Source organism: Cavia porcellus, unplaced genomic scaffold, assembly GCF_034190915.1.
Source record: "Cavia porcellus strain 051 isolate PalLab524CR breed Dunkin Hartley unplaced genomic scaffold, mCavPor4.1 scaffold_1, whole genome shotgun sequence".
NCBI lineage: Eukaryota > Metazoa > Chordata > Mammalia > Rodentia > Caviidae > Cavia > Cavia porcellus.
In genome coordinates, this window is record NW_026947484.1 from 159,273,357 (window position 1) to 159,561,714 (window position 288,358).

The 288,358-nt window shown below is 41.0% G+C and overlaps 1 protein-coding gene and 1 long non-coding RNA gene across 5 annotated transcripts; one reads left to right on the forward strand and one right to left on the reverse strand.

Annotated features, from left to right (window-relative positions):
• The first annotated feature begins 2,605 nt into the window (after positions 1-2,605).
• Ptger3 (prostaglandin E receptor 3) lies at positions 2,606-174,960 on the forward strand. 4 transcript variants are annotated; one of them, XR_010050545.1, is made up of 4 exons: positions 2,610-4,256; positions 39,571-39,750; positions 172,708-172,864; positions 173,698-174,960. XR_010050545.1 is itself a non-coding variant. In XM_063258307.1 (3 exons), the coding sequence occupies exons 1-3, from the start codon at positions 3,351-3,353 to the stop codon at positions 75,995-75,997; spliced, it is 1,182 nt and encodes a 393-aa protein (XP_063114377.1). In that variant the 5' UTR covers positions 2,606-3,350; the 3' UTR covers positions 75,998-80,486. The 4 variants fall into 4 exon arrangements, 2 of the variants coding, with proteins under 2 accessions (XP_063114377.1, XP_063114384.1); XR_010050551.1 differs by having other exon boundaries at positions 173,775-174,960; XM_063258307.1 differs by lacking the exons at positions 172,708-172,864; positions 173,698-174,960 and adding an exon at positions 75,902-80,486 and having other exon boundaries at positions 2,606-4,256.
• LOC134478125 (uncharacterized) lies at positions 66,265-67,882 on the reverse strand. Its single transcript, XR_010050561.1, has 2 exons — positions 67,591-67,882; positions 66,265-66,568 (listed from the first exon to the last, which is right to left on the reverse strand). It is a non-coding gene; the product is annotated as an uncharacterized LOC134478125 (long non-coding RNA).
• Positions 174,961-288,358: the final 113,398 nt, after the last annotated feature.

A 288,358-nucleotide genomic window follows, 5' to 3' on the forward strand; every position in this document is an offset into this window, starting at 1 on the left:
GAAACTGGTCTAAAATAACGTCTTAAATTACTGGTCTCGGGTATTTTTCTCCTAGAGACAGAAGAGCAATTATGTAGAGATTCCCATTAATATACATTAACATGTTGGCTTTTACATGTCACTGTTGTTTCCCTCGTGAGAACCTGTCTGAAGCAGAGTACTCGTTGAGTATTTACTGTACAAATGAACAATACTTAACCATTAGTTCACATAGAAGAATTTTCAAATACATTCCATCATGAGTTAATGATGGCCTGATTATATGAAGGTAATTGTTAGTCTTTCTGTTTTTTATTTGGTGCTGAGGATCAAACTCAGGTCCTGGTACATGCCACCTGAGCTCTCTACCCCTGAGCTACATCTTTGGGTCCCTTCTTATTGTTCTATATCCATGTTTAATATTCTTGGTGGAAGTATCAAAATTAGTGAACACTAGATAAATATTGATATGTGTTGTAAATATAAAACTATCCAGGAGGGATACAGCTAAACAACTTGTGTGACTGCAGAAAAGTTTAAACATAGTGAACATATGCTTTAGAAATTAAAACATCTGAGCATGAGATCTTTCCATTTAATCCTCCACTAATGGAATGATTGGAGATGCAACTTTGTGAACTTGAAGGAAAACAACTGTAGTTAAATACTAGTGAGTAAGTCTAGGGAGGCAGGTTCTGTAAGGAAAGCATGCCGCAGTCATTTAGAATTCTCAGTGAAGTGTACTGCATGTTATTTGCCTTTGGAGCACTAGAGGGTGGTGGTGGTTCAGATCAGCGCAATGCAGACAGTTGTAACTGAACCAAAAATGCCAGCCAGAACCCAGATACCCTCTTGGTATTGTTACTCATGCCCTCAAAGTCTCTTGTCTACAAAGTGAATAGCTGCAGAACAAATTTACGACGAAAGAAAATGCTGAAAAAAGGAAGTGTTACAACAGAAGACCTGGGACACAGCATATTTGACATTTGATGACAAGGTGGATACTGGAGGCTTACATTCTTGGCTGTTACATGACCTGACCCCTTGCAGTCCTCATGAAGCCCACTTGGTTATAGGATGCAGAGCAATGAAGAATTTTAATGAATTAAATATTTGTAAATAAGAATAGAATGGAGAAATTACTACCTTGGCTACATGAATCCTGAAATGTTCTTAAATTTTTAAATACAATTTTATTAAGTGCAGAAAAATTTAAGTTTGATATGGACCTTCACCCAAATTTACAGATAATCTAAGAATAACCAGGCATCATTTTTAAAAACGTCTTTATTCTGGAAAAATACTTTCCCAAATATGAATTTGAGATTGATTAAAAATAAGACAAAAGTTTAGGGAAAAGAAGTAAATCACATTACTATTTCTTCCAAGTTTTTATTGTAATCGTGACCTTTTTTTTTTGTACGGGGGATTGAACTCAAGCCCTCGTGCTTGCCTGGCAGTTGTGCCTGCTGAGCTGGACAGCTGGCCTAATGATGATATTTTAATAAAACAAAAATGTAAAAAAACAATCTTGTGATAACTGCATAAGAGCAGAGAAGGGACGCAGAGTTTCGGGTCCCATTCTCATTTCTCCCCACTTCTACCAAGCAAGACGTCAGCTAAGATCCGAAAGGCAGGCAGCTGAGGGCCTGTTGCAAATCTAATTCTTGTCAATCTTAAAGTATTACACACTTAGCTCTACTTTTTTTTAAATATGGGGAAAATAAAGTTTGAGGATAGTTTTCAAAATCTTATTATTTACTGGACAATGTGAAGAGGCAGAAAAGCCAGGCCCTCCCCACAAGCTTTGGAGAAAACGTCTTCATAATGATTTTTTTCTTCTTTTTCAACTTTAACTTTTACACTAGTACAGTATGTTTGTAGTGGATAATGGTTACACTCCTCATGGGACGTTAGACATCTTTTTACAACCCCTTTTTCTCCCCTCTTTGTCTCCTTCCCTTTTGCAAAAGTTCTTTTTTATTCCTACTTCCTATTCGCTACCTTTTATTTTATTCTATTCGGAGTTTGACATGTAAGCTTGTGTGTCTGATTTATCTCACTCGGCGTGGTCTCGGGGCACGCATCCCTTCCAGAGGATTCGGGTTTATGCTTTACAGCTGAGGAGTGCTCTATCAGTTTTCATTTTCATCTGCATACCGCGGTTTGGAGTCCATGGAGAGCTGCTTCAAGTAAGAAGGGACTGGGAACCTGCTCACCAGCGCTGGGCCCTTCCTGTCACTGGGCTTCCGGTGACCTCACCTAAACACAGAAATAACGATAGTAACAGTACTTTTGCAGGATCTGTGTGTTAAAACGAGAAAAAGCTTGTGAAAATACCTAACCTACTGGCTTCCTGAAAGACAGGAATGCTAGGCTACTACGCCTGCTTCCCAAGTTTCCGCATAGGTTAACTCCGTGACGTCTGAACACCGTTGCCAGTTCCCGTTCCGTGGGGAAGGGATCCGTGACAGCTGGAGGCTTTTTGGGGGTGCCTCGCCCCTGCTCTCCCCTCTTTCCTTCCCCTGGGCTGGCGGCAGAGGGTTTCCCTGATGCAGAGAGCAGGTGGTGTCACTGCCTGCAGCCTCTCAGGCCCCAGCGCTCTTTTCCGGGAAGGAGCGCAAGATTAAGTGAGGGGCGGTGATCGAGGTTTCTCCTTTGCGTCCAGCCGCCGGGTGTTGTTTGGGTCGTTCCCCTGCATCTCTGGTCACTGTTCACTGTATACTTTCAATGGCGTTGGGGGGACGGAACAGCGCGGCCTTTCCGCGGTGGTTCTAGAGGCTCGAGGTGGGAAGGAAACCCTGCAAGCTGGGCCACGCACGGGCGGTGGCTGCGCGGGATCCCCGGGGGGCAGGTGATTGACACCCACAAGTTGCGAAAGGCTGCTGGGGGAGGCTCGGTCCGGCGAGCGTCTGCGACTAGAAAAGGAGCGCCAGGTCCGCCCTGCCAGGAAGCGCGCCGGGGCGGCTCAGCCGGGCTGGGGAGGCGCGGGCGCAGGGCGTGCCCGGCCGGGCGGAGTCCGCTGCAGGTTTTCCCAGCCCAGCGGCTGCGAGGAGCTAGCTGGCCAGGGCCCCACAGGCTCCGCCGCTCCCTCCCGCCTCCTCCCCCTTCCCTGCCCACGGCCGGGGCGCCCCGCCCCTCGGCCTTATAGCTAGCGGGGCGGGCACCGCGGCGCCCGGAGCGGCGCCGTCTCTGGGGCCCCGATCGCCGGCCGCGTGCGGACGAGGAGCCGGCCGCGCGCCCCTCACCATGGAGCGCAGCCCGGGTCCGGGTCGGGTCGCCGCCACCCCAGGCCACCGCCAGCGCCCTACGCGCCCGCTCTCCCTGCCTGTGCGCTGCGGGCCCCGACGCGTCCGCACCTCGAAGCCGACATGAAGGAGCCCAGGGGCGACGGCGGGGGCGCCCCCTTCTGCACCCGCCTCAACCACTCGGACCCCGGCATGTGGGCGCCCGAGCGCTCGGCCGAGGCTCGGAGCAACCTGAGCCGAGCGCCGCCGGGGCCGGGCGAGGACTGCGGCTCCGTGTCAGTGGCTTTCCCCATCACCATGATGCTCACGGGCTTCGTGGGCAACGCGCTGGCCATGCTGCTCGTGTCGCGGAGCTACCGGCGCCGGGAGAGCAAGCGCAAGAAGTCCTTCCTGCTGTGCATCGGCTGGCTGGCGCTAACCGACCTGGTCGGCCAGCTGCTCACCAGCCCAGTGGTCATCGTCGTGTACCTGTCGCAGCAGCGCTGGGAGCAGCACGACCCGTCGGGCCGGCTGTGCACCTTCTTCGGCCTCACCATGACGGTCTTTGGGCTGTCCTCGCTCTTCATCGCCAGCGCCATGGCCGTCGAGCGCGCGCTGGCCATCCGCGCGCCGCACTGGTATGCGAGCCACATGAAGACGCGCGCCACGCGCGCCGTGCTGCTCGGCGTGTGGCTGGCCGGGCTCGCCTTTGCCCTGCTGCCGGTGCTGGGCGTGGGTCAGTACACTGTCCAGTGGCCTGGGACATGGTGCTTCATCAGCACCGCGCGAGGAGGCAACGGGACCGGCTCCTCCTCCGCGCCCAACAGGGGCAACCTCTTCTTCGCCTCCACCTTCGCCTTCCTGGGGCTCCTGGCGCTGACGGTCACCTTTACCTGCAACCTGGCCACCATTAAGGCCCTGGTGTCCCGCTGCCGGGCCAAAACGGCAGCGGCGCAGTCCAGCGCCCAGTGGGGCCGCATCACCACCGAGACGGCCATCCAGCTCATGGGCATCATGTGCGTGCTGTCGGTCTGCTGGTCGCCGCTCTTGGTAGGTGCTTCCGGGGCGCGCAGGGTCGCGGCGGGCTGGAAATGGGGACCGCGAGGAGCTGCTGCGCTGGCCAGACGTGTTTGGCACCTTGGAGTCTCACCGAGGCTGCTCTTTCCGCTGTGCTGGTCGCGCTCCCGGCGCCCTGAGGGCGGTCTATGTGCAAAGGGCCCTAGCCATGCACCGGTTGGTTGTGCGCGCCAAGCGACTCCAGGTCGACCACGCTCACTCTGGTCGAGGGAAGGCTAGGGATTGCCAGGTACCTGTGCGGTGCCTATGCACAGACACAAGTTTGTCCTGGGTGCAGAAGTAGCAGCAAAACGGGGAGATGACCACGATGGCCTGGCGCTGTGCGTTTTCTCGTTATTTCCAGTGTGTCTTATTCTACAGAGTTAAGGCGAGCAAATTGCATCTGCCAAAGTCCCATACCCGCGACCCGGGCGGGCACTGCAAGCATCACCCGCTGGCATCGTCGAGCCGCTGTAAGGCCTCAGGGAGCAGAGGGTGATCACCTTCCTCACTCCATGTACTCCTGGCTGGAGGCTAGAGAGGGAACCGTGCGCTCGGAGCAGCAGTGCGCTACAGGCCTGGAAGGGAGGCTGGCCCCTCAGGGACGCGCTCCAGGAGCCCGCAGCCAGTGACTCCCTCCTCCCCACTGCGTCTGCTTGCTCTTGTAGCCCTGCCGCACTGGGTAAGGGGCACCCTGCGGGTAGGAGATAAGGGGCTCCCCTCTTCCCAGCTTAGCACCCCAGCGCTCCACAGGGGAGCATGCTTGAGTGCCTCCTACCCCCTTTTTCTCAGGGTATTTTTTTTTTTTTTGAGGTTTTCTTCTGGGGCGTTTAAGCTCCAAAGTTGTGTGAGTACCTCCGTTTCCTGATTGCGGAAGAATGGGCGCTTACTTAGGATGCAGGCAGCGGAGCTAGGTAGACATTGCAGACAGAGCGCCCCAATTAGAGTCACAGCGCTCACTGATTGTATATTGGACTTGGAAACTTTCTATACAGTTGTGGACAACCTCTGAAACACAGGGAGGGAGTTTGCAAAATTCATCACATAGTTGTTTGATCAATTTGTAATAAAATATGCATAACATCAAAGTTGCTATTTTAACTAAGGTAAAAGAGTTCGGTGACTTTAAAGACATTGATTGACAGGCAGTGCTGTGCCCTGTTCAGTTTTTTGTCCTGAAGGACTGAGATGTATGTAGTTCCTTTCTCTCCCCTACGGTTGACAGCTGAATCCCTGTGTGTAAATAGGGAGAGACCTTTGAACACAAATCTTGGCTCCAGATCAGTGATGTGGACCCAGGAGGCGTCACGCTGGGAGGGAACTACCCACAAGTCCCCGTGTAGTGTAGTGGCAGCTCTGTGTTCTGTGAGCGGGAACTCGGAGTGATGTCATCATTTGGTTTATCACAACCAACACCAATTTTAGACATATTTACTTCTATGGTTGAGGAATGGAGTATCTTCGGTCAGACCAAAGATAAAAAGCTCTCAACATAACATTGGAATGAGGGTAACCTAACCGTAAAGGCAAAGGGAGTACATGAAGTTTCACAATTGTCATTTGAGCCCCACGCATTGAGTTTGCCATGCCACACTATTTACAACCTAAAAAATGCAGTCGAACCCTGTGAATAAAATGCTTGTCCGTGAAGTACAAATCACTTACATGTTTTATCGTTCATTTTGTTGTTGTTGTTTTAAAATAGGAGAGAAACTATGTTGTTTTCTATTTGGAAAATTTGGTTTAATAACATGAGTACAGTGGCCTCAGGAAGAATACAGGTTGATCTGAAAAGTTGTAAGTTAAGATGGCCAAACTCACTCTCTGCAAAAAAACTGTATTTAAAACTAATCTTACTGAATTTCAGTTTATATCCTTATTCAGGTAACATTTATTGACATGTAGCATTGTATCACTTTATTAATTTGCTTCTTAAAACATTAAGGGAATTCAACTTATGATCAAATCAAGGAGAGATTCACAATTGCAGTGTAGGTTTTTTTTTTTTCTTTTAAGGAACGGATTTCATCTTCTATTTTGTTCACCACTGAAATTAAATCTCCATGTATCTTCAGAAAGCTCTTGGCACAAAGTTGGCATTATTTCAGAAGAAGAAACCTATAAAACTGCTTTCTTAATAGGTTTGGGAACTACAAGAATGAAAACACTAGAACCCAGTGAATTAAAATTTTCAGTGTAACACTGTTAAAGTGAAAAATCACTTATTACACATTGTTAAACTATGAGTGCACTGTAGATTTCCTATTAGCTTTGGTTGAGTTGGGCATGAGATATTAATCTAGTTGTGCCAACTCCTTACTTGAGAGGGCCCTGGATATACCTTGTCTTGGAGAGAATTATGGCTGTAATACTAAGAAACTTAGGAGACCTGAGATACTATAGCAAGAAACATCCCACCTGCCACAAGTTCTTACTGTGTAGATACTTAGCCGGAAAGCTTCTGTATGTTCAAGCAAAAGCTTTTTTTTTCTTTTTCCTAGAAACTTTTGCAAAATACTAAGATACGAAATGAAGTAGGGGGTGATGAGGGATGAGACATGAAATTAAGAGGGAAATAATATTGCCATGGTAGATGATCTACATTTCTTAGTCACCGTTTATGTAAAGTGTCACATTACTATTCTGTTAGAATGAGCCGGAGGACTCAGTGATACAGACTCACTTATTATGGTTTTATTTTTCCATGAACTATGACCACCAAACAGTCCAGTTATTAGAAATAATGTCCAAGCTTTTAGAAATAGGAAGTCTTAGTTTAAAGGAAGCTCTGAGTATATTTCGTACTTTGGTAACCTGGCACCCCAAGACTGGTAATTCTGGGTAACACTGTAGCTGTCTTTAAAACCCTGCCTACTAAGTGAGCTATCAGCATTGTAAAAAGAGAGGTAGGAGAGACAGCTTCTTGTCCTCAGCATCGGAACAGGATGCAAGCAGCCTTGAAGGTATTTGCCTTTATTTTGAATCAGCAAATTCCATATTCAGTGTCTCCAACTACAAAAAGCTGTTCTCAAATAAGAAAAGACATTTCTCAACACAGTTGTGGTTTTCTTTTTAATTTAAGGAATCACTGATAGAGCTGAGTGGCATTTGTTTCTAATAAGCCACATGTAGTAGATACGTGATACACTATTTCACAGAAGTAATGCTCTTTTCCAGGATGTGATAGTACTCTTCAATTCCTGATCATCTCTGCCTGCTAATTTCTGCCATATTTAACATATTGCTTAAATGATTAAGCAAGTGAACTTGCCCTTTAGGAAAAGCTTTCTATAATCTCTTTTTGTAAAAGTTGAGATTCTTTCAAGTTCTTTCTGTTTTTATTTAGTACAGTTTTTTAACCCAGTCTTTATTTTGTTTGGTACTGGGATTTGAGCTCAGGACCTTGCACTTGCCAGGCAGGCACTGTGCTGATGAGCCATATCCCTGGCCCCACAGCACAATTTTTTGCAGGAGGACTCTCCAGTAGGTTCTGTTTTGATTCCTTTGTGCAGGGGTGGCGGTTCTGGGGATCAAACGCTGGGCAAGCCCTGAACCACGAAGCTCCAGCTCCAGCCCTAAATAGATTAAAAACTGGTTCAGGTGCTGCGATGGGTTTAGAGAAGCAGAATATCCACATTTATGAGTGAAACAGTTAAAGAACCATTATGCAACAGAGAATATAATTTATCCCTTTGACGTGCAGAACAAATTCCAAGAGAATTTGGAGTGAGCGTTGGGAAGGGGTGGGGTGCTTTGACTTGGCCTCATTATGACTTCAAGCCCCTCACCCCTCAGAAGCCAGCAGTGGGAACAGGGTGCTCCCAGGGCAGCCGGGGACTGGGACTTGAAAATGTTCACAGATTCAGGCTGAGGTCTTTGGCCCCTGAGCAGCAGCTTATGGATTCTGCTGCCTCGCCATAGGTGATAGAAGCTTGTTTAGGATTTTTTGAACAGGTACGAAAGTTGATGGGTGGGGCTGCAGGGTGTGGGTCGATGTAGGTGGAAATTGAGAAATGAAATCAGTTATGACTTGCTTTTGAGGGTGACTTGAGCCTCATAGTAGAGACAGTGGGGGAGATGTGTTGGAAAGAAAGGCAAGAGAATAATGATGCTTTTGGAAATGGTCAAGCTTAGGAGTGGTTCATAAAAAATAAAAAACTTTTTATTGAGCATCTCCTATTTCCCTATTCCCATTCACAAAAATCTTCCCGTGCATTACCTCATTTAATGGTACCATGTAAGATTGTCACTATTATTTACATAATTCAGAGGAAGAATATTAAACACAGATTTATATGTCAGGATATCTGACTTGGAGTTTCTTTTTAGTTGTGTTGTTTGTTTGTTTAGCTTAGAATTTAGCAATTCTAGTCTTAGCAGCACTGAGCAAGTTATACACACAGTATATAAATCCATAAAATACAGAGGCAGAGCTACTAGACATCCGGGATCTCATGAGTATTTTTTAAAATTCTTCTTGAGAATGAGAAACTCTCAATTGAATGAACCAAAGCAAGCAGTTCCCAGGGCATTGTTTGGCTATCATTGTCTAAGGGTGGGAGTCCTGAGTGGTGGGGGCTTTGGCCTTAGTACATATAAGGTGATTGTGTGAATGATGTATCCAGAAGCCAGAATAACTTAAAGATGAATGAGATAAATCACTGCTTAAAAATGCAGATATTTAATTTGGGGTTTATCAGACAGAGCCAAGAATTAAAAACTTCTGAAGCTGTCATCTTTGAGGAGATTCAGATGGTCTAGAGTTGTGGAATAAATATGACTCATTAGCCTTTCTCTTTGAAAAAAGCTGTAAAGGTCAATAACTCCATTATAAAAGTTTCCATAGGTTCAGTTTTCTGGGAATAACACTGAGGAATATGCACCGGAAGCATTTGTAGCTGGCTGCGGTGGGTCTGGGGATGATAAGAGGTAATACGAGTGTGCACTGTCAGTGTTTAGCTTTGCCTGTGCATCGCTGGGGAGTAGTGGTGGGAAATCCTCACCAACACTGTGTACATTTTTGTAGCGTTTTTATAATCCACTGATGTTTGTCTCTTCTATAGCTTCCAACTCTAAGATCTACAACTTATGTGTCAAATTCTGCCTCTTAGATTTTCCGTAACTCTTTATCCTGGTGATAAATAGGAACTTTTAAGTTCATTTCTCACTGGATATGCTTCTTGAGGATTATTAGATAGTTTTTTTCAAATCATTTTTCTCAAGAAAATTCTAGCTGTCATCAATTAAAGAGAGTAAAATATATTTTTTTCTTTACTTTTTTTTGGGTTCTTTCTTTTTTTAAAAAATAGTGTCAGGCATTTTCACTGAGCTACATTCCCCCTCCCACCCTACCCTTACTTAATTTTAAAACAGTGTCATGCTCAATTGTTAACTTGCTCAGGCTGACCTCAAACTTGTGAACCTCATTCCTCAGCCTTCCAGAGAGCTGGATCTGAGGGTGTGTTCCATCAGGCACAGCTGGTACATTAACTTTTCTTTGCGTTCTGTTTCTATCTTATCAATAAAAAGGTAAACATGATGCGAGGAATATGCACCGGAAGCATTTGTAGCTGGCTGCGGTGGGCCAGCCACCGCAGTTCCTAAATGAGAGGCACACAGGTGCACACACTCAGAAGTGACACTACAGCATGGCAACTGTGATTTTAAGTAGCCTCTCTCTTGAGTTGTTCAAGGTTCTAGTTCTCTTCCTTGGAGAAGGCTTCCTTGAGTCTCCAGGCTTGGTTGGGTGGCCCAGCCTCTAGGCCTGAAGCACCCTGCATTTCCGCATCATAGACTGAGTCACACTTCACTGTACATAGTGACTGTCTTTCTGTTCTCTTAGATCTCCTGAGGGAAGGTACAGGGTCTGTGTTATGCATAATTTATTCACTTCCTAGGAACGATCATAACTTCCTGCAATGCAACATGTGCCCATTTCATGCTTACTGACTGAATACCTGAGCACCAGAATTGAAAGACAGATGCTAGTCTCACTTGTGAAGGCCACTAGGTGTGTAACCTTAGACAGCCACTTCATATCTTTGTGAACTACTTTCTTTTGTCCTGTGTAAAACTGAAATAAGAACACCCATCCATCCCATTTCACGGGAATGTAACAGAAAGCAAGATAAATATACATGAACCCAGTGGGAGGGGGTGCGGTGTATGAAGATGCCTTATTGCCGAGTCCTTTCTGCAAGCTGGAAATATTCCCTCCATCTGAAGTTTGGCTGGACAACAAGGTTGACTCTGTATTCCAACACCTTTTCTTCAAAACTCCTGAAGAAAAAAGGCAAGTAATGATTCACAGCTTGGATACTTATACTTCACCAGCAAAACAAAGCAAAGAGTGTGCTGGAGAATGCGACTTTTTCCAAAGGAGCAAAAAACTTAAGAAAGACATTGAAGTAAATGTGCATACATTTTATAAGGCCTTGCAGTGTGCTCCTTCTCTCCTTTCTCAGGTACTATGTCTCGTCTGCTCTCTGAGAAGCCATTCCCTTTGCAGCTGCCACTTAGCTTCCTAAATGTAAAACATGGTGGATCCCATTTCTCTTTTCCCTTGAGCCCAAGGACCTCTGCCCCAGAGTGTAGAGTCCCACTTTGTGCCTGTCCGATGGAGAAGACTTCTGCATCGAGCTGTCTGCTCTCCACCTCAGGCATCCCTCTGTGCTGGAGGTGACTGTGGGTTGCACCCGCTGCCCCATCCTGGGTGGCGGGTGCTCCTTCCAGCCAGTGCCCTCTTCCTGCTGCTCTTTGGGGCGACAGAGACCTCTTTTCAGTGGAATAGGTGAGTTTAGCTTGCTGCACTACCTGAAGTCATTCTCCAGACTTCCTAAAAGTGCAGCCCAGGCCTCAGTTTTCTGCATGTTTTCACAGATAATCAGGACATATGGAATGAAAGGAGCCTCTGCTATCTGCTCCCAGCCTGAAACTGAATTTACACAAGTCTTACATGAGACCGAAGTGTGGGAATCGTAGCAGGGCACACTGCCTCACACAGTTTGATCAGGTAGTGACAGCACAATCATATTCTTTAGCAGCCTACAAAATGATTTTTTCCCCCACAGAGTGACTTGCCCAGGTAGTCTCTGGTCAGCATTCATAGAAAGGACATTTCAGTGCCCAACCTTAGTGCTTCCTCAAAATCTGTCCACTACCTTAGCAGTACTGATTTCATGACAGATATGTGGAGGACCTTAAATCTAAAAATAAAAAAAAAATGTGACAGATGTAGAAATGGAGGCTTGATAATTCACAATTTAATTCTGTCAGGAAAAAGAAAACTAGCTACTAATTTAAAGTAAAAACCATGTAATAAAAATATACACTAAATCTTGCACCAAATAACACTGTTATTCAAAAAACTTGGTAATATAAAGGTAACAGGTCATATTAGAGCTGAAAGCCTATTTTAAGCACTTATTAATATAAAAATCAAATGTAATTTTTGAAGCATACCTTTCACTAAATCTTTGATACTTCCTCAAAGTAGATTTGGTGTGTATATATTTGCTTCTCTCTGAATACTCAATCACTGTCATTTCCTGTGATTAGGAATATGCTATTGTTGGTATGATTCATGAGAACTGGAGATGATGAAAAGGAGATTTCCAAGCTAAAATTAATTTCGGAGAATTCACAATACAATATGGTGGAACCTTAACTGCTGTATTGATGTGTGAGTTCCCTGGTCACTTTTTGCTGTGGAAAGCATTATCGGAATCAGAGATGGCGGCAGATCTTGAATGCCTTGCCCTAGAGAGAAGAAAGGCCCTACGGCCTACTCCTAAGCCAAAGACTGGATGGCCAGAGCCCTTCCCTGCACTTGCCTTTCTCACCAAGTGGGGCAACTCACTTATCATTCCGGCCCCCCCTCTTGTCAGTGAGATGCAGTGATAACCAGCTTCACCTTCCACCCAGTTTCAACTTCCTGCGGCTCAAAAAAGATAAAGAGGTCCCCGCTGGAGATCCTGAACTAGATACCTGGGTAAAAACACCTCAAGACTTCTTAAGAGCAGAATAGAGAGGTGTAGAAAGAGACAGTTTTTTTGATGTAGTGTTTGTAGATGCTGCTTGAGTGTTTGCTGTGTTCCTACCACTGCGACTAACCTGATGGTACAATGGAAACCAGGGCTGTTTCTTGGCACTGAATGGATTAAGCAGTCCCATGGCTCTTGGGGGTGCTATTTAGATGAATTACGCTCTGCATGAATGACACTTGTTGGAGTCCAGCAGTGTGTAGTCTGAGCAGCTGTCCGCAGCAGCGTTGATGGTAAACTGAGCAGATGTGGTCTCTTCCTTTTTGATGCTAAGATAGACAGACATGACCATTCCAGTGAACAGATGGGTCTTCCTGTGGTCACTTTCATTGCTCTGAATGGTACCTCTGCTACTAATTAGCCTTCTACGGGCTGCAGGGCAGTGCTGCTGGATGCCCCTAAAGACCAACAGGCCTTGTCCAAGCTGAAGCCAGTCCGTCATAGAGAGCGCACTGACTGGGCTCACCCTGATGCTCAGCCGTAATTCCACAAAGGACCAGAGCCGCCATAAGCCTGCTGCCCTTGGGCCACCACTACTTCAGAACCAGCCCTCCACTTGCGCCCTCAGGCCCTGAGTTGTATGTGCGTCACCTGAGGGTAGCTCTGCATTTCTGTTTCAGCTTTTCTGGGTCTTTTCCCTCTAGTGAAGGTAGCCAGGCCGCTCTGCTCCAACTTCCCAGGCCTTGCTTTCCTCTTTCCTGAAGATGCAAGCTGGGCTGGTACAGCTCCACCTTCCTCTTCCCAGGTGAGCATCGGTCCACCCGGGAGTGTCAGCTGTGTTTGCTTTGTATATGCATATATATACGGCCCAGAATTTCACCATGGAAGCTTAATCATAACATATTTACCACCACTATTACAGTGGCCCCTGCTTTCCCCACCTAGAGAGAGGAGTTGGACAACTCTGGACACTACCTTAGCTATATTAACATGGGGAACATGTTAGGCCTGCAGGAGGCAGGTGCCCTGGCAGCTGTTGAAGAGAGGCCCCCCTGGATGCAGGGGTGGGGTTCCCAGGCTAGTGTGAGCATCTCTGAGAACAGGGCGTTATCATGAGTCTTGGAAGAGGAGGCCCTCGGGTGCAGGAAGAGCCGCCTGGAAAACCATCAGCCTAAAACACAGTAGAAGCCCTGGGTGGTGGGTGTGACCTAGATGGCACTTTGGGGACCCAGGTGGGTAGGGAAGCCAGATAGTACAGTGCCTGGAGTTAGGATTTCTAGGTCTGCACAATGGAGAGCTCCAAGTGATTGGATCTACTTTACTTGCTTGAGAGATAACACGGGTTGTAGTGTGCATCAGAGGAGTGGAACAGCAGAGCTCTTGAGCTGGAGCAGATGGAGATAGAGATGGAGATGGAGATGTGTAGACCAGGCCAGGAGAGGAAACGCATTTTCCTGAGGCACCACCTTGAGGGATGGGAGGGAAATAGCTTGGTGGGGACCTGGTGGGGAGGCAGCTGGGGATCTGTGCAGAGACCAGAGGGAGAATTCCTCGCAGAAGGGGCAGGAATGGAAAGCTCCTCTGTTTCTGCTGGAACCAGTTCTTCCCTGTCACGCCCAGGCTCCACAGTACCTCCCCAGGGAAGGCACATTGTAAAAGAAAATCGGTGATGAAAGATTAATTTTCAATTCTACCCATTGGAATTTAAGGACAGGAAAGCGTCCACATACTGGGAATTTTTAGAAGAGCTGCTTCCCTTCTGTTCCCAGTTACTAGCGCATTTGGAAAGAATCCCTCCAGGTTGCTTCAGTGTCTTTCCAGCTAGGGTGAAACATGGTATCTTAATTCTAAAGAGCAGAGATGGAAATTCACCAAGGTGAGATTTTTTTAAAAGGTTATTACAGTGAAAGACATACAGCTGTGAATCTCTCTCAAAATCCTTCTCCTCTTCCTCCTCCTCCTCCTCCTCCTCACTGTGACCACGCTCAGCCCATCGTCCTTGCCGCCTTCTGAAGTCCTCTTTCATGTTGAGACTTAATAAAAAATGTGAATATTGCTGCCAAACGCTGTCCAAGAGAAAGGCAGGGTCATAAACATGTGACACTGTGTCCTCATCCACTGGACTCACCCCATCTGGCACTGTGTGACTTCAGGCTCATCCCCAAAGTCAAAATGAACAGGAAAAGCATGTGTATTAAATCGATTCAGCACCGCCGTGAAGCACAGCTAAAGACACCGAGGAAAGAGGACTTCCAGAGCTGCTGCGGGAAGTCACGAGAACGGTGGGATCAACAGGCTCCCAGTAAGGGGGAGAATTTTGATGCAGATTACGGATGAGGTATCTTTTACTGTGATATATGTTTACAAATTTTCAGAATTCACCATGCAATTGATCCCCTCTGCATATGTGCTCAGGCTTATCTTTAAGAAACTGTTTCCTCTTTAATAGCTGGAGCAGTCCAAGTATGTTCAGCCCTAGCCTCAGTGAGTCCAAAACAAACTTGTTTTCAGGAGAGACAGCTTTTACTTTTAAAGTTGTGTGTCCTATAATTTTGTGGTAACCATTGAAGAGTTTTACTTGGATTTTTCAGCCAGAAAGTACTTTGAATGACCCTGACAATGGCTTGAACGTGGCTGCAAATTCATTAACTGATCTAACAGCTATTTGTTGACCATTGATTGCATGTTAGATATGGAGCTGCAGCTCCTGCAGTACAATCCACATGACCCCTCGTTCTCAAGGAACATGTCTGCACTGTAATTCCTGTAGAAACTGGAGGCTGTCGCTGGAAAAAAGCAACGTTACTTACCCTGTGCACTTTTCAAGCTCAGAACCTTTGCAAAGTCACTCATCCATGCACACATTCAAGAGTTATTTCTGAGTATGTCCCAGGTGTAGGGTATGGTCCGAGGTGCTAGCAGTGCCTTGGTGACTTACATTAGTTGCATGCTGTCTGGAAACTTTTGTTCTAGTGGATGGAGAGAGGCGACACAGGGATAAATAAACTAGCAGTCAGGATGCCAGAAACACTGTTGAGAAAGTAAATCAGGCTGACATAGTGATATAGGATGACATGAGACTTTGTGTGGACTGAGCTGTCAGAGACAGTGTCTCTGGGAGGGAAAGAAAGGGTCGGGCAGGAACTATCTATAGGAAGAGCATATCGGGCAGAGGGAAGCGATGTCCTCTTGGCCAGTGAAACCAAAATGCAATAAGAGCATAAGAGGCCGTGCTATAAACTGAGGTCAGAGGGGCTGTGGAGACCCGGAGCGCTAAGACCATACCCAGGAGCTTTGGGGTTTTGTAAGAACCACTGGAAGGTCTGAAGCGGGAGTAAACACGACTGGGTTCATGTTTTCAAAAGGGGTATCTGGTAGCTGAGTGGAGACCGAATTTCAGGGGCAAGAAGTGACAATAGAAAACCAGTGAGAAGGCTGTCAGGTGAGAGGGGCTGACAGTTCAAGTTGGAGCAGAGTGGTGGACATTTTCACCAAGTGAACTTCCCAGGCATTCTTCAGCATCTTGCCCCGCCATCCTTTGACTGGGGCAGGAAGTAGGGTCCTGCCTTCCTCTCTGGACCTCTGGTGTTCTTGGAGACACCAATGACTTCCCATTGATTCCTTCTAACAAGGAGGTGACCACTCTCAGTTTACACACATCCTCTGGCTGGGTCCGGATGTAAGTTGGGTCTTATAGGTGCTGTTTCTCTTGCTGAGATGCAAATTAGAACAGTCATGCAGAAACACAAGTAGCAAAGCTTGCTGATAGAATAGTGGAATGTTCTAAGAAGCATGATGCCCAGAACCAAGTCTAGACAAAGTTAATTTCTCGACCAGGTATCAGAAGGACTCGTCCATTGCATTCATTGTTAAATGAGTGATTATTCTTGTTTGTCTTCTCCCATATTGGAAGCAATTCTCAAGTTCATATCTCCTACATTTAAAAATCAGGATCATTTGGTTACAAACAAAAGAAACTCAATTCAAACTAGATTGAGTGAAAGGAAAGAAAGGAAGGGAGAGGAGCTGCTTGATTCACATAATTTTTAGAGGTCATGAGTGGGAATGGCCTGGTGGGAGACTCAAGTCAGGGTTCTTTGGGTTGCTACCTTTGTGTCTTTCCTGGCTTCAGAATTTCCACACCAGTTGCTGCTTCTGAGGAATGACCCAGCTCCTCAGCTAGGCCTGCATTCCTGTTTTGAAGCTTCATGTTGACAGGTTTATATTTACACTCTGCCCGTGGGATTTTAATTCTGCTTTTAGAGCAGAATTATACTATTTCAGTGTGTATGCTACATTGAAACACTGCTTAAATGTCAGAGATATTTCTTTCTTGTTTTGCATCGTTCAATGACAAAAAGATCTCGGGCCTGTTTCATCTTTGAAGGCTAATGGTGAGTTTTATGAAGCTATGATTAAAGATTTTGCTTAGTGGATTTTCCAGAAATGAGTTAAGGGTGCCATGAGAGGCTTACAGTGAAGCAGAGGTGGCTTTAGAAGGCTTTAAGAGCTCACAAATACAACCTAAGCACCATAGCGAGGTGACCAGCAAAGAAGAAAGGGGCTCTGTCTTGATTTTTGCATAAAGAGCAATGGTAGCCTGGGTTTGCCATTAACCTGGCAACTGACTTTCTCTTTGTAAATCAGAGGCTGTGCTAACAGTCAACATGCTGGGTGGCAGGTTTTATTTAATGGTAATAATTTCCTCCAAGAATAGACAAACGATTTGCCTGAATCCCAAAGCAAACTTCTTAATATTAGCTTTTGTTCTATGACAGGCACTAGGGAATATTTCAAAATCCTTTCCTCCAGCATCCATTTCTAATTAACTTATGCTATTGACCAGTATCGTAAGAGGAAGCCTGGAAATATCTTCTGATTTCAGAGCTCTCATGTCCTCTCCTAGCCTCGGCGCTGGGAAACAAACAGTAGCAGCTGACTCCTAGCTCAGAGCACAGATGCTGGAAGATCCCAGGAGCTCACTGAGTCCGAGGGATCTGGGAGGCAGGTTTGGAAGACAGGCAGGATCCAGGATGTGCTGGACGCTTGGCTTCAGGTCTCACAGCCAGCAGAGGACCTGCGGCCGAGGTGCTCACTGTGTATGGCTGTGCCCAGCCCAGCTCAGAACCCAAAATGCCCTCCTCCTTCTTCTCCTCAGTTTCTCAGCATCACCCAAAGCTCTGTTCAGGCCTGACTGTTTTGGCCCCGGTCTTTACCCTGGCTAGGTCAAGGGTCAGCAGTAGATCAGCACCCCCAACTTCAGCGTTTTGAAATGGAAGAGCTGGTAGAAAGGATGTGCTGAGCTTTGTCTGCCACTCAGAATAGAGAGAAAATTAAGTTCTCTTGAATTAGGACATTAATGATAAAAGGTTGGGTTTTAGTTTTGCCATCTAATTCCTTCTTAGAAACATCATAATAGTAATGTGGTTTAGAAACTCTGTGTGTCTCTGAGAGAGAGACAGAGAGAGAGAGAGAGAGAGAGAGAGAGAGAGAGAGAGAGAGAGACAGAGAGAGAGAGAGAGACAGAGAGAGAAAGAGAGAAAGACAGAGAGAGACAGAGAGAGGTTATGTATGCCCTGCCATTTATCCACTGGGAGGATGGAGTGGCAGGGAGATTGGCAGAATGACAGAGTCACAGGAATAGAAGACCTTGTGTTTACTGAGTGTCTTCAGTGTAAGTACTTGGCAATTACCCTTTAACATATTATCTAATGTCGCCATCACAAAAGTTTATAAGTTTGCTATCTTCTTCTCCTGTTTTCTCAGTTGCACGTACGAAGATTCAAAAATTATGTAATATGCCTAACATGTGGTAAACTCCAAGTTTGGACTATAGGACTTTGTTTTTCTGTGTGTACCAAAAACATTTTCAAATCACTTCACTGGGAATATTGTATAGAAAACAGTAGATTAAGAATAGTAAAACAAACATGGTGCTAGACTGGCTGGGCAGCTGATCACAGACTTCCTGTAGAATATGCCTTGGTTCCTTCATTGATCAGTCTTCGGAAGAGTGTGGCTTTCTGGGCAACATATTTGAAAATCCTTGTAAAGAGCAACCTTGGCTGGCCCCAAGCTGTCTGTTCCTGGATCCCGTCTCCCCGTGACACCTGTAATTTGGGCGGTGTTTCCTGTACAGGCAGGTCCCCTTTGTCTCCTGGTCTCCGTTCTTTCCAGCCTGGATTGCTCACCCATGGTGCTAAAGTTTTACTAGGCAAATATATTTCAGAGTCTGCAATTCACAAATAGTCTTCGCACTCAAGTGTTTATAAAAGAGAACTGTTTATTGAGTTCCTTTTGCTTAGTGGGAAAGTGTTTGACTACAGTCAAAATTAGAAAATTTGTTTTGACAGTTTTAAAACTTTCTGTGTGATACAGTGCAATTAGGATCCTTGCAAATCTGCTTTGATCTTTTTTTTTTTTTCACCTCACAATTACAGAGTACAAAAAGAGCCTTTGTCCACAGTGAGTCTCACACGGAGTCCAGGCATTTCTTACCCAGCTCTCTCTCACTCTCATTAGAAAGGCTTCAGGTTCCTGAGTTTTGTCTTCCAAATCTTGGGATTAAATGTACTCGCCAGACTCACATGACCCCTCATCTTGCCCTCAGCATCCTTACATCAGTCATAAAAATTGATTTGTAATTGCAGGAATGATCCGTGTGCTTCCATACTCAGCAAACCCAGCTCTTTGTCTTGGAGCTTTATCAGTGATGCAGGTGGGCAGACAGCGCTGCCCTGCACCTCTGAGGTCAGGCCCTGACCTCAGAGCCCTCCGGACTGTGGTGATCAAGTTCATTTGCGATAAGCAGGGTCACCACAGGCTGCAGATACCAGCTCTGGGCCCTTGCCCTTCACAAACGTAATCTCATTTTTGTCCTACCAGTAATACTTGGAGAAACACCATTGTGTCCATTTTTAGACAAAGAAACTGGTTTTGAGATGTGAAATAACTTTTCTAGGGTTGGAAAACTAGCAAAGAGCAGAGTTGGCTTTAAACCCGGGTTTGTCTGATTTTATCACTTCTGCAATGAACTACTAAGCTGTATGGCTGTGATCTTGTGAATCACTTTACCTGATTCCTGCAAATTATAAAGCTCTTCAGAGCAGTGATCTCAGCCTATTTGTGGATCAGTCTGTAGCTCCTAGCAGCCACTTAACAAATGCTTGTGGAATAAACAAAGAGGAATCATAATGTCATGAAAAGGTGACTAGATCTGGAATCAGGAGATTGTGACAAAAAGACCAGATTCAGGAGTTTTACCTATATTAGATTTTTTTAAAGAAAGAGTTCACATCAACCTTGCAACATAGATGATATGAATCTTGTTTTGTTGTTGTTGTTTAATTTGCCGAGCACAACACATGGTAAGACCCACAGCTAGTAAATGGTGTTGAATAAACCAAACCAAGTCTGTTTTTTATTCCAAACCTACTAATCCAACTTGTGTCTAATGAGTAATGGGTACTATGAATACAGAAAAATTTGAAAGAGTTTTAAAAACATTATGCCATTTTCTTCATTTATTTTATTGTTTCCACTTTGTTGCTAGTAATAAAATCTTTTTGAGAAGACTCAGAAATCCCTTTAGGATAGACAAGGATGGGCGAAACCAGTTGTTTTCGTAAAGGAAGAGAGGAGTTAATTAGAAGCAGTGGTTAGGAGCAATGGAAGACAGCTGCTCTAATGCCTGCTACGCAAAGAAGAAAAACTAAAGGACATTTGGGAAGGTGCCTCAGGATAACTGTTAAACAATGTGGGACCTTAGAAACCATAGAGAAATAGACTAAAAATAGCAAAGGAAGGGGAAAAGCATGCTTGCAAACGAGCTTGAGTTTCCTTTCTGTCTTATGCCGTTACTTGACTGTTAGGGATGGGCGAGCCCAGTGGTCTGAGAATTCTTCAGCAGCGGCAAATCCACAGGCCAGGCAGCCTTCAGTCAGTTCATCTGGGAGTTCAGCAATAGCATCTAGGACCTGGGCACTCCCAGGTCTCATTTGCTGTCCTCCATTGGCTTCTCTCTATGACTCTTTCCCTTCAGGTGGCCCGAATAGTGCTAGTACAGGATCCTACTCCATCTCTTGGAGGGGAAAGCTAGGATTTTCATGGCTGTCTTGTATAAGAAGTAGGCCATTTTCTCCAGATGTTCTTCTTTTTGGATTCACTGGCTAGTACAGGGGAACATCATCTTGCCTGGCCCAGGCTCATTCCTGAGGCTAGGAATGGGTGCAACCCCACAGCACTCAGGCTGCAGTGAAATAGATGCACTGAGATGGGAGGTGGAGACAGGAGATGCTGGGTAGGGAACTGATCAAGTGAGTACCAGAGTGATGGAACCCATGCAGTGTCACTGAGATACTGCCTGTGAGAATCTTCGGAGAATAGCAGGCATCAAACCCATACTTTCAGCTGCATGTAGGTATTAGATGCTTGAAATGTGGTTATTTCAAACTGAGATACAAGTTAAAATATATGCCAACACTTGAAGATAAATTACAAAAAAAAGATAAAATAGAAAATCTCTCAGTATTTCTAGTGGCTATAGGTTGAAATTAATATTTCAGATATATTGAATACATTAAAATATATTACTAAGTTTAGTTCTACTTTTTTTTTTTTACCTTTCTTAGTGTTCTAGTAGAAAACTCTAAAGCATATATATGGCTCACCCTTGTGGCTTTCAATTATATTTCGTTAGCTAATCTTGCATTAGACCAATGATTTTTCACTTGTTTTGTTTTAGTTGAGGAAAATATTTCAATAAATTTTTTAGAGAAACTTTAAAAACAGGTTTATTCTGGTAAAAAGGGTTACTGAATATTCCTACATCCCAATAGTATTTATCTACCAATCCCTGCAAAACCATTTTTGAAAATACCTACAGGTGTAACTTTTTAAATGAATTTAAAACATTTTCCCTAAAATAGTAGCATGAATAATTTTATTATTACTTGTTTAAAATTGTCCTAGTATGTAAGGTCAACTGTTTGGTTGCTGGGCCAAAATACCCAGCAGGTTAAAGGAGGGAACGGTTTATTTGGTTCATGGTTTCAGAGGGTTCGGTCCTTGGCAGCCTGGCTTCAAGGCAGGGACATTATGGTGGAAGGGTACAGTGGAGAAAATCTGCCCCCTTCACGGTGGTTGCAGGAGAGGAAAGGGTAAGAACACAGCAAGAAATACAGCATCCATTGACTGGTTTCCAGGGAACCTACCAGCACAGCTAGCTCTAAATATCAGTGGGTGTATAGAACTACCATGATTCAGTCTCATCTCTAGGAGCCTCTTAATCCAGCCCAAATTGCCAGTGAAGCATAAATATCACATACATGAAGCCAAGGAGTGCAGTAGAAACTGCTTTCATTGAGTTCACACCTTAGGGAGAGAGGAAGCTAAAGGATTCTGGTGATGGGATGTGACTGTCATCTTGACAAAAGAGCAAGATCCTCATAGGAGTTTGGGTCCTGAATCATGGGAAGATGTTTGCTTCCTTTTTCTGGCTATTGTGTTCTTTATTGTTGGACCACACAGTATTAATCTAAATAAACCAAACCGTGATGCAAAAGCAGTCTAAGGGGGTAAACACAGGAGATGAACCAGGTTATAGTTTTTTCATTTGCCTGTACAAAAGAAAATGTGAGTTTAATTTCCTTAAATTTCCCTCACTGGTATAAAAGTGTTAAGTCCTAACTGTAATTCAGGTGAGGTTTTAAAATATATAAAAGAAAAGATGTGTCTAGGAGTAGTTTGAGAAATAAAGATTTCTTGGTTTTGTTTTGGTTTAGTTTGGTTTTTTGAGACAGGGTCTCATTATGTAGTGCAGGCTGACCTTGAACTCACTATGCAGCCCAGGCTGGCCATGAGCTCATGGTTATCCTCGTGTGTCCTTCAGCCTCCGACTGCTGGGATTATAGGCATGTGTCACCACGCCCAGCAAAAAATAAAGTGTATGCTAGTAGTGTAAATGTCATATGGCAATTGATGTCTTTCACTTGCTGTATAAATGAGTGTTGGAATGTGTTAAAATGTTGCTTTATAACCTTCAAGGGTGGTAGGATTAAAAAGGGACCCATTTCATTTCTTTTTCATAATTTTTTTTGAGGTAGAGTTTTGCCATGTTTCAAACCTCAAACTCTCCACAAAGCTTAGGCAAAGGGTGGAATTTGCCATGATCCTGCCTCATCCTTTTGGAGTGCTGGATTACAGGTGTATTCCTCCATGCCTGGCCTGGTTCCTGTACATAGTCTTTGTACATAGCAAGGTACTGTTCTGAGGCAGGTCATAGCCATCTTCTTCATCTTCTTAATCTTCATCTTCATCTTCTTAATTCATATTCATAGGAGACGACAGTTAAGAGATCTTTTTCGGTTCGTGCTTAATGCCCCAACAATTGTAATAATAAGAGGCCTGCTGTAGGCCAAGCCCTGTGAGCATCAGTAGTCTGTGATGTGCTGCGTATTCATTAGGGAAGGGCAAAGCAGAACAGTGGCTTCATGGGTCCTGAAAGGAAAGAAGTCACCCGAAATGTTGGGTAGCAGCTTTTTCCTTTCCCAGAAAACTAAGCCCTGACGGTGTGAATTAAACCCAGTTGACAGAACTCCCCTTAGAAAGCCTTGGGCTTTGGAAGCTGGGCTTCCTCTCACGGTTAAGATAGTAGGGATCCAAGAAAAAGCAGTGGTGCTTTGTGACACCTTTCATCCCACAAGCTGTGGACCCAGCACTGCGCTATGACTAAAATTTAATTGCTACCCTTGGCATGGTGGTACACATTGGCAATCCCAGCACTGAGAAGGCTGAGGCAGGAGAATCACTGCATGCAAGGGGAGCCTGGGCTAACTAGTGAGTTCAAGGCCAGTTTGACTGCATAGGATTTTCTTTCTCAAAAACAAACAAAAAATTTAATTGCCATTGTAATCGTATTAAGAAGTAGGAAGCCAGACATGGTGGCACATGCCTGTAATCCTGGCACTCGGGAGGCTGACACAGGAGGAGTGCTGCAAGTTCAAGACCAGCCTGACCTATAAAGTGAACCCATGGCCCGTCTGAACTGCATAGCAAGACCCTGTCTCAAAAAAACAAAATAAAGTAATAAAAAATAATAGGAACTTTAGTAAGTTGTCTCAGCCCTCATGAGTACATTATCATTGTTAGCAACATGCTAGGCCTTCAAGTAATTCTGATCAAAAAAGGATGCATTTTAGCCTGGGGTCCTCTGTCTCCTTGTCTCCTGGCCCTTGTGCAGCACAAAGGCCTCCCTAGATGCTCACAAGAGGCTCTTGGAGACCGGTGCCAACAGACTCTTGTTTATAAACCACCCTGGTATTCTGTTATAGTAAAAGAAAATGAACCGAGATGATGTGTTATTTCTTCTACTCTGTGAGTATTTTAAATATTTATGATAAGATCTGGTCTCATTTGGGAGCAAGATTCCGTCAGCCAGGGGCACGGAAGTCAGAGCCATAGATTTGCAGCAATAAAGGGACTTTTGACCCTGGCATTAGAAATCTGACAGTAAGTGTCCTTGCTACAGACCGATGGTGATGCGCATAGTATCTTTATTTTCTTTTTTCTTGGGCTGTATTTTTGGAAAAAGTTATTATGTAAACAATAGGAATTTTTCTTTTCATATAGATTAAATACGTCCTAGTTTAGGTAGTCACCTGTACTTTTTATTCTCTGGCAACAATCTGACAGTGGAAGATGTTGAGGGCTTCGGAGCTATGTTGAGGTCCATCAGTACCTGTAACCAAGAGGCCATCACTCTGGCTAATTATAACAACAGAAAGGAAGGAAAGACAGGAAGAGGAGAGGAGGGAGGAAAGGGAGCAAAGGAGGAAGAAAGGGAAAGGAGACAGGGAAAAATTAAATCAAAACGAGGACCCGGGATTTTGAATGGGGATAAATACGGATGGAGCAATGAAATCTCTAGCACCTGTGACTCCCGTAGCGTGCACGGTACCTGCTCTCTTTCGTATTATTCATCCATAGTGTGTTATCTCCGGGTTAAGCGTCTGCCTTGATGTATACCTAAAAAGAGAGATAGATCTCTGTCTCTGTAAAGGTTTTCATGCACTGAGAGAAGCCGACGATTGAAAACGAGGAAGACTGTAAACCGGTGAAGGAGACCAAAGAGCTATGGAGACCACGCGAACACTGTGCTCAGACTGCGTGCAGCGTGCTTTTGGCACGCTTCCTGCCCGAGGAGTGGATGTTGCAAGTCTGCCACAAAAGAAGAAAACAAATCCGTCAGAATTAGTCAAGGGCAGAAGAGGAAAACGAGAGCCTCAGGATGGAGGGATGCGTATTTGTGAAAGGTCCCCAGGGTCCCGAAGTACAGAAGAGCCAGGTGTGACTCCTGTAAGGGGCAGAAAGGATCCAGACGTCTGGACTGCGGCGAGGATCGGGCTGCAGGACACACAGCTGCATGAGCCTTGAAGCAAAGCGGGTGAACGTCAAGCTGCAGGGTGCAGGAGAGGGGAGACCCACTTCCTGCCCGCTGGAAAGGGACTTACCTGAGCCTCTAGACAGATTAAGGCTGGAAAAGCACAACAAACTGATTCCATCTTTTGCCCTGACACTGGAGGCCCAGGACCCAGGGACCTGGGTGAGCTATGTGCGCCAGCGCTCAGGCGTGGTGACGTAGTCCGATTGCACACAAGGGCGGGATGCTGCGCTGATCCACCTGAGAGATGAGGCCCTGGCCTCCAGCTTCTCCTTGGCCTCTCCGTGGAGCATTCCTTCTCCCTGAGGTGTGCAGAGGGTCTCTCCGGAAGTGAGGGTCTTGTGATCGGAGAATCAGCTGTGGGAAACCCCAAGCCGGAGAGGTGAGGGAAGCCTGCACAGTAGCATTCATAGTCTTCCTGCCTGGCTTTGGTGTCAAGGCCTGGAACGTGCATGGCTCCGCCGGGAGGAAGAAGGTCTGGCTTGTGTGGTTCACCTGCAGACGGGGGAAGGAAGGAAGAGCGAGGAAAGGCTGGGAGAGGCTGTGCTTCTGGGGCCCGCCCTTGGGAGGTTTGTTTTTTGAACCCCAGCAGCACTCAGTCGATGAGTAGGAGATGAAGAACTGTTTGACTTGGAAGGAAACAGCCGCATTTTCATTTTGCAGGCATGTTTCTGAGAGAACAGCATGGTGGGTAACTGCGGCACACAGGCCAATGATTGTGGAATAGCAAGTATTTGGGGGAAGACACCATGTTGGCTGAGCTCAGGAGCAAGTGAGAGTAAAGATGAATGAGGTTATAGAAGGTATTGTTTGTTTGCTTTGTTTTTTAGTGAAGTTAGTTGGGTGGTTTGTGGCTGAGTGGATGTGAAAATCAAGGGGGGAAGAAAGGGGAGAGAGACAGAGAGAGAGAGAGAGAGAGAGAGAGAGAGAGAGAGAGAGAGCCAGAGCAAGCAAGTCCAAGGATCCAGGTTTCTGTTTTAGAGAACTGAGGTCTGGTTATAGTGGACATCGAAGTCCCTTTGAGGAAGATGATGATTTTGGTTAGCAGGGCCATATGCAGGCAGCTGCCTTGGGGTGTGTGGAGCCCACAAAGGAGGAGGAGGCTCCTGCTGATAAGACCCAAAAGCTGGAACCTGCTCAGAACAGATAATCACAAGCTGGAATGGAGACTGAAAAGGAGACTCCAGGAGGTCCCAAGACGATGAGAACAAGCAGCCATGTGGCTTGTAGCGAAGAGGATGTCTCATGAAACAGCTGCGTCCAGCCAGGTCCGACATCACAGAGGCATCAAACAAGTTGAGCATCCAGAGCATTTGGCAGCCTTGTCGGTGGCTTGAGAACCGCTGTTCCTGATGATGTGTGGAGCAGTTTGCCTGTAACTTCTGGAGCCATGTATTTATAGCTGGGTGAGAATTCCATGGAAGGTTTATTCTCTCAAAGTGGCAGAGAATTGGATGTGTTAAAGTGATAATTGGAAAAAGCCAAAAAGACAAAAGCAAAAACAGAAAAACCAAAAAGCAGTGGTGAACTTGACTATAAATGAAGAATAGAAAAAAAATGAGAGAATAAAGTCTCTGAAATCCAGGATGGAGAGAATCCAAAACACAGTGAAAACTAGCCCTAGAGAAGAGACAGCGGCTCCTCCACTCACACAGCTGGGATGGAGCCGTGGCTGGCTGCAGACACCTAAGCCAAGGTGGGAGGTAAGATTGCCCTAGGCTTCTATGCACCTTCTGGTTCTTCTGCCAGGTGGTTTAAGCCTGGGTTAAAGTGCCACTGTGGAGAGTAAGAGGGACCAGCCAACCAGGGGTGAGATACGGTTGGGGAGCACGAACTTGAAGAGACCCCAATCTGTGGCCATTTCCCCAGAGTCCCCGGGGTATCCGTCTCAGATCTGCCTCTGGGATGAAACCTTCCCAGATGAGATCCAAAAGAGCATCATTTTGACAAGCTGCAAGCTTAAGCAACTTTGTGGCCTATCGCACTGAAAACGCGTCCTCAGTCTGTGCTGTGTATGGCTGTGGCATAGGGAGAGGAATTCTGCATCCTTTGGCCAGGTTGCTCATGAACTCAGTCTTAGGGTCAGGAAACCACTAACTTCACAATAAGCCACAGTGAACTTGTTAGTTAAACTAATTTTTTTCCATCAGTTATAACATCAGGTTGTTTTCCCACAGATTATCAGGTTATTGCGCACATCAACCGCCTGAGTTCAAGCTAAAAATAACCGTATTATACTTCCTGGCTGTGCTGTGACACTAATGTTTTATCAGTAAGTTAATAGGTTACGGCACATAGCTAAGTCTGTCACTACTCTGAATACTTCCTTTATAAGTATGATTATAACATGATTTTTTAGAGAGTTGGCAAAATAAAAATGAAGAAAAGAAAGAAGAAATTGTCCTAATTCTCACCCACAGGTAACTGTTCCTATTTTTTTCTATATATACACATGCAGAGACTTATTTTTAATTGGATTATGCAATGCAATAACTCTTTCTTTTCACTTTTCATATCTTAACCAAACTTGCGCAAATGCATATGAAGTATGATTTTAAGTGGCAGCATTGGAATATGCATATGATATTTACATAACGGATTCCCTCAACTTAAAGTGTCTTGGTATTTACTATTTGAGTTTTCCTACTTTTCAGTTTTCCTGCAGATGTGAAAAATTCCTTGCACACAACACTACCCTGTGTTGTGATTCTTTCTCGTAAGCATTTAGCTGCCTTGAGTGGTCACCTACACCACTGACACTGAGGTTCTGTGCATAGACAGCAGTGGTGTTGAGCATTTGGGATTTAAATGAAATTGCACTTGGAAAAAAACAAAACTGTCTTCAGTCTAAATATTCTCAAGGATTCATGTTTACATCTTGACAATGACATGCTTTCTGGGTTTTCTCTTGATGCCTGATAGGTAAGGGTTAGCGATAGAACAGAGATCGCTTTTCCTACTTGCATATCACATGCTAATCCATCTATGCTCCAGAGAATCAATATTTCCATGGAGTGGCCTTTGCTTTCCCTCCTGCAGCCAGCAGTTGAGTATTCACTTAGTGACTGACACTTCACAACTGTTCTAATAGAAAAATAAACATCTCTCTATGCAGAACAGGTTATTGACTTATACTGAGCTAAATCACCCCAAAATTATAATTTCCTCATCATCGGGGGGAAAATCTTATAAAGTACAGAATGCTGCAGGAAACCACCAGCAGCTACTTGACTTTATGGAGCTCCTTGTGTGTTAAATGAATAATACTTCTGGCTACCTGACATGTGCTTTGTAGTTAGTAAATGCTTGCAGTAGATGAAATTTGCATTGGCTTTGGGGGAGTGATGTCTGCCTTTATTTTACTTTTTAATGTAGAATTGAATTTCTCATGTGAAAGAACCATGGCAGAGTTAACCTTCATTCTGACTTCTTTCACTTCACATGGCCTGGAGATCCATCCGCTTTCCTGCAGAGCACTCACACACCCTTCTTTATGGCTGAGTGGGATTTCACTGTGCATAGGTACAGCCCACATTTCCTTTGCCCAGCTGTCTGTCGCTGCTCACCTAGGACGTTTCCAGACCTTAGCTATTGTGAGTTCTGTTCCTATAGTCATGGGTGTGCTTGTATCGCTACAGTGTGATGTGCTGGATTCTCCTGGGAATATACCCTGGCAAGGTACAGCTGAGTCAAACGGAATTTCAGTGTTGAGGTTTTGGGGGTTTTTTGTTTTGTTTTGAGAATTTCCATAGCAGTTGTGCAGTTTTTAAAGGTCAGGTTGCAAGTGTTTGTTTGTTTGTTTGTTTGTTTTTGCTTTCTATTAAGTTGAAACTTTAGGACAGCAGCCCGCAGATGTACTTGTAGTGCTGGCCTGGTCCCAGCCTCTTGCTGTATATCAAAGCCTGTGGTTCTAGAAATGCCTGTTTAGTGCTACAGCCCCCAGGGTGGGGCGGGAGTGGGAAGAAATACCGGATTGCAGGTGTTCATTCATCTTGTTTTAGCATTTGAAGATTGCTAGATTGAGGAGATAGGCACCGGCATGTAATAATCTTTTTTCCAGAGAAGAGAATCAATTAAGAGGCAGAGTTGGGTGACTGGTCTCCAAACCAGAAGCAGACTGAGTTGGCTTTGTGAAAAGCCTTTAACTCTGGGACAGTGTGTTTCTCTGTGTGTTCCTTCAACACAAAATCTTGCCCGAAAAGCCTCAGGAATCTTGTTCTCAGGTACTGTTGACTAACTGTAATTTTCCTCTCTCCTCCTTTTTACCCCTAATCAAAAGACACATTGAGAGATTTTTTTTTTTTCAAATTTTTATTTTTTGACACAGGCTGAAGTTCAGGCTGGCCTTGAACTCACTGTGTGGATCACACCAGCATCAAACTTCCCATGACCCTCCTGCCTCAGTTCCTGGGTGCTGCTTTAATAAATGTGCTCTATTACTCTTGGCTTCTAGACTTTTTTTTTAAAGAGGAATTTTATCTTTTGTCTCACACTGTTTTCCTCTAGGTTTCTTTCCTTTTCCAAATTAAATCCTTACTTATAAATCCTGCTTTGCCCCGGGATTTATCTGAAAAAAGTGAGCCACAGAAGTCTTCTCAGAATCCATGCAGTCCAGCCCGTGTTGACAATGAGTCTTAACAAATCCCAGAAAGGAAAGAAGTTTCCTAAAAGTCATAAATGAGACCAGAGCCAGCCATAGAATTCCACACTTCTGATTTTGTTTCCATCGCTGTTACGAAAAAAAAAAAAAAATCTAAAAATTGCATAGTCATAAAGATGAAATAGCACAACTGCTGGTAATTTTTTAAACATTTATTTGCAAAGTGCTTAGATTAGATGGGGCTAAGGAAGCTTCTGACATAGGATTCTCTGGGCTGCCGAGATTTGACAAGCAGAGGACTAAGCTGAGACCTCACTGGAAAGGTAGCATTTTCTTCTTTAATCCACGCCCAGGCGCCTTCCCATTAACATCCTTCAGATTACACAGTTAAGTGGCTTAAAGGGCGCTGCCTGGTTTCAGTGTATGTATAAGCAACACTTCTATCTAGGGGAATTTCCAGTAGAACAAGTCGTTCTCCTGTAGCCTAATAGAGGATTATAGAGAACAGAAACATCCTAGATAAAACTTGGCTTGTTAGGAAATTTCTCTTAAAGACTCACATTAGGAACAAACAGGCAGAGTGTAAACACCCCATGATGGAGCCCGAGGGTAGCTAACTAATTTTATTCCCTCCCCCACCGCTAACTAGCTTTTCAGAGTTTCCTCCATAGGCACATGTGGTCCATCACCCGAGGCACTTTTGAAGCAAAAGCGAAGTACTAAAGATTTCTCAAATCTGTGATTTTCACATTCTGCTGCAATGAAATGAAATGCAAACGCAAAATATTAAGAACACACTCTCTGGTGAGCTGTTTTCTGTACATTGGAAAAGACCTTATCACCAGGGAGGGAACAGCTCGCTCTTTTCCCTTCAGACAGAGCAAGGTGCCTGGCCCAGGCTGGCATGGATGATGGGAGGGTTATCCCAGCAGCTGGGCTCCAGAGGTCTCCTGTAGGTCTCCTGCTTCCAGCTAGGAAGTTGCTCGGAGCCTGGGGCATCTGCAGGCAGGAGAGTGGGTCTCTAGCACTGGCCTCCTCACTCCTTCAAAGAGCTAATTTGTTACGAGAGGCCGTTTAGGAGCAGTTTTGTCACATGTAATCACATTTGCTGTGTATAAATACATAAGCTCTGGACTGGCTGAACATTCTGTGTATTCTTTGTCCCTTCTTCCCTGTATGAAGAAGAGAATTGCATTAATAGTGACAATTCCACCACAGATATACGCATTCACGACAAAAGGTTTCTCTCAATGTCTGAAGTCTAGAAAGTATTTGCAAGCACAGACACAAAAATCACAATCAATGTTTGGCCCTTCAAGTATAGGAAACTTGACTGGATGCTAATTTGCATTTTTCTGTGTGTGTGGTTGTTCAAAATCAGATACGAAGGCTGGATATTAGCTCAGAGGCACAGCGCCTGCCTGGCCAGCACAAGGTCCTGAGTTTGATTCGCAGCGTGCGTGCGCGCGTGCACACACACACACACACACACACACAACACACACACAACACACACACACACACACACACACACACACAATCAGATGGAAATGTGGAGCCCTATTCCCAATTTGAAATGGCAGAGTCATGATCACTGTTTCTAATTCCAGTTATCTCCTCACTGCACATCTCATGATTTCCTGGAAAAGCTGGAGTATCTCTACTCATGTGCCAGCTATTGCTTACTGAGGTTGGCTTCCTAATTTCATAATCATGGTATCATCAGTAGGAAATTACAGTGCTCTACACAATGCAAGGCAAATGAAACCTACATTAGCTTTAGAACATTAATTTTAAATAATTAGCCTCATAAAAATTGACTTTAAAATAACTGAAACCTTATTTTAATAAATAATTTTGTAAATTTTCCTGATCATAATAGAGAAATTTAATTTATGCTGGGAAATGAAAATACAACTTTCAGGAGGTTTTAAATGATTTGACAGTGTGGCCAGAGAGCTTCACAGAAGGTGGTAAACCTTAGATGAAGAAGTTAGGATAGCTGGACTAAAATTTTTCAGTAGTTTATAGAATGAGGAAAACTGGGTTAATGATCATGTTTTTGTATAAAGGTGACTAAGTTGAAAATAGTGATTTTTGTACCTTTTAGTAATTTTGGACCTTGAAATCTAACTGATGCTCCTTTTTGCATGTTGCAAATTTAGAAATTGAGACAATGTAAGTAAGAGTTGGCGAGATTTTTACTTCATTCATACTTTTTGAAAATGCTTCCCCCCCACAAGTGAAGAAGGCAACAAGCTGGCCTGAATGTTTATCAGTGAGAGAGAGCAGATCGCTTTCATGCTGGTGCCCTCCTGTCCCCCTTAACATTTGCTGCAGCTCAGTGTGTGGATGTTATTAGTTCTCTGCCATTGCTGTAACAAATGACTGTGAACTCAAAGGGTTAACAGCTAGAAGAGTTTCTCTTACAGCTCTGTAGGTTGGAAGTCTGTGCTGGGTTTCCCTGGAATGAAATTAAGGTGCCCACACGCTGTGTGACTTTATGGAGATTTGAAGGGAAAATTAATTCCTTGCTTTTTTCAGTTGCAGAGAAGGCACTTGCAGTCATTCATTCTGGCCTCTTTCGTCTTCAAGGCTGGCAATGGTACAGCCCTCTGCCTACTCTCCACACCTCAGCCTCTCTAGCTACAGCTGGGAAAGGTTCTCTGATTTTCAGGACCCATATAATTACCCTGGACTCACACAGATAACCCCAGATAATCTCCCCATCTTACAGCATTTGCCTTTAATCATATATGCAAAGTCTTTTTTTTTTTTTTTTACCACGTATGTGACTTATTCAAAGATGTCAGGGACTGAAAAGTGGCTGTAATCTCAAGGGGCGTTTTCCTGCTTGTTTACTTCTGACAGTGGTGGACAGTATTAACTTTACAAGGCCAGAGTCACCATCCAAAGATACTAATGAAAATAAATGTAAATCAATTTGGTTTAAAATGATAAATATTAACTAATGAAAGGGAAACCATCTTCTTTAAGTAAAATATTTTCTTAGATCATTTGAAATACTCTTGAGTGAGACCAGAGAACATGGCGGACAGACAACAGCAACTACCAGAGGCTCTCTGAAAGGTTCGGCTCAGAGGCCAGAAATAATGCGGACTAGGGAGACACGAATCAGTAGAGATATGCTCTGCTGACTCAGGAACGAACTGGGCTGAGAGAATCCAACTTGGAATACAGTCCTGGCGCTAAAATAGGAACAGAAAAATCTCGGTGTGGAGGCTCGACTCCGCGCCATCGGAAACCGGTTTGGATTTCCCGCCGTGCGGCGGCCGGCTATCTCCACAGCGGCTCAGCAAGGAGAGACGCGCCGAGCTCTGGGAGCGCCGAGCTCTGGGAACGGGAGAACGGAGTCGAAAAAAAAAAGGACGGACAGAGGTGTACACGAAAACTGACTGGTGGCGAGGTGAGTGAGAATCTGACCCCCCACCACAGTTTGACTCTAGCGGAGATCTCTCTGGGCGCCATTCCCCTCTCGGACGGGATTGGAGAAAAGTGCCTGGCCTGAGTGACGCTGCTGGCGGACTCTCTAGGCTAGACTAGCCTAACCCAGATCCCAGAGCCGGACGATGGCCCGGAGGAGCGACTGACTTCCGCGTAGGCTGCCTCCTCCGACTCCCTGGTGCGCAGCGGTGGGCGGGAACAACTAGCCAGCGCAATTTGATCAGGCTGTGGCTGACAGGCAGGGAAGCCGGGCCTCCTTTGTAAGATTGCATTTTATAAGGAACAAAAAATATGGGGAAGGGAAGCAACAAAAAAAGCTCCTCGGCCCCCAATCCTGAGAAACAGGCAATAATGGACGCCGCACCAGTATACATTAAGCACCATATTGAGAGCCTCATAGACCAATTCAGGAATGAAGTTATCAATGATCTGAAGCTAGAAGTATGCAGAATAGTTAGAGAAATACTAAACACCACCCAGGAAAAAACAGATGGTGGAATGGAAGAACAGAAAAAGAGGGGAGAATTGCTTGATGGAGAAAACAGAGAAAGCATTGAGTATGTGAAGCAGGTTCAAAGGGACTATCAAGAAATTAATAAGTCTATACAAGACTGGCATAACAGCTTGAAAGAAACTAAGGACAGACTATCTGAACTGGAGGGCAGACTTGAAATATGGGAGAATGAAATGAAAAACTTCTTAAAAATAACAAAGAAACAAACAGCAATAATACAAAGACAAGAAGATGATAAGAGGAGCCACCACTTAAGGATTAAGAACATAGAAGAAGAAGTAGGGACACAAACAAGTGAATTACAAAAGCTACTCACAGAAATAATCCAGGAGAATTTTCCTAATTTAGCAAAAGGTAAAGATACTCAGCTGTATGAGGCATACAGGACCCCAGCTACCTACAACCCTAACAGAGAAACACCCAGGCATATAATAATAAAAATCCCAGAAATTCAATACAAGAACAGAATATTAAAAGCTGTAAGAGACAAGAAACAGATCACTTACAAAGGAACACCCATCAGAATTACAGCAGATTTCTCTTCACAAACCATCAAATCACGAAGAGCATGGGGGGAAATAATTCAAGCTTTGAAAGATAATAATCTCCAGCCAAGATTGAGATATCCTGCACAACTGTCCCTGGAAATTGATGGAAAAACGAGGTGCTTCCAGGATAAAGAGGAACTGGGGGAATTTGCAACCACCAATTCAACTCTACAGAAAGTATTGCAGGATATTCTAAAAAAAGAAAAATACAAAGAACCCAGAAATAGTGGCAGGGAGGCCACAACGAATGGAGCAGAGAACAAAATGAAGAAGACAAACTGACAGCTACTGACAGAAAAAGAGCTCAACAGAAATGAGACAGAGAAGATTGGATGATAGGAACAGCTATTTTTGAGAAAATGACATCTTAATAGGTAATGCTGATTCAGTACCATCTTGTTTTGAAGTCTCATCTAGCTTTTGTTCTTCTGTCTCCAATGGTCTAACCAGGTTGTATCTTATTGGATTTTGTTATGTACGTTAGTATAAGCAAAAACCTTTTAAAGACAAGGAGATTATACAGAGACCATTGTTCATTTTCTGTTAGTCAATTCCAAATACTCTATAATGCTGTCATTCTCTTAAATGGTTTTACATTGTTTTGATATACTTAATGCTACAGTATATGAAGTTGTACTCAAGGACTTCAGGGAGGGAGTCAATATGGTAACTATTTTTAAGTCGGAAATATCTGGTGGTGAAACACTATTCTGCTTAAAAGGTTATGTTTTGATCTGCCCTGTTTCGCTGTTATGCCCTCTTTTTCTTTTTCTCAATCTCCACTCCATTATATACTTTTTTATTGTTATCCATTTAATTAAAGGGAAAAATATAGCAGGATATAATATAGTAACCCACTTTGACTTTCTATTTTCTCGATTTGAAGCCCTGTATTACTCTCACCATCTTGTTTTTGACTGAGGTTCCTCTATTCTGTTTTGCTGAATAGTATCAGGTTCGAAAGTTTAGGCATCAGCTGAGAAGATAATGAGATTCATTATAACGCCCATTCTCGTTGACTTCTATCTACTTTTGAAGACCTACAATATCTCCAATGTTTTGGTTTTGTCGGTTTTATCCTTTATGGTTTTGTTCAATAGTATTACAACTAATGATATAGGCAATTCTATTAGAAATAGCGGGAGGCATTAGGGTAACCATTGTTGATCACCTTGTATTATGTTTTTATATTATCTATTATATCCACCCTTTTGACTTGACCGATTCTGTTCTGTTATGTCACATTTGGTTTTACTCTCTTCCAAAAAAGCAATAAGAACAGTGGGAGCAATGAAACCCAAAATGTGTAATAGTCACTGTACAAAAGAGAGGAAAAGAAAATGCTCTAAACTATATAACTGCATGTATATTTAAATGTATAAGACAGAAAATGATATCACAGAGTTCTAATGGATCATTGAACAGAACTGTTTGCAGTATCATTGCTGGAATGTCCACTCTACAAACTTTAATTCTGTGACTTGAACAATTATTTCTAAGATGGCAATATGTAATCTATTAACTAGTGATTTCCTACTGCGCATTTTTTTCTTCTGTAAATCTGTATAACTTGTACCCTTCACTGTTTTTTTTTCTTTTCTTTTCTCCTTAAATAAAAATTAAAAAAAAAAAAAAAAAAAAAGAAATACTCTTGAGTGTATAAAAACTTTAAATTAATTTTAAATTAATTCGGTCAAATTATTGTGGAATAAAAATTATTTCATTACACCACAAGTCTGCACGCTTTATATAATTATAATAGTCATAAAAATTTATAATTTATCTTATATTGTTCTTTAATTCTTAAATGCAGTATTACATGAATCTGTTGTATGTTTATTAAGCTTTACATCAGGTGCTAGAGATGTATGTGTTTATAGGTTTTTTACTAGGATAGATAATGCCTCTAAAAATTAGCATGGCTTTGTTGAATAAACATTTCTTGAAATAACTATTAATAAAATTAGAATAAGAATATGTGACTATCAACTGGTTGCCTATGATTCCTCTCATTGTTAATAAGGACAATAATTTCATCTGAATGTACAGGGGGTATCTGATCAAGGGCCATGGGTCATACCCGAGAGCATGAAGTTGTTTTATAAGCCAAGTCTGGAAGTTCTCATTCCCTTTCAGTGTCCCGTATAAGAGTTATCTGTGATTCAATGAGACAAAAGCAAAATGACTGAAAGCCAGTATCTACGTATAACCTTGTAAGAATTCTGACTTTTTTTTCTGTCTAATTAGCTGCTCTCTTTGTTAGTTTTCTCTCATTGCTAAGACAAAATACCTGACACCCAAACTGAAGGAAGGAAAGGTTTATTTAGTTCACTGTGCAGCTTTCAATCTGTAATCCATCCACTGGCTCCAAGGCATGGTGGCAGTTTATGGCAGCAAAAGACGACTACACCAACAAGACAAAAGGAGAAGACAGAGAAAGAGAGTGACTCTTTCTGTCCCATATGTGGGCTCCTCACCTAGGGTAGGTGTAGCACTCACACCAATAATCTTAGCATTAGACCATGAGTCAGTCACAAATTCTAGAAGCTTGCCCCCATGACTGCATGAGGCTTGGGGGTGGGGGAACATCTAGACCCAAACCATGACATTCTACTGCTGTAACAACTCTTAGATTTGGACTAAAATGCTTTTTGTATAAATGGATGTGTATAAGTCTTTGGGGGGCCAGAAGTAGAGCATTATGTTACACCTATCTACCTCCATCTTTGTTCTACACTTGCATTTTCAAGATAAAACTGAGATTATGTAAGTATAATTGGCAGCTCTCTTTTCCTGTTGATTTATCAGTACTGACACCAATGGTTATGAACTGGATGGAAAAAGACTCAGGACATGGGGAATTCAAAGAGTCACCTCTTACTGGCATCAAGCTAACATAGCTAACTGTGTTTTAAATCTCACAATAGGGCCCATTTTCCCAAGAAGAGTACAAATTGATCAAATCCAGTGGTTCAGTACTCTTCTTCCCAGATCAAATAGATGTATGAGGACTTTACTCTTTGCTTCTAGACAAGCTCACTAACCTTTGGGCTAGTAAGTGGTGTTGCGTCCCTTCTTAGGTACCCACCAGTTTTCCCTTCATTCCTTGTTTTTCAAGAACATTATGTTGCTGCCTGTTAAAATCATCATTTTACAGATGACTGAAAAGACTGATATGGTCTTGAAAGGCAGAGAATCCTCTAGAGTAGAAATGGATACTAGAGTTGAAGGATTCCAAAGGTAGAGAACAGAAGTAAAGGTCAAGAATTAGGAAAGAGCACGGGAATATTTTAGATCAGTGAGACACAGCTGGAATTTAGTCCATGTAGCTAGTTAGCAGGAGATAAGACATGGTTGAAGTAGAATGTTAAAACCCTTAAGAAGCAAAGTTAAAATTTTATTTGGTAGACCATGGAAAGATGCTTTTTAAAAATTTTTTCCCTTTGTTACTGGGAGTCAACCTGCAGACCTTGTGCTTGCCAGATAGGCACTGTGCCTCTGAACTATATCCCCAACCCCTTGATACTCTTTTAGTGGGGATGATTTGATCAGAGTTTGGATTTAGGGTGCTGAATCTGTGATGGGATAACCTCTATATGTCTTGTCTTAGTCTGTTTACATTTCTGCAAAAGAGGAATAGCACAGGCTGGGGAGTTCAAACATTTGTTTCTTTCTGTCCTGATGTCTGAGGTCGAGAAACTGGCTGGGGTGGCTGCCAATGGAAGTCCTGTTCTTCACCACAGGCAGCTGTGTTCTGGCTGGACCCACACAGGACAGAGGGATGAAGCTCTGGTATTTTCTCTGTCTTTTGATAGGGCCCTAAACCTGTCACCATGTTCCTATCCTCATGACTTCATCAAAGCCTAGTCACTGCCTGTGAGCCCCATACCTAAAGCCATTGGATGAAAGATTAGGTCTTTGAGCTACAAATTCTGAGAAAGCACCAGCACTCATTCCATATAGCATGCACCATCTGGACATCCATCCCTGCTCTAATTCAAATATAAAAGAGGTTCTGAATGCAGGGAGAATGCAACTAGACCAAAAGGCAGTGCCAAGGAGAAGGCAGAGGAACACTTTAACAGGGACTTTGATCGGTTGTGCCAGGGGTGTGTGTGTCGATTGTGTGTGGCTGGAGGTGCTGAGAATGTTGGATTCAGTTTGGAATAAGTGGGTAAGTTGGCCACAAAAGGGGGTGAGCACAAGGGAGAGGTCGAGTTCCCTAGAAATGTACTGTAGGCGTCTGTCATAGACACATATTTAGGCTAGTTCTCTCCAGGTACCCTTCAAGAAAAGCAGAAAGAAACAAGGGACGTTAATCTTTGTTTTACCAAGCACCATGTCAGGACCAGTGGTCACGCATAGTGTAACTTCCACATGACAAGTGCTCTTTCAGCCAAGTGAAGGAAGGAGATGACTATGAATTGAAGGAGATGATTCTTTGCTTATGACTAGGAACTCATGTCTGAGTGTTCCCACTCTTGGGTTTGCTGTTCCCAACGGCACCATTAGGAATAGTCGAAAATGCCCTCCTGGTACTGAAGGACCACCCAGCACATTCCTAGGGCTCCCAGTGCTGAGAGGAAGCGGATGAAAGAGTTCCCAGCTGCATAATAAGCCAGTTGCTTCGGTTTGCATGCCCAGCATTACAGTGCCCCCGTCCTCGTGGCTCCTCAGTCTCGCTGACATTTGACCAGTCACATTTCTCCACCTCAGTCCTCTTCATGAATGTAATGTGGCTTATTTTGCATTTATCATAATTTTTATTTCTTCCTGATGATGAATGCTTCTGAGCATCTTTTTATATCCATATAGACCTTCATTTTTTTCTCTTGTGGAAGAAAAAATAATCACATTTGCTTATAAATATTTATTAGCACAAATATAAATATATTTGCATGTGCTATATTCATAATATATAATAGATTACTTCAAATATAAATATTTTTTCATTCACAAATACTTAGTGCCTCAAACTCCTAAATAAAGAGTTGTCTAGTCACTGAGAATACAGCATTGGGGAAATAATATTCTGAATCCATGCCGCCATGGAGTTTATATTCTAGTCCAAGGAGACTAAAAAAACAAAACAGGGAAATTCTATGTCTTGTGGTATGAGTGAACTTAGATTTGAGTTTAAATTAGTCATTTTATATCAGTAACTCTTGGTTTGTGTAAAAAGTGTAAAAGTGTAAAAAGAATGTAATAGTACCATCCATCTTGCATTGTTTTTTAAACATATATGAAAAAATTTGAAACGGTGACTGCTAAATTAAAGATGCAGAAAATACTAATAATAGTAGTGACATTATAATTGCTTTCTCCTATCCAATCTGCTATTCTTTAGTAACTTCTTCTAGTTAGAAATATTGAAGGTTAAGTTCAACTATGTTCTGATTATTGTTGAACTGTTGACTGTCATTTGGATCTCAATCTACTGGTACTTTTAGCAACAAGATGGATTTCACTAATTTCGAAATGTGGTATTTTCAAGCTTCTTAAATTCCAAGAACCAAGAGCTGAGAACATGTGTGCTTATTTTAAAAAGTTATACCATATCCAACAACAAAAAAAGTGTGCAAAAATCCTTAGGAATGTCTTTAATTCAAGACAGTTTTCTGTGATGGTAAATAATGTTTGAATTAAGCATCTCAATTCAGCAACGAACGTACTGAAAATTCAATATCTGCAGAGTATTGTGCAGAGGAAGTTTATATGACTTTACTGATCTTTGGAAAATTATTTATGCTTTTTTCTTAGATAATGATGTTGAGAATGATCTTCAATCAGACCTCAGTCGAGCACTGCAAGACGCAGACTGAAAAGCAGAAAGAATGCCACTTCTTCTTAATAGCGGTTCGTCTGGCTTCACTGAACCAGATTTTGGATCCCTGGGTTTATCTGCTGCTAAGAAAGATCCTCCTTCGAAAGTTTTGCCAGGTAGCAAATGCTGTCTCCAGCTGCTCTAATGATGGACAGAAGGGCCAGCCCATCTCACTATCTAATGAAATAATCCAGACGGGGGCATGAAAGAGAACACTTAACCAACGTGCATGTTCACAGCTTTTGACAAAGAATATTTCCAAACCTTGTGAACTTGGGCATCTCTGGCATGCCATTGTTTATATGCGGAAATGGAATTTTTGATAAAAGCTAAATGGTCCGAGAGCCATAGATAATCCCTTATGTGCCAAAAGTACTGAAACATAAACAAAGAAAAATATATTAATAACAGTCTAGTGTTTCTGGGTGTCTGCGATTTGCAGCTGGATATGTGATTATTTATGTGATGAAAACATTATTATAAATGATCTTGACCTATTGGGAAGATAAGAACAGTTCATATTCCAATATACTAAGTGCTTGGGATGTTTAACCACATTTATCACTGAAGACAAGGGGAGGAGAGCAGTTTGTTTTTGTTAAGAAATGTTGGTCTTTTGTGTTCTCTTTCATTCTCTATCACTTTTTCCCACTTAGGGCTTTAAAACCACAGTGTAGGTGGAGAAAAATGTATCTACAGCATTCATTAATGTGATGCTATTTAAGCGTTGCTCAGGATATTCAGTTAGCTCCTCCCAAAGTTTGGGTTTTTGGCTGGGTTGGTTTCTGGAAAGAAGTCTTATCTGCAGAAGAGTCAGTTCTATTTGTGGCCAATGTGGTGGAGTTTGTGGAAGCTCCAAACTAACTGTTCTTTCTTCTGGATCCATTTTGCATTCCTATAACGCTGGAGAAGACGTACAAGACTGATCTACGGGAGTCAGAGAAGCAGTTTTTCAGGATGCTATTTTAGGGACTGATATGACACCAAATTTTAGTATTCTTCCTCTCGTTTTTTTTCCACCAGAAAAATTCTCCAGGCTTTTGGGTCTTTAAATACCAATCCTAATTCTAAAACAAATAAATATTCAGAAAGTTCAATAAGGTCTTTCCATAGCTTGGTCTATTTATAGGTTAAGAAAATTAATAACATTGACCTCTCACGGCTCCTTCTCTGACCTCCCCTGAAAGTAGCTTTATGTAAATACTTATTGTTCATGTCTTTCTTACGGTCCACATGAATACAATCCCCAGTAGCTAGGCTTAGCATCTCACTGTACAGGTAAACAACTGTACTAAGTTTGGGAATTGTTCCTTAACCCCCGTCCCCAAATGACAGCAATCCTTTAAGCTAAGACACTATGAAACACTTGTCGTATGCCTTGGTGTATTCCCTTTGTAAACATGTTAAATTTTCTTGTGAATATTTGGATGTATAGTGTATTTAATTGCTTCCTCAGTTTTTTTTGCAGCTTAAGATTTATTTATACTTCTTATAACAATGTCATTTTTCTTTGTGCTTAGTACGCATTTGTGGGAAGAATTATTTTTAACATGAAGAATATATCTATCAGATTAATGTGTACACCAGTGTAGGTCAGTCAGGAGTAATCAATTTAAATGACCATGTCGAGCTGAGTTAGAAGACAAAATTGCTGAGTGTTCGTATAATTAAGGATGGTTTCCTTGGTTGCAGGTTTTCGAAAAAATAAGAAAAAAAATCTATATTAAAACACTACCATAAAATCTCTCTCTGCCATAGAATTTGGCCAAGTCATTGGTCATTTCTTGGAATATAGGGAAAAAACTATCTAAGTTTTAAGTGCATTTAAATAATCTTACACCAAAAATTATTTCCCTCTGGAGTTCTCCTCTGGCCCTTGGTTATAGCCAGATAGACAAACCTGCAGTGTGGGCCTGAGTGGTATGAGTAAAATTGGGTTGTTCCTTCCAGTACCTCATATAGTATCCAAGATATGGAAATTGCCCAGTGAATATTTGCTCAGTGAATAAAGGAATAAAAGTCTGCCCGACTGTGTGCTCCCTGGTGAGGCCCATGCCACACAGCTGAAGCAGTTCCTGCCATCACAGTCCATTAAGTTGATAAAGTAAATGATTTCTGCTTATTTAATTATAGATGTACGAATTTTTCTTCAAAGCTGTAATGTCATGCTGTTGCCCAGCAAATTGGTTTATTTGTATTAATAAATTAGGAGACATATTTCCAAATGGTAATGGAGATGGCTGTCAAAAGAACATAATTTTTCATTATACCAAAAAATACAGAAAGACATAAAAGGCTGAAATGTGACTACATAATAAATCCCTTCCCAGAGGATATATGGTACAAGTAGATAAACGACTGTTTTAGGACCAGCTTGGAGAGGAGATGAAGGACAAATTATATAAATAGCACATAGCTTTTGTTTTTCAGGCAGCCTTTTGTTGGTCTAGGGAAAGAAAACCAGGGAAGAAATAAAAATTCACAATGATTCAGCCTCTGTTGATAGCTGAGGTTAGATTTTACAAATGTTGTAAAGACGCTCTTCATATTGTTAGAAAGTGAATAGTGTCATTCTAGAAGATTCTGTCTGTTCCTGAGTTTTTTGGCCACTAAATTCCCTTATATATACTTAGCATGTCCATGCAAGTAGTTTATCTGAGCAGGAAAAGAAATTGTACTCATAAGTTGTGACTTTCTGAATTTCTAAGGTTTAAAAACATCACAGGCCTAGAAACTCACCTGGAAAGAAACAAGTGGATAGAAAGTAGAAATATATGAAATTAGCAAGTGTGTGCGATTTTTTCAAACAATATATTTATACACTATCCTGTGTCATAGGCGAGATTGTGACATATTGTCAAATAAGAACAGTTTTCAATAAAATAAGTATGGTAAATGTTTTTAAAAATATTTTTTAGTTGAAGAACCAAAATGTGTTTCTTCAAAATATACCAAATTGATCTAATGTTATATGCTAAGATATTGTAAGTAAACCTGTTTAGTTGTGCAAGATTTAAACTACCCTGAAATAAAAGATGTATATATATTTCTACTTAATTGCTCTCTATTTATAAAAGGTCTCCTGGCCATGTTATAGAAGACAATTAGAAAACCTCATATATAAGTTAACTTTAAAAAAATCCCCTAGCCACACTGGCATTGCGTAACAGACAAAAATCTATGCCAGAAAGTACTCTAATGAGATGATTGATCACTCTGTGGCAGTATTCTGGTATTAGATTTTGAAATGGACTAGGTTTTTTATTTCTTCAATGCTTTTCACGTTTTTATTGGTTTTTGACCCCAGTTTAGTGACCAATTTTCATAGCGTTCTCCACATCGACAATCATTTAGTATGGGATCAAATTAGAACCAGAGAATAGAAAAAAATTGATCTTGGAGATCTGAGGCATATATATTGCCTACTTACTTTCAAAAGCTTGTCTTGACATAGACAAGAACCTAGGAGCTGAGTGACACAGATGACAGAATATGTGTTATTACATGTTATTAACACATACATGTTATTAACATGTTGGAAGCTTAATTAAAATTTATTTTAGCCATAAAAGTGTTTAGACATTCCACCATGAGAGTTTTGCAGATCTTTCTTGCTCATTTTGTGCTTTCATACATCTCAAAATCTGTTAAAATTGAGCTCTAAATAAATGTACTGAATTGTGCAAGTGTGACTAAATTCATCAAGCATTCCCTGAGTGGCAGTAGATGCTGGCGGAAGGTGAGATATGTCTGTGATGATCCAGGACATAATTTATAGCACAGCGGCTTACAAAACTGAAAAGTCAACCTAACTTCACATGCACATGTGTTAAGACACTGACTTAAATTCAGTGTTACAAGGAAATTAGTAAATGGAGCTTATGTAGGAAACATGAATCAGAGAATTAAGGAAAATACTTTATCTATTATCTTTTGTAATTCCTGAAATGAAAATTCTGTTATAATCTGTACAAGTTTAACTGTGTACCATGACATCATATAATAAGCACAATAGCTTATGATTCTTTAGGAATATAAATATAATATAATATTCATTTATATGTGTTATAGTTCCTTCATTGAGAATGAAAATTATTTTGCATCAGTCTCTTGCAGCCAAAATGCTGACTAGATTTTGTATTTCTTCATTAAGATCTAGTTTGCCTCCCCATGAGCCTTTCTGCAAACTTGCTTTTTACCCATGCTCTCACAGAGAGTAAGTAACAGGCATATTTTCTTTTGGTGAGGTGAGGACTACACGAAGAGGAGAACAACTTTGTATTTCTAATATGCCTGTGCCCTACCATGCAAAAAGATAGGAATCTATTTTGTGACAGTAATCTGCTTTGCTTTATGGAGTAAGTTTACTAATGGAGCAATGAGAGGAGAGAGACAGAGGGAGAGAGGAGAGAGACAGAGACACAGAGATAGAGGGAGACAGAGAGACAGAGACAGAGACAGAGACAGAGAGAAAAAGAGGTGACCATCAGGAACAGATCAGCCGTTTGGTGGTTTCTGAGCTTGTTGGAGATTATCCCCCAAACACAGTTAGTTTCAAATATGCTGTTTTAAATTCTATGGTGAAATTTTATAAATTCTATAAAAACTGCTCTTGCAGTTAAAGTGAGTCAGATACCTGGCCAAAATCTAGCTGATCAGTTAACTTTAATGGTAATTCAAAAACAATTTCCTTAGACAGTTTTCAGTTTCTGAGGGAGTCAAAGCCATGTTATCAATCAGGGAAAATACGGATGACTTAATGGATGTATTTCAGCACTCTTTCCGCTTTTGAAAAGATGCTCTTTGGGTAGGCGTGGGGTGGGGGCAGAGAACCTCAAGGTAAAAGGAAAACTCTATCCACTTCCAATCTATCAAAATTCTGTGTCTTTTAAGGTCAAACTCAGAAGCGAGAAAGGAAGACACTTCGTTTAGTTTTGCACACTAGCATGTAGGTTGGTGAAATGGGGTGTGACTGGCGCTTTTTTCTATAGCAGGAAGTGGTATATTCACTCAGGTTAATTCTCTTCTTGAGAAGAGAATTGAGAAGAGAATTGACTACTAAATTCTCTTCTTGAGAGAGAGCAAGAAAGAGAGAAATTTTACCTATTTCTTTTTCCTTTACCAATTTTTTATACAAATAGCCTAGTTTGTTTAAATGAAGTAGAAATAATGATTATCTTGACTGTATAACACATGAATGTAAGTACGCTTTACCCAGAGTGCCTAAGAAGAACTGAAATCATTGTCATTCAGTCCCCACAGCATGGATCACGTATATCTCCCCCTGTCTCGTCAGTGTGCCGTTCCTCCACCCGTGGCTGAGGGACAGGTGTGTTTTGTCACCTCCGTGTAAAGTGTTTTGGGCAGTTATTTTCAGTATCCATAAGCATATGTCCCAGTGTGTTTTAAAAAGTGGTCTTCAAAATTGTATAGACAAAGAATAAAAGAGACTGTGAAAAGTATATTAGAATTTTAATGGCGTTCAAATCCTAGCTAGTATGTGTATTTGCTAAATGTATATTATTTCTGCTGTGTTTGTCAATGGAAAATAAAGCTAATGTTCTGAAATGTCCATGTCTGGTTTTCCTGATGTCAGCTCATGTCAGGAATATTTCACTTCATAACTCTAACAAGTATTTTGCTGAAATCCTATTTGGCATGCTTTGGCAAATAAAAGTACAATACAACACAACAGCTCCATGCTACCTGGAACAATTAGATTGTATTGTTTTATATTTCATAATCATGCACAGAAGAAATTTTTTCTGATTGCTCCAATCTGAAAGATACTCCTTTCCCATTTCCAGCATGACATATTTTCATATGACAGCCCCCAGATTATTATTTTTAACACAAAAGCAGATTTAAGAGTTATTCTAAACTCAGTGCCAAATGCTGGGCTGTTTTCACTACTCTGTTTCTGCATAATTCTGGTCAGTTTTCTTCCTTCATTAGTAAATACCAAGTTGAGCTTTTCCTCTTTTCTTTTAAGGCATCTAGGGAGAAGTTGGTTCCCAGTTCTGCCCATGGAGGATTTCGAAGACCTCAGACCAGATCTTACTGTCTTTGTAGTCTTTATTATGTAGCATTTCAGTCAAAGTCATTATAGGTATGCTGTATATGGCTGGCCCCACATTTCTACCACTGTGGTGATTCACTTCCAGGTCAAAGGGCAAGACAGCCTCCATTTCCTGTCTTCAGAGAACATGGGACCCATTTGCTTGTGGTTAACACTCTAGAGGAAATCCAGTCTAGAAGCTGGGTGTGAAGAATCCAAACCAGTTTCCTAGGTTTGTTCCATCCTAATAGATGGATGCCTCTAGTTGGTGGTAAGAAACAAGGATTGATAATAAACCCTAATTTTTAACAGGTTTATTTTCTAGCAGTAAAATGGAAAATGATTTATTTGGTTTGGGCTGAAATTAGAGTAAACATAGGGGACTGAAGGTGGGTGGAACGTTTGACACTAACTTGGGAAATAGTCTGCTGTACAAGTTGACATTTACTCTTCATTTTAGAGACAAGAGAAGGGTATTTTAGGAACATTTCACTGCACTATGGCCAATGTCTTATAATTTAAAAAGCTTTCAAATGCAGTAACCTCTCATTTCCTGTGAGAAGTATAGGTCTCAGGAGCACACATGCAGTGACCCCTCAGGATAGGTGAGAATGAGGTGACTTTAGGACAGGCCTCCCAGCCCCCCAATGCACAGTGCCAGATCATTCTTTGTTGCAGGGGCATCCTATGTATTGTGGGTCGTGCAGCGCTATCTGCTCACTGGATGCCAGTAGTAAATCTTTAATTGTGACAATAAAAATATTTCTAGATATTACTAAATGTGCTATGGAGAACTCATTTGCCCCCAGTTGAAATTTCTGCTTTAGGCCAAGCACCCTGGCCTTCAAACCAGTGCTCTGTACTAGGGGGTTTGCAAGGCAAGGCCATCAGTGGGATCTTGCCCCTGCTAGTCACCGCTGTGGCATTTCCTGAAGCAGAGGCACCAGGATGCCGATTGATATCTGACTGCACAAAAATGTGGCGCTACCACTCCAACAATGCCTGGATCACCAACAGCCCCGATCAGCTTCCGTAATCACATAAACCTATTCACAGACAGCGAGGTACAGTTTCTTAGATGGGATCACCTTTCTACTGATGCCTCCAATCCCCTAAGGAGCCATAGGGTTATATGTCTTAGAGAAGTGTCTAAAGTGAGTCTCTTTTTCCCAGGGCTCATAAAAACTGTGATAGAATTCTCTATAATTAAGTGCACATTTCCAGACAGGTGATGGCATGGGGGGAGAACTAGTTTATGAAGCTTTTATTTAATGGTTTTTTTTTTTGCATATTTTGGTCTATATGACAGAGCTCTAAAAACTTTGTGTCATCTAAAAGATGGTGTTTATCAAAGAGCATTAAACAGTAAGGCAGACATCTCAGTGAATGAGTTCCTGTTGTGACATTTATAACTGACACTATCCAAAGCTCCTACTTGTGTGAAATGGGAAACTACAATTGCCAAAACAAATTTAAAATCTAGATCTGACCAAAGCAATATAATTAGAACAAGATGGACTTGGTGGAACACACTTGTAATCTCAGTACTTGGGAGGCTGAGGCAGGAGGATCACTGTGAGTTTGAGGCAAGCCTGGGCTACATAGTGAGACCCTGTCTTAAAAGAAAAAAAAACAAAAAACAAAAAACAAAAACAAAAACCAGTAACAACAAAGAGAACAAGAATATTCATTAGTCAAGTGTAAATATCTGCAGCCAAAGAAGAAAGGACCATGAATAATTTGTGTTAGTACCTGATATTCTTACTCCGTTTTTAAAAGAATGCTTTGTTATGTAACACACAAACTTGTTTGAATCTGTTCTTAAAAAGAACGCTGGAAGAAAATCACTGCAACCTTGTCACCAGCTCAGGCCTTTTAAGGGTGAATTTGGTTAGAAAGAGAAGCTCCTCTTGGGAGACTGGTCCTTTATCGCTAAGACATCAGAAACCCTTCTGAGAATCCTGTGAAAAGCCTGGACCCCATCCCCGGCACAATGACAGAGGATTTTTGTACAGTGTCGGAAATTGTGCAGCCCTCCTGACCCTATCCGTAGATTTCCTGAGTGTTTATGGCCACGTTCAGCAATCTCTGAGTCCTCGGAATCAAGGAACAGCATGAGTTTCCATGTTCAGCCAGAAAGCAAAAGCCTAGAACTAGAACTAAGTCAATACAGTGACTTCCCTCTGAATGCCAAGTTCCTAGACAGCTCACTACCCAACTGTCATGCTAAGTCAGGACAGTCAAGGCAGAATCATTACAAGGCATGACAGTCAGGTTTTAAAAATTGCCAGTGTGTAAGGATAGGAAATATCATGAGTGATCAACATAGTAACAGTTTACCCCCAAATGGATTGAAAAGATGAAAGACTAGTGTTTTGTTTTGTTTTTTAAAATACAAGTTAGCCAATAACCCATTCGCCTATACATTCAAATACTGAGCTGTGAATGACGAGTGAAACCACAGATGCATGTAACCTCCTACATTCAATCACCTTCATACACAGGAGGCTTTTGGCGAGCACAGTAAGTCGAAACTATAATGGTTACTAAGATATAAACACCTCTCCATGTATGGTTCTGGTCGTATTAAATCTGTGTGTCTCTGCTTAGAAGGAAAACATCAAGAAGAATCTCGCTGACTGAATCTCTAGTCAGAACATGAGGAATACACTTCCAGACCTTCTTATAAATGTTAAATTAATAACACTTTAAGTCAATCTCTAAAACTGAACAGTTGCTGTTAGCAGAATTCTAGACTCTTGTTATGGTTTGAATTTCCCTGGAGGGAGAATGCAATCAGTGCATAATAGTTATTTTTGGTTTCTTTTGGTGTACTGAAGAAGCCTGAAAATGAGATCTTAGAGCACTGAAGTGTTTGTCAGTAGAAGCTGGAGCTCTAACGTCAAGGCATTCTGCACTCAGGTGCGTGGAGGAGTTGGACCACCGTAGAGGTGTGTGTGAAACACTGCAAATGGATTTCCAGCAGTCACTGGTTTGGAGTCTTTAGAAGACCCATGAAAATCCATTTTTATTTTTATTTTTAAAGCTTATTTTTAGAGAAAAACTGTTGCCTTTTGGTTACCTATTTTGTTCATGCTTTGGCCATTTACATTTTTGGCCTAAACCCTTTTTTTAAGAATTAAGAGGACAAGGTTTTTAAAAAAATTTTTATTTCTACATGTTTGAAGTGTGTGAGGGTTACTTGCATTCCTTGTGGGAAGTTAGTACATAACACATCTCAGTTCCTTCATCGCCCCCTTGCTCTCCCCCCTGACTCGGTCCCCTTTACATTTGCAAAAGTCCTATCTCCTTCCTGTCTCCTATTATGTGTCTTTTATTTTGCTTTTTACTTATACTTTGGGTTTCTCATACAGAAGAGGCCATGCTGTACTTAAGCTTGTGTGTCTGATTTATCTCACTTGCCATTATAGTCTCCAGGTACAATCGTTTTGCCACAAATGACTCAAGTTTATCTTCCTTTAAGTATATACAGTATACTAAGGCACTGTATATAAAGACCACCTCTTCTTTATCCTCTTTATCTGTGAATCTATTGATGGATGTGCAGGAGTTAGCTGTTATGAATTGTGCTACTATAAACATTCATATGCCTGTGTTTCTGAATGTGTAGGCGAATGAGTTATTCAACTCTTTTGGGAAACCGGGTGGAATAGAATTTCTAATTTTAGTATTCTGAGGAATCTCCATACTAATTCCCACAGTGGTTATACTATAACCTACATTAATTTTTACTTGACAGATTTTGGAGAAATAGTTCTGATATATTGTAACGGGAGTTACTCCTTAGTTAGAGGTTGCTGTTTCTTGTTGTCCTCTACTTTCCCCACTGTGACCATTTTGAATATTTCTGCTATAATTCATTTAATTAGGAATTTAGGCTGAAATAATTCATTTATTCTGAACACTATTGCATAATTGTAAACTGAAAATATTTTAAAGGTTTTTTTTTTCATTTTTTACTTTTTGGGATGAGGTCTTGTTATGCATCCCAGGCTGGCTTTGAACTTGCAGCACTCTCCTTGCCTCAGCCGCCTGAGTACTGGGGTCACAGGCATGTACCCCCATGCCTGGCCAAAGTATTTTCCAAATATACTCCTCATAAAAATATTTTCTATGGTTTTGTGTTTTAATGAAAGGGGAAACCTTCCCCACTGGACAAGGAGTCAGGATACCTGGGTTCTATGGTTTGATTTACCTTGCTAGTTATTTGTCTGTGGCAATTCAGTAAACATCTGTGAGCTAGAATTTTCTCACTGGCACAAGATTATTAACATTAAATGGGATAATAAAATTAAAACACTGCTGAAAGTGCCATTCAAGTGGTTAATGTTATTTTATTATTCTCATTTCACTAACTGAACATTAAAAAACTAATTATGACTGTTTTCATCTCAAATGAATTTAGTGCAGCCTTCCTGATTTAGTATTAGGCACACACACACACACACACACACACACACACACACACAGTCACCGGAGTGCACAAGTCAAATAGAGGGGTAGGTCTGGTCCCAGCCAGAACACGTGAACTTGGGAGAAAAACTCAGCGTCTTTCCACCTGTTGCTTTATCTGTGAAGATAGATCCTTCTTGCTGCTTTATCTGAGAAGACAGAACTTGGGCAAACTACTCACCTTCCTTCCAGTTGTTGCTTTATCTGTGGGGAAGGTGGGGGTTGGTTTGCGTGGTAACTTCTAGCTGAAAAACCATGATTCTCACTGAAAATGCCAGAAAGTTTATCTTGACATTGAAATACAGGCAGGGTTTCTGTTCTGCATCTTGGCAGTCAGATCCTAGGAAACCTGTAGGGTGCAAAGATAGCAAGATTCAGGAAAAATTTCTGTTCTTTTTTTTTTCCCCTAAGAAAAAATTCCTAATGTCCCTCTATCCTCCAGAATGAGACAGATCTCTTTCTCAATCAAATGGCAAAATCTTTAGATACATTAAATATTAATATTCCTTCCATTTGTTAAGTGTTCTCCCCACCATTCACTCTACACCACATCCAAATTGCCTAATCCTGTGACTCTAGCTGTTAGATGTTGGATGTTTTCATTTATTTATTTATGGCTCAGGAAATACGGCCACAAAGATTAGGTCACGGAGAGTTTCGTACCGCAGCCCTTGGCATGTGTGTGTGTCCGTGTGTGTGTGGTGTGTGTGTGTGTGTGTGTGTGGTGTGTGTGTGTGTTTGTGTGGTGTGTGTGTGTGTGTGTGTGTGTGTGTGGTGTGTGTGTGTGTGTGTGTGTGTGGTGTGACCCATTATGTCTCAGTCATGTATCTTTTTCTAAAATAAGTTACTTTTTTTCAGTAAACCTTCAGCAAAATATTACATTCATCCAAAAAGACAAATAGTGCAAAAAGTATCACGATACAGCCCTTGCTCACTCTACTCTGCCCAATGTCTTCCCTCTCCAGATTTCTTCTACCTTTCTTCTTGTGTCCTCCACCCTACTTCCTTGTAAACACCTATGCTATGGATCCTTGCTTCATCATCAACTTTAGATTTTATGTTTTTGCTGGTTAAGCTCTCTACTCACTCATTCTCCTATTACAGTCAGAATGCAATGTTTACTGATGCTACCTCTCTAGCTTCAGATGCCCTGCTCCCCGGATCCCATATCCACTTGTTTCTTAAATTCACTCATTTTGTGCACACTTACTTTACAAATGAGCTTTTTAGAGGAAAATAATGTAAGAAGCCAATGAAGAAAGATTGCTTCTAAAGAAGCATGAACAGCAGCAGCAGCTGTGAAAATGATAGTGGTGGACATCATTTTGTGGGCTCTTTATGCACATAAATTATCAAATGTTCACACCAGAGGCACAGCTAGGTCTTCTTATCAGCACTTTCCAGATGGAAAAACTGAGGCTCATGGATGTTAAATAGCTTGATCATGCTCACAGAGTTAGCGAGAAATAAAGCTGGATCTCAAGCCTGATTAGAACGCAACCATGCAAAACCTAAGCAAAGAATTACTATTGTGATCATTTTCTGGAATTTTAGGTTTCACTCTTCAAGTTTCTTTAAATCTCTACGGACTCTGTTCTTGGAGCCCAGGCATTGATCTTAGCAGCAGGAAAATAGCTTTTTCTACAGGATTGATTAGATTCAGCAAACAAGATTTTCGGCAAAAAATTCAAACGGCTATATATCCCATCTGGGCAGGTACATCAGTACAAATATTCAAACCCTTCCCTGTTAGACGCAGGGCCTGTTCTGCAGCATGAAAGAGAGAGACTGCATTTCCACTTCTTTCCCTGGCAGGCCTGTGGGTTTTGCAGAAGCTAAGAATTTGTCATGGTTTGGGTTATTAAAGATTATATCTCTTCCAGGCCCTTTGTTTTATGTTGGATTTTTTTCCTTCTCCTTTTGCATTGCTTTTCCTGATTCTTGGGGGTAGGTTTGCTGAGAAGCTACAAAGCAAAGGATATTCGTGCTTCCTAATTACAGAAAGGCTCCAGAGAGAATTTATAAAATTTAAGACAGAGGGAGAAGCTCAGCCTCTTTGTCAGCAGGAAAATCACTCGGTTTATCGTCTCTCTCTACTTAATTTTGAAATTTACTCTAGCTTCTTCCTGCAGAATGAAATTTCAGAGTGGAGCATATTTCGTCTTTGAGAAAAAGAAAGAGCTCCTGTCCTCCTTGGTGGAGTCTTCCTTCTGTTGTTAAGAGGCAAATTCTATCCAGCGGATTTAACATTTCATTCATTGGCCAGTTTTCCCTTCTGTAGACTGCTCGCTGATTGCCACTGGTCCGATTGATTGGAGCAGTGTAGAATGTATTTTTCTCAAGGCAATAAAACCTTAACATCTCCACAACTCAAATTCTATTGTTATGGGATTCAGTGAATCCCAAGGGAAAACCACCCATGGCTATATGAACTTGGAAAATTGTTGCATGTTGGAATTTATTTTTGGTCCTATTTTGCACATTATGTATTGTATTATTATACACATGGTCAACAGTTTTCTGCCATCTTAGATGTCAAATGACATTTATTCAGAAAGGGTTTATCCCAGATACCTATAAATATTTATTTAAAAATTGTTTTAACTGGCCCAGAGTTAATTAGTCCAAATCAAATGAGTCATTGCTTAGGGAAGATAATTGAATGATAGATTCCTCTGCTTACCAACTCTTATATAATTTGCGTTAGCTATGGAGCCTAGAGAGCTTCATAGTGGTTTCTTATTAATAATAATATAACTTTAAAATAACATTATTTTATGGCTTCAGTTCAGAGAGCAGAATTTAATAAGACACTCGGTTCAGAAAAAAATAAAATAGTGTTGGATGATTACATCCAACTCGAAAGTTTCTTAATGGGAAGCACTGTTCTCCATTTGCCTGAATGAAAAATGGTCCTTCAGGAAGGATGGTTCTCCTTTGCCAGTTTTAAACCTTTGAAAGAAAGAGGAGGAGACAGCCTGAGAGAGAGAGGTAAGAGACAACTAGGGTGCCAACAGGATTATCAGGACGTCTCTGGGAGAAGCATCATTGTCAGATCGCCTTCAGAGATCTGAGAATGCGTGCTTCAGAGTCCTATCTGGGATCTAACTTTAGGTTAATAGCTATGGAATCGAAAAAATAGCTATGAGATTACAAACTATGAGATTTTTGTATCCTTACATGAAGAACTAGAATTTTTGCATTTATTTTCCATACGGTAACTATAAGGATTAAAAGCATTAATATATGCAAATCTTTTAGAAAAATGGTGAGTGTAATCAATATAGAGGGGACATGACTATTGTTGTTGCATCAATAGCTGTATAGATGTAGATGTAGCTATGGCAACATCTGTAATTAAAGAATCCATAAAGCACGTCGGTGATGTGTGAGAAGATTCATTCTTCAATATCATTTTATGAGCTCCAATATATGATGCTGTGATTGAAGGCATGGAACCTAAAATCAGACTAAATTTGCTGGCATATCCTAGTTCTGATCCTTTATTAGCAGGATGACCTTTATTAAATTAACTTAATCTTTTCTCATCCTTGGTTTGTTTAGCTAGAAAAGAACATAATAACTTTACCTAAAAACACATGTACTGCAAGCATTCAGTAAGGGAATGCAGCAAGTACTCACTTTGTGCCTAGACCATCACCAAGAGTCAGTGGTCATGATTGTAGTACTTGATATTATTAATATTAAATCGGGCTTGGATTGCAGGTCTTCACAGGTGTACGGCCTCTTCTTTATTTTATTAGTATGTTTCCAGTATTTGCATTTTACAACCACGATGGGGAGCAGATGCATGGATGCATTGCAGCTTCTTTTTTTAATCCCCTTGTTTCCCCTTCCTGCCTCCTCTAGTTTTCCTTTCTCCTCTTTTCCTTCTTGTCGATATTGTTCGTCTTAGTTCACCTTCCTGCTGCATAACGTCCATGCTTATTGAGGCTATGAGGACCTTTACCTGGCATGTCTTCGCTCTTACCTATTTCCCCAGCCCCTTCCCTTCACCCGCTCACTCTTGGTCCGCTGGGTCCCTTCCCATCTGCAAGAGATCCATCCCTTTGCCTTTTGATAACCTTCCTGTGTTTTTCTCTTAGTTTTACTTCACATTAGTTAAATGAAAGACACCAGATGGCATTGAAATTTGTGTATCTGATTTATTTCACTGGACACTATAGTTTTTAGGTGTATCCGTTTCCTTATCCATCTCTCAAATCTGTCCTTCTTTGAGGTCAATTGTATTCTATTATATATAGATGCCATGATGTCTTGATGCAGTCATCTGTTGATGGGTACACAGGCTGTTTCCAGGATTTTACTGTTATGAATTCTGCTGCTATAAATATTGGGATGCATGCATCATTGCAGTATGTCTTCAGCATTTTGGGGAGATACCTAGGAGGAGGATGGCTGAGTCATACAAACTTTCTAATTTCAGTTCTTTGAGGCGTCTCTATACTGGTTTCCACAGTAGTTGTATCAGTGTATTTTCCCACCCACAATGTAGGAGGCCCCCTTTTCACCCCAGCCACACGAGCACTTTTTATTTTTGAATTCTTGGTGAGTGCCACTCTTTCTGGAAGAAAGTGGACTCAGCATTGTTTTAATTTGGATCTCTGTAATGGCCAGAGATGCCAAACACTTTTCCATATATTTGTTAGACATTTGTATTTCCTCTTCTGTGAAGGTTCTGCTCGTCTCACTGGCCCATTCTTTGACTGGGTCTTTAATTTTAGGTGGTCAAATTGTTTAGAGTTCTTTATATATTCTAGATATTAGTCCTCTGTCTGAGAATAATGGGCAAAAAAAAAAAAACCCTTTGCCCATTCTATAGGTTGTCTCTTGGCTCTATTAATTGATTCTATTTATGTACAGAAGCTTTTTAACCTGATGTAATTCTGTCTGTTACTTCTCGTGTACTTCTCGTGTAGGACATTCCTGTCCTACACCTAGGTCCTCAAGTGTTTCACCTATTTTATCTTTTAGCAAGTTCAATGTTTCTGTTTTAATGTATAGATCTAAACATACAATTTTTATAGAAACAGCTCAGAATTCAGCATAAAAAGCTAAGGATGTGGTTCAGTTCTACAGAAAGTATGAGTAGCAATAGGAAATAGCAAATTAAATGAATGTATTTCTCTTTCTAAGATAATGAAATGAATCTTCTACCAGAAGTGTTTTTGAAAAGTCTTTGTATCAGCTTAGTGGAATTCAAGAAAAATATAATTACTAAGCATATGAAAGATAAGTGAACATCTGAGTGGTAGTTCTTGTCTGAAAAGCAAAAAAATATGCCTTAGTCAAACTGATTAATGTTTTCTGACCAGGGTGACATGTGCCTCTATCACAGTGTCCTAGTCAGAAAGGACCACAGTAATGCCTTGGTTCACAAACGCTTGGTCTGCAGTTTGCTTTGCGAGAATAAATCCATTGCAAGTGACATTCGCAATGCTTTGTACAGTGATACCACATCTGTGTAGTGATTTTTAAAACTGTTATGAATAAAAGAAAAGAGACATATGCTTCAGAATATAGAAATAAATGGTTTAATAGGTCTTTAGGGAAGCTTTTAAATTTTGAAATAACTGTAAAGAACCTCTACTATTAAACAGAGAAGACTTTTATCTCTTTATTCTTAAAATCAACAATGAAATTATTCGTAAAGACAGTATTTCATCTCATTCAATGGGATAGAATGGGTCAGGGTTTCCAGACAAGTCTAAAGGAAACACCACTTAACTATTTGACACAAACTTTAGAAATAACTGCATAGCTTTTAAAGCACAGAAAGAACTGGATACTGACATCCTTGTTAAAATTGTTGAAATTCTAGCACCATTAATTGTTCCTTGACGACTTTGTCTGGCTGGGCTACTGCAAGCTACATGGGATAAAGTCACTTGTAGGAAGGTACCAGGCAGCCTCTGGAAAAGGCGTGGGGCTGAAGATACGAATCTGGAATGTGGTCATTAACTTTCACCTAGAAGACCAGGAGGACTTTAACTTGTTAACTTGTCTATAAATTGGAGATAAGAATACATTGTTTTACAAGGTAGTGAGGGGAAGTTAAATAATGTATGTACAAAGTATAATAAGATTTAAATCATTTATAGCCAGTATTAAATAAATATCAATGACTTTTGCAGAAATACATTTATGGTAACTTGAGAAATAATCTGGTTTGTAATGGTGATAACAGAAGATCCCTCCCTTACTAGTAACTGACACAGAATGCTTGCACTGTATCTGAGGCACTTTAACATCTGAAATTTTATTTGATCAAAACTTTTAGGTAGATACAGAGCATTGTTATTCCCATTTTGACAGAAGAAGGTATCAGAACATCATGTTGTATAAGACACATATATAAAAAGATTACCGGCCTATTGAAATACATTGCGTTTTTAAAAAGACAGGGTAGATGTAGAGTCTGAGCTCTGGAGGTAGACTTCAGTTCAGACACCACATCAAGTGCTTCCCATTAAGTTCTAACCCATCCTCACCTTCGGTTTTCTCATTTGGTCCGTGGAGATGGTAGTAGTATCCTGGAAAAAAAAAAAATGTCCTGTGACATTTCCCAAGGCTGCACCATGCTAGAATGAGTTTAGTAACTCCCAATGCTCATGAGGCTGGGCCCCACCTCCCACTGCCGGTGTCTGTGCCTAGCAACAGTGACCTCAGCATCCCGAGAACCTCCCCCTACTCTGCTAAGCTCCCAGGGCTGTTCCCTGCTGTGTTCTGTGCCTGACTGTTCCCCGTTGAGAGCCTCTGTCCATCCACTGAGGTCCAGGATGAATGCCATTTACTCTAAGGATTTGTTTCCTTTCAAATGAATGACTCCCTCCTAACTCCTTCTGCCCCTGTGGTTACTTCGCACTGTTCAGCTCGACTGATGGTCAGCAGTATATGCTCACTGCACTGCCCCCCAGACTGTCAGCTCCTCGGATCTGAAGCCAGTGCCTCCATCCCATCTCTGCTCCAGACCACCAGCTTCAACTCAGCGAAGGCTTTGAAGTATGAATACATAGTAGACACAGAAATATTTAATGGCCCACACCAACTTCTATGTAACAGAAAATACAAAGATGTCCAAGAGAGCTTTTAGTTAGTATATACATACATGGTTTATAGTCTTGGTGAGTGTAAATTCGTATACTCCTTTGTTAAGGTCCTTCTGGTCAGGTGAAGTGACAACAGCATTTCACGGGTCCAGCTGTCTGCACAGTGACCCGGGCTGGGGAACCACAAGGGGTGTGCAGAAGCAGAGCAAAACAGACTGAGCTCTGGTTCCCCACCCCTGAGTCCACCCCGGACAGCACCAGCTGTGGAGTCAGAGGCCAACAGGTAAAGGGTGAAGCAGCACTTCCTTTCCAAGAACCGAGCGCTTTTCAAGAGAAACAGACTCTGTCTGACCTCCTGCTTTTGACAAACCAGGCTGAAAAACACCAGCACAGTACCAAGGCTTCAATTAGCCGACCTTTCCAATGCTCTTCTGCCGGGTCACTTGCTGTCACGTCACTAGGCTGCAGATCCCCGTCCTGCAGGTTACCAGGCACTGGGCTTTCTTTCGGTTCCCTCGCTAGGCCAGTCCATCTGGAGCTCCAAGGGTTTTCCTGCCCTTGTGCATGGCCCTTCAGGTGCAAAGCGTGGGGAGTAACAGAGACTGCAAAGTGCTGAGGATTAAAGGCCCAGTAGTTTTTCTTAGCCTCCGTAAGAGATTTCCGTCTAGCAGATGCCTCACACCTGGGATATGTGCTAGTTTTTTGTGGGAAGGGGCAGTTAACAAAGGTAGGATGCTGATCCCAGAAAACAAGTGAACTAAAGGTGAATGTATTCTGCTATGCCGGAAAAGAAAAGTGAGGTTTGTAAGAGAATATTTGGTGTTGGGAAAAACACAGGTATGCCCAGAACAAAGATTCACCTTCTGTATTAGAAGAAAGAGGGAGAAACTTAATGATGAGGGACCTGATATGCATAAGGGGAAAATAAAGCTAAAGGAATTTATTTTCAAGTATCTGATGAAATTACTGTCAAAAATTTCCTCCAGTACTGATGTTCTATTTATGTACATTGTTGGATACAAATATATTCTTGCTGTAATATTCAAGTCATTCATCAAGCACTTCTCAGATGGTGGACACTGTGCTTAGAACTTGCTTCACACGAGAGAAATCATGGAGGATGGGCTTTTAACCTGCTCATTTGCTTGAGCCTGAAGGGAAAACAAAAAATTTTTCCAAAAGATTTCCTTGCTTGCGCAAATGACTAGTACACAGCTGTTTCTACTTGAATGGGCGGTGGAGGAGAGGACATGTTTTGAGATTTATTGTTGGTTGTTTTGCACAGTTGATTTTGTAGACTCCTAGAGATGGGAGAGGTGGGAATGGTCCATCTCCAAGCCAAGATGATGCTCACCATTCCACAGAGGCCTAGCTCCAGGAACTATAGAGAGTTCATATCCTTGGACTGTGTCTGAGTTTGATAGGTCCTTTTAAAGAAGGGAATTTCTAATGAGGGGCACGGATGGAGTACGGAGTTGACTTTCAGTTAGTCAAAGGGCAGGGCTAAGCCAGCTACATACATACTAGAGGCTGTTTGTGAAGTGAATTATAACTCAGTAATAAGGCAGTTCTTAATAATGAAATTCAAATAACTTGCTTTATTTTGCATAAGAATTTTGATCTTTCTTGTCTATGAAATGGAACCGTAACATTTTTCCTTCTGCTCCAGGTGTTGTAGTCCGGGGTTATGAGAACAATTAGAATCAGGACACAGGATTTATAATATTGTTTTATGATGGTCACCCCGAGTTAAACCCAAGAAAGTGCAGGAAATCTGTCCACAACACTAAGACCCAGAATATTCAGCCAAGGGCCTGGATTCCACAGCAGTGTCCTACATGAGTCCAGCTGAAGACCTAGAGCCCATGACAATGCCTCCGAAGAGTCCAGCTGGAGATCTACAGCCCATGTCAAGGACTCACACCAGTCTTTTACGGATCCGTGCTGGGAAGGCCCATAGGTCAGCGGTGGAACCCAGAAGGTCTATGCCGGCAGGGTGAAGGAGCTGTGCTGGTAGATTGAGGATGCTGAGAAGTCACACTCAAAATAAGGACCAGGGCTGCCCTGAAAAGCACCATAGCCGTCCTCAGTGACACAGAGGTCCTGAACTCCTCCCATGATAAGAACAGTCAAGTACATGCCAAGAAGCCAGCCTGATGAGTTTGTCCTGGAGATTAAATAGCTCACATCTTCCCCTCTGGAGCCAGCAAGTGATGCTCAAAGTAACGACCAGAGCTTCCCCAAAGTGAACCCCAGCCACCTACATCAACAAGGTCCTGAGATTCTTCCATGACAATGGTGGAACTCACACTGGGGAAGCTAGGCATGATGAGCTCCTCCAAGAGAACCAACGGCTCAAACAGCAACACTTAGTGAAACCCACAATGCCTAGCTCTACTTCTCTATGTCTCTATTTATGTTGGCAACTTTCCTCAGGTGGACCATACTGATTTGATTTAGCTGGTGTTAAATTGATCACTAGTTTTCAATCCATAATGCCAGGTAAACATTCAGAGATAATCTAATGTTTTGATTGCTAGTATTGTCTCTGATGAAAATGGAATTGTGAAGCGGTACACATCAGTCAGTTAAACATTTCAGTTCCATTAACTTACCATATTTCTCTGCTAATTCAAAAAGTACTTCATTACCTTATAGGTCCAGGATCCTATTTATAATCATTGATAATTATTTAGTGCTACAAAAAAAGTTCCACTGTGTGAAGTATCTGCGCGATTCTGGCTCAGCAATGTTTGTTTTTAGCTTCCCGCATTTGATCAGTAAGTGACACTCCAGTGGAGAGTCTTCTTTAATCAGCTAACACATTTACATTTTTGTTTTCAGTGTCACTCCAAGTCCTTCTTATGTTCTAATTTAAAACTAAGAAACTTTATGTTAGCCAGATACCCATCCCCAATAATACCCTTTTAGCCTACATACTTACATGCATGTAGCTCATAAAAACATGCACTATAAAAGCAAAATTCTTCCACAGAATCACAAAACTGAGTAGGGAGAGAAAAGAAGTTAATGCGAGCCAAAAAAAAAAAAAAAAAAAAAAAAAAAGCCCCTTTTAAAAGGAGATTAATCCAGGGGCTGGGGGTTTAGCTCAGCGGCATAAGCGCCTGCCTTGCAAGCAGGCAGTCGTGAGTTTGATCTCTGGTACCGATAAAAACGAGAAAGACAAAAAAAAAAAAGGAGATTATCCCCACTCCAAAGAAACAAAATGCCTTTCCAATTCAAATATAAGTGTGCGCCAAAATGATTGTCCTAGCCATGATAACACATCGACACTTGATTTGATAGCCCTAATGTCCTTTGAGGGACAGTGAGGCTGATGTTATTGTTGTCCCCATGTCAGTGATAAGGAAATGAAGCCGTGTAAAAGGGAGTCAGCCTTTCCAGTTTCCCTGATTTGGAATCCAAGTCCTTTCTCCTGCATCCTCTGGCGGTAAACCCAGTGGAGAGGGGACAGATTGCTGCTGCTTCGTGGTGTGAGGCTGCACCAACTCTCTCCTTTGAAAATGCCAAAATACTGTACAGTGCAAATTTTGGGGAAACCTACATGCAAACTGCCTGAAATTAGCATTGAACTTTGGAGTATGACATCTTGTGGCCCCATAAAGCCATGCTCCTTATGCCATGCCTAAAGCATGGGAGACAGAAAATTTTAGGTAATAACGTGGTGGAACTCTTAGCTTTCTTTTATTAATGTGGCTCTCCTTTGTATTACTTTGGATTTTCCCTTGACACCTGCTTGGATTTTCTTTTGGTTGATGAGACAGCTACATAATTATGTGAAGTCTTTGTCAGCTTAAGAGAAAATGAGAATAACAACTTTAAGAAGAATATAAAAGAATATGTCCCTGCTTCTTATATAAATTCTGAGTATAGACAGGCCAGGGCTGCTCCAGCCACTTCCTGATTATCAGCGACCATCGGGTCCTGACCTAGATCCCCCATCTCCCAAACGAGTGTACAGTGACGGCTTAAATAAAATGAGACAAGTGGTATGATTTTAGGGCTCCAGAAAGCGAGTGTGAGACTCTGAGGGCAAGACCAAGACTTTTATGGACCACCCATACATATTTATTAGGTCCAAAACAAAGGGTGGGGAAACTGAGAAAAGCATGGGAAATGAGCAAGACCTTGGGAGTCACTTCAAAGACTTCTCCAAGTAGTAAATTATACCAATTTAGGAGAATCGTCTTATCTCCAGGATGACATTTATGGTAGGAGTGGACTGCAGGAGTGAGATTCCTTGAACTGCAGTCTCTGTCTACTTAATTAGTGCTGGAGCCAAGGTGTCCTCAGCTGTGGCCTTATCTTGCCTTTTGAGGTATCTTCTGCCCTCACGGGCCACTGTGAGGCCTCAGCCAGGACCAGTGATTCATAGAGGTTCACTTACTATGAATCAGCTCCCATCACCAAGAAAGGGGCCGAGGCCTACGACAGACTCACAGGTAAACATAGAAAGCCAATGAGTTAATTTTAAATCCTGCTCAGAGCTGCTTCATAGTGGTCTCTGACAAAAGACTAAAGCTAATTTTATCTGTTATTCTTAGTATAGTGCCTCATGGTACAGTATGGTTGCTTGAACTCCAGCCTTTCACATGCCTTCTGGTCAGCAGGAAGGGGCAAGGATGAACTCTTCGGGTCCCTTTAGAACTTCTCCAAAGCTGCATCATTTCTGGATGTATACAATTAGCCAGAATTAGTCCATGTCCACACTTCACTAGGACAGAGGTGGAAATTTGGTTTTAGTTGATATCCACTTAATAATCAGGGCTCCGTTATCAAGAACAGGGGAACAGCTACTAGGCAGCGATGTTTGATTCCCTGCCACAGAGAACGGTTTCTTCCTTATTGCACCTGTATCGCATGACTTCAAAATACCTTCCTTCTGGATGAGTTATTTTATAGCAGAGAATTTATCAAGGTTCTGTCTGAGGACGGGAGCTATTATATTATTAAGAGCAAGCGAAGCTGAATAATCAATAATTGAACATACTGATTTATATTTAAAACAAGCAGGTAGCTTTTCACGTCTTTCATGTAAAATTCAGATTGCAAGTGGCCGTGCTGTTTACCAATGGAGAGCAGGAATCTTCCTCTTAATACGATACTCACATCCCTTACAGAAGTGGGAACACCTTGAGAGTTTAGACTCAGCCTGACTATTAAATACAAACGGTTAAGACTCCACAGTGAGCACTTCTTAATCCTCTACAGCTTTTCACATTTTTATCGGCTTTGAGTTGAGATTTTTCTTTTAATGCCTAGGGTGGCATCTTACACATAAAAGATATTTGGTGCTAAATTGAGTTGACCTTCACTACTAAGTTGAATTTATTTGTCACACATACGGAAGACCCTTGATAGCTTCTGCTATATCTGATCATTGTTCCCAAGACACTGTTACCCAGGCTCCGACTTGGTTTGATTGGAACAGGTGCTTGTGGCTTATTGCTATGCATGGTAGGAGCTGCAGGGGATCATTTCTCAGCTATGTGTTTAGCCCCAGGCCTGGCCACACCTGCAGCTTCCTAGAGCGGGAAATCCTCCAGGATACCCAAGTGCATGGAGATTAATCAGTGCAACTCTGACCTACGGAATACAGACTCATTTATCATGAAATCCTTTACTCAGTGCAATTACCATATTTATAGGTCTCTAATCTTATTTAATCCTTCTCAGCTATTGATTTGGTAGCATGCTATTAGCATCATATGATTATTTTCTTTTTTCATCTGAGCTGTATTTTTTGTGATTTCCCCTTTAAAGTAGATAAAGTTTTTTTTTTTTTTTTTGTCTTTTTCGTTTTTATCGGTACCAGGGATCGAACTCACGACTGCCTGCTTGCAAGGCAGGTGCTTATGCCGCTGAGTTAAATCCCCAGCCCGTAGATAAAGTTTCAATGAGAGCCTTGGTTGGACTCTTTAATTACAAATAATTCAATAAAATATAGTTTTTAACTTTGTAAAGATTTATCTTTAGAAATGCATTTTGCTTTCACAATTGAAACATATATAATATATATATATATATTATATATTGCTGTAGTACATAATATGCAAGGTAACATAATAGAAAATGCACTCTCCCCCACGCCCTGCCAGTACACTTCTGTTTGTCAGTTGCTCAGGTGACAGTTCCCTTCCAGTTCCAGTTGCTTCTGTCTCCTAGAAACGGCTGGTCACTGTGATGCACGCCGCGTAAACCAATCCCCAATGGACCATCCTGCTTCTGTACTTCCTGCTTGCCTATCCCGTATAAGCCCTAAGCCACCTGAGACTGGGGCCTGATACCCCTGGAATGATCCCGATCAGTGCCCGTAGACATAAATAAATCTGCCTCCAAAGCGTGGGTGACATTTCTGTGTTACTGCTTGCTGTCGCAGTAGCATGTGAGGGTCACACTCATCACAGGGAGGTGGTACATGTGTGTAGCACATCTGAATTCCTTTTTTATTCCCTCCTCTCCCTTCTCTCAGCCTCCCATCTATTTCTTGGATCCCACCTACACACATGCACACACACACACACACACACACACACACACACACACACTGTATATGTTTGTAGTACATAATGAAGACATTTCTTATGGGAACTTGAGACATACACACAATACTTCACAATTCTTTTTTTTTCAATCTCGTTTCCCTGTCCTCCCTTCCCCCTCCCACCATCTCTTGGTTCCCTTCCCATCTATCTCATTATTTTCTATTGTCTGTCTTTTATTTTGCTCTTTATCTATCCTTTGGGTTTCTCCTATAAGAGAAACCATGCAATATTTAAGTTTGTGTGTGTGATTTATTTCACGTAACCTTATGGTCTCAAGGTGTATCCATTTTCCTACAGAAAGTTTATCCTTCTTTATGGCACCATAGTACTCCATTGTGTTAAATAGCACATTTTCTTTATCCATTTATTTATTGATGGATGTGTAGGCTGCTTTCAAGGGGTTCCTATTGTTTACTATGCTTATATAAACATGGGTGTGCATATATTACTCTAGTATGATGCCTTTAAATGGGAAGATACCTGGAAGAGGAAAAGCTAAATTAAATAAAATTTTTAGTTTTCACTTTTTGAGAAGTCTCCATTACTGGTTTACAGAGTAGTTGTGCTAGTTTAAACTCCTATCAACAATGAAAAAGCCTCTCGCCTTGCGACACAGCTTCACCAGTATTTGTTACCACTTGATTTCTTGAAAATAGCCTTCATTTCTGGAGTGAGATGGAGTCTCAGTGTTATTTTTAATTTGAATTTCTCCAATGACCAGCAGTGTTGAATATTTTGTCACGTATTTGCTGGCCGCTTTGTACTTCTGACAGGGGTCATTCATTTCAGTTGCCCATATTTTGAGTGGGTCTTTTGCTTTGGGGGCAGGGTTGCCTTTTTTGAGCTTTTTATATATTCTAGATATTAACCCTTTGTCTGAGGAACGGCTGGAAATTTTTTCCCTTTCTGTAAGCTCTCTCTTCGCTCTGTTGGTTTCCTTGGCTATGCCGAGATTTTTAACTTGATCTGATCTGAGTCATTGACCATGTCGGGTAAATGCTCTTATTTTTCATGGTTTCTCCCAGGTCCTCCTTCCCTTAGATGGTGGTATGGGGAAGAGAAGGCTCACGTGTGGCTGATAACGGGAGTCCTGGGCCTTCCGTGACCTCCCGAGAGCTGGCTTTTGTTTGCCTGCTTGCTGGACAGGCCTGGGGAAGCCTGCTGTCTCCTCACGTGCTGTGAGCCCTGCTGTCCCTCTTGGCTGCCCTGCCTTTCTGTCCTTCCTCTGGCACGAAGACCCTGCAGGCTCAGCTGCCTCTTTCTTCTGCTGCTTTGGGCTCTTTGCCCCGCAGGACCTGCTCTCCAGCAGGTGAGCAAGTTGAGCTGGACCACTCACTGCAGCTGCACAACAGCGGCCTCCTAAATCCCGGCAGGTCCGGGGAGGCTACAGGACGGGCAGGAATCATGACTGCCCCCTCCCCATGTACCCATGGGTCCTGGGACACCCTGGAGGCTGTATCCTCCAGCATATGGCTGTTCCTTCTTTCGAGCCGGGGTTTCTGTTCTTTCCCTCACTTCCTATAGTTCGATGCTGAGGCAGTACAGAGGATGAAGGACATCATCTGCACCTCTCTCTGGCATGGTCCTCTCCCCCTTAACCAGCAGGCATGCTCCATTTCTGCCACAACAAAGCAGGCACAGAGAGCAGTACCTTTACCAGTCCTAGCACCTGTACTAGGGAATAGTTCAGGGCTACTGTTCTTGTTTCACTAAAACACCCTTCAAGCTCAGAGTTTTCTATGCAAATAAATTGGGAAACACAGGATCTTGAGGAGCTGGCCTCGGGTGGCAGAGTCCACTTTTAGGGACACGACTGCATCCTCCTTGTTCTCAGAGCCCGCTGTGAAACAGATCAAACAAACCCAAAGAACTGGGCGTTGCAAAGATGAGGCTGGGAGGGTGAATCTCTGGAGAGCTGTAGTGCTGATTCCAACAATTGTTCTTGCTCTTGCCTGGTTTATTTCGCAGATTTGGGGAGCATACAAAAGATGAAACAGGAAGTGAGTCTGACCAGCTGTGTGTGTGATGCTCACTGAAACATAAAGGAAAAAATCTCCCTTTCCATAGGCAGTGTATTCCACATCAAGCCAGCAAGCAGAGCCAGGTAGTGTCACTTGGAGTCAGGTGCCATGCTGGGTTCTGTGGACTTATAGGACATTTACAACACAGCCCTGACTTCAAAGAGCTAGACACTTGTAGAAAAGATGACTCATTCATTCATCAAACACTTACAGAGTTAAGACTTTGTGACAGTGGCTATCAAGTGACACATTTCTGAATTCTGTTCAGAACCCAGGCAGTTCTCCATGTCCCTGCTATTCTGTGTCACCATGGACTTGCTCCAGCTTCTCTTAGGCCTTTGTGTTGTCGTCTGTCTCCAGGTGTCATGCCAACCTGCCTGCAACCCTCTCTTCATTCTCTAATTGCCCATCCACCCAAGTCCTCATGTACTTAGGATGAAAATATTTCACAAATTTTTTATTTTTATTTTTTCAACTGACCAAGAATCATAGCACGCATCATGCAGTTATTGTGTTCTTGTTTTGATGTGTTTCCTTAAAGGCACGGTCAAATGAAGCCACCACTGGATCAGCCATCTTTTCCCAGTGGCTTTTCTGAGAATGCCACTGCAGGCAGTGGTGGATGGGAAGAGAGGAAGTGAAAAATCAGAGTGGACTTCAAAACCAGAGATCACTCCTAAGGTTTATTGACCGTACCCTTTCGTGGATGTCCACAGATGGACGTTACCTCTCACAGCTCTGCAGATCTGCAGGGAGAGGGAAGGAGAGAAGTGAGTTGGAGAAGTGGACAGGTGCCTTTTGTGCCAGGAAATAGATTTCTGGCCTTTATTCGAAGGACATTAGGAAAATAAGCAGTTCTGCGAGGGATGTGTGCGGGAAGGTTTGTGTATGTATGTGTGCAATGATCATGCTTTTAAAGACAATGGTGGAGGCAACAGTTTTGTCTGCAGTATTGGGTGGTGTACACCAGACACCCAGTGAGCGGGGGCAGTGGTGTGCACCGGTGTGGTCCTACTCAAACGTAGACCTGTCAGCATCAAGAATCCCCTGCCAAGGCCTCAGAGGGAGGAACACTGCAGGTGAGAGGCAGCAGGGGTAGCCCGAGAGGTCTGACCCCGCAGATCTGTGTGACTGTCCACACTGCTGTCCACATACCCAGTGAGGTAATTTTGTGGGGGACAGTTCCTCTTGAGGCCGTAGCAGAGGCAGATGTACTGTGAAGCTAATGGAGCTCACGCTTCCAGCCCCCAGTGCACAGGCCTTGCCTAGACTGCGGACCTACATTTATATTCACTGGGTGAAAGAAGGTTGTGTAATTTTCAAGACCCACAAGGTCTGAATCCACCCAGATATACACGGAGGGGCTCTGGCAACAGAGTTAGTCCCTGCATGCCCAGAGCAAGGTCACCTTGTTCCCAGTGAGGACCATGATGGGAATTGTGTGTGGGCGCAGTGGAGAGCGGTAACTGCCTTGGCTGGTGGTCCCCAGAACCACTGAAAAACGATGCCCAGTTCCTGCCTAGTCCTCTGTGGACAGTGCTGACACTGTTTAGTGTTTTAGGCTCTTCAGGAAGAGACCGCCCCTTGGGTTAGGGCAAGTGAGACATTTTTTTAGAGTGGAATGGGACTGGTTATAGTTTCTAAGCTGCACCTGGGAGAAGCCCAAACAAGATTTTGAGAATCCTCCTTTAGGGGAGAAAATGGAATTTTGCACCTGTCCTCCATCTCTATTGAACCTAAGTTTTTACACCTGGTTAATTTTACTTACATTACTGATCAGCTATTCTTCCTTTCTACTGCCAATATAATTTCCTAACTTCATCATCTGCCCCCTCAGGAGTCTGGCACTGATGTTGTCATCTTCATTTTCTTGGTATTTCCAAAATCAGAGTCTCGAGAAAGGAAATTTCCGCCTTCAGGTTCATTAGCCTTCCCTGGTGAGGTCCTGGGTCGGTGGCTCCCCTGTGACTTGGGTCTCGTACTTTGTCCAATCAGGTGAGCCCGGGATCCTTCATAAAACAAAGACCTGTGGTTATCTTTGTGGCCGAAGTAATGGGCCAGAGCACTTTCCTTTTCAAAGGCTGCTAAGAGAAGCTCCCAGAATAAATGTCACTGCAGTAGGAATAACTAAGATTTCTCAAGTGCTTTCTTTGTATCACGTGTCAGCACCTGGTCCAAGCCTTTCCCCCACATCAACACTTTTCATCCTACCAACAACTTTGTGGGGTGGTTAGTACCATCACTCTGTTTTATTGCAGAAGACATTAAGACTGCAGATTTAATTAACATTCTCAAAGTCACACAGCTAAGAACAAGTGAAACCAGGGTTCCAACTAAGCAGTGTGTTCTAGGGTTCACCCATCTTCTATGCCTTGTGATCAAACGTGGGATCTTATGAAGGACAGGGAGAAATACAGACTAGATACAGAAAAATCACTTTCTAAAGGAAGTTGTGTCCACATGGTGGATGGGTTATAAAGGAGGAGCTAAAAATCACATGGAGTGGCTAGAGGAAAAGAGATTCCCCAGACACATAAAAAATATGAATCATGTACAATATGGGTTTTATGAAAACTTTCTTTTCAGTGGAAAAATAACAGGCTATTTAGAAGTATGGTGTCCACTATTTTGTCAAATGCAATAGAAGAAATCATTATATTCTTTCCTACAGGGAAGCAGTCTACAGTCCCAATTTCTCTGTCTCTGGATAACCCTCACCAAAGGACCTTCCTGACACTTTCGGGGTATTTAGAAACTCTCACCTTCCCTTCATATTATGTGAAGGGAACTCTTGGTTTCCTTTACTTCGTAGAACGAAATAAAGGCCACTTCTGTAATGAGGTCCACCTTCTGCGTTCACAGTCAAGTTTTTCAGCACCTGATAGCAAGCCTGGCCCGAGAGCAGGTCATATGAGCAAGGTGACAGAGGTGGAGCCGTGTGGACAGGTTCTGTGGTACCCTGAGCCTTCAGGTGCTCTTTCTGCTTGGGAGTCCAGACAAAAGGACTATTTTAATCTTTAACTGATCATCCTGCCTCAGGCTGTCGACAGCTGATCCTCACGATGATCCTCAAAATATTGCATCAGAGTTTTAAACTCCAGGGAAAGACAGCACTGGGCATCTCCAATCTCCACGCTTCTCTACCCATTTTTAGTGCAGAGTGGACGTGTGCCGTTACCAGCTGTGTGCACTCCATCCTTTCACTCTGGTTCTCCGGAACTCAGTGTTTACACAGCTTTCCCCTTCTCTCTCCCAGTTCTTCTTTTTATATCCTCTATTTTTGTGAAACCTCAAAGTCCCTCACAGGGAGCTCTTCCACTTCCAAAGCTCTAGATTCCTGAGCTATCTGCGGCCTTACCAAGTGAGGATACGGATGGACCAAGGTCCATCGTAATGGAAGGGGGAAATGACAGACTGCACCTGAAAAGACCAAGACTTTAAGAGAGGTCACGGAAACCCAACCCGAGGAACAGTCCGATCTTTCTGGCCAGGGAGGCAGGACCCCCACCAAGGAGGATGTTAGATTGCAGAGAAGGCTGTCCAACGGGAAAGTCTCTAACCCAGCTAGAGCTGCTCCAGGTCCCTTGAGAACCTGAGGAGGACCATCAGGAGGACAGACGCCATCTGCTCAGTCAGCTTCTCCAGACAGTTTGAGCTCCGAGGAGAGAGACAAGAAGGAAAGGAAACATTGGAGAGTAAAAAGGCAAAGCCATTTCTTTTTGTCACTAATGTGACACAGCACAGTAGGCCCTGGAGTAGAAATGACCCCAATAGACCAGCAAGCAAACAGCGACATCAGATATGCATGTATCAGCCCTCTCCCCATTTTCTGCTGGTTTTTGCTGAGATTACATAACCTATCTTTAGCCCTTTGACAGAATAATTACCTAATTGATATTTTTTTTCAGAAAGGGAAGTTTGAGAGTTATCTAATGAATTAGAAGCCAAGGACCTCAATTCTGGTTCAGGGTCTAGGCCTAGATATGAGCCAGTAATTCAACTTTACTGAGCTTGGATGGTTCTGGTCTCTGGAATGGAAATGTTTACCCATTTCAAGACATGGTATATAAAGACACAAATCATTCATTCGAGCATCCAGTGGCAGTTAAGCCACACGGCGGCCGGCTCTGGTCCAGTTACTCAAGCGCATCACAAACCAAGCGGATGAAACGATCTGTGCCCTTTGGGGGACTCAGGGCCGAGCACAGTTGTTCTCATAGTTCAGCTTTTCATTCTGCACAGTTATCTATGCCTTTCTCTCTTTCCCCCTCTTTGCTTTCCTCTGTTCTTCCTTCCTTCCTTCCTTCCTTCTTTCCTTCCTTCCTTTTTTCCTCCCTTCCTTTCTCTGCCTACCTGCTTCCCTTCCATTCCTTTCCTCCTCCTCTCCTCTTTCATTTTCCTTCCTTCCTTTTCTTTTCTTTCTTTCATCATGAAACAAATGTTTGCTGAATAGCTTACGCTCTGACATGTTTACAAATGGATCAAAGCAGTAATTATTGGATCTGATGATGGAACAAAATCAAGGAAGCTGGATTCTGGGTCCAATTTGCTATAAACTAGCCTTTTGAGTATATATAAAAAAGCACAAAACAACTTCGCCTCGGCTCCTCCTCTCCACAGAGAGGATTGGTTGTGTAATCTCTGAGGCTCCTTTTAGCTTTAACGTGGGCAGTTTTGTTTACGCTTGCAGTGATCTCCCCCCTCTCAGTGGTAGCTGGCAAAGCCCCTTGGAAGGATTTAGTAGCTCTCAGGATCTGTCCTGTGAATTCTATCCAAGTAGAGGAAGACAAGTGTCACTGTGCTATTCACTGGAGCATAATCGAGTGGCATTTTCTATCACTTATTCTGTCTTCAATTATTTCCCCACTGGATTACACATCCTTCAAGGCAGAAATCAGTGCATTTTACATATTATTGTTCCAATGCACTCAGGAAGTTGAATTTATACTTCAACTTTTAAAACTTACCTAAAATTTCCTCATCTTTCTGGGTTAAATTCTGTCCCTATTTCCTTAGATGTTTTGCTGAGTAATTTACCAGTTAACTTAATTACTTTCACCTTTAAAGTATCATGAAAATATGAATTTTAGTGCACTCTTCATAAAAAATTTAATCAGTCCATTTCTGATTAATAAAGTTTCATTATACTTATATAAAAAGAGGGGGACACATTTGTGAGTATTAAAGCTTCATACTACATTCTTATCCAGCGCAAACCCTACAATACCAACAGCTACCAAGAGACAAGTGTTCGTAGCATAAGGTTGTAGTTCAGTTACGGGGTTGGTGGAAGCCATCATGATGGTGTGGTTGGTCCCCAGGTTCTGGAACCAGACAGCTCACACTGGAACCCAAATTCTGCTACTTACCTGGGCAACGCCCTCCTGGGGCCTCTCTGTTCCACCTGATAAGCAGAGATGCTGATAATCAAATGAGCTGAGACCACAAAGCAGTTAGAGTAGCACCCACAGAGGGAAGACACTTTGTCATTTTTGCAGACTGCCTAGGTGGGCATGGTAGACAGGAAATAAGCGCACAGAGTGCAGAGAGAAGCTGGTGGAGTAGGAGGCAGGCAGGACCTCGGGATGCGTTTACAGGGAGGGGTGGCCTCAAGCAGTCCGGCACAGGCATTGGTGTGTATTTTGTTTCCCAAGCTAAGCAAAGCCCGTGTGTATCTGTCTAAAAGTGGATAGGAAGACAGGAGAGGGATGGGTCGCCATGAGAGCAAGATGAAGTATAACACGGACAGGGCTGAGTTGAGGTGATGGGAGGGAATTCTCTAAGTCATGTCTGTTCTTCAAAAGAAACCTCAGGGACACACCAGAGCCTGCGGTCTCGCTGGAGGGCTAACTGAGTGCTTAGCACACAGAGCCAGGGTGTCTGGGAGCACAGACCTCAGTGTCCTTGTCCAAACCTCTGAGTGTCACAGGATCCACAAACAAAGGAGCAAGGAGCAAAGACTGGGCCGTGTTCGGTGTCTGTGTCACCCGTCACAGATCACAATCACCACAGGAAAACAATTTGGTCCAAGGGTCGAATTCAAGTTCACTGAAGGATCAGCCTCCTCCTCTGCAAACACATAGATAATGCTTAATGTCTTCGCTGAGTTCTGTAAGCGCCCTGTAATCTGGCTTGGTAAGCAACACTGCTTCAGTGGAAAGCCAGGGCTCTTGTACCCAGAAGGAGAAGCTGCCCTGCTCATAGCTCCCCTGCGGGCTAATCTGAAGCAGAAGCAAGAGGAGCTGCCCTGTGCAGGCTCCGGAGAGGCCTCGCTTTGCCGCGAGTGAAAGGTCACCGTGGATTACAGAGGACAAGCAGGAAATGGAATTAAGAGCAAAATAGTGTTTTCGTTCTCCTGAGTACGAAGATTTGCTAGGTCCTGGACCTCACGATCTTCGCCCTGGGGAAAGTCAGTTATTTGCCTCGAATTCTATTTCATTCAGTGCTTATAGGGAGAAACCGACAGGCAGACTAATCAAGCACAATTCGCTAAGTCCCTCGACATAAAAATCTCTGTGGCATAGGGTGAGTTTCAGATCAATATTTCTACCTTCCCTTCCTCCCACCCAAAGTAATTCTGTTTTAAAATATTGCTTTTCCTATAGATGACAGACAGGCTTTGTCTCGGGAATTGGTAGTGTGAAGGGGATTATTTCAGGAAGGAAACCTCCCACAGATTCCCAATCCGTGCATATGGCAGGCTCCTCTCCTACCGGCTGAATGCAGGCTGCCAGATGGTGTTTCCTACCTGCTGGCCCCACGCTAGCGCTGCTTGCCACTCCTACGCCCTCTGTTTCCTGCTATTCACACGGTGACCTTCGGAGCCAGCAGAACCTAGATGTGCTGTCTCCCTAAAGCAGCCGGGAGTGATGGACGCGGAGTAGAAAATCACTTGTCTGAAGACAGGTCACACTTAGAAGAGCTCTCCATCCTCGGAGTTCCTGAAGGACCAGGCTGAGACTGATTCCTGGGAAACTCCCTCCCTCCCTCTCCACCGTTCTCTTCCTCCTACTGTCTGCCTTCAATATTGGTTTCTCCCAAGAAAAAGTACTTAATAATCAACTTGCATGTAAATCCTTGGCTCAAGGTCTGATTTTGGGAATACTTGACTGAAGATAGCACTTACTTACCATTCATTTATTCACACACACACACAAAAAAATATCTAGGTGCCTTCTCAATTCAGTTGCATTATATGAAATGTAACCATGGATACGCTAAGGTACTGTGTGGGACATGCAGGGTACACATTTTGGAGCTAAGGGACATTTCTAAAGTATGAACAAGCCACTGTAGCTATTGAAGAAACTTACACCTAGTAGGTTCTCATGAGTGGTGAAAATACTTGTTCAACCCTGGGTCTTATTTTGATTTTAGCCATTGAGAAAGATTCAGGCATTGTCCTGGGATTCTATTCAATTCAGTGTTTATGGGGGTGTTTAATTATGAACCCGAGGATGAGAAACTGACAAAGAGACTAATAAGGGGATAAGTATACCCTGAGTAACATAAAATGCTACAGAAAGAATGGTATATTTCCAAGCAAATGAAAGGCTGGGTCTTGTAGGATAAGCAGATTTCGTCCTGGAGAGCTGGAGAGAGGCATTTTAGAAAGAGGAAATAGCACTCTCCGTTCACACCACAAATGCAATTGCAATTAGGTCTCAGACAGAGTAAGTAGGTTAAGGATTCAGGTAGTGATGCGTGCAGGTCAGAGGCGAATCTCGAGGCATAGGCTGGATCCAGGCAGCGGTGAATCTTAGGTACTGCAGGACTTTATCCCGTCTGCATGGGAATCTTTCAGAGATATCTAGGACTCCCCCAGGTTTGTCTTAAAGAGAATGTGAAGGATGTATTTGGAGAAAAATTTGGGTCAGAAACAATAGTTGGCTATCAAGTTAAACCAAACTTAATTTCCAATACACAATGATTTTAAAAATAGGATTTATTGCCAGGCATGATGGCGCACACATATAATCTCAGCACTTGGGAGGCTGAGGCAGGTAGTCCACTATGAGATGGAGACCAGCCTGGACTGCAAATGAATTCAAGGCCAGCTGGAACTGCATAGTGAGCCATTGTCTCAAAAAGACAAAAAAAAAAAATAGGATTTATTTTAAAAGCAGTTGACAGCAGAACTGGCCAGAAGGCGCACAAATTTCTAACATGCCCCTACCACCATGATAAATATACATTTGTTACACTGATGAATCTAATGACACTATCTTCTCCCATAGTGCACAGCTTTCATGAGGGTCCACTTTCACTGTGGATAAGCTATGGACAAATGTGTAACAACATGTACCTACCGTTCTGGAAGAATTATACAGTGTAAAGCACAGGACATTTTTAGGGGCAGGACTACCCAACTCTTTCTAATTCATCAGAACGTAATTTCATATGGTTCAAACTAATGCACTTGTCAAAAACAAAGGGTGATGATTTGAAGTGTAATTCTTGATGCCAAGCAAACAGGTCATTGCACAGCCTTCAGGGAATGCCTTCCTAAAACAGAAATCTCTCACTTGTTTAGCACAAGCCACGAAATGGAAAGCTTGCCTCGGCTGTACATAAGTTTGGGTACTTGGGAGGCAAAGGCAAGAGGCTTGCAAGTGTAAGGCAAGGCTGGGCAAATTTAGCGAGACCCCATCTCAATCTACCAATCTATGGGAGTAGGGCTGGGGATGTAGTTCAGTGTGGAGCACTTGTCCAGCGTGCATGTGACACTGGGCTCAGTCCCCAGGACCAAAAAGGAAAAAATAAAAATGGAAGCCCACGGGTCTATGTGGATAGTTTAGGTACAGCCCTGCGCTTGGAAGAGGCAGCTGCGTCAGACATTCGCTGCTTTCTTTGAAAGAAAAACTGCTCTAGTCGGCCGATATAAAAGACTGAGGAAATGCTGGATTCCTTTCCATTCTGTTTTTTTTTTCTTTTTCTTGTAATGAGTGCAAGAATTTGAGTCATTCTGTTTTTTTTTTTTTTTTTTTTTTTTTTTTTTTGTAAGAGAATTACTGAGAAATGTATAAAGAAACTTTATTTTCAACTGTGACAAAACTGTTCTCAGGAGTTTTGGGTTAAGCTGATGGATTTAGGCTAGGATTCAGAGAATGTGACTAAGGGGTGGGGCTCAGGACCAGAAAGGTCAGTCATCTGTGCTGACCACAGCCTGTATGCCAGGTACTGTAATCATTTCCTGGGCAAGCACTGGTAACCAAACAAGATATGGATCCTGCTGTCTCAAAGCTTATACATGAGGTATAATGACAAATATTAAACAAGTTAGCACTGAGTGAGTATTAGTTTCAAACTATAATGAATTCCTTAAAATGTAGCATTCTACAGTTCTACAGTAGGGGACCAAGAGGTCCTCTGAGGAAGTGTTTTTCCAAGTTGAGACCTGTCTGATGAGTGGGAGCTGGCCAGGTAGTAAAGAAGTGGAAGAAAACTTGAGAGAGAAAGAGAGAGAGAGAGAAAGAGAGAGAGAGAGAGAGAGAGAGAGAGAGAGAGAGAGAGACTGCAAGTGCAGAGGCCCTGGGGTAGAAAGGAGAATAACGCTCTTTATAATCTTCACAGATGACCATCATGGTGTAAGCACGCAAGAACAAAAGGGAAAAGGTTAGAAATGAAGCTAGAGGTTTAGCCAAAAGCCAGATTGATCAGGGCCCTCAAGCTCAAGTTAAAAATTCTGGTCTTTATTCTAACAGCAATAGGAAATCCTGAAAACCAGTCAGCTGGGGCGGGGGAGGGAGTGGATAGATTTTGATTTGCCTGCATGGAACCCCTTGAAGTCAGTAAGCTCTTGTCTGATCTTTAGCGAGGGGTGAATGTGTCACATCCGCCCCACTCTCCTGGCTTGTGTGTAGAAGGGATAAAGGGTAAGAAGCGAAAAACAGAAGTAGGGATGCGTGGGTCTCAGGGAGCCGGTGCCTAAAATATATTTACTTACCGAATCACGATCGCTGTTACGCACAGGCTCACGAGCGTTTTGATTTCCTTTGAAAACACTCGAGGAATTGTCACCCACCAACTGGAGTCATAATCAGTAATTGTGTCCCCTGAAACCCTCTGTCTGTTCACAGATCAGGTACCACACAAACAACTACGCATCCAGGTCCTCGCCCTTGCCCCGCCAGTGGCCCTCAGCCTGGATGTGGAGCGACCCCTTGGAGAGGTGAGACAGACAGAAGCTGCCGGAATCTGGGGCGCAGCCTTGCCCTGGCTCCCTCTGCCCGGGGCTGGGCCTCCCAGGCAGACAATCTCTAGGAATTACCGTGCACAATAAGCAGGCATCCGTGGTGAAGGACGGCGGCTGGAGGACCTCGAGAAGCGATTCCCGCTTTAAACTGCTACTTAAAGCAATTCAGACGCAGGCTTCTCTGAGGCTGGCTCCAGGCTGGGTCTTATGAAATCAATTCTCCTGCCACGAGAAAGCCTGCGTGTTCCTGGTTTTTCCTAAGAACCGTCTCCGGGGTATTTTAAGGCTAAGTGACCGTTTTAATTACACATCAGAAGGCAGTGTGTTCACCGCATGGCCAGCGCTCTTGTGCCTGCCCTCTGCATGAGATTGATTCGGTATGAAAATGTGTGCTTCAGTGCACAAGCACTCTAGAGCAGGGAACATCGTGCCGAGTGTGACGCAGGATTGACTATATTGAATTTCAAGCCTTCATTTCCTCCCTCCAGCGCCTCTGTCCAGTATTTCTGTGAGGGAACACAGGGCAACGGTGTTAATTGAACTCAAGGTCCAGTTGGGTGTTAATGAATTGTGTGGCTTTTTTAAAGAGAGGATGGGAGCGAAATGTTCTAATAATTGTTTTTCAAGGATAACACACTCCACTAGTCACAAAGTTGACCTTTGCATTCAAATGCAGCATGAGCCCGCTGCCCGCAGCCCTCTCCCTAGCCATCTACAAGTGCAAAGTCTTCTCTACAAAGGACACTGTGTCTGTACGTGGGGTCACACAGGCTGGCCAGCTTCCCCGGCCATTTGGCTTCTTGTGGTTGAGATAACTTGGAGATCCGCACTGTGATTCAGAGGAGGAACTGAATAGCGTGATTTTCAGCGGAAACACAGTTTGCGGCCAGGCCTGCAAGATAGGGATATGCTGGACGACTCAGAACGTAGTTCACACGGTACGCGGTCAACAGTTTTCCTGGACTGTTCCTTACAAACCCTGTCCCTCTCCCTAATATCTATCCGCTGTAGATACTTACACCTCGCCACTGTTCTGCTGTCAGCACAGGTTCCCCCCGGAAAAATGAAATAAAAAGAGGGGATATATTTTTTCCATCTCTTTTTTGGGGTAGGTTCATTCTACCATTCTTTTTATTTTTGGAAATAAATCTTATTGTATTTTCCCACACCATAAAAAAGAATCCATGTTCCCTATAGAACAGAAAAATGAAAAAAAAATTATAAAGATACTAAACTTTAGTTCCTTGAATCAGGAAAAAGCCTATTATTGTATTACATATTTTTCTATTTTTCTCTGTAGTTTGTTGATTTTGTCTTATATGCATATATTACAGATGTATTATTGAATATTGTTTTATATCATTTAATATAAAATAAGAATTTCATAGACTATAATTTCTTTGCAGAGTAATTTTAATATTTACATAAAAGTCTATTAAAAGTGTATACTGTAGTTCAACATAACCATAATCTGTGGTCACATTTAACACCATGATAAATACTGCATCATTACCTATGGGCTGAGATTCATAAGGATATTTTATGTTTGTAATTTTTTAACATAAGAAGTCTTTACACAATAGATAATGTGAGATGCGTGTAGCAAGATAGTTTTCCAAATTAGAGAGACGGAAAATTCTATTAGCAATGTGTCAAAGTTTCTGCTTTGCTTTACTGTTAGCAGCATCGTATATGATTAAAAAATAAACACAACATGTACTTTGTTGGACTGATGGGACAAAAATATGTTTTACGGCTATTTCACTTTGTATGCCCTTCTTTTTAGACTCTAGTTATACACTTATTAGTGTGTGTTTTATGAGGAGATTATTTGTCCATTTGACTTACCTCTGATTGCTTTATTTATAAAGCACGTGTAATTAGTCCCATCAGGATGGCTTTGCAACAAGGGGAGCATATTTGTTGTTTAGGTCTGACTCCCATACCACAAAATTAGAAAGAAATCTCTGTACTCACTGCATCTTTCCTTCTCTATTCTAGCAGATAATGAAAAGAGCAGAGCTGGACTTTTTTATACAATCCCTGCCTTCCTGAGTTTGTGTATTTCTTCCTGCCTCAGAATGCGAATTTTATGTTTTCACTTTGCATCAAATCTTTATTTTTGTCTCATTTTTTATTTCAACGTCTTTCTTGGTTGTCATACATACTGGGACCGGTTTCATCCTATAGTCCATGCCTCTGAGTGTGAAGTTGACTTCTTTGATGGACCCTGGGCAAACTTCTAAGAACCAGAGCAGTTTTGCACAGGTGATAGTTGGTGGGAAAAATGAACAAGAGGTTCCTAGCCCAGGACTTTTCTCCAACTTCAGACCTTTACCTGAATTAGAAAGCTGTGGAAACCTTTCCATAGACTTTACAATATAAGTTTCACAATACAAGCTTGAAAAATCAGGGTAAGTTTTTGACAGTAAAATGCAAACACACTGGGAGCAAGAATTCCCTTGGTAGGACATGCACTTAATAGGGTAGAAAAGCACTTTTAATGCAATAGTGAAGCCAGAGAACACCATGACAGCGCGTGTTTACGGCGAGTGTGTGATTAACACAGTGGAGACACTGCGCCCACTGGGAAATGATTGGGAATACAAGTTCCTAAATTTACTTGCTGGTTATGGGTCATTAGTAAGTCAGGAATCTGCTTAATTGCTATTTCTTCTGCCTTGAAAGAAAAAAGGAGGCCAGCTAAGGGCACTCTTGAAGTCCCATAAACAGTTACGAGGCTGCATGATTAACTATTCAGCTAGAGGAATAAAATCTCCAGACACAGCCCTCTGACTCCTTAGCTTATTCTTGAATAATGATCAATTCAGGATTCTTTACATGTTCCCCTCAGGTCACATACCAGAGGCTAAATTAATCACAGACCGTTATTCTGTATGAAATTTTACTTTTTTATGAAGTAAAAGGATTTCGTTTGTATTGAAACAAAAATTCTGCAAAAATTTTACAAACTACTTGGAGTCATCTTAGATTCTCAGCTGACATATTCTTTCCTGCTTTTAAATCCAGCCAACCTTCTTTCCTCTTGCCTTTCTCTTTTTCTCTCTTCCCTCCCCATTCACTTAGTTCAGCACTTGTGTGCAGGGTCACCCTTTGAGACACTGTGCCCAGGGCCATGCTGTCACCTGCACGGACCTCTTAGAAGAGATAAAACCATGGACCCAGCTGTGTAACGACAGGGCCCACACTGTGAATCCACTGTGGCGTCTGTCAGCTTGATTAAACAATGGCCACATCATTCTTAAAAATCTGGACTGCTTATGAATAAATTAGCTGCAAACTACAATTGTTTTCTTTCAAACCCATTTTTGAAATGGTTGTTAACAGAGTGTTGGTGCTATACACCACCTTCTTTTTCAGCTTTAAGGTCAATGAATTTTACCAAGCACACAGTATTTTGCCACCATTGTATGCTGTCTACGCCCCCTCATCTTAGCTTTGCATAACTGTGACAAAATCCCTGAGAAAAACCAACTGAAAAGATAAAGGATTGATTTTGGCTCACAGTTTGCAGAGGTTTCAGTCCATGGTCACTCCGTCCTTTCTTTGATCATGGCAGGAAATCATGGTGGAGCAGAGCTGCTCACGTCTCACTGGGAAGCACAGAGGGAAACAGGAAGAGGCCAGAGTTCCAGTGCCCTCTTCAGGGACACGACACAGCTACCTCACCTCCTCTTCAAGGATACACTCCTAGTGACCTGATTTTCTCATCAAGGATAGTCCCCCCAGTTACCCAACTTCTTTCCACTAGGTTGAGTCTCCAAAAAGTTCTATCCTTTCTTTTACCCAAATTAGAACACATGAGGAGATCTTTCTATTCACGGTTTGACTTTCCAATATCAGCTTGAAAATGCTTTAATGCTCTCATAGACTGAACACCAAGGCTTAGCACATGGCCTTGGCAGGGCTTTCAGCACCCAAACCTTAGCACACTTACCTGATCATCATCCATCTATGTGCTTACCTAGCATGGTCCACTTATTATTTAATCTTTACAAAAGAGCCAATTTGTAGAAGGTTTGCCTGATGTTACACAGCTAAGATAAATAACAATTCAGATTCAAGTGCAAGTTTCTTTTTATTCCCAGTGTACTTTTCTTCCTATAAGACAATCCAGTGTAACAGTGACATCATGGGTTTTAGAGTCCAACTTGCATTTTAATCTGTCTATGCCACTTGTAAGCTCAATGACCTTGGAAAAGTTAATTAATCTCATCAAGTTGCAATAAAGTAATCTATAAACAAAAGATAATAACATTTACCTGTGGGATTATGATGATAATGTACAGAAAGAACATGTAGGGCAATAATCAGTTAAGTATTAACAGTGTTTAATCCTTATTCCAGATTTATCTCCAACTGTTTAATGAGTTTTTAATTTTTGCTATAAACTGGTTCCCTCATGTATGGGTTTAAATATCATGGGCAGAATAAAATTTAAACACATATGTGTTTTTCTTTCTTGTTTTTTTTTTTTTTTTGGTTTCTTTTTCTTCTATAACATTTCACAACTGTTTTTGTTAATGTCAAATTTACCACTTTCCATAGGTTCAAATCTTGCTTTGACTTTTTTGTTCCTGAATAATTTAAGTATGTTTGTTATCTCTATTCTTCTATCTCCAGCTCTGAAGTTGCATACTAATTATTTTGATGGTTATTATAATGCATGGTTTCATTGGGTATATCTTGTCCCTTGACAAAACTAAAGCATGATGAACAGGGTATTTTTCTTATGTTTCTCTGTAGATCTCTTAGCCTTAGAATAGTGTCTGGCGCCTAGAAAGATACCATTTAGTTAGTAAACTATCAGCAAAAGATGCATTCAGAAGCAAGATGTCTTTGTTAGTTTATTAGTTAGTGGGATAAAATGCCTGACACCCACACACCTTAAGGAAGGAGAGGATTATTTTGGCTCACAGATTGTAGAGGTTTCAGTCTGTGGTCAGCTGGCTCCAAGGCAGGGCAGCATGGCAGAGGGGCCTGGTAGAGGAGAGCTGCTCATGCCATGGTGGGCAGGAAGATGAACCAGATCAAGGGAGGAAGGAGGGGGCAGAGCCAGGCCACACCTCAGTGACCCACCTCCTCCAACCAGACTTCACCTCGAGCATCACATTTAGTGATAAACTCAGCAGTGGACTCATCACTGATAAGTACTGGCCCCCTTTCCTGCAGGGTCAAATCACCTTTGACCTCTGCCTATGAGCTTATGAGGCTTTGTCAGAACATCAAGACAGAAACCATATCACCCAACTAGCAGTTTAAAATGTGAATAAATACAATGGAAAACCCTCTGTTTCCATGTTGTCATTCAACTTGAGAAACTTTATGTTAAATGTCCCTGATTTTAAAAGGTCTCCAGTCCAGCAGGATAGTCACATTCATTTCACTGTAATTATGAATATTAAAACTCATTCCATGAAAGTAATAAAGTAACTGGAATGCTTTGAAACATAATGACTATTTGACAAACATATTTCTCATAAAATGGAATGATCTTTTCTAAATAGTCTGAAATCTGATGGAAATGCCAGCCTAAAATATTTCTGAGACTTGTTTTAAACTTTTGGTTTTAGAGCAGTTTTGGTTTCACAGCAAAACTGAATGAAACATACACAGGAAAATTTCATGTAGACTTCACAGGAACCCATGAGATGCTAATCCATGGCATGCTATGATCATCTAAAATACCATGTTCTGTTACATGTGCATTTAGGTACCCTGGGTCCTGACTCTGCAACATGATTTTTGGTATCTCTAAGTGCCTTCATCATTGTTTTCATTATTGTCTATAGTAAACAGATTTTTTTCAGCATTACATAGTGAGGTTTCCATGGTGATAAAACCAATTCTCAAAATAAAAGTCCTTAGGAACACTGCCAGAAAATGTTTTTTAAGGGTTAATGGTGACTCATTGACAGTTTTGCTGTAATTATAGAAACTACTAGAAAGCTCTTTGGAATACATATATAAAACATTTAATAGTATGCTTTATAAGTGGCCTATGTAGACTTGGTTCCATGTATACATAATATTATATATGTATATATGTATTAGTGTATGTATAATATTAGTATTAATATACAAGGACAGATAAAAATATAGCATGTTTAAATAAAAAATTATTACAAGAAAAGATGCTTTGCCACTGATCCTCATCCAAATACTCTCCTTCACTTTGAAAAACTTATCCCATCATTCTTGCCATTTTCTGTGGCAGTTCTGGATGTCATTCTTCTTTCTTGATTGTCTGAGATGTGATAAGAAATACAGGGCCTGCTGCTGTTAGGCGTCAGTCAATGCAGAACAGCAGGCTCTTATAACATTCTGATGTGTCCTCCTCCACCATGTCGCCCTGTGACTCCTGGTTCTGCCTCCGAGTCAAAGTGACCATGAGAGTTAAAGAGGCAGCCACAACAGCACAACTAAAGACACTCACGAAAGAGCTCTTCCAGAACTGCTTCCGAAGCACAGATAGATGGGACAAGTGTGTTCCAAGCAAGGGGCGGACTTTGAGGATCAGTGGGAAGATGTCTTTTACAGTAATAAATTCTTCAAAAACATTAAACAGCCCCTGTCTTTGTGATCACCCTTGTATATAATAGTCGGTAACATTATTCCTTTGACTTTGGCATTAGCCTAAATTAACTCCCGCTTGCTCCCGCCTCCCTTCTCTTCCAGCACAAGTGTTTGCACTCAGCACCATTACAACCCAGTGCGAGAGAAAAACAGTCAAAAAGCCAGGCTGTGCCACTCCCAAAAAAGGCAGATCTAGAGTAATGTGTAAGACAGGGCAAGCCCTGCCGAGAGCTCACCAAGATTAGGGAAAAGAGCAATATCAGGTCTAGAAAACTGGGCTTCCATCAGAATTTATATCTGTCCAAATTCCCAAGGAGAGAAGAGAAAAGCAGAGTCTCTCTCTCTCTCTCTGTGTCTCTCTCTGTCTCTCTCTGTCTCTCTGTCTCTCTGTCTCTCTCTCTCTCTCTCTCTCTCTCTCTCTCTCTTTCTTTCTCTCTTATAATTATTTACTATGGTATGCAGAATACATGAAAATTCAAATACAGTTAAATCGGTATGCCTTATTATCTGTGAGGAAAAACTTAAAATCAAGCAATTAATAAAAGTTACAAGAAAATCATGTAAAGTACTGAAGAACAAAAAGTTTGCTCTCCCAGATTGTAATAGGTAAGTTTGTAATAGTGACATATCACAGTTTGTAATATCTAAAGCTTAGAAACATTCCAAATACCCATCAATGAGTGAATGGGTAAAGAAGATGTGGGTTTATTATTGTTTTTTGTTTTTTTTGTGTGTTTATGTTTGCACAATGGACTTCTATTCAGCCATAGAAAGGATCAACTTGAGACATTTCTAGGTAAATGGATAACCCTTGAGATCATCTCTTAAGTGAAATAAATTGATCAAACATATATAAATATAGCATTGTTTCGCTGGTGTGAGAAATCAAAAGTGTAAATAAGGACCAGCATGTCTACTAGATATTATGAATTAAGAAGGAAATGCCCATTGGGAAGGGGAATGAAGGAGGAGAAAGGTGGAAAAAAGGTAGGGAAAACAAACAAGAAAAGAAGGATAAAACAGAAACAAAACTTGTAAATAAAGAGGGGAGGAGGGGTAGAGGAAGAGTAAGGGAATGGGGCAGAGGAGTGGAGCTAAGTCACGTGCTCAATGATGAAAATGAACGTTATGTATATTCAAATGTACCAATAGACCTTATTAATAAAAATTCTTTTTCAACACCCTCAATACTTAGAATATTTTAAACAAAAGAAATTCTATTAGTATATAGCAATCAATATGTACGTATTTTAAGTGTCTGTATAGCATAAACCTTGATTAGACTTTTAATTACGATGACTACTTCATTGCTGCCTTAAAATATTTGCGTTCACATTTTTCATGAATTTAGGCATTTATTTGTTTTTTATTTAAAAACCTCTAGGCCCATCCAATAGAAAGAAGAGTTTCTCTTTCTAAAGCTTTATTTTCATAATGTGAAATGTTTTATGTAAACATCACTTGTATAAAATATATTTAAGGGCTTAAAAAATAATAATACTCAACCAGACTGTAAGGTCCTTTTGAATGGGGCCAGGCGTGATACCTCTCGTGACCTGCAGAGGCTAGCTAGGCTGTGCTAGGCACAGAGACATGGACCAGCAGAAGCTCCAGACAGGGCCAGCCTGGAGATGATGCTTATCGAGATCAGTGAGCGCTATGACACTGAAGGTGAGGTTGGTTCTCTGACTCTTTTCCTCTTTGCCATTGTACCATTTTGGTCAGTCTTTCCATCTGAGCAGTACGGGAAAACCATATTTAGACTTCTGGAAGAAAACAGCTATAAATGAATTCTTGAACAAGGGATACAGGCTCTTAGGAAAAATCATTAAATAAATATAAACCTGCAATTAAATAACCTCTCTTTTAGCTGGCTAGGCACTGTATTACCTTGGCATTGGAGCTGAATTTTAATTCTATACCTATAGGTAAATGAAGATATTAAGGAAGATATATTATCTACGGGATAAAATGAACGTAATTTGCATATATGAAGAAAACTGAAAATATACATTTTATTACTTCTTTGAGCAAAGTATAATGTTCTATATTAGAAATAACACCAAAGCCTCTGTAATTAATGGTACTTTATTGACTTCTTAATAAAAGTTGGAGATTTCAGTTGTGGCTTTAATCAGTTTATTGATTTAACTTTAACTCAAATGCTAAATCCCTTTAAATACCTTGGAGTTACAGAAGAAATATTTAAGTAGTATTAGGAAAATAATTGAAAATCAAATGACAGATGTACATCCAAACCATGAAAAATTAAGTAATAAGCATTAAAATACTATGGCCCAGGAAGGGAAGAAGACAATATACAGTACAAAAACCCCAGGATTATTAAAGTATAGGAGAAAACTAAATAATGACTACTAATAAAAATAAGTAAGACATAGGACATAAGGCTTTGTAGTAATGTGTGCCCCGTATTACTTGTTAGATCCTGAGATGGGAGAGGAAACACTGCTGCTCTAGTAGTGAAGAGTGAAAAATAGCTTTTCAAGCAAAACTAATTAAATGTCATGTTAACAAAAATATGAAGGGGATACATATAAAAGATAATATAGATTTTTTTAAAAAAATGTTGAGAAAAATTTTGAAAAGGCCAAGTTGGTCCCTTTCCTCTGTAGGTGCACGGATCTAATCTCACAAATGTCTCCCGACCCCTCTGTGTCTTCACTTCCAGGAAACACTGCACGCCTCGGTCCTTGCCTATCTGAATGACTTCAGTGTCATGCTCTTGAGCGTGGGCCCTGACTCAACTTCCACCCCCCAGTGCCACCGCAGACTTCTGTTGATGACACGGAAATCTGTCTGTTACTTCCCTTCTGCACACCTTCAGTATTTTCCTGTGACCTTCAGTATAGAATTCAATCAGTCCGCAGAGCTCTCTCCAGTCTTCTCTCTGCCCTGGCTCTGATCTTCTCTTCTGCCTCCAGCCTGTCTTCCAGTGATCCCAGGCTGCTGTCTGTGGCTCATGATTTGCACCTCATGTTCCTTCTGTACTACCCTTCCTGCTCCTCTTCCCTGGCTGACGAATCCAACCCATCTTCTACAAATCAGCTCCACTGCCACTTCCTTCAGGAAACCACCTTTCTCATTAAAACATCTGCACTGTAGTCTGTTTCTCCATTTATTCCTCTTTCCTGCTCTCCTGTACGAATGTTTCCTTTTTCTTCTCTATGATTTATGATGCCTGACAAATCCTTGCTGGTAAATATAAAGAGGATGTACAGTAACTAACTAGGAAAGCTTGAGTAAAAGCCGTCATTCCAGGTGATTCAAGCCCCAAGCATCTTCGTGTTCTTTAAAACAGCTAACTAGCAACCAATTTTTAATAGCTCTGCACAACTGATGGTTTTGCAATGATGGAACAAATTTGAAGCTTTTTCTTAAAACAGGTGGAGATTCTGTGGCAGTAGCAGACAAGTCTGAGAAAGTATCACAAGTTCTTCATAGTTGGGAGAAATTTAAATGTGATCTTGGAAATTCAAGGAAAAGTTAAAAAATTGAAATTTCAATTTCATTCATTCATTCCTTTGGAGGGAGGTGCTTTTGGGCCAGGTTCTCACTATGTAGTTCAGCTGGTCCTGAACTCACAGTGATTCTCCTGCCTCAGCCTCTTGAGTTCTGAGATTATAAGCATGCATTCCCTGCTGATCCAGCATTGCTTGAAAAACAGAATAGTATAATGTTCCAGCAAAACAAGCTCTGACCTATCTTATTTTGTTCAGCCTGTTTCCTTATTGGTAAGATACCGACACACCTAACTTATAATATTGTTGCAAAGAATAAACAAAACTAAGTTATAGGAGGCCATCATTTTTAAGAACACTGTAAATCTTCAGCATGCAAAGGTGTCCAAAGACAGTCATTTACAAGATGCCTCCATGTTGACTATGAGATTGTAGTTTGGATCTGAGAGAAATTATTACCAAAGCAGCATAGAGGTAAAGTTCTGAGTTATTTTACTGTAATTCATTTGCACATCTCCAACTGTTCTTTGAAGAACTGTCTTGAATTATCTTTAACTAAGCTGTGGAACCAATGGAATTTCCTCCTCAGATGTCAGCAAAAATATTCTTGCCAACAATGAAGGTGGTTTTGAAATAAAACTCCTTCAGTATAGTTAACATGTAAGTGATTTTGAAGGTAAAAGGGAAAGACAGAAGCTAGAGTTTCTACTAATATATGGAACAGGATGTAGGTTATAACATAAGAAGGTGAAAGAAGCATCAGGAAGCTTTACCAGTGAAGGCCACATCACCAAACTTCCTGTGTCAGGGTATTTCTGGACTGTACCATGGTACCAGGGTCAGCTGGAATTAAGTGCTACTGTCCCCTTATGTACCTTCCAGGGAAGAGGAGGATTCTGTACTCATCCTACAGGACCAGAAGAATCAGCTCACTGAACCTAGTGGTTGTGCATAACTCATTGCACAACTACAGCCATATTGCAAAATTCACTGATACCAGGCAGAAAAATGACAGCTACCAGGAAACACAGGCTAGGCATGGCATTTTTCACCCTCGCTTAAGTATACTAACCACCAAAAGATGATTAAATAAAAATTCCTAGCTACTTCCCTGGGGATTATGAGTCAGAAAGACTGGCATAGGGCCTGGGATTTTTTGCTTTTTGCAGGCAATTTTTCCCATCTCACAGGTATGAAAACTCTCATAGAATCCAGCCGTTCCTCATGTGTCACCCCAGACCAACAGCAGCATCCCCTGAGAATTTGTTAGAAATGCAGATTCTTGGCTCTAACCCAGACCTACTGGGTCAGAAACTCTGGGGATGTGGAGCCCAGTAACCTGGATCTGAGAAACGTTCTGAAAAGTCTTATCATGCTAAAGCTTGAAAACTACAATTGTCAGGTGTACCTCACAGAGCTAAAACCACGACTGAGCTGAAAGACCAGGAAAATTCATCAAATTCTCCAGAATTAGGAAAATCACAGTTTCAACCTACATACTACACAACTACACTAACTTCCTTCTTCATTTTTAATTCTGTGGATCCTTTTTAACTTCCCATCTGGTCAGGATCACTCTCCTCTCCCCGTCCTGATAATAAACAACTTGGTTATTTCTTTTTCTCACTTAAATTCCTCTGGGCTGCTGAACTCCTTTAAAGGCATTGATTGAAAGCCCACTGGATCTGTCTGTTTAAGGCTCAGGACACACTTCTGTGAAAATGGTCCTTGGTATTGGAATGTGTCCAGAGAGCTCTGCAGTATTCTTTTAAGGGAAAGTTTTAGCAGATAACACATTGTCCTCCTTTTTTTAGTCCTTTGGAAGGCTAAGACAATAACTGATGAAATTTGCCACTCTTTCAATGCTAACTCCTGCAGCTGCTGATGCGCATGTCTCTTATTTTGTGACAGAAGCAGAGATAAAAAGGAAATCACTACCGACCAATGAGATTATGCTGAGACTACCAGATAGAAGATGCTATAAAAAGTTCCATGCACTATAGGAGAAGTTTATAGTCTCCAAGTCCAAGATCTAGGTGTCGGCCATTTGATTCCTTCCATGGGCTGGGAGGGAGAATCTGTTCTATGCCTCTTCACTCTTAACCTCTTATGGTTTGCTGTCCAAAACTGGTGTCCATCCCTGGGCTCATGGGTGCACCCATCTTGCTGTCTCAGCCTTTGTGTTCACATAGTGTCCCCCCAGATCTTTCTTTCTTTTACAAGGGAACCAGTCACACTGGATTAGAAGCCTGCCCTATCTGGTCTTAACGGCAATGAACTTGTTTTTAAATAACATCACATTCTGAGGGACAGAGTTAAAACTTCAGCATAAGAATTTGGGAGGAAAGCTTAGCTCACAGTTGGAGAGTTGGTTGGTTTAGAGAAGAAGCTAAATACAAACGCTAAGATCACAAGAGCTGACCTTTTTGTTGCTTGAGAGACTTAATTTAGGAATGGATCACATATCTCAAGGACACAAGGCAGCCTTGGCTACGATTAAGAAAGTCAATTCACAAGTGATATTTCTGACCTGGAAATATCTGGGAGTTTCCCCTGCCAAAAAAAAAAAAAAAAAAAAAATAGTATAACAAATTTCATAAAGCAGGAGAAAGGAAAGATCTTTGTCCTTGTTTGTAAATCAAATTGTAAGTCACCAAAGTCAAGTGGAGACAGAGGAGAGGTTATGAGATTCCTATGTAGGGTCTCAATTTAGGTTGATTTCACTGCCTTAAGTAGGTTTCTCCATACAAATTTCCAAATCAGAACCACATACTTTTCTAGGGCTTTGAGTTTGAAAGGAAACCAGATGTGACACATTTAAAAGGAGATATTTATGGGTTTATAAAGTCATCTAAATGAGAGGGCATTCAAACAGGTGTACGATGTTTTTACTGAACACAAAAGGTAATCACCAGTGCTCCTGCTATGGTTTTCTTGAGTCAGACAAGCTTATTTGAAGATTTTAATTTATCCGTGCTCCTAGAAACTTTAATAAAAAGAGTATAACATGCAGTTCTATTCGGACTGATTCCCTAGTGAAAGTCTCATCTTGGGTTCTGGGTCAAGTGCTTCTCCTATTTCCTTTATTCCCAAATCTGACTGTCGATAGTGATTTATGTTGGTGTTCTGGGGGCCTCTGAAGATCACTGAGAATCACACAGCATATTGGTCCCTGTTTGTTCTCCTGCATGTGTTTTGTTTGTGCTGGTAAAATTCCCCGGGCTACCATTTTCATCTCATTGCCATATCCCTGTGCCCCTCCACCCCACAATTTAAAAGGAAAAACAGTGGTTGATTGGGAAGATGTGGGCTTACGTTGTAGGAAGTTATGCAACTGTTTTTGGAAAAATCATGAAACTCCAAGCACATTTCTAAAATCACCCTTGCTATGTTTTCTCAGTCACAGTGGTATTTGCCCAACACCCGCCTGATACTAATCTGGTACAAAGCTGAATAAATAATTTTTTTAAATGGTTCCCCATTAAAGGCTAATTTTAAGTAGCTACATAGAATATCTCTTTATATACTAATGGTTGCAAGAAATGGAAAATAACTTTACATTTCACTCAGACTTCAAGACTATAAAAGAACCTAACTTTCTCCCATTGTGGGAGAAGTTACTCAAACCTGGGGACAGGCTTGTGAGGATAGAAATAACTAGTTCTTAGAGATGCCATCAACAGCAAGAGTCCAGTTAGGACCTACCCTGGACAAGGTGTTGGGAAAGTCTTCTGTCAGGTTTATGTCAGACATCTGGTCAGTTGTCTGAAAAACAAATGAATAATTGTATGTCCCAATAATACTATTGGTTCTAAAATCTATTTTGGTAACAATCCCACCCTTGGATACATAATAAAAACAAATAGCTGAAAACCTTTCAAGCGAGAAGTTTTGCTTTTGGAACTAATCACCAATTTCTAGTAATATTATAAGAACTGTTGTAATTTTTTTATGTTTGTTATATTTCTACTGGGGGAAAAGACATGGATGGATGACTCTGCTTCCTGTCTCTGTTAGTGAACACCACCAGATTATTCAGAGAAGGAAGCATGGTTCCACTTGATTTTAATATTTTTTACCTTTCCAGCCTTGTTTCTCCTCCTCTTTCCCTCCTTCTCTCTTATTCCTGTCTTTCCTCTTTCCCTTCCTCCTTTTCTTTTCTCTCTCTCTCTCCCACTGTCCCTCCTCCTTCTCTGACTGTCTTCAAATACTAAAATCCACTTGACTGTGCATAACTTGGGAATAAAAATCAGGGTTTCTGTAACTGTAGAATCTATATCATGCAGGGAGAAAGAGAAAATAACTTCTTTTTAAAAATTACAATGGATAGATGTTTTATTTCCACATCTCTATGAAATTATGACTATAAATTTCCATTTCAGATATGAGAAACTTGAGGCCCATCTATAACTGTGTTCCTAATGAACTTACTCCATCCTATTAAAAGATGTTGGATATTATGTTGGTCATAAAAAACAATTATAGTTCCTTAAAGCACAGGGGATATTTGAAAACACAGCATCTTTCTCCATTGCCTTTTCTTCCTTCACATGGCAGTGATGAAAACACTCTGAAAGAATAGAATATCATTTTTGAGGACACATTTGTTACTTTAAAAAAAAACTCTCATATGTCTTTGTCTCTTTAGTTATCTAGATTTAGAAATCAAAAATTTCCATTCCCAATGTAAAACTCAAAAGAAATATCTGTATTCTGTGAGAGCAAGATGGTGTCAGGAGACAGTGCTGAATTAGTTTCTTCAGACACAGAGACACCATCAGGAAAAGGAAGTCAGGCTGCTGGGTTTGAAATCAGAGGTACTGGTTTGGATACAAACTCAGCCCAAGTGACTTGGCATGAGTGAGTTAAAAGCTCAAACCTCAAGCTTCACCTTCTAAAGTGCAGATCCGGAAGGTTAAGGCTCTCTAACTTTTCAAAAATATTGCAATGACACAGATCAAGTACTGCCAGTCCGCTCCAAGTCCTGGAAGACTCTGCCAAAATATCCAGGCTCTTAGCAGCAGATTCTGCAGCCTCGTAAAAGGAAGCCTCATAAAACCTTTTCTAAACGCTTCCCCAAGAAACCTGGGGTCTCTGTGTACAGAGGGGAAGAGGGGAAACAAGCCGCACGGGCGAGTCAGGTGAAGGACAGTGTTAAACCAGGTCCTTTGGGATCCCCATCTTTTCACTCGCTGCCAACTCTATCGTTCGTCATTTGTCCCTAACTTGGAAAGTTGTCTTTCATATCAAGAATATGAAGGAACCTGTACAAGCCAAGGAGATTAGGTTATAAAGCAGCAGCAGCAGCAGCACCAACAAACACAACAATAAATTTCAAAATCTTCCTAGTTTGACAAAGTTCCTTTGCTCTGACAGAGCCCGTCTTCCGGGAGTCAGGCAGGGGGACCTAGCTGCACATCATTCTCATCAGGGATGAGCTGAAGGAAGTCTTGCCCAAAGTTACACCATGCGCTAGCGTTAGGCCACACCAACCGGAAGCAGAACCGGAACCGGAAGTCCGCCCTCAGGAAGTCCAACCCCCACACATCCTGAGCCTGGGGGAGTCGGTGCTGGTTAGCAGCGCTAGTAAATACTCCAGAATCGCAGCTGTGCAGATGGAATTAAACTGAAGCAAATAATGGCACAAGTGCTGAGTTTACAAAGAAAGTTCCTCCTGGTTCAACTTGTAACTCCAAGACTTGGCAAATTTTTTTGTACTCAGTATTCAACCTATTCTATGCCTATTTATTTTATTTTATTTTATTTTTTTAATCTAGAGATGAGCTCTTCCTAAATCTCTAAATTGCCCAGACTTAGCTCAAACTTTAGAGGTCTCCTGCCTCAGTTTCCCAGAGTGCTGAGATCACAGATGCACCCCACCCCATCTTGCCTATTTTTAGTCTTTTTCATGACTGACTTGGCAAGGTGGGAGATTGTTAGCAACCAGGACTGTTTTAAATATGGGCAGACATGGGCATATTTTTAGCAAAGCTGAAAAAAACAGGTTGGTCCCTTGAAACTACCCAATTTAGGTTTGTGGTAAGAGCAGTTCATAGCGTAGAGTTGCTAAAACTGCCACTCTGCTTAATGGAAAATTTTCCTTAGGTAAGGTAAAGAAGCAGCCCATTTCTGGAAGAAATGCAAGAACATTTCGACATTTCGAGCAGAAGAAATGGACCTGGGTGCTTGTGGAATTGGACACCTTTCAGTGAAATAAGGTCACAGATTTGGGAACTGAAAATCTGTAAACTGGGTGGGTTGCTGCAGTACATTCTGTTCAAAATCGACAGGCTGGCAAACGCTGCTACTTTCAGGAATTTATTAACCTATGCGGACCTTGAATTGGTATGATAGGGAGGAACTTCAAGGATGGAAGGGTTCCTAAGGCAGCCTGAAGTCAGGGAAAGAGATTTAGTTAACTTCCTCATCTCTTTCAGGTTGTGTCTCATCTGAGGGTATTGATGACAAGTAGAGAACCGTTGCCTCTGCCTTTGTGATACATCGTGGTACCATTTGATCTCTTCATCTCTATTACTCCTAATTTGTGACAAACATCTTTCAGAGAAACCCTTACCACATTCCCGTACTTGTACTATTCCCCCACCCCATTCATGACTCCCCAATCGTAAAGGGCATCTCTCCCACCACAGGCCCTTTGCAGGTGCTTTCTCATTGTTTTTCCCTATGCCCTGAACATTACATCTTCGTGGCTTCCTTTGGTTAACAGATGTTTTGAAAAGTAATCTTTCTAGTTCTTTCTTTTTGTAGTATAAAGGTTGATAAAAAAATAAAAACTCTGGGAGTGTGTTTACATTAAACAATTATTATGATGAAACACATGGCTATTCAGCCCTTTCGACTTGGAGCACACTTGTCTCATGGGTCTTGCTACTTTCCTGTGGGAAGTCCTCTTTCCCAAGTGGCTTTAGTTGTGCTATTACGGGTGACTTAATGGCTTGAATGGATTCACAGTGTTTCTCTTTAGAGGTCACTTTGACCTTGGGGAAGAGCCAGAGGTCACACGGTGCCAGACCCAGTGAATAAGGTGGATGAGGACACATAGAAATGTTTCCATTTGACAAAAAATGTTGTAAACTTTAGATCAGGGATAATGAAGAAGTATAGTGAATGCTGAATTTTAAAAATTCATTATGGTAAAAGACACATTGTCATTAATTCCCTCTACAGAATACACTCCAATACACTCCACTTAGAACCCATTTATCTCAGCTTGGCCCTGTGTCTTACTGTAATAGGACTTTAAAAATTTAAGCAGCCACCGTGTTTTCAGGTTACTGCTAGGATGTACCAAGAACAGTACCTGGTACACTGATGGTACTAAAGTAATAATTGTATATTGATTAAAGAAGCTGCTGTGAATCAGCTGAATCAAGTGAATCAATTTAGCACACATTCAAGGGTCACAGTGGAGCTCAGTGAGTCTCATTATTAGTCTTTCCCTTTCTGTACCGCTGATGCCCACTCAAGTCCTACCCCTCCTAACCTATGCAATGAAGTAGAATGGAAACAGAAGAGCCTGCCTCTGACTTCGTACACTTATTTTTTCGGATAACTGTGGTTTTTTGAAATATCCACTCACACCCTTCCATGATCTTCATGCAAATTTGGAGATTATTCATCAGCTGACAAACAATTGTTTTTTACTAGCTCTTCCATAGGCTTTATAGCACATCTTAGTTTGTTTTGAACAATGGTGTTGCAAAAAGTATTTGAATATGTTATTGCTATTTTCTGTTACTTAAAAACAACTGGAAATTGAGATACAAAAGTTTTAAAAACTAGTAATAACTCAGGTGAAGAAAAAAACAAAATTAAGACAAAAGGTAAAAATATCAAGCTTTCAGTGGATGGGTAATATTTAGCATCTGTTGGACAAATCAAAATTAAGCTGATTGGTATTGCTTGTATTTTCAAAGGAACAAGTAAATTTAAAGAATAGCATAGCACACTAGAAGTTATTATCAGGTGTTACGTCTAAAAAAAAAATGAGCCTTAACTGTGAATTGTAAATCAAGTTGTGCTCTGTGTGGAATAGAATCTCATACTAAAATATGTTATTGCTTGTACATTTTACTCTTTTATATGTTTAGTCTGATTTTTTTTCTTGAAAGTAGTAGATTGTCAACAGGATTGTTCCTTCCTACCACCTGAAAGATGTACAACTTATTTCATCAATTTAGTTGTCAGCAAAATGACCTAGAAATGAAGGTTGTAGTTCAACATTACTACCTCAATTCTTCCAGACTAATTACCTGAATCAGCTTAATTGTTTTTGAGTCTAAATTACCAGGTTCAAGAACAAGTGTTTATTTTTAAAGGAAGCCGTAATGGTTCTGAAAAAAAAAATATTTATAAACATTTTCTATTTTGTTGTTGTTGTGAGTGCTGGGAATTGAACTCATGACCTCATGCTTGCCAGGCAGGCACTTTTGCTGCTGAGCTAAATTCCTGACCCAACAGTTTCTGTTCTAGAGTGAGAAATATTAACTAGCTGATACCAGTCATTCTAGGTGCAAAAGAAGAAACATCTTATGGGTGTTTTCTCCTTAGTTTTCCTCTTTATTAGTTAAGTCTTCCATAAACCACAGGGTGTTTACCTGAGCCGGTTTCCCTTTGAAGACTGTTGAAGTCAACTCGTAGGAACCGTACCTAGACCTTCTAAAATAGCTCTCATTAGCGATACCCTGAATAATCTTCCTGACCCTTTCATGTGCCTGCCTTTGCCTCTAAATTCCTGACAGTTTGTGCTGGAATTTGCTCCTGGTCTTTGGCAATCACACTTTAGATCTCATATGTCCTTCAGTGGCTGAACGTGGACACATTCTTGATACTGCATTGGGTGTTGCCTTTGAAAAATATGCTTAATTCATCCTTTTTCTTTATGCTATCTATCTAATGTCAGTGGCGAGGAAACCTGTCCACGGCAAGAATGAGACTGTGGGGAGGAATTTTGATGTTCTGCCCATATTCTCAGCATCTGCTCCCTAACAAGCCTATCTCAGTTTTCTTCCATCATCCACAGCCCTAAAGACAGTGGCTGTGGTCATTGAACTGGACACATTTCAAGTTCTCAGTAGCCACACATGACTGGTGGTTGTTATAATGGGCAACACACAGAGTGCTGCGTGGTTTTTCTCTGAAGTATCCAAACCTTTCCTACTTGCTGCACCAGTTTACCTCTACAGGGGATAATCTGTCTAAAATTTGAGCGTCCAGAGTGTATCCTACTCACAAGTGTCTTTAGCGAGTCTCAGTAGAAATGTGCTTGGCCTTTTTAAATTGAATACCGCACATCATTCGTTTCCAACTCTTTCACAAGTCTTACAAAATCCACCATGACCTTTACTGCCAGTTATTCTTGTTTCTTTTGAACAGAATCTTTTACGCCATATGAACTTGCTGTTCCTTTAGTCTGGAATAGTCTTTCTTTTCCACTCAGTGTCTCAAAGATTCTCTGATTTTGGGGGTCATTGTAAGAATGGCTACTCAATCTCTCTGAATAACTTAGAGATGTGTATTTCTTTAGTGTTCCTTGACTATATAAATCAACATCAGAAAGCAGTTCAGACTATAGAGAGAATGAAGAATTTTATGTGCACAGAAAATTATTAAATACTGAACTCCTCAAGGGAAGAGACTTTAACCCCAGAGATTTAGACTGTTTGAGGTATTTTTGTAATACATCTTTTTTATTTTTGAATGTTTATGTCTGTGTGGGTATGCCTGTGTGTGCAACTATTTCTCCCATACTGAGGATTTTTCTCTCTATGCTTTACCCTGCAAAGGAAGAACTCTGTAGAAAAGGTGCCAAGTATATTTGAACTTATTCCAATATTTAATTCTGATAAATATTTAAATTCTGGACCTAGACTCTGAGAAACATGTCCCACTTTGCTCTTTTTCTTTAAGTTATCTGTGTAAAGCAATTATTTTGGAGTGGAAGTTCTATCCACAGAAGAGAAGGATTGTTAGACGCACTGCAGTTTATGGTCTTTCCTTCAAGGCTAACCTTAAATCCTGTGTGGTTAGCAGCAGCTGGCAACACCAGGCTGGTTTTTAGTAAGTGATGCCAACAGTGAGGCAGTGATACTTAGGAGATATTAAAATAATATCTCAGACTAACATTTATGAATGAATGTCAAACATGGCCTGGCACCTCATTTTTGTAGTTTCTTCATTGTTTTTCTCTGGAATTTCCATCTTTGTCAAGACTATAGGACAGAGTTATCTTCAGGAAGTGTATTAATCTTGTGATAGACCCATTCTGACATTTTTTTACCCAAGACGTGAGAAACGAATCTGATAACATGTGCTACAGATTGATGAGAATTTACGAGATCTTGTAATATACTTACAGTGCATTATCTCCAAAAATGCAGTCATTATGACAAATAGTTTATAAATCCCATTTAATAGATTTCAATTTGACCAAGATCAGAACATTCACTTTAATTTTTAGGCATTTGAACCAAATGCTTATAACCTTTATCAAGCCAAGGCTGTATTTCCAAGGGAGAAATTATTCACAATTCACATTAAAGGCCCCTGACACTTTTTCTTTCTCAGTTCACCCAAAGGCTGCTTCAGTGTAGCATATTCTGGTATAATTTTAGAAAGTCTTGTACAAAGGACGAGGTCTGAGAAAGAATGACCAAATATACCTGTTAAACTAGTGACATAAAAAGTCTCAGGTCCTAATGATTACATTATGTCTCTCCACTTTGTTTAAACATGAAAAAAGTGGCTAAATCACTATTCAGTGATTTTCAAATTAATGGCAGCATGTAAAGCTCAAAGGTTCCTTTCCAATTTTGCAGAGCAATGCTTGATGTGATAGCAGCTATTGGTTGCCCCGGACAGTGAAGTGTGACAGAGGCTCTTTCTAAGGCATCTGAAGAGGACTGCACCATCTACTTGCCTTGTCCTTAGCACCCTGATGAAACCCTTGACAGTGCCCTCTTGTACTTAAGCTGTCTTTTGATTACCATAGGCAATTAAAAAAATTTTTTTTTGTTTCTTGTAATTGCCAAGCATAAGCGATGATGCATCTTGTCAAAAGAAGACAGGCCAAAGACCATGTAATTCTAAACTTTTTGAATTTATATGCAGAGGAAAGTAAACAAATAAATGGTGTGTAATGAAATTTCTAGCCCATATCATGCAGCTTATTCGAGTTGAAAGTACTCGACTTTGATGCTATCAACTTTAATGAATCTGAGCAACTTAATCTAAAGCCCAGAAACCAAAGTCTACAGCAATGTTAGAACCTGAGTGCTCACCTTGCTCAATGCAAAGGTTAATTTGAATTATCTTTCTGGGTGCATGGAGCTCTCTTCTACTTTCAGATGGAGAGAAAACGTAAATGCCTCAAGCAGTTCCTGTAGCTCAGTATGGTGGTGTAGGTGCATAGCTAACTATGCATCATGTTAAATTCTAACAGTGATTTTATGAATAAGAGTTGAGACCTATTATCACCAGTGAGGCAAAACTAGGGCAAAAAACTGATCACTGGCTTTCTGAAGCAAAAGAATGTTGTTGAAATCTGGACACAGGCCTGGGATTCTTGAGTTTATTCTTTTTTCTAATTTATCACACTATTTCAGGGCACTGCAATGTGCTTACATAGCCACACCTGGAGTGATATGAGCAATACAAGGACGTGATAGTTACAAATCAGCCAGAGAAAATAAAGTGTACAGGACTGGGAACATAAGGCCTGTGACCACGCACACCTGCCTCCTGGAGCAAAACCAGTCAGGACCCCATACAGAGGAGCTCGAGGATAGGTCTGGGCCACATCCCATTGCAAACAGAAATTTCAAGTGGGAAACTGATAGCCGAAGCCCAGGTGTGCAAACTGAAGTAGTCAGGTGGATTTTGAGATGTAGTTTTTGCCTTGGTGGGACCAGAACAAGGTCTACCAGATGTACCAGTCTTACAGTAAGAAATAGCTCACTCCACAAGCTGGTTTACTGAGAGTATAGGCCAGTTGTTGAGGCTGTTTTATATGGATTATCTCAAATAAGCGCCCCATAGCAAGGAGGAACAGTTATTTAACCATTTGTCATAGTTTTACATGGCAGTTAGCTAATGCTAAAAACATACACTGTAGAACCAAATTGACATGGCAGTTACTATCTCTTTTACTCTCTATCTGTGCTTACTCTCTCAGTGAGCCATGTACTCACTTGTGGACTAGGAGTGATAATGTTACACATTTTTTCCACATTTTCAGAGTGGCTGGTGGAAGAAATTGCCAAGCCAGAGTATAATAAATGAATCAGGAAATAGTAACTCTAAACATTCATCACAGTGATACAGGGTAAAATCTAGGACTTAAGCCCTGAGAGTGTGAGCTCAGAGCCCCAGTATCCACAGTGTGGGTTTTGAGTGTGAGTAGCAGGGTAGAGATACCTGACTTTGCAGATGAGTGTGCTCTTAGGAATATCACCTGAAGAGGCTAGAGACTGCAGATATCAGCCCTGCCTCAAGGTTTCTTTACTGCTTGCTTATGCAGATTAGCCACTATCTCCTCAGAAATCATAGCATCAACTGAAGGTCATTTTGAAATCTCCTTTTCATAAGACCCTTGATAATGTTCCCTGTATACTTGTAATCTTCAGCATTGCGCTGCTGAATCCCCCTCCATGTTAACTCAGTAATGCCTATCACTTTCAAGCTTCTGAGGAATGAATAACAATGAATCCCAGACAAAAAATTTTAGTCAAAATCTAAAAAATCCTAGAGAGTTTGTCTACACCAGTAATCTCCATACAATCAAGTCACAGGAGTTTGATGAGATCTGTGACACCATCCCTCAAAGTCTTTGCTATGCAATCCAAGTTAGTCCATGAGTTACTTTTTCCGGATACCATATGCAGAAACTCAGGCAAACAGTAGAACACAGTCTAAATCAGCAAGCAGGTATTGGTGATAAAGGCCAAACTCTACAGTTTTAAAGGTGAACAAAGACTCCCATAGGTTACTTTTCACACAGCTGCAAAACTCAGACAGTATTGTGTAAGGAAGCTCTGGAAGCTGGTGTGCATAGTCTTACCACAATTTTGGGTCTCTCTGTTAGGGATTTCTCCAAATTAGAAGGGACCATATACAGTTTGCTTTTCAGCTCTGAAAATACAAGAGTTATGTCACAAAATGACAAAAGTAGGTTTAGGTATATGGAAGTTAGGCAGAGTTTTGAAATTAATCACCTGTGGGTGTATTAGCTGTCTGCCACTAACAATGTGGCTTTATTCAAATTATTTTGCTCTTTGAGCTATGAGTTCTTCACCTGTAAAAATCCCTCAGAAAGTAAAAGTAAAAGAAACTGAATAGAGCAAACCAATTGCTTTGTCTTATACCTATAAAATAAGTATCTTAAGAACCAAAACCAAAACAACCTGTTAGATATTAATATTTGTGGTATCTACTGGAGACTGATCAGGCCCACAACCTCCCAAACAAGTGGACAGTGAAGGCTTAAATAAATGAGACAAGTGGTATGATTTTTAGGGCTCCAGGAGGCTCAAAACCCTCCAGCAGAATTAGATATTCTCTGGAGACTGAAACAAGGAATTTCTCTGGGTGGCCCATATTTATTTGGTTTTCAAACAAGGGTGAGTTTAGAGTGGGAAATGCAAGAAACTGAGCAGGATCTTGGGAGTGGTTCAAGGACTTTTCCAAGTAACAGACTAGGAGAGTTTAGGAGATGAATCTTATGCTAATTTAGGAGAAATACCTTAGGGAAAAAGTCTCCTTTGACTTTCACTACAGGAGTGAAATGCCTGCAGCTACAGTCTTTATTTAGTTAACTGGGAGGGGCATCAGGGGTCCTCAACTGTGACCTTATCCTGTCCTTTAAGGCATCCACATCATGGGCCACTATAGACCTTAGCTACACCAGGGACCCACAGAGTTTCACTTACTAGAAGCCTGCTGCCTGTCCCCAGTCAGGGGCTCCAGGCCTTGGACAGACTCACAAGCAAACACACAATGCCAGTTGGTCAATTTTAAATCCTGCTCAGACATAGTGATCCCCATAGGTTATCTTCATTGTTCCAGAGACTTCAGTATCAAGCAATGCACCACAAACAGTGTTAGCTGTGTTATGCACACTGAGGCCGTGTGCATAACAATGACAACCAGAAACCATGCCTAGATCAGAATCTCTAACAGCTCCTTGGGCTGGAGGGCAGTGTTTGGAGGTGGAGTTCTATGGGAGGTTATCTTGCTGGCTCAGGTGCAAAACTGCTGAAGTGGAGATAGTGAATTTGAGAAGAAAAATGTCCAAGTATTCAGCATAGTGGGTGGACACATGTTGTAGCTCATTGACTATTTTTCAAACAAATGTTTCCTTGTTTGTGAATCTTTGCAGGAAGTCACTCTGTTGACTAATCTCTTCTTTGGTTCTGATGATATCCTTGGAAATTTGCAAGAAATGTCTAAATATCCTTTGGAACGAATTAGTTTGTTTCCTACAACTTAGCGTTTAACAGCAAGTAAGTCAGGATTCTTTATGGCAAAGAACAGCAGGGGCTCCAAAGCTCATTTCATTTACTCTCTCTGAAGAGGAGCCACTCATGACCGCTGGCAAGCACTGATTTGGCAGAATACTCTGATAAACAGGTAGGCTATCAAAAGACACTTCTAAAAACGGCAAGAGAGACAGCATCAGTCTTCTTCATTCACCCTTGAGCATCCACTAGATTTCAGATGCCATGCAAGGCACTCATGCTGGGTATACATAATAAAACCTCACCAATTCCAAAACGTACAAAAAAATACTTTTCATATTCATCTGAATTTTTGGGTAACAACAGAAAAATCAAGCCAGACTTAAGAAGTCAGATTTATTTCCTTTTTAATTTCAATTAAGCTTATTTTAACTGATAGATAAAAGCACAAAACATTATACATATTAAAAGGATACATGTGCTCTCTTAAAACATACACACATTGGGTAAGGTATAAATCAAGTCAAGCATCGATGAGTTAAGTAACTGAAAAGTTTAGCACCTCAGCGGTGGAAAGAGCCTGGTTCTCACCAGATATGTGAAGAATCTGGGTGCTCCTACCCTTGGCTATGCCTCCAATGTACCAGCCTAGTTTCTAAGGTGGCAGCTTCTGACCATGACAAGCTGGTCACCAGCAACTCTGGATTTCATCCTTATTATTCAAGCAGTTTCAGTGTGAAAACAATAAAGTCACATCTCACAATTTCTCAGTAGTGCCAGCAAGGATCACTAATAGAAGTTTTGGTTCTTTGGGATCATCAGTCTGTTCCTGACCTGAGCTAGTATCTAAGCCCTGGGCCTGGTCGTAATGAACTTCATGGAGTAGAATCAAATGGTTTCAAGGTAATTGAAGCTTCCTTGCCACAGTTAAGGGAAAATGAGTGGAGGCATCAAAAATTACAGATGTCAACTGTATTATTCAATTAAATCAAGAGTCTTTGTTTTGCTGATGATAGAAATCCATTTCAAACTAACTTAAACCACACTGGAGTTCATTAGCATTTCATGATACCCAGGAGCAGAGAGTATAATAGGCCTCATAAAGAACTGAAATGAGGAAATAAAAAAAGTAACTGTTGATACAGCTGCTCCCCCAATATTGGCCTTTGATTTCCTTGTTCTTTCTTATTATTTGGATATGTGTGTCTCTTGAGTCAAATGCCTCTTGTTCTCAAGGCATGTGATTTCCCCACAATTCTGGCATTTTATTGACTGGCTTTCAACCCCTCAAAAGAGAGATTAGCTTCTCTCACTCTCAAACCAAAAAATGTGAAATAAACTTATTAGTCACACTTGGACCTAGTAATCATTCTCATCCGATGAATTGTGGCACGAAGATTGGTTAAAGCCACTGCAGGTATGGAGGGTAAGGTCTGACCTAGCACGTGGCCCATCTCGTGCCTGCTGTCCTCGGAAAAATCAGGTCGTCGTGAAATGGACAAAGCACTTCAAGCAATCCACATCAGAACCTCAGCACCTTGCTGAAAGGAGTCCCTGTCCTTGCTCTTAGCCTTCTTCTGGACTGTAGTAGACTTGCAAAGCCACAGAAATTACAATTTTAAGTGATGACCACATAACAGTATAAAAGTGAGGCAGAAACTCTAATAATAAAATCCTGTATCTTTGACATCCAGACCTAGGCAAGAAGAAGAAACCCAAACACCTGCTTATTTACCTACTGCCAAGCTATGAGTTGTGGAAAATAAATTAATTCATTGTAAATAACCGTTCTTACAAATGGACATGTTGCCAAGCATTCAGGCAGCAGATGAAAAGCCAAAGTCTCTTCCCTTAAAACGTCAAAGTCCGAAGACAGACAAAGATCAATCCCTGAGAAAGTTACTATAAATGAGAAAGAGAGCTTGAGCAGATTGCTACCAAATTTCCAAGGGAAAAAACTCTCCCTCGTGGGTGTATTAGGTTACCTGAGCTGCTAGAATAAAATACCACACACTGGTACACTTCACGGAATCTTTTATTTGCCTAGTTTCTAAAAGTCAGCAGGATTGATTTCCTCTTTTCCTTGCCTTGTCAGTGGTCACCTTCTCACTGCGTCCCTGCCTGGGTGTCCTTGGTACGTCTCTCTTTATGCCCAAATTGCCTCTTCTTCTAAGAATACCATTCACCTAGACGTCCTTTGCATCAGCTACTTATTTAAAGATCCTGTCTCCAAATATAGTCAAATTCTGAGGAACTAGAGCTTTATTGTATGGATTTGGGGTCGGGCAACACAATTTGACCCACAACAAGGAGAAAAAAAAATTTTTCAGAGCAGTGGTTTTAAAGGGGGAGAGAATGACCCTGCAAACAGATGACAGAAAGTAAAGAGATAAAAGCAAAAGAAAGTATGACTGAGCTCTAGAATTGTATGAAAATTGGTGTGGTGGTGCCTAGAGTAGACAGGAGGGCTAGAAATTGGTAAGAGCTGAAGTTGGAGAAGTCACTAAGGATTCAGTCCTGAGTGGTTTTGTGTTAGGAGGGGCTGAACTATGGCAACAGGTAGACATCAACATTTAAAAGCTCAAGCATTTCAAACTCTTGTTTCTCTTTGAAGGAACAGTTCAAGGGGAAGTGTTCCAGTATCCACAAAAACTCTTCCACACAGTGATGGTGGATCGGACTTTCACCTTATCATGGTTTATGTCTGCGTCCCCAGGCCTCATGAGTTTGCATTGTGTATTTGTGATTGGTTCAGTGTCTAGTGCTTGGATTGATGGTGCCAGTGCTCCACCCACATAGGGGTGGAGCCAGCATATGATGTAATGGCAGGAAGGTGTGTCTTGCTCTTTGCCAGTTCCTGTTGGCTGTTTGCAGCTGCCATGAACTGTGGCCCAGCCATGCAGCCTGCCTTGGAGCCAACTGAGTGTGGACTGAAACCTCCAAACACTGTAAGAAATAAACCTTTCCCTTCCAAACTTTGGGCTTCAGGTATTTTGTCTCAGCAACCAGTAAAAAGTGACTAAGACAGACACCTTAAGGTCTGACTCAGCGGGAGATCCCCTCACTCCTGCTGCTCTGCTATTGGTGAGGACTAGTCACCTGACTTCTCTTGGTTGCTGGGTAATAGGAGCTCTAAGATTGCAAAGGGAGTTTACTCTTCCACTTCTTTTTGCTTACAGATCTATTGATACCGAATGACAGAATGAGGCACAAAGTATATGCTTTCATCACATTAGTTCTTTGTAAATCCTGATTTATTCTACATACGAGCACATGATTTTGAGGATTTTAAAGCAGGAATAATATAATTAAATTTTAATTATAAAATGCAATACTCGTAGAAATACACTATGGAGAGGGTTTTGGTGATTCTGGAAAGTGCTTCTGAATTAAGGCAATGCTGGGAGGGCAGGAGATGGAGCAGATTCCAGTAATATTTTAGAAATAGACTCATCATGGAGCCCAATGATTCCCGGTGAAAGCAGAGGAGGAGGAAAATTCTAGAAATGCCTCTTTTCTGGCCAGGGTGAATGATGAGATTTTGGTAAGGTAAAGGGGAGTGGGCTGAGAAAAAAGTTTAACAGTTTAACAAAGTGAGTTTGAGACACTTACGGGTCACCATGTGACCTTTCCGTGTTAGATAAAAATCACATTTTCAGGTAAGAACACAGGGCTGAAAAACAGAGTTTATGGTTATTAAAACAGTGTTAAAATGTAATTTAAATTACTCGTGGATGAGGCCATCCAGTCTTCACAGGTTTATGTTATGACATAAAATATCGATTTCCAACTTCCGTCTTGAACTAAAATAAGAGTCTTAAGTTTAAAAGAAGACTTTAAATAAGGCTGAATTTATGAAGTCAATGCTGTAGGTATTTTAATGGCAAAATAAAAATCCTTAAAAATGTTTCTCAAAAGTCAGAAGTTTAAATACAGTAAAAAGATAAGTTGTAACACATAAGAAGGGTTTTCTGATTTTGGCAAATCTCTGTACCCAAGTACTGCCATTGAACAGATACTGTACTGAAATGCACATTTCAGTAGTAACCTGAGTATTTTGACAGTGCAGAAATGATCCAGCTTATTCTTCCATTTATCTTTTTCCTCTTTCAGGGAACTCTTAAATCATTTATAATTACATTTTTATTAAGCTGATCATTGGAGGACAGGTCTCATATTGTTAGTACTACATTAAAGATGTGGTTAATGTGTTAGAAACAGGAATCAGACTCCAGGGATAAGTGCTTTAAATTGCTAAAAAATGTCAAACAGCTAAGCCATATCCAGATGTTAGAACATATCTGAAATTTCTTTAGGTGATTTTACTAAATTCAGGAAACAAAAATGAAAAGCATTTCTATAATGACACTACATATGGAAAGCTTTCCAAAATACTTATGTCAATGAGTATTATAGCAAATTTTGTAAATCATCATAATTTTATATAGGGTAATTTACAAATTAGAGTTTGCTGTGCTGGAAAATTCTACAGTGATTTTATTTTTGCCCTGTGTAGTCTGATACTCAGGCCAAGTGTGAGGTTTGGGTATAGGTTGTGGTGCTATTAAATTTGGTTTATTTGCTTTATCATCCTCTTCTGATTTCCTATTTTTAAAAATATGAAGTGTTTTCAATAAGACTTTGCTAACATACATGATGATCTTTCCCTTTCCACTTTCTAAAGAAGAGGGAATATAAACAGTATATTGAAGTAGATTCAAACTATAGAATATTCCAGTTATAGATTTTGACTTTGTCTCCAAAATGTCATCTTTCATCTTAAATTCAAAGATCAATACTTTGTGTAAGACCTCACCTTTACCCTACTTGGTGGTAATTAAATTATAGAAATAACTTCCTACTTTTTTATAAGAGAAAAATAAATTATACCTGAAAGCAAAACTAGCCAATATCTTTAAATGGCACATAAATATAATAAACAATGACTAACTTTTATATCTTTAAAAATACATATTTTATATTTTACATTTAATTAATCAATGTAAAGTAATAAAGAAACATAATGGATTTTAAAAATGGATAAAGACAATCACTAAGCTAGACTTGGAAGAGAGGATAAAAACTTCAAATTACATTAACTCATCAGTTTCTTTGGCATGGATTACGCCCAAAAGGAAGTCTCGGATACATTCCCATTTCCAGGGTGCTGGTTATCTAGCAACTGCTGTTGACTTCTCCCAGGAATTTAACTTTTAATGGCATGTGCTCTTTGTGGATGATGTACTTCAAGTCACGTCTACATGCTGACAATTCCCAAGCCTTTTCCTGTTCAGGCCTCCCAGCTGTGTATCCAGCTGGCTGGACACCACATTCAGCTTGGCCCCACTCGGTGTAACCTGCTCCCCAAAGCTGCTCCTCCCCTAGGATCCTGCAGTCTGGCCACTGTCCTGGGGAGGATCTTGGATGACTTCCTCCTCCTGTTCCTCTCTTCTCTACATCCACATCTGTGCCAGTTCTCCGTATAGTGTTCTCAGATCTGTCCCATTTTAGCTTGGTTAACTCGAGCCTTGAGGAAGTTCATGACTTCCTCTCCTATCTTCTTGTTGCCCAGCCTGTCCATTGACTTTACCTCATTGACATTGATTATTAGCTGCAAACATGATCTTATCCCAGATAGGAGTCCTTTCTCATCTTGTAACTAATTCCTAAGTTTTGCCATTTTGGCATTATTCATTTTATTGAAAAGAAAATATATATAACTGCATATAAATAGATTGCTGGAAGAAAGAAAAGAGATTGGTTTAATTCTTGAAATCATTTCTTTAAATTTTATATTAAAGAAAAAATAGCTGGTTTTTATCAAGGCTCACTTTTTCCCAATACCCCTTTGTTGCACTCCAAGTTATCCCTTTTAAATGAGTTGGAGCTAAAGGACTCTAATGATCAGAGATCTATAACATTCAGAGGCCTTAAGGCAGAGGTTAGTGGAATGAGACGAAGCCTGGATATATTAGTTTTTCACTGACACATAATAAATTGCCAGAGTTTAGCAGGTTAAAACAACACCCACTTGCCATCTGACATTTCTGTAGTCCAGCTGGTGTGGCTGAATTCTTTGATCAGAGTCGCTAAAGGCTGAAATCCAGGTGTTAATTGGCTGCATTTGCCTCTGGAGTACAAGGTCTTTTCCCAAACTCATTTCTATTATGGGCAGAATTTAGTGCCTGGTGATTGGAGACCTAGCTAAAGTACTGTTTCTTTGCTGGCTGTCAGCAGGAGCCTCACTGTGTTTTTCTGCATGTAATTCCCTTCATCCTCAAACGAACTGGAGAGCATTACATCTTTCTCATACTGCAGATGTGACATCTTCACCCACTCCATAAAAAGTTCTCTACTTTTAAGGATATTATTAATATTAGACAAAGTCCACCCAGATAATATCTCTTTTACGATCCATTGTCTTATGATCCATTGTTCCTAGATCACTATAATGTGATCTGTCATATCCATGGAGAATTGGGGCTATACATCTTTAAAAATTCTACACACTATATTCAGTGTAATGGAATGGGTGATCATGCAGTATGAAATTTATGTCAACTAAATTTAAGGGATACTTCAAACGGCAGAGACTGAAAATTCTTTTTCATCCATCTTTGGGCAAAAACAGCGTAATCTTTATTGGGCTGTGAATACAGGCCATTTTTCTTATATTTTACAGCTGAATGCCATCCCCCAAATGACTATCTGACAGCTAAACATTTTAATAAATCTTCCACTTGAAAGCCCATATTTCAGGCAGTCTTCCGAGAGCTCCATGTTGACCTGAGTGATTTGTTCCAGCTGCTAAAAGGATGCTTACAGTGAGTAATAATCAAAAGAGACAGGTAAAATGCTACATTATGACTAATAATAGTTCCACATTCTAGGGCCAGGAATTTAGCTCAGTGACTTAAGAACCTACTTGACAAGCACAAGGTCATGAGTTCGATCCTTGGTACCAAAATTAAAACAAAACAAAACAAAATTCTACATTCTAACACAGATGTCGAGCATCTTCATCTGTCACAGAAAGGTGGCTAGGAAGTCCTGATCAGGAGTGAGAGGGGATTAACGAGAGTCCTGGGTGATATCCAGGAGGCCACGTGAAGGCAGTGGTGCTGTTTTGTAATCTGTTGATGTGATTTGCAACACCGTAGAGTGTAAACTAGTGTAGAAAAGTGGGAGAGAGTAGAAAGGAGATTTTGATGACTGCCTTGTTGAAGGCATGTCTGGAAGCTGTTCTTCATGGGCGCTATTGCTAAAAGCGCTCTAAGAAGCCAATTTATTTTTTATTATAAAATTAGAGAGCTATGTAATCATTCAGTTGTTGCTTTGCCTTGGCTACCAAAATCTCATAGACCATGGAGGGTTTCTCTCATGTTTTTCTCTCCCCAAATGTTCACGTATTGTATTGTTTCTGTTAGCTGTCTGTTATATGGCATACTTGTATTTCTACAAACTATTTAAAACACTTTATGAAAGCAGGTGAGCAAAGTTTGCAAATACACAGAATATGACATGTTAGGAGTATGTAACAGAAATGTGCAAAATGGGGAATTTCTTAATTTCAGCCCCCCAAATAGATACGTGAAAAACTAAAGTCAGCAAAACACAGTGAAAATACCTGTGGAAATCCAGGCATGTAATAGCCTTGAGGAAATGAAACCTATTTTCAGAGAAGAAAATGCTGGTTTCCTTAGTCTGTTTGGGCTGCCACAATAGAATCCATGCCTGAGCGGATTAGCTACAGCTCACCTTTTTTCTTCAGTTATGGAGATCGACAAGACCAAGTCAAGGTATCAGCAGGTTCTGTGTTTGGTGAGGGCCTGATTTCTAATTCATAGATGGCTGCCTTTTTGCTGCATTCTCTCCTAGCAGAAGGGCAAGGGAGGTCTTGCAGTCTCTCTTAAAAGGCCACTAATCCTTAAGGGCTCCATCCATATGAACTTGTCACCTCCCAGTGGGTATCATCACCACATTGGGAATGGGTTTCAAAGTATGTGACCTCTGCCATTTAAGGTGTTTCCACTTTCTCAAGAAAATTTGGTAATTGTTCCCAGTTTTTGGATCTGTATTCATGAGTTTTCTAGTGTGACAGCTAGTGCATTCTCAGTTTAAGAGAGAAGCCTAGCAATGATATTTTCAAAGAACATTCTCTTCTGCATATCATATTGTGATATATATGTATATGCTTTATAAATTTTAGAAAACTATTTTATATATCAAAATATCTTCATGTAGAGGAGATTTTACTATATTTCCTTGGGGAGAGTCCATATTAGGGGATTAGAGACTCCTTTGAAATGACTTGATGTGTAGGTTTGCTCTTGAAGTTTTGAGAGAGACAGTGTCAAATTCTTGAAGTGGTCTATAAATATCTGTCCCAATCATCAAAGACAAGGTGAGAAGAGTTGTGGATCTAGAGGAATAGCAAAGTGAACACATCCTCCCATGTTAAAGGGGTTTTCCTGGTCAGAAAACTCAGAAATACTACCGAAAAACTCTATATATTGCTTCATTCTGCCCTGGTTCTAACCAGCTCTTAGGAAATATCTTTGTTTCATATGTTTCCCCTCAAACCCTCTTTCTACTAATTAGCAAGGGTACTGGAAAGGCAGCTAAATCTCATTTTCTTCATATGGAAAAATAGAGATCATAACAACTATGTTATTGTTGCCAAAAATAAATCAGTATCATAAGGAACTTTCCTGAAACAGTAACTGGAACACGCTGGAGCATATGTCTCATTTCTTTTCTGTAGAAGTGGAGAATCTTAGGAAGTTTGAAAGAATGGAGGAAAACATAACCATAAAAGCTCCTTTCAGTTGTATTCTGTTCCAGTGTGCGGGGAAACAGCAGTAACACCTTCTTGCATCCCTAGGAATAGATCACAGAAATCATTCTCATCCTCATCCTCCTCTTCCTCTTCCTCCTCTTCCCCCTCCTCCTCCACTCCCTCCAAGTTTGAAAGTGCATTTGGTGGTGTTTGAGCATAAAGGATACCCAGTGATGACTTAATCTGAGATTGTCTGAGTTACAGTAGCATAAATGACACCATTCTGAACTCATGAGCATTGGAGGACTTCAAAAATGACCATCATACTCAGCACTTTTATTCACTGTGTGCTTTTGGTTGCCCTCTTGTTTGCTAAGGAAGGTGCATGCTGCTTTGTAAGTCACAATTCAAGCTATTAGAGTCAGAGACTCAAAAATATATTTCTGAGTGACATATCAAATAAATGATATTTAGTAAGAATATAGATGTTCTAAACTGGGAATCGAAGTCAGGCCTTTGTGCTTCTGGGTAGACGCTGTGCTGCTAAGTGAGATCCCTGGCCCAGATGCTCTATTTTTTAAAACAAATCTTGTATCACCGTGATCTTTGGTAACACTGAATAAAAGCTATTTTCATTCATACTGATCCTGGTTCCAAATTTCTGACCACTCCAAGTGATTTTCACCTGCTGTTTCTGCCTCAACCCAAACTCACCAGGTTTATAATAGCAGTATTCTTCTGTCTTACTCTGACAGCAGTTATAGTTTCTAATCCTAATCTCTTCACATCCTTAAAGAACACAGCACTTTCTTTGGGACAAAAGAGCTCTTTTCAATTGTGCAAAATGGAAAAACTACACCATGGAAAGAACCTTCCTCGTTTGAATGCCTTTATTTGTCTTGTTTTATTTTATTTGCTTTTATCTCTTTCTCCTCCTACTGAGACAATGCATTTATCTAGTTTTCAGTTTTCACCTTTCCTAGATTTTAGTTGATAAAGAATTTTTCGAGAAACAAGGAGAGAGAGGAAAAAAAACCTTTAGCAGTGGTGGAAGTAGGTATTCTTGAGTAGGTATTGATAATTCTTTTCCAGTAATTCAGGACACATCACAAGCGAGCCTAGCTTCATGGTCAAGAATGCCTAAAAAAGAATCCCAGTGACTGTTTTGTTAAACAGATCTCCTGCTCCAGCTTCCTAAATTCTGCTTTGTGTGTATTACTTTTCAACTGCGAAGTTAAAAAGTCTCTTACATTTGCACACCAATTCCACTTAAATTTTTCCATCAGCTCTTTAATCTGATCTTATCTCCCCATTTATTTTCTCCCCATTTATATTTTCTATGAAGTATCCATAATTTTAACTTTTTGAATTCTGGAGTTATATTTCAGGTTGAAATTTCCAGTATGGAAATTTTATCTGGGACTAAGACTCCATATTTGTGTAACTGTTTAAATTATCTCAGACAAGATCCCGAGGGAAGCTGACAGTGCTAGCCCAGGAGCACATGGTGAGAACTCACATCAAGAGCTTACATTATCTAAAGTGCTGAGACCTGCCTCGTGTCTCACGTGCTTTTTACATCCACTTTTTGAATTTATATTGATCTCTACTGCTTCTAAGTCTTTTGTTCAGTTTTTTTATACTTCTAGCAACTTTTTTTCATAATGCCTTGCTCTGTAAAAATTTGTTGCTTTTACATTCTGTGCTGAACTTTGCCTTTTTCCTGGAAAAGTTACCACATTTTCATGATTTTTATGCTATTCGTTTTTATATTTTTCATTTCTTTCAGTCTGGTAAAATCTTGATCACTGTTACCTCTTGTTTTAAATTAAGATTATTGGTACAATTTATATATACATAATGATCACATTCTTCATAAGGAATTTTTACTTGTACATGGTGTCTCCTAGGAACTTTTTGGTTTTTTGTTCAATCCCCTCTCTTCCCTTTAACCACTCTTCCCCTTCTTATTTAAAAACCTTGGTTTACATTTCATACTTCTTTTATTGTTTCTCTCTTTTCTCTTCCTTCCTTTTCCTTCCTCCTTCCCCAGCTCCCTTTTCTTTTGGACAATTTCTCCTATGTCACAACACCTCTTCTGTAAAGCCTGCTTTGAATTTTTTGGAAGTTTCTACCACCAACCTCATCTCTCTGTGCCCACCAATCATTGTACTTAAGAACATCACTGAAAATGTGTGTGTGTGTGTGTGTGTGTGTGTGTGTGTGTGTGTGTGTGTGTTCTGAATGCCTGAAAGACAGGAAGCAGAATATTTATATTTGTATCTCTAGTGCTAATACAATTCCTCACTAGAAACATTGTTACATGCCCCTATGAGTTTTAAAATCTCATGTTAAGTAAAAACAAAACAAAACATAAAATCAAAACAATAGCGATGAAAAGAGAATTCTAAAGATAGAATGCAGGTACTAAATGGAAACTAACTAAATTAACCTACACTGACCTCCCACCAAACCACAACTGTGGGTTCTATTTATAATTTAGGCTAAACTACACTGCATAGTGGAATGAAATATTTATTACTGTTTCTGTTCAAAAGGACTGAGGAGAAACAATAGGCAAAAAGAAAGGAGAAAGGTGCCTGCTCAGTCTAAGTGACTAAACAAAAGGTAGAAAAAAAGGCCAAGGAATATTTACATTTGTTTTTAAATTATGAAATGAAAAAGAGTTTCCCTGATGTCACATTAAGTGAGAAATTCCTGAAAAGAGATCATGTGATCTGTTAAGAACCCTTTCCTTATTTTTGCATAAGAATTTATTCTTTTTCTCAAGTCCACTTGACTTGAAGATCAAGATATCTCATGGGATCACTAGGAACTTACTTCTTTTCTTTGGTCTCTAAAATGCTAATGCTATGCAACCTCAGCGGTGGATGGTGCAGGACTGTTCTGTTTAGACTGAGGACCAAAACATATCTCAGGGAGCCAGTAAGAGGGCTTGGAGTTGCCAGGTCAGACGGGGTCAGCTGGAGGCGGCATTGATCCTGACGGCTGACATTATGGCTTGTAATAAACTTGACCAACTGTTTCTTGTGTAAATTTTATTGTTTCTGTTGTAATGGCTGCTTCTGTCAGGAAAGACCTGGAGTGTGTTTTAGAAAGCATGCTTTTCATAATTCAAAATGATAAATCATTTTACGTAACTACCACATTTATTTATGTCTTCACATCAAGGTGGACAAATTTTTAGGAAGGTGATGTTGCATGCAGCATCTTCACACAGCTGTAAAGAAGCCTAACCTTCTTCATGTCCATCCATGAACATTTTCATATTTCTTTAGTTTTATAGCTAAGCTGAAGAAATAGAGGCCACTTTTGCTGATATGGACATGAACCAGGGAGAAAATGAGTCTTCCAGAAAGGGTTGATGGAAAACTGTAAAGTGAGAGGGTGGAAAAGATTAAAAGAAGCTCTTCTTTGCCAAACTCCATTTCCTCAGTAGAAGTAGCCAAATTCCTGAAGTGGAGCCAGTCATGCTGAGATTTGTGTTTTATTTTTGCTGCAACATCTTGATGATAATATATATCACTCGTGTGTACAGTCAGAGACACAAGACTGGGAAAGAAAAGACAGAAAAAGAATAGGATTCCATAGGTTACTTGCACTGGTTAACATTCATCAAAGTCTTGGCTGGAGTCATGGGTTCAGATCATTTGGCCTGGACATGGTATAGTGTGACCTTGAAGGTAACTTCCCCCCTTTCCAGATACCTAAGGCCTGGTTTTGAATTTTTATCTGTCCCTCTGATGAAATAGGGTTAATAAAATTATATTTAGTCACAGTGATATGTATGGACCACTTATAAGACATGTTAGTTAAGTCCCCAAAGCAAGTCAATGAAGATTTTCCCACCCTAATCTTTAATGAGAATTGATTTCTATTCTACAATAAACTAAGCAGCTGAATGATGCGTATAAGCTGTTGGATATTTCAGAGCCTCAGTAGTTTCTATAGAAAGCAACTAATCGTATTTGGTTTACAGTGTTTTAAATAGAAATCAGTAAGAATGCACGTGAAGAGATAAGTGAAAGTCTGGAATGGTTTTTTTTTCAAGAAATGGAAATTATTATTACTAGGAAGATGAGATTTTTAAAAATAGTCTCAGTAACTGAAACCATCCTACTTTTGTATGTTACTATGACTTTAGCACTTGAAAATATGCTTCAACTTTTCAAGTAACTTGTAAATGAGGCTGCCCTGTTTATTTCCAATGCTTGGAAGTATTGGCACATTTTGGAGGCTTTAAGGTAAATCCACAAATGAATGCTTCTCTAATCTCTGCATTAAAATTTGCCACTCCATCTGACATCTTTATTTCCAAGAATATGTAAGCATTATGGGATAAAAAATACAGTGAATCTTAGTTATTAAAGCTAGATGGTTTTTAATTGTTCTCATTCCTAGGGTATGGTAAGGACTAGATTACCAATAAACAAATATGGTAAAAGAGCACTAGCTTCCCAAGTAATTATACTCTCCTCTTCTGCTTCGATCACCTGATTATTTGGCCCCTGCTGTATTTGGCCCATGAAAATGAAAATGAAACAGAAATCATCTGTTCCCTGTAGAAAATATTTCATTCATGTTGGCTCTTTGGTTAATAAAAAATTGCAATGAATGTCACAGATTATTTCTTTAAAAACAGAGTGCTATGTGGTGGAAGATAGTAGCGGAAGGCACACTCTTTTTCTGATAGTGTGGATGCAATTAAATAAAATTCAGGAAAGGCAGTGATAACCTCATAAGCAAGAAGTAAATAAAAAGTGATACGAGATCTCAGAGAAGACAGGAATTTATTCGTATCTTGGGTGGATCTGCAGTGCTTCACAGAGGCAAGGGAAACTGATTTGGGTGTTTCAGGACAATAACAAATTCATCTATTCTTCCAAAAGCATTGATTAAATCATTACCTAAAGCAGGTGCTAGGGTGAGTATAAGACACGACATAGTCCTGCCTTTCAGAAGTTCATAATCTAAGCACAGGAAACAGGCGTTTAAGCAAATAATTGAAAATATTAGACTTAAAATATTAAATCTAACCTAATCTAGTTACTGAGGATATTCCTGACTTTGCCTATGTCCACAGTTATTGTGTGGATGTGATGTGATGTGATGTGATGTGATGTGATGTGATGTGATGTGTGTGTGTGTGTGTGTGTGTTGTGTTCAGGAGGGAGGTGCAGCCCATCTCTCTAGGAGAGACATTGTGCTAGCTCTTGAAGACAGTAAGATTTCAGCAAGCTGCCTGAGTACTGTCACTTAGAAGTATTTAGGTAGAGGAGGAGGAAAACCAAACTTCCTTCAGAAACTGCAGAGTGTCTGAGTGTGATGGTATCATGTAAGATGGAAATAAGACCCCAGAGTGAGAATGAGTCCATCAGTCATGTGGAGACATGAAGCAGAGTAAGCCGAAGCTTGATAAAGGCCCATCCTAGGCTTTGTACCATGCAGCATGGCTGTGATTAGCTCAGTGGCTGAGCCCTGCCATGAATTCGTATGGTTTAGATCCAGTATGTCCCTCCAAAGGGCCATGGGATCCGTGTTGGGGCTTACAGGAGATGACGGTGTCATGAGAAAGCAAACTGGGAGGGCGTATTCTTGTCTTGGCCCCTTTCTCTCCCTTTCCTAGCTCTCTTCCTGATCTCTTGACTTCCTGCTTGCCATGAAGTTAGCACCATTCCATCACCATGCCCTTCCACCATGATGTTTGTGCCTGAGAGGCAGCTGACCATGGACTGGGAGCCCTAGAAACAGCTATCACAGTACTCTGTACAAACACACTCTGGTCCACTTTATCCTTGCCCAGCTTCAGCCATCTCTCCTTCTCAGCTGCTTCTCAGACACCCAGCTCTGAACAGCATTGGTTTTTTCATCTTTGGGTCTGAATGTTTTAATGCAGATCTGCAAATCAAAAGACATAAAATAAGTCAGTATAGATGGCAGCATTTTGACTGGTGAGTGGTATATTTTTGACTGATAATTTAAGAATGATTTTCTACAGCCTGAGTTAAAATACTTGACTTGTTTAGTTCTTGGAACATTAGCATATTTGCTCAAGTTTTACTTACCCATTTAATTCTCTTATCTGCCCCACAAGTAAAGGTGTCTTGCAGATACCTCTTCTCTTTCCCTTTCTACTGGAGATTTTAAAGACCAAAGAAAATATTGGCAATGAAACTGCAAGCTGAAAGTATTATTTCTTTCTCCTTCTATAACCAGTAACTTAAAAACCAGCAGAGATAAGAGCTCTTCCTCTGGACTTCTGGGAATTGGCGGGGGATTATCTTTCCACTTGTTTCGCAGTTCACCACCCTTACATAAACACTGCTTGGAGACCTGATTTAGAGTGAAAGTCGTGCCATTTCCTACAGCGTGCTGGGTGTTACAAAGCATGTGATTAACCAGGGTGGCCAGAGACTAAGTTAATTATTTAGTCAATATTTTACTAGGTTCTTCAGTTATTACCCATTTTAATTTTAATTAGTTCGTTCTTATACTCTCATGAACACATATGATGTTTACATAAACGTACATGAATCATAAAATCAACTGCAAAAAACAGAATTGCAATAAAATTATATTTTATCAGAAACCTGTACCCAGCCCCTTCATGCGTGTGGACTGGAAATAAAGGAAATAAACTACTGGAAATAAACTACTATGTTGAATTCACCACATTTCTTTCAAATTCACAAGTTCTGTAGCTTGCAGGCAGAAGAGGAAAATCCCTTCAGAATGGACGTCATATGAAAAAAGAAGAATGAAAACACAGCTGTGACTATTAATCTTTATTGCTACCTTAATAACTTTGGATTACTCATCTAAAATGCCATGTCATGTTTTCTACAACAGAACAGAGTTTTGTTTTGTTATTATTTTTTTATATTAGGCCAATTTGCAAGCTAATTTGCAGATGGCCTGAGAAATAGAGTTCAACAAAAATTTATGGTCTGCAGAATTTTCTCAGTTCAAGGCAAACAGCAGGAATTTTACTTAAATCAAATTTTAGAATAGGTTTCTTGGGCTATAAATATTTGTTAAAAAATGAAATATTTTTAAAAGTGAAATATTTGCAGATTACTGCAATGATATTACAGACTAATAAAGCAACGTGAATTTCTAGAATTTTCTACCAAATAACTTTTTTAGAGTTGCAATTATTCATAATACGAGTTAACTGTAACAATTTAAACAATGCAGAAGCATAGTAAGAAAAACATAGTTTTTCCTGATTTTAAGTTTTTCTTCCTTAAGAATGGCAAATGTCTTACTATACTACACTTCATCTTTCAAATACATTCTTATATATTATCAAAATTTGATGCATTTAACTTGGACAACATGATTTCTCATTTGGAATTTCTATATAAATAAGTGGTCCTCAATTGTTTAGGAGAATACTTTTTTAAACCAAATTTAATCTCTCATGAAAATTACATTTCCACGTTTAGAGGTTGGTCTTGGCTTAAAAGTTATTTCCTAAAGTTATTTTTATTGTATAAACAGGCTTATAATTAATTCCCAAGTGAATTTTTTGGTTTAATGTTTTAAATTCCTTGAGGCAAAGAAAGATATTATCATTTCATAATCAACAGTTTCTAGTCCCAGTGCCTGGGACATAATAATAATGTGAGGAGTGGATTTTTTTTTCATTAGTAACAAACTATTTCATCATCAATTTTTGGAATGATAGTTTCTAAAAAACTATAAGAGGAGGGCCTGGTAAATAAAAACTGCTTAGTATGTGGAGAATGAAGAGTGATACTCAGTTAATCATCCTAAGCAGCTCTAGAATGCTCGGGAGCACAGCTAGGAAATGATAAGATCAGGGAACAGACCAGCCACAGAGGAGCTCAGCCCTTGAGTCTGTAGATTTGTGTTTCGCATGGCCTTCCTGTGTCCTTGTCGTGATTTCTGTTTCAGTCTAGTATCTGGGGACACCAGATACCACTGAGCCCTTGGTTTTCCCGTATTTTCCTGTTCTTGTCTGCACCCCTGAGCATTTCTCCTCTGTGCCCTACAGCGTGAATGACCTACAGGAATCCAGCACAGCTCTCTTCTCCTTCGCAGTTGACCTGCTGTTGTTTGAATGATCTCATCTAACTTAGATCCTGGTGTTTTAAAAGACTCCTGGGTCTTTATTTCCTGAGCCCACCATTTTCCTAAGCTACTGAAAGTATTTCTTAGTGCTCTGAATCCCTTCATGTTTATGTCATCTACACGCTCAAACTTTCAGGCATATAATACTATCTTCTCACTAAAGTCCAAAATTACACTTGTTTTAGTGTATTTTCTGTTTCTGTTAATGGCATTGGTTGTTTAACCCAGGAAATAAAAAATTATCTTAAATGTCTCATATCTTTTACATCTCACCAATTCGTCATAGTTCTGACTTCTATAAAACAGTCTGCCTTATATAATTAGTTTTTGCAGCCATTCTGTTGGGACAGAGATTTAAGATCTCACATGGACTGTCTCTCCTTTACGATGTTCATAGAAGTATTTTCCTTTTAAGTCAGAAACTTGAGCATTTCCTTCCCATCTCCCAACTAGAAAACTATCAGTGACTCATACTGTCTACCTGAGTAGTTTCAGGACAACCCCTGAAGGAATACTGACGGAAATAATAGTGAAACCTCTATTTATTTATATCTACTCTTTCTAAAGCAATGTTTGATATTTACTAAAGAATATAATGTGCACATGTAATTATAAAGCATAATAATAAAACAAGTGCCCATGAACCTACCACCAGAGCACCTACCAGTATACCTCTCAGCACATCATCAGAACTCTCCCAGCTACCTCTCAGCTCCTCCTACTTCCCCATCTCCAACCCCTTTCAGTGTGACTTATATCTCCTAAAATGAACTTTCTTTTATGTAGTTTTGCACAGATATTTAGAAATAGCTTATTCTTTAGCTTGTTCTTGTACTTTAAAATGATATACTTTATTGGATATTTGTAACTTGCGTTTTAACACAGTATTATGTTTTTAGGATTTGTTATTGTTATATGATATCAGGGACCTGGCCTGGATCACCAATCTCCCAAATGAGTGTACAGCAAAGGCTTAAATAAATGAGATAAGTGGTATGATTTTAGGGCTCCAGAAGGATCAAAACCCTCTGCAGAGTTCAGGGACTCTGGTGGCTAAAACAGGGGATGCCTCTGGATAGCCCATATTTATTTACAGGGTTAGAGTGGAAAACTGAGGAAATTGAACAGACCTTGGGAGTGGTTGAAGGACTTTTCAAGTAACAAATTACATTAATAAGGAGAAGTGTCTTAGGAGATCTCCATGTTGCATTTCACTAGAGGGGTAAAATGCCTGCAGCCACTGTCTTTATTTAGTTAACTGGAGTTGGAACCAGGAGTCACCAGCTGTCCTCTTATCTTGCCCCAGCCATGCAGCAGCACTGCACATGTGTTCAACTTCCAGTTTCAACAGCTCCCAACAATGTGAAGCAAAAAAGAGACTTTATTAGTTTTTATGGCAGAATAATACTCTGTTTTGAGAACACAGCAGAAGTCTTTATCCACTCTTTTGTTGATGGACACTTAGGTCCTTTCCAAAGTTTAGCTTTTGAGAAAGCACTGATATGAGAGATGCTATGTTCTCTTAGTGCATGTACATAACTTTCAAGAAGGTACCTGCAGGGGAGATGATGCATCATGGGATAGGCAAAGTTCAGAGCATAACATACTATCAGTTATACACATATACATTTTATTTTTAAATATATTAAAGATGCATTAAGCGTGAGTGCTCAAAATTTTCTTTCCTAAATAAAAGTGTGTGACCACAGATATTTGGAGACCTCTAGTTTTTAGAATAAAACATAATCTGTCAAAGTCCTGTTTTTAAATATCCATTATTCTTAGCAAGCCTCTTAGGATCCTGCTTCTATGAGCTTCCCTTGTATGTATCATTATGATAATATTCTCCAGGCTAAGTGGTTGTTTGTTATCGATTTCCTCACCTAGAGTTGAGAGTCTAGAGAATGCCATCTCCTTCATTGGTGTATCCTTACAACACAACACAGTGATACCATGTAGCAATCAATAATAAATATCTATTGAATGAATACATTAATGTAAGTAAAATACTGTATATAGCTTAAAAAATGAGAAAGTCTTGTATTTTCCTGAGTAAAGTTATATAAACTCAAAATATTAATGTTTTATCACTATTTAATCAGTGGCATTGTAGAACCTGGATATCAAAATATCTCTGTTAGCTTACAATTAAGGAAACTAAAACTATGTCTTGTTATCTTTACCGTAGATGCACTAGCTCCACAAGTAATAGAAAATTCTCTTCAGCCTCCAACTTATGTTCCCCTCCTTAATAAATATAAAATATTGGAACAGCAAATGACTATACTGGGAAGCAGACAGTAAAATTAGTCTTCCTCTGTCTCTGGCATGTTATGTGATACTGCTTAAATCACTCAATCCCTTTTATATGCTGTAGAATAAATAAAAAGAGCTATTACCTTTTAAAAATGTTTTCAGCTATAGCTGTTAATTGTTATTTAGATACTGCTTTTTGGGCACAAGGATAGGCTGCTTATGTGGCTTCTTCATACAACAATCACTATAAATACCACTCCCATTTTACAGAAGTACAAATGAGGACCAAAGATATTTTGTTCTTTGCTCAAAACTATACAGATGCAAGTCACTGTTCCCCCTCCTCTGGAGCCTGACTTTGAATCACCACAGTGCGCTATTTTGGTTTGGCTTCTGCCCAGAAGTTGTGAAAGCATCAACTGAGATAACTTCCTTGACAGCATTTTATAATTTTTAACATTATACTCATTCAGCAAATATTTACTTCACCCTTGGCATGTCCTCCACTCTACAGAAGAAATGAAGATGAATTACACAGTCATCAGTGGAGGTCCTTGAAGTCTAATAGAAGACACACAAATATCTGCAAATGGCAGTAACCATGGAGCTTATTGTTTTCTCAGGGTAGGGGCTGGAAAAAATTTGAAGATGCTCCTGTATTCAAATATATAAAAATATGAGTAGGGGTTTTGTTGGTAGAGACTGTGTTAGAAGACATGAAGGAAGTGGGAGTGACAAGAGAAAAAATGGCAGGGGTGATAAACATACGGTGCCTTAGCCTGAGCAGTCTGCTGTGACGCAAAAACACAGGTGTTTGACATCGTGTTGCAGCACAAAAACTCAGGAAGAAGTGTGGGTTAGAGCCCAACTATAAAGCATTTTGGAATTTGGTATTCTCTTTATTAGACTAATGAGTGCCATGGAAAGGTTGAATGTGGGCAAATGCTTATGCTACTGACAGTAGAGTTGTGGTAATTATCTTTGTAACAACAAAAAGGAAGAAGACTTACTGAAACTTAATCTGTGTCAATAAGTGCATTCATGCATGATGGGTTTATTTAACCTTCACAGTTACCTGAGGAGGTAGAGATTGTATTTACTTCATGCAAAATACCCTTAGCCACATTCCTGACTGCCATGATAATAATGTCTCCAGGGCATCCAACAGTGGGATTCTGGGAGAGCAAATCCTAATTGGTAGAATGGGGTGAAGGTTACAGAAACTGTTTTGGGTTTTGTTTTATCCCCTGAATTTAAGTTCATATGGCAAGCACAGTTTTTCTTCTTGACTCATTTGCAGTGCTTGAGAAGACCCTGGTAAGGATAGAGACATTGAGGTTATCCAATGCAAAGCTTTCGTAGGATGTCACCACTGTGGGTCAAAATAGAAGGCACGGTAGATTTATAAGGCATTGCTACAACAAGAAGAGAAAGTTCCCTGAAGAAAAGGAAGTAAGAAACATGTTATCTCAGCAAAGCTCTTGGAGGATGCCAAAGATACAGGCTGAATTGGTAGTCATGTGACTAGCCCAAACACTCAGCAGGTACCCAAGCACCAATAATCCTATATATGTTCCCTCATATCTTGAGATCACTGCCGATCACAGCTCTATGTGACATCAGACATTGGATACAATTAGTCATGTAATTGTCCTATACCTAGGAAGTCATAAGAGAGTTTAATACTCTAGACATTAACTGCTACCCCAAAGCAAACTAAACCTCATAGGCAAAAGCAACCCTTGATCCAGAAAAATATTCTGCCAGGGAGAAACCTTGCATCACCATATATAGAACAGCGAGGCCTGGGGACAGGGTCCTGTTGCCATTTCTGGCTTTGTAGTTCCCTTCTTTCTCCACACTTGGAAACAAGATGTACTAGGTCAAATATCCTCAATGACAGACATAGGAGTATTCCTCAGAGACCCATGAACTTCCCTGGGAAGTTTCTTTCTGCAAATAGTTATTTGGCTGAAGGGCAGAATCCAAACATTTGGACAATAACTTGGATGTACCAGGCAGATCCTACTGCTCAGAACTGCACAGACATCTGTTGCAAGAAAAAGAAATGAATCAAGCAATTACCAAGACTTGGCAGAAAAATGTCCTGCAGAATTTCTAAACGTTGCTAGAACTAACCAGTGTAGCAAGGCTGAAGGCTACAGAGCTAAAGTTGAAAAGTAAATTACCTTTCTGTATACAATAGTTCTTCCTTATTGCAGTTTTGGTTTGCATGTGTCAGTTTCCACAGGGAATGTGGCCCAAGATTATTGAATGGAAATATCCACAAAATAAACAATTTAAATTCTGAGTAGCCTGAGGAAATTTCACACTGTCCTGCTGCATGCCACCAGAGGAGAAGCCTCACCTGCTCCACTATACACTGTGCATGTTACTGCTACCAAAAGGTGGGGTGCCCAGGGATGATCTCTTCTGGACTCTTGCTGTTCCACGTAAAGAACCAGACAGGACAGCTGAAGAACATAAAAGGTTAACACCTACTAAGGCAAAAGAAGAAGAGGAAGTGCCCTGAAGAAAAGGAAGTAAGAAGAGAAAATGCTCCCTCTGCATGGAGTGGATCACTGCCAGAGTAAGACATCAGTTCTGACATCAGTTCACACCCAATTGTCCAGTCAGCTTGCCATGCCCTAATCTCCTGCCTCATTACCATCCTACTTGGATATCCAGCATAATAAGATACTTTGAGAGACAAGGGCTATGTTCACATAACTTCATTTTTTCCAACTTTTATTAGTACAAATTTGCAGTGTGTAATATTTTTGTTCCTTGTATTGTTATAACTTTTCTACCTTATTGTTACATATTTTTTATTCCTTACTGTGCCCAATTTATAAATTAAATAGTGCCATAGGTATGTATAAGAAGCAACATAGTATATACAAGGTTTAGGCCCTATTGGGGTCTTGGAACATATCTCCTTCAAAAAGGTGTGATCACTCTATATATCAACAACTATCAAGTTTTATACTTAAGTTTGCATAATTTATTTTCACTAACTATACCTCCATAAAACTCTAAAAGCAAAAAATAAAAATTCTTGCCTTGAATGTTTCAGATTGAGTACAAATTGTAAAGGGTTTATCTGTCAAGGACTTGGCCTCTGATTCCTCTCTCTCCCATTCCCTACAAGCAGCTTTCGTTGTCTGATTTTAAACAGCTGCTGTCCTCCTTCCATTTATTCACATAGCCGAGAAGCAGGAGCCATATGTGTTCTTTTAGCATAAACTAGACACTAAACAAATCACTCCTGCCAACATCCCATTGAATCAAGCTGTGGCAAACATAAACACAGGAAATTTCATTTTAACTAGTTCCATAAATAAGCTATTGATTGTGTTCTCATTTCTATAAAAGTCATGGATTGTAAATATTCTCTATTTTTTGTGAGATGAGAGGAGTTAGGTGTTAAATAGAAGAAAGAAATGTTCTCCTAGAGCTGCAGTCAGAGCTCATAGCTGGATGACTGATAAGAAGATGTGGGAATGGACTGTGATTTTGTAGCATTTTTAGTAATGGTGCCTCCTAAAAAACACTCAGACTCACAAAAACTAAGAATTCTTTGATCCATGGCCAGCCAGCTCCATCAATATTTCTGTGAGTTTACACAATGTGTTCATATCTCAGTGAAACATGGTTAGAGTAATTCTTGATGTCACTGAAAGTATCTGGGGAACGACTCTTCTCTGATCATGCTTGTGAGTATTTAGGGTCATGAACAAACTAAGAAACTTTACAGCTCTGGTTCAAGAGGTGGATCACTTTCTTCCTGCTGATTCTTAAACAAAAGATGAAAGCAATGTGATGAAAGTGAGAAATAACTATAAACATTTCCATCTTGATATTTTCATTGAGGACTCCAAAACAGATTTAAAAAATCACTTTGATTCAAGTTATATTTCCTCGCTGAGTTTTTCAGAGCTTTAAGAATCCAACCTAATCCAAATGTCAATCTAAACGGTCTGAAAACCACTGTAAGAGACCTTATCTCCCTGTTTGCCTTCCTCTTTAGTAATCAATTTCTGAAATCTTACATTTTTTATCTTCTCTTAGTCTGTTTTTTCTTCTTTTACAGAACTCACATTCCCCCATGTACTTGAATTCAAAGTTTAATGTTTAAGGGTGAGAAGAACATGTTTTTGAGTTTAGAAAAAAATAGAATTGTCCGTATATCTTTGGAAGGGGATATTTTGTGAGTAAATGTGGCAGACTGGGTTTTTAGAAGGGGCTAGTGAGTCACTAAAATATTAAATACGAGGGTTGTCTTTCTGTGGTTCTACCAGTGTGACAGTTGATTCAGGCTAAGCACTTTTGGGTCTTACCTAGTTAACAAATTTGCTGTCAGTGACATGGGGAGGCGGTATTTGGTGATAGCTAATTTGGGATCTCCTGCCAGATTATTGTTCAGTGACATCTTTTCCTCACCTAGTGCACAACTTATTTCTTCTGTTTTGTAAACATCACCTTGTGGTTGGCATCTTTAAACAGATAGAATGGTTGAAGCATTTTTTTAAACATGCCATTCAGTCAAACAGATTCTCAATCACTGAATTTCTCTAAGCAAAATTTACGTTCTGGAGTTTGGAAGTAATCAGTTAGTGTTGCAGCCAGACACTTCATGCCATGGTCCAGCATCCTGGATGATCAAGGAGGTAAGGATGAGCTAGGAGACCCCACAACTGTGACACTGGACAGACAGCCTTGGGGCCGTTGGCAGGACACAGATGAGCTCTGTTTTCCTAAGTGCTTTCCTTTCAGTTTTCAGTTCATTATCAGGCAAGATATCATGCTTTTTTCAGGCTCGTATTAAAATCAGCTGGTATTAACTGAAATAATAGATAAGATTACTGAGGGCCTACCAAATGCCAGCCAGCACAGTAATTGCTTTTTAAGAATCTCAACTGAGCCTCACTAAATCTTTATTAATGTTGTGCTCTTCTAGCCTGTGGTGCACAGACAAAGACAGGAGCTCACAGTTGCCAAGTTATAGCTGTTCAAATCAGTCGTCTTTAATACTGAACTGGTATGTTTCATCTCCAGCCATCCCCAACTAGACACAATGAAGAAAGCTGAGATTCCTTAGGGAGCCTTCTTTAACCTCAAGTGTTTTTCTTTGCCTGTCCTTTGATACCTTCTATGGCATGTGTGGGCTTCGAGGGTATTTTAAAGAGCCTACAAGAACACAATTTTTGTTAAATAGATATCGAGAGGCCTGAACATTTCATTTCACTGGTGAATCACTGCATCTTTGGGTTCTCTCACTTGCCCATTTTTCTACCCTTATTTCTTGTCCTCTCTGCACATGAAATTGTTGGGCTTTGAGTTTTCACATCTCTGGACCTTGAAATGTGCATTAGCCGGGGTGACCTTCACTCAACGCTTACCCACATGGTAGTGTTTCATTCGAGACATTCAGACACAATGATCTGCTTTTCCTATGTCTCAGAGACTTTGATTAAAAACATTTTAATATACCTTTTTGAAGAGTAATATACACTTTCATTGAATCAAAATAGTAAAAAATGGTTTAGAGTAGTATAAAATATGTCTCTTGCTCCTGCTTGACATACTGACCTCTCTAAATGCAGTAACTATTAGCCATGATGTTCAACACACAGAGAAACACAGATATACACATTGATGGTTGGGTTTTGTAAGGCCAGAAGCCTGTATAACATGGTGCTCCACCCTTGATCATCACCATGTTCAGGGAACTCTATAACTTTAGTTAAAAGATTCCCCCTGGGATATCCACTGCCTGTGAGGTATTTCTTTCCTGGCACTTCTGGCCTATTGCACAGGAAAAGTGGGTTCCATTGGTGAAAGAATGAAAGAAATGCAGGTACTAAGCACTTGGATGAATGATAAATTCAGCACAAATTTAAGAAGAAAGGATACAGACAGAGGACCAAACGCACCTGCTACCATTGAACCTGCCTGTGGGCAGGACAGCAGCAACTTGGCTACAATACCACTAAGTTATTCTCTAAGACACCATTTTATTTTACATTTCCACTAAAACAACAAATAAGATGTTTTCCTTTATGGATTCTTGCTGCCTTAATATATTATAAAATGTTAGATTTTTTGCTAAACTGATGAGCTTTACATTTTACTTTTACTTGCATTTCTGTAGAGTGTGTGTGTGTGTATTCACACATATGCAAGTCTTTCACTATAAAAACCCAGCTTTTCATTGCTATGACAAAATACCTGAGAATGTCAGTTTATAAAGTGGAAAGATTTATGAGGCTCTCTGTTTCACAGCTGTCAGTCCATGGCTTCTTGGCTGTGTGGACTTTGAGCTGTGTCTTGAAGCCCATCATGGTGGAGAGCATATAGCAGAAAAAAAATTGCTTAACTCATGGTGATCAGCAACAATAAAGAGAAGGGGGAGCAATGTCGCTTTCAAGGGAATCCTCAGTGACCTAACTGCTTTCCGTTGGGCCTCTCCTCCTAAAATTTAACCACCACTCAGTAAAGTTTCAACATATGAACCTTTGGGAACAATTAGAGTCCCAATCATAATGCCTAACTTTAATTTTTATTTTTACTATTTATTTATATTCTTGTCTCCATTGCCTTATTTTAACATCTTGGAAAGCAAATTTCCAGGAAATAAAAAATTCAATTAGTGATTTTTGCCTTTCTCCCTGTACTTCTTATTTCCTATTTTACCTTCCTACCATCATTTTTTTTAATTTAAAAATTTTTGTTAGCCCATAATGATTTCATTCATCATGAGGAGTTGGTACAGATACATAAACATGTTCACTCTTTTTAGGTATCCTTTGTTTCCTCCTTCCCCCTTCCTTTTCTTAGTCCTCTGCTTAACCAACCCTTGCTTACTCCAAGAATGAACAAATGCTACGGATTTCCCTTTATTTTCCAGTAAAATTTATACTGGAAAGGTTTCTGATTTACAGAAAAACTCTAAAGATTGCATTGAGTTGTCACACCACCCCCCACGCAGTTTCTCCTGCTATGACTGTTTTACCTTAGGATGGTGCCCTCCTTGGGGTTAACAGGTCCTTTGCTTTTTACCTCCTGTTCTTTGCACACCCAGGATCACATCTGAGGCATCGTGTTCTCTCTGATCACCACGTCTCCTTAGGTGTCTCTTGGTGGTGATGCTTTTTCAAATGCACCTTGTTTTGAATCATCCTGACAATTCTGGCCATGCATTTGCACAACCATTCTCTTGGTGGCATTATCTTATTTTTTCATAGTGAGACTAGAGATACGGGTTTTGGGGAGGAAAAGCAAAGAGGTACCATGGTGTTTTTAATTACATACTATCCCAATGGCTTATGGCCACTGATGCTGACCCTGAGGTAATATTGACTGCACTGATTAAGGTAATGTTTACCAAGTTTCTCTACTATTACCTTTTTTTTCCTCTCTCCATACTGTACTCTTTGAGAGGAAGTCACTATGAATAATCCAAATTTAATGGGCAGGACATTATTCTCTACCTCCTTGAGGGTGGAATGGCTACATACATTTTTAAAAATCCTAGAGGGATTTATTTTCCCTATTTATTATTTATTAAGTCTTTATGTAAGTATGGACTCATGGATGTCTATTTTATCCTTTGTGTTACAGTCCAGTATTGCTTTGTTTATTTTATTGCCTAAAATTTATGTTCCTGTTTTGGAGATCAGAAGCTCTTTTGGCTGGCTGCTGTGTCCCTTTAAATATATCTTCAGGTCATGTGTCTGTCTGTCCGTGTGTCTGTCTGTTTCTTTGTTGTGCTTTGTGTTCTAACTTCTTCAGTTCCTAAGACTATGAGATTTTTTAGGTTTTTCTTCTGTGTCTCCTGTCCCAGTCCTTGAGCTGGCAGTTTCTCCAGAAAGCTCTGGCTCTTTTTATCAGGAGGCAAGATCAGGGCTCTATGTGTGCCTGTTATTGCTTGAGTTGAACTTCATTTTTAAGCAGATTGTCAAAAACAATACAATATGGTTTCTGTAATAAATTAGTTGGTAGTATATTTCAGAATATGCTGGTTTGTGCTAAGTTATGAGGTTAGTCTGACAGGAATAATCCCTGGCAGACAATATTCCTTGAAAGATTTTTGCATAAATCCATGTGTTGTCTTTTTAGTTATTGTTACTAATTAGGTTGTTGCCATAAGTCTACTTTTGTACACAGCAGAAATCTGTTCTCTTCAGAGCCGTATGTGCACTTACAGAAAGTGGCTGGATCTTTCTTAAAGAAAATAAGTTCTTTTCTGAGATTTAGCTGTTTTAATTCTTTCCAAATTTAGGCATGAATATAAAAGTGCCAGTTTGGACTCTGAGATACCTCACAGGGTAACGATGATTCTTCAGAACTAAGCTGAAAGCAAGAGAAAACATTATTACCACCTTGACCATAGTCAAACTTTTCCACCATTGTGAGCAGAGAGGTATTTGGTCATTACAGGGATCTCATACTCCATGCCCATAAATGTCCTTGATAATAAAGCCATGTCTTGTGACTCTAATCTGATCTGAATTGCAAAGCACAGGAAACACTTGGCATTTTTTCTGGGGCGTTTATTAATGCACAAACACTTAGTTGGATCGTTAATGAGAATAATTATGGCTCCTAAGAACCTACTGGCTTGAGAAGAAGCCAGTATTTTTTGGGATTGCATTTACATTCGTAACACAGGAGCCACATCTCCATACAACCGCGCTTCAGATGGAGCAAGTGCGATTTGGGGCTGACTTTCAGACCTGCATGTAATGTGCTAAGTGTACCTGTATGTTTCCCTTTCTCCCTTTTGACTTTCCACTGACCATAGATATGAAGGGCATGGTACAAATCAAGCTGGCATAAACTCATTTCCCCACCTTTGCATACATTTAATTCAATCCTTAGAAACTCATTATGAGTTAAATATTATTATTCTGATTTCAAAGTTGAGTACAGATACATAAACATGTTCACAGAGATTTGGAGATGTTAAATCACTTGGCCAAAATCACATGTTTTACAAAGCACGATTTGTAAAGTTAATTTATGGAATTTATGCCTAATTAACTTGACTAAAGACCTCATCTTTTCCTACTCCAGGAGGGGTCCTCAAAATGGGCTTCAGGTCTAAAAAAATTTGAGGTGGTTTCAAAAACTAATGATGTTTGAGTCCTGCTGGAGATTCTGATTTAATAATTCTGAGGCAGAATGTAAGCCCTCAGCAATGTTTAACAGTTCCCCTGGTAATGCTAATAAGCCAAGTCTGAGTCTTTCTTCTCTCACCTGCATGGATGTAACTAATATTTTGCAGCACCTTTACTATTTTCCAAGTTCATACATCATTCACTTAAACCAGCCCAGACAGGAATGATTATGCTTATTCTGTAGAAGAGAAAACTGATACTCAAGGAGTTTTGAGATTTTTACCCAGTGTTGCAGAATCAGTAGTTGAAATTTGATTTGAGAAGGGCCCTTTCCTGCTATTCTCCTAATTTAGAATCTCCTAATTGTGCCCCTTCGGACCCTTTCCTCTCTCTCCCTACTCCTCTTGAGTTCTATTCTATACCAGGCTTGCAAGAAACACCTGGATGTCATTTACAGCGATAAAGTCTGAACAGATGGAAAGAAGTGGTAGCTGTAGGGACTGAATCACTACTAAGGAAACATAGGTGAGTAGTAAAAGCCGAGAGTGGGAGATTACTTTTTAAAAAATGATTACATTCCTCTGAAGTAGGTCCTCCACAACACGATGGGGAAAATCACTGTAGTTACCTCACTGTTTCATGATAAGAACAAAATAAGATTATAGGAGCAGAGATGATTTAAACAATGAAAGACACAGTGGCAATGTGATTCATCATGATTTCACCAGTGAGGCTTAATTCAAAGGTCTGCATTAGTTTTCCAGGGCTGTTGCAACTGATTTCCAAAGCTTTTGGTGGCTTGAAACTACACAAAATTCTCTCCTCCTTCTGAAGCGCAGATACCGGAAGTCACGGTATCAAAAGGGCCGGACCTTTTTGAAGACTGTGAGGTCTTTTTCAGCTCCAATGGTCTTTGGCATCCTTGATTTTCCTATTTCCTGCAGCAGCGCTCCATCTCTGTCCATGTCTTCTTGTCCCTTTGTGACTGCCTCAAATCCGCTTCTGTCATTTTCACTTTCTTATAAGGACATGTAGTATTGGATTTAGGACCCACCCAAAAAATCCATTCCAGGAGATTCTCTTTCATCTCCAGGTCTTAACACATCCACAAAGACTCTTTCACTCAGTAACATTGGTGATTTCCAAGAACTGGGGCATGGACAGACCTGAGGGGCCCAGCATTCAACTCACTACAAGAATCAGGAGAGCTTCTCCTTCCTTAAGTTCAACAGGTCCCCTCCAACTCACAACCACCACTTGCTAATAGATTTAATTTCTTTTCTTTTTTTAAAAATTTTATTTAAGGAGAAAAGAAAAAAAAAGCAGAGAAAGGGTACAAGTTATACAGATTTACAGAAAAAAAATAAACAGTAGGAAATCACTAGTTAATGGATTACATAATGTCATCTTAGAAATAATTGTTCAAGTCACAAAATTAAAGCTTGTAAAGTGGACATTCCAACAATGATACTGCAAACAGTTCTGTTCAATGATCCAATAAAACTCTGTGATATCATTTTCTATCTTATACACTTAAATATACATGCAGTTATATAGTTTAGAGCACTTTCTTTTCCTCTCTTTTGTACAATGACTATTACACATTTTGGGTTTCATTGCTCCCACGGTTCTTATTACTTTTTTGGCAGAGAGTAAAACCAAATGTGACATAACAGAGCAGAATTGGTCAAGTCAAAAGGGTGGACATAATAGATAATGTAAAAACATAATACAAGGTGATCAACAATGGTTACCATAATGCCTCCCGCTATCTCTAATAGAATTGCCTATATCATTAGTTATAATACAATTGAACAAAACAGTAAAGAACAAAACCGACAAAACCAAAACATTGGAGACATTGTAGGTCTTCAAAAGTAGATAAAAGTCAACGAGAATGGGCGTTATAATGAATCTCATTATCTTCACAGCTGATGCCTAATCTTTCGAACCTGATACTATCCAGCAAAACAGAATAGGGGAACATCAGTCAAAAACAAGATGGTGAGAGTAATACAGGGCTTTAAATCGAGATAATGGAAAATCAAAGTGGGTTACTATAATATATCCTGCTATTTTTCCCTTTAATTAAAAGGATAAAAATAAAAAAGTAAGTAATGGAGTGGAGATTGAGATAAAAGAGGGCATAACAGTGAAACAGCGCAGATCAAAAACATAACCATTTAAGCAGAATAGTGTTTCACCACCAGATAATCCTGACCTAAAAGTAGTTACCATATTGTCTCTTTCCTTGAAATCCTTGAGTACAACTTCGTATACTGTAGCATTAAGTATATCAAAACAATGTAAAACCATTTAAGAGAATGACAGCATTACAGAGTGTTTAGAATCGACTAACAGAAAATGAACAATGTTTCTGTATAATCTCCTTGTCTTTAAAAGGTTTTTGCTTATACTATCGTACATAATAAAATCCAATAAGATACAACCTATTTAGACCATTGGAGACAGAAGAACAAAAGCTAGATGAGACTTCAAAACAAGATGATACTAAATCAGTATTACCTATTAAGATGTCATTTCCTCCAAAATAGCTGTTCCTATCATCCAATCTTCTCTGCCTCATTTCTGTTGAGCTCTTTTTCTGTCAGTAGCTGTCAGTTTGTCTTCTTCATTTTGTTCTCTGTTCCATTCCTTGTGGCCTCCCTGCCACTATTTCTGGATTCTTTGTATTTTTCTTTTTTTAGAATATCCTGCAATACTCTCTGTAGAGTTGAATTGGTGGTTGCAAATTCCACCAGTTCCTCTTTATCCTGAAAGCACTTTGTTTTTCCATCAATTTCGAGGGACAGTTGTGCAGGATATCTCAATCTTGGCTGGAGATTATTATCTTTCAAAGCTTGAATTATTTCCCCCCACACTCTTCGTGATTTGATGGTTTGTGCAGAGAAATCTGCTGTAATTCTGATGGGTGTTCCCTTGTAAGTGATCTGTTTCTTGTCTCTGACGGCTTTTAATATTCTGTTCTTATATTGGATTTCTGGTATTTTGATTATTATATGCCTGGGTGTAGCTCTGTTTGGGTTGTAGGTGGCTGGGGTCCTGAATGCTTCATACATCTGAGTATCTTTACCTTTTGCTAAATTAAGAAAATTCTCCTGGATTATTTCTGCAAGTAGCTTTTGTAGTTCATTTGTTTGTGTCCCTACTTCTTCTTTTATGTTCTTAATTCTTAAGTTATAGATCCTCTTATCATCTTCTAGTCTTTGTATTATTGCTGTTTGTTTCTTTGTTATTTTTAAGAAGTTTTTCATTTCATTCTCCCATATTACAAGTCTGCCCTCCAGTTCAGATAGTCTGTCCTTAGTTTCTTTCAAGCTGTTATGCCAGTCTTCGATAGACTTCTTAGTTTCTTGTAGTCCCTTTGAACCTGCTTCACGTATTCTATGCTTTCTCTGTTTTCTCCATCAAACAATTTTCCCCTCTTTTTCTGTTCTTCTATTCCACCATCTGTTTTTTCTTGGGTGGTGCTTAGCATTTCTCTAACTATTCTGCATACTTCTAGCTTCAGGTCATTGATAACTTCATTCCTGAATTGATCTATGAGGCTCTCTATATGGCACTTTATGTCTATTGGTGCGGTGTCCGCTATTGCCTGTTTCTCAGAATTGGGGGCCGAGGAGCCTTTCTTGTTGCTGCCTCTTCCCATATTCTGTGTTCCTTATATATGCAAGCTTATATAGGAGACCCAGCTTCTCTCCCTGTCAGCCACAGCCTGATCGAATTGTGCCGGTTAGGTGTTCCCGCCCACCGCAGCCCACCAGGGAGTTACGGACCAGGCAGCCTACGCGGGCCCGCCCCTCCCAGCCACCGTCAGGCTCTGGGATCTGGGTTGGGCCAGCCTACCGGGTCCGCCAGCAGCATCACGCAGGCCAGGCACTTTTCACCAATCCCACCCGAGAGGGGGATGTGTGGCTGGAGTTGCCACCACGCCCTGCTCCCGCAGGACTTCCTGGGCCCAGAAAGTCCTCCGCTGGAGTCAAACTGTGGTAGAGTGTCAGTTTTTCTCACTCACCTCACCACAAGTCAGTGCACGCCTCCCTGCCCGTACTGTTTTCGACTCCGTTCGCAGATTCCCGTTCTCAGTGCTTCTGTGCGTCTTTCTCCTTGCTGAGCCACTATAGAAGCAGTCGCCGCTCGGTGGGAAACCCAAATCGCGGCTTCCAATGGCGCGGGGTCCATCCTCCACACTGAGGCTTTTCTGTTCCTGTTTTAGCACCAGGACTGCATTCCAAGTTGGTTTCTCTCAGCCCAGTTCGTTCCTGAGTCAGCAGAGCATATCTCCACCTGCTTATGTCTCCTTACTCCGCACCCTTCCTGACTTCTGAACCAAGCCTTTCAGAGAGCCTCCGTAGTATCTGTTATCTGTCCACCATGTTCTCCCGGAAGTCAATAGATTTAATTTCTAAGTCCTTGATAGAGTAAATCAGATCACTAGTTCTCCAAGTCAGCCCTGCCTGCTCCCCCAACACATCTTTCTCCTGTGTCTCAGATGCTGTGTGGTCCCCACCCCCTACTTCCCTGACCCCTGCTATTACTTCTCCTGTCTCTTTGGCATGTTCCCCTTTCTAGATCTCTTCACTGTCTCTCCCATAAAGTATTTACTGATTATTAAGAGAGACCATTACTTTTCCTAAGTCTAAAATGTCTCTAGGCCTCCTACGTTTCCTCTACCAGGCACACAGCTGACTTTTCTGTCCTGGTCTCCCACCAGACTGTACTCTATGGCCTCAGGACACATAGTGATGCTGCCTCATTTGTCCTGGTGTTGGTCTCTGCATGTGGCCAAGCCAGGCTTCTTAACAAAGCCCTGGAGACACATGGAGAGAGCACAGCTCCTTCTTCAGACTCCAGTCCGAGATCTTTTGGTGGCAGCTGAAATCAGGCACCTACCTGGAAGCTTGCTCTTCTTCCAGAGCTGTAAATCCTATTGATTGACTCAATCATTGTATTCTCTTGCTTAGGGAATTTCATTATCATTATTTCTTTTTAAAGGTGGTTCATGGGCCCTTTCTTCCTTTCTCACACTGTAGCTTATATTGCAGTGATTAACTTCTTACAAGTCCTAAAACTGTGTTCGATGGGAGTATTTTTTCCTGACAAAAACTCTGTAGTTCACTGGCATAACTCCCAACTGGTGTTTCCCACATTACCCTTGTTGGGGAACGCAGATTGGAAATGAATGAAGTGTCTTGGCACTGATCTGTATCCCCAGCACTTTTTACATGTTATTTTGAGACATCGTCTCATTGAGTCAATAAATTGACCAGGCCAGCCTCAAACTTGCAATCTTCCTGCCTCATCCTTCCAGAGTGCTGGGATTACAGACCTGCGCCTTCACTCTTAGCTCCAGCCTCTTTCTTTAATTAACACTTTCCATAAAGTAGTAGAGGTCCACAATGGCTGTGTGAGGGCCTCTGATCTTCAAATACCTTTCACCTCTTTGAAGCTCCAAAGCTCTTTCTCCATGCCTTTGGTAGTTAAATCTTAGATTCACTCTTAGATTCAGAATTCAAAAATTAGGTGTGGGATGCTGGGTGCAGAAAATTGAATATTGATCCTTTCTTGGAAGCTGTACATGGTGGGTACCTACTTACCTTTATGAATCGTTCAAAGATCTTCCTTTTGAAGTGGGTGTTTTCCTCAGAACCCTGTAGATTAAATAGCTATATCCATGTAATTCTGTGCTTGCAAATTCTTTGAAGGGAACTCTCTCTCCTGCCCATCTCTGAGATCATGTGCTGGCATGTACGTAGGTGCACACAAAGTTTGATAAATCGTTGAGTGCAAATATCTGTCTTGACAGATATTGAGTTGACACAACACCAGGAACCATGATGCTTCTGATTTCTCTTTCCTGCTGTCATACTTATTCAGTGTCACCATGGTACTTTAAAAGAAGCAAACTCCCTTTTTCTCAACAAAACTTCTAGAGAGGCGCAATGGAAACCCTTGTTGAAAGTAACACATTTCACAACTCCTGTGTTGATGGCGTGCCTCCAGCTGGCAGCACTTCTGACGACTTCAGGATTTCTTGTGGCTCCCCCCGTTGTCCTACTTTGGGAATCCAGGGCTATTCAGTTTGTGCACATTTGAGTAACAGCAACCAAAGGCCACCAGATGCTAAAAACAATCCCCTCTCCGAACGTCAACACCCACCCTTATTTTAAGCTGCAGTCTGAGCATTTAAATATCTTAAGATGAGATCCTGGGGAGTTGTCCAGGAGTCTAAGTGGCTTTTTCCTACTTAGATTGTAAATCTTCCCCTGGGGGATTGAAAGTCAGTCTTACTGCACTTGGGACAGTTCCTCCCACAGGAGCCCGTGGGCAGCTCACTGGCTTAACCCTTTCGTTATATCTAAGCTACCTGATTCTTCCTCCTGGGCCTGGAAATATATTTGCAATACATAGTTGACAGCCAAACAGCCAAATCCAGACCCTCACTGCTGTCACTGGGCTTAGAGAAGTTTCCCACACTGTATGCTCATGCTTTATTTATTCTCACCTCCCAGTATGGACTGGATCTCCTGGAACTCACTGGGGTCTGAGGGTGGTGATCACTACAGAAGGCTACATGCTCCCTCCTGCTTTGCCTCAGCTGGCTTCCAAACGAAACACAGAGCTGAAAACCATTCCTGAGGTAATCTACATGCCAAGTTATACACATTACACTTGGTGTCTCAGACAGGAGCTAGACATGCCCCACACATTGCATTCATGGCCTCTGCCATCACAGTTCATCACTCATACAATTATGATGTAAAATCATTAATGAAGGAGACATAAAAGCATGTTCAAGTAGTCCCCAGGGAGTTGGTCTGTAGTTCCCATCACTCAGAGTCATCGTTGGTTCCAGCACCATAAAAGAGGCTGACCTGACACTGGGAATATGTGGGAGGTGACCTCCAGGGTCCAGCTGTGCTGTACCCAGAGAAGGAAACACTGCTCATAATCAGGGCCTGAGTGTGGCCATCACTCAGCAAGGACATCAGGGCAGCAGTTCATAAGATAAGACATTAAATGAGTTTGAAATGGGCTGTGCTTCTAAAGAAACATGCCAAGTAAGAAATTGGTACGTTTGGTCTATTTTTGCAACCTAGGGCTTGCCTCCATGGAGAAGGCTGCTGCCACTCACGGCAGGGAGACATTCTCAAGTACTCCCTGCTCAGAGATCGTTTCTGAAATACTCAAAATTCCCACCATTACAGTCACAGCATCTAGAGTGTAGTGAAATCTTGAAGGTCTCATATTGTGTGTTCGCCAGAGAGACTATGATCACACCCCTATTGATGCAGTGGGCCAGTTGGAAATTTGGTGCAAACTTCATCCGCTTGCTGTCCCAGCTTATTGTTTGAACATTATCACCTTCTCATCAGAGTTTTTGTTTCTTCCATCCCTTGGTTCTAACCCCTACCATTCTGTGTGAATCTGAGTGCAGTGATGTCACAGACTGCTTTTTCATTCTTCTATCCTTGTTCTCCACAATTTATCCTTCATCTCACCACTAATATGAAACCCAGATCTGGTCCTGTGAGTTCTCTGCCTGAAACTCTGGAGGGGCTCCACAGTGCCTGAAATTGAGATGCAGGCAAAAGCCCAAGAGGCAGGTACAGTCTGGTCCGTGCTTCTGTTCTTTTGCCCTTTGACCCCTTGGAACTCCTTGAAATTACTTCAAATTATAGTAATGGTTCATGCTCCTGTCTTCCCCCTGCGATTTCCCTGCAGCCTGGGATACTCGTCTCTTCTTACAAGGCTGACCAGTTTTCATTTATCCTCTGAGATGCAGCCTGCGTATCACATCCTCCGAGAATCCTTCTCCTGTACCCAGAGTGAGTGTTACTCACCATATGGTACTGCATCTGATCTCCTCTTTCTAACACAGGTCACTTCATCCCACTGCAGTTGTGTCTAAAACTGTCTCTACCCTCCCTAGACAGCAAACACTAGGAGGGCAAGGAGCACTTCTCAGCCCCTGCAAGTGCAATGCTGGGTACCAGGCCGGTACTCAAAAAAAATTTTTTTTCTCAAATGTTTCCATGAGATATGCCTGGGACTGACTTTCCTCAGCTCTTTCCTATATGCCAGCTCTTTCTGTCTTTCCAACAATGAACTCATATCTTTCCTTTTACCTAAGAATAGTACAGTTTTTGAAGCATCCTTAAATCACCAGGCTGAGACACCAGGTGAGTCAAGCAAGAGCTCATGTTGAGATGGGAGGTGGGTGACGTCTTGTGTGGCTAAGCTGTACAAAACTGAAGCATGCATTTCCAGAAGCCAGCAACACTGGGACACCTGGAAGACACTCAATATGCATTATTGTGGTGAAAAGTATTTATAGACGGTATCTTCCCACTGCTCCCTTCCTTTCCTTATCAGTGAGGACATAGATGTTCAAGTAGATTAGGTGACATAACCAATGGGCTACAAGACCTTAACAGCAACGTTTAAAAGAATGGTTGGAAGATGCAGCATTTCCATTGAAAAGCTGATGATCATTCTGGGAGAAAAAATCGAACACAGAATGTCTTGGTGTCAATAGCAACAATAACACACGGTTTCCTGGAGCTCAGTTTCACTAAGTATAAAACAAACAGTGGGATAGGGAACAATGGAAGGCCTCTGTGATGATGGGTTGACTGAATGGAGGTAGGAGCCAGGCAGTCTGGAAGTCAACTTGGAGTGAGTTTATTCTAAATCAGGTTTGCAATGAGGCAGTAGACCCTGGCTGGAGATGAGGAGGGCGAGGAGGAGTCACTACTTGGGAGGTGTTTCTGTTGCTATGGAAAATGCCAGGCTGCTTGGTGGGGTGTTCAGGAAGCTACACTCTGGGGAGCTAATGGAGCCGTGCTGTCCACACTGCGCTGGGGTCAAGGGCTCCACCTTCAGCTGGGAGACGGTGGATGTATCTTATTATGTGAGCCACGTGTTATTCATAAAAAGAGAGCAGAATTTCTTAACACACAGCACCTACTGTAATTATGGTAATTTCATGACAGGGTCATGTACAGTGGGGATTGGAGACTATCGAGTCTCCTATTTTTAGTACTCATTTATTAAGTTCAGAAATGAATAAAAGAGTAGATGAATTCCCACTTAGATTTTCTTCAAACCTAGGAACTCTCCAAACTCACCTCAGTGGAGCGGGGACGCTCACCAGGGCATTTACTTGTGCTCTGTGGAAGGGACCTCACTGGTCGTCCTCCTCTTACATAGCTTGCCTGGGAGGAGGGAGGACAGTGGACTAAGTTCGTAGGACCGATGAATGAGGAAGTTTGATGAACCAAATAGGGAAAGGAAGAGGCCTAGGGCACCCATCTTTGAGCTTCTGAAAACACTCACAGCAGCTTCATGGGGGAAGGAGGCTCTGACTCTTATATTGTGGTAACCAGAGATTTTCTTTCCCTATTCAGACTACAGGGAAAGAAATTCAGCACCGTGGGTTGAGTTTCAAGCCCTCCAGTGAGATTCCCTTCCCAGTGCTGGCTCTGAGACAGCTAACTGCTGCTTTGAGTTACACTCTGTCTTGAGCAAAAATGGTAAAGCTCCAACCCTGGCGGAAACCCAAGACTGAACAGAATCATAAAAGCTCAAGAGTTGGATGGATCATTAAGGTCATTCATTAGAAGGGTCTCTAGACATTGGAATTTCAACAACTATTGCAACTTCCAAAAGCAAAACAAAACAAAATTAGAGATATGACAAAGGCCAATTCTGTTAGCTTTCTAGGTTGCCCCACAGACCACCATTGATTGGTAGACTCGCCCATAAAACTCAGTCCATGTCTCTGAGTCCTGGAGATTAGAAATCCGAGACCGAAGTGTCAGCACAGTTGATGCCAAGGTCTCTGGGAATCTGTCCATGCCTCTCCTGCAGTGTTTTGCTGAAAAGAAGACCTACCTGAAAAACAAGTTCTTAAAATCATGCTAGAACTTGTTTTCTGAGTAGGTCTTATTTTCTGGGAAATGGGGTACTCTCTGCTGGTTTGCTGGTACGCTTGGGCATTCTCCCAGTGTCTTTGTATCATCCTTCCCTTTGTACACATCTATCTCTGTGTCCAAATTTCTGTTGTTTTTATAAGGACACTCGTTTTGGATGACAGCCCACCCTCATGACCTCATCCATCTTCTGCAAAGACTGTATTTCCAAACAAGGTCACATTCTCAGGTACTGGAATTAGTACTTTAATGTTTTTTTGAGGAGATATCACAACCCATAACAGCAACCAATTCGTAATTTAGCTAAATGATGACACAGTAAGAGAGAGAGAAAAAAAAACCTTGCATTTTACCACCTTCAAAACTTCCAAAGGAAGGTATTTTAACTCCAAAAATTTAAGGAATGTTATCATTTCCCTATAAAAGACAATCTTCCTGTCTTACTGTAGCTGTAGGGGATCAGTGTAGACTGGCAGAGGCCTGTGGGAAGGTCGCCTCCGCCTGGTACAGCTGCTGCCCACCACTTAACCTTCCACTGCAGCCTCCTTCATGTGGGGTTTGCTTCGGGTGTGGCAGCAGGTACAGAGAAAAGGGTTTGTTCTGCTCATCAGACTTCGTGTATCTGCCCCTGAAACTATGTTACACCTGGTTCCTTTCCTGTTATCTGGGGTTTTTAAAGGTTTTTTGTTTGTTTGTTTGTTTGTCTCCCCATGAATATGCTGTGAGCTGTTTCTGTGAAACAAACACTTTGTGTGTATGTGTGTGCATGTGTGTGTATGTGTATGTGTGTGTGAAATCTCAGGCAGGAACCAAAGCAAATGTTGTAATGTGTCTCAGCAGCTTCGAGAATCTAAATCTCGTTTCTGCATCCGCTTTCTTGGTTTCCTAAGTGATGCTGATTTAATCAACCCTCGAGTTGGGTTTTCCATGATTAACTTTGCAGTTGTGAGGAATGTGGAATAACCAGTATTCATAGACAATGACTGATCAGGAGAAAACACATGAATTTCAGGACCACTTTTCGCTAATGCAGAATTGGAGACCAGGGTCCCAGAGGATGCAGTACCTGAAGAGCATTAACCACACTAACTTTGGTTTGTTTAGTAGCTCTGCACGACAAGGCCCTGACTCTGTGATACGAATTTCCAGAGAGACCGGCACACAGAGAAGGTGCGCTATCAACTGTCAGACAGATTTGACAAAAGAAGAAAAAGATGAGTAAAAATTGTGACTTGTATCTCATTTGTTATGTCTTTTATGTTGTTTCTTTTATAAGATTATAGCTCTTTGCTGCTGGTGCTAGGGGTAGAATGCAGTTGAAGGTGTCAAGAGTAAGAAAGAACAAGAAAAGAAAGTCACAGCAGAGTGAAAAGTTTGGATTTTGGTCTCTGGTGGCTGTGGGGTGAGATTCAGGGAGGATTTTCAAGAAGCCAACAGTAGGGCAACCCTTCCAGGACCCCTCCTGTCTCCCAGAAACTGTTGCTGTTCCCTAGTCCTTTGCTCCAACAAATTTTCCTACTCAATGAGAAAAGACACACAACAGTAAACTAAATACACTTTTGCCTAAATGTGAGGATTCATCTAAATTCAGCAGGAAGTATCATTCATTATGGCATTTCTTTAAAAATATTGCCATTTTCTCCTTTGAACTCAGCAATGATGTAACACATTTTGGGGGGAAAGATGAACTTGCATTAAAAAAAAAAAAACAGTAGAAAACAACTAGACAGCCCTCATCTCAGACACCCAGAGTGTTATGAAATGTATCAGGCTACTCAAGAGCATGCAAGAAGCCAGGAACTGAAGTCATTTTCTGGCCTAAAATGCCATTTGGTACATAACAGAGTTACATGATGATTATCACAAAACTGCATGAGAAAATTAAATTCATCAGGCCCTCAAAACCTTGCTTTTCTTTCTGACCAAAAAAGCAAAAATGTGTCTCTTGGAATTTATAATTTAACTTCTGAATAAGAAACAAGAGGCATATCAATTTGGCTGTTGCACATAGATTAAAAATTTTAATTTTATGACTAAAACTATTGCGCTTAAGAAAATATTAAATGGGATTTGGAGGACGTAGAAGACACAATTAAAAATCCAGGGAAGCTACCCAAATTTTTGTGCTGCTTTTATTCCTAGAAGTAAATACACCTTGACTGGAACAGGGAGAATTTCATCTCGGGTAGTCTTTTTTAAAGGAATGCTTTGCTGTATTATTTTAACATCTGTATAGTGAAGTCTACCCATTCACAGGAAAGTCCTGCTTGCTCAGGGCAACGTTGTTAATCCTGTAAAAGCCGTTCTGCATTTCTTGATGAACATAGGATGCTACACCCTAATTAAAAGAATGCTTTCTGGCTGGGGTTTTGGTTAGTGGCTTAAGTGCCTGCTTGGCAAATGCAAGATTGTGAGTTCCATCCTCGGTACCAAAAATAAATAAAATAACAAAATAAAATAAAATAATGTTTTCCCATTAAGAGTGGTGGTACCATCTATAACACTAGCACTTGGGAGGCTGAGGCAAGGAGAATCATTGCAAGTTTGAGACCAGCCTGGCTACAAAGTGAGCTCAAATCCAGCCTGAATGGCATAGCAAGATCCTGTTTCAAAAAGACAAACAAACAAACAAAAACAATGCTTTCTTGAGGGTCCTGTCATATAGCAGATAAGGCCAATTTGGGGTTAGTCCCATAGGTCCTGTCATATAGCAGATAAGGCCAATTTGGGGTTAGTCCCATGAGGTAACTGCATCAGAAATTACAAGAAAATGTGTGCAGAACAGAGTAACCAAGACCCTTTGCTACCGTTCTGAGCTCTGTGGCCTTGAGTGGATATGCGTTTTCCCCTACTACAGTTGTGGGTTGAAGCACAGAACGCTGTGGACTTGTGGGAGAGGCCTGTAAGCTGCTCTAGAATAAACCCCGGTACTACCACTGACACAGCTAATGCGGGAGTGTAGACCAAGGGCTTAGTCATTCTGGGAATTCAGTTCTGGCAATCTAAGGCACCTGGCACCTAATGGGCAACCCATCAATTCCTGCCCCAAATCACACAGGCACAGTGAACCGCGTGAGGGCAGTGTGGGAAGTTCTGGGTTTGCAGCTGATCAACTAGATCTGATTTGAGACATCTCTTCTGTTCTTTGTTCAGATTAAGTTTGTACTCAATAATAACAGAATGTTTTTAAAGCAAACAAACAAAAATCCGGCTTTGTTTCTGCTTTCCCAGAGTCAGTCACCCAATGGCAAAATCTCCTACACAAAACGGTATTTCATAGTATGAAAAGATCTGCTGTGCATGTGCTACCATATTATCCAGTAAAAAGATACAAACCTGAACTAGAAAATATTCCTCCTGCTAAAGAGGTTGTAGTTCATAGAGGATGGAGAGGAGGGCAGAGCTCGATCCCTGGGAGGAACACTACGGATCCATTCTCATCCTTCGTTTTTCTCAGTAGATATCTCATCTGGTGTTGGCCATACCTGGGTACCCGGTGTGTGGAACTGATGGCCACCAGCATGCCCTGACCCTTTCTCCCCCTGCACCAGGCACTGAGCCACTGTCCTATCTAAACCTTGGGACAAACTTGTAGGATTAGTGTCACCATGTCACAGTGAGAAAACCCAGGCATGGGGAAGTCAAGCAATACAGCTCAAAGAGACAGCCAAAAGTAATAGAACTGGGGCTGAAATCCAGGTCTGGCTTCCTCCAAAGACTTTTTCCCTTTGACACTCCTGTTTTACTACCTCACCTCCATGTGTTTCATAACAAGATCGCGCAGGTGGTGCCTCCGTATTCTGATCCACAGATGGCTATAGAGAAGTGAAGCGCTGGCCTGGCATCCTTTTGCACTGTGGACCTGCCCTTCTTAGCTGACTGCCATTTCATCGAAAAGATTGTGTTCCTGTGACAGTTCCACTTCTAAATACCATCTTAATGTTTTTAACCCGAGACTCTTGGCCCAAGTCTCTCTTCTACGGTTTCCCAAGTCTGAAAGCATTTGCTAACTTTTGCTATGACCTCTTAAGATCTCCTTCGAGATGCTTGTATGTTGCCATAATTTTGTAAGTGCTCCTTCCTTGAGCTATGAGTAAGGTGGTGAGAAAAGTCCATGCTATTTTTATGACTGTTGTTAGTGAAAAAGAATGCTATGTATGTCTGTGAGCTCTAAAACAAGCAAACTGTATCAAGGACACAGTTCCAGACCTGGAGGGCAACTTCTCTAAAATCACAAGAGGTTTTATTATGGCACTTTAATGTATTAGCATTTGTTTAATAGAACTTATTATCCATTCCCATGCCCTTGTGTTGGGGCAGACATCCTTTACTATCCCCGTATTTAAGAGCAAGAGAGACCTTTTTCTTTTCTATTTTGATCTTGAAATTTACTTTTATCTATTAAGAAGAAGTAGGGATGAGACAGAGATGAGCGCCAGGAGCGTGACACCTTGGAATTGTTCCGCAGTGCTTCTCAGTGCTTTCTTCGCATATAACTAGAAGCCTGGAGGTGGCACTTGGAGTTTGTGAATGCGTTTACATGAAAAGAGAACTCAGGAAATGTATCTCCAAATCAAACAGAAAGAATTGTAGGATCCCTTCCTTTTTCTGTTAAGCATCCATTCTCTGAGTGCCCATGCAACAGACACAGGACAGTCTCTCCCTGCTGGAGACGAAGCACGGCTGGGTACTGTGAAAAGGTGAATTTTATTGATAGTGAAATTTCAAATTGCATTTGAAATCCACAGGAATGTGGCTCAGGATAGCCAGGCAGGGAGTCACTCAGGCAAGCCCAGCTCAGCTCGGAGAAGGTTAAAGGTGGCACTGCAAGATGGGTAGAAGTCAGTGAGAGAAAAAGCAAGGTCCACAGAGGCTAGCGGACAAGTCGGTACGAGAGAACTAGAAGGGCTTGGTGCGTCGAAGGCCTAAGGAGAAAACGAAGCAGACTATGCAGGTATAACTGGATGCCATGGCAACCGGAAGTCTACAAGATGAGCTAGAAAACCAGAGCCCGATCCTGGAGTGTTTCCTTTGCAAGACTAAGGCATTTGGGCTTTGTTCTAAGAAGAGTGATGGAAGATTTTTGGTAGGAGCATGATTCAAACCAACTCTCAGAGAAAGATGGGTCAGCAAGGCTGTGTGAGGGGGAAAATAAGGCAGAGCAAGAGGAGGTATTGTCTGTGGAGATTTAAGTGTTACAACTGGTAAGACTGCAGAAGGAGGAAGGAGAGGGTTGGATGGGTCTCACCATTGGGCGGATGACAGTGCTGTCTACCAAGAAAGTGTGCAAAGAGGAGATCTGGAAAGGGCAGGACTCAAGGCGAAGGGTGGCATCCAAGAATGGACCAATATTTTGTGTCACAGTTTTGAGGCTACTTCTCTGATCATCCTCACTAGTTTGCTGAGTGCAGCAGATTGATTTAGGGAGTTATCTCCATCTCAAACCTACCTCTTACTGGCTTTCTTATCTTAAGAAGCTCACTTGACCTCTACAAGCCTCCTGTGTTCTCACTGGCTGCATAATGATAAGGACATTCCCCTCATGGTATTGTCACAAGCAAGGCAGACGCGAGAAACATGTGTCGAGGAGTTTGACCCACAGTGAAGGGCGAAGAGGTGCAGTTATTTGTGTTGCCGTCAGAATGGAGGCCCCTACTTTCTTCAGCTTGGCACCCCACATCAGAAGCTGTCGAGAAGGCATTGTCAGATCGAGCTGAATTGAAGCAGTAGGACACAGAAACACCACCTGCAGTTTTGGAAAGAGAGGAAGAGTTTCTGTGTGACTAATGTACAGCCTGATTACAGAGGTCACCTGAAAAGAGACAAGGGCAGGACCTGGAGATGAAGAAAAGAAAGGAGTGACGATGCAGAGTAAAAGGAGGTGACTCCTGACAGCTAAGAAATTATTAAAATAACCCAGGGGGAGGAACTCAAGAAGGGATCCTTGCACAAATGGAGCTTTTAGGAGAAAGTGAGTATTCTGACCACTTTCCTTCTTATCTCAAGATTTTTTAACAGTATGTCACATCAGAAGCTCCCAACACATCATCACTAGCAAAAGGAAACTACAGGACTGTAGAAAAAGAATAGAATCAAATAGGCTAACATAGACTAGAAACCTAATCCAAGCACTGATCATGTACCATTCCACTGGCTTCATGGTTTGTATTTCATTCTTCTTTGGGGCATGTAATTTTCTCTTAGGGTAACCCATACTGTTCATATATACATATATTTTAAAAGGTTGCTTTGCTATGTACACTAAATTTGTTTCATGCAATAAAATAATTACAGTTATTATTTTCATAACATAAAGTTTAAGCCAACAAAATGCAGAACAATTTTAAGTGGAAAATCTTTTCATGTACTAGTCCTGAGTTTAGATTTTGGTGGGTTAACCTGCACGTTGCTAAGATTATTTAGTGTCTATCTTATGATCGTAGGTCAGCAGATTGTAAACTGAATCCAAAGTGATATGAAAAATGGGAAGAACTTTTCCACACCAGATCAAGTTAGCAATTTTCAAATACTTTATTTTCTCCAAACTCTTGCAGTGCCTGAGTGTGTGTGTGTGTGTGTGTGTGAGAGAGAGAGAGAGAGACAGAGACAGAGACAGAGAGAGACAGGGACAGAGACACACACAGAGAGAGAGGATCCCTAAGTCTCTCTCAGCAAATGTCTAGTATGTGGTTTAATAGTATTCACTGATTAGCTGAGGTCTTCATGCTGCATGTGACTGGACTAATTTATATGGACTAATTTATCCTGTCTCACTGCAATGTGTTTCCTTCGCTCTTACCTCTTCCTGTTCTCCTCCTCCATCCCTAAGATTTTAAATTTACCCAAGATTCTGGGAACACGACCTGTGCTATTGCACAGTGAGAAAGGAGGCCTTGCTTTGCCTGTGTGGAATTGTTTTCCGGGTGGGAAGGAGATGTGGGGCACAGGCTAGCGCAGGGTTGGTGTTGCCCTGAAGATGCGTGCAAACCAGAACACGAGCCCCCTTCCCTCCTGTATGTCTGTCTTTGCTCCTCCTGACCCACTCCTGCCATGAGCTGTGTGCACAGCCATCTGCCTCAGCCTGGGCGAGGGCTAGCCATGGCGCTGCTTGAGAAGTGCAAGATTTTTAAAAATCCCAAGGACACAATACCCAAAACAAGGCCCAGCTTCTCGGCACACATCTCAGGCAGGCTGAAAAGCAGGAACACACCTGCATTCATGTAGTTGGAGTAAGTCTGGAGATGTAACACCACACACACACACACACACACATGGCATGAGATGATATGTGACAGTGAATCTTTTCCTTTGCTTGACATCAGTAACCATTCATCTTTCTATAGAGAATTCTTGAAGCATCGTGGTGTGCGCTTCATAGATACACTCTGAGGTTCCTAACCCTTCCTGGCCCTCTCTTCAGTTTGCTCTAGGAGCCCATTTTTCATCCGTCCCTGGTGGTCTCCCGGTGGCTCTGGTCTGCCTGTGATCACTGAAAGCCATGTCCCAGTTTCCCTTCTGGACCTTAAGTGGCCTCCTGTGACACAGCCATGCCAGTTCCGTCTGCTCCTTGGGGCTGTTAGTTGCCTCCCAGAAATCAGCTTGGAAGAGTTCCAGGGTGCTGCCAGCCACCCTGCTGATTTGCAAACGGTCAACACCCGCAGCGCTGCAGGCTCTGATGAACACTAAAACAAAAAATAGCAACAGCGCGGCCGCGTCATGGCTTTGCAGTCAGGATTAAATTAAGAGGCTGCCTTTCCTCGCCCTTGTTTTGAGGTACTCAGACAGTTCTAAATAGAGTCTCATACCCAAGCACCATGGAAGAAAGAAAATATTTCTCTGTTTTCTGTTCTTGTTTATACGCTGCTCTATAGTTTGTGTTTTAGTCTGAGTTTTGGGACATTATGAAATAGGGTAACCACCCAGCTGGAAAATGACAGCTCGAATAAATCAGCCAGCCCTTACGTGAGACAGAGTTTTAAACTCTGGGTGATATCCTTTCCTGAGCCACAGAAAAGACACCAAGCGTTTAGATATTTAAATAGAGAGGTTGCTTGGGGACTTCCCTAGGAAATAAGCACAGGTAAGAGCAATAAACAAAGTCTTCATCTTAGAACCTGTAAGTATGAGCAGAAGGCCCTGAGTTTGATTCCCCAGCACCTTAAAAGAATCTGGCATGGTGGCAGACATCTGTAATCCTAGCACTCCAGGAGGCTGAGGCACAAGGGCACAGTTTCAAGCCCAGCCTGGGCAACTTAGTGAAAGTCGTCCCCTTGGCCCACAGGAATTCACAAACTCATATTCCAGGACTCCTCACGGCCTATCCCAAATTATTGTTATAATCTCTTGTCAAGCCTTGCAATCTCACATCCTCTATGCTCCAGCTTTTTTGGTGTTAACTCCCCATGGCTGCCACCACCAGCACCAAATGGAAGGGAGGATTTAAGACTTAGGTTCTGGAGTTAGACAAACCACACACCTTTGGCAGAATCATGCATTCACTCATTCATTCTTTCATTTGTGAATTTTCCAAAGGACATCAGGCTCTGTGCTGAGATCAGAGATAGAATAAGGATCAGTTCAAAGTTTCTGTCCCCCTGAGGCTTTTCTTTGAGTTGGCAGGGGTGGAAGAGAGAGTATCTAAGCCTTGAGATGAAAAACAGCAGGCTGCACACCAAGGTGAGCTGGAAGTGGAGAGCAGAGGCTGTGGCTCCGAAGGTTGTTCAGAAAAGGCTTTTCTGATAACTTCCACTCGAATGAGGAAGTGCCCCTTGCAGCCACCTGGGCAACAGGGTCCCAAGCCAAGGGCTGGCGGAGGAGCAAGCTAGTGCATCTGAGATGCAGCAGCGGATGGAAGTGACGTCCTGGGGGCCGGAGGAGATTGGGCTTGAAGGCTGTGCTACAAACCTCGGGTTTTGGTGCAAGCGAGCTGGGAAGCTTCCGGGACTTCAAGGAGAGCAATGACATCATTCTGCACTGTGCTGCATGGAGAGAAACGCTAGGAGCCCAGGGCAGTGAGCAAAGCTGCTGCAGAATTTGCAGGAAGGCTGCGGTGGAGAGGGCAGGTGCTGAAGTGTGTCTCCTCTTCAGGAATGACTGTCCCTTGTCACTGTAGCCCAGTCTTAGGTCAGGTTGCTGTAGCAGGTACTGTGGACCCAGCGACTTAAACATCAGACACTTACTTCTCAGTTCTGAGGACTGGAAGATCCGGACCAGGGTGATGGTGAAAGTTCTCTATCTGGTGTGCAAATGACTTCTTCCCCATGCCGAGAGACAGACAGACAGACAGACAGAGAGACAGAGAGACAGACAGACAGAGAGACAGAGAGACAGACACAGAGACAGAGAGACAGACACAGAGACAGAGAGACTGCAAAGCTGGGGAGAAAAGTGTCCCCTGTCTCTTCTTACAAGGGCAAAATGCCTTCATGAGGGCTCCTAAAGCCAGCTCCAAATGCTGTCCCTGGGCAAACAGGGTTTCAGCGCATGATTTGTGGGGGACATGAACGTGCACCCTAATGACTCCTGTCCCGTGACACAGCGGTGAGGCTTGCAGGAGACCGAGGAGTGTACTGTGCCCAGGGCAGTTCTTGGCAGGGAGGAAACGGTCTACGCGTGCTATTATTTTTACTGTAGGTTCAGCTTTTAAAAGCGTGGGCCTCCTCTGCCCTCAGCTGCTCCACCCAAGTCTGACTTCAGCACAAGCCTCTGTCCGGGTGGCCTGCAGTGTGGATGGGTCAAGAGCAGCATGGGGACAGTGCTCAGGACAATGCACATTTTCACTGTCTCTCCTGTATTAGTTTCCTCAGAGCAATGGGAGAAGTCAAGCCAGAAGTGAGCTTGACAAGGTGACCGTATCTTTTTCTTGGGCTCTTGGAGCCTAACACATTTTCTGATGCATCAAAGTTCCTAAATCCATGCTTGTTGAATGAATGCATGAGCTTTGATACCACTTGTCCCATGCAGTGTCTGTAAGGTACCCTCGTCTCTACTCCTGCTTGTCATATGAACCTGTTCCATCTCCTTAATATACCACTTATGCCGGGTACACGATTTCTTAATTTCTAGCATCTATTTCTTATTTTCAACCAGATCATAAAGTTTTATGAACAGGAATTGTGTGTTTTATCCTTTGTATCTTTCTTAAAGTAAAGTAATCATACCAGATGTGGTGGCGCATGCCTGTAATCCCAGCACTCTGGAGGCTGAAGCAGGAGGATTGCCGCGAGCCTGGTTCATTCTGATGGTATTGTTAAGAAAAGTTTAATGAATAAATGCACAATAGATTTAAAATCTTTGATAGAATATTACACATTTTGGGTGGTGATGTTAAATATTAATGCATTTTAGCACTCTAGGTTTTAATAAACCCTTATCGTATCTCTGGTTACTACGGGAGGTAGAAAAATCTAATTGCTTAGAATCAGACAGATTTGGGCTCTAGAGTTTTTTAGGGAGAATCCTGGAGTGAGGAAAGATAGCGGATATTGTATGGGACATCGTTCTATTATCTGGAAGAGTTGTGGCCCAGAGGAAGAGCAAATAAAGGCAGAGGAGCTCCCTGAGTTCCCACTGAAAGAAGGAAACCTTATGGAGGTCCCACAGGCAGAAAGGCACCGAAATGCCTCGCGGAGGTGACCTCAATATTCTGGGAGGAATTGCAGCCTGGGCCGAGTCTCCATCTCCGTGCAGGACCTGGGAACTCGGCGTATTTAAGCTGAATCTAAGAACGCGGGTGAGGAAGCTAGCCCTACTGGAGAGCGTGTACTTTTCATCGATTTCTAAGAATCACTGCAAATTTAGCAATGTAAAACACCCCATTTTTAAGATCTTCCCTCTGCAGATGGGTGCTGAGTGCTTTGCTCAGGGGGTCTTCAGGATGAAATTGAGGGTACAGGTGGGGCTGGGATGCCACCTGAGGCCTGGGTTCCTCATCAAGGCCAGGAGAGTAGTGGGGGTGTCACCACTCATGTCTTTCTAGGCCTGCCGATTAGGTCGGGCTACCCCAAGAACGTTTCCTTTCAGATTAACTTGAAATCATTTGGGTCTGAGGCTTCACATAGCTGGGAAATTCCTTTTGCAATGTAATCTAACAGTCTGGAGTTCCACCCTCACCCAAAGGAAGACATCATTACAGGTTGTGCACACCTATATAGCACCTGTGGGAGTGGCCTGGTTCAAGGTCACTGTGTTTGTGTCTAAGTGAACAGAGGAATGCAGTCCAGTCTGGGTCAGTCCCATCTTGGGATTCTAACTCAGGAGGCCCAGACTGTCCCAAGAGCACTGCTGACCAGTGTCCCAAAATTGCTCAGAAAGGTGAAATCATTGAGGCTGGTACAGCTGCTTCCTCTTCTTATAATAATGCCCAAATTTGGTATTCAGTGATGAGAATCAAGCATTGGTGCTTATTTAGAATTTTACTTATGTAAAATATTTGAGAAAATTTAAGTGTTATTAGACTAACAGGTTAACTTTGCAATTCCAAGTTAACTGAATCATTGCTTTAATTTCAGATTATGATTTCATTTAGAGCATTGAAGAAAATCTATTTCATCATACCTATAAACTTACTTTATCAGATTCATCAGAATGATAAGTTTTTGGAAAGTTTGCTGTTACAGGATTAATATACTTAAAAAGGAAATAAAAATATATTACATGAATAAATGTGTTTAAAGGAATTTAATGAAGTTGGAGTTTAATTAAGTTGAAAGAATTACTCCTTGAAGGACCTACTCTTTCAAAGTAATTAAGTTTACAAATTCATGAATATATTACTAAGATTTACAAACTAATACACAAAATTAAGAACAAGGGTTTAATAGCTTCAAGACTAATTTGGTACCAATATAAACCTGGAAGGGTTTTTCCAGGCATAAAATTTGCCCTTAGAAACATAAAAATCCATTTCTCAGGTCTCAGCTCTGCTGTTTTGTACACGCTTTGGCAAATCACTTGGCTTCTCTCACCCCATTTCGTCACCTTCAAGATGAAATCACCATAGGACTTTTAGTATGGCTGTAAGAATGAAATGAGATTTTATTTTATTATTTATTTATTGTATTAAAGGTTCAGCCTGTGTGTGATTTTTGTCCTGGAAAAGAGAGGAGACTGCTTCCAGTTCATCCATGCCCCATTTCCACTGAAAGTCAATCCTTCATACATCTTCTGGGCGCCATCAGTCAGTTACCTTTCAGGCACAAACCGTAGTGAGGGAATTGACATTATTGCGAAAGGCAACACAGTAATCATCAAAGCATGGCACAGGCAGTGATCTCACCCTTGCGGTGTCCCCAGAAACAGGCACTGGCGCTTGGGAGTCCTGTCTCAAACGTTCGAATCTGAGATGGCAGAAACTCAGTGCCCAGCTCCAGGGACTTCATGCAACCAGGTTTCTGTGCCAGCGACTTAGGCCACTAAAAAAAGCCAAAAAAACAAAAACTCGGAGCGGGGTTTAAAAGTCTAGGGAAAGGGACGCGCTGAGCGTTCCCTGGGGGCTAATGGTGGCCTGGTTCAAGGTCACTGTGTTTGTGTCTAAGTGAACAGAGGAATGCAGTCCAGTCTGGGTCAAGAGGACGGCAGACCCGTCACTCGGCCTCGTGACTCTGGGTGTACTGGGCTCAGGACAGATTTAGCCACTCTGCCCGAATTCCTCATTGGAGGGTTGAAAATGCTGCTTTGAAAAAGGTGAAATTCATGGTTCTGAACACTCATTAAAACCTTTTAGTGCATCCAATTTCTTAGAAAATGCATTGCTTTTTGTAACTCTGGAGGGAGCAAGCACAGGTACAGACAGGTTGTGTGTATGTGTGTGTGTGAGAGAGAGAGAGACAGACAGACAGACAGACAGACAGAGACAGACAGAGAAGGAGAGAAAGAGAGAGATCATCAGACAGAGACAGAAGGAAGCCTCAAGAAACACTACACCCTGGAAGGCGAGGCTGAGAGAGACAGCGAAGAGGGAACAGAATCCGGATGGTTGCAGAGAACAGATAGGGAATGGTGAGGTCAAACATGGACAGGCGGTCACCGGAAACAGGCAAAAGAGCATGAGAAGGCCTGGAAGGGAACTATCTGCAGATCATTTCCACAGCCCCACAGAACCAGCCAGAGCTGTGGAGCTGCGGAGGAGGGGACAGAGAGGAGATAACTGCAGACAGTGGTTTGGTGGAGCCGATATTGATCCAGTGCCTACAGGCAGCCTGGCAACCTCCTAGATCCTAAGTGAAAACAAATTCAATTCTCTCTCTGGCTGGAACAGCTGCCCGGGGCGGGGCTGCTCAAGAGGTGTGAGCTCAGCAGACCCTCCGTGCTGGGCCCTTCCCTGCCTTCCGCAGCCAAGCTGCAACTTTCTTCTCCCCTGGTTCCGTGGAAGGGACCTGAAGATGAAGAAGAATGCGCTGTGCTTGTTCTGTGCTTGTTCGTATTTATGACAGCAGGTCTAAAGAAGTGCTCTTACCAAAAATAGTCTCTCTGACAAAAACCTAACAAAGTGTGATCTCAAAATGAAAGGGAAATGTTAACACTGAAAAGATAATATCCATCAGAAGCTGTTTTCATAAAGTAACTCTCCTTCTAGATCCCAATGTCTAGGTCTCCACAGATATATATATATATATCTTTTATAACATGGATATATATCCATGTTATAAAATTTAGGTTAGAAAAGATGCCTTAGGAACATCAGAATGCACAGACTCATATCTGATCCAGATCATTCCAAATGACCAGCAGAAAAGGAAATGCAGTCTGTTAAATGACTCACAGTGCATCCATAAGATAAAAATAAAACTGGTTAGGAGAAATACAACTGTTCCCAGGAGTAGGTTCTATAAAATAGACTCATAAAGGAAAGACACAATCAGCAAAACTCATCATACTCACTCAGCAAACCTGTACCCATTCAGACCAATCCATCCGGGAACCCTGCAAGAAAGAAGGCCAGTGGCATTTTGATTTATAGACTATTAGCTTACCTTTAGTTTTTCTATATTTTCTCATCTCACAGCTCAACTTTTACAATTTTCTGGTCTTTGGTATTTCTGCAGAGTGAAAACTCAGAAGTCTTTTTTAAGTAATAGGTATGTATATGTGTGAGTATAAAAGCAAGAACTGGAAGAACTCTGCTGCTATTGTCCTGCTGATGGTGCAGACAGTAATAAAGAAACTCAGAAAGAAGGGCTATGTGTTCCAGACCTCAACTCCCAGAAAAAGAGGTCAAAGTTGGACTCTTATGCATCATGGAGGAGCAAAGATGGTGCTCTGGGGATGGGGTGTAGAAAGATCTCTTTGGTGTTTCGGGAGAGCAGAATGATACCACCCACATGGAGTCCACAGCTCCTCTTTCCCCACCTCCCATGAGACTCAGCACTGTGGCAGCTCAGCAGGAAGCATCTGTCACACAGCGTGGACCAGTGAGACCCTCACCAGTACCCAGGGATCAGTGACCAGTGACTGCATCTTCAATGATCTGGAGCTACCTACAACCAGCTCTTGGATGTCACACGACTTCATGGGGAAGGAATTCCTCACGGTCACTGCAATTAATGTCTCTACCACTGTGGCAAGACAGGCTAAGAGAGAATTTTTGTTGGCAGAGTATTATAAAACATATAAATGAAATCATCTCCTTTCTTTATGCTTTATCACATGCCTGGGTTTGTGGTGTGGATGTCCTGCCTGCTGTGAAGCTCTGGCATTAGATGGAACCATACCTAATTTCTTCAGCTCTCGGTTCTCTTCTTTATAAAATGGAGATAAGAGTTGAATTTAACTCATTAATTATTGTAAGGAGTGAGGACTCGATGGATGCTAAGTACTCAGCCAGTCCCCACACTTTAGTAAGAGCTCAATAATAACTCATTATTGGTACCCAGTTTGAAAAATGACTCTGGTTGAAGCGAGATAAAATTTTGACATAAAGCTTTTAGGCAACCTTTGCAAAGGCAGAAATTCTATTAGATGTGCACACTGTTTGCATGATAAACTGAAAAGCTCTGCAAGACTTCAGAGTCATCCTCACAGGAAGAACAATGTGCAAACAGGGCCGGAAGCACACCAGCCGTCTCCTGCAACATGGGAAACCAGGGCCGCTCAGATCCACCATCTAACTTGCCCCGAGCTCACGAGGGAGAAGGATAGGGAGGCGCGGCAGCACCCCTGCAGCCAACCCTGCAAAGAGTCAGCTGCTGCGTTTCTCCTCTTCTCTTCCCTCCCTTCCCCCAACTCAACCACATTTGAGGTTAAAGATACTTGTAACTCCCTGAATGACTAACTCAAAAACAAACTTTCAACAGGCAGGCTGCTGGCCCCGATAAAAATATCTTAATATGACGGATATACATATCATCAGGACTGTGGGAGGGGAGAATATACTTTTGATAAGCTAAAAAAAGCATTCTATAAATGAGTGACCCCACACAGAAATCAAACAGTGAAGTTCATTTCAGGTCATGCATCCTCAAAGATAAACATGACGTAGGGTCATGGAAGGTAGAAGCAGGCGGTTATTCCTGCATTTAATAAGGCTTCCAGCTTACCATGTACAGCAGTCTGCATTCATATTAAAAATTTTAGTACAGCCTAAGGGTGTCCACTTTAGCCTTCTTTACCTCACCCAAATTATTTGGGGATTATTATTGGTATTGTTGCCTTCCTGTATGGTTACAAAGCAACCATGGCTCAAAACATCTTCATCTTTGAAGTTCAGCTTCTCTTCTCATTATGAAAATTCATACATGAGATTCTACTAATGATTCCATTTTGCAGGACAAGTCCTCCCATCTTGGCTACTATTTGAATTCTTTCTCTTTGCTGGTTCTCTAGTTCTTTGTTAGGTGAACACTGCATTGAGTCATGCTTATTCTTTAGGAACCAGAGCTGCTGTCCAGGATAAATTTTGGTGGCTGTTACAACGTTCCCTGAGATGGGCTTCCCAGAGGACACTCTTGGAATTCTAAATTCCATGTATCCATCACTTTGCACCCAACTCCAGGAGATACAGACCACCGAATTCTATGAATAAATATTTTGGTGACCCATACATGTTGACCGAAGGAATAAAACCGTGATTTCGTGTCAATGTCACAACTATAGAGAGAGGACACAGGCTCAGAGGGAAAACAGAGGACACAAACAATCACAAGTGATGGGCGCAGAGGGGTTCAGTAACAGTGGGAACTGGAGGAGGTTCAGAACGCTGGAGAATGTGAGGGTCTCACAGTGGTGAAGAACAGAGTTGGGATCATTGCAAGAGCTGGCCCGGTGTGCTTCCCACAGAGCTATTCTGAGAGGCATCTTCAAGGAGAAGATAGGTTCTAAGTCAGAGAACACTGCGGCACACAGTGGTTCGGTATCCAACGGACACCCAGCGCGGAGCAGTTGAATCCAAAATAAGCGCATTCGCTGTGTGGCTTACTGTATTAGGAGAACGTAGAACTGCAGATTGCAGCTCTGGTTCCAGCTCAAGCCACTCTCAACCCTATGCTGCCTTGGGAGAGACCCAAGCCCAAGCCTGATTGGGCCGCCAGCGCCCTCTGGCGGTCGCTCGCGCGTGCCGGAAGCACAGCCATCTAGTTCCCACCCCATCTTCCAGACCCCTGGTGCTGGTTCTTGAGACCGCTGATCTTCAAGACGCCTGCCTGCCAAGCAGCTCTCAGAGTGGGAGACCCAACTGTGCAACAAGAGAGAGAGAGAGTTCACGTAGGTAAAGGACGTTTAATTTGGGGGTTTTGGGGCCTTGATGGTGCTTTGATCTCTGGCTGAGCAAAGAGAAGCTTTGGTGGCTCTGAGAGCATTTGAGACCTTCACGGGGCAGTGGACAGGTAGCAGACAGCAAAGGGGTTGTTTGGAGAGCCAGAAGTTCCTGCTCACTCCACAAGCCCTGACAGTTGCAACACCATCAGGGACAGAGATGCAAAGAGCTGGTGTCTGCAAAGTGCAAGTTATGCACAAGTGGTTGCTGACAGCAAAGGGAAAGAGACTGGCATCACCAGGCCGGTCAAGGAAGGTGTTAGGGATTAAAAACTAATGGTCAGCTTAGCACCAGCTTAGTGAAATCAGCATGGTACTGCATGTAGATGCCCCACCTGAGGGAAGCTGCTGGCATAAAAGGAGACATGGAAAGGAAGAGCAAAGCATTGCAGGTTCTTCTAGGTACTGATTTTGGAGCTGTTTTTTCTCCTGGAGGAGCTTGTCATGCTGGCTTCCCTGATATGAACTCTGCCATTATTGGGGAAGCTCGGGAGAGTGGCTGTGGTTCACTTAGGAGGAGCCCTGGTCCTTATTTTGAGCGTCGTTTCTTGGCTCCAATTTACAACCCCTAACCTACTGGCACAGATCTTTCATCCCACTGGCACAGACTTTCTATTTTCCACTGCTGACCTTTGGGCCTTCCCAGTACAGATCTGTAAAACAGACTGGTGTGAGTCATTGCTGTGGGCTCTATGCCTCCAGCTGGACTCTTGGGGAGCACTGTCACAGGCTCTGGGTCTTTATCTGGACTCATGCAGGGCATTGCTGTGGGATCCAGGCCCTCAGCTGGATTTTCTAGGTCTTTAGTGTTATGGACAGATTTCCTGCACTTTCTTGTATCTCTGGGCCACCATCATGAAATAATACAAATTCTGTGTCCTGTATGTAATTGTTCTCCTTGTAACCCCTGACTACAACAGAAGGCTTCCCAGAGAAGGAAGCATGTGAGTTGGACTTTGAAGAACAAATGAGTAGGAATCCTCCAGGTTCTGTGAGGTGGCACAGGCTAAGTGACCTTCTGCTGTCTGGTCCCGGACTGATATCCCCTTCCAGCTCCTCTGTTCTCCCCAATCCCTGGTCTATTGTGCCTAGTCCTGGCTTCAGGGCTCTGTGCCCAGTTCCACAATGCCAGCTTCACTGTGTTCTCTCAGTGACCTCGTGCCCGCTCCAGTGTTCTACCTACTGGAGATGCTTCATTGTTTGTAATAACCATTCTCCAAAGGATCTGCTTTACAAAACTGTTTTTTAAATTTCTCAGCTAATTTTCATGGGATGTGTTTAACTACTTCCTCAATTTTAAATTTTACACCTTTACCTGTGTCTGCATCTGCCCATATTCTTCAAATTTTTTATTCTACCTCAGGTTATATTCTTGCATTTCATTTCTCTACACCCTCTTCTGCCAAAGGGATATAGCTATGACAGTGACATCCTAGCCACCCAAATCTCAGCGACCCAGAAGTGAATTCACTGTCATCACCCTATATGATTTCTCCCCGGTTTTGCCTTGATTAGAAAATGGCCCATAATTCCCCCCCAACCCAGGAACTATGGCCTCAGACTCCTCCCTCTGCACCTAACCTGCCCCAGGTCCTCTGGCTGTGAGTCCTTTGTGTCTTTCACACCTGTCTACTTCTGTCTGCCCTTTTTGCCTCTGTTGGAATTCAAACCCCCCAAACAGTTCTCAGCCCATGCCATTCATTCACTGACTGATTCATTCTGTCACTGCCCTGCTCGGGACTACTCAGGTCCCCAGCTCCCGTGAGAGAATCCAGCATGAGAAAGTACAAAAAAATGGCTGGCAAATCTCCTTCCTGGTTTGTTCTTGCTAAACTTTCCCACCTCGTTGGCCCTCTTCTTTCCTCTTTTCCTCCTCCTCTCTCCCTTCATTCATATTCAACACCTCAAATACTTCAAATACTTAAAGTACAGCTTAAAGGGTTAGAAACATGCTCCTCAGTGTGGACACACTCTTACTCTTTCTTCAAACCGTACCTGTGTATCTCATGGGAAACCCTACTCGGATCATTGAGGTTCAGGCTCTAAGACCTTCCCTGTCCTCTCTTTATGCCTGCACTTCAGTGTTATGCCATTTCACTATGATCATTTGCTTCCGTTCAAGTAGCATGAGCACGGGACTTATTTAGCTTGCTTCATATCTCTAAATCCTAGTACATTCAGAACAGAACTAGCATTTCCACAGTGAGCGGATTTCATTTGCTCTCAGCCAAGCAGTGAAGATCTGCCCCTTCCCCCAGGAGAGGCTGTTGCGTCCATATAAATCCATCTAACACCAGGAAAGAGAATCTGCAAACTGTTTTGATGGTAGATTAAGTCATGACTCCAAACAGCTCCTCAGTAACGTGGTGGCTTTTTTAAAGGAGAAAAACAAACAAGAAGAGACAAAAAATGAAATAAATCAGACTCACATGTATAAATACTATGTTGTTTCTCTATTGTAAGAAACTGAAAGAGTAAATAAGATTCAAAATCTGTACCAGGTATTGGCAAAGGGTAAGAAACTGCTCAAAGGAAAAAAAAAAAAAAAGGTGGGTTAGGGGAAAGGAGAAAAGAAGAAAGGGAAAAGGAAAAAGACATAAATTTGTATAATATGTACATAAGATAGCTAAGATGATTCTACTACTAATTCTATTAGTTCATGGAAAAGAACAGCTAATATTCATGTGGTTTGATCGATCTTGCATGTCTGTATCTGGTAACCTAAGCAATTCTTTTTTTGAAGATCAGAATATACAACAGAACAACCATTGTTGCATTCCTATCATCTTGTTTTGAAAGTTAGCACTATTTTCTAATCTCCATCTGTTTTATGTGTCCTCTTTCACAAACTGAGGAGCAAGCAAAAAAGGATGTTAATTTGAGCTCCCTAAAACACCCTCATTTTAAGTCATCTTTTCTTAGACAACTAAACTTGATTTTTTATCAGCACATTGTGGCCAATATCCTAACCCTTGGATCTTTGGTGCATTGATTATAGTTTAATTCTCTTCTTCTTGCTCGTCCATCTCTCACTGATTAAACATCTACTGGCAGCCAGATGCTGGAAATACTGGATGGGTAAAATGTGATTCCATTCTATGCAGGGCTGGGAGGAAGGAAGAAAAGCCGCTGGGATACAGTGTCCCCAGCATTCTCCAAACTTGGATTTAGCTTAAGATTTCTACAAACAGTGAGCTAAATAAATCTTTGCTTCCTTCACTCTGGGGGTCAAGTGTTTTGTCTCAGCAACAAGAAAAAAGTAACCAGGTTAGAATTTGGTACCAATGGAGCCGGCTTATAGCTGTGGCTGTACCTGACCATGTGATTCAAGAGCCTTTGGGAATGGCTTGTGGGAAGGGTTTGGAAAGGTTTGGAAATGTTGCTCTGAAGGAGTGGACCTGGAAAGGTTTGGGCTGTTCTGTATGGGAGATTCTGGTCAGATCTCAGAAGACCAGAAAATCAGTAAAGACCAGGCTCAGGAGGTTTTTGCTAGGAAAGAATGCCACTGGGTGCTGGACTCCAGATAATGTGTGTTATGGAAATGCAGAAAGTTGTCTGCATTTTGCTCATGTCGAGAGACTTTGCCTGAGACTAAGATTAAGGGCAGCAGACTAATTAATCTGGCAGAAAAAATTTCAAGGCAGTCTAATATTGAGGCAGTGGCCTGGCTTTTTTTAGCCAGATTTATGTTGCAAATCAAGAGCAAAGAGCCCAGCAGTATTATTTAAAATGTTGTCAGTTTAGGCAAAAAGGAAGCATAAGGAAAGCTATGAACTGTAAAGGTAGAGCTAAGATCTCCATTGCTGGGAAGGAACAGGAGAATAGAAAATATGGCTTGAAGGTATCACAAAAAATGGCATGTCTCAAACCTTTGCAGCCTCAAAGCTGCAAAAGTGAAAGAGTTTGCTTGGGGCAAAAGCTTCAGAGCACCATGTCTATAATGGCGGCAACATAGAAAATTTGTTCCTCAGAATTGGATTCAGAGTGTGCAGCAATCCAGGATCTTGACCACTACAGCCAAGAGAGAAGAAAGCCTGGCTACTGCTCCAGCAGGCAGCAGACCTCAGCATCATCCATGAGGTGCTGGTTTTAGGTGTATACAGAAAGCAAGATTTCCAAAGTTTAAAAAGCTTCTACCTCTACTCTGAAGGCCTGGGAGGCCAGGCAGAGTGCCCCTGAGCAGGAAGTTTGTGAAGCTGTGAGTGTGAAGCCAAAGGTACAGTGACCTCAGAAGTTTGAAAAAGTTAGGAACATGGATCATCTAAGGAAAGCCGCAAGGAGGGAGCAAAGCCAGTCTGAGAGGGAAACTGTGGGAAGAACAGCCACCAGACATGTCATAGGGTTGGAACTCACAGACTGTTTCAGATGCTGTACGGGCAACTACTGGACTTAATGTTTGCACCGCTGGATTTTGGACTTGTTTTGGTCCAAATCTTTTGTATCCCCCTGTTTGTAACTTTGGGAATGGGAATGTTTATCTTCTGCCACTGCATATTACAAGTTTTTAACTTTGTTTTCATTTGTACAGGAGCTCACAGCTAAGAGTTTGACTTACGTCTCAGAGGAGACTTGGGACTTGAACTTTTCAGCAGTGCTGAAAGTGTTAGGACTTTGACAACTCTTGCAGATGGACTAACTTGCCTTTTGCATAAAGAGATGTTCATGAGTCTTTGGGGGGGCCAAGGAAAAAATGTTATGTTTCTAATGTAATATAATATTGATAGACTTAATACCAGTTCATAAGGATTGTTAAGCCTGTCTTATATTGTCCAAGTTGTGAAATGTTTAAAATAAGTATGTCTTGTATCTGGAAACAGGTTTAAAGAAATGTGTCTGATTGCCAAGTTGACAAGGGGTGGATTGTAATGGTTGATACATACTTGAGAAGTTTAGAAATTTAACTAAGCCTGGAGCCAGAATCCATACTTGGTAAATATCCCAAGTCTGTGTAAGAGGAGGACAGGGAGGTGGTTTGAGTGGCGCAACTGTGGGTGGAGGGGGCAGAAGAGTGTAACCTCCTTACGGTATAAAGGAGAAGAGGCTTGTTGCCCCTTTTGCTCTGGCTGCTTTTGTTGTATACTGCCTTGAAGTGTTTCCCCTGTGCCATGTCACCCTGCCTGGGAACCAGCTGATGATGGACTGAAACCTCCACAAACAGTGAGTTAAATAAATGTTTCTTTCCTTCATTTGGGGTATTGGGTATTTTATCTCAGCAATGAGAGAAAAATAACCAAAATAGTCACTAATTCTGATCTCCTTAAAGTAGAAATATATCCCGTGGGATTCTTGTTCTGAAATGAGCAAGACTTTAGTGACTAGAATGATTCTACCATTTTCCCAAGCCAAAAAACCCAATCTCTTTTAAGTGCATTTCTGTGGATTTTGCGTAAGTGCCTCACTGAATTGCTTGCTATTCCTTTAACATATGTAGTCATGAGATAGTGCAGCCTCCTGCTCCTTGGTGCTGTTAAAGTCCAGCCTGACCTTTTCTGTAAAGCACAGGCTGAATTGCTTCCTCCCATACCTCAAGGCCACTCACTGTATGACTTGCCTTTTGCACTGCCCAGGCTGCATTGTACCATCCCGATGGGCTTGGTTCCCTCGCAGACTCTTTGCTGCCCAATCATTCCTAATCCACAAGACCTAATGATGCCTAGAACATTAAAATCTCCATAGAAGCAGGTGGTATGTTCGTTACCAAAAAATGACCAAATTCGAGACTGTACTGCACAAGTTTAGAAAGGATGCTTTTTTATATGGTGATACATTTTTCTTTTCAAACCTCCAACATAATTCATCCTTTGCTCTTTCTAAGCAGTGATTTAGGAGAGCAACATGCAGTGGGTGGATGGGAGTGGGAGTGTCACGTGTGGAGACCTTTCTGGAAAGGCCAGGGAAGAGGAGAGTGCTGCAGCCTCTGCGCCTGCCCTCGGGTCCTTGGGCAGCTGACTCTGCCCCACAGGCCAAGTGAGCAAGCAGTGGAGCAAAGCACCAACACTGGGGACCTTGCTGACTTCGACATGTTCCAGCTTATTAAGATTTCAACCTGTGCAATTCTCGTCAGATAGGAAAAGCAAATAAGCCAATATTTAAAAACTTCAGTAGCATTTGAGTAAACATGACTTTCATTAACTGAATAACATTTACAATAGCTAAAGGTTATTTCTTTACCATTTTTCCTATGTATGAAGCTGTGAGCTAAAAGAGACACTATCTCTATCTTACTATTGAAAAATTGAAAGTCAACAGGGCTGCCCCAGCACTCTGGGACAGAGCCCTGACTCCAGGGCCCTGCCTCCAGAACCCTGACTCCTGGGCTTGTGACAAAGATATTTTCTGTCTCTCCTGTCTGGCTGCAGTGTGGTTCTTGTTCTCATTACAATCTGTTCAGAACATGTCCTGTTGCCCCCTGATTACTGTGGAAATAAATGATTTGCACTTCAGAGGTGGACCAGACCTGTCAGCACAGGGGAACCTCGTTTCCCTGATTCCCAGTACCCCTGTTTCCAGAGAACCTTCACCCCACTTACTGCGCCCCATTTGTGCAAGTTCAATCCTGGAATTACACCCACTGTGAGCAGAGTTTCAGACTGTAACAGAGTATAAAAAGCTGTTCTTCCATAAAGTGATTGTAAACCTTTTTAATTTGTTGGAAATATAGATACATTTAGGGACCAAAGCTGAAAACCAATGCATTGATTTCATCTCTGTTCCCTTTTCCTATGTATTTTCTAAAGACGATACAAAGGACCAATAAAAGGAACAAAAATCACTCACACAAACAAAGCAACAAATTTTCCCTAAAAATGATAAACGCTTCAGCCCAGGAGGTATTTGCCTCTCCACCCCAATTTTGCAGATTGTTGATTGCAACGTGAACTACAAGGTGATTTAACTTTGAACTTTGGACTAAGGTCTCAGCTTTCATAGTCTGTGGAGGAAATATCCTCACATTTCTTACCCCAACCACTGAATGTGATGGCCATCTTGAAACACAGTAGAGGCAAAAAAGAGAATTTTGTTTTAATAAGGCAAGAAAGACAATACCTCAGCTGAGATTATTTCCCTGAACTGTGCTGTGATTTAGATTCTGGAGTCTTCTACAAGCTAGGTCTACTCATGAATTATTTGGAAGGGCTTTTTATCAGGGGATACAAATCAATTAAGCAAAACAAAAACTGAAAGTATGTACATATTTACGTTGTATTAAAATTCAGAGAAGCAGGTACTTTTCAATTAGCTGAAGTCTGAAGATAAATATAAGGAAGTACTTGAATCGAATCTATTGGCTTTGTGGAAAGTTTTTGACATGTCTTTTTGAATGGAAAAGAACAATATTGTCCAATTTTAAGCAAGGCAGAAAAAAAATCCAGCTATATTTCACTTTATATCCTTGGAAGGAATCTTGTACTAAAATTGTTTGACAGTACAAACTTAGAAAAGGACTGTATAAGTCCTCAATTAAATTTCATGGGTAAAACTCTGCCATTAGAGGAAGGTGATATATTTGTCATTAAATTGTAAAGCAGAAAAACGTCTTTCTCAGGTGTTTTTACCTCTGAATTACCCTCTAAGATAAACAATAACCACTAAAAACCACAAGTTTAGTGTTCTTTTTTTCACATTTATATTAAGGTCAGCATCATGAAAAGCACTTTGCAAATATGTATATACCAATCTAGGCGGTCTCAAGAGAACTATACTCAAGGAAAACAAGTCTTTAGGATTATTCCAAATCCAGCATATGTTCACACACGGGCAACCACATCTGCCATACCAATCACCAGGCTGTACAGATACAGCAGGACACAGAAAACTCTCTGCTTTATCCTTAAACAACACACAGATCTCCAGTCCGCTGACTTTACCCCCGTTTGATTTCCCTACACCCCTCTGTCCTTACCCCTGCTCTCCGCCTCACTGAAATTATTTGAGCAGTCATCATAATCACCATCTGTACATACTCTGAAGCACCCCAACTGACTCCTCTCTCACTGATGTCTCAAGGGTTTGTCAGTTACACAGGTGTAGTCTGTGAATAGTGAGGTTCCTTTTTACACAAATTTTTAATTGACACATAAAAACTGTCCTGATGGTGGGGGAACATGATGACCATGTAGTGTGTAAGGTTTAAATCAGGATAAGCACATCTACCTCCTCAATCATTTATCATTTCTTTGCATGTTTTCTAGCTTTGTTCAAACAGACCGGTCCTCATTGCTGTTTATGCCACCCCTCATTTCTTCTTTCTGACTGGAACTTAGAACTCCTGGCTCACCCTTTCCCCATCCTTTCCTGTGCATCTCGCTCAGCTTTCTTTTCCACTAACTCATTTCCAGCTTCTCGGAGATCAGCTTTTTAGATGCCACATGAATGCAATCACGTTTCTGTGGCTCACTTACTTCGCTTAACAAGTGCATGACTTTGTCAGGCATCACTGAACTGTATACTTAAGAGTTATGCACTTTGTGGAACCAAAGCTTTAAACAAATATTAAAGTCTAGTTAATAGATTCGCTTGCCTCAGTGCTGCAGAACAGCAACTCTAAAACTAGTTGCAAAAAGTAAATATGCTAAAGGTAACCGGTAAGTATTTGAAGGGAAAGTTATAAAGAAGCAAAGTAAAGAGGAACATTGTTTTCTAGTGGTATTGTGGTTTCTACATAGAAAGTCCCCAAAGTTCTCGTGCACTCTTGGGCAGATTTTGTGAAAGGGATTGGATGCTGACTCCACGGTAGCCAGTGTGCTTTCAGAGGCTGGATCAGGTCAGAAGAGGCGGTCACAGGGTGGATCTGTCCCCCCAGGCTCCTGCTTCTGCTTGGATTCCTGACCCCTCTGATTTGAGCAGCTGCCTTCTGCCTGGGCCTTTCCTGTGTGAGTCAAACGATGATAGACTAACACTAACAGTCAAAGTAAACCTCTTCTCCTCTAAATCACGGTGTCACGTATTCTCCCCCAGTGACAAGGAAAGTGAGTAAAACAGACTGAAATTATGCAAGGGTCACCATAAACATGATTTTCAGTATCAACCAGGATAGCTACATAAATGCAGAAATGATCACAGATCAGCGTGTACAGGTGTGTGTGCACAGAAGGTGTTCTCTTCACTGAGATTGTTTCTGTGTGATGACACAGTACTAGCAGTGAGCATGCTGAATATTTTGATCCTGATTTTGATTTCTCTTTTTCATTTAAGGACACTCAGGCTCTTTACAGAAAGACGAATTTATTATTCCAAGGCTAGGTCAGAGAGTTTTAGTGACATTACCAAAAATTGGATGTGGTCTGTTGATTTAATAAGTTTTTATCAATTTCAACTTTCCTGATTTGGTTAAGTGCACCTTGGTTATGTAAGAGAACATGGTTGTTAGAAAATATTCACTGAACTGTTTAATAGAAAGGAGTTACTATTATCTCCAATTTATTGTCAAATAAGTCATGGAAAGAGAGAGAATGAATCAAAGCATGTAGGTGAAAACTACTGTTTAGTGTAAGCAAAGTTATCCCTCGTGCTCTTCAGTTTACTATAAATTTTAAATTATATCAAAATTAAAAGTTACTCTCGCTGGGTGTGGTGGTGCATGCCTGTAATCTCAGCACTTGGGAAGCTGGGCTTGAGGCAGGAGGATGGTTGTGAGTTTGAGACCAGGCTGGGCTACAAAGTGAGCTCAAGGTCAGCCTGAACTGCATAGTGAGACCCTGTCTCAAAAAGACAAAAAATAAATAAAATAAAATAAAATAAATAATAGCTACACCAAAGAGTATTTCAGTGGCTTTCTGGGTCACTAGGTATAAAAACCAAAGTTCTAAAAATGGTTTCCAAGGCCCCAGTGCCCCAGCCCGGTCACTATCTCTCCGCCACTCTCTCCCTTCTTGTCTCCCTCCCTCTGTGTCCCTGTTGTCCTCAAGATGCCAGTGGAACCTGTGTGCTACCAGGCTCCTCCTCGGAGAGCCACCCGGTTGTTGTCAGACCTCACAGCACAGCTCGCTCCTCCTCCTCTTCACCCTGATTTCCCTTCTCCTTACTTTCCCAAGGCACGCGGTCATTTCTGTGTTACTGATTTAACTCATCTTGCTTTTTCCTCCCTTTAGTCCCTGGCTGGGAGCTTGGTCTATTCAGTATTCCAGTGTGCGGTAGTGCTGAGTCAGGGTGGCTTCTAAATGCCTGTTTTTGGAATCTATAAATAACATAGCTGGAGCAATCAGAAGAGGCTCGAGCCATTGCCCAGGAGCTCCCCAGAGTCTCGCAAGGAGGCAGTGCTTGCCCTGGTCCCTCATCCCATCATCTTTTTTTCGACTTCAGCAGTCTGAAATGAGATGCAGGCTCACACTAAGCAAGCAGAAAAGCACACTAAGAGAGCAGAAACACTAATTTAAAGAATTATGGTGAGAAATAGAGTTGTCACAAGTGTCAGGAAGCTGAGGGCCCTACTGAGCCTGTTTACTGGACTCTACCTTGGTCACTTTAGACTAAGTCACTTTAGAATAAATCTCTTTATACTACAACTCTGTCCTAGTCACTTAGACACAATACCTGACACTCATAACTCTAACGAGGGAAGGTTTATTTGGTTCACCATGTGTACAAGTTTCAGTGTCGAGCCGGCTGGCTCCAAGGAAGAGTGGTGTGGCGGAGAGGCATCACAGAGGAGAAACAGCCACAGCAGGGAAGCAGGAAGCAGAATCATGCAAGGAGTGGGGAAGAGAGACCCAGGCCACTCCCCTAGGAACCCACATCTTCTGGCCAGCCCCAGCCTCCAGCAGCAAGTCAGCTGGAAGCCCTGTGTTATGGATTAAGAACTGGTGGTCAATTTAACACCAGCTGGATTACATCATCATGGCACTGAGCAAAGATGTGCCACCTGAGGAGGGTTGCCAGGATAAATAGGTGGAGAAGAAGAGAGGTGTTGATGCGTTGAGGCATTGAGGCATTGTGGGTTCTCCTACGAGCTGCTGTCTGAGCTGCTGGTTCTCCTGGAGAAGCTCTGGTCCTCACACTGAGCATTGCTTCCTGCTCTGGAGGGGAAGACGTGTGCTGCTTGGTCTCCTGGATGAACTTGTCACGCTGCTTCCTGGCATATAACTTACTGTGCTTGTCGGAGGAGGAGGTCGGGGTCTCCGTGTTGCTGAAGATGGCTGGGGTGCCCTGGTGTTTGTTGTGTGACTTCTCAGCTCCAGCATAGAACCCTCATCTCACCAGCACAGCTCCTTTATCCCACTGGCATAGACTTTTTGGCTTCCACCACTGACCTTTGGGGGTTCCTGGCACGGATCCGTAAAAGAGACTGGCATGAGTCCTTCTTGTGGGCTCTGGATCTCCAGTTGGACTCATGGGAGGCATTGTCATAAGTTCTGGGTTTTTATCTGGACTCATGTGGGACATTGCTGTGGGATTTAGGCTCCTGACTAAATATTCTAGGTCTTTGGTGTTGCAGATAGATTTCCTGCATTTTCTTGTGTTAACTCCCAGTGACCATTATAAAAATAATATTATAACTCCATGTCCTGATCCTAATTGTTCTCCGTAGTTAAGGATTGCACAGTTAAGGGTCGCACAACCCTTAACTACAACACCCTGCAATCCAAAAGCCTGCCCATGAGTACATGAGGCTTTGGGGGACCCTGTAGATATAAACCATAAAGTCTTAACTCTCTTGAAGGAGTTTACATGAAGTTCAAAAAAAGATGTGAACTGCCAAAAAATGATAGGACCCCCCAATACCTTGCTGTGTCTACTAAAGCACCAGAAAGTGGATAGCCTAGCCCAGAAATGGCAAGCTTTTTAGAGCTTTCAGTGATACAGACAGCCCACCATGGTACACATACCATAACTGGTCCAAAGAGTTAGGTAATAACAACCCCATAGCAGTCTCATGTCCTCTCACTGTCAGCGAAGCAGCGTAGAGAAGACCGAGTAGGATGGGAATTTCATCCTCAGCAGGCAGTGCAGATGGCATGGGGACCCCAGGCTTCCTCTCTGAAGCACTCTTCCCCACTCCCCGGGAGTGCCTTCCTGGAAGAGCCACTGCACACCCCCATACACAATTCAGCAGTAAAGTGATTTTGGTGCTGCTGTGTCAATGGAGGCCAAAGCAGGGAGTGATACATGAACCTCTCCTTCTCCCTCTCCCAACAAGGGAGATGTCAGCAGAGGCCTACAGAAGACCTGAAGTCTCAAGAGTAACTGGGCAGTGCTGGGCGTGGTGGCACAGCTGCAAGCAGAAACACTGAAATGACACTTAGGATTTGGAGGCAGATTTACTTACATCAATAGGCACTGATTGGGATCATTCTCAGAATATCAGTCACTGATTCTTGGTAGTTTGGGGCTTATATTAGATAAGCAAGTAGGAAGAACAGAAGCAGAGTATTCCAAGTTTATTGACTGGTTCTTATCATATGCATTACAGTGACCAATCATTTCTGGGAGACAAAAGGAACAGGAACTTGTAACAGGAAGGGTTACCTGAGCAACTAATAGACTGGGAAGCATTTTCTGCTACAACGGCATGCCCCTGTAATCCCGGCATTTGGAAGGCTGAAGCAGGAGGATTGCTGTGAGTTCAAGGTCAGCATGCGCTATATGGTGAGTTCAGGACTAGCCTGTATTACACAGGAAGACCTAACTCAAAGGAAGAAAGACAAGCAAACAAAAAAGAGTAACCTGGCACTGGAATGTTAACAAAGACCAAGTGAGGGACCCGGATGTTTACCTTGAATTGGCAAAGATAAGACAATAGCCTCTGTGTCCTGCCCTGGCTGTCTTGCTCTAGAGGGAAGTAACCAAAGACAAAAACTGAATAAAGTCGGAGTCTTACAGCATCACATCCCAAGTGTCCAGGATAGAATTACGCATTAGATGCCAAGAATGAGAACAATCCCAGCTTGAATGGAAAATACAGCACATAGCAACAGAGAAATGACACGAAGGTTGAAATCAATGGATAAGATTTTTAGAACAGCTCTAATGAACCTCCTTGAAATAAGTGAAAAAGGAAAAATGTTAGCTAAGAACAGATTCAAGAAACTTGACTACAACAAGAGAAATCCACACTAAAATAAAACTTAACACTGTAGATAAAAGACAGCAAGAAAGAAATGCCATGTTATCTGTCAAGTTAAAAAGAATTTCAGTGACAGTGGATTTCCCATGAGAGGAAGAAGGAAGTGGGACATTTTTCAAGAGTGGGAAACATTGCCAAATGCACCTTTCACATCTCGCAAAATTATTCTTCCAGGAATGAAGAAGATAAAGATAGTTTCAGAGGCATGGAAGACAGGAGAATTTCTCACAGCAAACCTCCTCCAAAACATAGCTAAAGGAAGTCCCTGGAGGAGAAAGTTAGTGACTGAACATGGACTTTTAGAAAATCCTGAAGGAAAACAGGACACAAATAGGTAATTATCAAAGCTCTCTCTTAGATATTCTGAATTTTAATAGAACAAAAGACACAGCATTCTCTAATGAGGATCTCAGTGTACCTATAAATATGCTTAAAACAATTATTTTACAAATTAAAGGAATAAAGGGACTTAAAAAGAGGCAGGTTTTCTGTGTTTGATTTAAACTAGCAAATAGATACCAGCAGATCTTTACTCTGATGAAAAATCCATCTCATGGTACAGTGGTGGTTGCAAGGATTGACATGCAAAATAAAGTGTGCATGACATTGTGCCAAGGTCATTTTCCCAGTTTTGACATTGCACCAGCATTAATGTAAGACGTACACTGAGTAAAAAGGGGTGAAGACACCCAAGGGCTTTTCATCTTTGCAACGTCTTATAAGCCTATAAAAACAAAAATGAGGCTTTAAAAAATCTTTATTAGATCATCATCTGAAAACTTTTAACTGTGAGAAAACATTAAATATCAACAAAGAGTTGATGTAAAATTGCAAAGTGTTATTTCTTCAACCACTGAATTTTTTAAATCACTTTGATATGCAGAATGCATTTCTGTTTGCTGTCAACATTCTTGCTGCTTTCTGGATTTTTATGTCTTCACACACACACTGCAAAAGCTATGAGTCATGGGTGCCACTGACAACTTTGCCTGCACATCTTAAGGGAAAATCCTTCATGCTCTTCTTGGGCTATCAGGGCGCAGTGGCAGCTCCCTGGTATTCTGTTAGCAACTTTCCCCCCAGGGATATGAAAGAAGACTGTCGTAGAAACCTTGGTGTCTGTTAGTGGCACAAGTAGACAGTGGCATTGAACTATGACAACCAAACACACGCATCTAGGTTTGCTGGTGACAAGTTCTCCTATTCTTCATTCTTCTGAAAGTGTCTTTATCTTCTTCATTCCCAGAAGGATGATTTTGCCGATGTGAAATTCGAGCCATGGCAATGCCATGCCATGCCGAGTATGGTTTTCTTACCCACAGTGACAGTTCGTCTTGCCTCTTTTGATCTGTAGTAAACACTTTTGATGATTCTACATGGTCCATATCACTCCTCCTGGAGTTTGTCCCATTTTCCCCTAGGAATCTGTTTAGATGATATAATCAACACCATCACTCGAGCTGATGTGTGATTCTTCCTCTAGAAAATTCAGATTTGGGACCTACGGACTCAAACTGGGTCACCTTTAGGTCCAATGTGGCCCACTGTCTATAGCCTTCACTTTTTATCAGTTATGAAATACTATAAACCTACACAAAATGCCCGAGTATTCTCATCGCTAAATAAAAAGCTGTGTCATATCTGTTTCAATTTTTTTCCTAAAAGTTTTGAGCATTTACTATAGACAAAAACTGAAGGGGCTGGGGATTTAGCCTTGCAAGCAGGCAGTCGTGAGTTCAATCCCTGGTACCGATAAAAATGAAAAAAACAAAAACAAAAACAAAAAACTGAAAGAAACTAAAACTTTATTTTCTTATCACTAAGATAAATCAATTATCAAGGTTTCATCACACTAAGAATTCATCTATTTTTAACTGTGATTTAAAAACCACATCCTCAAGACAAAATGTTAAGCACACAATTGATCACCCTAACCAGTTTGGAGAGCACAGGTCAGCAAGGTTAACAGTATTCATAACGTGGCACAAGACATCTCCAGAATCTTTTCATCTTGAAAAATTGGAATCCTATACCCCAAGCAATGCCTTCTCATTCTCCTCACCACCCCTGGTGACCACGATTCTGAATTCTATGAGTTCTACCACGGTAGATACTTCGTGGAAGCGGAGTCAGGCAGTATTTGTCTTTCTGTGACAAGCTTATCTCACTTAGAGTAACATCCTCTAGGTTCTCCCACGTTGTAGCGTGGAGTAGGAAGGACGTCTTCCACATATGGGGCCGAATGGATACTGAGACATGCATCGATCACATTTTCTTTATCTGTTTATCTGTCAATGGGCATTTCGGTTGTTTGCACTCTGGCTTTAGTGACTAAAACCGCGGTGAACATGGGTGTACAGAGGTGTCTTAAAGGTTCTACTCTTCTTTTAGCTATGTGCCTGGGATTGGGATTAATGGATCATGTGGTAATTCTATTTTTAAAATTTCAGGGAAGTGCTCTACTGTTTTGCAATGGGACTGCACTGCTGGACACTCCCATTAATAGCACGGGATGGTCCCACTTTCTCCATGTCCTCACCAACACCTGCTATTTATTTTTCCAACAGCAGCCATTTAATTGGGTACAAGCTGATAGCTTGTGGCAGTTCTGACTGTATTATCTTTCACGTTAGTGATGCTAAGCAAACTTTCATCCATTGGTTAGCCCTTCATGTATCTTCTTTGAGTAAATATGTATTCAAGGTTTTGTCCATTTCTAAATGGGTTATTTTTTGTTGTGTTATAGGAGTTCTTAACATATTTTAGAGCTCCTTCACAGATATATAATTTAGCAGTGTTCTCTATCATTTGGGAGTTTGCCTTTTGACTCCTGTTTTCTTCGATGTAAAAAATGTTTTAAGTTTCATGTAGTCCCATTTATCTATTTTCTATTTTGTTAGCTATGCTTTTAGTGTCCTAGCCAATAAATCACTGCCAAAGCCAGTATCATGAAGCTTTTTCTATTTTTAACTCTTACGTGTAGGGTATTTAATCAATTTTGAGTTATTTTTATATGGTATAATGCCAGAACCAGCTCTTTCATGCAGATACCCCATTTTACCAATACTATTTGTTAAAGTAGTATGTGTCTGTACATCCTCGTCAAACATATGGTGATCATATGCATTGAATGGGATATTTCTGGCCTTTCAGTTCTATCATATTACACTATATGCCTGTTTTTATGTCATTGGCATAATTTAGATTACTGGACCTTTGCATCACTTATTTCTAAAATATTTTCATTTTTATTTCATATTTATTCTTTCTTTCTTGATAGCAAATATTGGACACATGATAGTATGATTTTATCCTTTCATGATTAAGTGTGAATTCCTAAAAATTATGAGCATTTTCTTGTAGTGTCACAATATCATTATCATGCATCATAAAATTAAAAATACTTATTGGTATTATTTCATACTTTATCCATAATAAAATACATGGATTGTCTTTAAAAGGTATGACTTGGCTTATTTGAATCAAGATTAGACAAAGTCCACATTTAAAATCTCTTCCCCTTCCCCCACATACATTTGCTCTGTAGATATCGAATTAATTCTCTTAACAGAGCTGCCTGTATTTTGGATTTTTTGTTTGTTTGTCTATTTCTAACATCTGTAATTTAACTTTAAACACAATTTAACTGATAGTTCAACTGTGTGTTCATTTAACCACAAATCCTAATTAGCTCTAGAATCTTGATCTTTTCATGCTTGCATCCAGCATGCTTTGTAAACTTCTTTGCAAACTGGGAATTGTTAGGGCCTTTCTCAGTTTCACCAGGCATTCTCAGAAATGTCTCACCGTGTTTCCAAAACTCAAGGGAAGCAAGCCTCTCTCCTCTTCAAAGTGAATATTGCAAAGATTTCTGTATTGGGGCTCATGGGGTGTGTCGGCTGAGCCGTTCACTTTTCAGTATTCCTGCCACCCAACTTCAATCTGTTCTACTGCTGTTGCTGATTTACTGCTCCTGTTTATAACCCAAAGTTTATGGGAATTTCTTGCCTCTTAGTTTTCTTGCCTTCTTAGTTTTTAAAAATGTATTTTTAGTTGTTTTCTCCTCTGCTATCCTAATTGCTTTATTTGTATTTCAGGAGTAATTTTGGACAAACTCAAAATCTACTTTGCTGCCAAGATCACATCACTCGAAGCTCTTACTCTCTCTCTCCTTGTAGAAGAAAAAAGAAAAGAAATTGCAGAATCACCTCTCAACCTATTCTTGTACTTCCTCCTCCAATGCCGCCCCCACAGGTAACACCTCTCTGGATGCTGGTATGTTTCATTGTTATGCATGTTCTGTACTTCTACTATATGTGAATACACCCATTAAGTTTATGCCTTGTTTTGTGAGCTCAGAATATTTGCATATGTTTACAAATATATGTGATTTGTTACTTTGTTTTCTTTGTTTGAAATTATTTGTTAAGATCTATGCATATTGGATTATGAAACTCTAAATTGTTCGTTTTAACTGCTATAGAATATTCCACCATTTAAGCAAAGCATGACTTTTTTGTTCAGTTCTGCTAAGGGAAAAGTATTTCTGTGCTCCCCATAACAAGCAGGACTGCAAAATAACCACCAGCATATATGTTTGTATCCGTCCCTCTGCATGAATTTCTCTAACATACACATCTAGGAATGCAGAACAGTGTGCTATTGGGCATATGCATCTTCACACATAAAATCAGGTGCACTGATGCAACATTGATGGCATTTTAATTTCCTACATCCTTGTCACTGTGAAATTATATCTTATTGTTTATTTATTTTCTATTTTCTGGACAAAATGTGAAATTGAGCCTCTTTCCGGGTCTTATGGATCGTTTGGCTTTCTTCTGTGTTTGTACACGTGTAAATTTGACAGTTTGTCTTTTGAGTTATTTGTCAATTTGTTATTGATTTGTGAGTGTTTCAAAAATATATTCCAGACAGCAATCCTTTGTGTGTGTGTGTGTTTATTAAATACAACAGGTTCTCATAAAGTTTTGTGTGAATTTTATCTCCCTTCCTCCTCCCTTCCCCTCCCCTCCCCTTCTCCACTTCCATCCGTCTCCAAAATTCTTTCTCTTCCTAAAACTCAGCATTTGTCCATGGAAAGGACCTCTGAAACAGGCAGAATCATTTCTAATGTACCAAATCTTCTAATCCACTACACTAGATTTCTTCATGGAACAGCCCTGCTTCTTTCGGAAGGCACTGACACAAAAACAGATACTGGTGTAGAACTGTCACGGACTCTGTGTTACAGACCCTATTCTACCTGTCAGGCGAAACTTCATGTGGGGCCAATACTCCTTTTAACACTCCTGTGACCCTCTTCCTCCTTTCTGGACCTTTTCTTTCCTACATGTCTTAGAATTACTGTGAATCTGATGAGTACAGTCAGCAAAGTGTTTGGTGTGCAATTGATACTAATATGGAAAAAAGAAAAATTAATTGTAATTACTTTTCAAATGTAGCCCATTTTTTGACATGAGACTTTGACATTCCTGACAAAATAATTCAGATAGATGATGATGACCATTGTTATGGACTGGAAACTGGTGGTCAGTTTAATGCCAGTGGAATTAAATCACCATGGTGCTGAGCATAGATGCTCCACCTGAGGAGTGCTGCCAGTATAAATAGAGACGTGGAAAAGGAGAAAGAAGGGGCATTGAGGAATTGTAGGTTTTGCTAAGTGTTGCTGTTTGAGCCACTGGTTCTCCTGGAGGAGCTTGTCATGACTAGCCTCCCCAGTGTGAGTTTGACCATTGTCATCGGAGGAGCTCAGGACCTTGTTGGTGAGGTGGCTGTGGTTCACTTTGGGGAAGCTCTAGTCCTTACATCAAGCATCGCTTCCTGGCTCCAGAGGGAAAGATGTGTGCCATTTAACCTCCAGGACAAACTCGTCATGCTGACTTCATGGCATACAAGTTGAATGCTTATCATCAGTGGAGCTTGGGACCTCCGTGTCACTGAGGATGGCTGTGGTGCTTTTCAGGACAGCCCTGATCTTTATTATGAGCATAACTTCTCCGTTCCAGCGTAGAACCCTCAATCTACCAGCACAGCTCCTTCACCTCTCCTGCATAGACATTCTAGCTCCCACTGCTGATCTACAGGCCTTCCCAGCACGGATCCATAAAACAGACTGGTGTGAATCCTTTTCATGGGCTCTAGACCTCCAGCTGGACTCGTGGAAGGCATTGTCATGGGCGCTGGGTTTTCATCTGGACTCATGTAGGATATTGCTGTGGGTTCCAGGTCCCTGGCTCTGGGTCTTTAGTGTTGTGGACAGATTTCTTGCACTTTCTTGTGTTGTAACTCTGGGTGACCATCATAAAATAATATTATAAATTCCATGTCCTGATTTTAATTGTTCTCCTCACAACCCCTGACTACAACAACCATTCATTGAAATACGTGGATTTTGAAAAGAAAAAAGGTTCTAGGATTCTGTGTTTAGATCATACTATTGCATCATCTCCACACACACACACACACACACACACACACACACACACAAAATCATGCTAATGCATAAATTCTCCTATAGGTTTGTGTGGCAGAAGAATGTTATTTTTATAAATTAGGTTTTTTAAATCTGGTACATAAAATGGTAGGGCATATGATTTTGTTTTGTTGTTCCCTTTTGTTTTTTAAGACAAGGTCTCATTATGTAGTTCAAGTTACCCTTGAACTCGCACCAAATTGCCCAAGCTTGACTGAAACTCATGACAATCCTCCTGCCTCAGCCTCCCAAGTGCTGGGGTTACCCAGCACAAGGTGTGTGCTACCATACCTGGCACATGTGATGTTTTGTTGATACATGTGCATGCTGTGTGCTGTCTAAGTGAGATTTAAAACACCTAATTCTTCAAAGATCTATCATTCTTTATGTAGAAAACCTGGGAAATCCCTTCTTGTAGCTTTTAGAAATGCATACCACATTATTATCCCCTGTAGCCATGCCACCCTGCAGTAGCACAAAAGAACTTCTTGCTCCTAACTGTAACTTAGTACCTCCTAACTATAACTTAGTACCCATGAATCACCCCACACACGCTCTCCCCAGCCTCTAGTGACCTGTCCACACTCAGCTTCAATGCCAGGTTGAACTTTTTAGGAGCACGCATGGCTGAGGTCATGCACATCCATCTCCCTCTGCCCCGCTTACTTCTCCTGCCCTGATGACGTTGCTGCAAATGACAGCGTTCATTTCTCAGGTGGGGTTGCGGGTGGCCTGTGCCTTTAGCCCTCTGAGAGCCTTGATTGGTACAAAGCCTCGGGCTTCACCTCTGCGCCCCTCAGCAGACCCCAACCCCATCCCAGGTCCAGCTTGCTCTTCTGTCTGCCCTTTCTTCTTTCCTCTTTCCTGCTTTTCTTTTGCCATGAAGATTCTCTGCTGTTCACACAGGCCATGAGCACATCTAAAAGGCATATTCATCTCTGTCCTACTGGGTGAAACCCGCTGAGTGCTTCTGGTTCGCTTTACAGCAGGAAGTGGAAGGGAAGAATCTTTCCTCCTGGAAGTCCAATCAGAGATAGATTCAGTTTTCTCGTGTTTGTCGCACTGGGCTGAGACTGGCCACAGAGAAGCTAAGTTCTTTCCAGGGTACAGATGTTTCCAGCGTCTTCCCATGAAAACACCAACGCTGGCTGGGAAGTGAACCGTGGTGTCCACACCACCCCCTCCAAAGAGCTGGGTTTCATTCTTTGTAGCTTTTCCCACCAGTGCACACATCACTGCTCCCTCTTCAAGGCCTCAATGACTCGGTCAGTGGACTCAAGTTTAATCCTGTTGCATTGTCCTTACGTGGACATTTTGGCATGATTTACTTAAAATGGACTAACTGAATGAGTGTGTGTGTGTGTGTGTGTGTGTGTGTGTGTGCCCAGCAGGCTGTAGTCTCAATTTTTAAAAATTATTTTCCCATATAAGAGAAAGGTCAAGCACAGTCAACAGAAGAATTTTCCAGAAAACAGGCAATGTGTGTCTTTGGGAAAGGATGAAAAGTCTCTGTGTGGTTAGAAATGAAATTTCCTAGCATCAGCTTTTCATGGTTCATGCTAGGACCGCAGGGAGCCTCCAGCCATCCTTGGCTACCCCCCGAAAGGGCTGCAGGCAGTGGCTGTGCTCCTGGGTACCACTCTGCTATTCCCAGAATACCCCGGGTAGTTACATGCCCGGAGGAGAAAGCAGTGGTGACCAGATGACTGCCCGGGAATGTGTCCCAAACGGCTCTCTTCAGAGAGCTATTTAAACTGCAACCCTCTGACTATGACCTATACCTAGGTCGCCTTCAACAATTGCTTTTCCCTTAAGCAGGACATACAATGCTGGGAAATAAACAAGTGAGAACACAGAAGCAGAATCCCAATCGCTCTGGCTGTATCAGCCAGCGGGATCCCATGTTCTAACCCTGGAACTGAGCGTTGATAATCCTCAGTCTTCTTTCGAATCTGCTTTGTTTAGAAATTGAACCTCAAAGTCATGAACCCCAGTGAGGTTCAGTGATGTCTCCATAAAAGCTGAGGATTTGAAGGCGCTGGATGTCAGTGCCATTGCTTTACTGCTCTGTCACCTTGGTCTTGCCAACACACGGGCTGTCTGCTTGTTATTACTCCGATTTATAGAACATTGGTTGTTATAACCACCTCTGTAGATTCCTGTGGAGCTACAGTGAGAAGACATGCGGGCAGTCATGTGCATGCAGGTGTTGACTAACTTACTGGTCCCTTTTCCATTGGGGTGATAACTGCACCCCATCATTCTGCTCATGAGGACTGGCGTGACGCTAGCTGTTGTTCACACCACGGTCATCTGAGGAGTCAGCCACTGCACGCCCATGGTCCATACTTGCCCCTCCTGGATGCAGCAGGCATCCCCCTGCCTTGGGGCCACTGATGTGGCCTGTCCCCTCCCAGATGCTCTTCTCCCGGTCATGTACATGGGCTGACCCTCCCACCCCTGTCACCGCCCATGTCACTTCCCACTGCTCTCCTCTGTTCTCCTCCTGGGTCCTCTTTCCCATCTCTTTTCTGGCTATTAATTTTTTAATGTATCATTTCATTTGGTTCCAAGGATTGAACCCAGGGCTACCACTGAGCTACACACCCACCTTACCATTTTTAAATACATTTGTTCTGGTACTTTATAACATTTTCTTTTTATTATGTTTACAACTCTTCTCTGCTCCCTCTGTCCCCAACTGTGTACTTCCAGAAACTAAAGTTTTTAGTTGCTTGCTCCAGTTGCTCCACAGATGCCCCAGCATCTGTGTCCTGCTCTGTGGTCAGAGCGTGACAGCTATTTCTGAATGAATGACTGTACTCAGACATCTCAGACCAAATAAGACAACGGAAGCTGCTCCGGAATGCACTGTGCCTTGAAGCAATGCTCTTTTTTCTGATCTTTAGAGCCTGGAGTATGGAAAACATGAAATGCATGAAATGAATTAAAAAGTGGATTCAGGCAGCACACAGCTGCCCAAGAGGCCTGGAAATTACCTAGGCTTGAGAAAAACCCCATTATCTTTAGTCTCTTCTTTCTGGCTTAAGATTTTTTTCTATATTTGACTGAAATTATGCATCCAAAAGGTCAGAACAATGGGGCAAATACAAACTACAGTCTGTGAGATAACTTTGACAAATATGATGGAAACGTATGCTCACTAAGCTGTCTAAAGTTTAACTATTGACATTTAAATTAAAACCAAAACAATGCTCTACATCTTGGTGATAGACGAGCAATAGAATGGAACTGGGTTGCGTCTCATCAGTGGCTTGTCCTGCACTTTGCCTGTCATTTTGAGCTTCTCTGAGCAGGGTACAGGTTCCTAAGCCCATGGAGCAATTGTATCCACCGTTCCCAAGTTGGGGCACAGCTGAAGAAGCCGGTATTGAGAATCTGTTCTTTGCTCTTGGGATTTTGTGCTCTCCAAAGTATCAGAAAGGTGTTACATAATGCAGTTTTAAGAAAATAAAAAAACACCCTTTCTACATGCAAGAGATGACATAACATCCAGTGAACTGAGGAGGGATAAAGAGGGGAATGAGGCTAAGTTCTGGCCATGCATGAACTCCACACAAGGGGTGTAAACATTTGTCCTGCAAACAGGTATAAAAAGGGAAAAGAATCACAGGTGGAAGAGAGGGAAGGAAAGGGGACGAACAAAGGTAATTGCGATGTGTGAGGTCCACGTTCTGCTTTCCCACAAGGAATCAAACATTATGTACCACAAACATGTACTAATAATAAACTGAAAAATATAAATGACACCAAATGAGTTAATTCAAACCAGGAAGCATAAAGAGAGTTAAGTATGTATTAGAAAAATACGGAAACAAAGTTTGCAACTATTATATTAAGTTTTTGTCAAGAGAGCAAGAATTCACAATGTTTTCATGTTACCTGACCTTTTTCCCCTTTCACTTTCAGTAGTTACAATATTGATCTGCCCCCTGAGATCTTTCTAGAATGGATACTTTAATTCTTTTCAAAAAAAATTTTTATTACACAGCCAGTAAGAACTCCTCACTTTAATGTACTCTCAAAATTTTCTCTTATTTGTAGCTGTGAGGAATGATTGGTTTTCCCATTGTTTATACATGTACAAAATTTCATAAGTTAAAATAAACTATCTCAAATGTAGCAGGATAGATTGTGCTAATAGACTCTGTCATGTCTCAAAAGAGCAAAATTCAGTATGACCTGTAACGTTCATAAGTTTACAGGAAAATTCATATTAACTTAATTTCTCCATTTAAAGAGTAGCTGCTTTAAATGTATTAATCTGATTCCACACAAGTGCTGTGCGGTAGCATATACTCGAAGTGTCATACATGCCTGAACAACCAGCCATCCCCCAAAGGCTTGGTGTGACACTGGTATCCAGTTCTGCTTTATAATGACTCATTTATCAGTTACCTATGTCTTGTCTCTTCTCTGAATATCAGTCTACTGACAGGTTTTGCAAAAAACTGAGCACAGTAACACACAATGATAGTTCTAACTACTCAGAAGGCTAAGGCAGAAGCATTGCGAGTTTGAGTCTAGATAATTTAGCAAGAACTTGTCTCAAAATAAAATAAAAAGGGAGGAGAATGTAGCTCAATAGTTCAGACTTGCCCAGCAAATTGGAGACCTTGTGTTCAATCCCCAGTACCTAAAGCAAAGGAAAACAAGAAAAAAGAGTAGGGAGAAAGAAGAGGAGAAAGAAGAAGAGAAGGAAGGAGAGTGAAAAAGATTTCACAGAATGTGTCTAGAACAACACGCTTGGTAAGCACCACACTTCCTGGTGTTCTACCTCATCATAAACAGTTACGCACAAGCACAGCGTGGTGGTGCATGCCTGTAATCCCAGCACTTGGAAGGGTGAGGCACGAGATCATTGTGAGTTCGTGACCAGCATGAGCTGCAAAGTGAGCTCAAGTCCAGCCTGAACTTCATGGTGAGACCCTGCCTCACAAAGAAAAATAAATAAATAAAAGTAAAACAGTTATGCACAGAGTCGAGGAAATGTGCAGTAATTTGCTGAAACGATGTGAAGACAGTTAACCGAAACGAGCATTCCTATAGCCAGAAGTACACTCTCATGCATGTTGCAGTCTCAGGTGCTGAACTCCAAATGCTTCACTGTAGAGCCAGCACCCGCAGGCAGCACTGACAAAGCCACCAGCTTCACTGGACTCACCCTAACCTATTTAAATGAGGCTCACAACTAAGGGCTTAGCCAGTTGACAAAAATCTACCTTGGAAGAGTATTCATCAGTAAATTTTATACGAAGACACACCCAAGAGGGATACACCAAAATACAAGATACCCAAATATACATGTGTGTGGCCTCATCTAGAGACCCCTATAACAAATAGAAGTGAAGAAAAGCAGAGAGCTGTCTGCTCCCCAAACTCTGATGATGACATAAGTATCACAGAACAAGAACTCCACTGCATGGACAGTGCTAAAAGCCACTTTTGAGGATGACTAATCCAATCCCAATAATTTACAGAGGTTGCAAATGGGTTTAGAGAAGTTGAACAATGCGCAGTAATCCCTAATTCGTGGACTCTGGAGATATATAAAAGAGCAGAGTAAGCTACCGTGGCCATTGCCATGTATCAGTCTTATTAGAATCATTGAATATGATGGGCACAGGTCACATGACACCATGCGGTCGAACTGGCCAAGCATGTCACTTTGCTCTCAGAACTTACGGGTGGGTTTTAATTGTCTTCGCTTGTTCTCCTGTTGTTTATAATGCCCTTTTTGCTTCAATTCAATTATTGTTCCTAGCCAGCTTTTCTTGTGCCAAGACACAGCTTTTTCTACACACAGGTGATAAATGGAGTCCCCCAGCTCTGCCCCTGTTCAATCATGCTGCTTTCTCCTTTGCAGTTAACCATGAAGGGGTGAATAGACAGCACTGAGAAAGAGGGCTGGTGTCAGGGGATTTTAGATATTGAACACTGGCCCAGCAATTAAACTCAGCCAACCAGAGAAGCAATAAACATTATGGATCCAGGTCACTGGCTATTTCAGACACATGATCAGTGGCTATTTCAGATGCAAGGACTCAGTGCAAACCAAGAGTCATAGGACCACAGCAGAGGCTGTGACCTATGTTATGTCTAGCTAGCCAACAAAGCACAGCCCCATGGAGCTAATAGGACTGAGAGTGTTGTAGGTTAGAGAGGTAACTGATGGCTGACCAGACTGAGAACAAAAAAATTTCACATATGAGTCCAAGCTTGTCTCTAGTCAGCCTCTAACATGGAGAACAATGTGGCTCTGGACGAAATTTGAATGTATTTCCCTGCATTCTGTGGAAGAATTAAATGTCCTCACACAATTTCAGGCCAGTCTTGGTCGAAGTTTTATAGGTCTTGGTTTATTTTTTTTTAAATGTTTTGGTCTTGGTTTATTTTGAAACTTCAAATTATTTATAAATTTTTAACTGACTAAGTTAGGCTAGCTTTTGCTTGTTTAAGAAAACGGAGAACAAACAGCCTTAACTCACAAGCTGCTGAAGTAGAGGAATTGTGATGTGTAAATCTAGGACAGGACGTGAGAAACGTCCAACGCCTTCAGCTACAGTAGCAGCAGATTCGCTGGCCTGGCTGAAAGGTTCAAAAGTAAGTTAAGGCAAGAGAGCCTGGTGGTAAGAAAGAAAGAGAGCTGAGAAGGTAAGTTTTTCTTAGGACGCTCCCCTGAGTTGTTTTTATGACACCTCTAGAATTTTAACAAAGTCACGGTGTGACCATTTGTAACCAAGACTGCCTTAATCCACCGTGCTACCAAATGAGAAGCAGTAGAGCTTTATTACCTAAAGTCACCTAAAGGCATTGAGGAGCTGTCTGTTATAGCTATTGCTATTATTTACCCTGAAACCAGGAAAGGGTTTGGTTTCCTTTTTTTCATGTAAATAGTGGGTTTTTTCTCATGTGCTAGTTATTTTACATATTTTTCATCAATGTCTTAATATCTCTACTTCTGTGTGCCTAGAAGATGTGGTTACTGGCTTCCTCGAAATTGAATAAAGCATGTTACTAGTTCTGGTCAATAAATTATAAGTGGAATTCATGTGGCCGGGTTGCAGGCTTCTGATGTTCCATTATCCAGACACACTTCCCACCAGCTGTAGTGACTGGAGGTTCCACCCTGCAGATGGTGCAGCTGCTGCACACCGTAGTGGGGCCCTGGGGTCCTGGAATTCTGAGCGAGTCTGTGAGTCGAGCCTTGTCTCACTTGGAAATGAATGTATAACCAAAAGACTTGGAGATTTAATAACTGAGTCCAGTAGCATAGCTGGGTACAAATTCAACACTCAAAAATTAATAGCCTTCCTGTTCATGAATAACAAACTCACTGAGAGAGAAATCAGGGAAACAACACCTTTCACCATAGTACCAAAAACAATACATAGGAATTAATCTAACAAAGGAAGTAAAAAATCTATATATTGAAAATTACAGCACTCTGAAAAAGGAGATCAAATAGGATATCAGAAAATAGAAAGATATCCCTTGCTCTTATATGGGAAGAAACAATAAAGTGAAAATGACCACACTCTCAAAATTTTTATACAGATTTAATGCAATTCCAACCAAAATACCATCAACATACCTCACAAGACTAGAGAAAGCATTCCTAAAATTTATTTGGAATCACAAGAGACCTAGAATATAGAAACAATTCTAAGGAACAAAGGCAAGGTAGAGGACATCAAAATCCCTAACTTGAAATTATATTACAGAGCTACCATGATGAAAACAGCATAATACAAGGGGAACAAAAGACCTGAGAATCAATGGAACAGATTACAAGATGCAGAAATAACTTCAAACATAGCCACTCTATTTTTGACAAAGGTGTCAAATGCCCTCTCTGGATAAATGGTGCTGGAAAGACTGACTTTCTACTTGCCAAAGACTAAAATAGACCCACATATATCACCATGCACTAACCTGAAATTAAGATGGATCAAAGATCTAAATATTAAAACAAACACTAAATCTACTGGAAAAGAGAATATGTAGAATTCTTAAAGACATAGGTGTAGGCAATTACACAGGAAACACTACAGAGAATTAGTAACTGGGATCTCGTCCTATTAAAAAGTTTCTGCACAGAAAAACAAATCACCAACAGAGTGAAAAGACAATGCACAAGGTGACAAAAAATTTTATACAATTGTTTCTCAAAGAACTAATGTCTGGAACATATAAAGAACTGAAAAAAATAGGACTGCCCCCAATTTAAAGACCCATTCCAAAAATGGGCATCCAAAATGAATGGCCACTTCTCTAATGAAGAAGTACAAATGGAAAATAAATATATGAAAAATGTTCAACATCACTGGTCAGTTGAGTGATACAAATTAAAACAATGTTGTGACTCCATCTCACTCCAGAAAGAATGACTTTTATCAAGAAATCAACCAATAACAAGTGTTGGCAGGGGTTTGGGGACAAGTGAACTCTTCTCCACCATTGGTGAGAATGTAAACACTGCAACCACTGTGGAAATCAGTCTGGAGATTCCTCAAAAAACTAGGACTAGAGGTTCCACTGGATCCAGCTATTCCCCTTCTGGATGTCTTCCCAAAAGAATTAAAGGCATCATACCACAGAAATATATGCATATCTATGTCAGAGCAGTATAGTTTGTAATAGCTAAATACTGGAAACAATCTAAATGCCCATCAACTGAAAAATAAGATGTCCATTTTTTTAATACAGTGGAGTACTATGCAGCCATAAATGATAAACTTGAGCATTTATAGCTAAATGGCATCAACCCTGATCGAGACCATACTCTTAAGTTAAATCAGGCACACATGTGTAAACAACACATGGTCTCTCTGATAGGAGAAACTGAAAGTATAAATAAGAACCAAAATGTACACCAGATATTGTGAAAGAGAAATAAATTGTTCAAAAGGGAAGGTGAACTAAGGGAGAGGAAGAAGGGAAAAGAAAAAAATGAGAAAAGAGGGTCAGATGGAAACAAAGCTTTGCAAATAAGGAGAGAAGAAGGTTGAAGGGAGGGAGGGATCAGGAAGAAAAGGAGGAACTAAGATATATCATGCACCAGTACAAGTTCCCTAAGATGATTGTGTATAGCTAAATCGTATCAACAAACAATAATGGAAATAGCATTCTTCTGGTGGTATTTTTCACGGATACCCTGTAATAAAGCTAAAATAAAATTGGCATTTAAATAAATTTGCATTAAAGTTTAGTGAATAGTGCAAGAGTCAAGCATTTGCAAATGCAGTGGGTGTCTGACATCACGTTAACTTTATGAACCCTAAAAGCTATGTATTTGTACTTCCCTCCCAGATTTCTTCCTCTGGGGAAGTTCTTAAACATGCAGTATCCAAGAATGGTATCTACTATTCTCAACTCTTCAGGTAGGGAGATGGGGATTAAAGCTTTAGCCTCATCATTCTTTGAAAAATTCCATAGACGTGGAAAGCTATCCCTGTTGAACATAAACCCATATGTCTACATTACAAAGAATATGAACGGTGGAGGAGAAGAGATAAAATTCTCACTGAATCTCAATAAGTAGACAATCTCTTGAGACTCAAAACAGAAGGGAAAAATAGTAAACAGCCTTGGAGCCAGAAGGAACTGGATTTAAATTACAGACATGTCACTTTCTAGCCAACTTCTCTTAAGAAAAGTTATGTATGTACTGGTTGGTACATTGTGTCAACTTGACAAGTTTAGAAATTTAACTGAGAGACTCAGCAGGGAGCCAGGGTTCTTTGGAAATATCCGAGGCCTGTGAAAGAGGAGAGCAAGGAGATTTTGTGAGTGCTACCTCTGCCCTGGGGGTTTGAGGGTGGCCTGCACACCATATAAAGGAGGAAAAGAGGCTTTTCCCCTCTTCCCCATCCTTTTTGCTCCTGCTGCTTTTCCTGGATGCTTCCTTGAAGTGTTGCCCCGGTGACATGCCACCCTGCCTGGGAACCAGCTGGTTATAGACCGAAACCTCCACAAACAGTGAGCTAAATAAACTGTTGCTTCCTTAATTTTGAGTATTGTTGCTGGGTATTTTGTCCCAGCAACAACCGAAAAGTAACCAAGACAATGTATTTAAGGCTCGGTTTGCTTTTCTATAAAACTATTTATGAGGAGCCCATTGATAAGGTCACTGAAATTTAATGGCACAGCATAAGTAAGCCAGTTCCTGGGATAAAGTAGGGCATCTAATTCTATCAGTTCTTGACTGTCTGAAAAAAGGTGGAATTAGATAGCAGAATAGATTGTAAGTGTGGGCATAAGATGGAGAAAGTGCCAGAAGCATAGGTTGCCAAAAGGTATATGCTTCTTCACAACTGTACTCTACCCTCATGCCACTGTTTGCCACACCCCGGTACAATGGAGTACTACTACTCAGCTATAAAGAATGATCACATTGAGATATTTATCAATAAATGGGCACAGCTTGAGACCATACTCGTAAGTGAAATAAATCAAACTCACATGTATAAATACCGAATAGTTTCCCTAGTTTAAGAAATAGTAAGAATATATAAAAGTATGTGGTAATCATGATTCCCCATTATATTGCTTTGAAGCCTTATAATGTTTTCATTCATTAATTGGAAAGGTTTTATTCTGAGTTGTTTGATTTTATTGTCTGTAATGGTATGAACAACTATTTTGAAGAAAACAACATCATAATAGCTAGTGCTGATTTAATATCATCTTGTTTTGAAGTCCCATCAAGCTTTTGTTCTTCTGTCTCCATTGGTTTTATCATGTTGTATCTTATTGAATTTTATTATATGTGATAGTACAAACAAAATTTTGTATAAACAAGGAGATAATATAGAAACCATTGTTCATTTTCTGTTAGTTGGTTCTAAATACCCTGTAATACTTTCATTCTTTTGAATGGTTTTACACTGTCTTGATATGTTCGATGCTATAGTATATGAAGCTATACTCAAATATTTCAAGGAAAGAGACACTATGGTAACTACTATTAAGTTGGGTTATCTTGTGGTGAAGCACTATTTTGCTTAAACTGTCCTCTTCTGACCTGTGTTGTTATGTCCTCTTATATCTCAATCTCCTTTTATTTATTTATTTTTTTAATTAAGGGAAAAAATAAATTAAAAAATAGCAGGATATATTATAGTAACCATTTTGATTTCCTATTAACTTGATTTGAAGTCTTATATTGCTCTCATTATCTTGTTTTGACTGATTTTACTCTGCTTTGTTTGATAGTGTCAAGTTTGAGGGTATAGGCAACTATTTTGAAGACAATGAGATTCACTATGATGCCCATTCTGGTTTGACTATTATCTTCTTTTGAAGTCCTGTAATGTCTCAAATGTTTCAGTTTTATTGGTTTTGTACTGTACTGTTTTGTTCAATTTTATTATAACTGATGATATAGGCAATTCTTTTTAAGATAGCAAGAGGCATTATGGTAACCATTGTTGAACACCTTGTATTCTGTTTTTACATCATGTACTATGACAAACCTTTTGTTTTGACTGACTCTGTTTTGTTTTGTCACATTTGTTTTTATTCTCTTCTAAAAAAAGTAATAAGAACTGTGGGAATAATAAAACCCAAAATGTATAATTGTTATTGTAAAAAAGAGAGGAAAAGAAAGTGGTCTAAAGGAAATAACTGCAAGTATATTTAAGTGTGTAAGATAGATAACCATATTACTAAGTTTTTGTTGGATCATTAAACAGAACTGTTTGCAGTCTCACTGTTTGAATGTCCTCTTTGCACGCTTTAATTTTACCGAATAGTTTCCCTAGTTTAAGAAATAATAACTTGAACTTCAACAACTACTTCTATGACGACCATATGTAATCTATTAACTAGTGATTTCTTACTGTTTATTTTTTTGAAATTCTGTATTACTTGTACTCTTTTTCTGTTCTGTTTTTTTTTCTCTTTAAATAAAATTTAAAAAAAAAAGAAGGACAAATGCATAGCCCTGGTAGAATCAAGGTTCATGGTGAGACACAACTCTGCTTAGAAACAGTAACCTCTTCTGTGTCAATTGTGCAATTCCAGACATCTCAGTCAAAATGAATTTTCTAGGGCTGCTCTAGAGCTGTAAGAACCCACAATCAGAAGAGCAAAAAAGTTAACAAGATGGATTAAAAAAAAAAAAACAGTGAACATCTGTCCAGTTGAAGATAGCAACTTGGTCCACTCAACACAAAGCACATCAGTGGCTTTGAGCTCAGATTCCGAATAATGAGCCATCATGTACCTGGCAACTCAGTGAGCAGGAAAGAATTCTAGCAACAGTGATCATAGTGGTGATAGCTTGTATTACATAAAAGAGCTCTTAGCCAAGGTTTCAAGGCCTTATAAAACCAATTAATGGGGTAATGATGTTTTGCTCTGTTTAATTACCATCATCCTGCAGTGTAATTAAGGCCCTGGGGAGGAAGATAACAGCACCAAGACGTGGACAATTAAGTTAACCACAACATATGTAAGAGACGTTTATGTGCTGCATAAATCTTCTGATGGGATGGATTTGGAGCTTCCTTAATTAAATTAAGTATTTTTCTTGTTTTTGTCCATACTAAAAAGATTTTGTTTTTATAGTCTGTGCAATGGGATAAATCGCCAAATGATACTATTTATCAAAATCTATGGTAAGGCTGACTGATACTTATGAGGCACCTTTAAAATTGGATTTAGGAGCCTAAGTAGTATTTCCTTTACTTCAGATATTTAGAAAAAAACCTTGGTAAAAATAATTTTTTTTATTGGAAAAACAATACTCTTTAACATACATAACTGTCTTCCTTGTAAACCTAACTTGCAGTTCATTTGTGTAGAGTAGGTGATGATCATTTGTTGTGTAAACAGTGCAAGTATCTGTCTCTGGGATGCAGATTTTCTTTTATTTCATCACATGTTTTGAAATATAATAAGTCAATTTTAATTTTAATAAATTATCACATTTTGAAATATAACATAGTTTTAAAATAATGTCTTCTCCATTGTGTGGCAAATTATATTTACCTAAATTTTCTTCAAAGTTATTTTTCACATATAAGCCTTTAATCTCTCTGAAGTTTGTTTTTTATTTTTCTTCTTGGTGAAATTGGAGCTTAATGTCTTTTTCTTTTTAAATTTTTTTTACTATTTATTTATTTATTTTGTCGTTTTGAGACAGTCTCACCATGCAGTTTAGGCTGGACTTGAGCTCACTTTGTAGACCAGGCTGGTCTTGAACTTGCAAGGATCCTCCTGCCTCAGCCTCCGGAGTGCTGGGATTACAAGTGTGTACCACCACACCCAGCTTCGTAATGACTTTTTCTATTGAAACTCGCTGACCCAACACCAGTGCGGGGGTATTGCTATCTAGGCAACTGAGTTATTTTTTCCTAGCACCATCATTTAAAAGCCTCCTTTTTCATTGGTCACATCATCTCTCTCATATATGTTCACTTATTCTATATTCATAGATGCTGTGTCAGGCAGGGGTTACTAGAGAAACACTTACAACATGAGATCTACCAATGTATAAGAAATGACAAGATCAGCTTACGGTGGCAGCCAGAGTGGGGTGAGGGAGCGTGCAGCGGGGCGACTGCGCAATGGAGACCACGGAAGGATTCAGCTCACTGTTTGGAGCTCCCTCCCTGCAGGGTCCGGGAGAGTCCATATCAGGAGGCTAAAGAATCTACACAGAAGCTGAAGGGCAAGTATTTGATGCACATACCTACAAAACAAATATTCACAATTCCTATAAATGAAGGGAGGATGCAAGTCTTTTTTAGAAATCTAAGTTTTTAAGAAAATTTTGTTCTCTTTTGATTGCTGTGAAAAGTAATCATGAGTTAATGTTGAATTTTATCATTTATTCTTTATACTTTGTTATGCTTTTACTGTTTCAGAATAACTATTATTTTGAGCTGAAATTTCCCTAATATACAATTCTTTGCATTAATCCTTGATTTTTTAAATTACATCATACTCATATATTGCAAGATTTACTCAAGATTTACTCAGGCTAGCCTTGAACTTGTGGCAATCTTCCTGCCTCAGCCTCCCGAAGGCTGGGATGCAGGTGCAAACCCCCATGCCTGGTTCATTCCTTTCAAAATTGAGATCATCTATACTTTTCCTGAGTCTGACACTATGCATATTTTCCAAACAGCATACAATCATATTATTTTTAATGCATTTGCCAACTTTTGCAAATTTGAGTTCAATGTATCGTCATTCCCTCTTCTTCTTCAGTGCTATTATTGTCATAAAATTAGACTTCTGTATGCTATAAACCAGTAACACACTTTTACAGTTATTGCTTTATGGAACTGACATTTAGATACCCTATTGAGTTACATAGATTTATTTAAAAGTTGGTTCTGACAGCTTTGCAGGTTTTGTTGCTTTTGCAGAAGAATGTCTTCTCCGAGACCCTCACACTGACACCCTGAGTGCACGGCTCTGGGTTTTTCCATATATTTATGAGTCAGTAGTGTTTGATTCAGGGGAAGTTTTCCCCACATTCTTTGCCCACTGTAGTATAAAACTGTATTTTCTTATTTCTTGAATGAGAAGTATACATAAATTGTATAATTTTTTTGCTAAAGCTTTGCCAGTTTGCTTTTAAATATTACAACTTCTGGGTATCTATACATATTTTAATCAAGTCAAATATATTAATATCTACCATTATAACTTTCTCCATGTTAAGAATTAAAATTTTAAAAAATAATTTGACCTCCAATTATTCACCTAGAGTTACTTTGATATATGTTAGAATGAGAAATTCAACTTGATTTATGTTCAAAAATCAATTTTCCTAACAAAATTTATCTAATTATCTTATCCTTAATTGGTTTGTGGTACTTCACCTACCATATAATAAATTCCTAAACAGAGTCATAAAGAAATCTGTGGGCTGTGTCTCCTGAGTTCTGATCTTATTCTAACTCCTGAGTTAATGGAACACTGCCTGGATGCGTTACTATTTTGTCCTATATTTACTCTCTTCTTATAAACACCAAATCAGTGTAAACTGATGAGTTAACACTGTTGAGAAGCATGGGGTGAGACCTTGGAGTCTCACCATGGAGTGAGACCTTTCCATGTTTGCTCCTATAATTCTTAAATCCGTCTTCAGATTTCACCCAAAACATTGCCTCCTCTAGATTTCCCTCAATCACCTCTCTCCTCCTTGGGTCACATCAGATGTCTTTTTTTCTGTGATTTTTTATACTCTCACAGTGGCCCACACACACACACATCTCCTGTGCAGGCTGAGTCTTTGTGGCTGTTTATACTGCTGGACGGTGACAAAAACTCTCCAGGACAGAGATGCTTTTCTGCATCCACATTGCTTAAGGCAGTTTCTGGTCCTTTAAGGGGCTCAGTGAATTTTCCTTGAATAAATAAATAAACAGTGTCCATTAAACTTGGCTCTGATGTGGGTAAAGTGCAGAAGGAAATTACTATAAAATTCAGGCACTGTCATTATTTGCCTGGGACTTACTACAAATTGATTTATGCACTATAATAATATTAAATATCACCTGAGGTGGGATTCAGTCATATAATGGATTTGGGTTTTCCTATTGTGCTTTAATAAAAAGATGGAATACCATCAGTTGACATTCAAAAGCTGAGCTTTGTATGCAGTTTTAAGCTCCTAGCAATCAAAATGTCCCTTGCAGTTTTTCCGTATTGCCTGTTCTCCTTGCTTTTCAGATTGAACCAATTTGCATCAACCAGGACCTACTTAGTATGTGTTAGTCCCAGGAGGGCCTGAAAGTCTCAACATCTGTTATTTGCACTGAAATAAATGAATTTCTGTTGCATTCAACCATCCCTGGGGGCTACAGGAGAAGTTTAATCACTGGATATATATTCACATCCCAGCTAGGACTATGAGTTTCCAATTAGAAATTTCTCAAGAAACTACTTGTACCCCAACTGCTGGTTGAAAAAGACACAGTTTGTTTCCTTGGTAATAGTTACAGAATTCTGTATTTTGAATCACACTTGAATCTGAGCATAAAATACGATTTGCCTATTAGGCCATATCTTTTACAAAAACTATTTTTTTAAATCTGAAGAGAATATATATATATATATATATTTCAAATGAATATACTAAAAGGGTGTAATAGCCTCTGTGTAAGCAGAACTGGTGATAAAGTCTAATATCCAGTCTTCTCAGCGAGGTTGAAGTTATTTTGAAATAAAGAAAAGTACGCATAAATATATACTCTGTAAGAAAGGCAGGAAAGTATGGTAGAGCAGAAACAGTTGCATGTAACACCGTGTGAGTGACTGAGAACTAAGAACTAAGCCAGAGCAGGAGCTAGCACAAGTGTGAGAGCTGAGCTGTAAATTATGGAAACAAAGGTAGTCATTTAAAGGAGATTCAGCTTGGCAAAGCCAGTGTGAGACAGGGTACCACTGACTCTCATCAGTCCACTCCGAGCCATCACATGTATGATGCTGACAAATGCTTCTGCACTTCATCGTAATTTAATGAGCCCATCTTTAAAGAACCTACATCATCTACTTACACCACTTAAGATTCCTTTGAACCTCTGGATTTTTGGAAGTGGGGCTTTGGCATCTTCTGCCTACTTGTGGTTAGAGGTGACATTGTAAGATCTGAAATTGGCTTTTCTACTTCAGAAGTACACAGAGGTCCACAGAAGCATGGTCACCTTCGCACTGACCAGGGGTGTAAGTGCCCTGGACCTGAGGAAGGAGCAGCACAAAGCCATTGCTTTTGAAGGATCTGACTACAGGTTAAGACCTAAGTCAGAAGTGAAGAAAAGAATAAAAACTCTGCTTTTGCAGATAGTCAAGTCCTCAGGATTAAAACTCACTTCCATTCTCATCTTCCAAGCAGGATTTCAAGGCTTTCATTATATAAAAAGTCAACGCCATAAATATTTAATTGCATTAATACATAATGAACAATTTTGTTCTGACTAACACTAAATCATAGGTAGATTTCTCCACATCGTGATGGGGTGCCAACAAGCCTGCGACAATCTCAACTTCACCTTCAGACAACGAGGTTCTCATTGGATCTGAATAATCTTCTCATCCCCGTATCTTTTCACAACAAAGCAATACCCATCCAACAAGCTGAACACTATTCAGGGACTTTACATTCTGAGAAGCAAGTGATGGTGCGCAGAAGCTTTTTGATCAAACTCTGATAGCTCTGAGGCAGGGTATCCCAGACGCAGCAGTCTACCACATGTCAGTATGGTTTATCTCATCTTACTACTTCAGGGAAACAGGGGCAGAATACTGAGGCTTGTAAATGGCCTGTGTCTACTACCCAGAAACACCTTGATGGGATGGAAGAAAGATTAAAACTCAGAACTCGCCACGCTCATCTTCAAACATCCGACTCCCCCAGACTTCTCCACTCCCCTGTCCCACCTCTCTCTGGAGTTAATTCCTACGAAACCTTGGTGCCACACTGTAAATGTCACTTCCTCAGACAAGCTCTCTTTGGCTTCTACAATAAGGATGCTTTAACAGAATACTTAACTTCGGTATTTTTGCCCACAGCAAATACCAATCATTTTTTTCCATCTGGTTACTTTAATATCATCTTCCCACTGAATTGTAAGCAAAGCAACATCATGACAGGGCCATAGCTGTATGACTTTCAACTTTTCCCTGTCCATAAAGCAAGGTGAGCACTTGCACCATGTTTGCAAATTGCTGAAGCAATGTCTGAGTATATGAGAAGCTTGGAGGAGGAACCGCACTGTAGCAAGTTCTTATGGCTAGAGGGGGGAATAAATCTCGGGGGTACTGCAAGCTTGGGGAGGATATGGACAAGGATAAGAGGAGACACCAAGAAAGGAGATGATCTTCAACTTCACATTTTAACTAAATTCATTAACATCCAATTTTTCTATTTTTTTTGCAGCCTCTTCTTGGCGAGTGTTAGAAATAATAATAAAACCAGATACAACCTTATATCATCACATTTATCATGTGCCAGACACTGTTCAAAGTACCTCTCACATGCTAACTCATTGGATCATGACAGCTATGCTCTGAGAAACACTTAGCAAGCCCATTTGTAAGTGAGGAAACTGGAGCATTGAAAGATTGATAGCCATTTCCTAACTTCATGCAGACAGAATGGGGTAGACTGTTGGGACCCAGCACACTGACACGAAATGAAAATACTGAAAGATTACTTTTGACATCATCTTAAATGCTTTACTAGAGTCAGGTAGGGAAAGAAACACAATCTTCTTCAAGTAACATGCATTTCCAAACTTCCTTTGCACACAACTCCTATAAGCAAAGTTAGATTTTGTTGTATTTTCTTCTAGAGGCAGATCTGCAAGCCAATTCTGACTTTTAAGAAAGGCATAAGATCACGACTTCTGGAGACAGAATACTTCTGGGAAAGTAGCTCTGTTTGAAAATATAATAGGATAATGTGCGTGGTGCTATCTTTCTGTGTTTCCTGTCTGGAATGCAGATATGAATTCCGGACTCTGGTACCTTACTTATAACCACGAAGCAGAAGCCAAGAATCTTGGAGATGACAGCCCTTTAAGAGTCTGACCAATATCCACATCTGACCATATCCACTTGCTATGTAATAAAGACCAGACCCAATGTGGTCACCCTTGCTTGCTAATGTTTTCTGGACATAACAGAAAATATCACCAAAACCAAGTACCGAAATCTTTGTTACTGATTCACTATCTCAATATCTTGGTTTTAGAAAATGACCCATCTGCCTCTACTGTAGTTTTCTGTTTTCTTGATAGACTTAATGACCTTCATTTGCTCCTATTCATAACTATACTTGGAGCTTTACTTTCTCTCGAAACTGCTCCATTATTTAACATTTGGGGAAAAAAAACCCTCAAAATCTAGATACAAAGTTGTGACTGAGTAAATAAAGCCCCTCTCCACGATGCACTCAGCTAATCTTTACTTAGGAAAAGAATCACATAGAATGTTAGCTAACAATATCTATTCTCCAGACTGATCTCTGGAGATCCTGAGTCATCAAATGGAGAATTAAGTATTGGCCCCAGAAACTGTGTTTAATTCAAGGTAAGGGAATAGAAAAGAGGGGAAACTTATCTCACTTGGAGCTTCACTGTTTACTAGACAAAAGATCCCCACCAAAATGCATAACCTCCTTGAGTTTCATTTCTGTTATGGTTTGTGTTCAGATGGCCCCCACAACAAGCCTCATGCAACCATAGATATGGCTGAATCTTACATTCACGATTGGTTCATTGTCTAGCACTGGGATTGGTGGTGTGAGTGCTGCATCCACCCAGGGGTGGAGCTAGCTTACAGTGTAAGGGCAGGAAGGGGGTGTACTTTGCCTTCTTTTGCCCTTTTTTGCTTTTGCTGTTTGCAGTGGCAAATAGCAATGGCTATTTGTGGCCAAATAGCCACACCATCCTGCCTTAGAGCCAACTAAGTATGGACTGAAATCTCCAAACTGTAAGGAATAAACCTTCCCTGGATTCACTTTGGAAGTCACGTATTTTGTCTCAACAATGAGAAAAAAGTAACCAAGACAATCTCTGATGTGCTGAACAGGCCCCAGTTCTGTAGGGGACTTCTTGAAAGCAGACAGCAAGAAGTGAGTGCTTGGTGACAGTAGCTGAGCCACCAGCCAAAGCTATTAATGTTACTTTCCCCAGCTATTATGGTTCCTTTCTTTTCTTTGACTATAGTAATAACTTCCAGATAGGACTTCTGGCCTTCAGAATCACCTTGAATATAGCAGTGAGAGATATTTGTTGGCACAAAAAATGTTGGCTGAGGAGGAGGAATGGGGGTAACACCAATAAAAAGATATGAAGACACAGAAAGGCAAATATTGTATGATCACACTTATATGTGCAATCTAGCCAGGTGTGGTGGTACCCACCTGTAATCCCAGCACTGGGGAGGCTGAAGCAGGAGGATCACTGAGTTTGAGACCAGCCTGGTCTGCAAAGTAAGCTCAAAGCCAGCCTGAACTGCAAAACAAGACCCTGTCTCTAAAAAACAAAAAGACCAAAAAAATGTACAATCTAAAATGTGAAACGCATAGACATATAGTCTGTGGTTGGTCAATGGTGCAGACTTTCTGATATAAGAAAAGTGAGAAATTTAATTCACAGCACTGTGACTACAGTTCATCAGTTTGCACTGCTTACTTGATATCTGCTAAGAGCACAGACTCCAGTGCCCTCTCTACACATGCACACACCTGCACATACAGAAGTATACGGAATAATGGATATGCTGCTTGAACTGTAAAAATTAGGGTACCACTTAGGAAGTGCAGCCAAAATATGCAATGAATGTTTAAATTTATTAAAGAAAAAAGGCATATTGCCTTCAAAATCTCCTCCAAAATCTTCCCTCTCATTTCAAGGGCACTTATCCCATTGTTCTTGCCACTTTCTGAAGTATTTCTGGAAGACCTCGCTTCCCTGAGTCTTTTTAATTATGATATCACAGCTGCCTTGATGTCTTCAGAGAACTGACCAGGTGCCCTTTCATGCTCACTTTGCAAGATCTGGTGAGTAAGGGAACACTGTCATATTTTCATTTACCAGAAATGTCTGTACCACAAGTGATGTGTGACATGGAATCTGATGAAGGCTGAAGCCATTTTTTTTCATTTCTCAGGCTGTTTTCTACATTTCTTTCTTAAACACTCTAGTAAGCTTTTACAATATTTAGAGTTCACCTTAGTGTTCCGAGGCACAAACTCCATGTGCACAATTCTGCTGAGGTCACAAAGAACAATCAATGTCACCTCATTGATGCTGGATCTTGAGTTTTGTGCAAAGATGACTGGGTGATTTTAATTTCAAATTCTGAAATTTGTTCTGAGGAGCATAACCATAGATCCAAGCTTCATCTACTCTGATTGCACTTTTTAAAAATCTGAACCCTGAAGTGGCAGAATTTCCACTCCCATGAAAGGCATTGTCTGTGATCCACAATTTAATGTACACTTCAAAACACCTCCTCTTAGACATAGCACATGGCCTACTGACCACACGGAACACATGGAAGCTTGTCACACAGTGACTGAGCTTCATCCCCCAGCTTGCTGTACTGAAGATCCTTGCCTTCCCATCAGATGGAAGCAGCGTACATCTTATGTTTTCTCTTAACACATATATCAAACCATCGCATCATGCCCTTGAGATACACAGAATAGTACTGATTGTTTTTGAAGAAAAACAAAAGAAATAAGTAAAAAAAGATTGAGCTAAGCCCGAGCTCCCATATCAGAAAACTGACCTCCAAAGACTTGCAGGTATTTACATGCACTTCAAAGAACGCAGCAGCAGAAGGGTGTCTGTCACAAACAACCAAGAGGTTAAGGATCTTCTCAAGAAGGCCTTCAGCAGTGGGGAAAAGAAAATTCATTTATCATTAAAGGCAAGGGTTGGGAAGAAAACAAAATCTCTGAAACCATTTTAACTTCGTGCTCCTTCAAATGGTTGAAGAAACGCATGGTCTCTCCTATATGAGACACTCAATGTGGAGACAAAGAGTAGGATAGACGGTAATGATGGCAGGTAGGGAGGTAGACTGTTCTCCAAGGGGAGGGGATCAGGAGAGGGAGGGAGGGAGAAGGAGAGGAGGGAGACTGGATGGAAAGGGATTGGGATGTGTTCTGGGCATGCTCCAGCTCCACACAAGGACAGCAAACACACACCTCAAGCACGAACAATAAGCAGACTGTCCTCTCAACTCTTCCAGGAAGACTCACTGGGGACTTGTGTTTATTCAGGAAATTTCTACTATGGAAGCTGGGCATACATCCCGGTTATCCCAGCAATCCAGGAAGCTGAGGTGGGAAGATTATATGAGTTTGAGCCCAAACAAGGGCAATTTAGTGAGACCCTTTCTCAAACACACACACACACACAAAAATACAATAAGGGCTATAAAAGGTAGCCCAATGCAAAACCCTTGGGTTCAAAGCCAGTACAAAAAAAATTTTTTCTGCAATGTATACTACAGGTAAACAAGGTGTATGTATGCTGTTACTTGTATTTTTCTCCTTAAAACTCTAGAAAAATTAGTGAATCAAATGCTCAGGATATGAAAATGTTTTGCTCCTTCAATAATTTCTCAGCTATTCCATGGGGCTTGGGTGCATTAAGGGCTAATTGAAGTCCTCTTCCTCTTCATAAACTACTTACCTTGAAGTCACAGCTTCACTTTCCAGCAGGAAAGAAAGAGCAAACAAATGGCGTTTGGCTGGCATACCAACCCCTTTTTTTCCTCCTCAATCGGAGACCTCTAGAATGTGAACAAGCAGATGGACCTCCTGTTTCCTAGTCCACAGGGCCCTCTGCTCAAATTTTAGAGCTCAACTATGACACATTCATGCTGTGTTCACTGGGAATTCAGCCTTTACTAGTGCAGAGGAGGCCATCCTGTGCATGAAGATGTGTGCACGCTGTGAACCCTGATGTCATCCTGGGTTTGTATATCGAGGCTGGTGACAGCACCCAACAGGCCATCCTGGGTTGGGAAACCAGCTGCTGTCGCCCCTGTCTTTTCCAGCCAATCCTCCTTCTCTAGGATTTCCAGGTTTCCATGAGCTATTATTCATTCTTTCCTCCTCAGTTAACCAGATCTAGCCATAGATTTCCACAACAAGGACTCTCACTTTATTTTTTTACGTTTCAGGACTTGCCACATTCTTCCTTCTCTGAAGAAGCCTTCTCTGATATCCTTCCTCCCTCTGAATCCAGGCTTGGGTTTCTACCTTGGAACTTTCATTGTTCCCTTTACTCCCTTATAATATCACAAGCAATATAATCACTTCTGTTACTAATCACTAACATGAATAAATGTCTGCTTGAAATAAAAATATATAGTCCTTGAGGAATGCTTGCCTCTACCAGCTCAATTCTGCATTGCAGAGAGTCTAGCAGAGTCTGACTCATCGATGCACAAGAGATTAGAATGAGAGAGAGGCTGACAGAGAAGAAATGTAACTTCCTGAACACCAGTCTAGCGGCTATGTTCAATTACAACCATGAGAGGTCTCCTTGGAAGAATCATACTACTGGAGAAAGTGTGTAGAATATCTATGTACCTCCTAGCCCCAAATATGTCTCCCTGAGCTCTATAGAGCAGCTAAAGTTGAATATGTGCCTGGCAAAGAGATAATTCTGTGATTTAATAACTGGCCTGGCCCCAAGTCATTTAGCCATGACACTGGCCTTCCGTTCTGGAACAAGACACCCAAATTCTCTTGGAAAAAAATACCACCAAGATGGAAGCACTCATTTCTGGGAGACCAGGGTCAGTCACTTAACCTCTTTATCGTTGTATTACATTATGGATTAATGTCCTGGGCCAGCTCACTGTTAAGACTGCTCTTTAAAATAATTTCATTTCCAAACTTGTCTCATATAATAGCCAGACAGACACATTAAGGACTCGAGAGACCCTGAGTTATGGAAGGAAGTGCAAAGCTGCCAGTGAGAAGTTCATGAACTGGGAAGAGATGCGTAGGACAACGGCATCTTAATTAACAGTGGCTCCCCTTGCGAGCTCTCGACCTAATGACGATGTGAGAGGGATATGCAGTCTGTAGAAATCACGCTTTAATTTTGAAATGTGGATCTTTTCTGGGGCTATCGATAGATAGGTGGTGCGGTATCTGTTCTCAGTGCTGAGCACTGGTAGGGACCAGAGCTCTCAATCAGTTGCTCAATCAAGAGGGCAAACCACCCAGCCTGCTCCCCCAGTGCTGGGTTGCTTTGTTATGATGTTTGATAGGTTCAGTGTGTGCAGTGGGTTTTCACCCTGTGATGGTTTATCAGGGTGACACCTCACGTTAAGTCAAGGAGCATATGCTTCCATTGTGTCTTGTGCAAGACAAAGCCCAGCCTGTCCCCCAAAACCCAGCCTTTGTGCAGCAGGTGGGAGAGCAGAATTCTCTGAAAGATCACAAATAAAAGTGCACAGATGGCACAAAAACTTTCACCATGAAACACAAGTAGCCAAGTAAGTAGAAAGTATTAATCTATACATGCTCTTGACTGTCCCTTCGCTCAGCACAGTTATTAGTTTCATCCAGACCAGTCAGCATGCAGAATGCTATGTCCTCCAACAGCCGATTAACCAGTATTAGCACAGGAAGCCATGACAGGTGCCGCCACCCTCTGTGCAGCGACCTTGGCTGGCATGACGAAGCAATCAATACACTCATTTCCTCGCAGACGATCTCAGTTTCAGAATGTCCTGCAACAGCACTCTGTCATACTGTCCTATTAGCGGTGCCACGGGAGAGGAAAGTATTGCATCTCTGACTTTTCCCTTCAGCCCAGGACAAGCGGTTATTGATTGGCATCTCAGGCAATCATCTTCCTGCCGTGCATGACCACCCTCCTGTCAATACTCACGGAAGTGCTCACCGTGTGCCAGGCCACTGCCCCTAGCGCAGAGAGGATGACGTCAATGAAGCCAATGGGAATAACCAACCCCCACCGTGGTGACGAGCATTTACTCCTGGGAGGTGATACTCCATCCTTTCGCTGTCCCTTCTGGATGTTCTAGAGGTACAGATGGCGCTGGTGCTGGAAGTACTGTCTCAGGATGACCCTTTCTACAGAAAGGGGACTGGTTACCCACCTAGGCAAGTGTCAGTTAGATCCCTTTGTCTACAAAACAGAACATCCACCCTACCCCATCATGCTCTCATGTGTGTGTAGCTCGACCCAAGATCGGTGGGAAAAGACACTATTTGTTTTACATCTCATCTTTAAACTTATGAGGAAAAAAAATTACCAATTGCTTTCCAAATTCCTATTCTCCTCTATTTCTACTATCTGTCATCATCAGATGTTTCTAAAATTTAGTCATTTCTATGTGTCCTACCTTCACAGACTTTGTTTAGAATGAATCCAATTTCTGTAACATTTGACTTCTAAGAAATAAGAGCCTGGTGCTATTTACCTGTTTTTCTGACACATATTAAAGTTATGTTTCTTTCTAGCTGTCCACCCAATGCCCCTGCAGCCATATTGCATTTTCAAAGGCGGCTGCACCTAGGGTCTCTGGTCCATTCATGGTCTAATGCTGGGATTATAGGTGTGAGTGCTACACCTTCCTAGGGCAGGCAGCCTGCATAGGACACAAGGGACAGCAAGCAGCGTGGCCTTTCTCCAAGCTTGTCACTACTACTATCTTCTGCCACCATGAGCTGTTGGTCCTTTTGCCGTGTGCCACCTGCCTTGGAACCAGCCAATTACGGACTGACATCTCTACAAACTGTGAGCCAAATAAGCCTTTTCTCTTCTGACTTTGGGTGCAGCGTTTTTTGTCTCAGCAATGAGAAAAGTAACTAAAGCAATTTTTAAAAAATAACCATTAAAATTTAAAGTGATTGAACACCATCTTTACTATGAGCTTCACGCTGGTGTAAGAAACCAAAAGTTTATAAATAAAGACCAAACTTTATAACAGATATTGGGACCTGGGAAGAAAATGTTCAAATGAGGAGAACAAGGGAGGGGGAAGGCAGGAAGGAAAAAAGGGACTAGAAAATAAAAGAGTAGAAGGAAAAAATGGAAACAAAGCTTCTGTGAATAAGAAGGGGAAGAGGACTAAAGGCAGGGGGAATGGGAAGAAAAAGAAGTGAGTTATATACAGGTGCAAATTCTCTATGAGGAATGTTATGATTAGGTAATCTATCATTTTAGATAAAATGTACCAGTAAAATATAAAAACTGCAAAAAAAAAAAAAAAAAAAACAAAGAAGGAAAAATCCACAATTTATGTTCATGGTTCTTGGTAAGGCTTATTAGAATCAAGCCGGAAAAATTTCTTTAATTCCAATGTCTGGATCTCACCTTGGTCCAATTAAATCAGCGCTAGGATATCTGAAAGCTGTGATATGTCTAAAAGAGGAAAACTCACTGTGCAGAAGCTCTTCACTCTAAAATATGATCTGCAAAGCCTTAAGCCATGCATTTCCCAGCAAAAAGAATGTGAGAACTCCTTCCTAATTAACTTTAGGCTCATCTCCACCCCTTTACAGGAGTTTTGACCAGCCTTCCATTTCCACCCTAATGGAAGGTCCTGATACAATTTTAATTTTAAGATTAGTAAGTTTCTGCTACAAATTCAATTTTCAAGTTTTACTCAGATTGTACAAGACAAAATATTGACAAATACGCAGGCCTTTGTGTTCCTCTACCTGTTAGGCCTTGGGAGCAGCTAGATTTCTTTTAGAATAGGGCATCTGTGTTTTTCATATCTATGCACCTAAGGTCTCAACGACTGTCTGACACACAGTCGGCCTTCAACAAATTGTCATCAAGTAGGGGAACATGTTCATAAGCACATGCACAGGTCTAACACAGGTTAAAAATCACATCAAGAGTGTTTGGAGTCATGCCCCCTCTCCACTGAAACACGTCACTGCTACCCTACCTAGAAGGCTGTGCTAATGGTTACAGAGACAAAGCCTTCAGCTTTCTGTAGTTCCCTCCTTTCTAGAGAGTACAGCAGTGCTAAGGGATCCACACCTCCTGAAGAATCTGTTCTGACTGTGTGTGTTCTGGTTTTATAGTCCAAGGTTCTGCCATCAACTTCCAAAGAGGCAGGGCCAGGAGAATTGGCGGTGTTTCCCTCCTGTTCTGGTCACCGCCCCATGCCCAGCATGTAGTAAGAGCTCGATAAATCTTTCATGAGCATTGGGATGCACATACTGCAGGGCAGAATCAAAACACTTTCTGGAGAGGGTGTTTCCCCTGGCACTAGATAAAAGCTCTGCCAGCCTGTTCAGCCTCACTGTTTACAGTCACCACCACCTCCCAGAAGCCCTTTTCCCCTGTATCTGTAACCTGAAATGCAGGGGCCAGTCACGCAGTCTCTATGATTTATTTTATTTCTGACATTCACGGTGCACGATTTTAAATTTTCTGTGTAAGATACAGACATGACCTTTTTCTCACTCACAATTTCAGTGAAATGGACCTGCCTGTCAAATGTTTTGTGTCTTTTTAGAGACCCCACTGCAGTTATAAACATTGACCTCACTCACCTTAGCCGCAAAACTAAGGTCTGCACGCTCGGTAGATGTTAACAAGGCTGAAACGGTTGACCTACAGAAAATGATGTGCAATCTGTTTGATAATTTTAACCTTCTCCTGCCAGACACTGACCTCTTCCCTTTGATCTGAGAGGGTTTTGGTTTCCATTTCACTGATACTGTGCATTCAACATGATCTCCTCCTCTGGGTCAAGCCTGACACAAGTGTCCCCAAATCGGCAATTTGATGGCTATATATATATATATATATATATATATATATATATATATAAAGTTCTTCTCAGTCACCATTGTGATTTTCTCACATGATAAGCTTATGCTCAGATTTTCTGGACATCCTGAGCAATGACTTGCAGGACACTGGTAACTGGTACCACACTGACCTCCCTAACTAAGACACAGTGGGCAGCCACCTTGGATAGGTTTGCTTTCTTCCTAGTGAAACCACAGCTGATCCCTGCCCTGTGCTACAGACAAAAGACAACAACCCCACTCTTCCTCCATGTCCTTTTTATCGGGAGCCCTGGGTCTGTATTTTCTTATTTTGGAGAAAGATGCTAGAGAGCAGCCCTTTTTACTCCCAATTACTGAACCAGTGATAAATAATACACACTATAAATTCCATCCTACTTTCTAGTATCAAATGAAAGCAAGGAAACAGTGCTGTTAAATAACAGCCAAGGAATTGTGCCATATCCTGAGGGGACAGGAAGGATTGATGAGACCCTGTATTGTTCTCAGCAGCTCTGCAATGCGACACAGCTGTCCCTCACCCCCAGTCCTCCCAGAAAGCACACAGGAGACTAGAAATAGGAATGTGTGGGAGGAGGGAAAGCCTCCTCTTCTGAAACCTGGAGAAAACCTACTTCCCACTGCTTTTATTTTGGAAGAAAATAGCCAAGAGTTGATGGGAGCAAAAAAAGAGGAGGTTAAATTATATTTTCTTTTTATCTATATTTATTCATTCATTCATCTGTTCATATACTTATTTCTTCCTTTGTGTCCATAAGCAGTTCCGAAGCAGACACAAACTAGCACTGTGCCATCATTTAGTGACAAAAGTATGAGACACAGAATAGTCCTCCGTAACTTGAAAGGCTTCTGGAATGCAGCCACCAGTACAGAACGTTGTAATACAAAGACATGATGTCTCCATTAAGTTTTGTTTTAGTTTAACACTAACACTTATTTAACACTAATACAATTTAGTTGGCTAGATAATTCCACTTCTTCACAGCATACACACCTGTACCCATCCATACTAATTACTGCATGGTAAGAGCCATGAAACTCTGAGGGCAGGAGGGCAGGAGGGTTCAGAGGTGAAGTGATGGATCCCCCACAGAGGAGCTCGCTGGACCAAAGCTGAAAGAAACAGCAGTGTGTTGAGCAGAAATCCACAGGAAATTCAGCAAGGTTAACACAGAACATTTTTTATCTGAATTACTCCATTTTTGAAGATGGAAAACAATGCTAAAATAATTAAAATTATGTAATCGAAGATGTTCCTACATTGACTTAAATATTATTATTCTGTAGCTATTTTCAAAAATTAGGTTCTTTCAGAAATTAAAAATAGCATGGCTGTTTATCTTAAAATACCCATACGTTTGCATGTTATAAATATAATAAGCAAAAGAGTTATTCTTGAGGTAATGTTTGTGCTTAACCAGTTTTTAGGTCAATGTCACCAGTAGCTAGCCGCATTACAGACTTCTCTTGCTGTGTGCTCTGGGTGCCAGTTGCGCTACCCATAGCTATTTGTATAGCAGTTTATTAAAAACCGCTCTGCGACCTGTCTTTGAACAGAAGGTGATAACTATTACTGAAATAGCTTGGGCAACAGAAAGTAATTAGCTTTAGTTACATTTCAGATTCAGTTAGATGAAGAACTCCCTTTAATACATGCAATTATTTTATTTATCTATTTATCTTTTTTGACTCAAGGTTTTATTGTGCAGTTCCAGCTGGCCTTGAATTCACCATGTAGGCCAGTCTGGCCTCAAACTCACACTGCTCCTCCTGCCTCGGCCTCCCAACTGATAGGATTACAGATGTGTGCCACCATGCCCAGCCTATACATGTAGTTCTTAATTACTAAGTAAGCATGGCAAAATCTGGGCATACAAAGTACAATGAGCCCATCTCAGCTCATTTTTGTCCAAGTATTTGTAGTAACGCTTGAATAACATTTTAAAAATCCTAGAAGACATGGCTCTCAGGCAGCCTTCATGACCCTGAACTGTCCAGGCTAAGTGGAGATGCGATCCTATACCATGAAAGGAAGCTTGGAATTAAGCAAAGGGAAGTCAGTGAAGAATGTCTAACAGGCTGCACCTCAGCTATCACACGGCAGTACAGTGAACTTACGGGAGGCTTTGTAGTGTTCACACTTGAGATAGCAAACTAGAAGCTCTTGGGCTGCATCTATCCTGGTTAGTCACTTTCCATTGTTGGAACAAAATACCCAGCACCTGCAACTCAAGGAGAGGTCTCTTTGCTCAAGGCTTCCAGGGGGTTCAGTTCAAGGTCAGCTGCCTCTGAGGCAAGGAGCCTGGTAAAGGTACAGCCGCTCACCTTAAGAGAGCCAGGTATCCAACAGAAAGAATGGAGGAACCTGGGCAAAAATACACTCCTGCAGATCCTACCCCCATGACCCTCCTCTAGCCAGGCCCCACCTCAGCTCCTGAGCTCATTAATGATGGATCCACCAATGAGTACAACACCTGTATGGTTTATGTCTGTGGCCCCCAGGCCTCTTGAGTTTGCATTGTGCATTTGTGATTGGTTCATTGTTTAGCACTTGGATTGGGGTGTGAGCGCTACACCGGCCTAAGGGTGGAGCCAGGATGTGATATAATGGCAGGAAGAAGGAGTGTCTCCTGCTCTTTTGCCTGTTTCTGCCTTACTGTTTGCAGCTGCTACAAACATGCCAGCCTGCCTTGGAGCCAACTGAGTATGGACTGAAACCTCCAAAAACTGTAAAAAATAAACCTTTCCTTTCCCAACTTTGGGCTTCAGGTATTTTGTCTCAGCAACGAATAAAAAGTAAAAGTAACTAAGACAGCACCCCATAGTCCATTCACCTTCTAAACACATGGGACTTTGGAGGGACCATTTAGATCTAAGCTACAACACAGGCCCACTGTGTATTTTTTATTTTGTAGTGTTTCTTTGCTTCTTCAGTGCGTTATACACAGTTCTCAACAACCTGAATTTGCTGAGACTTATCAAGACTTATCAAGATAGGCTATGTGACATGAAAGTCCAGATTGCTGACTTCTATGTAAAAATCATGAGACCACCTGGGGTTTTCTGATTTCCCATGTTCTTATGACACATGGCAGAAACTGGGTAGCAGTTGCCCTTTGGAGTGGGACTGCCCTGCCCAACATGATGATCTTGACAGCTTCCCCATCAAACCAGATACAAAGAACCTGGTCTGACGCCACTTGAGTCAGGAATTTAAAGCTGCAACTTGACCTTTAAATCAGCAACTCTGTGAAAAGGACCAGAGTGAAAACACCTACCTAAAATACCAATGGAATTTTTATCAAAGGGCTCAACTTACTTGCAAGAAAAGCATAGCTAAAACCAGTGTGAAGATAAGCTTCACACATGGTCAAGGGTGACACCCATTTCTAGGATCACTTTGGTCATTATGCTGACCTTGTGATAGCACCGCCCAAGCTAGCTAAGAGGGTAAAGTTCTCAAAGGTAAAGCAATCCAGTGACTGCTGTCCACCTGGGATTCCAAACCATAACTGGACAGAAAGCAAAGCATTTCATGTACAGTTCATGGACAACTCCAAGACAACAACAGCAGGACAAGCTGGCATCAGGCTACGCTCCCTGTCCCGAGCTTCACTGGGAGGTGGTACACGTTTGCTGGAGGCATAATTGTGCAGTGGAAAAGAATGATGAATTATACTCAGGTAAGCTTTTGTCTCACACTGTTGTAGAGACTTGGACAGCTAATTAGACTCCTGGAACATTGGTTTTTCTCCTGAAAAAAATGTTGAAATATATTGAGAATAACCTTGACTGCATTACTATACTTTAGTGATGATCAATTAAAACAACACAAATGAAAGAGATATGCAAACCACACAACATCATATATAACATGTTGATACTATCTCTCAAGTTCATATAAAGGATATTGAGGACCCTTCTGTTTTTGGAAACTTCATTGAAAGAGAAATTTATCCCAGGGGTAGCCAGTATTTCCATTCACTCTTTCATTTACTCAATATGGATTGAATTCCTACCATGTGCATATTTAAGGTACAGTGCCAGTATTCAGACATCTCAATGCCTTCAATTAAATCCAAAAGTTCCTGTGAACTTTTCAATATATTTTATTCAGAGCTATTATAAATTCACTTGTAACAATTAGCACATGTGAAATGACAAGGAAGGCTGGCAAAACAACAGTGCAAGAGTGGCTAGAGACCTCAGTCATTTCCTGAGTCAAAAGTCTGGTTCCCCAGCAGCCTTGGCTCTCCACCTAGGGCACAAAGTGTTGGTAACCTCGAATTCAGCAAGTATACAGCTTTGGGAGCCTTCTTACAAGAATTATCAAAAGCGATATCTGAATGAGGTATTTGAGGCTTCTAATTCACTCCCCTCATTTTGCAGAAAAAAATAGAAGTTTGGGAAGGTTATTGTTAGGTCTCCAAAATAGACCCCAGCCCATCTAGGAGAAAAAAACTGTTATTCACACCTAAGGGAGCACGGTGTTAACCAGGAAGCCAACATCTCAACTCAATCTGAAGAGAGCTGATTCCACAAAGAACCACAGGAGATGTGCTGTACCTGCCAGCACCCCCGTAGCCAACACTGCCCAGTCTATTACCTGGCCCTACACCCCCTACTTAGAGACCCAAAATTTTGCACCTCCCTTCACTAATGCCTCCCTCTCCTATCTAAATGCCCCCATAAAAACATGCCCTCACCCCCTGCTCAGTGCTAACGGTCTTTTTGCCCCTGGCCCAACTGCACCTGGTCTGCAATAAAGAAATCACCATTTGCTTCAATTCTGCCTGCCTCAGTGGTCTCAGCCGCACCTCGATTTACCTAACAGCTATACATGCAAGTAAGAGTTTATTAATAGATGTATCCTTGCATTTGAAAAGTGATGAAAAATAATACCAATTTACCTAATAGACTTCCTGTATGGATTGTAAAATTACAACATCAATAAAGTACTGCACAGATTTTGCAACTTTCAGCACTTACAGTAATTGTGGTCAAAGTTTATGGACAGGCAGCAAAAGTACTTCAAGTTTTTCAACCACTAGGGTAACATTAATGAAAAAACTGAAATTGCATGTGGAAGATATTCAGCAAAATGTTAACGGTACAGCCTCCTTCTTGTTATAACAATGCCCAGAGTAGGCAAAAAGGTCAACTTCAATATGTCACAAACCGTGCTTCTGTTTTGTTTCTTCCTTCATGTTTATATTCTTGAATATTAGTGGACAGTAAACATGTGGTGAGACATGCAACGTGATGACACAGAGTCTTTCAACTCAGAACTTGACTTAAAGCCCAAGGATGCACTTAGTGATGACCGGACCCAGGGACAAAATATTAGTCCTTGTTTGTGAAATAGAGATAATAGTGCCGACTTGGTGGGAATTGTGTGACCATATAGGAAATAACGAATCCAGATCACCTACGCTGTGCTCACAACACACCAATTACTCAATAAACTGTAACGTAGAATTATAGATAACATACCCAAACCAAGGCAACGTGCTTCCTAGTGCGTCCTGCTGTTTAAGAGGTCAAGAGCTTGGTAAGTTATGCATATCTTCACCAGAAATAAATGAAGGACCCTTAGGTGGATCATAACTCCCTAAACCTATTGGAGAAAATGAGAACAACAGTCCCTATCACAAGAACCGGCCCTGGCTACTGTTGAGGACACAAGGTCTGAACTTCCAGGGATGTATGTGGAGGCAAATCTAAGTCACGATGCCTCCTTTGTGCCCTTTTCCTGGACACATCCAAGCCCCGGAGGGCAGAGCCACACACAGGTGTGAAGAGGGCCCTGTAAAGCGCTGGCAATTTCTTCTGAAATGGTCCCACTGGCAGAATCCTGTGCTATTCCTACCCCAAATCACTGGCAAGTTCTCTTTCCAACAAATACAGATGTTAGCCCAGTGCAAAGAAAGTGCCAGCAAAGAAAAAAGGCATTGGTTTTCATCCAATGACATTTTCCTGTCCAATTTAATTTGCTCTTCTCATACAAGTAAGCCTAGTGACAAGTTTAATGTAGAATGAAGAATTACAACGATGTTTATAGTGTCATGGAGAACAACCAGTTCCTCCAAATGATGGTTGCCAGATAAAACACCGGATGCCCAGTTAAATTCCAATTTAAATAAATAATGAACTTGCTCTCTTATTCAATAGAAGCAGGCACTGGGGAAGTCCTGGCTTCTGGAAGTAGACTTAGAAAACTTGCCATGGCACCTCCAATGGCCATGATCCGAGTCAGTTTTACAGTCAGGATCCACAAATCTCACAGGACTTACTTGTAAAATCTAGCAACCTAGCCCCAGTGAAATGAATTACACACCTCCATGGTTGTCATATTTGATCACTGTCTTAGTTACTTTATGCTCGTTGCTGAGACAAAATACCTGATGCCCAAGTTGGGAAAGGAAAGGTTTATTTCTTACAGTTTTTGGAGGTTTCAGTAGTCAGCTCCCAGGCAGGCGGGCATGGCTGGGCCGCAGTTCATGGCAGCCGCAAACAGCAAGTTTGAACCAGCAAAGAGAAAGACACACCTTTTTCCTGCCATTACATTACATCCTGGCTCCACCCCTATGTGGGTGGAGCACTGACACCATCAATCCAAGCACTATACAATGAACCATCACAAATGAACAATGCAAACTCATGAGGCCTGGGGGACACAAACATAAACCATGACATTCACCCTTCAAAAATTCATATTCTGAGACCCCTTGCAGACATTTTTTTCAGACATTACTGTATTTCGTTACATAGACATTCTTCTAAAGGGATAATACATAGATTAGAAAGCTACTAGAGTTGATAACTTATACAACTTGATTTTGTGTCATTTCTGTAATTGTTGTATGGATGATAACACTATGAGGAAAATGTTAGCATATATATAGGACTTAATCTCCGTAGACAAACATGAAATAACAATGTCAGTATAGGTTTCTGGGTAACAGAGAGGTTTTGAACTTACAAATAGAAACGGCTGTGTTTATTTTCAAATATAATGGTCCATGACGGCTTAGGCAAAAAGAAACTTCCAATTTTAAATCCTGGACCATTTTCACCAATGATGTCACAGCAGAGAAATGGATATTTTAAATTTTAGCAATCATAGATCAGAAGTTGAAATTTCACCCATGCTCATTTTGGACCGTACCAGATTTGCCCCATCAAAGTTTTAACAGTTTTAGAATCCCTTCTACAGGTCAGAAGAGACAAATTCTGGAAAATTCACCCAAAGTCCCAGAGAGCCATCACAATGCTTCTTTTTAGGACAAGTCCTACAATTTCATAAACTTTGCCTTTCACTAGTAGACCCGTTGTTGATCTGAATCACCAGTGTGTGAAGAAAGATGGCCTAGGATGTGGTAATTAACCTCACTGTGTGACCTTGGCTTGCTGAAGTCCCTCAAGCCTTAGGGACAATTCAAAGTATGCGTCATAATCCTGATGACCTCTGCCCCTTGACATCGTGTTGGGAATTCCAGTTCCCTCTGAATTTCCGGTAGAGTCCCTGCTGGGGTTTGATCCCAAATCAGTAAGATGCAATCACCAAACTCAATGATTCAACATATAACTGCTGCCTTGACCATCAGCTGTCCATCCCTGGCCATCACACTCAGCTCCCACTGCCCTGTGGCCCTCAGATTGGGAAAGGTCCCCCAACTGGCCCCTCAGCCTTGTAGGAGGGTACAGGGAGAGTGCATCTCTTTTGGTGGTACCACTAGGCAAGCCACTATTTTTGTTTTTCACATTTCTCTCCCAAAGAACAAGGCAAGATCCCCAGTTCTGGGTCAGAGTGGTTCTCACATCTCACCCAAAAGAGTCTCTCTTCTATGAAATGGCCCATGTCTGAATCAGAGGTCTGGGCTTTTTCCATTCTGCTCTTCACCACAGTGAGTTCTCTGGCCAGAAAAGGCAACTTATGGGTCCTTTATTTCTTGAGACTAAGTTTAGAACCTTGGATCATGCTGTAAATTTAAATTTGAATGTTTTCTGTTGTATTTAATTTAAAATTACTAATGTAAGTGGTGATGGTAGTAACCCACTGGTCTGTGCTTTCATTCGTGTGTTCAGTATAATATTTTGGCTCAGTGTGAGCCTAATATTTTGGATTGTACTCTTAGGAATCTTGGAGTTAGACAGGTGCAGTAAAAATAGCACTTTTAAAAACCTGATGTCTTCTTAATATTCTCTAAATTTTATTTTCCTGTTCCTGTTATGCCTTAAAACAACATTTTCTCAGGGAAAGTGAAGTTCTTCCCTAAAACAAAAGATCTTTACTCACATTTGCACCTCGGACTAGACCTAATCTCAGTATATTGACACCAGGGATACAGCAAGCTAGGTTTCCTTGAGAGAAGGAGGCTTTATAAAACATCTAAGTTTGTTTTTTACTTTTTTTTTTAATATTGGAGACTAAGAGTTGAAGCATTAACTCATGTAAGTTGTAGAACAAGAAGGATGCTATGTAGGCAAGAGTACCACCCATGGATCAGGAAAGTCCTAGTTCTCATAAACAAAACACATTAATAAACAAACGCTTTCTGGGCAGTGAAAAGTATGAGTGGAAGCCAAAGAGAATGTGCAGCTAAGGCGTGGAATGGGCCCCCTTTAACACCCATCAGGAGGCATTTCAAGAGCAGGAACAGGGGGCAGGATGACAGCTGCGGAGACTACAAAAACACATTGGACTAAACAAGAAAACAGGGTGAGCATGACTGTAATTTCTACATTACAGTGATCACCAAAATTTTCCATTTTTCCTTCATGTTGGGCACAGGGGTCCCTGAAATTAGGCACAACTATCATCTGTTGTAGGCTTGCACTACAGACCAGTGAAAGGTGAGGAGTGAAATGAGTGCCTTCTGGGTAGAAACACTAAAGATACAAGGTTCTCCATGGTGCCTTCAGGGAGGTGAGCGAGAAAGATACAGAGGCACATTTACAAGACACCATAAACTGTCAGTCTGGATTCCTGAGTATACGCAGCAGGGATATTTCATTTCCATCTGTTGTTTATTTATGTTATTTCCCAGTTTACCCTGACCATAAGGACAGGGAACCAGTGGTTTGGGGTGAAAATTATGCTTAGTTTTGGATACATGAGTGAATGATGCCTGAGACATCCAAGAATATTTGGTAATGTACAGGTGGATGTATTGATATAGAATTCAGAGGAAAGTACCATAGAGACATAAACTGATATATGGAAAAGATATATAAATGTGTCTCCCATCCCAACCACTTTTCCCTTAATAGAAAAAATACTTTGAATCCAGAAAGGTTTAATTTACAAGGATGCCATTTAATTGATGCTAAGTATTTAGAGGAAACTTACAAGGTAAGACACATTGTTTTGAAAACATATGAAATAGTACTCTTATTTACATACACAGGGAAAGAAACCAAATGATATTACCACTTACCATTTTTAAAACTTCACTATAATTCTATGTTGGGATTAAATAAATCTACTTATTCCTGACAGTAAAGCTGGATACAATGGAAACTAATGAACTCAATCCCCCTTTGATTCCTGCCTTACCATTAACTTGAGTTTAGCATCACTGTAGAAAACAGAGTGATGCATCCATGTTGGTAAAGACACATTTTTAAGATGATTTAAAAAACAGAAAACTAGAGACCTTTACAAGTACATGAATGAAACAGATGTTTTCTTTAGAAGACCTTCTGTTATTGTTATTGTGGCCTTGTGTCTTGGTTACTTATTTCTCATTGCTGAGACAAAATATTTGACATCCAAAATGAGAGAAGGAAAAGTTTATTTAGCTTACAGTTTGTGGAGGTTTCAAGTCATACTCAGCTGGCTCCAAGGTAGGGTGGTGTAGCTAAGGGGCAGCCATTCATGGCAGACACAAACAACAGGGCCAAAAAGAGAAAAACAGCAAAGCATACCTTCTTCTCTCCCTTATATTGTATGCCAGCTCCCTGGCCCTGGGCAAGTACAGCACGCACATGGCCAATCCCAATGAACTAATCATGAATGCTAGACTCAGCTGCCTCCATCACTGCATGAAGCCATCCAAACATAAACCATAACACCATGTTACCTCTTAACACTGATAATTCAAGCAAAATAAATTATATATATTTATATACAAAGGTCAGCATTAAGATGAATAATATTAATGGCTAAATTTGAATAGTGAAGGAAGGAAAAATTTTGAAAAGAAAACAATATAAACTGATTTTTTGCTAGTTTATAATACTAAAATGTAGGTTCTGCCTAACAAAATTGGAGGATACAAGTACTATGTCAAAGCACAATAATAAAGGTAACCATGAAAGCAAATTACAGCTCTAACTAACTCTTTGACCTACTATTAAAAAAGTAAAAAAGAAATTATGGAGGAAGAGCATATAGTAAAAGGTTTTAAAATAAGAAAGAAAGAAAGAAAACAAAATAAGCAATATGTGTTCATTTTCCTATTCAGAACACACAAGGGGGACTTAATAAATGAGCATCACTGAGAAAGAAGTTTCATAGCAGAGACCTTCCGAAAGAGCCAGAAGGTCAAATTGAGGTCAAATGGTCATGTGCAGAATGATCAAAAAATACGGTGAATGTTTAAACTTGTTTTTGAAGGTTATTGCAATATAAGGCATATCTCTATTAGTTTCTTTCAAGGTATTTCTGTACACCCTATTTGTCCCATCATCCTTACCACTTGACAATGTGTCTTTAAGTGTAATAAGTTTTTTTTTTCAATTTAAGTATCCATCATATTTTTATCACATTTCTTTGATACTTATAAATTTTTCATAAAGTAAATATCTTTTTCAAGAGGTTAGTACATAATTTACATTTAAATTTTTGTTTTATTTTCCTTTAAAAAGGCCACAAATTTTATAAACTTTAGGAGTTCTAAACCTGAATCCAATCTTGCCAAGGAATGAATAAAAATGGTTATAAATTTGAGATCTAAATGGGAGACATGGTGGGTAAGAGAATTCAAATATATAACTTTATATTACTTTACTTTTTACATCTTTTAAGAATAGTCATATTAAGAATGTGTAATTCTTTTAAGTTACTTAAAAATAATTGGTCAGTGTGAGCTGGGCTGGGTGGCGCACTCCTGTAATCCCAGCACTTGGGAGACTGAGGCAGGTGGATCATTGCAAGTTCAGACCAGCCTGGGCTACAAAGTGAGCCCAAGGCCAACCTGAACCATATAGCAAAACCCCATCTCAAAAAGACAAAATAATAATAACAACAGTAATAATAATAACAATAGTGTGGTTGAATATTGCTTTGAACAAGTCTATTTAAGGTCATGTGTTGCTTACTTTTCTCTTGTTGCTGAGACAAAATTACTGACACCCAGAATTCGGGAAGGAAAGATTTACTTATCCTACAGTTTTGGAGGTTTCAGCCCATAATCAACTGATTCCAAGGCAGGATGACGTGGCACAGGGGCAACACTTCAAGGCAGCAGCCAGAGCAAAAAGGAAGGAAACAAGCCTCTTCTAACTTATCCTGTACACAAGCCACCCTTCCCCACTTCAGGGCAGGTGTAGCACTCACAAAATCTCCTTGTCCTCCTTTGCACAGGCTGAGGATATTTACAAAATAAGAACCCTACCCCTGTTGAGTCTCTCAGTTAAACGTCTGAATTTCTCAACTCAACACAGTGTATCAACCATAACAGGTCACTTAAAAACAACACACTAGGGGCTGGGGGTTTAGCTCAGCAGCATAAGTGCCTGCCTTGAAAGCAGGCAGTCCTGAGTTCGATCCCTGGTATTGATAAAAACGAAAAAGCCCCCCCCCCCCCGAAAAAAAAACAATGCACTAAGTGGTTACATTACTGTGATCAGGAATATAAACCTAAATGTCAACACATACATTTTTTTTATTTAGAGAATACTTTATTAGTTTCTGTAATCAAACCCATGTAGATAAGACCTTACGTATTTAATACACTGTGTTACCCCTGTACAATTGGAAAAAAATTAAGTTTAATGTTTCTAGACCAATATGGCTGTTCATTTCTGTACAATGCCAACTCAACACAGTAAATGTAAAAGAACAGACATATAAATGGATACTGAAACAAAATTTCATGTACAACATCAGATGAAAACCTATTAAATGTTGAGTCTCAGTGTTTTGGGTGAAAGTAAAGATGATGCGTTTAACGATTCAGTTACAAATACGGTACTAATGTCAATGAAGCCTGAATTAAAGCCCTTATTTTTAGAACACAGTATTAGTATAAAGGCAATTTTCAAAATTTCAAAATCTAAGAAAGAAGATCTGGCTGGGGATTTAGCTCAGCGGCATAAGCGCCTGCCTTGCGAGCGTGTGGTCTGAGTTTGATCCCTGGTATTGGTAAAAAAAAAAAAAAAAAAAAAAAAAGAAGGTCGACATGCCTGAACAAAGCACTCCATGAGAGTACAGGTCTGCCCGCTCAGGGTGGATACTTTGAAGTTCAGAACAATTTGTGTGCACAAATTTTGCAGTTTTAATATGAATGGATAAGTACAGCATATTCTCCGGGTGGACGAGGTTAGGGTTCAGCGTGAAATGAAAATTACCTAGCGTGAAAATAATACCAGGATGTGTCTCTAGATGAACAAGGTAGACGTGGCTGGATGCAGTCATGGAAACCATCTTTTCCACCCCGCCACACCGGGACAAACCTGTCTCCTGGTTGTCTTCTTCCGAAACCTTCCCAAATCACTAGTGCCACCACCCCAAAGGGCCTTTTACCTAATAACATTTCCCCTTGTAACTTGCAAGTGTTAAAGTGTTCAGATCTTTCTGAGAATTTTATATTCTACTCTGATGCGGTGTTAATATTTCTACGCTCTGAAAGGGAAGACAGAATGCTACCTCGTCCGGTGGGATTGCATTTAACCTGGAAAGCCTACACTCAGAAAGGGGCCCCAGCTGACCTTGGCTCACCGCCTTTCTCTTCTACTGTCCGCTCTTTCCCATTCATGGGGCTGCTGTTTCTCACCCATTCAGAGACTGTCCAAAGAAAGAAGTATTGGACAAAAAAATCACAGTCACAAGGCAGGACACAGCTGGAAGCCAGCGTCAGAGCCTGCTGTGTGCTCTACAGAGCCAGCGATGACCTGTTCTGTCTATCGGTGGACCCTGCAGTGCCCCTGGGGGCCCACCCAGCAGGGTCTCTACCTGACAGAGCCAGGACATCCCCTCCTGTTTGCTTTTCCTGATAAAAATGCAGCGGCTCTCCACAAACTCTCCACCCTGTGTCCAGTCCACATACGGTACTACACTCAGCTTCTGCTAGCACAGAAATGCGTCCATCTGTGATTTCCCCTTTGACCTCCTGAGGATATATTACACAAACAAAATTCAAAAGGGTGATTTTTTTGGTGTGTAAAGTAAGTTCTACTTTTCTCTGTGTAATTATTGTCTCACTTTAAGAATCTTCTGGCCTGGGCCAGAGATCTAGATCAGTGGCATAGTGCCTACCTGACAAGTATAAGGTCATCAGTTTGATTCTTGGTACCAAAAAAAAAAAAAATCTACTGGCTAATATTTTATAGCTTTGTATCTCTGCTAATGAGTTTGTTCAGTAACTTTTTCAATTATGTTTAGGTGACAAAATTTTACTAGTTTCTAAAAATTACATGAACAAGTTCCCATCTCCATAATCTGTACAAATTTCTATAAAATGAACACCAACTTCTCCACAAACGTTTTAAATTCTTCTTTATAGAATTTGCTGCATGATGTGGTGAAAGTCCTGCCAAAGACTGGCCTCAGGCCGGGGAGTTGGCAGCCTAAGCAAGGAGAGAGACTGGGAGACCAGTGGCTCTGCAGGGCACCTAAGTGGGCTGGTACTTAACGCCTCACTCACAGGCTCTGCCCTCCCGCTTCCAGGCTTTGCACGCGTTCTCAATTTCTGGTCAAATATGGTTTCCACATGCCGAAACTTTCTTGTCCTACCACGCTCTGTTCTCTCCACTCTTTCTTCTTTGCTTTCATCACAAGACCCTCATCACTCCCTCCTGAATTCTGAGGCGCCAAAAATGCTTTGAGAAGCCAAAGGACAGACCAAAAAGACGGACCAAAAGGAATTTTGAACTCAGACAGATCTGAATTCAAATTCTGTCTGGAACGCATAACACCTGTATGAATTTAGACAAGTTCCATAGCTCAACTGTGGCTGCTTACATGCTCATAAGAACGAACCACAAGTGACGCAAATATGAATGTAAACTTTATGTATAAGATGAATGTCTAGGCTGCTACCTGGCATGCGCTGTGTCACACATAAGTTTATGTATTTTCTCTGATGCTCTTTTTGCCAAGTGCAGAAAGATCCACAGAGAAGGATCTGGGTTCAAATGCAGTATAGCTCAGAACACACTGAGATTGTCTTTAACACTCTATCGTGAGAAAGTTAAAAGAGACTGGAAAAAGTATTTTCATGAGCTTTTGGAGGCTTCCATGGTTGCAGTAAAGGAAGGAAAATCAGCCTGGGACTCAGTCATTTAATTTCTCTTCATGATTACTGTTCTCAAACAGAGAATGCAATTAAAATTAATGCTATTTCAGTTCACCTTTTTTCAAAATGAGCATTGATCAAATTCTGTCTGAAGAGCCTGTAGTATCTCTTCTGTAATTATTTTTAAATGTATTAACGGGGATCTGTGTCTTGTAGAGCAAAGGGGGCTGTTTCCGGGCGACAGTGCTGCGTTCTGACTCTAGGGCTGCACTCACCGACTACGTGACCTAGTGGCAGTCACTTCTGGTGAGTCTGCATCTCCCCTGTACAATGGGTCCATTACTGCCACCCAGGATTGTCCAAGGATCATAAGATCCAGGGTGATAAAGCAAAAATTGCTCCATACTTACAATAAACTATTATCACTACCCATCTTCCTGAAAAATATGATTCACAGAAGAACCATTGGGAATGACACAAACATTTATCGTTGCGATATAAACAAATGTGACACAGAGTACCCCAAAGTCTTGCTGACTTCTAAATAATGAAGGCTATTTCTTCCATTTTTAGATGACAGCTAGAGAGAAAGGTCTGAAGGCAGCTGAGACACACTGATGAATATTTAACATATTTATCAAATAAATATACTTCCGAATGACTTGGAACTGAGACGATCCCTGTTCTTTGTCAGTGTGTTGTCATAACTGCTCTCCAGCTTTGACTTTTTCTCAGTGTCTTCTCTGATATCCAACATGCTGTGGTCTAGGAAATGCGTCATGGCCTCAAACACCCACTTGGCATTCACCGACTATTGTTAATCATGAGTCCTGACAGTTTTATGGAACTTGTAGATTGGGGTTTAGATGGAATAAGAATATTCTATTGCTATAGCTTCAATATGCCTTTAATAACATATATATATATATATATATATATACATATATATACACATATATATGTATATATATATACATATATAGTGGCTATTTGAAAAAGAACATGCTAAGCACAGGGGTAAGTAATTCTCAAATATAAACAACTATGTCAGGTGTCATTTTTATTGATCATCACAGTGTCAAGAATTTCACAACACTATGAGACTGGGTTCTCTCCCGGGCCTGATTGGACTCAACCAAATGTATGGCTTTATTTTGGATCTTGACACTGATAGCATTTTTATCCAGACTGTTGCCAGAGAACGTAAAATTTTTATAGAGAAGAGAAAAAGATCCACTATCCCGATGGAAGGGCTAGGTCAGCTGTCTGCTCATTATGTCACCAAGAATTACTAGCTGGAAAGGAAATGAGAAATGACCTTTTTGGCAGAAGCTTGTCATATCAGTAGAGTCCTGTTTTGTGGGCTCAGAGCTCCTGGATCAGAGATTAACTTTCCCCTAGAGACCTTAAAACATGAAAAGAAATACATTAGGAGATGCAGAAGAAGACCTTGTAGGAGTCATGTGTCTGTCAGTGGATCCATCTTGAGACCATAATGGGAAGAAAATCAAACCCACTGACTTCAATACCACATGGTTTCTCTTATATAAGAAAACCAAAGTATAAATAAAGAGCAAAACAAAAGATACAAGTAGAAGATAGATCTGTCTCAAATGGGAAGGAGACCAAGAGATGGAGGGAAGGGAGAAAGGGGGAGAGGGAATGGAAAAAGGAATGAAGATAGGGTACATCCCTGCACCAGCTCCACAAAAGGAATGTAAACAGTATGCAATGTGAACGTGGGCTAACAGAGAAATCATCTGAGTGAATATTTTTCCTTTTCTTTTTAAAAAAAGTATTTAAATTAGCTTCATTTTTAACTAATATGTAAAACTGGAAAAATTTTGCACATTATCAGGATACCTCATGATGTTTCTATACATGTATGCACTATGTGATGCTTAAATAAGATTAGGTGTGTCAATCTCTTCAAATATTCAGTGTGAAAACTTGGTAAATCCCTTTCTCTAGCTTTTGGAAATGTACAGTACATTATTATCCATCATTACCTAGTGTGCAGTGCCGTGCTGGAGGCCACCTTCCCTCTGACTCCCGCAACCTTGAAAACCACCATTCTACGCTCACCTGCTGATGAGATCATGTGAGGTTTGTCTGTCTGTGCCTGGCTCATTTCGTTTAACACAATGACCTCCAGTTTGTCCCTGTTGTCAAAAATGGCAGGATTTCATTCTTGGTTGTGGCTACATAGTATTCCATTGCCCATCTGTAGGCATTTTCTTCATCTGTTTATCTCTTCATGTCTACTTCCGTTCTTTCCACTTCTGGGTTATTGTGAATAGTGCTACGTGGCCCATAAGCCTGGAGACGTCTCTTTGACATACGGATTTCATTCATTTTGGATACATCTGTACCAAGGAGTGGAACTGCTGGGTTGTATAGTGGCTCTGTTAACTGTGTGATGAACTTCCACACAGTTCCCCACAGCGGCCGTCTTAACTTACATTCCCAGCATCCTGTGCAAGGCTCCCTTTTTGCTACATTGCCACCAGCATTTGCTGTCTTTTACCTTTTTGATAATAACCATTTCCTTCCCGGCCAGGTGAATGCCTTATTACATTCTGATTTACATAACTAGATGGTTATAAAGCTGAGCATTTTCCATGGATCTCTTAGCCATTTGAATTATTTTTATGTCTTTTGAGAATGTTTATTTACATTTATTACCCTTTTTACTTGTTTATTTCTTTGTTTGTTGTTGAGTTTTTGAAATTCTTTGTATATTCTGGATACCAAACTTTTATTAGATGTATACTTTGAAAACATTTACTTCTTTTTTTAATTTTTTTTAAAAAAAGATTAAGATAAAAGAGGACATGACACAGGTCAGAAGAGAACAATTTAAGAAACTTAGTGTTTCACCACAAGACAATCCAATATAACAGTAGCTACCAAAGTGTCTCTTTCCTTGAAATATTTGAGTATACCTTCATATACTAGAGTATCAAACATAAAAAGACAGTGTAAAACCATTCAAAAGAATGAAAGTATTGCAGGGTATTCAGAACCAACTAACAGAAAACAAACAATGGTTTCTATATTATTTCTTTGTCTATAAAAATTTTGTTTATACTATCACATATAATAAAATTCAATAAGATACAACATGATAAAACCAATGGAGACAGAAGAACAAAAGCTTGGTGGGACTTCAAAACAAGATGATATTAAATCAGTACTAGCTATTATAATGTCTTGTTTCCTTCAAAATAGTTTTTCATACCATCACAGACAATAAAAATCAAACAACCCAGAATAAAACCATTCCAATTAGTGAATGAAAACATTATAAGGCTTCAAAGCAATATAATGGGGAATCATGATTATCACACACTTTTATGTATTCTTACCATTGCTTACACTAGGGAAACTATTCAGTATTTATACATGTGAGTTTGATTTATTTCGCTTATGAGTATGGTCTCAAGCTGCAGGCATTTATTTAAAAATATCTCAATGTGTTCATTATTTATAGCTGAGTAGTACTCCATTGTATAAAAATACCACAACTTTTTTATCCATTTCTCAGTTAATGGACATTTAGGTTGTTTCCAAATTCTAATTTGGCTATTACAAATTGTGCTGCTATAAACATGGGTGCACATATATCACTGTGGTATGATGTTTTCAGTTCTTCTAGGAATATGCCTAGAAGTAGAATAGCTGGAACAAATGAGACTTCCAATCCCAGCTTTTTGAGAAATCTCCAGACTGACCTCCACAATGGCTGCACTGGTCTACACTCCCACCAACAGTGCAGGAGAGTTCCTTTTTCGCCACAGCCTCTCCAGCATTTGTTGTTGGTAGGTTTCTTGATTCTGACCATTCTTTCTGGAGTGAGATGGAATCTCAGTGTGGTTTTAATTTGCATTTCTCTGAGTAATGATGATAAACATTTTTTATGTATTTATTTGCCATTTGTATTCCTTCATCTGAGAATTGTGTATTTATCTCAGATGCCCATTTTTGGATTGGATCCTTGAATTTTGGGGGTCTGATTTTTTTTTAATTCTTTATATGTTTTAGACAGAAGACCTTTGTCTGAGGGACAGTTCACTAAGATTGTTTCCCAGTTTGTAGGTTTTCTTTTCACTATACTAGAGATTTCTCTTGACGTGCAGAAACTTTTTAATAAGACATGATCCCGGTTGTTGATTCTGGGAAATATTTCCCGTGCGGTTTGAGTCCTATTCATGAATTCTCTACCAATAGGGGTAGGTAGAAAACATTTACTTCTATTCCCTAAGTTATCCCTCCATTCTGTTGATTATTTCCACTGCTGTTCAGAAGCTTTTTAATTTGATATAATCTAATTTGTCTGTTTTTTACTTGGCTTCCTGCACTTTGGAGATTTTGTCTAAAGAAAATAATCTGTGCCAGTTCCAATGTCCTGAAGTGTTTCCCCTGTGTCTTCTTCTGGTAATTTTGTAATTCCAGGTTATTTAACCCTTTTCTTTTTCTAAACAGCTAAATTAAATATTTTTGTTCAATATTTGGCAAACTAATTTTCAACACTTGGTTTTTGACCAAATGTTAAGGTTTTTTTTTTTTTAAGATGTTGGCAATAAACCTGTGTGCTTTAGAATACAGAGGGCGTCTTAGAGGAACTGCATTCAGGAAGGGAGGGACTGGGCCCCTTCTTTGCATACCCAGCATGCTCAGCAAACCTTTCAGCCCTCACTGGCAGACACAGGCCTGCAACCTGAGGCCCGAGGGTCTCCCTCCTGGGTCCTGAGCTGCTGTGCTGCAGTGCAGAGCTGTTGAAAACTCCCTTCCATGTTCCTGTGAGAAAAAAACAGAAATGGGTAAGAGAGAGCCTGCTTTCCAGGGGTGTACTGCCTCTGGGAAACAAAAATGTATTTTTAAGCTCTCAAACAGCAACGAGGCCTTCTAAATTCTACCAAAACACAGAAATATGAGAGGCCTGAGTTACCAGAAAGATTCAATGAAGAAAGCAACATTGGGAGCTGTGAAGGCTAAAGGAAAGGAGATGGTATTCAGAATAAAAGGAACTGGTGTGCCAATTTTGGAATATTAACAACTAGGGCACCTTCAGGAAATAACAAGCTATTTATTATACTTATGTGGATAATGGTTTTGTTAGAAGTGAGACTCAACTTCCAATGCTTGCAAGAGACCAGAAAACTATCCTAGTTAATCGGTAAAAGATCTTCCTGCTCGCTGCATTCAGAGAGCTCACTTTACTACCTTGACATAATCTTAGCATCTTCTAAGGGGAAGAGGTCCAGTTTCAGGCACATCATGTCTTAAATTCGAGAGATCTGATTGGTACTGACAAAGTTGACAATATAATAGTGCAGGATTAATGGACACAGAAAGGGTAGACTTTGAAAAGTCTTTAAAAAGTAAGTGACCATTTAATAAGTCCAGTTGAATGATCTGTTGTTCTGAGAAGCAGCTGTTTATTTAATGAGAACAAATCGATTTTTCAGATAAGTAAATTCAGCAAGTTCTAAAGTAAATAATAGTTATTTGTAATTTCATCTTCCTGGACAAAGATTTTCCAGAATAACAAAGTCAAGTTAATGTAGACGTTTAAAGTAAAATCAAGTTAATGTAAACAGTCAAATGCCCGGTGTACATGGTTTCAGCTGTCAGGGGTAGACATAGATGATGTTTTAAAAATAATTTGAGGCTGAATCTTGACCAGTCTCACAAGCCACTTTAAAGAAGTTGCAGTGGGGCAGAGAGATCATATTTGATTCTGTGCTCAAGAGCTTTGCAAAAAGTAAAATAGAAAATCATCTAATCCTTGGTGCAATCCTAAAGATGGATGTTTTTCTCCCCAGATTCCATATAACATGGAGGGCTAACATTTAAAAAGCAACACGTGCCCTTCTCTCAAGGAGTGTCTCTTCGGCAACAGTGGAACGGATTCCAAACCCAGTAACTACGCCTTCTTCGCTTCCTTCCTCATCAACACCCATTTTTTGACACCTACAGTGTGTCAGATACTATTTTAGGAGATACATAATCAACAAGATAGACCTGCGCTGGAGCTTTTGGGTGCTTGAATTCTCATAGGAAAAAGAGACAACCACAATGGAGATTAAAAAAAAAAGAGAGAGATGATTTTCAGGTATCTAAACTAAAGAACCGCTGTAGGTGTAATTCTGCATAGGTATCTCAATTGGGAGTGCAGGTGACCTTTCAAAACCATCATGTGGCTAAGTCAGCACAGTCATGACAGCTGTGCAGCTCACAGAATGATGTGCCATCACGCCTCGTGGCAGGATAGTACGTGGTGGCAGAGTGGACATCGTGCCTTGGATGCGAGGTGAGAAAGAGCTTTCCCTCCACCACGAGGGCACTTTGTAAAATTTCACAATTTCTACCTACACCATTCTTTCTGCACACAGAGGACATATTTTTCTCCCTGAGCCTGATCAAACAGAAAGCAAACCATTGATATCTACTCAGTCATTACCTGAAGACACTTTCCAAGGGAACCTGGCATGCCATCCCTGAGCCACTTCCCCAATGACACACTTCTCTGTTTGGGAGCTTCACAGCCTTCACCTGCAGTGCAGCCGGTTATTCACATGTGGCTGGGTAATGTGGCTTAGTCATATCCCAGGCTTCTGACCCACTTCTCTCTTAGCAGAGGGCTTTTACCCTTTCTCTCTGGGAGTGTGTGCACCTGGCACTGGAGCAGTATGTGTGACAGATGACAAAAGAATTCCCCACACTGTCTTATGTTATCTCCAGATTACAGCATGACACCTTCGAACGCTAACCCTGTCCTTCCCACTACTGCACTGCTAGCATCTCGTTTCATTCCTACTTCCCCTCCTCTTCTCCCCTCTCTCCCTCCCACTCCTCCTCATGGCTTTGATAATTTCACGCTGAAGGGAAAGAAGAGAGAAAAGGCCATTTTAACTAACCTCTCACATTATCATACCTGACCTTTCAATTTCATGGCCTTCTGTATGCTCATGAAATGCTAATCCTGCCCCATCGCCATTTTTACAACGATCTCATTATTGGTGCCCTGAGCACCAATTATAGCCATCATGTTAATTATGATGGCACTAAGTATGGAAGACTGCATGGTGACTGCAGACCTCAAAAGAAGCTAGGCTTTGCCTTTTCCTCTGTTATGTAGCAGCCTTGTTCCTTAGGGCTATACCTGGAGGTAATATTTGGCATTGAGAGAGCAATAAAACTTACATTAAAATTTATTGACTACTCCACTAAAAATATATATGTATCATTCAAGAAACCCATTCCTCTCCCAGAAAAGTTTCTTTGTTATCTAAAGTATTGATTATTCAGTCAATTACTGGAAGTTGAGGTCCACTTACCACAAAAATAGACAGGATAAAGCAATCAATAAAGCCTCTGACATATGAGTAGTAATTTAGACTGTGATTTTAAGGTTATCATTTACCTTCCCCTTTTTGATACCAATATATTGTTAAAAAAACCAAGCACTTGACTTCCTCCCTAGTGACTTCAGTTTAATTTAGTTTAGATACTAAAAGACTAGCAATGCCTCAGTATTAAATTTTTACCCCGACATCCAAGTGTGTTCAGCTTGTATATTATCTGTCTCCTTAAACTGCTTACAAAAATTCTGAAGCAATAATATTGATACCTAAAGAAGCAGCCTGGGTTTGCCATTCTCTGTGTCCTTTTTAAATGAACTTCTTGAGATGAGGTAATAAGGCATTTAATCAAGTTCCAGAAGACTTCAGCAAATATCTTTAAATCCTAGAGAAACTGAGCAAACATAGAGCTTAACCTGAAGAGAATTCCTTCCAAAGTTGTATTTTATCCCTGTAATTGTAACAACTGGCCTGAAGGGATAAAATTATCCACACATCATCCACAGGAAGAACTGCATCTTATTCACCTTCCTATCTATAAATCCAGATTATTGCCTGGCTTAGGTAAAGTATATAATGTATACGCAACTGAACCAAGCTTACATGTTGGGTTATATTCCTCTCTACATACCCAAGACAGCAGAAACAAATGTGAAGAGCTCCCCTTGTGCTCATACATACACGCACATGCACATGCATACACACACACACACACACACACACACACACACACCTGACCCTCCTTTGATTTTCTAGTCCTGCACTTGCCTTTGCTTAGAGAGACAAGTTTGCCCCACCACAGTGCAGCCAGAATCCAAGCCACACAGCATCAACAAGGGAGCATTCCCTGGCCTTAGAAATTGGCACGCTTTGCTCTTCTTGTTCTTCTTCCCTCAGGATGGAAAGAAAGAATCACTACAGGGTTAAACTCACAAGCTCTCTTCTGTCTTTCCTTTCTGATCATTTTCCCCATTCTTTCTATTGTATAAAATACCCATAGCAAAATTTACCATCTTATTTCTTAAGATCTTTCTCATTAATTTTAATGTTCTGTCATCTCCCTGTGCTAGTGTTTGTCAAGTTTGTTTTAAATTCTGTTCCATATACAGGGATATTTCTCCATTCAATGATCCAAATATTTCTTCCAGGAAATGTTAAACATTTGTTTAAACAACATAAATGTGTTGCCTTGCGATTCTGAAGGCCATAAATACAAGATTTGAGTGCTGGGAAGGTCAACTCCATCTGAGGGATGCACAAGAAGAATTTATTCCATGCCTCTTGCCTAAAATCTTTGTATCTTTGCCAGTCATTTTTGGTATTTCTTAACTTCTGCTGCCTCATCTAATCTCTGCCCTTTATTTGCATGTGGCATTCTGTTTAAATGGGTGTTTGTATCCAAATTTTCCCGTCTTATGATGACGACTCTAGATTGAATGTTCAACTGATTGTACTTACATCTGCAAACACTGCTTACATCCCTTGGTTTACTTTCCACCAGCCACAGACCATAAATTACCGACAATACAAACTTATTGGGCTTATGGATCTGGAGGTCAGGAAGTCCAACGCCAAAATGCCATCATGTATGTTGTGTACAGCCTGCTACATCATAACGTGATGAAAGAGCAAGTGAACATGCTCAAGAGAGAGACAGGAAATTGGGCCAAACTCATTTTTTTTAAAATCAGGGACTCACTCCCACAATAACTACCCACTTCCCACAATAATAGTGTCAATCCATTCATGACAGCAGAGCTCCAAGTTTCCGTGGCTTACTATTGTTACAATGACATGTATTTTGCAGGGAAGATTTACATCAGAGCAGCTGCACTGTGAGGTAACAGGGGTTGGGAATCTGAATGAATGTACACTCAAATCTGGGAGACACAGGTAAAGATATAAGTCTACCTACAGCACCGGCTTCCAGCCTCTGACATTCCAGTCTTCCTGGTACAAAACCTAGACCAAACACCTGTGCCTCACCACGTGAAGGCTAGAGGTGCAGTGCTGGAGTTTGGCTGGAGAAACGAAGACTCACACTGTGGGATCCCAGCAAGAATTTAGAGGATCCACTCTTCACAGATACCTATGACACCTAAGTTTTCAAGCCAGCACTGTGCTTTCTGGCCTTGAGTTAGTTACTTAATCTCTCTGATCTTTAATTTCCTCATTTTAAAACTAGAGTTGTGTGTGCTCTGAATGTTAAGAAATTAGCATTGTGTGTGGCATCTGAACAGGTATTATATAAATGCTAGAAATTTCCATTTGTTTTTCCCCCTCAGAATGCTTAAAACTTCATTCTTAAACGGTTTCCATAGCACTCTGCCTTGTGTTTATGGTTGTTTATCAAACTTCTCCAACTTTATTGGGAATGACATGAGCTGGGTACATTGTTAATGTCTTCTGATTCTCAAATAATTTGTGGGGAAGGACCAGTTTTATAGAGAGAGGGAAAAAGACAAATATTTTTGTAAAATATCATTAAAATATATTGCTAGACAGATGTAACTTGAAAACAAAAATATACTAAAGAGCATCAATTTTTATTATTAAATTCAATAGGCACAAAATTATTCTGTTGAAAGGCTCTAAAAATATTCAAAAGCTTACATTCAATTCCTGCACATAACCCACGGTGTACCAGTGACCAATAGTTTACTGACTGGCAGGTGTGTGACCACGCCTTGACTGGCATGACTGTGAGCCTTGTTCTTCAAGCTGTGGCCAAGCACCTGGAGTTTCAGCTTCACCTTGCTAGAACAGAATCTCAGGCCTCCTCGCAGATCCACTGGATCAGAATTCTTTGCTGGATTTTGAAATGCCCTATCCTGCGTCATCTTGAATTCTCTTTGGTACTCACTAAAAATCTAGTGAAACTGTGGGAGAAGAGAAACCCATAAAAGGAAGCAATATGTGACTTTTGGTACATCAGGCAAGAGATTCTCATCTCACTGGGGTCCTATAAATGTCTGATTAACAACTAAACGGTATTCATGAGTCTACCTCATTGCCAAAACAATACTTTTTACATGTTTTCCCACTATAATTCTATTAAAATGTGTGTGTGTCTCTGTATATATATATATATATATATATAAATCCCACTATAATTCTATTAAAATGTGTGTGTGTCTCTGTATATATATATTCATATATATATATATATATATATATATATATATATATATATGAATGTTTTTCTACCAGGCCATCAGTTTACGTAAGAGAGGACAACTTGCTATTTTTGCTTCATGAAATCAAGATACCTAATAGTTTTCAAAACTGCAGCGTGTTGCAGAGAAAGAGGCTAAGCTTTGAGGTCAGAAATGCTCCCCTTTGATTTGGGATCTTTGTATGTTAATCACTTCTTTTCTTAGTCAAAATGTCATCCTCTGTGAAACTATTACTCCGAATCTCTGGAAGTAACATATGGCTGGAGTAAATTATACTGGGCATCAATATGATACCTGTTGGATTCTTACAAACCACTAAACTTGGTTCTGGAAAGCTCAAAGCATAGTTCAAAGTTATTATTTATTTTTAAGTGAGGCTGCTCAAAGAACTAACATGCATGCTGTGACATTAATGACCGTAGAGTTTTAAAACTTAACATGAGGGAGGCAAAGGAATTTAATTGGATAGAGAAATGTATAGTGGTAGTTCTTGAGTGCTTCTGAGTTCTGAATGTAAAATGCCTGTCACTGAGTGTCACAAATTGTAGGTGCTCGGCATTTTGCTTTTCTGTAGGAAAACTGTGTCTTCTGCCCCACACAAGTCTGTCCGGCGCTCACTACACTGTGGCTTATTCATAGATCACGCTCTGTGAACAGTGTTGGAAGGAGTTGTGGGTTAGCGCTCTAGGCATCTGTGCTTCTTCTCTTTACTCAAGGGTCCTCTCATGAGATTCCTCTGGCCTGGTTTCCCACCCACGAAGCTGTTGCACCCTTGGAAGCCACAACTGGTTTGTGCCCAGAAACCTCTATGCCCTGGGCCCTCTGGATAACCAACCCAGCGTGCAGAACATAACAGCAGATTCTTGGTGCCCAGCCAGCGTGGCTGATGTGAAAGAGGGGAAATGTGGGTACATCTTTTTCCCCAACTGGAATCCTAAGTAAAGACACATGTTTCTGTCTGGTAAGGAATGCCCTTCGACACAGGAGCTGAGTTTTGTCTTCATGTTACCTCCATATCCATCCTCCAAAAAGAGTGCAGGGGTACTTTATACAAGAGGGGGACACCCTCACCAAATACTTTCATATTAATTGGCCCCCCAGGCTTTCTTCCACTACTTTTTCAAATTTGGCATGCTATAATTTGGTGCCTACCAAGTATGAGTACTAATCTGATTTTGTGTAACATATTATTAAAGTTCTTCATTAATTCCTTTTCAATCCACAAGGAAAAAGCCATAATTTGGTATTAATATGACTTGAACAACTTCTCAGTCTCATGCTATTTTCTTTAACAAAGGGTAAAAAGTTTGGCTGATAACAGTTTTTAATTAGAATTAAATAATTTTGTCTTAAATTCATTGTATTATTTTTATGGTTTTGGGGATGAAGCTCAATGCAAAGTTTCCTTTTATTTAAAAAGAAGATAAGGGTTTTTATTTAAATTATACCAATATAAATTCCCTCTTCAGTGTATTTTAGTTTTAAGTAACAGAATGAATTGATGTTTTAAGTTTATGGATATAGAAAATTCAAGTACACAAATGTGGAAAATGTGTAACAATGAGATGCAAGTACCTGAAGTTTGCAAAACACAAATATATGAGAAAGGAAGCTGGGTTTTAAATCTGAAGGCCTATGACTGATGAATTAGTCAGTTTTCCAGTCACTGGGACACAACACCGGACATCACAGTTAAAGGAGGAGAGGCTTGATTTGATTCATGGCATCAGAGGGTTCAGTCCATGGTCAGCTGGCCCCAAGGCAGAAGCATCATGGTGGAAGGGTATGGGGGAAGATAGATGCACAGTTCATGATACCCAGAAGACAAGGGGAGCCCAGAGACCAAGGACCATATGTACCCAATGTCATGACTACATGACTTACCCAGACACATCCAGGAGTGGGCCTTACTAACCCCTCAGGCTGTTCCTAAATCAATCAAGTTGATTTAGTTAAGCCTAACCATCACAACCAGGAACAGCCTTAATATGTTTATTCTCAAGGTTTATTATATGCCCAATTAGCTGCAGAATTGGCTGAATACTAATAGCAGAGACTATTTGGAGTGAGCTATTTTGCAATGTCACAAGAAACTGCATGCAATTAAGGACCATTCTGGGACAAGGGTGAAGATAACTAAGTGGGACAGAAGAAAGAACACAGGGTTCTCTGAGGGAAGGTGATTAGAAAATTGTGCTCTGAGGCAGCCCAGCCAGTGTTACCATGGAAACCATAACAAGTCTATTGGGAACCAGAAAGATAAGTGTGCTCAGAGAATCTATTGGCCTTTCACACAGAGAGAGGTAGGTTTTTGTGCTCTTAAGGGGTCTAACAAAATTCATCATGGGGAAAAGAGAACTGGACTCTCTAGGAGCCCCTGAAATGGAAAGCTCGCAGGCTGACACAGACCACACACTGGGCACCTGTCAATCTTGTTCTACTATACTTTATGCTATTACATAGTCTATTTTTAAAGATTGACTGGTACCAGACAAACAATATCAATAAGACATTCCTCAGGACACCAAGTTTATTGGCAAGGCTAATGGCTCCAACAGTGCAGTCCAGGGACTCGGAAGTTGCCAAGACCTTTGAAAGGATCAGTAAGGCTAAGACTCTTTTAGTTATAATTCTAAAATGGGACTTTTTTCTTTCCCTCTTATTCTCTCATGAGTGAACGGTGATGTTTTCCAGAATCTGTACAAAGTATAATACTGCAACAGGTTGAATGCAGAAGCAAATAGGATGATCAGCTATCTTTATTAAGCCAGGAAAGACATTTGCAAAAGCATTCAACAATGCCCTCCTCACTTTTTTCTGTTTTAGAAACCATAGTTATTATTCATTAAAATGTTTACACTGCCATTTTTATATCAACATGTGATAAGTTGATTACTGCCATTTTCAAATAAAACAGTCATCAGTTTTAGTTTTTAGCATGAGTCCCAGCAATAAAAAGTAACACACATAAATTATTCTGAGATCCTCAATACTTTCTAGTATGTAAGGGATCTTCTGATCAAAATATTTGGTACTCATGGGGTTGAGCTTTTAAGTTAGCAGTGCCTGAGGGGACAATTTTATCTGTGGTTTGAAATTTTGGCATTGGTTTAAGGAAAGGTGGCCAGTGTGCTGTAACTGTACCAGCAGTTTCAAATGGGTGGTAGCTGGCTTAACATCTGTGAAAATGAAGGCAGCCTGCAGAGCACCTAGAGAGAAATCTCCTTACCACCAGCTGTTGATTTGCTTTGCCCACCCTGAGCCTTGGCATCTTCCCTATGGCTCTCTTTTTGGATTTACCTGTTAGCTATGGGACCCAAGCAACATGATACTTTTAGGTTTTTAACTTTAAAATCATAGCCAGGGAAGTGGGTTCAGTGGTAGAGCGTTTGCCTAGAAGGCACAAGGCCCAGGTTTGATGCCCAGCCAATCAATAAATTCATCCAAAAATTGGATTTGACATGGCTGTATCTGTAATGTGACATAAAAACTAGATAGAAGTTTCTGTTTAATTAGGGGAGGCTGAGTCACATATATCACAAGTGCAAGGTGAGAATCACTGAACAGTAGAGTTCTGATGGACCCTCAGCCCTTCTTGTTAGAACTGAGCCTTCAGGGAAGAATATCATGCAGTAGCCAAGAGTTTAGCCCTCCAGTCACACAGCTGCGTTTGAGTGGCATAACTAGAACTTAACAGTATGGTCTTGGGCATTCATATTAACAAATCTGTACTATAAAAATAATAAAGTTTCACTTCCGTAAGTGGCTTGAAAGTAAATGAGACAATCCACAGCACACTTCCTGAACATTATTTAACTTTCATTACAACCTTGGGATGGAGACAGCGTTTTTTTCCCTTTACAGGCAGACAAATTGGAATTTTAAAAAGTCAAACAATTTTCCAAAGATCATGACATCATAAATTGACCAAGAAATGGGCTTTTAACATCCTATCATTGCACCGTCTTCATGGCAAGGTTGAGAAAGTGGCAAGTCGTTCTTTCTCTTTTCTGCAAATACCCAACATTTTGTGAAGCCAAAAATAAGAGCTCATAAACCCAGGCGAGAAGACTACAGTGGGCTCAGCTTAAGAATGGAAGAGAGAGTTTACAGTTCTCTGCGCTGTGAGAACTGGCAGCTCATCTTTATGGAGATTTTATGGACAACCCTTTTGTGCATCCACTACAGCACATGTATTTTCCCCAAGTTCCCTCCAATATATTCTGGACTAAATTCGAACCTTGGTGACAGGTATATGTAAATACTGGTTTATATACTAAGTGATATAAACTATTTTAAGAATGGGGAAAATGAAACCCCATAAAGGCTCTCATGGAGAGATCCTAGATGAAAGGGACAGAAGCCGCCCAAGCTCAGATCTCATACTGGACAGGACATGCAGGTTGAACACCCTAGGGTCAGCTGGACATTGTAGACCTGGGACTTTCTACGCCTTCACTGTGGCAGTGGAGATGTACAACAGCAATGCATGGCTCCCAGATTTTACTTCTAAAGAAACCGCTGTATTTGGAGTAATTTTGTTTCACTTGTGTATCAGCCAGGAAGAAAACATCAATTCTTAGGAAATTTCATAGCTTACTACGTAAACTAAGTGTGTGGTCATTAACAACCATGCATCTATTTACATTATATGGATGCATAGATCCAGGAACCCTCTTAGTTTCTGGATCAGCAAACTAAAACTATAAGTCAAGTATTCTGTTTCCTCTCTGTGGTTACCCCACCACTTTTCTCAGCTACATAACATAGATTACTTTCATCTTGAATCATTTGATAGTTCCCGGAGGCACACCCCCCCCCCCCGTAGCGTATCAGTGGTGAATGTGACTGAATTAGTGGTGAGAATAGCTGGGTCATATTTCAGCCTTGACGAAGAGCTATGGGTCAGGAATGAATCACAGCTATTATCAGGAATCAGTTTCTTCTTTAGCACAGGAAACCATCATTTTGACTTTACTTTGCCACTGGGACTGAGATAAGAAAATTATATCTGTCTATGCAAAAGCTGGCAGCTTTATGTTTCCATGCAGTGACTGATATTATAGCTGTCATGTGCCTCCTTTTTACTCAAGATTGTTTCTGCCATTTGCATTAATTGCAGTTCCTCATGAGTCAAAGGAGTACAACTGTGGTAAATTCTCTGTGGTTCCATCTTGTACTCTAAGGCAGCACAGTGCAGGGCTATGGATGTCATAACTCGATGCTCTGAGTTTCGGTAACACCTCCTGCTCCAGAGAAAACAACGGCTCCATAACACTGGGACTTCACTTCTAGAGGTTTTGGGAATGAGACATAGTGGTCTTCCTAAGATTAGATTTGAAGTTACAGCTTTATACTTTCCAGTTCATGCGTGTATACACCTCATAACAGAAAAATAACTGTCAAGATATTCTATGTTTTCTTTGTGTGTAAGTAAAATATTCTTCAAGCTCAAAACCACATTCAAAAACAATAAAAAGCCCAAAATGCAATTGGTAGAATTCATGCACGAGAAGTCCTTTGATAAATAAGCTACCTGACACAACACAAAATAAATACCTAGCCCTGTGAGATTCTTCTGAGTCACCATCTCTGAGCACATCAAAGCCACCTGTGCTGACTTTCACTGCTATGCTCCTGACCCCCAAGAGCCTCCAACTCTTCCTTCTCCGTCTTCATCTCACTCTCCAGAGTTGACCTCTGAGCCTCACAATTATCCTCCCAGTTTCAAGCTTAGTGCGCCCTTGAACATGACTTTGATTTTAAATCTACCTCTGCCAATATTTTCCCTGTCATCTTGGTTAAATTTCCCTGCTTTGCTATGATGCTAGCAGTTCCTTGTTTAACGTCATCCTTGTGGGTTATGATCCTGTCCAATTGGGTGCTGGCACTGACACTGACAAACTTCTCAAAAGAAGCAAAGGAAGAAAGAAAGAAAAAAGAAAGGGAGAACTGAGTGACAAAATTAGAAAAGGAGGCAAAGGGAAGGGGGGAGAAAGGGGGAATAAAAAAGTATCAAACATAAATGTATCAAATCAGTGTCTTCTGAGCTAAAATATGGGGTTAAGTAGCTAAAAATAAAGTACAAAGGGCTTTGTTTGAAAATTCAGAGGTATCCGGGTAGCCTCCATCTTTTTTGCTAATAGAATTCAACCCTAGTGGTATTTATTCCTAACCTACCTTTTGACACGTTCTGTCTCCTGACGTGGAGTGTGAGTTGCGCTGGGACATTTTCCCATTTCCTCCCACTTCCTGCAGGATCTGGGAACCATGTAGTAGAAATGCTGGTTGTTACCTTGACCTTAAGGTTTTGCCGGTGGTTCATTATCCTTCAAGCCAATGGTACTTTTTCCTAAAATTCACAGCATATTATTGTGGGAGACCATGCCATCAAACAATTTGTTCTAATGCTTTTAGTTAAATAGAAAATATTTTTTGAAAATGTAAATGTAGACCTTGATTCAAATGGCAGGCTTCATCCTTGCTAGGTGGTGTGAAGAACATCTCCTTAACCATAAAAGTAGTAAACTTTCAGTTTTCCTGTGACATTAAAATAAGAGAGGGATGTCTAACTCTATCCACATGCTTTGCATTTGGTAGTTCTAAACGTATACAACACTCAAGTGGCTAAAGGAAAGGCCAAGTTCACTGTCATGCTGTTGCTGTATTCAGCACCCAGACTTTACTGGGTGGATCCTGTTTCTTTCCACACTAAGATCACTTCCTCTTAGAAAGATGAGCGCTGTCAAACATGATAGGATCCAGACTTAGAGTGTATCACAGTTTCCATCCAAGCAGCCCGCAGGGACCCACTCAAGTGGAAATGCTCGTATCTTTATCAGCGGATGCCTCACTTCTCTTACACATCTATTAAATTAAGGAAACATTTTTTATCTGCTCTGTAGCCAGGATGGAAAATTTAGTAATCCCATCAGAATTACTCCTGGACGTTGTCCTGAACTTTCAGCTCATCCTTCGTGGGTTTCACTGATCAGAGATCAAAAGCTTACTGCAGGAATTTTTTTTCAATAAGAAGCCAAAGCAGGGTTTTTCTAAACACATGATTAATCTGACCATAATTTTGTCTCTCCGAATTGGACTGAGTTTGAACAAGATTGCATAAAGGCAAAAGCATAAGCAAACCTTCATATTTCTCTATTTCGGTCTTTCTGTTTGAGAAACTGCCAATAAAAGACATAAATGACTCAGATTCTTACCGCTTCTATTCCCATCTCTAATGACTTAACTTTATATCCAACAGAATCTGATTCAATAGGATGTGTCAGGAAAAAAAAAAACTATTTGGGTAAGATGCTTTTGTTTTACCTTTCCAAGTCATGAAATATAAACAGAAGAATGACAGACAATGTTCATGGAACTAGGTATATCTAAGTTAAATAAACAACTCACTTCAAAGGGAGTCATGCCTTTCCTTTATCATCTTAAAACTTTTATACCTCAATTTCATCATGCACGCTGCAGGCATTTGTTATTTCTCGTTGGAGTATCTCTGTAATCTTGGCCTTTTTACTCTTTTTTTATCACCATTCTTCTTGCATTAAATATTACATGGCATAAAATAGTGTGGATTTTCCTGTACTGGCTCCCTCACACCAATGGTCTTGTACATTTTCAGATTCTTTTTCATGAAACACAGCTTCGCAAGCCCTAGTCCATAATCGTTATCTTTCTAACAACCTTCCCATAGCTAGGATTTCCCCCTCAGTGCCCCAGGGCACCAATTATTCAATTATGTCTACTGGTCTACCATTATATGACCCTGTAGTTCATGACTGCACATCACAAACCACGGCAGTGCCAAAACTCAAACCCACGATGCATTTTCTCCCCATTATTTTATTTTCTAATAAATGTTCTTGAGGACTGATAGAAACTATGTGGTAGAGTGTGTTTCCCCAGAATTGTCAATTTGGGATTGAATTTTCAAAGAAGTGAAGAGTGATGATCAGCAAAACAGCAGTGATGGGTTCCAAGCCCTCACCCCTGACACGAATATCAAAAGAAAGCCGAAATTGCCAGAAGTTACTTTGCCAGGTTTCCCAGAGATGACAAGAATTTCCGGCAAAGACTCCAGTGCCCAATCTAGGAAAAGACGATGGGAAACAGTAGGAAAGCTCTGGACTGTGTTCACCTCTCTTTGCCCCACCATCCCCCTGGGGTAGTGGCAGCCTTGGAGTTGTGACAGTGAACCTGCCTTTCCTGGTTCTGGAGGGCGAAGAGCAGCCCTTATTTGGCAGTTGCTGTGGGAGTCTGTCCTGCCTTATCTAGAAGCTACATGCAGGACTCATCTAGGCTGCTCAGCTCTGCTTGGCCTGAGTCGGAGCTCAGGCCAGAAAAACATCAGGCGTCACTTGAAAACTGCACAAAGCAAACCAAGCCTGGGGTAAAAACAAAAACCAATGAAGACATACAAGAGATCATCAAGAGCCAAGAGAGAAGTCTAGGAAAACTTCTTTGAACTTCAAATGACAGAAAAACCTGGTCTGTAGAGAATGTAGAAAGCCATGCACTTGTCTAGTAGCTAGAAAAGACTCTAAGCCTTTACCTGAGGCTGAAACCTAGCCTGGAGGAGAAGAGAGGAAACAAAGGCAAATGGGAAAGAGATAAGAAGTAGCATTATTTTAAAATTGTGCTTTTAAGGAAAACTGCAACTTCAGGACATAAAGTCACCGGAGGTTACAGTGCTTTTTTTACCCCTCCATACCTGGAAACTTATTTCAAAAAAACTGTTAAGGATCTTAAGACACAATAAGCCTATAAATTTACAGTGCTTCTCACCGTGATAAATTCAGCCTATGCATGTTCCACCCACATCCCTCATCTTCAAGGAAACAGGACTGTTAAGAGGTAGCCTAGCCCCAAACCTCAATGCTTGGTTTCTGAGCAAGCCCATCATTGAGGCAGCCTGACAGGCAGAAGGAATAATCAGCCTACATCACCAATCTTGAAGACACCACTAAAATTCCTAACCAGGGACCACCGTAACATACTTCATTCTTTTGTGAGTAATTTTAGACCTTTCTAACACCTGTCACTCACACATTCAGTAAATCCTTCTGCGACATCAGTCAGCAAACTGATGACCTGTCTTTAAGGTGTGGTCATTTGAGGTCCTCATCTTCTCCTTGCCAGGCATCCTTGGACCCTGTCCAGTAAAATCTCTGATGAAGCAGCCAGGAGGTAAACCGAGGCACCAACTTAGGTAAGTATGACTGAATGCTTTTCTTCCAACTTTTTGTATTGACTGCATAATTTGACATATCTCTGTTTCTCTTTCTAGTTCTGTCTGTCTCTGTCTCTGACTCTCTCTTTCTGTCTTTCTCTCTTTCTTGCTCTCTCTGTCTTTATTTTATCTTTATGTGGTCAGGGGCTCTTAAGTCCCTGGAAGATCAGTGCTTTCCTCTAGAAGCACCAAAGACATGAGGTGTTCAATCCCTTTAAGCAGAAGTGAGAAGCAGGGTCAGGGAGGACACACAGTGGCCTTGTCAGACCCTTCCTCAGGTCAAAAGTCCATGCTCCTGGGCTAAATTCAATCAAACTGTGCTCACCAGGGAGGCCCAGGGTCCACACTGTGTGGAGCAAGAACTGGACACATGTGGGGGCTGACACTGAGACACAACACAAGAACAGTAGGGTCAGTGTGACAGCATGAGAGTGACTTCCCTTGATGGTGCCCACCTCTGGGTCCTAAACACTCTAGATCAGACATCGTTAACTGCTCTTATTCATCTTTAATCTTTCTCTCCTCTCTTTTCCTCCCAAAAGCAAAGGGCAGAAGCTTGTTCCACCTAATGCACGTTCCTGGCTGGGGAATTGAGTTCCCCATCCTGTACTTGGATGAGAGCTCACGCTGTCCTTCGGGTCCGAGATATTTAAGCCGAGAAGGACTTACAGGATTCATTCTCTTTCTGCTCTCCCGTGACACTTTCTACCCTTCTTCCTCTCCACTTTGCGATTCCCTCTGTTTAACTTGGAGCTTCCATTTCTGTAAGTCTCTGATGTTAACTGGCAGGAGAAAGGGGAGCAAGTGGGTGAATGAGAGGTGAGCCTGAAGCAAGGCTCACCCTGAGTTTCCCAGCCCTGGCGAATGTGTGCCACCTACCTAGGTGACAGAAGGGTATGCTGCCCGGGGACAGAGGACAGCAGTCCTGTCTGGAGCATGGAAAAGTTGGCCATCACAGTTCCAACCAGCCATGGAAGAGTCCTGTCCATCCAGTCAGTGGCTGGAGTCCTCCTTCCCTGGTCCTGGCATAAGTCCCCCAGGGCCTGGGGTATGCACAGAGCCACAGCCCGGGGACATGTGCCCAGCAGAGATCCACAGAGCCCCTCTCATGAGCAGAGAATAAGGGAAGGATGTGTGTGATGCTAGAACTGTGCAGCTGACCTCAAACTCCACCCAGTGAGCCTCGGCAAGCACAGGGCCAAGCTGCAGGGACAAGGGCTGAGTGGTGATCACCCTTGGGGTTCTGCAGCCACAGAGGCACAGGGAAGGCCAAGTACAGTGGCCGAGGTGGGGTTGCCACTGCCAGAAAAGGAAAAGGGGTACAATCTCTCCTGGACCAGGAGTCCTCCGGCCAATGTGCTCTCTACACCAGAGAGGGTGACTGGGAAGGTAAGTGTCCCCTGCCTCCCCGAGAAGCCCTGAGCCACTGTGACCCATGATCTAACTGGTGAGAAAAGAGTAGAGGGGCAGAGAGACTCCTCCCATGGCATCAAGAGAGACCCTGAGAATCCTCCTCTGGCCAGAACACCAAAAAGAAAAAAAAATTTAATTAACAGAAGTCTTATTTTGGAAAACTGAAGGAAAAAAACCTTACAGAAATCTTATTTTGACTTGATTTTAAACACCATCCAGAAAAACACAATCAAAAAGCATATTAATTGAGATGATATTTTTAAAATAGCTGTACTGGATCTCAAAGAGGGCTCTGAACACTGCCCCTGGAGGTCTGCAGTCATGCCGACTGCCTCTTAACCTGCCGCCACAGAGGCCAGATTCCCGGCCCAGTTAATTTTTCCAGTGACTTCTTGGGCCTGTCTTAGTGTATTGCCATTCTTTAATCATATCCTTTTAGATCTCCTTCTGGGACAGGTTATTTGTACAGACCTACCAAAGAAAGAAAAATGCCAATATAAATATTTGGGCTAGAAAGCATTATTATTTTTGTGGAATAAACTAACTTTTTGTTGTCTACTTTGGGCTCCATATATTTATGTTATCTGAATCCAAGCATTACAAAGGTATTTCTGGTCTACAAATGGAGGCCAGATTCCAAGTTCAGTCCTGTAATAAAAGTTTTATTAGCCCAACGATCACATAAAAGCATAGCTGCCTGTATTTACTTTATTCCTTGGCCTTTATCATAACTAAAATTAAAAAGAATTAGATTATTTCTTATTGGCCAAACAAGAAGTCTGTGTGTTAAAGACCTCCAGACAAATAGAGGTCAATATTAAGAAAAAAACAAAAAGCAAATCGTTCCCCCTCTACCTGCTAATAGGCAAGAGTGTCAGTGGTAGAGCTGGAAAACAATCCTTATCTCAAGTTCTTCCTACCTGGGAACAAAGGCCCAGGAAGAGTTTGGGTCATGTGCCAAGCTCTTGCTGGTGCGTGTGTGGGCAGCTCCTGATAACAGGCCCAGACCCTGGGGTCATCAGTCCACAGTCATAGAGGCGTGGCCGCCCAGTGCCTACACTGCCAGCTGCCTCTCAGTGTCTGTGAGTGGGGCGGAGGGGATTGGGGCCCAATTCCTGAGCTAGAATGAGAAGCTCAGCACGTCCAGCCTCCTCCAATCCCAGCTCGCAGACTCAGACCCCCTTCCCCAGCTGAGTTATTTCCCTGGCCCAATGCTCAAACCATGCTGTCATTTTGTTTTCACTTTGCTGTTTTTCTCAGGTAACCTGTATCTGCTCATTGCTAAGGGAGGGTTTCCCATCACCTGGCAACTGCCCTGGAGCTCCTGTCACCCACCCACCATGGGTGTCTCCCCTACCTTGTGAATTTAGTTTTCCTTAGTCACCATTCATTCTCCTGGGCCCAAGCTAATGCCAAGGGAAGGTGTTCTCTGCCTCCCTGGAGAGATGTCATTGTTGTATCTTGGAAATATAAAAGGGGAGAGGAGTCTGGTCTCCTGCACCACCTATCAAGGTAAAGGAAATCTCTCAAGTCACTTACCCCTCCTGGTCCTGTTCCCCATCTCCCATGACATCTACTGGGGTGAAGGCAAAGGGGGCCTCTACCATAGTGCCTCCCATCAGCACTAAGTCCACAGGGAAGTGGATAATCCACAGGAATTATCTCTCCTGGGCTTGATAGATCATCACCTTTATGCTCAGACTGTGTATCTGTCCCAAAGTATCAGGAACGTGCCTGGATCCCCAATCTCCCAAACAAGTGTACTCTGAAGGCTTAAATAAATGAGATAAGTGGCATGATTTTAGAGCTCCAGGAGGATCAAAACCTTCTGTAGAGTTGGAGATTCTAAGGGCTAAGACTAGGAATGTCTCTGGGCAACCCGTATTTATTTAGCTTTTCAAACAAGGAAGGGGTTAGAGTGGAAAACGCAGGAAACTGAACAGAACTTGGGATTGGTTCAAGGACTTTTCCAACTAACAGCTTATGTTTAATTAGAACTATCTTGTGTTAATTCAGGAGAAGTGTCTTAGGAGATTCCATGTTGCATTTCACTACAGGAGTGAAATGCCTGCAGCTACAGTCTTTATTTAGTTAATTGGGGTTAGAACCAGGTGTCCTCAGCTGGATCACCATTTCCATGTTTGATTGTTGCCTGCGCAGTGGAGGTTTCCTGTGGTCCCCTTCTGCCCTCACACAGCCACAGATGTCCATCTAAATGAACATCATGAGGCTTATGAGCACTTCCTGCCTCTAGTCCGTGATCCTTTTCTCTGATGCTTTATTTTGTTATTTTTGCAGTATCAAACTCAGGAGAGCTTTACCACTGAGATACATCCTCTGCCAATTTTGTTTCTTATTTTAAGACAAATTCTCACTGAATTACCCAAGCTGGACTTACACTCGTGATCCTCCTGGCTCAGCCTGCTGAGTAGCTGGGATCACAGGTGTGTGCCACTTGGTAGGAAGAGCCCAGTTTCATTGGACAGGAGCACTTTACCTCATTCTAAAAAGCACAAGGGGAAAATTTTTGTATCATGCTCTGGCTTAAGAGTTTTCCCAAAATAGAGTCTTCAGATTTTCATAAATAGATGACATTTTTCTGTAAAATGACAATAATCTTTGAGAAAATGCAAAACAAACAAAAATCCCAGCTAGCACAATCTCTCCAAAGCAATTATGAGATGTTTTGAGACACACAAAGAGATAAGGAAAAACAACTAGCTCAAAAATCAAGTCGGTTGATAGAATGAGACTTAGATATAACTCAGTGTGTTTATTAGAGTAGGGGTTTATGATTAGCATAGTTTCAAATATAAAAAGTTGAAAACATGAGTAAGTATATAGGAAATTTCAGAAGAGAAGTATAAAATACAAGCAAAGTTAAATAGAAATGCTACAGGAATCAGTCACAGAAGTAGAACTGATTAATTTCTTGGACTAGTTTATCAGTAGACAACATAGCCAAAGAAAGACTTAAACAATTACTTGAAGTAAAATGAGAAAGGTAGTGTGAGGGCATTGAGGAAATACTTGAAAAGATATTTGCTGAAACTTTTTCAGAATTATTTGAGATATAAAATCAGTTTTATAGAATCTCAGAGAACCCTAGATAGTTCTAAATAATAATACAATAAACATACTTGAAAACATGATACTTAAAATGCTATGCACAAAAAATAAATAGAAAATCTTTAAGAAATCCAGAAACAAGGCCATGTTTACATAGAAAAAGCAACAAAGAAAAGAGGTATACATGTGCAATTTTAAAAAGCTTATTTCATAGAATTTGAGAATGAAATAGTGGTTTCCAAAGGCTGGGCTGATCAATAGTGAGTGTCACTGTCAAACTTTTCACTACACAACACAGTGCCCAGCAGGTATGTCACAGCCAAGAGGAAATCAGACAAGCTCTGGGCTGGGGAGGTCGCTTAGTAGTAGAGCACTTGGCCAGCATATGCAAGGGTCTGAGTTCAATGTACACCACTAGGAGAAACACAGATAGACAGGATGGTCTCCTTCCAGTAACACCAAACTCTTCCCAGGACAAAAAATAAAGACATAAAATCTCAACAAGCTACTAAGTTCTGATAAATATCTATGGTTTTTCAGCACCTGAGTTCTTCTCCACTATGTCTTGATGTGGTATGTCATGCTTTAGTGACTTCAAATTAAAAGACAAAACATGTACACCCCAAAACATTCAGGTATTATACTGTACCTCTAATTTTAAAGGGAAGAAATAGGAGCAATATTAGATTATATTCTAATGTGCAGTAAGTATAAGAAATTTTTACCCAACCAGAAGGGAAAAAGTGTTTTTATTCAATTTAGTATAAGCATGAGATGGCACGCTCTGAAGTACCCTTCTTCCCCACCTAGCATTTGCCCTCTGGGATTCTTCTGTTTGAACACAGGTCAGAGGTGACTCAAAGAAGATATATTTGTGACTGATGTGAGTTTGAGGTTGTTGTTTTGAGATTTGAAGTAGAGGGCTACTTTAGGAACTAAACAGTCACAGACTGTGTCTAGATAGGTTTAGCATTTCTTATGTCAAAAAGGATTTTTGCAAAACATTGTGGGCTGTAGAGATGTGCTTTCACATCTCTACACATTCATCTGTCTGAATGAATGATTACAGTCAGAGATCTAGAGATGAAGGGATGCATGGATGGATGCACGGATGGATGCAGGATAAATAAGTGGATAGATGAGTACCTGGGTATAGCAATAGAAAAATGCAAATTACTGGACACATACATGGACATAAGGGTCTCAGCTAAGCACCATGTAGAATGCAGGTAATGGGTCCTGTAGAAAAAGCAAAGTACCTTTTTGTTTTCTACATAGTCTATGAAGTGTCCAGGGGAAATAATTTCCACCACTGTCGTATCTGGGAAGATCATGATGAAGGCAAGCTTTTTGTGTATTCCCCATCTCACCTTTACACTTTCATCAATCTCTCCAGAAAACCCAAAATGAGAAAAATAGATATTTTCGGAGCAATAGCTACATTATGTCATGACTATGACTTTTGCCAGAAAACAAAATAGCAATATTTATTTTTTGCTACCCCATGTTGCCTGTTCTTTTCGATATTCACACTTTTATAGATCAGGAAACACAGCTTTGGCCCCTGCTAGACAAGACACGGGATGATTTGTTGGCAAGAGTTTCATCTATAAATTAATTATTCCTGGCAATGACATTTGATTAACAACTTGCTGCCAGAAATTATTTGCCCTTTGCTGGAGTTTTCCCAAAATGATTTATTGCTACTCATAAATTTTAAGACATTTTATGATTCCTTAATCTTAGCCTCTTCAGTTAAAGTATTTCATCTATTTCCTGGACCCATCTGGGACTCCATACACGATTTCAGTAGCCATCGGATCAGGCAGGACCACCAGGCCCTGCGGCCTGATCCAGCACCAGTTTACTGAGGCTGGCTGAAAGAGATGGCTCCTTCTTCTATGCTTTCAAATTAGCAAATATTATCTCTGTCAACTGCATTCTGAGTTGTTAGCAGACACAGATTATTATCACAGACTGGTTACTTACTGCAGAATTGCCAAATTACTGTTTCTACAACACTGAGCTCATGACACACCCTCCAGGTACAATCCTGAAACTAGCTCTACCCAGAGGAGCCCAGACAGCTTCTCGGTGATGAGACCGCCTGAGCTGTCACAGCCTCAGACATTCACCCGACAGGCTTGCCACTCAACAAACCTAAATTCACCCAAGTGCGGAGTCGGTGGGGTTCAGAATCACTGGCTTCATTTCTTATTATCTGACGTCCTAGACACACCTCAACAGTGAAGTCAAGTGAAGCATCCCGATAATTTATCGGGAAGAGCCACTGGTTTTCTATTTCCTCTCATGAAGAAAACTTGGGCCTAAAAATGAACAGGGGAATTTTCTCAAAACTTCACTTCTTAAATCTCCTAACTAGTAAATAGAACTTGAAAGTAGAGAAATAAATTCATGATACGGAGCTTCTGAGACTTCTTTTTTATTAGATACTCAAAAGAAGAAGAAAGAGGAAAAGGAGAAGAAGGAGGAGGAGGCAAAGAAGAAGTAGAAGGAGGAAGAGGAAGAGGAGAATGAGAACAAGAAGAGGAAGAAGAACGAGAAGATTTTAGTGCAAGAGAACAAGATTCATGCATCTGCTCACCAGTGGAGGATCAAATCTATTCCTCAACATACATTTTCTATTGACAAATGTACACAAGGTTTATTGTCAGTCAAGAAGTTGGGACCGGTCAGTCATTTGGGCAGTTTGTCATCTTCATAATCATAAAATGGCTGGTAGAACTAAAATAACTTTACATTTCAAAAACTCGTTTGACCTACCAAAGGTGTTTCTGAATGCTATTTCCTAAAACTAATGTCTCTGAGAAAATAAAGTACATTCGATTCCCGAATTAGGAACCATTGAGTTGCAACCACTCACAGTTAGGAAGGGACCTCTAGGAACACTTGGTCGATGTGAACAAATTACAGAAGTCACTCACATGTCTGCTGGGCATTGTCACAGCAGTGCTGCTGTGTGCTCACTGTGCAGTGTGACAGGGCACAGGGGTACAGTGTCCAGGCAGAGCCCAGGATGACCAGAAGCAAGAAAAGCAGCAACGGTTGGAGGGGACTGTTGGGAAGCCCAAAGTAATACACGTTGTGTAGCTGTATCAGAGATGTGTAAGACTCACTTTGCAGGACTTAGAAACAAATCTGACTCATCCCTTCCCTCAGAAAGGAGCTGGGAGTTCCTATACATGCGCCGGGTGACCAGAGCACAGGATCTCACCGCTGTTTATTATAGCTGCCCACGTGAATCTAAATGACCATGAAATAAAATACCCATATATAAAAATTGTTTGCTTTGGGTTGCATATTTTGAATTTTTTTTATTTTTTTATTTTTTGTCTTTTTCTTTTTTTTTATCGGTACCAGGGATCAAACTCACGACCCCACATTTGCAAGGCAAGGTACTTATGCCACTGAGCTAAATCCCCAGCCCTTATTTTGAAATATTTTTACAGAGTATTTCAAGTAATTATTTTCCCAATTTTGTCAGAAGAATCTGTAGTTTGGGGTTCACATTTCATTCTCCTCTGAGTATTAGGGAAATGAAACCAACAACTAAAAACAACTTTCACGGTTTGACAGTGTAACAACACCTTGCTATAGAATTGACAGGAATATGTGACGCCCACCTCACACTTTCCTCAGAAGTATTGCATTCAACTGTGTGAAATTACCAGCATAATGGCCATTGTTACCCTTGAGAAGGTAATTCAACCCAGTATATAATGCACCATTGTGGGAAGAACTTTTAACATTGTTGTATTTTCCAATAAGCGTCTACTTAATATTTCACTCTATTTTTAATAAAATATAGATTATTAATTCTAAGTGATATATTGTTCAATTATCCTTCCATATATGATTATTACCACTGTTCTCCATGACTTGGACTCTTGAAGAACTACCTGCAGCCTCAATCTCCCATCCTAAACTCTAGCCATGGGTAGTCCTTGTGCTGTCATCCTGATAGGTCTGGTCTCGTGGGCTGGAATTCTCAAAGTATCCTGAAGGAAGCTGGAGGAACAGCAGTTGAACAAGCCTCACCCATAGGCATGGCTCCCTGCCCCAGAAGAGTCTCTCCTCCATACCAATTTCTGTTAGGACATTAAAAAATAAATATATCCAAGACTAAGTAGGTGTCATCTCTCTTTAAGGCAATCAAAAGCCATCTAGCCTAAAAGTGATTCTTAGTCTTTCTTTCTACAGATCAGCACTGAGTCTAAATGACGAGGGATGGGTTAATGAGAGAATGGAGGCTCCAGTACCAGCCTGCCCTCCCAGGGTTCTTTCACTCTGAGGGGCAGGTAGGCATTTCAATAGCCCAGATCCTTTCTGCTGAGCCTGACGCAGGGCCACTGCAGAGTGTTACTCTGTGACCACGCAGCTCTCATCCTGCTTCAGCCTCTTCCAGGTCTTCCACTGCAGTTGCTCTTCGTGGCCTAGACTGATAAGGAGCACCTCACTGCCTGTTTCTGCTCTGCAAGCGGCAGCATGGCTGAAAACACCTACTCAGTTTCTTCTAGCTTGTTCTATCTGACCTATAAAAATGTGAAAATACTGACACAGCAATCTAATGAGAAAATGCAGTGCTTTCCAAACTACGGTGTGCATTTTTAGGTCAGATAACTTAGATAGCTGGTGATGGATCTATTTATCTTAACTGATTTATCTCTCTGCAAGAGAAAGTAAATGGTTCTGCATCTACACAAAATTTCCTTTAAAATATGTGTGTACATTTTGAAAGATAACGGTTCATTTAAATAAAAAATCAAGTACAGAGAGTACATGGATGTAGCAAAACAACTTATGAAGCAGTTACCAAAATGTGTAATCAACTTAGGTATCTACCAACTGATGACCTCAAAAGCAAATGTGGTATATAACAGGACAGGATCCTCTTCATCATACCAAAAAAAAAAAAAAAAAAAAAAAAAAAAGCAGGCATTGTGTCATTTGCAAAAAACATGAGTGGAACTGAAGATCATTGTGTTAAATAAATTAAACCAGGTTCAGAGAGACAAGCACGCCATGACCTTACCCATATGTGGAATGTAAGATGATTGATCACATAATTCAACTGTTGGGTTCCAGAGGCTGGAGAAGACAAGGAAGGAGAGAGATGGATGGATGGTTGCTAGGTTACCACATGGTATAGCTAAGAAACTCTGATGTGCCAAATATGAATAACAATTATGTATTGTGTATCTCAAGAATCTAGTAGTAAGGATTAAAATGTTCCCAACAAGAAGAAATTGTAGATGTTTGAAAAGATAAATGCTTAATCTTTTTAAAATATTGTATGATTTATACATACCTTAAAACATCACAGAGCAGCCTATTAACATGCATGATTTCCATTTTTGTGTTCAAGTGTGTCTCTAACTTAGGAACAAGTTCCATTCCAGGAGAATGTTTGTAAATTGGACTCATTCATGAGCCCAACAAAATGAGTTCCTTATGCCTTTGACACAAATGCATGATATTGCTTTGGGCTTCGGAGCAGTCCCTTCCACAGCACCCTTGCTTTTCCTCTCAGTACTGGAAACCAAAGTTTGATGAATGCTGCACAGTGAGCATACAGTAGCACAACTCTGACGATGCCCAGCAGACACGTGAGCTTCTTCTGCAATTGGTTCACACCTATGAACACTGGTTCATCTGTGAAAGTTCACAACTCAATCATTTTGAGTCAAGGCTTCTGTAGCTTTTTTAAGCTTTTAGAGGAAGCTTGTGTATTAGAAACAGTAAGTTAATTCATACTGATCAATATAAGAGAACTTGTTTTTAAGATTGGCATTATAAGTTGGTGACACTATGCTTGACCAGCATGTACAAGCCACTGGGTTTGATCCCTAACACTGTAGAGGGGTGCAGACAGGTGAAATGCCAGTTGGCTTGAGGTGTAGATCTATAACATGTATGAGGCGTTAGGTTCAATCCTCTACACCATGGGAAGAAAAGCACTCGGCACTATCTATAATTGTTGTGGCCATTGCAGCGCTAAGATGGAAAAGAGGCTGCCTGAATTATCCATATCCCCACTCACTCACTCTGAGTCAAAAGAAAAGTTACCAGTTAATTACCCTGATTTTCTTTGCTCTTTCCCAGCATGCACAGCTCCAGAGCATGAATATCTCTACCACAAATGTCCCCAGACTTCCTATGTCAGTTACAGCACTGCCTTCTTGTGGCTTTAAGCCCTCAACATTTTTCAGTCTAAATCTTTGCCCTTCGCCCTCCCAGAGCCACAGCCCCTTCCCTGCAGCTCCTGTGACCACACAGAACATGAAGTCAGCCTCCTGAGCACCCTCCTCACACTGGTTGATCTGTCCCATGGCTGCTGTTCTGCACCAGCCCAAATCCACTTTCAAGATCCATTCCAGAATCCACTTTTGCCTGGAGATCCAGCTAGCCACACTGCTGCCCGATGATTTATTTACTTTGTAAGTCCCCAGCATCTGCTGCATATAGGAGTTGGTTTTGTCTGGGTTTGCAATGAAGGACAAAAATAAACAGAAAATTACAATGATGGACGATGACTGCTAGAATGGAGATGCTGTGCCTGTGATGAAGGAGATAGGAGAAGAAGCTTCAGAACACAGTCCCGGGGGCCAGACTGTCTGGGTTGGAATTCCAGTATACTACTTGCCGTGGGCAGTCTGCCTCCCTGAGTCTCTGGGTCTCATCTGCAATCCAGTGATGACAACAGTGGCTACTTTGTGAGGTTACTGTGAGGATTAAAAGTGCTCACACAGAGGGGTGTATTTAGAACAACACCAGTTGTTCCTCAGACACAGCACTAGTATCTAAAATATGTAAAGAGCTCAAAAATATTAGACCCCTCCCCAGAATAAAAGATCCACTCAAGAAATGGGGAAATGAAATGAATAGATACTTCACAGAAAAAGTCCAAATCACTAATAAATATGTGAAGAAATGCCTGATATCACAAGCCATTAGACAAATGCAGGTTAAAACGACCCTGAGATTCCATTTATCCTAAAAAGAATGGCCATCACCAAGAGATCAGATAATAACAAATGCTGGTGAGACTGCAGAACAAAAGGGAGTCTTCGCCATTGTGATTGGGAATGCAATCTAGTGCACCCACTATGGAAATCAGTATAGAGACTCCTCAAAAAACTAAAACTAGAAACTCCATTTGACCCAGCTATTCTCATTCTCGGAATCTTTCTAAAACAGTTAAAGACCTCATAGTAAACTGATACATGAATACCATTTTATAGCAGCATAATTCATAGTAACTAAGTGTTAGAAACAGCCTTATGCTCGTCAGCAGATGAATGGTTAAAGAAAATGTGCTATTTATACACACTGGAGTACTACTCTACCACAAAGAGGGGTAAACTTTGGTCATTTGTAGGTAAATGGATGCATCCTGAGCCCGTAATGTTAAGTGAAATAAATCAGATACACAGATTACATATCACATGTTTTCTGCTCTTGTAGAAATGCAAAGTATAAACAAAAATAAAAATAAAGGATAGATGATAGAAATAAGGAGGTAGAGCTTTATCAAATTGGAAGGGATCATGAAATGAAAAGAGGAGTCAGGGAAGGAAGAGAGAGGGGATGAATAAAGGACGGAAGATGTGTTACGGGCAGGACCAGCTCCACACTGGGAGTGTAAATGTTGAACACTGAAAATATGCACTAATAAAGCTAAATAAATAATTTTTATTAATGCCTGAAACATTAATGATATCTGCAGAGAGCACAAATGATGTATAAGTGGTGCCTTCCCAGAGTTCTGACCGAGAAGCAGCCAAAAACACACTGGGTCAGAGCTCCTGACTGCAGGACCAAACTGGGAAGATAACTACATAATTAAATTATGACATGATACATACTTGCTTAGTTGAAGTATTTAGCAAATGTTGCGAAAGCAAACTGCCTACACATTTTTTTCAGAGAGATGAACAATATTTTAAAGGAGGTATACATTCTCACCAAAAAAACAGGCATAGAGCCAGAAAGCTATTTGCCAAATGACGATGTGCTGTATCCTTCCAAAAATATTGTATCATTAATCCTCCAACAATTCCAAGAGACTTTTAATCACTTTTATTTGGAAAAGAAGTTCCCAAGAACACACAGTGAGCCAGTTTTTCTAACTTTAACTACATACTGCTCTCTTTAGAATACAATAAATATAATACGCTCCATGCGGTAGTGTTCTTTAAACATTGTATTTGACAACTGGAATAAAGGAGATAAAATCTATGCCAATTCAGTTTCAAGTTAAGGCCTATTGCTGCAAGAAGAGGTTTTTATTTTAAAGGTTCTGAATTCCACCCACAGGGTCAGAAGTTGCAGGGACAGATGGTACCAGACACTAGCACGTCAGTACTAAAGCACTTGAATTTAAAAAAACAATCACACTGCAAATTTCAGATGAGGTAAAATTGTTTCCTTTCAATCACCAGTAGTTACATCTTCCATCACGTTGTTCATGTCCTGAAAGTAAGGAAAATAAGCTGTATTTAATCAGAGCATGAAATTGGAGACTGCACTCATCAGAACCTCCTCTTTTCTGTTGCTAACAGGGGAGACATAAGGGAAAGGGCATGGCAGGAAGATGAGGATGATCAGCCTTCTTCCTACACAATTATAACGCCAGACCCTGTGCCTGCCCTGCCTAACAGGGAGAAAGCAGGAGCAGCTGCCCCACATCCAAGGGGGTGAACCCCACACTCACACCGTACAGGACTGAAGAAATAATAATTACTGATTGTCTGGCTTGGAAATTGCTTTAACATTTAGTTTCTCCTTCAGCCCTCATTCAAACCCAGGGATAGCTAAGGTATCCTCGTTTGACAGAAGAGACAAAAGCTTAAATAAGTAAAATCACACAGCTAAGTCTGGGGAGACTTTCCTCTGGATCGTCTGTCTCCTGGTCAAGGGCATTTTGCAACTGTGTTGATCTTAGTTGTGGCCAGAAGAAGGGTGTTAGTTAGAGCTCACCATCACATGACAATGAAAAGGCACTGAATGGTAGGTAGACCAGATGGCTGGGGTCATCTGGCTCCTGTGGCTTTGTCCCCTCACTTACTGCTTTAGCCACATGACTTTTTGTTCCCCAGATAGCCCAGGTGCCTCATTTGCTACTGTTCCGTCTAGAATTCTCATTGTGTTCAGCTTCTTTACAAAGAACTACTGAGATAGTCTTACCCAAACTTCACTTTCTTTGCCACCCTTTCCTGCTGTGGTTTTCTGAGTGCCTCCTCCAAGGTGCCATCTGACACTCTGATTTTTCTGTTGTTATCTGTCTCCCCTGCAGTGCATATTCCATCACAGCAGGGACTTTTTACTGTTTACTCTGTTCCCAAACAATAAACGCTCCATGAGGAGAGGAGAGGAAAAGAAGGAAGAGGAGAAGGAGGAGGCAGAAGAAGGTAATGGAATGGAATGGAAAGGAAGGAGGATGGACGGAACGGAAGAGATAGAAAAGAAAGGAGGGCAGATAGGAAGGGTGCGTGCTGACTCAGCTGCCTACGTCCTGGTCGGGTGACCTTTGTCACTGGCTGGGTAGGTTTTTCCCTCCCTATGTGGAAGGTTTAGACTCATCGACCGCTCCCAACAATAATGTTCCATCGTCATCCCTTGCATAGTGATTCTGTTTCCTTTGATGGCTGGTATAGCAAAGAGATGGTGACAGGGAAAAGGGCTGTACTGTCATCATCAGATGAGTGCTGAGAACAGCTAATCTGATCCACTAGTGGTAGAAAGCTTTGTTCTGTTTTGTTGTTTGAGAAACTTTGAGGGAAAAAAAAAAAAAAAACACCTTAAAGAAGAGTATCTTTCCGTAGAGGAATCTGTTACTATGCAAAGTTCTAACACAGATGAAAACCTTCTGTGCACCGTCCTTACCAAGTCCCGAGATCCTATCAGTCTCCAATGCTTCTGAGATGGCAGTGCAGCTAAAGAACAGCACACTGGAGTCCACAGGACCTGACCTGGCCCCTTGAAGGCTATGAGAACTTAACAGTTGACTTATGTCTCTAAGCTTCGCATTTCTTGCCTGTACAATAAGAAAACCAATGGCCCTTACTTTAAACTGATTTTAGTAAGCATCAATGAGGTGAGATATTTCAGAGAACTCAGTAAATATTCAAACAGTTATGGTTAATGACAACTTCTTTTCAGGTAGGAACAATTTTATCAAAGACCAGTTCATTTCTGGAATGGATACTGGATTTTGGGAGTGTCACATGCTGGGTATGAACAGGAGATACAGATTCAGAATGTAAAGCAAATGTCTGGTGAAGGAGCCTGAAAGTTGTGCCCAGAAGTGAGGAGACCTGGGTGTCTGCACCTGCAAGGCTTCCACGACAGTGAAGATTAAAGGCAAAATATCAGTAAGGATTCCCATTGTGGTCCTCTTTCCCAATAATGTTTTAAACATTTTTAAATGGACTTGTGGTCTTTTTTGTTCTGATTGCTGTAACTAAATAGATACGGCATGATGCCTCACGTTAAATCTGTGCAGCCCTAGAAGACACCAGAGAATCCAGCTTTCTGAGCAGCAGAAATGCCTATTGCATCGTGGCTCTCAAACCTTGGCTCATCCAAGCAACTTAACAGCAAAGGTCAAAGCTGTTTTTGCAAAAGCCAGGAAAGTACTGAAATCTAAGATGCTGCCTGACTATTAATCAAGACTAAATGAAAACACTGTTTCGGTATCTAAAATGCAGACATCTTCTGTATAAACAAGAGATTTTTAAATTGTGTACAAAACTTTCATTTTAGTGATTACATTATCTTCAAAACTGGTAGAGTGCCAAAGAAAAAGAGTGGAAAATAATTTTTAAAAAAATAGCTTTGTAGGGGCTGGGGATTTAGCTCAGCGGTATAAGTGCCTGCCTTGCAAGCGCATGGTCGTGAGTTCAATCCCTGGTACCAATAAAAAAAAAAAAAAAAAAAAAAAGCTTTGTATAGAGAAAAAAGAAAAAGCCAAATAAGTAGAATTTAGGATCATTTTGAATTTGTCTCCTTATTAAGCCAACTCCTATTTTACCAAATATCATAAATTTTTCCACAGTTTATATATTTTGCATCAATTATTAGAAATGTATAATGTTCTCTGTTAGACAACTATAGTTGTACTTGGTAAAAAAAATTAAAATTAAACATTTAGGCAATAGAAACAGAAAAGAACATTGCCTTACCTACAGTTTTATTTGATAATCTATATATTTATGAATGCAGCCTTCCAAATAACCCACGATGATGTAATGAAATTCTTCTCCCATTATTTGACTTTTAATGAGCTATAACAAATTTGAGGACATTTTTCTTGGCTTTGGGGGAAAAAAAGTATTTTCTTTTAAAAACTAAGTAGTACACACATATAAGTAACTTGACAGTTTCTCCTTTGGTGCCCACAAGGTCCAAGTAGGTTTAGGAACTCATTCCATGTAGCTGTAAGGGTCCCTACAACTCTGTGAGCAGATTTCATATTATACTGCTATTTCCTTTCTCTCCAGATTGACTTCCAGTGCGTGAGAGCTAAGAATGTCCTAATTTCACACTATCATGGTGGCCTAGTACCTAGGAAATGCTCTACTGAGTATTAATTAACAAATGAGTAATCGATACACTCATAACTCCCCAGGAATATGAGCTTGCACTCCACTTGCCACATAGTATTTAATAAACGTTATGTCTATATTTTAAAATGCACATAAAGTTTTTTGTACCAGGACTCGAACTCATAACCGTGTGCTTGCCAGGCAGGCGCTGTGCCACTGAGCTATACCCGCAGCCCCGCACAAAACATTTTATGGGTGAAGCTGGTCAGAGAGTTTCTATGAAATGTGACCTGGATGCTTTGCCAGCACTTCATTGCCAATCACTCCTTCTCTTCTGCAAGACTGAGTTTAAACAGGTTAATATCGTTGACGAATCTGCTTTGTTCTGTTCTCCCTCAGCTCACCGCAGATTCTGACAGCCTGAGACAAACGAAATAGGTGCACTCCCAGAGGAGATGGGAGGATGGACACTCAGTAACTACTTAAGAGAATCTTAAATTAGTGAACATTAAATAAGTATGACCTCAGGTTGACTGGCCGTCTGGTCTTTTTAATCTTCTACACAAAGATAATATCAATATCTCTCCTTTCTTCTTTCTTCCCCAAAAGTCTGTTCTTTGTCCCAAAATAAATTTGGATAATATGGTAGGGATTATTTAGAAAATGTAATGCTCTATATAAATAGTAAGAGTTGATTATTCTGTCTACAATAACTTGAATTCTTTGGACACAACTAATAAACCATTCATTCTGCTAAGTGCCTTATAGATTATTTCATTCCTTCCAATCTTCAGACCCATAAGTTAGATGTTATTATACAGTCCTTCCCCGCTTCCATTTCACAGGTGGCTGAATGAAGTCTGAGGCGGTTGTGTCTAAGAGACAGACGAGGGAGTTAAATCCAGAATCTCAGATTGTGAACCACTACAGATTGACCTCTCTAATTTTTCTGTCCAGAGTAAAGATTTCAAAGTCATTGTTGCCAGCAAAAATTATCTTCAAAATATTAATGTGCAGTATTGGAGAACTGGCACCTATTATTTGAGCCTTGTAACAGGGACTATGAATAAGTACATTTTTATATGGCTTGTTAGAAAGTGTTACCTTTATCAAACTAAAATTAAAAGTCTGCCTGAAACTCCCAAACAGCTATAATTATCTATGTTAGATCAATTTCCAGAAGACTCCTATTCATTTATGAATATCTAGTTATTTTTTTTTCATCAGAAAAGGTTGTCAATTCAGATCCCAAAAGTCTGATGATGACAGCCAAAGCAAAGATGTGTCTGAAGTCGATATAAATTTAAAAGCTTAAATTCTAGAGTATAACTAAAAGGTTTAGAGCCCTCTTCTCAAAAGATTAGAATTTATTAAAGTAAACAATTTACATTTGGAAATTTGAACTTTTAAAAAAATTATTTTAAAGAGATTAAGATAAATGAGAACATAACAAAACAGATCAGAACAGAACAATTTAAGCAACACAGTATTTCACCACAAGACAATCCAATATAACAGTAGCTACCATAATGTCTCTTTCTTTGAAATAGTTGAGCACACCTTCATACACAATAGTATCAAACAAAACAAAATAGTATAAAACCATTAAAGAGAATAAAAGTATTACAGGGAATTCAGAACCAAATGGAAATTCAAACCTTTAGAATAAATACTACTGGAAGCCCCTTAGCTCATCACTTTTTAAATTAATCCATGTGCATTTTACAGCTACAGCGTTTTTTCTTCCCATGCCTGGAGGTGTTTCTAATAACAACTTTGAAAAAACGTATACTTTGTTCTCAAGTATCCATTTATTTTTTATAACATTGTCCACTTATCTACGCAAGTTTTTTCAGAAAATATAGGGATTTGACCTCCCCATTCCCACCCTACGCCCCCACACACCCTCAAATAGTTATTTCTAAAGGACAATTTTGAAGCCTGGATGTATTTGCTCTACATTATGTGAATTAGTTGGACAAAAGTTGAAACTTTCACTTGGACTCAGCAAGATAGATTGGAGGGATAAATAAATAAGACTTTTGAAGCAGTGGGATGACTTTGATCTGGTAACTATTTATCAAGGAGAACGTCTCCAACTACTGAGGCAAAACAACAAAATCCTAAAGTGTAAGCAACTTTGAAACTTGGGGCAAGAAGCTAAGAGTAGGGCTGTTCCAGAGATGATTAATCCAGCAGCTCATCCCTATTGGGCTCTGGGGGCTTCCATAGGCTGACTGGGCTGCTGCCCTAATGATTGCTTGTAGCTTGGGCCACACAACCTAACAAAACAGCTTCTCAGAAAACAGGAATGTCCCTGACTTTACGACTTCTGTCTTCCCCTCAAGTCCTTGCAGACTTTCCTCCAAGTCTCTTGACCAAAAATAACTCCACTCGCCTACTCTTTCCCCCTAGAGCTTCTTGCTTGTTTTGATTAATGTGTAATATTTGCGCACAGTCATACAACCCAACGTGATATTTTGAACCTCATGCATATACTAGGTCATGACCAATTCAGGGAATTAACACACTTCTCACATGTCATCATTTCTTCTTTCAAATGAACCCAAGGCCCCCCACTACTTCTCCAGCCCTCTGGATGACAAGTACATTCGAAATCCTCTCTTCTATTTTAAGAGATGGAACGCACTGTTGTTTATATTACTCAGCTTTCCTGGTGCCGGGACAAAATACACAACACCCACAGCTTAAAGAAGGCTCACGGGAGAAATCTGTGGTCAGCAGGCCCCAAGGCAGAAATATCACGGCAGAGGGACATGGTGAAGAAAAGCTGCTCCCTCGATGGCAGAAAGCAGAGCACAGAAGAAGAGCTCAGAGAGAGATGCACCTTCCAAAGGCCACCCTGCTGGCCCAGCTGCCCAGCTGTGCCCACGTCCTAGCACCACTTTCAGCCATAAGCAGAGCAAGGTTCCCTTGGTGAGAACAGTGGCCTCATCAACCAATCAGCTCTCTAGGAGCCTCTTCATCTATTCAAGGTGATGACTAAGATTACCGGGGACATCGTCAATCACATTCATGCTACACATCCATCCGTCCATCCTGTGTGTAAACCAGGTGAAACCAAATAGGCACATCCAAAGGACCCCTGTGATCCCGTGTTCACAGCATGCACAACAGCCAGGACATGGGGTGGACCCAATGTCTATCAACAGATGAGCTGATTACGAATGTGATAATCACACACGGCATGCGTGGTAGGGTCTTGTCCACCCCATAAATAATGAAATCCTGTCCTGTGAGACTACATGGTTGAACCTGAAAGTCTCTTGCCTATTCTCTACCCCATAACAGGCAAGCAGAAAGGAGCAGATGAATTAAGCTTCGTTCTCTGGGCTGAGGAGAAATACAGAAATACAGCCCTAGCTGATAGCGTTGTGTTTAATAATAATACATGGATAAAGAGAGTGAGGTACATATATGTAATGAAATATCACTCAGCTGAGAAAGGCGAAAACTTGTGCCTTAGGGGCTGGGGATCTAGCTCAGCAGCATAAGTGCCTGCCTTGCAAGCAGGCAGTCATGAGTTCGATCCCTGGTACTGATAAAAAAGAAAAAGACAAAAACAAAAAAAAAAAAAACTTGTGCCTTGGAAAAATTCTGGATGAAAATGGAGATAGCTTTGCTAAGTGAAATAAACCAGGCACAAAAAACAACATGCCGTATGGTCTCACTCATATGTGGAATATAAGAAAGTTGTATTCAGAAGTTGAGAGTGGAGTGGTAGCTATTAGAGCCTTGCTGTCATAGAAGAGAGAGATGCAGAAAGCTTGATTAAAGGATATTAAGTCCAGGACAGGATTAAGAAGCTTTGGAATTCCAATGCGTAGTAAGATAATTGCAGATAATGATAATGTACCATCTGTTCCAAAGCTAGGTGAAAGGATTTTGAGTGTTTTAAATTATAAATATTCAAGAACATAGATGTGATTACCCTGCTTTAAATACTACACAATATGTGCATGTATTGAAATATCACATTGTGCACCATAAATAAATGCAATTTTTGTTTCTATGGGTTAGTTAAGAAATAAATTTAAAGAAAAATTTTAAAAGAAGTAACAAGCAAACTACTGTTCTGAGTCACTTAAAATCAAGATTTTATCCCTATTACAAGTTTTTCATGATGAGATTCTTAGACAAGCAAGATATAGGTCACCCTCACATGGCCTGTCTTTGTTACTGTTTTGAGCATTGAATGGCTTAGATCATTCTTGTAAATCAATCAGATATTTTCCTTAAATTGTGATATGACTATCTTATGAATTAACTACCTTATGAATTGGAACACATAACTAAGGCATGTTTTAATATGCTATGTAAAGCCCAATGACAAGCGCAACAACTTACAAACAATGGCATAAAGAAAGGGTTATTGTTGTGTAGATGATTCAAAGGATCTGCTATACACTTTTAACTTCTTTTTATGGAATTTCAATTCTTCACACTTGTTTCCCACAGCCAGCTTTGTTCAGTCTTCCTTGGATTCTTTCAAGACATCCTTGTGTCTTTCAGATAACCTTTTTTAAAACTTAAATTAATATGAGAAAGTTTCTTTTTCTTCCAACCATTAAGGCATGTGTGCATTGTTGCTCATCAACTACTTTATTTGCTATGTACTTTCAAATACATCATCTTATTTAATTCTTCTACTGATTTGTTTTGGGGAGGGAAGAAATGAAACTTCAAAAATGAATTGACTGCATCTCCCAATCCTGTATGATTATAAAATGAAAGATTTGACATTTGAATCTGAGTTAGTGCCAGTCCAAAGCGAACAATTTTTATTCTAATCTGGTGGGATGGAATATAAATCTGGGAGATTAAGAAAGACTCACTCTTGGATGAGAACACAGAACAAGCTTCGTTCAGGGAGAAAGGACTTGAGCAGATCTTTAGAGGTGAATAGAACAGAGAAGCAAGTAGCATTTATTCTGGGGTAGGGCTGGATTGCTATTCTCCAAGGATAGATGCAACATAATGAAAACCGTGGTGATGGTAATGGAGCGTCAAGCAAGACCAGGGAAACATTACATTTCCCATTACTGAGAGGAGGCATTATTTATCAGATAATAGAAAATCAAGCTAGGTCACTCACGAAATATAAATTCTTGCCCTTGTGCAACATTGTTAAATGATTACTAGATGTGTTTGAGCTTCAGTACAACGTATATGCGAGTGGCATTGTTCTTGCTATTTAAGAGTTGGACTCTGTATATGCGAGTGGCATTGTTCTTGCTATTTAAGAGTTGGACTCTGAATAAAGACATTACCTTGGAAGGAAGCAAAGCCTTCACTCAGTGCTTTCATACCTCTTCCTAATGCTCACTCATTCCTCCACCTGTCCCTCAAAACATAAACTATAGCATTTCCAATTTTGGAACTGCTGACTATATCATTATGAAAGTAAGTGCCTTGATTTGCCTGTGGTCACAAAATGATAGCTTCAGCTATAACCACCAAGGACAGATTATCTATCCACCTACCTGGAACACGCTTGCTATTTCCACTATAAAAATAAATTACAGTGAAAAATGAACAACTCTAAAAATCACTTAGATAAAACTATAAATACAGCAATCATATCTATAGGGGCGAAAACCATGGTACGTTATTATTATTCTCTTAAAAAACACTATTGCTCTTCCAATTGCTTCAGTTTCCTCAACACTCATTCTATATTAACTGGTTACACGTTGGCTAAGGTAATAATGTATATTAGTTTCACAGAGCTACCCTAGCAACGTGTCAGGAACTGAGTGGCTTCAGCAACAATGATTTCATTTTCTCACGGTTCTGGAGGCTGGAAATCCAGGATTGAAGTGTTGGGAGATTTGGTTTGGGGGATCCTCTCTCCCTGGCTTCAGGTGGGCTCCTTACTGTGACCTCAAAGACCTTCCTCAGTGTGAGGACCTTCCCAATTTTTCCTTGTGTACACCCAAACTTCCTCTCCTGTAAGGATGCCAGTCAGGTTGAATTATGGCCCACTCAAATGGCTTATTTTTACTTAATAGCTTGTTGGAGGATTTGATCTCCAGAAGCAGTCACTCTGAGGTACTGGTGTTAGGACTTTAACGTATGAATGGGAGGGTGAGATGAGCACAAGTTAGCACAGTGAACTTCATAATGGATAAATCCAGTGTCTTCCTCCTTCTGTATCTTCGCCATCCCTATTCTCTCATCCACCATGAGGTGGGGTGGGGTGGGGCCCACTGGAGGCTTTGAGCCAAGGTGCCCCCTTTTGGCCATTTTCCTTCTTGTGATCTACACATCGTCTCTCACCCTTGAGCCATTTCACACACTTCGGTTTTCTAGTTGGAGCAGTTCCCCCGTGCTCTTTGCTGCCATCTTTAGTTGAATATTCATCATTTGGGGCACCTTTCATGAGAACCCTAGTCATTTTATACACACCCTCCATATTTCTTAACATACCAATAATAAAATGGTGAAACTAATAAAGAAAAGAAGAAGTAGCATTTACCAAGTGGTTTTTGTGTGCATGGCACCACTCGAAGTATGCTATGTTAGAATCGCTTTGCAAAAATCAAACACAGCAGGTGCTCAACAGTTTCCTGTTGGGGTTGGGGACTTAGCTCAGCCGCATAGCACCTGTCTGGCAAGTGCAAGGTCCTGAGTTCAATTCCCAGTGCAAAAAAATCCTGATGTGACAGATCATAATGCTGAAGTATAGAGAGGTAATGGTACATTGCTCTGGTAAAAGAGAGCATAATTTACATTCCATTACAATTGTGATAGTGACTGTTCTTTTCCATAATCTGTGTGAAGCAAGGGAGATACCTGTTTTATTTGTTGTGGTACAGGTATTCCTGATACCTAACATGTTATCTCACTGCTTCTGTCTGGTAAACATTTACTCTTCTAAATTGATTTGAGTTGAGTTATAACTCCATACTCCTCCTCACCTTTCAGTAACTTCTCTAAGTTTGCTTTGTTGAGTTCACACACACACACACACACACACACTTGTTATTTCCTTCTCTTTCTCTCTACACACACTTACAGAGGATTCCACCCACCAGCAGTGCAAACCATCATGTCTACTCAGATGACCCCACGGTGTATGTATAGTTCCGGCCACCCCCAGAAGGCAGATGTCTTTCCACCTCCTTCATGCTGACTTTGGTGGGACGGCCTAGTGCAATTCCACCTCAGTTTCAGTGCTCAAAGCGAAATCATCACCATCTCCTGAGCAACTCCTTGCATTTGCTTCCATCTTTATCTTAATGGCTGCAAGACTCTCCTCCGTCCAACTTGTTACCTGAAAATCAATCTTTATTCTTCCCTGTTGCCTCTCCACCAGGCAGTTTGCTGCTAAGCCACGTGGCTCCTTCCCCCATGGTACATCTTACCATGCTCATTTTCACCCTATCAGTTGGGGTCCAGACAGTCACACTGGCTTCCTTACTGGGCTTCCTTGCTTCCTTCCTTCCTCCAACTCGCTTTTTTTCCTTGAAAAACTCTGCTAAAGCCTTCCTTGTAAAAATTTTCCTTTCTCTTTCTTTCTGCTTACCTGAACCTTTTAGTCTCCCAGAACTCATGTCAGAAAGACACACTCTTTGCTCCCAGAATATCCCGCTCCATCTTGCTTCCTCTTCTGCAGCATAAAGAACTCTCTCCCCTCATTCCTATCAAGCCTCAAGCACCAACTTCCCAATGCAATCAGATGAATGTGCTTTTTCCCTCTTTCACAATTTTGATCCAGAAGCCCCCAGGGTTCCTTTGATGTAAAGAGACAATGAAAGTCACTTTCTATTATACTAGGTTTTCTCCTCTTGTTGTATCTCATTTCCCTATTTAGTGTCCTTAGGGACAAAAGTTTTGCCTTTCTCAAGTATAAAATCTATCACATTGCTTCATAAGTGGGAGTTAATACAAGATGTTACATTTTCATATAGTAGAGGGAACAAGAACCATCAGCTTTTTCCAGAGGAGCTTGCTTACCTCCTACAGTCCTAACAGTCATGCTTTTTAAAGGAATATAGATGGCTAAGCTGCGATTCCTCTGGTCCTTCTGCTTACACTACCCCTTCAACGGAGTTCATTATACTTTATACATGCAGTGGGGTGAGGACCAGAGAAGGATACTTTCCAAAGATCAAGTGCATTTTAAAGAGATTTTCTCACATTGGAAGTTTGTGTTTTAACATTCTCCGCATAATTCAGAATTAACATATAAAGTGGAATGTATCTCAGCCTGAAGGCAGATCATTTTTCAGGAAAGCCCAAAAGATCCCTGTCTCTGGGGGTCCCTGGAGGTTTGATTCAGTTGTCTTTCTACAAGATTGGCTCTGCACACAACACAATGACATTTCCTATTTTTCTTCCTTGTAACAATGAACTGATTGAAGCCAAGCTTCAATGAAGCCTTCCTCCAGCAGAGAAAAGTGACTCTGCTAAATAGCACGGTTCCCTGAAGAATCCCCTTGGGTAGCACTTTGAAAAGCCTGGCCTGTGGCAATGCTCCTGATTCCTCCTGAGACCTAACCTTAATTCCACTTCGGAACTCTCCACCAGAATCATCAATGGCTGTGCAAGGGGTCCAAAGCCTTTGGGATTCACCAATACTAATCGATAAGTGGTCCTTGTTGATATCTGGACCTCTAAGGGAATATGGGCAGATGAGAAAAGGACATCCTGCTCCCCATGAATCCCCCCAAAAGATAGCCTAAACCGACAGCCTCCATGGAACTTGTTTCTCAAAAAATCTGACCCTCTCAACACTTTCTTTGTTCATAGCCTTAGATACAGCCATTTATCTTTCTCCACTATCCTGCAAGTTTTAGTTTTGCAAAGTAAAACTATACCCAATGCCTTGACAAAGTGCTAGGTGCTGAATAATCTTCTCTACCTTAATATGGATTCTAAATAAAAGTTTTTTTTGGTGGGATCAAGTCCCTTGAAATGGAAGGAACTGAGATCATAGTGGGAATAGGGCTGCCCCATAGGAACTCTTCAAACTCAAACACTTTTCAGGGCTTTCAAAATTGATGGGTTAGTCAACCACAACCTTGTTTGCTTTTAAGACAATTTCTTGACCTTTCTCTTGCCTTGTTTTGGTGCTTTTTACCATGGTTGAGAAATGACATTCCCCCCCCCCCCAGAGGAGTCTGGTTTCAAGAGTGGGAGTATTAGAAAGTGATTGATTCGTGGTTGCTCTGTATTTATCAGTGGGTTAATCCACTGTAGTGGATCAACTAATGGTCAACTTGGAACACCCAACCGAACTGAATGAGCATGGATGTGGGTGTGGAAGGCTTACCTGAAAATTGCTGCCAGCAGTATAATATGGGATCTGGAAGATGGTGCACTGTTGATTCTCCCAGTAGCTTGTAACACTGGTCTTCCTGATATGAACTCAGCTGTTCTCATCATCAGAGGAGTTCAGGTCCTCACTGTCACTGAGGATAGCTGCAGTTCTTTTCTGGGGAGCTCTGATCCTTACCTTGAGCATTGCTTCCTGGCTCCAGTGCAGATCCCTCAGCCTGCTGGCACAGATGCTTCATTCCACTGGTACAGACTTTCTAGCTTCCACCACTGACCTTTGGACCTTCCCAGTGCAGATCCTTGATACAAACCTTCATGTGACATTGTTGTGGGCTCTAGGCCTCCAGCTGGACTCATATAGGACATGACCATGAGCTCTGGGTCTTCAGCTGGACTTGTGAAGGTCATTGCCATGGAACACAGGGCCTCAACTGAATTCTTTGGGTCTCTGGAGCATAGACACATCTCTTCCACTCCTCTGCATTTAACTTTTTGGGGGAACATTATAAAATAATCCTATAAATTATGCATCCTGCATTACATCTATTCCCTTGAGAACCCTGATTTCCGTATCCACTAAAGAAGTCAGAGCTGAGAGCGCTGTTAGGAGATGGGGTCTGGTGGAAGAGGGAGGCACTGGAGCAGCAACTTGGAAAGGCGCATTCTGGTCCCTGGCTCCTTCTTCCCTCTCTCTGCCTCCTGGATGCTCCGAGGTGAGCAGCTGTGCCCTCTCTGCCGAGTCCCCTCTACCTCACTGTTGATGACTTGGAACCTGCTAACCATCGACTTGAAACTGTGAGCAGAATACACCTCTCCTCCTTGAAGTGCTTTTAGTATATTTTGCCCCAATGATGAGAAAGTAACCAAGACAGAGTCATGGTGTAATCAACTTGACTGAGCTAAGGATGCCCAAATGGCAACACTTCTAGTGGCAGTTGAAAGGATGTTTCTAGAGAAAGCTAGCACCTGATGGGTAGACTGAAGAAAGTTCTGCCCCCACCAAATTTCAGGCATCAGCCAATCCCCTGAGGGCCCACATGGAATCAAAGAGCAGAGAATGTCCTCTCTGCCAAGCTGAGGCATGCATTATCTCCTGTCTAGAAATCACCAGTCCTGGCTCTTGAGACTTCAGACTTGGAATGAGACTCACACTGCCATCCTCCCTGGTGCTCAGGCTTTTGGAGACAAAGTGGAAATGCACAGCCAGATTTCTTGTGCCTTCTTGTGCCAGATGGTAGACTGAAGGACTTCTCAGACAGACTTACAAAGCCTGTTCCCTGTAGTGTCCATCTACCTAGAGAGAGAGAGAGAGAGAGAGAGAGAGAGAGAGAGAGAGAGAGAGAAATAACAGAGAGATAGAGACAGAGATGGAAATGAAAGATGATAGAGTGATAGAAAGATAGACATACATCAATAGAGAGATAATGTTGAGAGAGATAGAGAGATAGATGATAGAGATAGAGAGATGACACAGTGGTAGAATAGAGATAGGTAGAAATGAAGATAGGGAGGGATAGAGAGAGAGAAAGATAGACAAATGATAGAGAGAGAAAGATGATAGAGATGGAGATGACAAAGAGAGATAGAGATGATAGAGATAGAGCAGACTTAATTCTTTGGAGGACCCTGATCAGTTCAGATGGACTCAGCTTCTAGGCTTCTGGTAGGTCATATAATTGAAGTGAATAACAATAGCTCTCGACAGCTACAGTGGAAAAGCTGGGGTATTTCTACTTTCCCTTTCTCTACTTTGGGGATTCTGGAAGCAGCTGTGTTTTCTCCATGACATTGATAGCCTCTCCTTTAACAGCCCAGCTCCTGTTAAATTCCACCATGGTGTTCTTTCATTGAAATTCCAAACCTACATGTGGTAGTGATCTTCTACTTTGTTGATCTCTAAGTCACCTCCTCATCTCATTCGCCTTTCTATTCTTCTGTGGTCCATGTAACTCCCTTGTGTTACTCTGTGTTTTCCTAAGGGACAGACATACAGAATATGTCAGTAGTTTAGCTTGGGGCCAAGTTATTGGAAGAGATGACTTTAGAGTGCACTGAGTCATCTGGTACTCTCAGATCTAAATTTCTTAATCTAAAATGAACACTCAGATCACCTTAGTTACTTCCTTAGTAGGACAAAATACTCAACACCTACAAGTTAAAGGAGGAGAGATTTATTTTAGCTACAGTTTGTAGAGGTTTAAGTCCACAATCAGCTGGCTCAAATGCATGATGTCATGGCAGAGGGCTATGGCAGTGGAGAAAGAATCCATAGCAGGGTAGGAAAAAAAAAAAAAGCAAGCCTTATAGCTTTCTCTCCCTTTATTCCATCAAGGTCACAAGCATATTAGTTGGTGGTACTCAAATCCAGAATGGATTTATGTCTCTGGCAAATGCATTCAGCAACTCCCAGAACTATGATGACCAAATCAGTAGACTAACCCAGTTACCATACCTTTAATCCAGTATCACACACCCATGGTCCAGCCACCACCCAAAAGCCTCACCTCTGAGCACTTGAGGATCTGGGGGACATCTAGATACAATCACTTGAATGATTTTTTCAGAATCCATAATCCCAGCTCTTGTTAAAGGTCTCTGGGTGGAGAACCCCAGACATATATTTTAAACACACACGTGAACCTGAAGTGCACATCTGGGTTGAGAACCACTATTCTAAAGACATGGTAGTAATTATTTTTAAACAAAACTGGCTTTTGTAAATTTGTCAGGTTGATAGGAAGGAAAACAGACTACTGCAACGATTCACGCTGGTTTACCATGCTGGCTGCCTTCCCTCTGCATGTCCATTCTCTGCTCTCACACCCTGCTCCGGGGACTTAGCCGCTGGCTTCTGGTTTGGTTTGGCCAGCAGGAGCCAACTTCCAGGAAATCAGAAGATGAGACAAGAGAGGGGCTGGATTAAGATCATACCCTACTAATCTTGATGAATGTAATTTTAAATTGGTTTTCAAACAATAAACACTTAACAATATTGTGAAGAATTTAAACAAGATACTCACATCACAAGATTGTCCTACCATATATTTTCTAAAGTATTTTTGAAAGAAATGCCATTTGGTTCATGAAATAAGAATATCCATGAAATTCCTGAATGTAAAATAAAATGTTAAAATAAGATCTGCATTATTCATCTGTGTCTGATGATGTTTAGAAACATCCACAGGAGACCAGAGAGTTAGCTTAGTGGCACAAGTGCCTGCCTGGCAAGCATGAGATCATGAGTTTGATCCCCAATACAAAAAAAAAAAAAAAATCCACACAAAGCCAGGAATGGTAGTGCATGCCTGTAATCCCAGACCTTGGGAAGCTGAGGCAGGAAGATCACTACAAGTCCAAGGCCAGTGAGGCCCACACAGGGAGTTCAAGGCCAGCCTGGACTACATAGTGAAACCCTGTCTCAGAAAGACAAAGCAAAACAAAATCCATACATTTAGGAAAGCATCCATTATAAGAGTTATTTAATAACAGTCACAGAGATTCATTGTCTATTTGAGCTCGTCGGGCAGAGTTCTAGTCACACTATTCCACCCTGACCCTTCTGGACTGGCCCACAACTTGTAATTCCTCAGAAGCCTGCAATGAAGTTATGTGCATTCTATGTGTTAAAATATTTCATGTGTTTCTATCCCACACTGAAGGAATTTCCTCTTCGCTCACCATCAAAGTGCTTTCCCAAGAACTGTTTGGACTAGATGGAGAAAGAAGAGGGAAAATGAGCATTCACATAATAGGACTTATCCCACGAAAGGAGAAGAGGTTTGATGAAGACAGAAGAAAAGGCTTGGGCTGGCCCCAGGAAAAAGGAAAGGCAGGCTGCTTGTGGCAGGTGTTCTCTCCTATCCCACACGCTCTGCCCATCTCTCGCTTTCTCTCTCTGGTCCCCATGGGTGCCTGCATCTCTGCCTCAGGTGCCCTCAACCACTTGCATGTTTGCGGTCTGGATATCACTTGTCAAGGAGACCCTGGACTGAGTTCTTATTCATTCAAAGTAAGGTGCCAAGTATTATGTAAGCTAGACCAGCATTTTCAGTAAAAGAAGCAGGGCTAAAATAAGAAACGAATTTCTAAGCAGGGAATTTCAGGCATCTGTAGAAGAATATTTTGCTCTAAACTTCTGTCACTATTCCTTATTAACAGGACTAGGACTTCAAATTTGCCTACTCCTCAACAGCAGTAAAATCAGTTGACATCAGGGTAAAGATTGCAGGTGAAATAGAAGGGCGGGGGGAACTTCGCTGAGTACCTGTGGCTTAGCCAAGCAACACAAAACAGGATGCGAATTTCAGTCTGCAGAAAAATAAAAGGATCAACATTATTGTCAGTAGTACTTATCTATTTTCAAAGTGTTTTATAGTAAATTGTTCCATGGAAAACATGGGGTAGGAACATAAAGAGGCCTCTGGAGTTGTCAAATTGTCTCTTGATTTGGGTCCTGGTTATGTTCCATTTATGAAAATGAATATGGGTGACAAATTATTTCTTTCTTACAAAACAGTGCACTCAAGATTTCTTGAAGTCACTTCTTTATGACTGAAATACAATCAGGTAATTTAATCCCGGAAGCATTTCATCCTGTGAGATTTTACCCTCTAATTAGTTACTACCAATCATGTGCCTCGAAACCAAATACAATGTATTGCAAATCAGTCTTTGCTTTAAGGCGGTATTGGCCACACAGAGATACATTTGTACCCAGTAGAACTAAATCTATAACTGATAAGAAATTGGATCTATTTTTTATGTCTTGGCACCATAATGACAAATCTCTGTAGCGAAGATCCCTTCCTGGGACAAGAGCTTCAGTCATTGGTGCAATTAAAGCTCAGTCCTCACTAAACATGGGAAGAAGAAATCTGAAATAAGAAAGGAAGAGCTCACACAGTAGCAGGGGGCTGCCACAGGGGGCTCTGAATTCTGAGCACGAAGAGCAGGTGTGAGATGGAATCCTCCTCCGTTTGCCTGGTCCAAGGCCTTTCCCACCGGTTTCCAGCCCTGCCAGACTCCCTGCTCTGTTAGTCAAGCGTCCCCGTACCTTTGAGGACTTCCGTTACATTCTGGCGTTTGTAATGTGGGTACTTTGGAAATTTATACCTGCGAATGAAAGGAAGGAGTGGGCAAATGTGGCTGAGGGAAGATTAAAATGCTTTAGATACGAGATGAGCTGAATCAGATGCAGAAATCTCTGCCTCTGATTTTATAACAAACAACTGCCATAAAGTCACATTTAAAATAAAAATGATGTTAGAACATGTTTTGCTTGGACACAGAAAACTTCTACTATAAGTGGTAAACTCCAAGATTAAATGAATGCTTATCACCTCTTATCTCGGACTAGAAATCAAAATACACACAGCCATCCTGCTTCTGTCTAAGGGTTTCTCATCTGTTTCTCTTCTTTCCAAAACACAAGTGACCTGTAACCTTCCATTTATCATTTATTTGCTTTGTTTTCCAATACTTTTACTGTTATGTATGTTTCTCTAAAAATATTATTTCACTTGCTTAACTTTGGAGTTGAGACCATATTAACATACTATAACTAATTTAATGTACTTACAAATTTACTGACTATTGTGTTTCTAAGATCTATCCATCCATTATGCAGACAGTTATCATTTATGTATATGTAGCTACCATTTTGTGTTCTTCATAATACCTTTTTATTATCCATACAAGGATACTGGTTATAATTGTAGCGATGTCTCCTTTCTGATATGATTTACCTTGTTTTCCTTCTTTGTTTGAGCAACCATGCCAGAAGTTTACCAGTTTTATAAAAATATTTCTGGTTTTCTTGAACCTTTTTATTATAGAGTTTTTATATCATGAAAGTCTGTTTTCACATTATATTTACTTATTTCATCAATATACTGCAAGCACAAAAAATACAGGAACAGATCTGGTGATTTTTATACACTGACTGTTCTTTCTGCTACTTGCATGAGTGCATACTGCAGAGTCTAATGTTTACACCCCTTGTGTGGAGGTGGCTCGTGTATATAACACATCTTAATTCTTTTCATTTCTTTTCCTTCCCCTCACCTCCATATCTTGATTCCTTTCCTCGCTACCTCTCTAGATCATATTATCTGATTTCTATTTTGCTCTTTATGTGTAATTTGGGTTTCTCACATAAGAGAAACCATGCAATATTGAAGTTCATGTGTCTGACATTCCACGTAGGGTCTAAAAGGTGCATCCATTTTCCTAGGATGACTCAGCTGGTAGAGCAGTACTCCACTGTGTGTAAATCCCACACTTTCTTTATCCTCTCATCTGCTAATGAACATATTTTGGGCAGTTTCCAAGATTTAGCTGTTGTGAACTGTGCCACCATAAACATGGGTATGCTCGCATCACTGTAATATGATGATTTCAGCTCTTTGGGGAAGATTCCTAGATGGGTAACAGCTGGGTCAAATGGGATTTAAGTTGCAGTCTTTTGAGGAATCTCCACTCTGACTTCCAGAGTGATTGTACTAGTTTCCATTACACCAACAGTACAGAGGGATTCTTCCTTCTCAAAGCCATGCTAGTATTTGTTTTTATTTGGTTTCTTGGTAAAAGCCATTATTGTAATCATTGATTTTATTTATTTACCTTTAAGGTTTGGCATTTTTTTAAGTACTAATTTTGTTGGGAGAGTTAAGAACTTGAGAAAGATGACGAGAAGAAACCTCTTAGGAGAGTTAATCACCATTTACTCTAACCCCCCAAAATTTATATTAATCCCCATAAGTAAACCCGGAAGTCACCACTGAGACTGACTTAGCCAGTTCTGGTTCATGTTTACCTGCTCGTGCATTCAGTCCTTCCTGTGTTTGCCATCTTTCCCTTGCATTTCAGAACTTTCACCACCAGGCACTTTTCTTCCACAGGAAGCACATCACTTAGAATTTAAGAAACTCTGCTGGTAGCAAACTCTGTTTTTGTTTCTCTAAAATGCATTTCTGTTATTCAAATTCTTTGAAGATAGTTTTGCAAATTGTCAAATTCTAGTTTGTTGGTCTATTCTCTCAGAACATTTACTTAGCTTAGCTTCATTGCCTTCTGGTTTGAATTGCTGAAAAGTGAGCTCTCAGCCTAGCATGCCCATAGACAAATTCATTCTTTCGCACTGCTTAAAAATAGTCTCTATAATGCTTTTGCTCTCATGTCTAATTCAAACATGCCTGAGTATGCCAATATTAGGTTTTATTAGGGTTTAATGTATTTCTTTTGTTCTAGAAAATTTTCACCTATGTGTTTCAGAATACTTTCCCAGCCTTCCTTATCTCCTCCTTCTGGAATACTAGCAGGACCATTCCTATAACAGACAGATACTAAAGGTGGCTTTTATGATCTCTGCCTCTGGAAGGCCATGCCCTTATACAGTCACCCTGCACTGGGCATGAATTTATTTTATAACTGCCTTCTAAGAGACAGAATCTGGTAAAGGTCATGGAATATGGGTTATTAAATGCAGATGAATACATAGTTGTTAAAAAGGTTACAGAGGCTCTGTCCTTTCCTTTTCCTCTCTCTTCCTTTCTCCCTCCTTCCTCTTCTCTCTCTCTCTCTCTCTCTCTCTCTCTCTCTCTTTCTCTCTCTCTCTCTCTCTCTCTCTCCCTAAAGACTGCAACTATGTTAGACAACCACATGTGGCAAGGAACAATATGAAGGCTCTAGAAGTCAAGGAAAGAAATTGAAAGCCCTCAGTTCTATGAGCGTGGCGAGCTTAACTCTGGCAGCGATCTGAGTGAAACTGTAAATGGGCCATTCCCATATATGTTAGATTTTCTCGTTGCTTAGACAAAAAATTCCTGACACCTGCTGTAGCAGGAGAGGCTTCTTTGGTTCACAGTTTCAGTGGGTTCAGTCCACGGTTAGCTGGCTCCAAAGCACACACAGCCTGGTAGAATAGCATGGCAGTAGGAAGATATTCCACATTATGGCCAGGAAACAGGGAGACAGAGACCAACAGACAGACAGACAGACAGACAGACAGACAGACAGACAGACAGAGAGGCGCTGTGGACAAAAATATACTCCTCCAAATCAGATCCACAGAGACCCACTTCTTCCAACCAGACTCCACCTCCATCCAGCTATGAGCATATCTATAGCTTAATCCATTGATAAGTATAGAACCCCCATCATTCAATCACCTTTCAAAATCTCTTTGTCTGAACATGAGGTTTTGGGGAATGTTTTAGATCTAAACCATGACACCATGCCGAGCCTCAGACAGGAATGCCACTCCAGTCAACACCTTGATTGCCTCCTTGTGACAGCCGGAGGAAAAACTCTTAAGGACAGTGTGAACTTCTGACTCACAGAAACTGAAATAATAGCTGTGTGTTGTCTCAAGATGCTAGAAAGGGATTTAATTTTATTATGCATCAATAAATCACCAGTATGCTTTCATTCCCTCCCCATGTCTCTTAACTGATTTTTCAGGGCTCTGTTTCACTGTGCTGAATTTTTGTGGATCAGGTGTATAATGTGTTTCACACATTTCCTTTTCATCTGTATTTAATATGGTGGGTGAAATTATAAATTTTTAATTTTACATGTGGTGACAGTTGGTTGGGGTAAGTGTTTCTCAATATTTTATTTGGTTTCTCTCTCTGCTCTGATTGGTAATTCTTTATAGATTCTTACTTATATCACATATTTTATGCTTTATATTTTCTATAAAACAGTCTTTGTCTAATGTCCTACCTGAACTCTTTTCTTCCCTATTTCTGAGGCCTGTTGTTTTTTCTAGGTTTGGTTGAATTTCCCTGCTTGCTCACTTTGCTTTTAACTGCTTATTTTCTTTGGAATTTATTTGTGGGATTTTTTTGAGGGTTGAGATATATAAAAGTGAATTTCTCCTGAGAGACTTTGTGTCTGTTTCTGCCAAGCTGCTGGGACACTGCAACTTTATAATTTAATTTTAATTTCATTTTTGGACTGAAGTTCCTGGAAACCAAATAGGTAATTTGGCTTTGTATTACAAAATCACATAGGGCCAACTCAAGGTTCCAAATTCTCAGTTACACCTTTTGCCCTTGATATTCAAAGCCAGAGTCTGAGGAAACTGATTAACTTTGTAGCTGTGTAGTTATTTCTGTTTTATTATGTTATTAAGGGTAAAAACTTTTGAGATCCCAACTTTAAATAAGTATGATTTCCATTCAGGCTTTCTGGTGGTTACCATTTATGTTCACTTAACTGGGTCATGGGACCCCTAGTTGTTACAACAGAAGTGTCTGAGAGGCTATTTCTGGGTGAGATTAATATTTGAATCAGAAGAGTAAAACCAGTGACCCCCACTCAGTGTGAATGACCTTCATCCCACTCATTGGATTATCCCTGAGTAAGGATAATTCATTCTCTCTACCTTACCTTACATGGATCTTCTCCTGATTTTGAACTGGAATTTCTACCCCAGGTTCCCCTGCTTCTCTGGCCTTCCGGTCAGGCCAAAACTGCACAGATGGCTGTGCTGGGCTCCAGTTTACAGAGGGTAGGCCATGGAATTGTTCAACCTCCACAGCCATGTGAGACAGCCTTTATGATGAACTATAGGGTGTAGACAAAAACAGATATTACGTTAGTCTGCTTCTTATTATTGCAACAAAATAAGAGTATGAGTCAGCTACTCGGTAAGGCAAAAAGGCTTATTCAACCTACAGATTTAGAGGCTAAACGTCTAAACAGCACAGTATAAACTCAGCACCTGCGCCTTGGTGACGTCTCATACTACAAATAATAATGAAAACTACTGGTAAAAAAGCAAGTGATTCGATCTCAAAGCAGGAGCAGAGAGGGAGAGGACAGGCCAACCCCAGGCTTACATAACAGACTTCTCAGAAGAGCCGCTGACCGCCATAGGGCCCACCTTTCAAAACCCCACGGTGCCTCCTAATACACCCACTTCGGCAAGCAGGCATCTTACCTAGTGACCCATGAGAAACCCATGAAGCAATCAAGCCACACTCAGACCATTACAGAGGGGAGAAAAGAAAGGAAGAGAGGAAATAAAAATAATGAAGATGTGTTACACCCATGTACCTGCTCCCCAAGATGATTGGAATCATTATCAACTCCAAACGTGCATGAAAATATTTTTTAAAGATTTAAAAACCATGGGCATAAACACCTGCCTTGCAAGCAGGCAGTCGTGAGTTCGATCCCTGGTACCGATGAAAAATGAAAAAGACAGGGAAAAAAAACCCATTATAGAATGAACTGTTGTGTGGGTAATATATTTCATATATACTATCTTGGTTACTTTCTCTTGTTGCTGAGATAAAATACTCAACACCCAAAATGAAGGAAAGAAAGATTTATTTAGCTTACAGTTTGTGGAGGTTTCAGTCCACAATCAGCTGGTTCCAAGGCAGAGTGGTGTGGCACTGCGGCAGCACCTCAAGGCAGCAGCCAGAGCAAAATGGTGAAAGTGCAAACCTCTTTTGCTCCACTATACTGTAGATAGATTACCCCTTACCCAAGGTGGGTGTAGTACTCACACCACCTCTATGCCCTCCTCTTGCACAAAATGAGGATGTTTACAAAGAGCCCTGACTCCCTGCTGAGTGTCTTAGTAACATTTCTAAACTTCTCAAGTGGACACAATGTATCAGCCATAACATATACCATGTATATTTTACATACTTATACCTATTTATTTACACATAATAACCTTACACATATGTATATATAAAGATTAGAAATGTTTTATTTATAAATAATATTTTTATATATTTTATTGGTACATGTTAAATAATATTTCATATCTCTTATCTATATTTTTATCCATATCTATATTCATATAGTCCCATTTCTCCTTCTTTGAGACTTTTCTCTTGTCCCCATTTTCCTATAAGGTCAAGTAAAATAAGCTCCCAGTTTACTCCATGGTGCAAATCATCTCAGGGCAGAAGTCAGCTCAGCCAGGGACTTCAGAGGACGTTTTTACCCTTTCTCATTAGTTTTTATTATTCTCAGTAGGATCCAAACACTTGGATCATCACAGTTCCAGAAACAAATTAGAGGATGTCTACACAGCCGGGGCTCGGGGACCACGCTCACACTGCATCTTCCTTAACCCACCGGAGGCTCAGATGCCAGCACCCCGAACCGTGTCTAAATTATTAACCGTGCACCATCTGGAAGAGGAGACTTCAGCTACAGACTGCAGCCAGAGCCTTCCTCAATTTGGTGCAAGCTGCACCAGTTGCTGTGGCTCCTCTGCTCCAGACACTGCCATGGCCTCAGCCCTCATATCGTCACTGGGACTTGGTGTCTTTATCACCCAAGCCCATCTGCTGTCATTCTTCCCCTTTCCTCCACTCCTCGCCCCAGACTTTTCCCACCACACATGCGCTCACATTTTGCACCCCCACCCCAGGCTTGTTCCCCAGATAACTGCACAGCTCGCACCTTAGTTTCTTCAGATCTTTTCTCAAAAATTTCCTTCTGGCAAAAACTGGGGAAAACATACATGTGTGCATTCAATGTCTGCATTAGTACTTACCTACATAGAGCATGTTCAGTAAGCTTTGGTTTAGTAATGCAAATTTAATAAAACTGCAAGTTAAGGATGCAGCATTTGCTAAGCTTCTTAGTAGTAAAATCGTTTGTTTGGTTCCTGTCAGCCTAGCTGCAGATGTTCAGATAGTGCCTAACGCGTTTTCCCTCAGAAAATATAGCATACTGGACAGAAAGTGATCGTTAACTCTTAAGCCACAAGAACGCGGAGCCTTTACAGTTTTATAACAACGATCCAGCACCATCGCTCTCCCAGGAAAAGGTGTATCAGACACAGTGTCATTCATATTTAATTCCTTATTGCTTGCTTTCTGAACCCTGGAGACTTCCACCTTCCAAGACTTCCAAGGCTCAGAGAAAGCACTTTTTTCCGGCTGAACATTTTCTGAATCTTTTATTTAAGCACATCTACTTTGGCCATCTACATAGTGTGTGTTTTCTTCTGAACTGCTGGAGCTCATTTTACAACTTTTGATGACTACCTACATTGGCAAGCAGTAATTCATCTTGAAAATTATCAGTCATTTAAGGAAGAACAATTCTGTTTTATGACAGAATACCTGTACATATGAGGAGGAATATCCTGGGACTCTGTAGGGTATCATGGATTAGCAAATAGTAGCTGATTTGATGCCAATATGTGGTCCTGTATACTGCAAGTCTGTGAATATAAACTACAAATTTATGTTAATGTGTTTTTTAGTCACAGTTTTTGCAAGCTCTCAACATTAATTTATTGCTCCAGAGTCATATACCACATTGAAGGTTATATTGTTGATTAAACTGAAAACTCATTACCAATCTGATACACATTTTCATTAACTTACCTCTGACGGCCATAAAGTATTAAGAAAGTAAATAACTGGACTTCGGCCAGCACAAAACTATATACAATAAATTTAAATAGATGTCAAGGAAATCTAATCCCCATGAAAAAAATATATCCATCAAGTACATAAATCTCAGACAAAAGTTTCCAGTCATAAAAGCAGTTTTTGGTCAATTAGATCTTTACTGCCTTTCACCACTGTAGCTCAGTGTGGCTAGGCCACCTCCACAACAGTCTCCTGAATATTTCTCTCCTCACTCTTGTTTTAAACATCTGATTTTTGTTAGTTCTTCTACACTCATCAAATTTACTTTTTTGCACATGAAATTCCATGAAAAAATGTATGCAATCAAGTGTAAAAGTGAATATTTGTCTCATTTTGCCCTAGTAAATAATACACTCTAATGCTGGTTATGTCAAACTGCTCAGGTTTGTATGCACAGGTAGATATTCACAGCTTCATGAGACTTGTTTTTAGTAATTGCATTCAAGCAATAACTATAGCAGTCCAATGTTCTCTTACATGAATTCTTTGGAGTATATGAATTTTCAGTGCACTGTGTTCATTTGCATTTTTGACATCCATATGAATAATTTAGACTTCAACAACTCACAAAAACAATGCCTCTAAGAGGATTACCTACGTGACTTTTCTCATTCCTGCACTTGGTTTTAAAATAGTAATCACAACTTGAGCTACCATTGAACAAGTGCCCACAACTTTTCATTCATTCTCTAATGTTGGCCATGACCTTGGAAGTAAGAATGAATTACAGTTTGTTTTTCCAAGGAAATAAACTGAAGATAAGAGAAATTAAAAACTTGCTGAAAGTGACCCAGCTTTTTAAAAAATAGCAAAAACAAGCATGTAGTGCCCAGTTATCTGTGGATACTTTTCATTAACCTGAAGTATAACTATTGTCAAATGTCCCTCAGTTGATGTGTAATTGATTATTTCTACAATAGTCAAATTTCATCTTTAATACGTACCCAAGTGAAGTCAGAGCCCTCTGAGAATTTCAAAATATGGTTACACATAATCAACATTATATTTTGCAGCAGTGAACTTAACAGAAATTAATATTTGTATTTCATACACTTTTAGATTTATTCATAAATAAAGCAGTTTATCCTTCCCCTTAGTGTCTTTCTTTTGTCTGAGACGATAGTTTCAGCTATTTGTGGTAAGTGCTGTTTTGCATACAGAAATTACTTATAAATAATTGGTATTCATAACGTACTGTAGTGAAAATAAATTAGTAATGTGTATTTATATTTTAGAACTTAGGTTACAGCTGAAATTGTAATATGCTTTCTTCTATGACTTCGTAGTTTTATTTAGATCCCTTTTTGGGAAACCAAAGTCCACTAGTTACTCCTTCACTCTTCCTGTGTTCTGTAGGAAAACGGTACCTATTAGGGACTGACATTAATAGGTATCCAGTTAAAATCAAGATTTATGAAGTTTCTAAACTGAGCTCTAGAAAACCCACCCTCACCCCGGCTCTTAAAGAATTACAACAGAAGGCAACAAAACTCACTTTCTATTCTACTTAACTCACCAGTTTAACACACAGTTAGAAGGCCATGCATCTCAGCACCACAACTATCTGAAACAGCTGAACATCAAAAGCAGAAAATAAAAAAGGAATAGGGTCAGTATTGATGCTGCAAGCATCCAAATCATGCTCTGGATCAGAGCAACTATGGGAGAATCTCAGACTTTAGTGCCGGTTCAGTTATCAAGCCTCACAATTCTAGCCAGCTTCCTTTAGCCCTGTCTCTGCTCCTCTTCCCCAGTGTATGCCTGGGGCCTTTCAATTTCACCCCCTGTACACCTCTGTGCATCCGTCACGCCTCTGCTAAGCTTGGGTCGTATTCTCTGTCTACTGACCATTAAACTACTTCCTCGGGAGCTTCAGTCCAATCTACCCTTTATTAAGAGCCTTCGCCAGCAGTTCTGGCTGTAAAACTGGGGATCAGATCACTCCCTAGTTTAAAATCTTGAATGGATTCCCAATGACCTACAGAATTAAGACTGGTTAACAGGGCTCCTGCTACTTAGAGAAAGTGAAGCAGAGCAGCCAATGGGCCGAGCATATTGTTAGGACTTATTCCCAAGCTCTGCCCAGCAGCAGAATGGGGAGGACCACTGGGTTTTTCTGTGACCCCTGAAAATTGCATCTTCTTGGAACACTGAGAAGCTAAAAAGTGAGCAAAATTTGGCAAATCTGTTCCTCTTTGACCTATAAGACTCAGCATCAAAATGTTTTATCATTTTCCAAATGTATACTTTTTAATTAACTGTACATTCATAAATTTTTTTTCATTCTACAAAATTCAGTAACTTACATGGCTTTGGTAAGAAAAAATTTGCATGAGGATTATTTTGAAATTTGATAAGAAAAATCTGTATTATTTTGAAATTTGTATTCTAACATCCAGCACTGAGAAACTTTTGCGTTTTCTTAAGCTTTTATGAGAAATTGTTAGAAGGATTTAAAATATTTTATTACAGAAGCTTTATGTAAGCAATTTTTAAAATGTCAGTATTAATATTTAAGAACTCAGACATGATTTGAGTCAAGGAGTAAGCAAATAAAACCACTTGATAGTATCATTTTAACCAAATTGTTCAATTTTTCTCTAAAAGAAAAGTGCAATATTGTGCCCTTTTTCTTATCACCTATTTTTGCAAAGGATGTGAATACTAAGAAGACAGATAACATAAAGTGGTATTATAAACTCTTCTTTATCCCAAAACCTTCCATGGAACCTTCCATGTGTCCTTTCAGTTTCTTTTGTGATTATTTTCCAGCAAATAGGCTTTATATTAACTATAAAATATTTCATCGACTGAAAAATTGTAAAAAAAAAAAAAAGAAGAAGATATATGCAATTCTTTGCAGGTCACATATAAGGGAGGCTGAGGGTAAGCAAAGCCTGTGAATAAATTCATACTTCAGAGATTAAGGAAGGGATTAGTAAGTAGTAGCTTAAACTTTATAGAAATGCTGCTCAAGAGTAGATTAAAAGTCAGGTTCTCCTGGTGAGGCAGGACAGCAGGTGAAGGTATTCAGTAGCTTCCTTTTGGAGTTTTCGCTCTGATTTTCCCAGCCCCTATTCCATCCCAGGTGGACTCCACACTGCTCACATGGTCCGGCCCTAACTTCACACAGCTCCATTGACCCTGCCTGCATCTCCCGACCAGATCCCCCAGCTGAACTGGGCCCACACACCTGACCTATGGTAAGACTGTTAATATTTGCTGATTTAAGCCATGATGATCTGGAATAATTATGGGACAAGAAGTAACCAATAGCACTGGCTTAACTGTAGGATAAAACAGATCCTAGTACATCGAGTCATCAATTATTTACTGAGCACTTATTATGGGCTGATACAAGTGGTAGAGTCCAGTAAATTGCAGGAAAACTATCTACTATAGAAGATGCCATGAGGGAAGATAAATGTACATTGTACCATTCAGGGTCCCAAGCACAGAGAACAGACTTCACTGGGTGTCTCAGCGGGGAAGGATTTACTAAGGGCTCACAGAAAGCCCACGGGAAAATGACCTCCAGAACTGCCCTATAAAACCAGCCAGAAAGGAAGCCATGGCTGCCGTCACCACCATAGACCTCAGGACACTACAGACCATGGTCAGGAGAGCAGGTCCTGTTCTTGCCAGGCTGGGAGCTCACAGCTTCTGCCGACCCTGAGATTAGCTCCATGGGTGTCCAGGGTCAGCCTATCTGTCACACTGCTGACTTCAAAACACAGCCTTCTCCCTGACAGGTCATAGGTTTACCCCATGATTGAGGAGGTTGGAGATACCAGGCATGGAAGAAAAATCTTCTTTAGAATCTCGGGGCTGACACTGGGCACACAATATGGGGAACTGCGGACATGAGGGGAGGAGATGCTGAGTACCTGGGGATGCCGTGAATGACAGATACCCTCTGAAGCAAGTCAGGCTGCAGGGTAACACAGCGATGTTTGGCAAAGTGTGATCAGGAAGACTTCCTTCGGGAGATGCTATCTAGCGGGGCAGTGGTGCACGCCGGCAATCCCAGCACTCAGGAGGCTGAGGCAGGCGGATCACCATGAGTTAGAGGTGAGCCAGAGCTATATAGTGAGTTCAAGGCCAGCCTAAACTAGATAGCAAGACCCTGTCTCATCAAAAAATAAACGCTATCTGACAGAGACCTGGAGAAAATAAAAAGCAAGTGCACAGCGTTCAGGGAACAGCACATGTGCTATCTGAGCCTAGGGGCTGAGGGCAGGAATTCACAAAGCCACTAGCTTTGATAACTAACAAAAGGAGACATTTAAACGTAATTCCTGTTCCATTTATTTAATGCAAGTTATTAACTTGTAAGGGGGGGGTGTAGGGAAAATAAATCATTCCGTGAATTACACTGACCATCGGTGGCTTTCAGGACACTTGTCCCTTGAGGGCGCCATCCTCCATCCTGCCCCAGCCCAAAGTAAACATACTTGCTCTGCCCACAAGAGATCGATTCCCACCTTTCTTTCAGGATACCCTGCACCCTTTGCTGTATCCCAGGTCCGTGCATAAGTTAAACAGCTATTTGAATTGGAACAGAACAAGAGAGATCTAACTACAGCATATGCTGAGATGTCTCTCAGGGAAGAATGAATCCCAGTGAAAAACAGAGACACAAGACACACTGGTTAGGTTAACAGAAAAGAGGCAAGGTAGGAGGACGGGGTGGTTTCAATATCTTATACCTGACGCACAGATTCCCCTTGGGATGATCCACCCACGACTCAATTATCCCACCCCAAACAAATAGCTATAATAGAAAGAGTGAAATACTCAGGGTGCAGGGGCACAGGATGGCAGCACACTGTCCGGCAGTGTTTCTGCATGATGAGCAAGGGCAGGAATAGCTGTGGGGGCGAGGGACGACAAGAACCACAAGAATAGTATCCATTGTTGATCACCTTGTATTATGTTTTTACATTATCTATTATGTCCACCCTTTTGACTTGACCGATTCTGTTCTGTTATGTCACATTTGGTTTTACTCTCTTCCAAAAAAGTAATAAGAACCGTGGGAGCAATGAAACCCAAAATGTGTAATAGTCATTGTACAAAAGAGAGGAAAAGAAAGTGCTCTAAACTATATAACTGCATGTATATTTAAGTGTATAAGATAGAAAATGATATCACAGAGTTTTATTGGATCATTGAACAGAACTGTTTGCAGTATCATTGTTGGAATGTCCACTCTACAAGCTTTAATTTTGTGACCTGAACAATTATTTCTAAGATGGCAATATGTAATCCATTAACTAGTGATTTCCTACTGTTTATTTTTTTCTGTAAATCTGTATAACTTGTACCCTTTCTCTGTTTTTTTTTTTCTTTCTTTTCTCCTTAAATAAAATTTTTAAAAAAGAAAAAAAAAAAAAAAAAGAATAGACTGCAGTGAGAGCCAGGAAGGAGCTCCTTCCCAGCCCTCTACATTGGAATCCTCTTCTGCCGTTGTTCCAGCAGAAGGCTCACTTCCCAGAGACTGGGGGCTGGAGGTGAGGGACAGGAGGTCTGTGGGTAGCTTTGAAAAGTCTTAAAGAATGATGGTTTGCATCAAACAAGAAAGAAGGAAGCCGTAGGAAGTGGCAGTGGTCCTCAGAAGTTACACAGCCAGCCTAAGCATTAGAGGATGAGTAAGTATGAGAAGTCCATGGAACTCTTTTGCAGTACAATAGTATGATTTGGACACCTTCAAGGGTAGAAGAGTTCACGTTGAGCAAAGTCTGCGGTGGTGATGGTGGGGCGGGGGGCGGGGTTCTGCAGCCCATCCCAGCTGAGCTGCTTCCTTCTCTCCACCAAATTGTTTAGACCCCCGACTCTATTTCCCTCCACATGGAAATGTAAAGCCTCTGGGAAGCACTGCTTATGTTATCTATTGCACAAAAACAGCACACAAAAAAAGATTCACTTAGCTCCAGTCTCAGAATTAAGAGTTTGTTGAGGTTTTTTAATTTTTCCAGCTCTTCTTGATGTGGTTAACACTTAACATTATTTAAGGATAAAAGTTATTTTTCCCATGTCTAAAAACTTAGATTACGTAAAGGAAAGAGAAAAGCAAGCCAAAGTCAAATAGCCTAAAGGTACCATTTTACTGAGAAATGGTCCATTAGAACTTGGCTTATTTCAAATTAAACCATGTATTTTTTTTCTTAATGAAGTTCATTGGTACATTTTAGATGTACATAATGACCACATTCATCACAGGGAATTTGTGCCTATACATGACGTATTTGCATTCTTTTTCCCCAATCCCCTCTTCTCCCTTCAACCCATCTTCCCCTCCCTATTTACAAGGCTTTGTTTCCATTTTATCGTTTTTAAATTTTTTGTCCTTTTCCCTTCCTCCCTTTCCCCATTCCCTCAGCCTAGTTCTTTTTTTCCTTTTGAATAATTTCTTGCTGTTTCACAATATCTATTGCACATTTGGGTCCTTATTTGCTCTTTCAGTTTCTCACACCAGGGAGAAAATGTGGTGTTTCCACATGTGAGTCTCATTTACTTCGCTTAAGAGCATGGTCTCAAATTGCATCCATTTATCTACAAATGCCCCCTTTCCTCTCAAGTGGAGACATTTCATAATCAAACATCCCGAAACAGAGAATTGATTACCAGTGACTTCTTTATTTCTCCAACATTTTATACTCAGAAAACCGTGTTCTATTCCTTGCCACTTTTACTTCTCAAATTACCAAATTCCTAGGCACCATGGAAAGCTAAGCAAACAAGAATCCACCCAGTCCTGAAGGTCATGGTGGAACTCTGTCCCAAATTATCCATGTCCTCCATGACTCCACACAAAGCCTCGACCTCCTTGGACACTTAGCTCTTGTGAGCTTACTTGGTGTGGGTCCCAGAATACCATTGTTCAGTCTCTTGTGCCTTAGAGCTTCAAAACTACATCAGCGCTCAGGACCAGGCCATCTGCACCAAGCAAACGTGTGCTATTTTCACCTCCCCAGGCCTCTGGCACCATTTGGACCTCAGCCTCCCAGGCCTTTGAACCAGCAAACATCAGAGCATTGAACTGCACTACCTGTGTCTGTGTCATCCCCGACCCGGGGTTAAAGCCAGCATTCACGCAGCCTGGGCTTCATTTCCCTTGTTCTCCCTCGAATTCTCTCTCCCGACCTGACTCACGGTGGCCTCAACGTGCACCTGGATTCTCAAATGGACAACCGAGACTCAAACTCCAGCTATCTTTATCCCTGGTAAAGTCTTTCACTCCTGCTTCGTCTTCTTGTCACTTTGCCTCAATGCACGGTCCCTTTTCTGGATGGTCCTCAGTGCCTACGTTTAGGGACATTATCTGTATCCTACCGAAATCCTCACTTTCTCTTCTCGTCTATCTAATTTCTCATCTTTTCACCTCCTACTTTTCTTGTGCTCTTTCTGTGGTTACCCATGCCTTATCTGATTTAATTTCCTTGCTGTATTCAAAACTCTATTTTTTTTAATTCTAGAATTTATTTTAATGTACACTTTTCAGATATACCTGGTAATTCTTAGTGGTTTGTTCCTAATTATTCATCTATGTGCTTCTATTTTCACTGCACCATGCAGGATGCATCTGGAACTACATTTCTTAGATTCCCCTTCTCCATGGTTCTGGCTTAGAATCCCTCAGTGGAAAGATGTTGTGGTTTGTAGAATGTCTCCTCAAAGCCTCATGCAGTCATGGGGCAGCTGAGTTTAGTGTTTGTGATTGGTTCTTTGTCTAGCGCTGGGACTGGCGGTGTGAATGTTGCACCTCCCAGGGTGGAGTCAACATACAATATAAGGGAGGGAAGGCGGTGGGCTTTTCCCTTTTGGCCCTTTCTGCTCTTGTGTGTGGCTGCTGTGAAGGGTTACCACTCACAACACCCTGCCTTGGAGCCATGGACTGAAACCAAAAACTGTAAGCTAAATAAACCTTTCCTTCCTTCATTTTGGGCATCAAGTATTTTGTCCCAACAATGAGAGAAAAGTAATCAAGACAGAAGGCATCATACAAAATTTTGAAAATAAAATAGAAGGGGAAGTGGATTTCTCTGAAGATCACCATCACCATGTATCTCCATATCTCCAGGACTGACAGCAATTTCCTACCTCACCCTGAGAGCCGCTGACCTCATTTGCATGGACAGGTAAGTTAATAGCAACTTCTCTGAAAATTGTAAGAGTTTCCCTCTAAATTCTACAAAGAACACATTCTGATGTCTAAGCCTGAGAAGAGTGGTGGCGCCTTTAATAATTCCAAAATGTACTAACTCTAATTCTATGCCTTTTCAGAACTGAAGTAATGGAGTAACTTTTGTGGATCACTCAACCTTGACTGAAAACTTATCCTAACATGACCATTACCATCTTTACACCCACACTGTGGCACATACAGACATTGACCATGGGACTTAGCACTGGTTTCTTACATTTTTAAGGACTCTGTGTCTTTTGTCTCAGCAGGATGTAGAAGAGTCTGTGCTCTTTAAATATTTGCACACTAGCATTTAGCATGCCCCCCCCAAACAACAGGATAAAAAAAGAACCATTTTATTTCAGTATCAGGAATGAAAATTGTCATGAATACGAACTGCAATTGCTAATCAATGTTTTCTCCTTCAACACACTGAAGAACCAGATGACAGGAAATCACCCACTCTTCACAAATGACACAAATGCCAATTTTTAAAACTCCCTTGTTACTAGAGGATCCTCTTTCTAATGTTTGTCCTGATTTGTCCTCAGTAGAAAGGGGGAAAGTGTGCCTCTATCCTTCACAATCCCTGGGTAACATGCTGTTCCATACACCTACACATCCACTTATTTCATTCTTTCTTAGCAATCACACTTCCATCAGTCACTCAGGCTGCATGTTTAGTTCATTATTTAACCTATCACCCAAAACTAGATGTATTAACTTTCCACACCAGTCAGATAAAAATGTGTCATATAAATGTTTTACATCATAGGAAGGCTGGTGGTGATGGTGGTTTTGTAGTTTTGGACACCACTATGGCTCAAACCCAAGACCTTGCACACAGGCAAGCACTATACCACCAAACCATAGCCCATGGTGCTCAAAGTAATTTTCTGCATGAATTTTTAATCAAGTATGTGTCTGCAGTGAATAATGCTTACATTCTTTGTGTGGAGCTGGCAGATACACATAACACATCTTCATTTTCCTTTCTTCATTCCTTTCTCTCTACTGTGTCCCCCTCCCTCCCTTCACAGCATTTTTAAATGTTAAAACATCGTGCTCAGAGTATCACTGTAGTGCATCTTCCTGGTAATACAAAGGCATTCCTGGTCATCAGTCTTGTCCACTGTCAAATGTCAGCTGCCTCTCTTTGCCCACTGTCTGAAAACAGCAGTGCTGCCTTCTAACTCCGAGGAATTCACCAGCCCTCCCGGGAGTCACATCGCTTCAGGAGCTGTCCTTGCAGTATGGTAATTCAGAGATCCATACCTCCTGCCTCAGTGGTATCACAGAATAATCATTTGTTGATGAAATGAACAAATGAGTACATGGAAGCAATATATCCATATTCATATTTTAATATGCTTTTAGTGACAAGAAAAGCAGAAATAAAATAATCACCTATTCATCCTTACTGAATAGCAGACATTGTGCCTCCACTGTCTCATCTAACCACATGAACTACATATTAATCTCATTGGTAAAATCATGGAGAATCAGGGGCTGAGAATTTCCTCAGTGGCATAAGCACCTGCCTTGTAAGCACATGGTGGTGAGTTTGATCCCCAGTACTGATAAAAAAAATCATAGAGATTCAAAGAGGTCATTTGTATAACCTATAAGTGGGAGTTGGACCCCAAGCTGTCTGAATTCAAGACCTCTGTTTTTTCTGTGACATCTGCTTTCTTATAGTTTGGGTCTGAATGTCCTTCCAAAGCCTCTTGCAGTCACAGGAGGCAGGCTTTTCAGAGGTGGCTGAATCTAGAGTTTGTGATTGGTTCATAGTCTAGTGCTGGGATTGGGGTATGGGTGCTACACCCACCATAAGGCAGGTATCCTGCATACAATATAAAGGTAGGAAACAAAGCTTGCTGTCACCTCTTTCCTCTTATTGCTTTTTGCTGTCTTCCATCACCATGAACAATTGCCCTTCAGCTGAGCCATTCTGTCTTGGAGCCAACAGATTATAGACTGAAACTTCCACACACTGTGAGCTAAACAAACCTTTCCTTTATTAACTTTGGGTTGTCTCAGCAACAGGAGAAAAGTAACTAAGACATGCTTCATGCTGTTTCTTGAGGATTTAGTATATTTTTATGATTTGTTTTCTAGAATTTCTTATTAAAAGTGACATTTCAAATAAAATCTATCATAGTTTATATCTAGATATCCCCTCAAAGCCTCATATCCTCACAGGTGTGGCCTTTGGGAGGTGGCTGAATCATGGGTATGTGGTACAGAATTATGAGTGCGTGGTAACTGTATTAATCTACTGATTGGCTTAGTGTGGTCCTGAATGTGGCTTATGGCAAGGCTGACCCTGAGCATGGGTGACATCATCCAATAGGTTTGTAGCCTGAATGGAATAAAAAGGGAAAGAAAGGTCCACTGCTTGCTGTCTCCTGTTTGCCCTGCTGTGAACTGTTCTTTTCCACCATACCCTTCTGCCATGCTACCATGTTTGGAACCAGCCAACTATGGACCAAAATCTCTACCAAGTATGAGGCAAACAAACCTCTGTTCCTTTAACTTGTGAGTGCCACGTGTTTTATCTAGCCATGAGAAGGTAACTAAGGCAACATGTTACTTGTGGTTACCAGATGTACCTTATTTGTCAGCTAAAACTCAGAACTTTCTATGAGAGCCTGGCCCGTAGTGGATATACTAAGTGTTTATCAAGTATACTAAATAAATACAAAAGCAAATGCAAATACTTCCTTAAGAAGAAATATTAAGTAATCTCACATTACATATAAAGAGGAAATATTAACCATATAATGAAATAGTACACAGCTTTGAAATGTTTTTCTCATTACCCAAAGATCACTCTGATACAAGACACAGCTTCCTGCTCAGCATCCACAGGTAACCACAGTAATAGCTGCAGTAACTCCATGAGGTTGTAAGACTCAGTGCTGGTTACTACTTTCAAAATAAAAAAATTTTAAAAGACTCAGTGCTGAGAGGCAGATAAACTGCACCCTTAATAGTATAGGCAGTGACTTTCATTTTCCTTTAACATATCAAAATAACTCCTTTGGAGTTCATTTGATTTATCTATAACATACACACTGTAAAACATCAACAGATGAATGCATTAAAAAAGTGGTATATACATACATACAGTGGAATATTATTAAGCTTCATAAAAGAAATCCTGTAATATGCTCCAACATGGGGGAATCTTGAGCAGATTAGAAACCAATTAGAAAAAGACAAACATTACCTAATACCACTTTCATTGTTAATGTAACACAGTCAAACTCTGAGCAACAAAATGTAGAATGCTGGTTGTCAGAGACAGGGAAAAGGAAGAGAAAAGAAGTTGCTATTCAATCGGTATATAGTTTCAATCCTGCAAGATTAAAATGGTACAGAAATCTAGCATACAACTATGTGACTATAGTTTGCAACTACTATATATTAAAATGGTTAAGGTAGTAATTGCTTTACTTTTCTACTGCAGTTAAAAATGAGAAAAACATGGTGGTCTACTTCTTATTCTGAAAATTATGTACATTATTTTTAGAACCCATCAACTACCCATTTACTGAATCAGCCTTTTATAACAGAGGATGGTTCACAATACTGCCAGAGGCTGTAGCTCCCATGGCTTCTCTCCTGCACCAGCTTTGCTCCCTTCTGGCAGCTTTCTTCAGATGATTCACAGTCCTGGCTTCTCCAACCTTCCTATCACAGGCTGTGCATTTAGTATGCCTGTCTCCCAGATCCAAACCGGGGGCTCCTTGAAGGGCAGAGATGATTGCATGACATTTTAGATTTTCCAAAAGTTAATGCTAACATAATCATTACTCAGAGCAGTGTCTCAATAAATTTCAATTAAGTAAATATCTCATTTCATAGGGAAAAATGAAATTGAAAGCACAAATAGCCAAACTGATGTCATTTCATACTTGCCAAAAACATAGTTTTCCACCCCCGCAAGCCATGCATCATTTAAACAGGTTCTTTATCATCAAAGAATTGCATAAGTCAAAAGAGGTTTTGCAACCTTTTAGAAATCAGAGTCAAACACAATCACCTTACAAAAGAGAAAAGAGAGGTCACAGATAACCAAGTGACCCCATCACTCAGCTAACTAGATGGGTTATCGGGTCACAGCCCACACCTTAGACTCCCAACCTGGGCTACCCCCTTCCATATCCTGCTGTTTCAATCATAGCTGCATCACTAGTTATCTCTACCTGGAAACATTTCAGCCCTGATATTTATAATTGAATAAATGTGCTCCACCTAGATTGAAACCCTTCAGTATTATGTTCTTGAATGTGATTCATGAAGAGTCACAGATGCTTTTTCTAACACACCTCAGGTTACATTAACAGCACACACCCCAACTCTACATTCAAATAGACATAGTTTCTTTCTAGCATCTTGTGGTACAGATCTGAAGGGAGAGAAGACGTTCATTTCCACATTTGGTTTGTTGTCAGGGATTTGAGAGCCTACTCTGCAGAAAACTGGTTTCCCATCTGTACAGCAGTGCTCTGGATTAACTAATGGGCAACTTGGAATACCCAGGTGAACTGAATCAGCATGGTTCTAGGTGAGGAAGGCCCACCTGAGGATTGTTAACAACAGCACAAAAGCACAGGTGGAATGGGGTGTGGTGTGCTGTTGATTCTCCTGGAGAAGCTTGTCACCCTGGGGCTTTCCTGATGTAACTCAGCTGTTCTCGCTGTCACTGATGATGGCTGGATTCTCTTTGGGGGAGCTCTGGTCCTTGCCTTGAGTGTTGCTTCCTGGCTTCAGTGCAGATCCCTCAGCCTGCCGGCATAGACTTTCACCTTGCCGGTGCAGACTTTCTGGATTCCACCACTGATCTTTGGACCTCCCCAATGCAGATCCTCCATCCAGACTTGCGTGAGACATTGTCATGGGCTCTAGGCCCTCAACTGACTTGTGCCAGACATTGCTGTAAGATCTAAGCCCTCTGCTGGATTCTTTGGGTCTGGTGCATGGACAGATCTCTTATTACTTTTCTGCATTTGACTTTTGGGTGAATATTATAAAATAATCCTATAAATTATGTATTCTATATTAAACCTACTCCCTTGTAAACCTTAACTACAACAGATAACTACTAATGTTTCACAAGCTTTAACAATTTGCTGTTATTAAAAGATAATAATATGTTCATTTATAAGATTCCCAAATAAAATGTGTATAATATTTGGAGTATATTTATACTAAAAGATTATTTGCTTCTGATCAGAAGTTTAAATTTAAATCATCCTACATATTTTATTTGTTAAATCTGGCAATTCTATTAGTTCACAAATATGTACTTGGGATTTACCATGTGAGAGACACTTACAATAAAGCAGTGATCCAAACAGAGTAAGACCCTATCTTCAGAACTTATATTCCACAGAGTTTTACTATTGTTTAAAAATGCTTCTGACAGAGTAAAGAGAATGAGGACTCAAGGTGTTCAAAGAGGGAAGTTTCTTGTCACAGAACAGGGAGACAGCAACACATGCCATCCATACAACAGAGCAGCCTTGCAGACAAATAGCAGAGGAAACAGTGCCTGACACAGAGGTCAGATTGAACAGGAAGTGTAGACTCCCTGGAAGTCGTATGATCTTGGAATGTTTGAGAAGTAAGAAGTGGAAAAATAACTGGCAGGAAATATGCTAGGAAATGAGTTTAGAAAGGTAGTCAGGGGACAGACTGTAGATATCTGTGGGTTGTG

Bases quoted from the DNA above. Each gene is read 5' to 3' on its own strand.
- Ptger3 (XM_063258307.1), top strand. From the start codon at position 3,351: ATGAAGGAGCCCAGGGGCGACGGCGGGGGCGCCCCCTTCTGCACCCGC. The intron at 4,257-39,570 runs GTAGGTGCTTCC...CTTTTTTCTTAG, and splicing joins TCTGCTGGTCGCCGCTCTTG to ATAATGATGTTGAGAATGAT. The intron at 39,751-75,901 runs GTAGCAAATGCT...GTCTGTTCACAG, and splicing joins TCCTTCGAAAGTTTTGCCAG to ATCAGGTACCACACAAACAA.